Genomic DNA, 288,358 nt, shown 5'->3' on the forward strand with positions numbered 1-288,358 from the left:
CAAGTTTATGGAGGATGGAATGGGGGAGACCAGCCAGGAGTGTGTTGGAATAGTCAAGTCTAGAGGTAACAAAGGCATGAATGAGGGTTTCAGCAACAGATGAGCTGAGACAGGGGAGAAGTCAGGCACTATTACAGAGATGGAAATAGGCAGTCTTAGTGATGGCATGGATATGAGGTCAGAAGCTTATCCCTGGGTTAAATGTGACACCAGGGTTGCAAATAGACTGGCTTACTGTCTGAATGTTGCCAGGAAAAGGGTTGGAATCAGAAGCTATGGAATGGCATTTGGAACAAGCCCAAAAATGATGGCTTCAGTCTTCTGCATATTTAACTGGAGGAAATTTCTGCTCATCCAGTACGGAATGTCAGATAAGCAGTCTGATAGTTTAGCAACAGTGGATGAGTTGAGCCAGGTGGTCAGGAGATAGAGCTTGGCTTCATCAGTTTACATATAAACAAACGCTCTGTTTTCGGATGATGTCAGCCAGGGGCTGTATGTAGATGAGAAGTAGCAGGGGGCCAAGGATAGATCTTTAAGCTATAACACTTACTTGCTCATATGGCTTTTGAGCACCCAGGCTCCTGATTACTTATCACATTAAAAATTACATTATCCACCATTCTGCCAATGAAAAAAATGAATTGTTGGTCATGCCACAATCAGCATTTTCAGCAGAGAAAACAGTTCAGTCCCAGTGTTCACTTGTCCACAGTTGCTGATAAATCTGTGTAGATTGAAGATTCTATATGATCCTTTGATATGATCCTATAAGCCACTGTGGCTCATTTCTTTTATGAATTCACGACTGAGCTACGTGGGCTTTGCACTTGGCAATAGAGATTCCTGGTCATTGGTTCAGTGGGAAAGAGCAGAGTGACAGATTCACTGGAAGTTTTTGTGATTAAACTGATAGCTGCAAAATGTTTAAAAATCAATAATTCACTGGTGTGAATAAAACGGTTAATAATTGTTGTCAGAATAATAGTGATATTGCTAAATCAATACTTCACTGCAGTGTGAATCAGGGAGTGAGATAATAAAGTAGTAATTCAAATGCAAGTTTACCACACTAAATCTTCTGGGCAGTCAGAGACCAGTCATGTCCCATAGCCACTTGAAGGACCAGCCAAATGATGTAGCTGGGCACGTGCAAATAAACCAAGCCATGGTGTTCTAAAGTGGTGTTGAAAGTTTAAATTCACACTGAATTTTACTGGAAAATGGTCTGACACACTCTAGAAGAGAGAAGGCTGAGAGCTGACCTGATAGAGGTAACCAGGATTTTGAAAGGGTTTGATGGGATCGACTTGAAGATGTTTTCACTTGCAGGCAAGACCAGAACTAAGGGCCATAAACATCAGTCATTATTAAATCCAGACTGGCACATTCCAAGGTCCAGGACTACGTGCTGAGGGATGCACTAAAGCTTGGGGCAGCCGCCACGAAGGCTCAGTGAGGAAATGCTACTGTGTAAGGTCCTTCCGCCATAGTATACAGAGGGACTGGAACCTGTCAAACCCCTCGGGCTGTATGCACCAAAATATGTTTTTGCTACGTAATGCAAATGTACATTGCATATAAATTAGAAAGGCAAGAGTTGTGAGGCAACTCATGTTCTGCATCAAAGGAATCTGATCACTATTGCACTTTCCAAAATGTCAAATTTGAAATGTTTTGTAATGTAATTTTTTTTTTTTTTTTACAATTTTTTATGAATAAAGTATATTTTAGGGGGAAAAAAACCTATTAAATCCAAGAAGGAATTCAGGAGAAACTTCTTTACCCAGAGTCTGGTTAGAATGTGGAACTCACTACTACAGGGAGTAGTTGAGGCGATAGCATAGCTGCATTCAAGGGGAAGCTAGATGAGGGAGAAGGGTGGAGAAGGAAATGTTGATGAAGTTAGATGAAGAAGGGTGGGAAGAGCATTGTGTGCAGCATAAACACAAGTAGCTTGGAGCTGTTGGGTTGAATGGCCCGTTTCTGTGCTTTATATGCGTAATACTAAATGTCCACATACAAGATAGATAGCTGCCATAGATGCTTAAATTCTAAATGGAAGGAAGTGGATGCTGGAAAGTTATGTTGAAAGAACTTTACATTGTGCTTCTCACGACCTCAGGACACCCCAAAGTACTTCACAGCCAATGAACTACTTTTAAAGTTTAATCATAGTTATAATGTAGAAAACGTGGCCGCCAATTTGTGTGCAGCAATCTCCCACAAACTGCAATGAGATGAGCTGTTCTTGGTGACATTGATTGAGGATTAATGTTGATTAGGATACTGTGAGAACTCTTGCTAATTTGCTAGGTTGGTATACATGATAATGGTCAGTTGGTGGAGGTAGGACAGGGTATCTGGAAGGACGTCAACCTGGCAAAGGAGTCAACATGTTCATGACAAAACTGCAAGTGAGACAAAAATGAGCAAGAAAAACTACTGCTTTTAATAAAAATGAGAAGCGTTGCATTAATGAAAAACTAGCACATTTAGAAATGAATCAACTCATGGCAAATTTCCTATTGAGGCTTGCAACTATTGAGTTACAATCACACAACCTCCTACAACTTCCTGCTCTGTATGGTTCAGCTTTGCACTGCATAAATTTGTGGTGTCCACCCAAAGTTTTTTAATTTAATAAAGGAACAAATTGTCCCTTATATTAATAAAAACAAGAAATGTTGGAAATACTCAGCATGTCTGGCAGCATCTGTGGAGAGAGAAGCAGAGTTAATATTTCAGGTCAGTGACCCTTCTTCAGAACTGAAATATTAAAAATGTAAAAAGCTTTAAGCAAGTAAAGTGGGGGTGGGGCAAGGGATAACAAAAGGGAAGGTGTTGATAGGACAAGGTCACAGAGAATAACTGAGCAGAAGGTTATGGAACAAAGGCGAAAGGTATGTTAATGGTGTGCAGAAAGACAAAGCGTTAGTCCAGATAGGGTGTGAATGACTGTAAAGCACAGAGCACCCCAAGCACAAACAAAGAAAACACATTAAAAAAAACTGTGGGTAAGCACAGTGGAAACAAACTAAACAAACTGAAAAACCCAAAATAAAATAACCAAATAAAAAAAGACCCGTCATGTGTCCCTTATATTAATATTGTTTCTTTCCCCCTTTCTACTGAAAAATGGTTCACAGTAGCTATCATATGAAATCTAACAGTATAGTCATTTGGATGTGAAGTCACCTGACCCATTTCCACAAGATGTGCAAGGCGGGGGTCCAAGCAGTAGTCTCACCTTTTAAAACTTAATAGCTGTGGGTGTGAAGTTCAAACAGTTCTCTGGTGCTGCATCGTCCATCATGACTGAATCTTTTGATATTAGTAGTAGCCACAGTTAAATTTAACTGGAATTCAGCTGCTAGCGAGTGAAGCTGTGTGTGTGGTTGCAACCTCTTCTTTTCTTTTTTTCTTCTTTTGGGCCTCCTTATCTCGAGAGACAATGGATACGCGCCTGGAGGTGGTCAGTGGTTTGTGAAGCAGCGCCTGGAGTGGCTATAAAGGCCAATTCTGGAGTGACAGGCTCTTCCACAGGTGCTGCAGAGAAATTTGTTTGTTGGGGCTGTTGCACAGTTGGCTCTCCCCTTGCGCCTCTGTCTTTTTTCCTGCCAACTACCCATGCATTAAACTCTGTTGTCTCTGCACTGCAGTAGCTAGCAGTATAACTCTGCCGATTCTGTATTTCAACCTCTAAGTATCAGACTGTGTCTGATTCTTGCAATATAACAGGCCACTTAAATGAAGGCTTTTGCTGCATATGGATCTCATATAATTCCTCTTTAAAGTGATTCATTTCTTTCTTTCACCTCAGTGAAACCAGCAAGCTTGTGGAGAATTCTCACTAGTGTAATAACCGATTGATTTCCCGAAATTAGAATTCTTAGAGATCTTTTCAAAATTTCGTGGTAAGGAATTACGAGGCTGGGCATTATCAACAGAACTGCCTGCCCTTACTATAGCATTTCAATAATGTAGCATTTAGGCTGTTATATAATTGCATACAGATCAGGGTCAAGAATATCACGAAGCGGCTGCAGGACATTCTTCTGGGGGAGGGTGAACAGCCAGAGGTCGTGGTCAACATTGATACCAATGACATAGGTAAGAAGGGGGATGAGGTCCTGAAAGCAAATTTTAGGGAGCTAGGAAGGAGATTAAAAAGCAGGACCTCAAGAGCAGTAATCTCAGGATTACATCCAGTTCCATGTGCTAGTGAGCATAGGAATAGGAGAATCGAGCGATTGAACACGTGGCTGGAGAACTGGTGTAGGAGGGAGGGCATCAGATTTCTGAGACATTGGGACCAGTTCTGGGGCAGGTGGGACCTGTACAAGATGGATGGGTTGCATCGTAGCAGGACTGGGACGAATATCCTCGCAGGGAGATTTGCTAGTGCTGTTGTGGAGGGTTTAAACTAAATTGTCAGGGGGATGGGAACCTGAGAGGTAGCTCAGACTGGAGGGAGACAAAACTGGTAACTTGTCAGGGGTGTGGGAACCAGGAACAAGTATCAGAGAGGACTACCGAGGAGCACAGAATACTGGGGGAGAAAGATAGCACTAGAGTAGGGAATAGTAAGTTATTCGGTGAGGTCAGAGTAAGGGAGAAAGTAATAAAGTCTGAATCAGGGCTAATGTGCATGTATGCGAATGCACAGAGTGTGGTGAAAATATGATGTTGTGGCTATAACAGACACTTGGCTCAAAGAAAGGCAGGACTGGGTGTTAAATATTCCAGGTTACAAGGTGTTCAGGAAAAATAGGAAAGGAAATAAAGCGGGAAGGCTTGCAGCATTGGAGAAAAAGGATGTCCCAGAGGGGTCGAGGGCAGAATAAATTTGGCTGGAATGAAGGAACAAAAAAGGTGTGGTTACATTGCTCAGTGTTGTCTACAGGCCACCAACTAGTGGGAAGGACATGGAGGAACACATTTGCAAGGAAATTACAGAGAGGTGCAAAAATTATAGGGTAGTTATAATGGGGGACTTTAATTATCCAACATAGATTGGGATAATCGCAGTGTAAAGGGCTGTGAGGGGCAAGAGTTCCTAGAGTGTGTTGAGGAAAATTTTCTACAACAGTATGTTGCTAGTCCAATGAGAAAGGAGGCACTGCTACACCTGGTTCTTGGGAATGAGGTGGGCCGAGTGGATCAAGTATCAGTAGGAGAGCATTTAGGGGATAGTGATCATTGGATCATAAGGTTTAGGCTGACTATGGAAAAGGACAAAGAGCAATCCAGGGTAAGAATAATCAACTGGGGGAAGGCCAACTTCAATGGGGTAAGAATGGAGCTGGGGCGAATAAATTGGAGTCAAAAGCTGGTAGGAAAACCGGTAGTTGAACAATGGGCTGCCACAGACAAGGTATGTTCCCTCGAAGGGGAAAAGTAGGGCAAACAAATCCAGAGCTCCCTGGATGACAAAAAAGGTAGAGATTAAGAAAGAGAGAAAAAGTCTGCTTATGACAGATGCCAGGTAGAAAATACTATTGAGAACCAGGCTGAATATAGAAGGTCCAGAAGGGAAGTGAAAAAGCAAAGAAGAGAAGCAAAGAGAGAACATGAAAAGAAACTGGCAGCTAGCATTAAAAGGAAATCCCAAGGTTTTCTATAGGTATATAAATAGTAAAAGGGTGGTAAAAGGAGGAGTGGGGTCAATTAGGGACCATAAAGGGGTTTACACATGGAGGCAGAGGACATAGCTGAGATATTAAATGAATACTTTGCATCTGTCTTTACCAGGGAAGAAGATGCAACCCAGGCAACAGTGAAACAGGAGGTAAGGCAGACACTAAAGGGGTTTAAAATTGATAAAGGGGATGTATTAGATAGGCTGTCTGTACTTAAAGTGGATAAAACACCAGGACCAGATGAGATGCATCCAAGGATACTGAGGGAAGTGAGGGTGGAAATTGCAGAGGCAATGGCCATAATTTTTCAGTCTTCCTTAGACTCGGGGGTGGTGCCAGAGGACTGGAGAATTGCAAACATTACACATTTGTTCAAAAAAAGGGTGTAAAGATAAGTCCAGCAACTACAGGCCAGTCAGTTTAGCTTCAGTGGTGGTGAAACTTCTAGAAAAAATAATTCAGGACAAAATCAATAGTCATATGGACAAATGTGAGTTAATTAAGGAAAGCCAGCATGGATTTCTTAAGGGAAACTTGCTGGAGTTTTTTTGAGGAGGTAACGGAGAGGGTTGATGAGGTCAACGCTGTTGATGTGGTGTAGATGGCTTCCAAAAGGCGTTTGATACTGTGCCACACAACAGACTTGTGAGCAAACCTGTAGCTCATGGAATAAAAGACGGTAGCAACATGGATATGAAATTGGCTGAGTGACAGGAACCAAAGTGTAGTGGTTAATGGATGTTTTTCAGGCTGGAGAAAGGTTTGTAGTGGAGTTCCCCAGGGATCAGTGTTGGGACCCTTGCTTTTCCGGATATATATTAATGACCCAGACCTTGGTCTACAGGGCACAATTTCTAAGTTTGCAGATGATACAAAACTTGGTAGCATTGTGAACTGTGAGGAGGATAGTGTAGAACTTCAAAAGGACATAGACAAGTTGGTGGAATGGGCAGACAGGTGGCAGTGCAGAGAAATGTGAAGTGATTCATTTTGGTAGGAAGAACATGAAGAGACAATATAAAATAAAGGAGGTGTAGGAGGAGAGGGACCTAGGTGTATATGTGCATAAGTTATTGAAGGTGGCAGGACAGGTTGAGTGTATGGTCAATAAAGCATACAGTATCTTGGGCTTTATTAACAGGGGCATAGAGTACAAGAGCAAGGAAGTTACGTTGAACTTGTACAAGACACTAGTTCGGCCTCAGGTGGAGTATTGTGTCCAGTTCTGGGCACTGCACTTTAGGAAAGATGTGAGGGCATTGGAGAGAGTACATAAAAGATTCACGAGAATGGTTCCAGGGATAAGGAATTTCAGTTATGAAGATAGATTGGAGAAGTGAAGACTGTTTTCCTTAGAGAAGAGAAGGCAGAGATGTGATTTTACAGAGGTATTCAAAAACGTGAGGGGTCTGGACAAAGTAGATAGAGAGAAACTGTTCCCACTCGTGAAAGGATCGAGAGGGCACAGATTTAAACTATTTGGGAAGAGAAGCAAAAGTGACATGAAACTTTTTCACACAGCAAGTGTCTGAAATACGTTGCCCGAAAACACGGTGGAGGTAGGTTCAACCAAAGCATTCAAAAGGGAATTAGACAGTTATATGAAAAGGAAGCATGTGCAGAGTTATTGGGAGAAGGCGGGGGAATGGCACTGAGGGAATTTCTATTTCAGAGAACCAATGCGGACACGATGGGCAGAATGGCCTCCTTCTGCACTAACGATTCGGTGCTTCTGAGATATTTAGAATAGGGAAATTCAAATGATTACGAAAAGTCCTCTCTTTGTAATGATTTTACAGATTGAAGTTTCACTGTCACACCAACTTGCATTTATATAGCACCTTTAACATAAAAAAGCAAGCCAATGTCAGAGTAGTATCAAATAGGCCACTGCTGAGATAGGAAACCAGTGAAAGGCACTATCTAAATGCAAATTGTTGTGTGAACAGCCGCTATGTTAAACATGCAAAAACTGATCTACATGAAGTTGTGTACATTCTGACGCTACAGGCTAAATATAAATAATCACATTAACTGTTGATTAGTTCAATATTGTAACATAGTTTGGTCAGGTGTTTCACTAAATAACCTCTGTGCAAAGTGTATAATTTCTGAACCAAGAACCCCCAAAATCATCATGTGACATATGCATATATTACCAATGACCGCAGTCTTAAAACGTGTCCTCTTTTGTACTGTTTTCTATTTATGAAGTTTGTTCCCTCTATTTACTCTCCCATCCACATGGTTCTTTTAGCTGTAAGATCTTGAGTGTACCATTGCCTCCCAACAAAATGTTCAACACTCCCACAACTCCTTTCAGCTTTGACCTCTGCTTTGCCCATGGTCAAAGTAACCAATGATATCCTCTGTGATTGCAACTGTGGTACCTTATCCCTCAATCTCAACACAGTCGATCATCCCTCTCTGCCACTCTTCTGTCGCCCACCTGTGCCCATCCATGGTTCCACCTGGAATCATCAGGCTGGATTTTACAAAACGGGAGGTAATCCCACCACCAGGATCTAAAGCAGATTTCGAGCCAGAGAGCTCAAATTGTCGGGGCCAGGAAGGCAGGCCCCAGCGATCGGAGGGTGAACCCTTTAGTTGTGATGTCGGAGCTGCTAGGGCGGCTGTTGCTGCTGGGAAGGGGAGGGGGGCCCTCCATGGGCCATGGAGTGGCCACATGGGAAGGCCGTTCCCTCCTGGGAAACTGCTGGGAGGCCCGTCCAGACTAAAATGCTGGCTGGGCCAGAAAGTGGCCACTAATTGGTTGCTCGCCTCCTGTCAGCTGAGCAGGTGCTGTTCCCGCTTCTGGGAATGTGTAGTGGCGGCAGGAAGATGTTGGGCTTCTCTCCTGACACCTTCCACAGCCATTTTACCAGCTTCCACCACACTCTCAGGCATTGCATTCCAATCCTAACCACTTGCTGCATAAAATGATTTTCCTCATCACCCTTAGTTCTTCTGCCAAATCACCTTAAATCAGCGTCCTCCGGTCCTTGACCTTCTGGCAATGGGAATAGTTCCTCCCCATCTACTCTGTTCAGGCAACTCATGATTTTGAACACCTCTATCAAATCGACCTCATGTCCTGACTGACCCACATGCTGCCTGACACCCTCCCTCCCCCCCCCCCAACTCCTCCAAAAGAACAAAGAACAAAGAAAATTACAGCACAGGAACAGGCCCTTCGGCCCTCCAAGCCTGCGCCGATCCAGATCCCCTCTCCAAACATGTTGTCTATTTTTCAGGGTCTGTATCTCTTTACTTCCTGCCCATTCATGTATCTGTCCAGATACATCTTAAAAGACGCTATCATGCCCGCGTCTACCACCTCCGCTGGCAACGCGTTCCAGGCACCCACCACCCTCTGCGTAAAGAGCATTCCACGCATATCCCCCCTAAACTTTTCCCCTTTCACTTTGAACTCGTGTCCCCTAGTAATTGAATCCCCCACTCTGGGGAAAAAGTTTCTTGCTATCCACCCTGTCTATAGCTCTCATGATTTTGTACACCTCAATCAGGTCCCCCCTCAACCTCCGCCTTTCTAATGAAAATAATCCTAATCTACTCAACCTCTCTTCATAGCTAGCGCCCTCCATACCAGGCAACATCCTGGTGAACCTCCTCTGCACCCTCTCCAAAGCATCCACATCCTTTTGGTAATGTGGCGACCAGAACTGCACGCAGTATTCCAAATGTGGCCGAACCAAAGTCCTATACAACTGTAACATGAGCTGCCAACTCTTGTACTCAATATCCCGTCCGATGAAGGAAAGCATGCCGTATGCCTTCTTGACCACTCTATTGACCTGCGTTGCCACCTTCAGGGAACAATGGACCTGAACACCCAAATCTCTCTGTACATCAATTTTCCCCAGGACTTTTCCATTTACTGTATAGTTCACTCTTGAATTGGATCTTCCAAAATGCATCACCTCACATTTGCCTTGATTGAACTCCATCTGCCATTTTTTAGAATTAGAATTCGAACATTCCAGCGCAGTACAGGCCCTTCGGCCCTCGATGTTGCGCCGACCTGTGAAACCATCTGACCTACACTATTCCATTTTCATCCATATGTCTATCCAATGACCACTTAAATGCCCTTAAAGTTGGCGAATCTACTACTGCTGCAGGCAGGGCGTTCCACGCCCTTACTACTCTGAGTAAAGAAACTACCTCTCACATCTGTCCTATATCTATCACCCCTCAACTTGAAGCTATGTCCCCTCGTGTTTGCCATCACCATCCGAGGAAAAAGACTCTCACTATCCACCCTATCCAACCCTCTGATTATCTTATATGTCTCTATTAAGTCACCTCTCCTCCTCCTTCTCTCCAACGAAAACAACCTCAAGTCCCTCAGCCTTTCCTCGTAAGACCTTCCCTCCATACCAGGCAACATCCTAGTAAATCTCCTCTGCACCCTTTCCATAGCTTCCACATCCTTCCTATAATGCGGTGACCAGAACTGCACGCAATACTCCAGGTGCGGTCTCACCAGAGTTTTGTACAGCTGCAGCATGACCTCGTGGCTCCGAAACTCGATCCCCCTACTAATAAAAGCTAACACACCATATGCCTTCTTAACAGCCTTATTAACCTGGGTAGCAACCTTCAGAGATTTATGCACCTGGACACCAAGATCTCTCTGTTCATCTACACTACCAAGAATCTTCCCATTAGCCCAGTACTCTGCATTCCTGTTACTCCTTCCAAAGTGAATCACCTCGCACTTTTCCGCATTAAACTCCATTTGCCATCTCTCAGCCCAGCTCTGCAGCCTATCTATGTCCCTCTGTACCCTACAACATCCTTCGGCACTATCCACAACTCCACCGACCTTAGTGTCATCTGCAAATTTACTAACCCACCCTTCTACACCCTCTTCCAGGTCATTTATAAAAATGACAAACAGCAGTGACCCCAAAACAGATCCTTGCGGTACACCACTAGTAACTAAACTCCAGGATGAACATTTGCCATCAACCACCACCCTCTGTCTTCTTTCAGCTAGCCAATTTCTGATCCAAAGCTCTAAATCACCTTCAACCCCATACTTCCGTATTTTCTGCAATAGCCTACCGTGGGGAACCTTATCAAATGCCTTACTGAAATCCATATACACCACATCCACTGCTTTACCCTCATCCACCTGTTTGGTCACCTTCTCGAAAAACTCAATAAGGTTTGTGAGGCACGACCTACCCGTCACAAAACCGTGCTGACTATCGCTAATGAACTTATTCTTTTCAAGATGATTATAAATCCTGTCTCTTATAACCTTTTCCAACATTTTACCCACAACCGAAGTAAGGCTCACAGGTCTATAATTACCATGGCTGTCTCTACTCCCCTTCTTGAACAAGGGGACAACATTTGCTATCCTCCAGTCTTCCGGCACTATTCCTGTCGACAATGATGACATAAAGATCAAGGACAAAGGCTCTGCAATCTCCTCCCTAGCTTCCCAGAGAATCCTAGGGTAAATCCCATCTGGCCCAGGGGACTTATCCATTTTCACACTTTCCAAAATTGATGACACCTCCTCCTTGTGAACCTCAATCCCATCTAGCCTAGTAGCCTGAATCTCAGTATTCTCCTCAACATTTTCTTTCTCTACTGTAAATACTGACGCAAAATATTCATTTAACACTTCCCCTATCTCCTCTGATTCCACACACAACTTCCCACTACTATCCTTGATTGGCCCTAATCTAACTCTAGTCATTCTTTTATTCCTGATATACCTATAGAAAGCCTTAGGGTTTTCCCTGATCCTATCCGCCAATGACTTCTCGTGTCCTCTCCTTGCTCTTCTTAGCTCTCCCTTTAGATCCTTCCTGGCTAGCTTGTAGCTCTCAAGCGCCCTAACTGAGCCTTCACGTCTCATCCTAACATAAGCCTTCTTCTTCCTCTTGACAAGTGCTTCAACTTCTTTAGTAAACCATTTCTCTGCCCAACTCTCCAGTCTATCTATATTCTGCTGTATTCTCTGACAGTCCCCTTCACTATCTGCTACTCCACCAATCTTAGTGTCGTCTGCAAACTTGCTAATCAGACCACCTATACTTTCCTCCAAATCATTTCAAAGTTACAGCCTCAGCCCATTTTCTTCATTTACTTATTACTCCTCATTGACATCATCTGTAGGTATGGGGTCACTGTCCACATGTGCATTCAGGATAGCAAGTTCAATTTTCCTCACTACCTTCCTTAATTCGCAGCTGTGCTATCAGTCTCTCTGATTTTGTGTTATAAATGAAGGAATCAAAAATTTTTCGACTTGAATATTGGAAAGACTGTGGTCCTTGTATTCAATTCCCAGCAAAATCTCCATAATCTTGCCACTGACCTCCTCTTCCTTTCTGATTGCTCAGTTAGGCTACGACATAGATGCCTGTTTTACCCAGAGCAAAGTTTCAAACTCCAAATCCTGACCGCCACCAAACCATTTATTTCCACCTCCACATCACTTGCCACTCCTGTTGAAAGATTAACCCATGCTTCTATCATTTCCAGACCTAATTTCTCCAGGTGCCCTGCATGCTAGCTTTCCAACTTTTAATCTCTGTAAATACCAACTCACCAAAACTCCTCCAACCCACATCTTGTGCTTCACTAAACTCAGTTCACCCATTATTCCAGTCCTCTTCAGTTTACACTGGTGCCCTATACCCAATGCACCAAGTTCAAAATTCTTGTCCTCATCTACAAATCACCCTACCATGGCCCTAACTCTGCCACCGTTATGTCACATATCAAGTCCTTTCCTTCTCTAAGTATGGCATTTTGTGCATTGCTCCTGCCTCCCTTCAATCAGCAATACAGCATGCAACTGTCTCAGCCCTACTGTCACTCTCTCCTTAAATCCCTCCACCTCACATATTCACTGTTGTAATGTAGGGAATGCCCATGATAAGCATGGCAATGAGCTACTTTTGCATCAAGAGACCAGCTAGCGTCTAAGTGTGTCAAAATGTAGCACCCTTACAACACCGATCCTTTTTCAAAGGACCAACATGGCAAAGTAATGGATAACGGAACTGCCTGGTGCTTGGGTGGCTAAATGCACCCCCCCCCCCCAGTGTGACAACTATACAGATAGGAAATTCTAGGTGCAAACCCTGGTCTGCATCAAGTTAGCTGACCTTACTTGGAATGGTACTGGTATTCTACTTTTTCTTCAGGTGTGGTTTCAGCACTCAGGGACAGTGGCAAGGCTGCATTTATTACCCACCTCTGGCTGCTGGTGATGGGTCTTTTCTTTATCTCTACAAGTACTGCAGTGGTTCAATGCTCCCATGATGGTATTAGGTAGAGAACTCTAGATCAACTCAGCAACAATAAAGGAGTGGTGGGATACATCCAAATCAGGATGGAGAGAGATTTGGAAGGGGTGAAGAAGTCCCTATGCTCTTGCTGATCTCGTCTTTCTTGGTGGTAAAGGTCAAAGGGCTGTGAAGTACTATGAAACTAAATTGATGAATTGCAGCAGTACATCCTACAGCCACAGTTGGAGTGTAAATTAGACCACTTTGCACTCTTTTACCGGCATGGGCAGCTACAAGACTCCATGTTGGGAACCTACATCCTGTGCTCCAAGAACAGCTAAAAAATGTCCAACCTGAAAATGGGCAGCAATGAGCAGAACAAGCACCAGGCCTGCTCCATTTGCAATTCTTCAGTGCTTGATGCAGCTGCCAATTCAAGGTACTTTTGTTTTAAACAAAATCTTCGATAACCCTTCAGTTCTCCTCCAAATCCAATGCCCCAATATTTCCTAGGCCTCTTATGATCCAGGACTTGACAGGTTTGGCTGACAGGGCAGCCAACACTGCTCCCAGCTCAGACCTCAGGTAGATATTACAGATCAGGTCCAGGTGACTTCATCGGACCCAGTCTGCATATTTAAAGCAGGACCCCCCACTTCCTTCCTGCAGGTGTCCTGCTCACCTGTTCAAAAATAGGGACATGGCAGGAAGGAAGCAGGATCGGTGCAGTTAACTGACTCCCTTTAATTTAACTAACTGTCCACCCACCCTCATCTCCACTCCCTCCCCCCGAGCCTGGTTTCTGCCATGTGAAGGCAGTTAAAACCGGGCCCAAAGACTGTTGACAGCTGTTTATTTCCTCTTCAGAGAAACAGCTGTAGTCTAAGCAATTTTGGAGTTATAAGCCATAGGCTTAAAATACTGAAAAAGTTCAGGTAGATCAGCATCTGGAAAAGATTAACAATTGAAACATGATTTTTAGGCCCTTCATCATTAACCTGTCGTTCCCTTGCACTTTGATGATTTTCTGATATGTATTTATGTGGATCTATTTTTTTTTAAACTAAAAGGAGACAAGGGAATTACCAAAAAAGGCACTTTGTAGCTGCAAAAGTATGTAATTTAATATAGAAAACAGGCAAATATATAACAGTAAAGATTAAGTACTCTATGTTTACACATCCCAATTAAAGGAAATTCTAATGTAGAACAGTTAATGAAAAAGACACATACTTGCCATTGGGATACACTGCCAAGCATTAGTACACAGCTTGTTATGTTGTATATTTCAGAAAATAAATTAAAATTGCTGCTAACAAAACTGGAGAAATGTGGTTCAGGTGTGTGAAGAATTATTCAGGTCTTTCATTAGTGAAATTAAAGCCCATTTTCATCTCTGCTCCTCAACTTGCATATATGTAACAAATCAACCTTTAGCAGCCTTGTCCCTCTTAGTTTGAGAGACTAGCAAGCACAGGGACATCATTTGTCTGGTAGTTTAATGCCCAACATTTGACTTATTTCTATTGTTTGCCCTATCACAGGGATTCCTATACACTGTTGCTGAAGGAAAAAAGAAACAAACTTGGTGAAATGGGAAGGGAAGTCTATTAAAATGTCCTATTAGTCACCATACTGGTCCATTAACAGATTTAGTGACTATAACATTGCAATATTATAGACTTTGTGAAGAATGATTTGTGAATTTTTTGTGGTTTTGACCTAGTATTTCACTGAAAAATTTACAATAATTATGTGCAAACCTGCAGATAGAATTAGAATGCACTTAGCAAGTGAGAAAATACAATATTCCCATGGGCCAAAACACACACTTCACACAACCATTGCAACACAGATCAGAAGAGCTGTGAAGCAACAACCCAACATCTATTATGAAAGGGTCTGCCAGTGTATTCAGCGGGAATACAGATTGGGATTTGACTTTTTCGATCTGCAGACCAATGTACTTGAATCAGGCAATGTCTGTAATAACTGTAGTTTGCTGGTTCTTGGTTTTTATAGGTGCAAGAACCAAGGATAAACTATAAAGCAATCATAAATAATACATTCTGACCAATCTAACTTGTATATGAACCGGGAGCCTTACTTGAGCCATCCAGTCCTTGGTCATTAAAAAAAAACTGCAAATCGCAAGAAAGCAATCCTAAAGGTTTACAATGATATTCTGTATAATGTATTTAACGTCTTTTTTTCATTCATGGGATGTGAGCGACACTGGCAAGGTCAGCATTCATTGCCTATTCATAACTGCCCTCGAGAAGGTGGTGGCGAGCCGCCTTCTTGAACTGCTGCAGTCCACGTTGTGTAGGTACACCCACAGTGCTGTTAGGGAGGGAGTTCCAGGATTTTGAACCAACAGTGAAGGAACGGCGATATAGTTCCAAATCAGGATGTTGTGTGGTTTGGAGGGGAACTTACAGGTGATGGTGTTCCCATGCATCTGCTGCCCTTGTCTTTCTAGGTGATAGAGATCGCAGGCTTGGAAGGCGCTGTTGAAGGAGATTTGGCGAGTTGTTGCAGTGCATCTTGTAGATATTACACACTGCTACCACTGTGCACTGGTGATGGAAGGAGTGAATGTTGAAGGTGTGGATGGAATGCTGATCAAGCAGGCTGCTTTGTACTGGATGATGGGTCAAGCTGGAGTGTTGTTGGAACTGCACACATTCAGGCAAGTGGAGAGTATTCCATCACACTCCTGACTTGTGCCTTGTAGATGGCGGACAGGTTTTGGGGAGTCAGGAGGTGAGTTACTCGCCACAGGATTCCTAGCCTCGGAACTGCTCTTGTAGCCATAATATTTATGTGACTGTTCCAGTTTAGTTTCTAGTCAATGGTAACCCCCAGGATTTTGATAGTGGGAGATCCAGCAATGATAATGCCATTGAATGTCAAGGGGAGATGGTCATTGCCTGGCACTTGCATGGCACAAATGTTACTTGCCACATATCAGCCCAAGCATGAATGCGGTCCAGGTCTCTGTGCACTCGGGTGCAGACTATTTCAGTATCTGAATCGTCACGAATGGTGCTGAACATTGTGCAATCATAAGCAAACATCCCACTTCTGACCTTATGATGGAGGGAAGGTCATTGATGAAGGAACTGAAGATGGTTGGGCCCAGGACACTACCCTGAGGAACTCCTGCAGAAATGTTCTGGGTTGACATTATTGGCCTCCAATAACCACAAACCATCTTCCTTTGTACCAGGTATGACTCCAACCAGTGGAGCGTTTTCCCCGATTCCCATTGATTACAATTTTGCTGGCGGTCCTTGATGCCACACTTGGTCAAATGCTGCCTTGATGTCAAGGGCAGTTACTCTCACCTCACGAATTCAGCTCTTTTGTCCATGTTTGGACCAGGGCTGTAATGAGGTCAGGAGCCGTGTGGTCCTGGCAGAACCCAAACTGAGCATCAGGGAGCAGGTTATTGCTGAATAAGTGCTGCTTGATAGCACTGTCGACGACACCTTCCATCACGATTAAGAGTAGATTGATGGGACAGTATTGACTAGATCAGATTTGTTCTACTTTTTGTGGACAGGACAAACCTAGGCAGTTTTCCACATTGTCAGGTGGATGCCAGTGTTGTAGCTGTATTGGAACAGCTTGGCTAGGGCGCTGCTAGTTCTGGAGCACAAGTCTTCAGTACTACAGCCAGTATATTGTCGGGGCCCATAGCCTTTGCAGTATCCAGTGCCTTCAGCTTGATATCAAGTGTCTTTGGTAGCAAACAGTTTTTGAATTATTCAGATCAAATAATCCTTTTAAAGTTATAAGCTTGATTCAATTTTTATAACTTATGTACTTTTTTGGTTACAGAAAGCATTTAATTTTCAGATTACATTTTAGTTGAAAGTAATACACCAAGATCCATCTTTGCTTGAAACATTAACTGGAAAAAATGTGAAGTGGCTGCTCAAGATTTAGTATCCAAGATTACTGTGTAGATGGATGATACCCAGGGCAAACCAGGACATAGTCACCATGTTAGATTTAACACCTTTAAGGAAATGACATGACGACTATGAAGAGACAGCACTACCAGAAAATAATTTTAGTGATTTGACCAGAATCAATCCACAATCTCAGTTCATATTTAAGACATGGATTTGCAGCTATCTTTAGTTACTGATGCCTAGCATGCAGTCAACTTGATTAAGCACTGTTGGATATAATCTATAATCACAATGTCTATATTTCACTTCTGACTGCTTTGTTCACAAGTCATCAGATCAAGCCACCGCTGAGATACAGACCATTTTCCATGCCTTGTTATTGTACCTCCTCTATATATCAGTCACTTTCTGACATTGTTGGGTAATAGTTTTAGAACCCTGTTAACATGCTACTTTTCGCAGACAGTTTATAATTTGCATAACAGTAATTGCACTAAGATTCTGGAAATGTAAATATTAAATTAGAAGACAATGATGTGCTTAAATGGCTTAAATTCTTACTTTTACAACAGTAGAAGAAATCTTAATCCAGTAATACGTGCAGAAAAGCAACAAAATGTTTCAGTAATTGCATTTCCAATTATCCTGTTTCTCTGAAGGGGCAATGTGAGCAGTGATTTGCAACTACTTCTGTTAGAAGTACACAGATATCGTTGTTTCAAACAGTTTCTTAAAAGAAAACATACAGTACTATATGTGCTTGAATGCCAGCTTGTTAAGATCATTAATCATTTCAAACCAATAATCACATTTTTCTTTTGCTTCAGAGTTAACCTTTGGTTACATTCCATGATCCTGCACAGGGGTGTTGCTCAGTCAGCATTCCAGTAACAGTACATAAAGCATGCAGTCCAGATTACAGTATTAGATTTGGCTGGCTATGACATTCCTTAGCTTTTATTTTACATCACAATATACTGGAACTGTGACAGCGCACTAATCGATCTAGGTTAACAGATTTCTACAGCAAATGGTTAATTATAAAAAGGCAAAAATAAATTACACTTTAAGCTCACACACAAAAAAAATTACCAAGTACTAATGTCTTGTGAAGAAGTTGAGTTCCCAACACTATCTGGATTATCTATTCTCTCAGCTTCGCACAAGGAATCTATTGTGTTTTGACAGCATATCACCTGTAGTTTTGCTATTACCTAAACAATTCCATGGGAAATACGAGATCAGCGAAAACCTAACTTTTTAAAAAGTTTATGAAAATTACTAATATAGTCTTTTTTGCTGGATTTCTCTTTTCTGGGCACCTCTGAATTTAACCCATGTTGTTCTTAATAATTTTGAAAATTAATGGAAATCATGATCAATGAATTTTTTTTTTAAAAACAGTATTTCTGTCAAATATTAAAGATGTCTGGTTGTCAGTTTGCCTTCAGAATAAGTCAGTCAAATTGCAGTGCACTTAATGTGAATGACAAAGTTACAGCAGTAACTGACGACACACCTAGAACTTTGGCAGGATACTAACTCAAATAAAGAAATAAAAATTGGATTGAGGGAAAGAAAAAAATATCTCCAACAACCACCATTAAAGGCTGAAGGAATGGGACACCATACTTTTAAAGGTTAATTTTCAGTGCCAGAGAGGTTGTTTGGCAGTAATTAAGACTTAACACAAAGTTAGAAAGGGTACTTAGACTGAATTGGACAAGCTCCAACTTTCTGTGGAGAGTTTAGTTTGTATCTACCATGTAGGCACAGGAACGTCACACTGTTCAATGCAGTTATATGATAAGCCAGGACAGTGAGGTGTGACTTCCGCGCTGTTTACAGTGAAGCAGTACATCTCGGACAACAACCTCCAGAATTTTATGCTTAACTCCATATTTGCCCTTGCCTGAAATTGCTGCACCTTCTGGCATTAACAGCAGTGAGCAGTGTTGGCCTCACTGTTATATTTACAGTAAATTATGACCTATTACAATACATCCAGTAGCCACCAGAATAAATGGATATTTACTATTAAAATATTGTGTTAGCTATCGACAATCTCAAGCTGCACTTGCAATTCTGAATAAAGTTATTTCCATTGGTTATTTCAACATCTCGCTTTACTTAAATGTAGGTTTCATTTTTAATGAAAGGTTTGTAGCATTTATCTTATCAAAACTACAGGCTATGTATGCTCAGAACTATTGTTTGATCATACTACTGAAAAAATCCTACAGAATAGTTTTTCTCCACAGCACAACAGCACGTGGCTTAAATACTTATTTTTGCGAGTAAAATTAATAATTTAGAAAATAAGATCGTGCTTTGTTTCACAAAAGCCACAAGAATAGTTTCAGCAAGTGCTCTCCTGGGGGATGAATTCAGAAGTGGAAAGTTTGTTATTTGTGTGATGGAAATAGTCTGACTCTGCCAAATTTGAGCCTAGCTCGCCATTTTCTCATGGCAACTGGTCGAGATACAACCTCAATTTGCCAATACAAAAACAGAAAATGCACGAAACACTCAGCAGTTTGGGTAGTATTTGTGGAAAACAGCCAATATAAGCCACACCATTATGATTCAGATCTCTAACGTGCAGGCTTGACAAGTGGTCGAGTGATACAAGTCCATGTGACATTCTCCTCCCACTTAACCACCCCCACCACTTTATCCTCTCATGCAGTGGCTGCAAACGCTAAAGGTTAAAAATTTACAGTTAATATGCACTTTCAAAATTTAAATCAAAACAAATGAAGTTTGGTGCTTCTTAGCAGAGCTGCCCACCAGTATAAAACAATGGAATTTAACTCATCCTGCCTGTGCAGAATTGATGGCTGAGTCTATATGACAGTCCCCGAGTCAAAGCGTAAACAAGGTATACCATTCCTGAGCTGTTTGTACATATCAAGTTTCATTGAGGTTGCATGGATCTGTGACGCATGCACCACGTTAAAGGGCACCGCCTCTACCTGAAACCCAGATTAATTATCAGTGCTTGCTGAATTGGAACTTATTTAAGGTTACTCCTGAACTATTTAAAATTGAAACCAAAACAACACATTTGATTTGCTTCTGGGTTTTCAGTCATCTGGCTTGCTGCAGTGTAACTGGAATTCCCAGAGTGCTTCACGCAATGACACATAGGATGTTGTAGTGTTATTACACAAGATACAGAATCTGCACATTACACCCTAGATTAACAAGTTTTTTTTTGTCTTACTGGCCTGAAGGAAGCATTCCACTTAGAGTGCAACCAGACTGTTCAAATTCTAATAAAACCAGATTCGGATCTGTTATGGAATTCATTCCAAACTGACTGAAATTGCTAAATTTACAATTCATGGGGAACACAAGTGAGGATTTAAAGGGTATCCCCATAGCATGTCTGTTGTAGATAAAACAACATTTCATGGACAAGTCTGTACTTAGAATGGTTACAGCACAGAAGGAGCCTATTCAGCCTGTCGTATCTGTGTGCCTCTCTGCAAAAGCAACTGACCTAACCCCACTCACCAGTCCTTTTCCTATGACCCTGCAAATTCTCTCTCTTCAGATAATTATCTAATTCCCTTTTGAAAGCCACAATCGAATATGCCTCCACCACACTCTCAGGCAGTGCATTCCCGCTCCTAACCACACGCTGCGCAAAAAAGCTTTTCATCATGTCGCCTTAAATCAGTGCCCTCTGATTCTCGACTCTTCTGCCAATGGGAACAGTCTCTCCCCATCTACTCTGTGCAGACCCCTCATGAATTTGAGCACCTCTATCAAATATCCTCTTGACCTTCTCTTAATCACAATTGCTGCTGTAAGTGGTACATTTTGGCATGTCAAATTAACAGCCACATGGCAAGATGTATTTTAGAAGCACATAATATTAAATGAAGCTCTCCAATCAAAACTAAATATATAAATTATCAAAAAAATCATAATCCATGCTTTGCTTTTAATGTGATTAAGCACTCTATTCAAATTTAATCTAAATCCCAGTGTAAATCTACTGTAGTATTGCTGGGAAAGCTGAAGAGGTTCAGTCTCCCGAGGGGAAAAAAAAGGTACATGTACAACTTTGTATATTCAGCCAGTCACTGATCACTGCAAGACCATAATGGAACTGCAGCATCTTCCATCTGCTAACGTACATTCATTAGGCTATTTATCTATTAATGCCTATTTACATCATTTTAAACACGAGAAAATGTAACATAAGAAAAGCCATGTATGAGGGGAAAAACACATTCAGTGCATCTCTTCAGCACCCAAACTGTCCCATTATAATTATATTATGAATGCCCCTTAGTTTTTTTTCTCTAACATACCAAGCATTTATTACTTGAGTAAAGCTCTTCCCAATATATCCATTTTAAATTGACTTTTCACTGACAAATTTATGGCCTCCAGTTTTACTTTCGTGACTGAAACTTACTGGTTGCAACAAAAATGCTTAAGACAGGTGGACATTCCACCAAAGTGACCAGAATGGCAGGCTTCATTCTACTGTGTGTTAAACAAATAAAACTTATTGATGTGCATACTGATACATTTAGGATTTACAATGATTTCAAGTAAAGATGTAAAAGTGGCACAAAGCCTCCTGTTCATCGGAAACGAGTTTATATTATTTTGGCTCCACTGAGTCTCTTCAGTCTTGTGGAGGTGCTTGCAATTGGAGGGTTCCCTCGTCCACACAAGTCCACCACTACACCTTTTTACGTTACTTCACTAGGACATGTACAGGAAACATCTCTATGGTTCTGCACCACTCCTCATGTCTGTGTCGATCAAGATTTTGAGTGCTGCCCATCACAACGACCCAGCTTGTTCCAATTTATTGCACAATTAGACTTTAACTTGTGTGAACCCTGGCATGTCGCTTGAGGTTAGTCATTGAAGCGCATGAGTAGTTGCACTGATCACACTGGAAAGTTTCTTGCTTTATATGGTTCCTCATATGCCGCTTGAGGTTGCCTAGCTGGGCAGAGACATAGTTACACTGTGAACATTTATATGGCCTTCTGTAGCTGTGTATGTTCATGTGTCTTATGAGGTTGCTCTGGTACTGCGAGACAAAGTTGCACAACTTGCAAGAGAAGACTTTCTGTTCTTTGCTAAGGCTATTCTCATTCTCCCCTTCTTGCTTTACCTCCAGACTTACCACATGATTCTGCTTGTGGCGTTTAAAGGCTGCCTTGCTGTCACATACAAACTCACACTGCGTGCACTGATAGGTTTCCTTTCTTGCATGTGTTCGAAGGTGTCGTTTGACATTGACCAATTGGGTGGAAGCATAATTGCACTGGCTACACTTAAAGGGCTTTTCCCCTTTGTGGCTCCTGATGTGTCGGTTGAGGTTCCCCAACTCTATAGTTTCATAATAGCACTGCGAACATTTATACTGTCTCTTTCGTTTCAGATTCCTTGAAATACGGCTGGGGAAAGGAGCACTTGACTCACAGGAGGGAGATTCATCATGACTTTCAAGGTTATCTTCCTGTGAACATAGACCATTCTCTATCTCTTTTTTTATGCTAATGCTGTCCGGTTGTACCAGGTCAGCCATGTCAGAAGACGAAGAATCCAATTGGCTAGATGTTTGTTTCATGTGTGTTTGCAAATGCCTCTTCAAGTTTGCAAAATTAATAGATGCATAGTTGCACTTGTTGCATTTAAACGGCCTTACACCCAAGTGAACCTGGATATGGCGTTTGAAGTTCCCGGATTGCTTGGTGGTATAGGTGCAGTGGGAACATTGGTACTCACTATTGCTGTTGCTATGTGTTTTCATGTGTGCTTTCATGTGCATTATGAAGTGGTTGGGGTACTGGGTGACAAAACTGCATAATTTACAAGAGAAGATGTTTTCACTACTTTGATGTACAATTGTCTCTTTGGAAAGGGACTGGGGATCACTGGACACAGAGCCTGTGCTGTGTGTTTTCATGTGCCCCATTAAATCGTTCGGGTGTTGCGTGATGAAGTCACACAGATTGCAAGAAAAATGTTTCTGGATATTTTCACTTTCTTCCTTGTTCGGTGGCCCCCCTTCATTGCCCACATGATTTTGCATGTGCTCATTCCAGCTGGTCATACTGCAAGTAGAGTAGGTGCAGTGGCCACATCGGAAAGGCCTTTTACCTGTGCGAACCCGTTGGGCTCCCAGGATTTTCCTGGTCACATCCACATGTGTCTTCATGTGCCTTGCAAGGATACTTGGGTACTGGGCTTTAAAATCACACAACACACAACAAAAGGGTTTCTCAGATTTCACTGAATTGCTGCCTTCCCCCAAGAATGCCTTTTCTGCATGAATTTGCTTGTGTCGCTTCAAATTCTCCATGCGGCTACAGGTGTAATTACACTCATCACATCTGAAGGGTTTTTCCCCAGTGTGGATCAATATGTGCCGTTTAAGGTTACCTTGTTGCACTGTTGCATATTCACAGTAGTGACACTTGTAGGGCTTCTCTGCATTGTGCGTCTTCATGTGCCGCATGAGGTGGCCAGGGTACTCAGAGACAAAGCTACACAGCTTGCAGGAATATAGTTCTTGGGCTTTTTCCTTCCCATCCTCATCGCCCTGAAACAGCAATTCTTTCCTGACATGACTCTCCTTATGTTCTTTTAATTCCACTGCACTGTTGCAGGTACAGTAGCAGATGCCACATTTGAACGATTTGGGCCGAGTATGAGTTAATATGTGACGCTTTAGATTTCCTGACTGGTGAGATGCATATTCGCACTGGTCACATTTGAAAGGCTTTTCTCCCAGATGAATCCGGATGTGCCGTTGCAAGTTCCCTGATAAAGAAGATACATAATTACAGTATGTACATTTGTAAGGCTTCTTTTCTCCACTTCCGCTTTTCTCAGTGTGCTCTTGTTGGTGCTCCTTTAGATCTGCCATGTTATCACAGACATAGTCACACAAGCGACACTTGAGTGATTTTGTGTGTGCGTGGGTCTGTCTGTGCCTCTTAAGGTGCCCCGACTGATAAGTTGCATAGTCGCATTGGTCACATTTGAAGGGTTTCTCTCCCAGGTGAATTCGAGTGTGTCTTTGGAGGTTCCCCAAAAGTAATGATGTATAATCACAATATAAACATTTGTAAGGCTTTTCCTCCCCAATGTTTGTTGCAAGTTGCTCAGGAGTATGAATTGAGGCTTTGTTGGTGACTCTTCGCTTACCCTGTAGATGCTTTTCCTTAACTTGTTGAAGCTTTTCCTTTACATGAGTCTCTTTATGCTGTTTTAAGTCTAATAAGTTACTACAGCTGTAGACGCAGTGGCGACATTTGAACATTTTTTCACGTGTGTGTGTGAGCATATGACGCTTAAGGTTTCCCATTTGACAGGACGAATAATCACATTTGTCACACTTGAAGGGTTTTTCTCCCAGATGAATGCGGGTATGTCGCTGGAGATTTCCAAGCAGTGGTGACGCATAGCTACAATATAAACATTTATAAGGCTTCTCTTCACCATTTGCATTCATTGAAGTTGCATCTGGTTCATTATTTTGTAGTAAACTTTTGTCGTCTTTGTGGTTTTGTTTGTGCCGCATTAAATCTGCCATACTATCCCCCATATAGTCACACTGGCCACATTTGAAGCATTTTTTCCTTGTGTGTATCAGCATATGACGTTTCAGATTTCCCATCTGACCAGATGCATAATCACACTGGTTGCATGTGAAAGACTTTTTCTGGGTATGAGTTAGCTTATGTCGCTTCAAGTTGCCGGATTGGCCAGTTGCATAGTAGCACTGGTCACACTTAAAGGGCTTTTCTCCAAGGTGGATTCGAATGTGACGCTGTAGATTCCCCGTCAATAATGATGTATAGCTGCAATATGAGCAGTTGTAAAACTTCTTCTGTTCACTTCCAAGGGTGGATGTATCACAGGCTGCTGGCAAGGGCAAGAGTTTCTTTGAAGCAGTGCTCTCTTTTAGTTGAAATGGAGGCTTATTCTTCGTGTGCTTCTTTTTGTGTCGAGTTAAGGTTATCATACGATCACAGGCAAAATGACAGTAGCTGCATTTGAAGGTCTTTTTCTGAGTGTGCGTTTGCACAAGGGCTCCTAATTGGCCATTTGCACTGTCACATCTCAAAGGCTTCTGGCCGTCATGAATCAGGAAATGACACTTAATCTTGCTCAACTGATTAGTTGTATAATTGCAGTAAGAACATTTATACAGTTTATCATCTAGCACTTTGGTTTCCTCAAAATTGCGGTCTTCTTCCAATATGATGTTCACATTGGCTTCCATACTGTTCTGATTGACAAAACCATTTGTCTGCTGAGGGGACCCATCATAGCAGTCTGTGAACATGTTAAGCCGCCTTGCAGTAGATTCCACTTGGTTACCCACCATCTCATCATCATTTTGTGGTTCTTTTCCAGTCTTGAGTCGCTTGCAGCTTGGAGAAAACTCCCCATTTTCATTTGCATGAATAAACTCCGAGCTATCAGAACCTGCAAATAAAAATCAACACATGTAATCAGTTTACTGGGCACTGCCAGCTGGCAACTAAAAACAACAAATAAAATCCCATTCTACCAACAGAGCTACAGTACCAAAAGTTGTGATGGGCAACAATCACTATGCAGAGTATATTAGTGCAGTATCTTACTGGTAGTTATTTTTCTGCATTTCCATTCCCAATGCCTTTAAAAAAAATATAGGGTTTTAACAAAAAAAAGCTAATAATCAGACTGTGATGTTTAGAATATAAGCTATTTAGAAAAAAGTCAAAATATAGCTACAAAAAAATCTATTTCTCATACAATTAATGTTGGATTTTATTATGCACCAACTTTTATTGGATTTAAGGGCCTCTGTGACAGTGAGTAAAAGACTTTCATTTCTCAACCAGGTTTGGGCTCAGACACAAAGGATGAAAATCCTTTGGTTACATAATAGTTACCACACTTCAAAAGTGGCCCATTGGTTGTGAAGTGCTTTGAGATACCCGAAAGATCATAAAGCAGAATTACAAGAGTTTCTTCCTTGCTGACTTGAAGAGTCCTATAATAAAAAAAAAACTTAGATAATCTGCCTATAAAAAGCACCCAGAGACTCACAGGTAAAATGAAAACGTGCCCGGGACAAAATGTTACGACTTCTGTAACAGTAGGGATGGAGTGCCTTTTAAGGAGCATTGATGAGGGGGGCAGAGTGAGCAGGGGAGGTGCAAATCATTCTTTTGGGATGGAGTTAAAGGGTAGTTGACCCGAGGGTATTCATCACAGACATGGGATGGTGGGGGGGTGGGGGGGGGGGGGGGCGCGTAGGTCAAAGTTTATCATCTACTTGGGCATAACATTCAAAGTTTTTTTTGGGAAGGGAATGAAATAAACCCCCAAACAAAATCTAAAATTGAGCAATAAAGGGAAAAATGCAATTAGATGAATGGTAAAGGTCTTTTTACTAAGTTATACATAACTATAATGAATTAAACTTCCACCTTATTTCTATCATCAGTGTTCAGACTCAGAAAGGCTGGTCATATGACAAGTGAACTCTCTTAACGGTATGTCTTTTTTAAATGTGAACTTCAATCACAGAATGCCCACCGAGGTCAAATTTAACTGACACCACGAAGGAAGGTTAGTCCAACTGGCAGTTCAGGGCAGAATATGGTGAAAACTGAAAAAGGGAAACAGGTGGGAAACCTTAACTCACTGACTGACTATTTCAGGAATTTCCACATTTTCAGTCGGAACCAGGCAACTTCACTTGGCCTCATTCTAGTGAAAGGGCTCAATTGTTTTTTGCTTGGATGATTTTCCGAAAGGTACGTTACCACTGGATTATATAGAAATAAGGGTTTTTACTCTCTTCCCAGTTTCCTCCTCTTGTCGGTGTGCAATACTGGGGTATAGTTCTCTGCTATCTCACCTCAGTGTTCGCTCTTCGTGCTTATGTTTAGGTAGTGAAAGTCAAAAGGTCGTTTGCTTGGGTGGAGAGGCAAGGCAGGCATCGCAGTAGAGTCCAATCCAGTCCTACCCCCACAAACTTGCCATCAGGAGTGACTGGATAATGATCAGGAGTGAGGATCTTTGGTAATGTTTTCTCCCTGGCCCGGGGGACACTGAAGCTGTTGTAATACCTCTATTCCTGCCCTGATGGAGATCGGTTAGCTCTAAACAGAGTAAAAACTGAAGTGTGGCCTTTACTGGTCTGTTTGGCTCAGTAACCATGCAAGTGGTGCATTTACATAGTGAACCATTGAAGGAGCCAAATATTTTGTGAATGTATAAATCATTCAGTGAGTGGGAGTGATGCTGGAGCATCAGCATTTCAGACTAAAAGCTCACATTCAAACTAAATCTTCACCATTGTAACTTCAACATCTAATGGGAAGAACAGTTTGACAAATTGTTTGTTTAAGATGGCAGCTCCTTGTTGCCTCCAGTGCGTCACTGGCAAATAGTTAAAGCAATGGCATCAGCATCCATAAGCAACCATTCTGTCTTTCTCAGAATCCTAGGGTTAACTAAGCGGGGATGGGGAAATGGAACAGAATAGAGAACAGCACGCTTACAACGCCTTTAGAAGTGACTAGAGCCCGAGGTATTGCATCCATTGGGCAATAGCCTCTATAGAATATGAGGAAAATAAACGATCTAGGTTATGTTATCAGTGAAAATCAAGTCAAAGCATCACAATTTTCACAGAACAGTGACTATTAGAAGCTAAATAGATGAAATCATCAACACAGCACTAAGATGCAGTAAGAAAAAGCACACGCTTGCATTAGCAGGATACAAATGAAGACTGGTTATATATGGTTGTCTGAGACACTAGCCAGACCCAATCTTTATGGTTATGTCTGCCCTAGGGATACAGACATAAGCAACAGTGGCGATTCTGCACATCAGGAATTTAAGTTCTGAAAAAAGGATCAAAAATGTGGCTTTTCTACTTTAGAGGAGGATATGGTGAGAAGTAGCAGTTGAAATATTGAAGATTGTGGACATAATTGGGGGGAGAAAAAAATGGAGCTTAATTGGTGGTTTCACAACCTACAAATTAGGAGGAGAATCAGGAGTAAGAAAGGAAGCTGGATAACTTCAAAAGTTTTTTTCTACCCAAAAGGCTGATTATGTTGTCGAAAGTTATCAAAAAAGGTCATTTAAGTATTAATGCGAAGGAGGAGATAATTAAATGTGTTTCTGGAGGGAGATGGGGAGATTAAGGGAAGTAGCAAAGAGGAATTGGTGAGGAGTTTATCTATAAAACAAGGAGCAGCTTGTTGGACCTAATTTATTTTTCCCATTCTTAAAAATTCTAGTGTTCTTATAGTGATAGAACTGTAAAATAAAAAAAAAAGTGCAAAAAGGTAACAAGTTATACCTCAGGAAAAGTAGCAGCAACTGGGTGGTCAGTTACAAATAAGACAAGAAATATAATTTACATGTAATAAGATTTAAATGTTGGTAAGATCACAGCTGCAATCTACCAGCAGCTTTTAAAAGTCACCACTTCAGGCTACCAATAAACTTTGGTGGTTCACAGGTAAATGAAGCAAATCTTTACTCATACAAAGTTAGTTCACTTGTAGAAAGAATGTTTTGTCATACTGTGATAAAAGCTCTTGATAAAGAAAAAAAATGTTGCCCATTACTGACCAGAAGTAACGCTACTCTGCTGAAATTTACTTTTTAAAAAAAAAGTGTTTTTTCCACAAACAATGCATTCATTAATCTGTAAATGCAACAAAAATTTCAATTTCAGTGCAGTAGCGCTACTTACCATAGCAGAATGATTTAAGCCCCATGTACTGATCCAGGGTCGCTGAAGAACAAAGACCAAGTGGATAAATGGTTTGTTTTCCTTGCGCAACTAAATTTGTAGTTTTGAAAAAGCCATACTCTAGAGTTATAGAACAGCTGCAATAGCCTGCTAATAAACAGAAAAATTCCCCTTTATAAACATCAAGGCCATGCAAGCCGCTTCATTTAGTTGGGTGCACAGGACATATCTCAAATACAGTCGCTACTTTTAAAAAAAATTAATTCACAGGATGTGGATGTCATTGGCAAGGCCCGCCTTTATTGCCCATCCTTAATTGCCTTGGAGATGGAGGCGGTGGTGATGATCCTCTTTCTTGACAACTGATTGGCTTGCTAGGCCCTTTCAGCAGTCAATTAAGAGTCATAGAGTCATTGAGAAATACAGCACCGAAACAGGCCCTTCGGCCCACCGAGTCTGTGACGACCATCAACCATCCATTTATACTAATCCGACATTCATCCCATTTTCCCTCTCACATTCCCACCTTCCCTCAATTCTCCTACCACCTACCTACACTAGGGGCAATTTTTTTTACAATGGCCAATTTACCTATTAACCCGCAAGTCTTTGGCATGTGGGAGGAAACTGGAGCACCCGGAGGAAACCCACGCGGTCACAGGGAGAACTTGCACAGGCAGTACCCAGAACCGAACCTGGGTCACGAGAGCTGTGAGGCTGTGGTGCTAACCACTGTGCCGCCCAGTCAACCACATTGCTGTGAGATTGAACTCACATATACGTCAGACAGGATAAGGATGGCAGACTTCCTTTCCTAAAGAACATTAGTGAACCAATTGGGCTTTTACAACAATCTGGTAGTTAAATGATCACCATTACTGATACCAGCTTTTCATTTCAGATTAATTTAATTAACTGAATTTAAAATCCCCAGCTATCGTGGTTGAACTTGAACTCATGTCTCTGGATCATTAGTCCAGACCTGTGAGTTACTAGTCCAGTAACATAACCACTACATTACTGTTCCTGGTGGACTATTGCTTAATTAGGACAAAACAAAGGAGAGCCTTTTCAGTACATGACCTGGGCTAGCATGGAGACTGGGCAGTTTCAAAAATAATCACAGGACTGAAGCATTACTATGTCACAAACTTGCCTTACTTGATACAATAGCCCAATAAAGCTGGAAATGCACGTAAATCTATTAGAACGGATCAGGATATAATGATGGGAGAATCAAAATTTCAACAATACTCAAATACTGGACAAGGGCTAAGTTCTAACAACTACATTTTTCATCAATTTTCTTCCTTCCTTTCCGAAAAGTGCTGTTTCTGTGGTATGATTCCATGTGCTTCGGCTGCTCATCAGTATCTTGCTCAAGTGTCCATTCCTCGTGTGTTAATATAGTCAGTGAATGGCAGCAGCTGTAGGGGACATCATATTGGATGCTGACTATTCTTATTTGATGTCCTCATGTGCACTCTCCACCTAGGAGTCACAGAACCTGCAAAAAAGTCTTCCCTTCCCACACCCCAGCACAGAGAAATTGCTGCACCCATCACTGCCCATTTTGAGTAACACAAAATTTGGCTGGCTTGAAAGTTGTCATTTCCCCCCCCCCCCCTCCATATATATGTACAATAATGCGAAAGTGTTTGCATCTGGAAGACTAAATGGGTTATTTCAATTCTGGATTCTTGCTAAAATTCACTACCAATGAGATGGAAGGTGGCTATGGAAGTCAAAAGTGCATCTACCTGCCATCACTCATTTGCTTTAGTTGCAGTTCATTTTTGTCTGTTTTGTTTAGACTTTCTATTTACCTGCATCGAATTGAAAAAGTTTCCGACTATAGATTGTGTTTTGCTGCAGCAACAAGAAGTTTGAATTTAAACAGAAGTTAATTGGTGAAATGTCTTATTTTCCCACTGTTGATGTTTTTTTTTAACCGTGCTTAGTAATATTTTACAAGATTCCCAGCTCCAGGACATTACATCTCAGTAGATCATTATTCAGTCAACCCAAACAAACATTCTGTCTTACTGCAATTACAATTGACTTTGCGAGTATGTGTGAGAGAAAAGGGGGGGGGGGGGGGGGGGGGGGGGGGAAAGAGAGAGAGGGGGGGGGGTGGAAAGAGAGAGAGAGAGAAAAAGACAGGGGATGGGAGAGAGGGGCGAGATTGCTGAAATATGGGATACAAAAACAGAAAATACTGGAAACACTCAGACCATTCAGCATCTTTGGAGTGAGCAGACAAATAATAATGACGGACTTGCTGAGTGTTTTCAACATTTACGGTTTTGTTTTCAAATTTCCAGCATCTACTTTTTTTTTTACATTTTATGTTTTTATCTGCAGGATAAATCCAGATGAAATAAGCATTACATAGAAATTGAGATCACAGTAAATTGTTCAACCCTACTGTAAAAGAAAACAAAAATAATTATTCAAATTCTCCTTAAATAGTAATTGGACAAAAAAGCTGCTTCTAAACTTGGTCTTCCAAGCAATTGTGAATATTTTGATATTGTGTTATTGGAACTTCTTTAGCCTGAGCAAATTTGTAGTCCAGTGTAATTATAAATTACATCACACTCAGACTAATAAAATTCTTTTTCTGCTGCAATACTAATATTTGAATGCAAGTAGAAATTTTCAAGGTGTAAAGGAAGTCTAAGTAATTAACATGAGGTCATTTAGCATGAAATGTTTGCCCCAGAAGTTACTGTACTGGTGAGTTTCAGGGCAATATTTAACTCTGATAACTGGGAAATTCTGCTGAACCCAGGCCTTAAAAGAAATTAATAGCACAAGAGATCATGGAATGAGACATGTCACATGGTCCATGACACCACTGTCCCCTTGACATTCAATGGCATTACAATCGCTGAATTCCCCCTTATCAACATCATAGGGGTTACCATTGACCAGAAACTGAACTGGAGTAGCCATATAAATACCGTGGCTACAAGAGCAGGTCAGAGGCTAGGAATCCTGTGGCGAGTCACTCACCTCCTGACTCCCCAAAGCCTGTCCACCATCTACAAGGCACAACTCAGGAGTGCGATGGAATACTCTCCACTTGCTTGGATGAGTGCAGCTCCAACAACACTCAAGAAGCTCGATAACATCCAGGACAAAGCAGCCAGCTTGACTGGCACCCCATGCACAAACATTCACTCCCTCCACCACCGACGCACAGTGGCAGCAACGTATACCATCTGCAAGATGCACCGCAGCAACACACCAAGGCTCCTTAGATAGCACCTTCCAAACCCGCGACCTCTACCACCGAGGAGGACAAGGGCAGCAGATGCACGGCAACACCACCACCTGCAAGTTCCCCTCCAAGCCACACAACATCCTGATTTGGGACTATATTGCCGTTCCTTCACTGTCGCTGGGTCAAAATCCTGGAACTCCCTCCTTAACAGCACTGTGGGTGTACCTACACCCCAAGGACTTCAGCGGTTCAAGAAGGCAGCTCATCACCACCTTCTCAAGGGCAATTAAGGATGGGCACTCAATGCTGGCCTAGCCAGGGACACCTACATCCCATGAATGAATTAAAAAAACTTCTCAAAAACAATGTAATATGTCATCATTTTACCCAAGTACCAGTGGATATGCAGTCAATCCCATTTAAGAACACATTTGATCATAGCATTCTCCTCAACTACTGCTCCTATTTAGGAGATTAAGTGGATTCCCAAACTTTCTTCCAGCATTAGCTAAAAATTAGTGCCCAGTCATTCCCATTATTGGAACAATTTTGCCATTCCAATTGCTGAATACCTGGAGTACCAGAGCAAATTCTCATATAAGCTTAGATTCAGAAACACAATTTTACTCCTCTAAGCATGGCTGCTTCTGATCCAGTCATAGGAAGTTATGTCACTTCCCATTCACTCCTTAATAGAATTGCCAGATATGACACAAAACTTCATTTCTAAAAGACAAAATAAATTTTCAAAATATTCACACAGCAACATTCAGTAGACAGATAAAGAAACCACAAACTACCACTTAATTTTACCTAAAGACAGCAGCACATTACAGTACATTTTTGTATGCAGTATTTTTTTTCGAAGAGTTGGTGATTACAAAGATGGCATGGCCTTACATTCCAATTTGTGATGACACATGGATTGAAATTGATGTATTGAAAAAGCTGTTCATACTCAAGCCAGTAGGTACAATCAAATCATAATCCGAATTCAAGCATAATGTTCCTCCACAAATCAGACATGAACAATAAAATTGCCTCTCAACTTGTGTCAATGCCACTTAAAAAGTTCACAATTTTTATAGTGAAGGAAAGCAAGTAAGAATATCACAGATTTGATGGGGTGCGTTGTTTCTGTACATTAATGTCATCCCTAGCCATAATTAACTCGATACATGGAACAGACTAAAAGGTTTGCAGCATTAAGAAGCTCTTAAGACCTGGAGCAACCAGAATTTCTTGAAGAATAACAGCTATCCAAGAAACTGTGTGGATTGTGACTTTTTAATCTCTTAGATCTAAGTTTCAATCTAATCCAGGCGAATAGGATATAAAGCTCCCAAGTCGGTTTCCTGAATATGAAATCCAGCCTCAACCTAATTTGCATTAGGTATGGGCTAAACTCTCCCTAATTCAACACGAACAGATAATCTCATTCAGAGAAGCCAGAGACCAAACGTGGATTCTGAGGCACATTGTGGGGGCAGAGTAAAAGGAACTTTCCTCCAGTGTTATAAGTATTCCACTCCTGGCACTGACATCCTTCACATTGGAATACAAAGGTTTAATCATTTATATATTCTTTTGATATTGCTTTTAGGGTACAAAATCAACTACTTCAAAAATGATATTGAGACAGAGATATAGGGAAGGGTGAGGACATGGAGGGATTTGAAAACAAGAATGAGAATTCTAAAATCAAGATGTGGCTTGACCCAGGAGCCAATGTAAGTCAGCGAGAACAAGGGTGATAGGAGAATGGACTTGGTGCGAGTTAAGATGTGGGTAACAGAGTTTTGGATGACCTTAAGTTTCTGGAGGGTAGAATGTGGGAGACCAGCCAGGAGTGCATTGGAATAGTCAAGTCTAGAGGTAAATTAGGGTTTCCACAGCAGATTAGCTAAAACAGGGACGAAGTCAGGCAATGTCATGGAGGTGGAAATAGGCAGTCTTCATGATGGTGCAAATATGAGGTCAGAAGCTCATCTCTGGTCAAATGTGACACCTAGGTTGCAAACAGACTGGCTTAATGTCAGACTGCTGCCAGGAAGAGGGCTGTAGTCAGTGGCTAGGGAACAGAGTTTGGAGCGGGGACTAAAAATTATGCCTTCAGTCTTCCCAATATTTAATTGCAGGAAATTTCTGTTCATCCAGTACTGGATGTCAGACAAGCAGTCTGATAATTTAGCAATAGTGGATGCATCGAGAGAAGTGGCGGTGAGGTAGAGCGGAGTGTCATCAGCATTCATGTGAAAGGAATTCTGTGTGCTTTTGGACAGTCCGTGCAACTACAGGCCAGTTAGCTTACATCAATGGGGGGGGGGGAGGGGGGGGGGAAAGAAGGTTTGAGAAACAATAATCAGGGGGAAATGACTTGGATCTTGCAATACAGAGTAGAATTTCAAAATTTGCTGATAATACCAAACTTGGAGGTGTGGCAACAGTGAAGATGATATGAACAGCCTGCAACAGGACATAGATAGGTTAGCAGAATGTGCTAGATGAAATGCAATATTGACAAGTGTGAGGTGATGCATTTTGGCAGAAGGAATACTTAGTGCATTGATCTTTGAAGGTGGCAGGACATACTGAGAGTGTGGTTAGTAAAGCATATGGGATCTTGAGCTGCACAAATAAGAGGCATTGAGTACAAAAGTTGGGACATTATGCTGAAACTTTATAAAGCTCTGTTTAGGCCCCAACTGGAGTATTGCATTCAGTTCTAGTCACCACACTTGAGGAAGGATGTGAGGGTCGTTGACAGGTTATAGAGGAGATTTACGAGAAACATTGCAGGGATATGAGATTTTAATTACAAGGTTAGCTTGGAAAAGCTGGGGCTGTTTTCCTTAGAGCAAAGGAAATTGAGGGGAGATTTAATACAGGCGTACAAGATTATGACAGGCTTAGTTAAGTTAGTCAAGGAAAACGTATTCCCATTAATTAATCGAACAAGGACTAGGGGGACACAAATTGAGGGTTCTGGGCAAGAGATGCAGGGGGAATATAAGGAAAAACTTTTTATGCAGCAGGTGGTAATGACCTGGAATTTGCTGCCCATAAGGGCGGCGGAAGCAGAGACAATCAAAAATCTCAAAAGGAAATTAGATGGGCACTTAAAGGAAATAAACTTGTAGGACTATGGGGATCAAGTGGGAGAGTGGGACTGACTGGATGGCTCCGTGGAGAGCTGGCATGGCCTCCTTCTGTGCTGTCGATGACTCTATGGTTCTATGTCACCATGGGGCAGCATGTAAATGAAAAATAGGAGGTGCCCAAAGGATAGATCCTTGGGATTTACCAAAGTTAACATTGCAGAAGCAGGAAGAGAAGCCTTTGCAAGTGATTCTCTGGCTATGATTAGGTAGATAACAATGGAACCACGTGAGAGCAGTCCCACTCAGCTAGACAACAATGTAGAGGCACTGGAGGAGGAAGTTGTGGTCAACTGTGTCAAAGGCTGCAGACAGGTCGAGAAGGGAAAGCTTACCTTTGTCACAGTCACATAGGATGTCATGTGTGGCATGTAAGAGGATAGTTTTTTTTTCATTTGCCCCTTTTGGGACAATTAAAATAGAAACTAAATGGCTGAGAGAAAATAAGTTTTTCTGCAAAGCACGCAAGTTACCCCATATAATCCTTTTAGAAACATGGATGAACTGAAAATGTAAACCAGCGCATCAATAAGTATCCTGCAAATCACAATACATCAAATTAAAAAGTATCCAATGTTATTAATACCTTAGCTGATGACACATTAGGGATTTGCGGCAGCCATACTGCAATTCTCATCCTGAACAGCTCTGTGACATTTCCAGAAGGTTTTAGTGCAAGACTTATTACAGAACAAAAAGGTACACAGTCACCTTGATGACCAATGGTACACTGTTGGAAAAGGTTTATAAGCACTTGCCTAAGCAAAAATATGACGTGTCAAGATAAAGATGTAATTCAATAGTGAATAATACTCACTCTTAGACTAAGTGGAGATTGTGCTTCCAAATTTCAATCTGCATCTCACTACAATCCTTGAAATTAGTTGTACATTTTCTAATGTACAAGCATCACTTCACCAAATGTTAAAGAAGCCCTTCCCAATTCAAAAACAACTGCACACATCTGTTCATAAATAACTTCAATCTTGTAAAATTTCATCCCAGCTGGGCAAACACGTAATCGCAGGTCAAGCACTTGTATGACTTCTCACCGCAGTGCGCTTTCACGCCTCTCACCAGGTACTGTGAATTGAAGCTGCACGGCTGGCAGCTGAACACTTTGTGGTTCGGTCAGAGATGATGTCCTCTTCCAATAAACTTGGTAGTCATTCTATCTAGCTGCTGTGTATTACCGTCCAATATTAGGCTGCACTTTTGGCACGAGAAAGATATAAACATTTCAGAATTTTCTTCTGCCTCTGTACTCTTGGTATGTATGTACCTGTCTGCAGTCTTTTATGTCGGGAGGAAATTCTGTGTCATTTATATGAAGACCAAACTCCAAAACAACAGAATTTCTAAATAAAATTGGATGTATAGTCTTTCTCCAAATACAATACACTTTACTAAACTGTCTAAAATAATTTTTAAAAATAGGATACTTTTTAATTCTGGGGCCTGCTCTAGTAGAAGCAGGAAATTCTGCCTTAAAACATTTATACCAACAGCTCGTTAGATTGTTCCGTTGAATTTTGGAGCAAAACTTTCTATTTGTTGATTGTTAGTGATCTATTTTCCCTCTTGATCTGGTAGATTAGATTAATTAGATTAGATTAGAGATACAGCACTGAAACAGGCCCTTCGGCCCACCGAGTCTGTGCCGAACATCAACCACCCATTTATACTAATCCTACACTAATCCCATATTCCTACCGCAATCCCCACCTGTCCCTATATTTCCCTACCACCTACCTATACTAGTGACAATTTATAATGGCCAATTTACCTATCAACCTGCAAGTCTTTTGGCTTGTGGGAGGAAACCAGAGCACCCGGAGAAAACCCACGCAGACACAGGGAGAACTTGCAAACTCCACACAGGCAGTACCCGGAATCGAACCCGGGTCCCTGGAGCTGTGAGGCTGCGGTGCTAACCACTGCGCCACTGTGCCGCCCAATTCCAATTGATGTTTTAATGCTTTATTCTGATTTGTTAGTAGACCGGTGATCTAAGTGTGAAGTAATAAAGTGTTTAGATGAAAATTACTCTTCAGCAAAACCCCCAGAATATTCTATTTTCTCAATGAAATATGGGAGTTTGAAATTTTCTGTTCTATAATGTGCTTCCTCACAGATAAAATAAACAAGTTTTTCAGTGGGTTGGCATGAGAGAGAACACAAGAACAGAAGAAATAGGAGGAGACGACCATTTGGCCCCTTGAGCCTATCCGCCATTCAATAAGATCAAGGCTGATCTGACCGTGGCTTTAACTCCACTTTCCTGCCTGTCCCCTATAACCCTTTACTCCCTTGTAGATCAAAAATATGTCTAATTCAGCCTTGAATATATTCAATGACTCAGCCTCCACTGCTCTCTGAGGTAGAGAATTTCAAAGATTAACGACCGCAGAGAAGAAATTCATCATCTCTATCTGAAATGGGAAACCCCTTATTTCTAAACTGTGCCCTGGTTCTAGATTCCCTCACAAGGGGAACATCTTCTCAGCATCGACCCTGTCAAGCCCCCTCAGAATCTTGTGTGTTTCAATAAGATCACCCCTCATTCTTCTGAGCTCCAATGTGTATAGGTCCAACCTGCTCAACCTTCCCTCATAAAACAACCTCTTCATCCCAGGAATCAATCCAGTGAATCTTTTCTGAATTGCATCCAATGAAGTATACCCCTCCTTAAATAAGGAGACCAAAACTGCGTGCAGTACTTTAGGTGTGGTCTCACCAACACCCTGGATGGTTGTAGCAAAACTTCCATACTTGTATACTCCATCCCCCTTGCAATAAAGGCCACCACTCCGTTTGCCTTCTTAATTATTTACTGTACCTGCACACTAACTTTGATTCACTTACAAGTACACTCAAATCCTTCTGTACCACAGCATTTTGCAGTCTCTCCATTTAAATAATATTTTGCTTTTCTATTCTTCTGACCGAAGTGGACATTTCCCATCTGCCAAATTTTTGCCCACTCACTTAATCTATCTACATCCCTTTGCAGTCCTCACAACTTGCTTTTCCCTCTATCTTTGTATCAGCAGTAAATTTGGCTACAATACACTTGGTCTCTTCATCCAAGTCATTAATATAAATTGTAAATAGTTCAGGCCTCAGCACTGATCCCTGTGGCACTCCACTAATTACAGTTTGCCAATGTCAAAATCATCCATTTATTTTGACTGTTTCCTGTTAGTTAGCTAGTCTTTTATCCATGTTAATGTATTAGCCCGAATAGCATGAGCTCTTAAATTGTTTAGTAAGCTTTTATGTGGCGCCTTATCGAATGCCTTTTGGAAATCCAAATATATTAAATTTACTGGTTCCCCTTTATCCACCCTGCTGGTTATATCCTCAAAAAACTGAAATAAATTTGTCAAATACAAGTTCCATTTTATAAAACCATGTTGACTCTGCTCGATTGTATTGTGATCTTCTGAATGTCCTGCTACTACTTCCTTATTAATGGATTCTAACATGTTCCCAATGACAGATGTTACACCAACTGGCCTATAATTTCCTGCTTGCTGTCACACCCCCACCGAATAGAAGTGTTAAATTTGCATTTACCAATCTGTTGGGGCCTTTCCAGAATCTAGCGGATTTTGGAAGATTACAATCAATGCATCCACCATCTCTGCAGCCGCTTCTTTTAAGACCCTAGGATGCAGGCCATCAAGTCTTGGGAACTTGTTAGCCTTTAGTCCCATTAGTTTCCTATTATTTTTTCCTCTAGTAATGGTAATTGTTTTAAGTTCCTCCCTCCCTTTTGACTCTTGATTTTCTGCTATTCTAGGGATGCTTGTTGTGTCTTCTACTATGAAGACAGATACAAAATACTTGTTCAAAGTCTCTTCCATTTCCTTGTTTCCTATTAATTTCCCAGTCTCATCCACTAAAGGTCCAGTGTTTACTTTGGCTACTCTCTTCCTTATTATATATTTGTAGAAGCTCTTACTGCCTGTTTTTATATTTCTTACTAGTTTATTCTCATTCTAATTTCTTTCTCTACTTTTTTTTTAGTTATCTGCTGCTGGTTTCTAAAATTTTCCCAATCTTCTGACCTACCACTAATCTTCACAGCATTATATGCCCTTTCTTTCAATTTGATACCATCCTTAGCTAGCTTCGGATGATGCATCCTTTTCAGAGTCTTTCTTTCTCAATGGAACATATTTTTGTCGATAGTCAGAAAATATCACTTAAATGTCAGCCACTACTCATCTATTGAGTTACCTTTTAATGTATTTTCCCAATCCACTGTAGCCAACTGTCTTCATACCCTTATAATTGCCTTTAAGTTTAGAACAGTAGCTTCAGACACAGGTTTCTCACCCTCAAACGTGCAATTCTATCATGTTATGATCACTCTTGCCTACAGGATCCTTTACTGTAAGATCATTAATTAATCCTGTCTCATTACACATAACCATTTCTAAAATAGCCTGTTCCCTGGCTGGTTCCAGACATATTGTTCCAAGAAACTGTCTCGAATATGCTATGAACTCTTTCTCTTTTCTAATCTGATTAGTCCAATTTATAAGAAGATTGAAATCATCCACGATTATTGCAGAAGCCCCCGTTATTTCTTAATTTCTACACTGTCCTGCAGTTTGGATACTGTTAAGTGGCCTGTAAACTACACCAGTGACTTCTTTCCCCAACTTTTTCTTACCTACACACAAACTGATTTTACATCTTGACCTTCCGAGTCAAGATCATTTCTCACTATTGTACTGATCTCATACTTTATTAACAGAGCTACCCAACCTCCTTTTTCTTTCTTCCTATCCTTCCAAAATGTCAAATATCCTTGAATAATCAGTTCCCAGCCTTGATCACTCTGCAACCACGTAATGGCTTTCATATCATACCCATTTATTTCATTTGCGCTATTAATTCTTCCATCTTGCTACGAATGCTGCGTGCTTTCAGATAAAGAACCTTTAATCCTGTCTTTTTACCATTTTTCCCTAGTCTGACCCTATTTGCTGATGTACTCTTATGTTTGCACGCTTTGTCCCTTCCTGTCACGCTCTAGTTATCATTTACTGTATCTCTACCCTGCACTATTACCTTGTCCTTTCTCCTTAACTTTCTAAATCTCCCCTCACATGAACCCTCTCTTCAGGGAGGCAGACTGAGAGAATGAACAGAAGCACTGGCTAATGACAATTCTCAGCAGTTTCTCCACTAACAAGACAGCTGCGCTGAGGGTCACTAATTTATCTATATAATCACTCCATTTCTTTTAATATCACCTTGGACGACAAACTTCAACAATTGCTCGATAAGCATTTCTCCCTTCTTTGCCTGCAGGTATTGACTTGTGCTCGAGTGGGGAAGACACTCTATGGGTCCTAGCCACACTTCACTATCCCACCTAAATGACTATTCTAAACGTGTAATCCCATGTAGAGGTGTCGGTGAACTATTAACCAATGCAGCCTCTTAGCTGAGATTGAACTTGTCCTCATCTAATGGACACACAAACATTTCAGTTGTTGTCCCTGAATAGAAATAAAATGGAGGAACCCAGCACAATTCCTTTTTTCCCTGGTCCAAGGCACCAAAATCAACTGTAATATCCAAAATACAGCCTACAGGAACTGAGTGAATTTACCACAGACTAAAGGTCAAAGCAAAGAAAGTAAGCGTGAACAGAAAAAGTCCAGATGGGAGCAGAAAAATTGTAAAGGGACATGGATTAAGCGAGTGGGAAAGATTATGGCAATGGAGTTCAATGTGAGCAAGTGTAAGGCTATCTATCCACCTTAGATCCAAGGAAGATACATTGCAGTGTTTTCTAAATGGCGAGTAACTAGGAGCTGCAAACGAACAAAGATCTGGCAATCCAAGCAGAAAAATTAAAAGTTAGTGGACAGGTACAAAAGAAAATCAAAATGGCTCATGCAATTTTGGCCTTTATCTCAAGGTGCCTGGAATACCAAAGGGAGGAAGTTAAGCTGGACTTGCATCAAGTCTTGACCAGACCCCATCTGGATTACTATGTTCAGTTTTGGCACTGCACCTTAGGAAGGATATATTGGCCTTGGAGAGTGTGTTGAGTGAAACCAGGGCTTACAGAGTTAAATTACAAAGACAGGTTGAATAAACTTTGCTTGTATTTTCTTGAGTAGAGGCAACTGAGATATGCGAGATGACCAGTGTTTAAAATGTTAAAAGGATTTGATAGGGTCAATATGGAGAAACCATTTTCTCTGTTAGGGGAAATCAAGAATATGGGGACATAATCTTAAAATCAGACTTAATTCATTGACTAAAATGAAGAAGCACTTTTGCACACAAATTATAGTAGATAGCTGGAACTCTCTCGCCAACCCCCTCAAAAGTTCTAGATGCAAGGAAAACTGGAGCTTTCAAGACTGTTCGTGTACCTATATTCAACCTTAGAATGCTCTAGACAAATGAACATGCACAATTTGCATTATCATGACTTCTTTTTGTACTATTTAAATTTCCTAAGAGAATGTGATAACATTTCCATGATGTGAACATACTTATTAATATTCCAGAACTTATTTAATCTACTATGCCTACCTTCATGTCCATAACATGGTCCACCTCCACCTCAACACGGCTATTGCTAAAACCTTCCACCCATGTATTTGTCACCTTCAGATTCAACTTCTGCCACACTCTCTTGCTCAGCCTCCCATCCTTTGCTCTTCATGAATTTCAGCTCATCGAAATCTCCACTGCTGGTTTTGAATCCCACACCCAGTCACATTCACCAATACCTCTGTCCTCGCTGACTGACATTGATTCCCCCAAAACCTCCCAATTAAAATTCTCATTCTTCTTGTTAAACCACTGCACGGCTTTCCCGTTATAAATTAAATAACATGTCTTTTGGAGCAAAAGGGAGCCCATGCAGGCTGCACACAAGCACCCAATGTGCTCAAGGTAATTTATTTGTTCAAATGATACCCAATCCATAAGATACCCAAGTGTAGCCCATTATTTAGTTAGAAATGTATGAATGGTGAACAGCCAATTCTCAATTAGTTTGAAGTCAAGAGCAGAAGGAATCACTGAGTTTGATTAAACTTCAATGTTTAATTATTTGCTTGCTAACCTTGCCTGCATTCGCTTACATGATATTGCAGACTGTTGTTCACATAAAAATAGAAAATTCTGGAAGTGAAAGAAATTGAGGTAGCAGAATTCTTGAGGTGCATTCAGGAGAACTTTTTTTGCCCAGTATGTAGCAAGTCCAACAAGAGATGGCACAGTTTTAGACTTAATTTTAGCAAATGAAGATGGGCAGGTGGAAGGAGTAGCAGTGGAAGAGCATTTTGTGGCAGTGATCATAATTCAGTCAGTTTTGACATAATTATGGAAAAGGACAGATTTAGAACAGTAGTTAGAGTTCTCAATTTGGGCAAGGCTAATTTTACTAAACGGAGAACTGATTTAGCGAAAGTGGACTGGAAACAACTACTTGAAGTGGGGGGCATTCAAATGGGAGATTCAAGAGGTTCAGAGTAAACATGTTCCCACAAAGGAAAAGGGTGAGATAGCCAAATCTAGAGCCCCATGGATGTCAAGGAGCTTACAGGGCAAGATAAGGCAGAAAAGGAAAGCTTATGTCTGACAGAGAACTCAATACTACAGAAAGCAGTGAGGATTATAGAAAGTGGAGGGGTGAAAACAAAAAGGAAATTAGGAAAGCAAAGAGAGGGCATAAAAGAGTATTGGCAAGCAAAATCAAGGTGAACCCAAAGATATTTTATCAATGCATTAAGAGCAAGAGGATAACCAAGGAGAGAGTAGGGCCCATAAAAGACTAAAAAGGTAACCTACGTGTAGGGGACGGAAGATGTTGGTATGGTTCTTAATGAATACTTTGCATCTATCTTCACAAAAGGGGACGGTGCAGGTATTGTAGTTAAGGAGGAGGAGTGTGAAGTATTGGATGTGATGAACATAGGGAGAGAGGAAGTATTAATGGGATTAGCATCCTTGAAAATTGATAAATCATCATGCCGGATGAAATGTATCCTAGGCTACTCAAAGAATCAAGAGAGGAAATAGCAGAAGGTCTGACCATCATTTTCCAGTCCTCACCGGATACAAGTGTGGTGCTGGAGGATTGGAGAACTGCTAACATTGCACCTCTGTTTAAAAAGGGAGCGAAGGAAAAAATGAATAATTATAGTTTCAGTAAGTCTAACCTCAGTAGTGAGCAAATTATTGGAATCTGTTCTGAGAGACAGGATAAACTATCACTTAGAAAGGCACAGGTTAATCAAGGATAGCCAGCATGGACATGTTAATTTGAAGCACCATGGAGGATAGATGAGGGTAGTGCAGTTGATGTGGTCAACATGGATTTTAGCAAGACTTTTGACAAGGTCCCACGTGGCTGACTGGTTAAAAAAATAAAATCCCATGGGATCCAGGGAAATGTAGCAAGGTGGATACAAAATTGGCTCAGTGGCAGGAAACAAAGGGTATTTGTTGACAGGTGCTTTTGCAACTGGAGGGCTGTTTCCAGTGGTGTTCTGCAGGGCTCAGTACTGGGTCCCTGCTTTTTGTGGTATATATTAATGATTTGGACGTAGACGTAGGGGGCATGATCAAGAAGTTTGCAGACAACACAAAGGTTGGCCGTGTGGTAGACAGCGAGGAGGATAGCTGTAGGCTGCAAGAAGATATTGATGGTCTGGTCAGATGGGCAAAAAAGTGGCAAATGGAATTCAACCTGGAGAAGTGTGAGGTGATGCATTTGGGGAGGTCAAACAAGGCAAAGAAATACACGATTAATGGAAAAATCCTCAGAAGTGTAGAGGATGTTCACAGATCCCTGAAGGTAGCAGGTTGATAAGGTGGTTAAGGCGGCTTCTGGAATCCTTTCCTTTATTAGTCGAGGTATAGAACATAAGAGCAGGGACGTTATGCTGGAACTGTACAGCTCATTGGTTAGGCCACAACAAGAGTACTGTGTGCAGTTCTGGTCATCTCATTACAGAAAGGATGTAATTGCACTAGAGAGGGTACAGAGGAGATTTACAAGGATATTGCCAGAACCGGAAAATTGCAGCTATGAGGAAAGATTGGATAGGCTGGGGTTGTTCTCCTTGGAATAAAGAAGGCTGAGAGGAGATCTGATTGAAATGTTGAAATATTTTGAGGTGCCTGGATAGAGGAGTGGAGGTGAAGGGCCTATTCACCTTTGCAGTGACTAGGGGCATAGATTTGAAGTGATTGGTAGAAAAATTGGAGGGGGGGGGCGGTGGGGATGAGGAAAAACTTTTTCACCGATGGTAAGGGTATGAAACTCATTGCCTGAAAGGGTAGTTGAGGCAGAAACTCTCAACTCATTCAAAAGGAGTCTGGATATGCACCTCAAGTGCCGTAATCTGCAGGGCTGCGGACCAAATGATGGAGGGTGGGATTAGAAACGGTGGATTGTTTTTCGGCCGGCACAGACACGATGGGCCAAGTGGCTTTTTTCTGTGCCTTAAATTTTCTATGATGCTATACTCAGCAGGTTTGACAGTATCTGTGGAGAGAGAGAGAGAGTTAACATTTCAGGTTATTGATCTTTCGCCATAGCTGGAAAAAAATTTAGAGATGTAACAGGTTTTAAGCAAGTACAGAAGTACGGGTGGTGGGGAGGGGGGGGGGGTGGTGGTGGGTAGCAGAAAGAAAGAAAAGGGAAGCTCTGTGATAGGTTCGAAGGCAGGAGAGATTATATGACAAAAGAGATGGTAATGGGACAAATAAAGAATCAGAGTCCTGGCTTTTATCTCAGATTTCCAGCATCTGCAATATTTTGCTTTTGTATTCCTGCTCACATATACTTATGTCCATCAAGAACTTTTCTTCCAAAGATGGTCACCTTCAGGCTTGTCGCTGTTTTCTCTCATTTGAAGGAAGTGATTTCTTCTATCTAGTCCGGCCTTTTATATCCTACTTGTTTACGATCAGTTCCACTTGCTTACTTATCATACCTGGTCCACAACGTTAGACATGTGTTCTTGTATTTCATTAACTTGTTTTTAACGATCCTCCAGGTCCCTTAGCTTGTTAGCAGCCTACTGTTTTCAAGAGTTAATTAGTCATTTAATGAGTACAGATGCCCGTGTGCCTGCACTCTTCTCCACATCTCTCCACTGTCCAATATGTTTTAGTATTTTGCCAAATCAGCAAGCAGCCCCTATATACTTCATCATACAAGAGACAATTTGCTCTCTACACATCTGGTTTTGAAAATGTTCTCTTTAGAGTCAGAGTCATTTACACTATAGCAGGAGGCCATTCAGCCCAGAGTCCATGCCGGCTCTCCATGCAGCCATCAAGTCAGGCCCCCTCCACTGCTCGATCCTCAAAGCCCTGTAAGTTTATTTCCTTCAAGTGCCTATCCAATTTCCTTTTGAAATCATTGATTGGCTCCGCTTTCACCACCCTCATAGGCAGCGAGTTCCAGGTCATTAACACTTGCTGTGTAAAAAAGTTCTTCTTCATATTCCCCCTGAATCTCTTGCCCAAAACCTTCAATCGGTGTCCTTTAGTCCTTGTACCATCAGCTAATGGGAGCAGTTTTTCCATTCTGTCAACAATGTCTTTGTTACAAACCCATTGGAGCTGTAACAACCAAAAACTATAGCCTTGTTTTTCAGGCAAAAATGTCTTAATTTTACAGTAGACTAAGCAGAAATATTTTATATATATGTGTATGGATATATATGCATATAAAAAAAATACACACACACACACAAATACATGCACAAATTGTGTATAACAGCATCTTCTGTAACCTCTTCTCTTCAACCTATCCTTAGTGGCCATGCCTTCAGCTGTTCAGGCCCACTGCCCTGCAATTCTCTTCCAAAACCCCTCTATATAACCACCTCCATCTCCTCCTTTAAGGCCCTCCTGAAATCACATCTCTTCGACCATGCTTTGGGTCACCCCTCCCATTTTCTCCTTTAATTGTGTCTATTTTTGTCTGGTTACTCCTCCATGAAGACATTAGGGATCGTTCTACAGTAAAGATGCTGCATAAATGCAGGCTGTTATCTTTAAATATATCCTAAGTTTCAATCACATTTCTGGACAAACAGCTCTTTTCTTTTTAAAAATAAAAGTTCATCGATTTCACCAAGTAACTGACAGAAATCTACTCCAAAAGATTAGGAAAGCCCCTTTAAACCTCTGGCCAACAATGAAGCTTGACTGCTTAACACCAACACCCTCTGGTCTCATGACAACAGACAAAGTTGAAAACCTACTTTTATGCACCGAGTACGAGTGGGAGTACACTCACTCCCAAAATAAGTCAGGAAAACTTTATGAAGTGCACAGGGAGTTCAAAGTACTCGTCACCACAATCGTCTTTCTCCAATTACAGTTCTGTCAGTCTATCACTACAATTTAGAGTTTTCGATGCTTGCAATTGTTCTCCTCTGAAGCCTAAAGAATCTATGCATTTAATTATACTTCCACTTTTAAAGAAAATAAAAGCAGATAAAATCCTGGAACTCTTCACCCAACAGCATTGTAGGAGTACCTTCACCATACAGACTGCAACAGTTTATGAAGGTGACCCATCACCACCTTCTCAAGACAACTGGAGATGGGCCATAAACGCCAGTCTTTCTCACCACATGCACATCCCAAGAACTAATTTTTAAAAAATGGAATTCCTGTTGGGGAGTGCAATTCTGGTGAAGGGTTGGCTGGTGTGTTTGGGGGGGGGGGGGGGGGCGGTGGGGGGAAGAGATGGGGGTGGTGGGGAGAAGGTGTCCTTGGATCTTCTTCTTTTGGGCCTCCTTATCTCGAGAGACAATGGATACGCGCCTGGAGGTGGTCAGTGGTTTGTGAAGCAGCGCCTGGAGTGGCTATAAAGGCCAATTCTGGAGTGACAGGCTCTTCCACAGGTGCTGCAGAGAAATTTGTTTGTTGGGGCTGTTGCACAGTTGGCTCTCCCCTTGCGCCTCTGTCTTTTTTCCTGCCAACTACTAAGTCTCTTCGACTCGCCACAATTTAGCCCTGTCTTTATGGCTGCCCGCCAGCTCTGGCGAATGCTGGCAACTGACTCCCACGACTTGTGATCAATGTCACACGATTTCATGTCGCGTTTGCAGACGTCTTTATAACGGAGACATGGACGGCCGGTGGGTCTGATACCAGTGGCGAGCTCGCTGTACAATGTGTCTTTGGGGATCCTGCCATCTTCCATGCGGCTCACATGGCCAAGGCTATAAAGTTGCAGTCACTTTCAGTGTGTGAATGTTCCAGCCTTTGCTCTCAATTAAATAAATAACTGAAAATGAAGGTCCACTGAGTTAGCTAAAATCACCTGTTTAGATTTGTAATAAAATGCAGACCCATGGCTCAGTAATACCAATATTTATAATATTGATATCTTAGCCTGATGGTAATTTCCAGCATTATCTGGTGGATGGAAAAAAAATAAGCAGGATTTTATCTCCACTTCCAAAGCAATGTTCCCTCTGATTTTTTGGGGGAGCAGGTGGGCAGTATGTTTAAGTGCACAGCCGCTTTAAATTTCTTTACACAGCCTTGCATGTGTGATAATTTAAAAGGGGCCAACTTTCACGTGACATGCAGAGGAACTTTCAAGTTGCTGTGTGGCCACACAACATAGAAGGAACATTGCTTCCAATAATGTATTTGTAATATTCTGCCCATAAGTGTAATATCTACCCTTGTTCTCATTTCTGCTTTTATTTTCACTGCATCCTCATCTTTACCCTCAATCCTCTTTCTTTCATTCTATTTAATAGCTAATAAGTAACAAGGATGAACAACTTTGAGCTGTTCCCCTGCATTCTTAGGATTCACTTAAATGAACAGCACCAAACGTTTAGCCTTCCATTCAGTTATGTGCAACCTCTCCTTTCAGTAGAAATAATCAGCTATTCTTCTGTCTATCCACTAAAATATTTCAGTTATCTATAAAATTAATCTTCCTACTTCGCCCATGTATACACCATTTTAACAATCATTTCAGTCTGTTACCCTGCTTATTTTTTCCCCATTCATCGGATACAGCTGGAATTTTCCATCAGGTTTGCACCTAGCTTTAAACACGTCTACAAATCTTCATATTCCCTTGATTTCTATTTGTATCTTCAATACAAACATGTAACATTACTGTTGTTTCAGGCCTATCATTAATTAGCTCATCAATCTTTGTTCCCATATTTTATACACCTGCCTAAGGAAAATAACAAACCTCTCATTATTCCTAATGATTCTGGCGATTGAAGAACCTACTGCAATGGCTTACTTATCTGTTTGCCCCTTTCCGGTACCCCTCTCCCATCCTTTGTTGCTTCACCTTCATCATTGTCTGCTTTCACCTCTGCTACTGGATATCCATTTCTATGTTTGGTGTAGGATCCAGTTAAAGTCATCCATTTTGCTAGAAGGCCAAAGGATCACGATGACTCACTAATTAATATCAGTGCTCACCATACTGCTGAACTACAGTACTCAATGCCAACCAATGCTTTAGACAACTCATCAATCAGCTGCTTGGCCTGTCCTGTCCTCCTGGTGCGCTGCTCGGAATATTATCATTTTGGATATTTGACCTCTGTTTCATACATTTTCAGGGAGCAGTTCAGCTGTTTGAAGTATGTTAAACTGTGCTCCACTCAGGGTGGAGCAATAAGAATGAACATTAAAAGTGCTAACATTCCGATTGACCTATTTGCTGCTCAGTACTTAAAACTCTTCATCTGGGGATTCTGGCACAAAACTAAAATCAGTGCAACCAGCCCGTACTGATCAGGGCAACTAATGCAAACAGGTTATGGTGGTATTGAACTTCTGGTACTCGACTAACAACCTAGAGGTTGGAAGCTCAAATCCAACCATGGAAAGATCTGAAAGTTGGGAGTTTATGAGCTGGCATCAGAAATAAAATAATCATGAAAGGCTTTTGGACTACCAAAAAGGAACTGGTTCACACATGCCCTTTCTTTGGGCAAGGGAACCAGTCACCATGACTTGACCGAGCATACAACTGACTCCCCACCCAGTCTACACAGTTGACTTGTAAAACCTAACCAAGGCCCACGACCAGAGTCTCAGGACAACTAGGGATGGCTAATAAGAGAGTGCAATTTGACCACTATCTTTTCACGAGCACAAAAAGTCAATCCCTCTGCTGATGACAGAATCAGTAATATAAAGAACTCCAATGACAAAAATCTGATATTTTTCTTGCCTCATTAAGACTAGACATTACACCTACAAATCTTCCATCATTTAAGGCAAGAAATTATCTGCATTCGAGATATTCCAATCTTTCCACCTCTGCCATAGCTCAACCACATCCTGCTTGAGCCATTCCATCTGTTTGCATTTGACGTGGACAAATTCCTCTATTGCCCCAAATGACAACCTGCATTGTCAAATTGTGTAGGTCACATTTCAGACACATAAATCAATCCTTGCTTTCCAACTGGCTCAAGTTTACTCATCAATTAGCACTTTAAGACTAAGCATCATCAATTCCCTTTTATATATATTAACCAATCCACTTCCAATACTCTAGTTATATTTAAATATACCTTCTACGTCAGCTTGGATCAGTTTGTAGTGCTGTCACCCAAGTCAGAAATGGGATTCCTGCACTATTCCTGGCACTGAGTGCAGTACTGAGTGAGTGCTGCATTGTTGAAGGCTCAGTGTACCAGTTTTGGTGATTAAATTGAATATTAAAAATCCCAGAGCATATTCAAAGAGCAGTGTTCTGATCAACATTCTTTCCTCAGCCAAAAGTACCAAAAGATCAGCTCATTGATCCCACTGCTGTTTGTGGGGCATTGCTGTGCACAAGACGGCTGCCATGTTTGCCAGCATTACAGTGATTATTCAAAGAAGTTTGTTGTATATGAAATACTTTGAGACATTTCTGAAATATGGCACCATACGAATGCAAGTGCTTTCTTTTGTTGATACGTCTGTCTCTCGTTTCATTGCACATGTAAATTTGAAGAATATGGCCTTCTCTTTTCCGTTTCTTAGCTCCATGTTACTATTTCTCAATACATCTTCTCTCTGCTGCTTTTGACTATCTTTTACATCTCTTCCGCTTCCCTCTACCTTATCCTTCTTTCCTTTTGATATTACTGTTCGCCAGCTCAGCGCCCTATTTGACCTCAAGTTAAGCTTCTGACCCCAAATGCTCCCCATCACAAAGACTGCCTACTTCCACCTCAGTAACATTACATATTGCCGACCCTGCCTCAACTTATTTGTTGCTCAAACTCTCCACTTTGGTTTTGTTCCCTCCAAACGTGACTATTCCAAAACTCTCCTGGACTCTCATCTTCCACCCTCCGTAAAGTTGAGCAAAACTCTGCAGCCAGTATCCTAACATGCATCATGTTGCGCTCACCCATCACCTCTGTGCACGGTGACGTAGAGTCACTACTGGCTCAAAGTATTGCTATGAAAGTGCTTCCATTTTTTGTTGTTTTTGAGGACTCATTTAAAATGTGGAAATGGATTCATTGGAAGGCTGAAGATTTCATAGATGCTGGACTTTGTCCTTTCAGTGAATTTTCAACAAAAAACAGAGGTCTTGTTTGAAAACAAACCTTTACTAGATATCACTTGCCTTAAGCTCAATAAACAGAAAGCTTGGTGACTTGGGGAAGATGTTTGCAGAGATGAAGTGACATGCCAAGATTTATGAGGCTTAGGAATTGGTTTCACTTCTGAGATCTTGTTTTGGTTCAGTTGGGGTGTGGTCAGTATTGAAAAGCAGTTGGTCTTGTAGCCTGCTGAAAAAGAAACACCCAGCTCAGCTTTCCTGTACCTCTCTTAGGGGCCCTGAGAAATCCAGAGTGCCAGCTCCTCTTTCTCTACCTCTTTGAAAAAACCCTGCGAATCCAGAGTGTGGTAACTAAAACCCCTGATGCCACATTTCTCCTGGAAAGCCTGTACGACATCTCCAGAACTAACTGCTTCTGAAAAGATCCCAGTGACCCGTCTCCGTGTACCCAGATGCCAGACCAAAAGGGACAACTGACATCCTTACATATCTTCCCTTTTTTCTTTAAGAATTAGCAAGTATGTGGCCAAAGTTTTGTTTCGTCTTTTTTTTGTAAAAGGCCTCTGCAGAGAAAATTTCTTTACTTTTATCAGTGTGTGGGTGAGTTTGTGGGTCAGGTATTTAAAAAGGGAACTTTCATATTTCAATCTGTGCGTTAATGCTTTGCTTCATTACTGGATAAGTCTTGTTTTTACAATTATGATAATTTTGCTGTTTTATTAAAGAAACATGGTTGGTGTATTTTATTCTGAAAAAAAGAGAGTATATGATTGACTGCATTGGTAACTGGGTAAACATTTAAAATACATGTTGTGACCTGTGGAAGTGGAAGAAGAAAAGACGCCTCGGTTGTAACAGTATCAAATGTTACATTTTCATCTGTATTCAAATTCCTGCATGGCCTCACTCCTCCCCATCTCTGTAACCTCCTCCAATGCTACAATACTTAGAACTCTACTCCTCCAACTCTGGCTTCTTACACATTCCTCATTCTCTTCATTCCACCATTGTGGGCCATGCCTTCAACTGCCTAGGCCCTAAGCACTGGAATTCCCTCCTGAAACTTCTCTCTTCCCCTTTAGGCTGCTCCTTAAACTCACCCTAAGCCTTTAGTTAACTCTCCTAATGCTTATTCCTTTGCTTCGGCATCACTTTTGGCCTGATTACGCTTCTGTGAAGTGATTGGGACATTCTCCATTGTTAAAACTGGTATGGTAAAGCAAATAGTAGCAGTTGTTTTTTTTCAGGTGGAGGTGGTAGATGGTGGGAAGGGAAAGGAGCCACCAGGAATTGCAGGCTGCATTTTCTGGTGGGGATTGCGAGGAAAATTTAGCTGATAGCTTTCAGCAGTTCCCTTCCCATCCCCAGGTGTGCATTCCCCACCCCGTCACTTCCATTGCATCCCTTATCCATTCATTTCAATAAACTGTTACAAAAAGAAAAGATGGGGCTGGAGCCAGTTAAAAGACAGTCAACTTCATTAAAAAAAAATCACTTTTGCCATGATACGAAGATAAAATGGACACTTTTGTATTTTACCTGCAGGAACTATTAACATTTCCTTTTTTTTCATTAACTGATAAAATTAGAGTACACTAAACAATGCTTTTTTAAAAAAAAATCTCAAATTTTTCACCCAATTACTAGTGATCATAGAAGTGGGGTACAGGCTTTAGAATTAATAATTACAATCCTTCATCAGAATACAGAGAAGTCAACACAGAACCAGGTCACTCGGCTCAACCTGTCCGTTTTAGCGTTTACCCTCCGCCAAGCTAATATTTCTAATTATATATATCCACACTGTTGCAATATTCCTTTATCCCCTTTTCTCTCATCCATCTATAAAATCTAACCTCAAATCTTGACATTGGTAGTTGAAGTGGAAACAACCCTGGCAGTGAGGGGACAGTGAGAGGAGACATCTGCCTGAGTGAGACGTTGTCTGCGTGAAGTTAGAAATTTGGTGCATGTGATAAGTTCTGGTAAGTTTTTGTCCACTTCAAATTTTACATTACGAGTTTGGCTTTAAATCTCCTGGTTAGGTAAATAGCCTTGTTAAACAAGAAGCAGCCAGCAGTGGCAGTTATCTGTCAATCAGTTGAAAGTAGTTAGGTTCAATAGGTGTTAATTATTGCAGCAGAAAGCTGAGCTAGTGAGTCATCAGAATCTCAATAAAGCAGACCAGTTTCTAAGCCGAATGCAGTGAGATGAGGCATCTGCCTGATTGAGACATTGACAGAGTGAAGTTGAAAATTTGGTGCACGTGGGAATTCTGTGCAGAGGGGGAAAGAGGGGCTCCTTTTGCTATATTTTTAGCCTCCAGCAGCTGATGAGTCTTCTTCCTTTGACTCCAAGGTATGAGAGTGCAACTTTCCATGACTTCAGCTGTGAGAATTATTAAATAGATCATTTAAAAAAAAGATAAGGTTGCACAGAGATGGCAGGGCTGATGGTGTGCTGCAACTGCAGCATATGGGAATCTGTGGAATGCACTGCAATCCCAGACAACCATGTCTGCAGCTTGCACGACTTCAGCTCAGAATTGCGGAGCTGGAGACCGAGTTGCAGACATTGCGGAGCATCAGGGAGAGGAAGAGTTACCTGAACACTTTGCTTTAGGAGACAGTCACACCCCTAAGAGTAGGGAGACCATTAGAGATGGCCAATGGTCACGGACAGGAGGGTGTGGATGTGAGTGAGGCAGGTTAGGGGAAATCAGCATGCAGTGATGGGGAAATCAGCATGCAGTGATGGGGAAATCAGCATGCAGTGATGGGGAAATCAGCATGCAGTGATGGGGAAATCAGCATGCAGTGATGGGGAAATCAGCATGCAGTGATGGGGAAGCCTCAGCTTCTGACCTTGTCCAGTCAAGGGGATAGATGCTGTTCTCTGTAGCCATGATTGGGAGCTCCGACGGCGGTGTTGCCTACTTGGTGCCTGGGTTAAGGACATCTCCTTGTGGCTGGAGAGGAATTGGGAGGGGGAGGGATCTAGTTGTCGCGGTCCATGTGGCAACCAATGACATAGGTAGAACCAGAAATGATGTTCTGTTTAGATAGTTTGAGGAGTTAGGGTCCAAACTAAAATGCAGAACAAAGGTTTTCATCTCTGGATTGTTAACTGAGCCACGTGCAAATTGGCACAAGGTCAATCAGATTAGACAACTAAATGCATGGCTCAAAGAGTGGTGTGGGAAGAAGGGGTTTTGATTCTTGGAGCACTGGCATCAGTACTCAGGGAAGAGGGAGCTATTCCGTTGGGTTGGGCTTCACTTGAACTGGGCTGCGACCAGTGTCCTGGCCAATTGCATAACTAGGGCTGTGGACAGGGCTTTAAACAAACCTGGGGGGGGGGCGGGGGTGGAGAAGAAAGAGGGAAGGTTTGGGTAAAGGGAAATTTAGAATTCCAAAGAGGGGGTTCAGGGCATTGGAGCAGGATAGCAATGTGGGTAAATGCCAACAGAATGGGACAGGAAGGTACAGAGAGTTTAACAAAAATTGTACATTGGCAAATAAGGTCATTGAAGGGAATAGAGATTAAAAAAATGAAATTAAAAGTTCCTTTATCTGAATGCACGAAGCATCTGTAAAAGATAGAAGAACTAGTGGCGCGAATAGAGGTAAATGATTTAGATCTAATTGCCATTACCGTGACATGGTTACAAGGAGATCAAGGTTGTGAAATGAATATTCCAGGGTACACAATATGTCAGAGAGACAGACAGAATGGCAAAGGAGAAGGGGTAGCCCTGATAGTAAAGGATGACATAAGATTAATAAGCAGAGATCTGGCCTCAGTAGAGCATGAAGTAGCATCAGTTTGGGTGGAAATTAGGAATAGCAGGAGTCAAAAAACACTGGGAGTAGTTTAATGGCCCACTAACAGTTATATTATCGGACAGAACATTAAATGGAAAATTATTGGTGTGTGTAAAAAAGGTAATGTATTAATTGTGGGGCATTATAATCTGCATATAGACTGTGACAATCGAATTGGCAACAATGGTCTAGAAAATGAGTCTGTAGAATCTTGTTGTGACAGTTTCTTGGAGCAACACGTATAACTGACTAGGGATAAAGCTATCTTAGATCTCGTATTGTGTAATGTAGCAGGGTAAATAAGCAATGTCATAGGAAAATATCCACTGGGACATAGTGATCATAATACCATGTTAAAATGAGAACAGAAAGTGTCAGAAATACTCAGCAGGTCTGGCAGCATCTGTGGAGAGAGAAACAGAGTTAATGTTTTCAGGTTTGCAACACCTCATCAGAATTGGCAAAAGTTAGAAATGTAACAGTCTTTGAGCAAGTGGGGGGGGGGGGTCATGGAGAGGGGGAAAGGAAGAACTATGATAGGATGGGGGGTGGGGGGAAAAGAGGTTAAATGGCAGATGTCATGGAACAGAATGCAAACAGAGTGCTAAATAGTTGTAGTGAAAGTCAAAGCACGAGTCCATATAGAGAGCTGATGGCAGAATAATGAACAGATCTGTATGAAAACAAAAATATGAAAAATAAGTTTAAGACTAGCACATGGTTAAAAAAATAAATAAAATTTAAAAAATTAAAAAAAAAACAATGGGGCTCATGGTCTGTAATTATTGAACTCAATAGCGTCCAGAAGGCTTTAGAGTGCCTAATCGAAAAATGAGGTGCTGTTCCTCAAGCTTTTGTTGATGTTCACTGGAACACTGCAGCAGCTGAAAACAGAAATGTGGGCATGGGAACAAGGTGGAGAATTAAAATGGCAAGCAACCAGAGGCTCAGGATCATGCTTGCAGACTGAGCGGAGCTGTTAAGCAAAGCGGTCACCCAATCTGCATTTGGATTCCCCAGTGTAGAGGAGACCACACAGTGAGCAGCTAATACAGTATACTAATTTGAAAATAGTACATGTAAATTACTGTTTACCTGGAAAGAGCGTTTGGGGCCTGGAATGGTGAGGAGAGAGGAGGTAAAAGGGCAGGTATTACACCTCCTGCGATTGCACGGGAAGGTACCGTAGGAAAGGGAAGAGGTGTCGGGGGTGATGGAGAAGAGGGCCAGGGTGTTGCAGAGGGAACGATCCCTTCAGAATGCTAACAGGGGAGGGGTCTTAAAATAATTTTTCATATTTTTGCTTTCATACAGATTTGTTCATTATTCTGCCATTAGCATTCTACCTGGACTCATGCTTTATCTTTCACAACTATTTAGCACGCAATTTGCATTCTGTTCCATGACACCTGTCGTTTAACCTCTTCCCCCACCCCGTCCTATCACAGCCTGTTCTACTTCCCCTCTCTCACTTGCTCAAAAACTGTTACATTTCTAACTTTTGCCAGTTCTGATGAAGGGTTGCAAACCTGAAACGTTAATGGTTTCTCTCTCCACAGATGCTGTCAGACCTGCTGAGTATTTCCGGCACTTTCTGTTCTCATTTCAGAGTTCCAGTATCCACAGTATTTTGCTCTTAGTTTAGAATTTCATGTTAAGTTTGAAAGTAATACATTTCAATCACAAACAAGAATCTTAAACTTAAACAAAGCCAATTGTGAAGGTACGAAGGGAGAACTGGCTAAGGTTAATTGGGTAAATAGACCGGAAAGTATGGTGGTAAATGAACAGTGGGAAACATTTAAAGAAACAATTCAAAGGGTTCAACAAAAGTAAATTCCGTTCAAAAACAAAAACTCATCAAGACCCATCCGTGGCTCACTCAGGAAGTTAAGGGGAGTATTAGACTAAAAGAAGACACTTACAATGTTGCAAAAAACAGTAGCAAGTCTGAGGATTGGGGGTGTTTTAGAAATCAGCAAAGGGCCAAGTTTTTATTTATTTCGAGATACAGCCCAGAAACAGGCCCTTCGGCCCACCAAGTCTGTGCCGACCAACAACCACTCATTTATACTAATCCTACATTAACCCCATATTCTCTACCATATCCCCACCATTCTCCTACCACCTACCTATACTAGGGGCAATTTACAATGGCCAATTTACCTATCAACCTGCAAGTCTTTGGCTGTGGGAGGAAACCGGAGCACCCGGCGGAAACCCAGTTGATGAAAAGGGAAAAAAATGGAATGAATGAGAGTAAACTAGCCAGTAATATAAAAAGATTCTAAGAGCTTTTATAAGTACATAAAAAGGAAGAGAGTAGCTAAAGTTGGTCCCTTAGAGGCAGAGACAGGAGAAATCATAGGGAATGAGGAATTGGCAGAGGCATTGAACAAATGTTTTGTATCTGTCTTCACAGTGGAAGACACAAGTTCCATACCAGAAATAGGCAGTATCCTAGGGGCTAAAAAGAGAGGAAATTAAGGAAAATATCAGCGATTAAAAAGTATTAGAGATCTGACACGTCCCCAGGACCAGATGGTCTACACCCTAGGGTTCTAAAAGAGATAGCTGCAGAGATAGTGGATGCGCTGGCTATGATTTCCCAGAATTCCTTAGATTCAGGAATGGTCCCGTCAGATTGGAAGTTGGCAAATGTTACACTGCTTTTCAAGCAAGGAGGTAGCGAGAAAATAGGGAACTACAGGCCAGTTAGCCTAACATCAGTCATTGGGAAGATGCTGGAATCTATCATTAAAGAAGTCTTAACATTGCACTTGGAAAAGCACAGTATGATTAGAACAAGTCAGCATAGCTTTACTAAAGGGAGATCCTGTTTGACAAATTTATTTTTGAGGATGTAATAGTAGGGTAGATAAAGAGGAACCAGTAGATGTAGTATACCTGGATTTTCAAAAGGCATTCGATAAGGTGCCACATAAAAGATTAATAAGCAAGATAAGGGCTCATAGTGTTGGGAGGTAATATATTAGCATGGATAGAGGATTGGTTAACAGACAGGAAGCAGAGAGTGGGCATAAATGGCAGATTTTCAAGTTGGCAGGCAGTGAATAGTGGGGTGCCGCATGGATCAGTGCTGGGGCCTCAGCTATTTATTAATGACTTGGATGAAGAGATAGAGAGTAATGTACCTAGAACAAAGAACAAAGAAAATTACAGCACAGGAACAGGCCCTTCGGCCCTCCAAGCCTGCGCCGATCCAGATCCTCTATCTAACATGTTGCCTATTTTCTAAGGGTCTGTATCTCTTTGCTTCCTGCCCATTCATGTATCTGTCTAGATACATCTTAAAAGATGCTATCGTGTTCGCATCTACCACCTCCGCTGGCAACGCGTTCCAGGCACCCACCACCCTCTGCGTAAAGAAATGTTCACGCATATCCCCCCCTAAACTTTTTCCCTCTCACTTTGAACTCATGACCCCTAGTATTTGAATCCCCCACTCTGGGAAAAAGCTTCTTGCTATCCACCCTGTCTATACCTTTCATGATTTTGTACACCTCAATCAGGTCCCCCCTCAACCTCCGCCTTTCTAATGAAAATAATCCTAATCTACTCAACCTCTCTTCATAGCTAGCGCCCTCCATACCAGGCAACATCCTGGTGAACCTCCTCTGCACCCTCTCCAAAGCATCCACATCCTTTTGGTAATGTGGCGACCAGAACTGCACGCAGTATTCCAAATGTGGCCGAACCAAAGTCCTATACAACTGTAACATGACCTGCCAACTCTTGTACTCAATACCCCGTCCGATGAAGGAAAGCATGCCGTATGCCTTCTTGACCACTCTATTGACCTGCGTTGCCACCTTCAGGGAACAACGGACCTGAACACCCAAATCTCTCTGTACATCAATTTTCCCCAGGACTTTTCCTGGGGTTTGCTGATGATACAAAGCTCAGTGGAAAGGTAAGCTGCAGACAGGAACAGTAGCAACATTTAAGAGGCATCTGGACAGGTACTTAAATGAGCATGGCATAGAGGGATATGGAATTAATGCAGGCAGGTGGGATTAGTACAGATAGGCATTATGGTCGGCATGGACGCAGTGGGCCAAAGGGCCTGTTTCTATGCTGTACAACTCTATGACATAGAGAGGCTGCAAAGTGATATAAATAGGTTATGTGAGTGGGCAACAAAATGGCAAATGGAGTATAATGTAGGGAAGTGTGAAGTTGTTCACTTTGGTAGTAAAAATAGAAAAGCAAACCATTGTTTTAAAAGATGCGAAACTGTTAAGTGTTGAGACTTGGGGGTACTCATACAAGGAATGCACAAAGTTAACATGCAGGTGCAGCAGGCTATTAGGAAGGCAAATAGCATGTTGGCCGAGGTGATTGGAGTACAGGAATAAAGAAGTCTTACTAAAATTGGAGAGTGCTTTGCTGAGACTGCACCTGGAATACTGTGTGCAGTTTTGGTCTCCACATTTAAGAAAGGGTATACTTGCACTGGAGGCGGTGCAGCAAAGATTTACTAGATTGGTCCCTGGGATGAGGGGGTTGTCCTGTGATGAGAGGCAGAGTAAATTGGGCTTATATTCTGTAGACTTTAGAAGAATGAGACACAATCTAATTGAGACATACAAGATTCTGAAAGGGCTTGATAAGGTAGAAGCTGAGACATTGTTTCCACTGGTCGGGGAATCTGGAACGTGGAGGCACAGTCTCAGGATAAGGGGTCAATCATTCAGGACTGAGATAAGGAGAAATTACTGCACTCGGGGTTGTGAATCTTTGGAATTCTCTACCGTAGAAGGTTGCGGATGCTCCATCATTGAATACATTTAAGGCTGGGATAGATAAATGTTTGGTCTCGCAGTGAATCAACGGATCTGGGAGCAGGTAGGAAAGTGGGATTGAAACCCAAGATCAGCCATGATCGTATTAAATAGCGCAGCAGGCTCAATGGGCCATATGGTCTACTTCTGCTTCTATTTCTTTGTTCTTGTGCTCTATGGCCTCACAACATTCTGTATAAAGAGGTTTCTCCTCTTTGTTCTGAATCTATTACATTATTCATGTCTCCTCATTCTAGAGCCCTGAATGATTGAAAATTGCCTGCTTCTGTCAATCTTGCCCCACCCATTCATAATTTTAAATACTTCTATCAAAGTGTTGTGTAATTTGCATTTTAAGAAAAAAATCCCAACTTTTTCCAATGTCTTTTCGTTTTTATATTTCCTCTTACCAGGCAGCATCCTAGTGAATCTGCATTGGATCCTTTCTAAAGCTTCAATATTCTTCCTATAGTGTGCAGCCCAGTACTGCACACAGCACTCCAACAGAGGTCTTAAATGTTTTATATGGGATTACCTTTTAGTTTTGATATTCTACATGTGGTGATAAAACCTAGAATTCTCTTAGCTATCTTAGAGCCCTTTAACGATGTTCTATGAATCAGTAACCCCAAGTCTCTCTGATCTTCCATAGCAGCAAGCCGACTTCCAATTACAGTATAATTACTGCTGTTATATTTTGTTTAAAATTTATCACCTCACACTTATTGAATTCCATTTGCCACTTTCGAGCCCATTCACCAACTTTATCCAGCTTCCTTTAGTCTTCTAAAGGATTAACTGTACCTCCTATTTTGCAAATTTTGACACCACTCTCTCTAGCCCTATGTCCAAATCATTGATATATGCAGTGAACAGAATTAGCTCTAGAACTGAACCCTGTGTAACACTACCACCCACTTACAACCATTCTAAAACCACAGGCTGAATTTGCACTTCATTAGCGGCAAACAGGAGCTGGGTCAGTTTCTGGGTCCTGAACTTCCTCCCTGTTTCTCCATCCCCCGCCGCCCCCCACAGGGGGGAAAAAAAAAAGTCACTGAACTGGGTTTTTGACCAGGATGTCCCCTTAATTGGCAGAAACAGGCTCCCTGCCAAATTAAGGGTGGCAAGCGAGCTTTTGAAGCTGGAGGGCCAATCAGGCCTTAGAGCATAAGAGCAGCAGGCGACAGTGAAGGATAAGTAACTGAGGGCACTTGAACATGAAGTTGCCCTCTCACCAACTTTATTAAAAAGTCTAATAAATAGAAAAAGCAGCCAGGCCACTGCTGTTGGGGGAGGGGCAGTGGTGAGGGGGAATCCCTCTACAGGGTGGCCTTTGGCTGCACGCACTCAGGAAGGGCCTGTTGGCCTGCCAGGAGTGCTGGTCCCCCAGGCCTGCTGCTGGGCGCCCGCCTCCAGGCAGTTAAACATTCCCCCCACCAGCATCACCCCCCCACAGCCCCCGTCACATCGGAAAACTGGAGGCTGACTGGAAAATCTCAGTCGGTCTCCTATGACTGCCCTTGACAAGTCTTTTAATGAGCCTAATTGGCTGCCTGTCTCAAACCTACCTCATCTAAAATGGCCGGTGCCGGGAACAGGATTGGGAAAACTGGCACATTCTTTGGCACTGGTATAGTTGGGCCACATCCGCCTCTGTTCCCTACCTCGGCAGAGTCTGAAATGTCTACGCCACATATACTTTAACAAAACCCAGCTCCACCTCTCCACTATTTCTGTCAACTCCTCCAATGCCTCTGTAGAGTCAGGCATGCAGTGCTGCACTGGGTGAGCAGACATTTCCTCCAATTAAACCTGAAGGCAAAAGCCATTTTCTTCCCCCCCACTCCCCCATCGCCACAAACGTGGTTCCTCAGCCACTGATTCCATCCCCTGCCCTGGTTACACTCTCAGCTTAAACATGATTGTTTGGAACCTCAGCGTCCTATTGGACGCTGAGCTGAGCTTCCAATCTCATATCTTTTCTGTCACCAAGACTGACTACTTCGTCCTTCACAATCCTGTCCATCTCCCCTCCCGCCTCAACTCATCTGCCGCTGAAACCCTCATCCATCATTTTGTTACCTTCAGATTTAACTATTTGAATGTTTGCCTGGCCAGCCTCTCATCGTCCACCCTCCATAAACTTGAGCTGATCCAAAATGCTACTGGCTTAAAGGTACAGCTTATTGCCTGACCACAGTGCACCCTATATTGAAATAATTATCCAAATTCACACCATTCACCCATTGCCCCTGTTCTGGTAGACTGACTTTGGCTCCCTGCCTGGCAACGCCTCAGTTTTAAAATGATCATCCTTGTGTTCAAATTCCTCCGTGGCCTCACCATTCCCCATTTCCTTCAGCTCTTCACACCGAGATCTCTCCACTCATCCAATTCTGGCATCTTGTGCATCCTGACTTTTTTTGCTTCACCATTGGCATCTATGCCTTCTGCTGTCTAGGTCCTAACTTCTCTGCCTCTCACTCCTTGCTTCAAAATCCACCTCTTTAACTAAGCTTGTCACCTGACCTAATGTTTCCCCCTTTTTATGTCTCTTTATACTCCTGTGAAGCACCTGGGGATATTTTACTACAAATACAAGTATCTGTTATTGTTATTCCAAACTCCAACTCTGTTTGCTCCCTTCTAACCAACTTTCAATTCAGTTTGCTAATCTCTCCCCAGATCCACACCCCTTAATGTTGGGTGTGGTATGTTATTGAAGGATTTCTGAAAGCCCATGTATTTACATCCACTGAATTTCCCCATCGACCAAGCCTGTTACCGCCTTTAAACAATTCCAAGGCTTGTCGAGCATGATACTCTCTTTTGAAATGCATTGAAATCCTTCTAATTCTTTTCTCTTAATCTGGATAGATTTTAAAGATGCTACTATTTTCCCTACCACAGATGTTAAGCTAACTGGCCTCTAATTAGCCAGATTTGCTGTCTCCCTTTTTGAGTATAGGCACGACATTGTCCACTCTCCAGTCATCCAGGCACCCATCCACACTCAATTGAGCCTTCAGATCATGATCAGCTGGGAACTCTAGGCAGATTTAAAATCAAACTACTTGAACTCCATATCAAAATGAAAAGCAGACTGACAAGGCATTTCAGTTATTTTACCTAATCTAAGTTTAATCAGAATAGCCCTGGGCAAATCAAGATACACTATTGGGTGGGCAGCACCAGGAGATAAAGCAGCAATCAATTTTTCCATCAATGCTCAGTTTTTAATTTGAAGATCATCTGAAAATGAGTTTCAATTGTCTTCAACTCCCCACCTACACACTAAAACAGAGCCTCCTTCATTCAGAATGATGGGATAGTTGGGTTTCACCACAAACAGTGCAGCTATACAACTGATCAACAGGAGCAATGCTTACAAAGAGGTGAGTGTAACTGCCAGTTCTTCCCTGCCCTAGAGTTATGGGTCCCACCCTACTTGCATTAACTTTCCATGAACATAATACAATATACAAAGATGAAATTAAACTGAAGGAGTTTTTTTTTTGCATAGCATTGTTAATTTGGCTGAGCGCTTTGTAGCTTTTATATAACAGGGAATGGGAGGAAATGTAGCTTTAGTTTTCTGCAATATAAGCTATTTTTAGACCAGCTTCAGTGTTAAACACCATTACCACTCTCTGATCTCCATCATCTTTCATTTTGTTTCTAGCAGTGATTAAGTACAACACATTTTTAACTAATCCGCAGAAAAAAAATCAAAGTGAGTAACAGCAACATGCAAGGTACAAATTGCCCTGGACCTTATTAATCAAAACATCTGGCCCACACAAGGCTGATAAACACTCCCATCCTGTTATTTTGGCTCATGAACATCAAGTCCCAGAGAAGAATGACTCCCACAATAATGTTTTGGGAACACAAAAAGAAACAAGATTTTTCAAACCTTTTGACTCTTTTTCAAAGCCCATGATCTTCTCAGAATCTTCAAAGTCCAGCTCTTGTTCGAGCATCAGGTCACTCTCCAGGACCAGCTCTTCAGGCCCATTGTGTTCACAGCTATCCTCTGACTCAACTGTAGAATTAAAATAGTCCATAGTCAACATCATCCTGGGAAGATTCTAACACGTACTTTATTGCCTCTCTTAGGTATGGTGATCATCTGTTTTGAAATGTAGAATCTTTACAAATATATTAATGGACTGCCAACTAAAATGGCCGAAGTCATCGTGACACCATACCTACAGTACTGGGCACAATTTTGGTCTCCTTACCCAATGACATACTTGCCTTAGAAGGGATGCAACGAAGGCTCACAAGATTGATTCCTGAGATGAGAGGGCTGTTCTATGAGCAAAGATTGAGTTTGATGGGCCTATATTCTCTGGAGTTCAGAAAAATAAGAGGTGATCTCATTGAAACAGAAAAAGTTCTTAGAGGACTCAACAGGGTAGATGCTGAGAGGCTGTTTCCCCTAGTTGGAGTGTCTAGAACTAGGGGTTGTAGTCTCAGGATAAGGTGTCAGCCATCTAGCACTGAGATGAAGAGAAATTTATTTGCTCAAAGGCTTGGGAATCTTTGGAATTTTCTACCCCAGAGGACTCAGTCGATCAGTATATTCAAGACTGAGTCAATGGATTTTTGGGCACCAACAGAATCAAGAGATACTGGCATAGGGCAGAAAAGTGGAGTTGATGTATAAGTTTAGCCATTTTATTGAATGGCAGAGCAGGCTCGATGGCCTACTCCTGCTCCTGTTTATGTTCTCCAACTGTTTGGTGGACATTCCCACTTTGTTTTGCTGTAATATAGCACAGGCAAAATGTGAAGCTACAAGGCCCAAGGTTATCCAATGGGAATTTTATAAGAACATATTTTTAATCTTCAATGTTAGGAGACTAATTTTGTTCAGGCACAAATTCATAACATCACTTGTTCAGTTCCATGCATGGTTGACTAGGTAGTATAATCTATATTATCCAATCAGCCATAAATGATTGCCTGAATTGGGGCTAATTAGTGTGAGCAAGGAGCTGAGTGAGCATTTGTAACTTGGGTGTGACTTGAAAAGGTACATAAAAGTAAACTGTTATCTGTAAACAAACAGAGTGCATCATAAACAGAATGTAAAAGTTGGAAATTTGGTGAGAGTGGGAATTCTGTGCAGATGGAGAAAGAGATGCTGCTTTTACCTCCAATACTTGTAGTGGTTCATATTACAGATCAAGATTTAATTTAATCGACATTACTAGATCAAGTAATTAGTTTAAAAACTAAACTATAAGCCAAGTTGACTGCAGACATAAACTTTAATTAAATAAACAGAACAAAGTTAGATAGGGATGCCAGTGCAAGTGCTGTTCCCCAAATGCAGCACATAGAAGCATGTGGAGAGCACTGCGATCCAATGACAACCATATCTGCAGTAAGTGTCTGCAATGAGATACTTGACAGGCTAAAACTTGATAAACAGGAGGTATTAGATAGGCTAATTAAGTTGGTAAGTCACCAGGACTGGATGGGTTAGATGGATCTAAGGATGCTGAGGGAGGGGTGGAAACTGCAGAAGTACTGGCCATAATCTTCCAATCCTCCTTAGATACAAGCCAGAGAACTGGAGATTGCAAATGTTATACCTTTTTTCAAAAAAAAAGAGTGCAAGGATAAACCCCGTTAACTACAAGCCAGTCAATTTAACCTTGATGGTGGGAAAACTTTTAGAAATGATAATCTGGGACAAAATTAAGTCATTTAGACAAGTGTGGATTAATTGATAGGCAGCATGGATTTGATAAAAGGCAAATCGTGTTTAACAAACTTGTCAGTTTTTTGATGAGGTAACAGAGTGTTGGTGAGGGTATTGCAGTTGATGTGGCGTACATGGACATCCAAAAGGCATTTGATAAACAGCCACTTAATAGGCTTACCAGAAAAGATGAAGCCCATGGACGTAAAGGGACAGTGGCAGCATAGATACAAAGTTGGCTGAGTGACAGGAAACAGTAGTTGTGCACATTTGTTTTTCAGACTGCAGGAATGTATACAGTGGGGTTTCCCAGGGGTCAGTACTAGGACCGCTGCTTTTCTTGATATGAATGAAATGGACTTGGGTGTACAGGGCACAATTTCAAAATTTGCAGATGACAAAGCTTGGAAGTAGTGTGAACTGTGAGAAGAGTTAGTGATAGATGTCAAGGGGACATAGATAGACTGGTGGAATGGGCGGACGCACGTCAGATGAAATTTACTGCAGAGAAGTATGAAGTGATACATTTTGGTAGGAAGAACGAGGAGAGGAAAATAAAGGGCATAATTCAAAAGGGAACAGAGACACCCCTGGGGGGTATATGTGCACAAGTTGCTGAAGGTAGCATGACAGGTTGAGAAAGCAGCTAATAAGGCGTATGGGATCCTGGACTTTATAAATAGAGGCATTGAGTGCAAAAGCAAGGAAGCTATAATGAACCTTTATAAAACACTGGTTTAGCCTCAACTGGAGTATTGCGACCAATTCTTTAGGAAGGAGGTGAATGCTTTTGAGGATGCAGAAAAGGTTTATGAGAATGGTTTCAGGGAGAGGGTCTACAGTTATGTGGATAGACTGGAGAAGCTGGGGCTGTTCTCCTTGGAGAAGAGAAGGTTGACAGGAAATTTGATAGAGGCATTCAAAATCATGAGGGGTCTAGATAGACATACTGTTCCTGTTGCTGGAAGGGTCAAGAACCAGAGGACACCAATTTAAGATATTGGCAAAAGAAGCAACAGCGACATGAGGATGAGCTTTTTTTTTTTAAAAACACACTAAGTGATTAGGATCTGGACTGTACTGCATGAGTGTGTGGTGGAGGCAGATTCAGTCGTGGTTCTCAAAGGGAACTGGATAAGCACCTGAAAAGAAGAAAATTGCTGAGCTATGAGGCAAGGGCAAGGGAGTGGGACTAGCCGAGTTGCTCTTCCAGAGAGCCGGCATGGACACGAAGGGCTGAATGCCCTCCTTTTGTGCTGTATAATGCTCCTGTGAAGTGCCTTGGGACATTTTATTACATTAAAAGTGCTATATAACTTGCTGTTGTTGTAACCATTCTATGATTCTACAGCTCGAGGAATTTCTGCTCAGTTGTTGAGCTGGAATCTGAGGTGCAGACATTGTGGGGCATCAGGAAGGGGAAGTGTTACCTGGAAACTTTTATTCAAGAGGCCTTCACATCCCTTAGATTAGGAAGTGGTACAGGTCTGGTTAGCAGTCATGGACAGGAGGGTGTGATTGCAAGTCAGGCAGATAAGGGGACCCCAGGTGCAGTGCAGGTGGAGCCTCAGTTTTTGCCTTGTCCAACATGTACGAGTTTCTTGCTGTTGGTATGGATGAGGGCAAAGTCTGCAAGGGGGAGGAGCAAACTGACCATGGCACTGTGATACAGGAGGCCATTCAAGTGGGGGAGTGAAAAGCAATGTGGTAGCGGTAGGACAAAGTATAGTCAATGAGATAGATACTGTTCTCTGCAGCCTGAACAGAGATATCTGAAGCTTGCCTGCCTGGTGCTAGGGTTAAGAGCATCTCACAGTTACAGACGAACTTGGAGTGAAAGGGGGAGGATCCAGTTGTTGTGGCCGATGTAGAAACCAATGACATAGGGAGATTGAGGTTCTGCTGAGGCAGTTTGAGGAGCTTGGGTCCAAATTAATCAGCAGAATTTCAAAAGGTAATCTCTTGATTACTACCTGAGCCACGTGAGAATTGACAGAGGGTCAAACAGATCGAAGTGTAGAATGTGTAGCTCAAAGAGTGGGTTGGGAGACAGAGGTATTGATTCTTGGGGTACTGGCACTAGTACTTGGGGGGGAAAAAAGGGAACTATTACGAACATATGAATTAGGAGCAGAAGTCAGCCATTTGGCCCCTCTAGCCTGCTCTGCCATTCAATAAGATCATGGCTGATCTGTTTGTGTCTCGAATTCCACACTCCCATCTACTCTCAATAGCCTTTGATTCTCTTGCCTAACAAGAACCTATCTACCTCCTCCCTTAAAAACATTCAATGACCCCACCTCCACCACCTTCTGAGGCAGAGAGTTCAAATAAAAACAAAGTGCTGGAAATATTCAGCAGGTCTGGCAGCATCTGTGGAAAGAAAAGCAGAGTTAACGTTTCAGGCCTGTGACCTTTCATCAGAACTGTTCTTTTGGAATGGGCTCCACTTAAACTGGGCAAGAACCAATGTCCTGGTTAATCGAACAACTAGGCTTGAAACTAAAACAGCTGAGGTGGGGGGGAGGAGGTGGTGGAGAGTTTCAATGAGGTGAAAAGTAAAAATCTGAAAAGAAAAATCAAGCCCATAGGCAGCGATTTGGGTAAAGATAAGCAGAATGCAACAGGAAGTACATCAGTGGATAAGGTCAAATCATGGGAAAATAGTAAAGTTAAAATTAAAGGTGCTTTATTTGAATGCATGAAACATTTGTAGTAAGATAGATGAATTAATAGCAAAAATAGAGATAAATCGGTTTGATCTCATAGCCATTACAGAGATGTGATTGCACAGTGACAAAGGCTGGGAACAAAATATCCAGGGTACATGACACTTTGGAAAAAATAGACAAAATGGAAAGGGAAAGTAGTGGGATGGGGTGGGGTTGGGTTGGCCCTGATAATAAAGGATGACATAAGGACAGAAGTGAGGGAGGATCTTGGCTCGGAATAGCAGGAAGTAGAATCAGTATAGGCAGAGATAAGAAACAACAAGGAGCAGAAAACACTGTTGAAAGTAGTTTATAGGCCCCCTAATAGTAACTATACTGTTGAACAGAGTATTAATTGGGAAAGAAGAGGAACTTGTAACAAAGAAAATGTAATAATCACGAGGGACGGGAAAAATCAAATTGGCAAAATTAGAATGGAGGATGAATTCAAATCAGCTTCCAGGAACAATAAGTTGTGGAACCAACCAGCTAAGAGGCTATTTTAGATCTTGTCTTCTGTAATGAGACAGGATTAACTTGTTATCCAAATTAGGTTAAGGGATCCTCTGGGGAAAGAGTGATCAGGATGATCGAATTTAACAGAGTTTCAGAGTGACATATTCAAATCCAAGAGCATTAAACTTAAAATAAAGTCAATTACATAGGTATGAGGGGCAAGCTGGCTAAGGCAAAATAGGAAATTAGGTAGATAGTAGATAAGCAATGCTGAAGATGTGAAAAATTCTTAATTCTCAATGAATATATATTCCATTGAGAAATATAAACTCCATGGAAACAGTGGCCTGTCATGATACTAACTAAGAAGGTTAAGGAGAGTGTTAGATTAGAAGAGGCTTATATAATAATGCCCAGAGTAGCAAGCCTGAGGATTGGGAGAGTTTCAGAAATCAGCAAAGGGTGACCAAAAATTGACAGAGGTAAAAAAAATAGAATGAGAGTAAACTAGCAAGAAATATAAGAACAGATTGAGAGCACTTCAAGTATGTAAAAAGAGATTACTAAAAGTAAACATGGATCCCTTAGAGGCTGAGACAGGAAGTTATAATAATTTAGAGACCGTGGAAGGGTCAAAAGAGGTATGAGGATGAGGTAGAGCTGGGTGTTGTCAGTGTACATATGGAAACTGATGCTGCATTTTCGAATGTCAGAGGGGCAGCATGCAGATGAGAAACAGAAGGGGGCCAAGGACAGATCTTTGGGTAACACCAAAGGTGCAGGAGTTGGAAGAGAAACCATTGCAGGTGATTCCCTGGCCATGATTAGAAAGCTAATAATGGGACCTGGTGAGTGCAGTCCCACCCAGCTGGATGATGAACAGGCATTGGAGGAGGATGGAGTAATCAACTGTGTCAAAGGCAGCAGACAGTTCAAGTAGGGTGAGGAGGGATAACTTACCTTTGTCACAGTCACAAAGGATGTCATTATGTGACTTTGAGAAGAGCCAATTTGGTACTGTGGTGGGGCAGAAACTCAATTGGAAGGATTCAAACAATAATTGCTTTTGGGGAAAATGGCACAGATTTGGGAAGCAAAATGTTCAAGGACTTGAGAAGATAGATTGGAGATGGGATGCTAGTTTGCAAGGACAGAGTGTTCCAACGGTTTTTTTTTTTAGGAAAAAGGCTATGATAGCAGATTTGAAGTAGAGGGGATAATACTTTTTAAAAAATTTATTTGTGGGATATGAGCATCACTGGCTAGGCCAGCATATATTGCCCATTCCTAATTGCCCTCGAAGGTGTTGGTGAGCTGCCTTCTTGAACCGCTGTAGTTCATATGGTGGAAGTACACCAACAGTGCTGTGAGGGATGGAGTTCCAGGATTTTGACCCAGTGACAGTGAAGGAGCAGCGATATAGTTTCAAGTCAGGATGGTGTGTAGCTTGGAGGATCCTGCAGGTCATGGTGTTCCCATGTGCCTGCTGCCCTTGAGCTTCTAGGTGGTAGAGGTCGCTAGTTTGGAAGGTGCTGTCGAAGGAGCCTTGGTGAGTTGCTGCAGTGCATCTTGTAGATGGTACACACTGCTGCCACTGTGCACCAGTGGTGGAGGAAGTGAATGTTTAATATGGCAAATGGAGTGCCAATCAAACAGGCTGCTTTATCCTGGATTGTGTTGTGCTTCTTGAGTGTTGCTGGAGTTGCACTCATCCAGGCGAGTGGAGAGTATTCCATCACACTCCTGACCCTGTGCAATGCAGATAGGCTTTGGGGAGTCAGGAAATAAGTTACTTGCTGCAGAACTCTCAGCCTCTGACATGCTCATGTAGCCATGGTATTCATATGGCTGGTTCAGTTAAATTTCTAGTCTATGGTAACCCCCAGGATATTGATGATGGGGGATTCAGCCATAGTAATGCCATTGAATGTCATGTGGAGATAGTTAAATTCTCTCCTGTTGGTTTATAGTCATTGCCTGGCACTTTGTGGTGCAAATGTTACTTGCCACTTATCAGCTCAAGCCTGAATGTTATCCAGGTCTTGCTGCAAGCAGGCACAGATTGCTTCAGTATCTGAGGAGTTGTGAATGGTGCTGAACATTGTTCGCTGACGATTGCACGTCCCATTCCTGACCTTATCTTGGAGGGAAGGACATTGATGAAACAGCTGAAGATGGTTGGGCTTAGTACACTGCCCTGAGGAACTCCTGCAGTCATGTCCTGGGGTTAATATGATTGACCTCCAACAACCACGACCATCTTCCTTTGTGCTAGTTATGACTCCAACCAGTGGAGAGTTTCCCCCAATTCTCACTGACCTCAATTTTGCTAGGGCTCCTTGATGCCATACTCAGTCAAATGCTGCCTGAACATCAAGGGCGGTCACTTACCTCTTGGATTCAGCTTTTTTGTCCACGTTTGGACAAAGGCTGTAATGAGGTCTGGAGCTGAGCATCCCTGGTGGAATCCAAACTGAGCATTAGCGAGCAGGTTATTGCTGAGTAAGTGCCGCTTGATAGCACTGTCAATGACTCCTTCCATCACTTTGCTGATGGTGGAGAGTAGACTGATGAGGCAGTAATTGGCCAGATTGGATTTGTCCTGCTTTTTGTAGACAGGACATACCTGGGCAGTTTTCCACATTGTCAGATAGATGCCAGTGTTGTAGCTGTACAGGAACAGCTTGGCTGGGGGCATGGCTAGTTCTGGAGCACAAGTCTTCAGTACTACAGCCAGCATGTTGTCGGGGCCCATAGCCTTTGCTGTATGCAGTACCTTCAGCTGTTTCTTGATATCACGTGGAGTGAATCGAATTGTCTGAAGGCGGGCATCTGTGATGCTGGGAGCTCAGGAGGAAGCCAAGATGGATCATCCACTTGGCACTTCTGGCTGAAGATGGTTGCAAATGCTTCAGCCTTGTCTTTTTCACTGATGTGTTGGACTCTGCCTGAAGAGAGAGAACCATTTAATATCAATTAACATGGAAGGCAGGAAGGGAAGTTGACTGGTCAGCAGTTTAGTGGGAATAGGATTGAGGGAGCTGGTATTGGTACAGCAAGCAATTAGGAAGGCAAACGGCATGTTGGCCTTTATTGCAAGGAAGCTGGAGTACAACAATAAGGAAGTCTTGCTGCAGTCCTACACTGTTTTGGTCTCTGTACCCAAGGACAGTTATACTTGCCTTGGGGTTGCAATGAAGGTTCACCAGACTGATTCTTGGGATGAGAGGGTTCTCCTACGATGAGAGGTTGAATAGATTCAACCCATACTCTCGAGTTTAGAAGAATAGGTGATCTCACTGAAACATGAAATATTCTGAGGGGGCTTGACTGGGTAGATGCAAAGAGCCTGTTTCCTCCAGCTGGAGTCGAGGACAAGGGGGAATAGTCTCAGGATGAGAAGTTGGCTATTTAGAACAGAGATGAGGGGAAATTTCTTCACTCAGAGTTGTGTATCTTTTAGAATTCTCTATGCCAGCAAGCTGTAGATGCTCAATTGTTGAGTACATTCAAGGCTGAGATAGATTTTTGGTCTCTAAGGGAATCAAGGGATATGGGGATCAAGCAAGAAAGTGTAGTTGAAAGCACGGATTATCAATGATTTTATTGCATGATCGAGCAGGTTTGAGGGGCCATATGGCCTATTCCTGCTCCTATTTATGTTATATTCTCAACCATCAGCATATGTGAAAGCCATCGTTATGCTTCCAGGCATCATCAGGAGCTAGCATGTAAATGTTGAATAGGAGGAAGCCAAGGACAGTACCCCAAGGTACACCAGAATGACCATGCATACATAAAAGGAGAAACTATTCATGGTGATGTTGAAGTGGAACCAGGAGTGAGCAGTGCCACAAAGCTGGACAGTTTGAGAGAAGGTGGAGCTGGATGAAGTTGTCAATAGAATTATACAACAGAATCACAGAAGGTTTATGGCACAGAAAGGGGCCACTTGGCCCATTGCGTCTGTGCCAGCCGAAAAATGATCCACCCAGTCTAATCCCACCTTCCAGCAATTGGTCCGCAGCCCTGCAGATTACGGCACTTGAGGTGCATATCCAGACTGCATTAATTGAGTTGAGGGTTTCTGCCTCTACCATCCTTTCAGGCAGTGAGTTCCAGACCCCCACCACCCTCTAGGTGACTTTTTTTTTCTTCATCTCACCTCTTCCAATCACTTTAAATCTATGCCCCCCAGTCACTGACCTAAGGTAAATAGGCTCTACACCTCCACTCTATCCAGGCCCCTCAGGTTGGAAATGAGGAAGTCGTTGAAGAAAATGAAGGGAATTAAATAGATTTTTTAAGAAAGGTGTGATAACATTTATTTTGTGAAACAGAGGCCAAGCCAGAGATTAGGGTTAGGTTGACGATGTCAGCAATTATGGAACTGATGGGAGATTGCACGGTCAGAAGCTGGGATGTAAAGGTGACAAGAAAGCATAATTGAGTTGACTGATGGCAAGGGGAGGAGTGAAGTTACAGCAGAGACAATGGAAAAAGACAAGATGGGAGTCTGATAGGTGAACGAGCACGAGAGTTGAGAGGCAGAGACAGCAGGGCAGATATCTTTGACATTACTCGAGGAAAGGAAAATCATGACTTCCTTGCATTTGGTGTCTGAGATCAGAATGGAAGGAGGAGACAAGTTGCTGTAAAGAAGGATTATGTTTGTATAATGAATTAAAACCCTGTTCTGAACTGATGGAAAGCAAAGATCGAGGAAGGAGAGCTCACACGTCCACTTCCCGAGAGTAGAGTGCTATAGAAGTGAAACATATCAATACCATTGGGGCAACTTACTTCTGATCTGTAAGGCCATCGAGTTTGGATAACTGATCAGGAACTATATGTCAACATTTTAAAATTTTGATTCCAAATGGAACTTGTAGTAAATGAAGAATAAAAACAGAACAAATGTAGTTTTTCAAGACCAGAGATATAATTATGTCTAAAACGCCAACATCTACACTTTCACTGCGAGCTGGAAAGAAGTTCCTCAATATACAATGACTTTTCTGTGTCTATATTTTCAAGCACATGCCAGTATCCAAGAACAAGTGTGTCATTGATAAACTATCCATTTTTCACCTTCAGCCTTCAACTTCTCCCATAATTTATTTTATCAATATTACTACAATTGCTCTCTGAACCTCCTTCTCATTCTTCAGTTCCTTTATCCTGTTAAAAATCTAATTTCCTACACTAACCCATTCTTTTCCAGTACCTCAAATTGTGGAACTCCTTACCTTCTTCAGTATTGGACCTCCGCCAAGCCTCAAGCTTTTAAAACCAAGCTATGGTGTCACCTAACCACTTCTTGATTTACTTCATCTTCTCTCTATTCGACTTTCATGATGTCCTTCACTATTGTGCCTTCACCAAGGCATCTGTCTTAAAAGGACAAACCTGTGACCTAAATCACCCAAAGTATTTCTGCTCCCGAAATGCAAACACAAGCTAAAACATTGCACAATTGCTTGTTTAAGCAAAAAATATACCACGCCTTTTTTTTTGCCTGTGACTTGCCCTTAGGTACAAAATGATATTTTAGTCAATAATCTATTATACATTAAGTAGGGGTTCCTTTGGGAGCAGGCTGCAGCAGAGTTGGCCCTCTATTCTTATGGAAATACTTCATTAATCAGTGGCCACTTCCATGATACATGGATTACCAGCTTTCAAAAAGCTGAATCACTTGGTACACCCGAGCTTTCCTACCCCCCAAATCTTTTAGTTCAAAACATGTAATGACGTTACATGAGGGGCGGCACAGTGGCGCAGTGGTTAGCACCGCAGCCTCACAGCTCCAGCGACCCGGGTTCAAATCTGGGTACTGCCTATGTGGAGTTTGCAAGTTCTCCCTGTGTCTGCGTGGGTTTCCTCCGGGTGCTCCGGTTTCCTCCCACCGCCAAAAGACTTGCAGGTTGATAGGTGAATTGGCCATTATAAATTGCCACTAGTATAGGTAGGTGGTAGAGGAGTATAGGGACAGGTGAGGATGTGGTAGGAATATGGGATTGGTGCAGGATTAGTATAAATGGGTGGTTAATGGTCGGCGCGGACTTGGTGGGCCGAAGGGCCTGTTTCAGTGCTGTATCTCAAAAAAAAAAACTCCTTGAATATGACAGCATAATTAAACAGGTAATGTGTCAGCGTGGAACACAAGGAACAGGGTCGTGAAACTCCTACTACAGCATTTTCTTTTGAACAGTGAAAACTGGAAAATTCTAAAATCTCAGTCTTTCTTAAACTGCATGACCTCAGTCCTGCTACATCCATGGGAATTTCATCAGTGGATTGTAGCTGGTCAAGGGTGAAGTGTAGAATTGATCTCCTAGTTTCATTCCATTCCCTCTAAGAATTACAGAAGAAATTTTGGAGCTTTGTTTTCTTTTAGTCACTACGCGCTCAGGTGATGCCCATGGGGATGTACAAGATTTTGTTTTTGGAAGTAGATTAAAAAAAAAACACCTGCATTTATATAGCACCTTTCATGACCACCAGACATCTCAAAGTGCTTAATAGCCAATGAAGTACTTTTTTTTGCAGTATAGTCACTGCTGTAATGTAGGAAACATGGCAGCCAATACGCATACAATGAACTCCCACATCTAGCAATGTAACAATGAGCAGATAATCTGTATTTGTGATGTTAATGGTGGGATAAATATTGGCCAGGACACCGGGGATAACTCCCCTTCTCTTCAAAATAGTGCCATAGGATCTTTAACACCCACCCAAGCACGCAGACGGGGCCTCGATTTAACATGCCATCTAAAAGATGGCACCTCTGACAGCGCAGCGCTCCTGCAGTACTGCACTGGTGCATAAGTCTTTATTTTTGTGCTCAAGTCCTGCAGTGGGACTTGAACCTGGAAGCTTGTGACTCAGGTGAGAATGCTACCTGACAAAGGGCTGAATGGTCTTCCATCTTCCCAAACTTTCTTCTGTCGCTTGTCCCCTAATTCTCCAGATTATGAGAAGAGGCAATGTTCAAATCATCAGACTGGAATTTGCCTATGCCAAATGCCTTTCAATCATAAATATTCAAATGCTTTTACTATCATTCAAATCATTTTTTTTAAAATTCTGAAAGCCACACAGTACACAATCTCTAAATACAAGTATAGAAGTTTACAGCATAGAATCAAGCCATTCAGATCATTTTGAGTGCATCAGCTGTTTACTAGAGTAATCCAAAATTAATGTCGCTACCCTTCAGCTTTTTCTGCTTCAACTATTTATCCACTTTTTCCTCAAAAGATGCAGTGCCTTCCTTATTCATTCCCTGTGGCAAACAATTCCATGCTCCAACAACCTCTACGCAAACAAAATTTCTCTGAGCCTCTCTCCTCCCTCTCAGTAACAATTGTGAATTGATAAGCCCCTTGTCAGTTAAAACACTTCCTATTTTTAGAAGTAAAACTGCTCTTTTGACTCCATTGTGGTTGTGGGGAAATCAGCTGAGTTACAAATCTACTGGAAAGAGAGTCAAATTTTACCCAGTTTGAAGACTGAAGTGTGAACTCTACAAGTTAGTCAACATATTAATATATAATCTTCTATTCAGTTATTCTTCCATCTTTGCCAATATCTGAAGTCATTGCATTAATGCTCAGGCTGGAAGGATAATTATCAGCAGGATAAGCCCGATTTCCTTTTTTGGGTTTTTGAATTAAATAACTGCGTAATGTGGACAATGCACATATAAATACAGTCACTGAGCAAACTGGGTTTATATTTATCATGATGCAAAGCAACGATGTGATAATACCCCTTCAATGTCATGGCCATTTTCAAGTGACCTGTTTCATGTAGTGAGCCACAATTGCCTCAATCAGAAAAGACAAATCATAAGGTAAGTATGGATGAGGAAGACCATTCTGCCCATCTTGGCTCACATATTCAGGAAAACCGACTGCCCCATTCCGTAATAATGCAAACAACCACCTCTTAGATGGTCTCATGTTTGTTTCCAATTACCCTAACCAGTCCATGTGTCGATCACTCTTTACATGAAGAATTTCCAGACATTCATCCCATGTTTGCCTTCCATCAGTTTGCACTTGTATCAGCTGGTCAGGTGACGTAACATGAAGCAGTGCTCCAGATTTGCCATTTCTACATCACTTACTATCTTGTACACCTGTTTGATGTCCTCGCATAATCATCCTACTTCCCAACTTAACAGTTCAAGTTTCTGCAATCTTTCCTCATGCCCAATCCTCCTGGTTCTACCTCTGCACTGCTTACAGGCCTTGAATGTCCGAATCACCAAAGTCAATGCAGTGTTTAAGTTATATGACCAGAGTACCATACAGTTTTAGCATCTGCTCCACTAACCATAGCTCAGCATTTTATTCACCTAGTTGAGTGTTACTGTACACATTAAATGCTGAATCTAGATCTTTCACTTCACCATTAGCCAATTCAATTAGATTATATAAAACTAAAAAAAAAAGAGAGCAATCAAGTCAGATAAGGCAGCCAAATACCAGAAAAACTCCAAATACAATGCACTCAGGTTCGTCTGTTACCCACTTTTTTCCTTCTATTGAGCAATACCTTACATTTACAAGCTTCCGAGGGGGGTAAAAAAAAAAACCCATCAGTTTTAGTCCAGTGGAAATTAAACTGAAACACAAATCTACAAAACAGTCACATCTTATCCTGGTTAAGAATAGAAGCATATAGTTATATAACGCCTTCAAACTGATTTTCAGATCTTCCTTCTAAATTTCCTGATGTCTAAACTATCTGCCACTGTTTCACATACAGACAGGTTTTATAGGTCCTTGGCTGCCTCATCAGATTTGCCTGCCCATCTTCCTCAGTTTTATGTCATCTGCTAATTTGACTAATTTGAATTGGTTTCTGAATCCAAATCATCTATGCAAATTAGAAACAGCCAGCACCTCAGCATCAGTGCCCGAACAACAACTTGTATCTGTATAGCACCTTTAACATAATACAACGTTCCAAGGCATTTCACAGGAGCATCACAAAACAAAATATGACACTGGACCACATAATGAGATATTGGGGCAGATGACCAAAAGATTCATCAAACAGATAGGTTTTATGGGATATCTTAAAGGAGGTAAGTGAGGTGGAGAGTTTCAGGAGGGAATCCCAGAGCTTAGGGCTATATGTATGCACCAGAGAATGTTTGACATGAAATGTAAATGTACATTGTAAATATAACGGGTAGTGATGCACCTCGTGTACTGTATTGAAAGAAAATGATCTGTATTGCACTTTATGTAATGTCAAATAGGAACTATGTAATGTACTTTTACAAATTTTATGAATAAAATATATTTTTGGGAAAAAATTCCAGAGCCTAGGGCCTAGGCAACAGAAGGGGTGGCTAGCAATGGTGGGGTGATTAAAATCGGGGATGTTTAAGAGGCCAGAATTAGAGGAGTACAGTTATCAATATATATTAATGATTTAGATGAGGGAACTAAATGTAATATCTCCAGATTTGCAGATGACACAAAACTGGGTGGGAGGGTGAGTCGTGAGGAGGATGCAGAGAGGCTTCAGGGTGATTTGGACAAGTTGAGTGAGTGGGCAAATGCACGGCAGATGCAGTATAATGTGGATAAATGTGAGGTTGGCACAGTGGCGCAGTGGTTAGCACTGCGGCCTCACAGCTCCAGCGAACCAGGTTCGGTTCTGGGTACTGTGTGTGGAGTTTGCAAGTTCTCCCTGTGACCGCGTGAATTTCCTCCAGTTTCCTCCCACATGCCAAAGACTTGCAGGTTGATAGGCAAATCGACCATACTAAAAAAAATTGTCCCTAGTGTAGGCAAGTGGTAGGAGAATTGAGGGAAGGTGGGGATGAGAGAGGGAAAATGGGATTAATGTAGGATTAGTATAAATGGGTGGTTGATGTCGGCATGGACTCGGTGGGCCAAAGGGCCTGTTTCGGAGCTGTATCTCTCTATGAGGTTATCTTGGAGGGTTGTGGGGCTGGAGGAGATCAAGAGATAGGGAGGGGTGAGGTCATGGAGGAATTTGAAAACAAGGATGAGAATTTTCAAATCAAGATGTTACTTTACCAGGAGCCAATGTAGGTCAACGAGCACTGAAGTGATAGGTGAACGGGACTTGATGCGAGATAAGAGATGGGCAGCACAGTTTTGGATGATCTCAAGTTTACTGAGAGTAGAATGTGGGAAACCAGCCAGGAGAGTGTTGAAGTACTGCAGTCAGTAATTCTGTTCACCCTGGCATCACTCTCCTAATGAATATCCATCACTAACTTATCGTCAACCAATTTCATATTCATTTCCTAGTCTTACTATGAATAGTAGGCACTTAAATGTTTATGTAGCAATCTGATTAAGGATGTCATGAAATATTAATATCCTACACTAAATTTATTTAACAAAGCTGTAATTTCCAATCCCATAATAGTTAACATAATTTGTATACAGTAGCACTGCGCAAGAATCAATCGCTCTTCATGTAGTGTCCTCGTTGTCTGAGGGTTGCTAATCATGGCTTATGCCATGATATCTCTATGGGGCAAGGCGGCAAGACCCAAGAACTAGCTCAGCTGGTACATGGATTGAATCTGCGCTGTTGGCATTATTCTGTCCCACACTTTAGCCAGTTAGCTGAGCTAAACGGCCCCTCAAATGAATGCTTCATAGAATTATTTCTACATAAATATTTATACTTTGATACCATTATTGACACCACACAATCCTGGAACTCCCTCCCTAACAGCACTGTGGGTGTACCTACACCACATGAACTGCAGCGGTTCAAGAAGGCAGCTCACCACCACCGTCTCTAGGGCAATTAGGGATGGGCAATAAATGCTGGTCTTGGCAGCGACACTCACATCCCAAGAATAAATAAAAAGAAAAAAAAAGGCTAGAGACAAATCCTATGACATACCAGTGGATGAGTTAGGGAGGAAAAGCTACTTGCAAAATAAAACATTTATTTAAAATTTACATTCAAGTCAAGAATCTGATGACACAAATCATTTATACCTGCACCCACACTGAGCTTTGCTTCAATACCTTAGAAGCGCCCTCTTTTTTTTCTGCTGTTCTCTCCTGAAAGCATTGATTTCATGGACAGTATCTTACTTCGCTAAGTGCCATGATTTGCTTTGACACCAAGTGTTGGCAGGCTACTGAATCACAAAGGACATCACAGCTGAGGCCGATCCTGGCCTCACTCAAAGTCTGTCTGGCTGTACTTCCAGCAGAGGTCACTAGGCAGAGATCAGAACTGGAAACACTGGGCAATTTGCCCTACCCTACATTACCCTAAAGACACTGCAATGAATTGTAATGCCTGACTGCTGTCATGATTGAGATCAGCTAACTGAAAAACTGAGTAGATCAAAACTGGAATCTTCTTGATCTCAGAAATGCTATTTACCTTTGAGTCATGTGGGAAGACAGCATCCTCCCTTTGAAAGGATAAAAGGGCAACAAACTGCTAGGTGATCTAAAAATTGATCCAGTCGAGCGATGAGGTGCATGAGAGTGACCCTCTCAAATAGCGAGAGACTAGGAGCTGTGGTGGAGCAGGGATTTAGTGTCCACATACACAAATCACTAAAAGCTAATGCAATGTTCATCTTTAGCTCAAGGACGATGAATTCAAGTGGGCTTCAGTTGTACAAAACCTTGGTCAGACCCTCATCTGGAGTACTGTGTTCAGTTTTGGGCACCAAGCCTGAAGAAACGCATTGGCTTTGGAAGCGTTAACAGTGAGAATTAACCGGAATGATAACAGGGATTAAAGGGTTAAATTGACAAGGCAGAGACTTGCCTTGTATTCCCTCAATTTGAAGGGTAATTAACTGAGGTCTTAGAAATGATAAAGGGATTCGACAGAAACTATTTCCACTCCTGAGACAATCCAGAACAAGTGGGCACAATCTTACAATTAAGAGCTCAGCCATTTAGGACTGAAATCAGGAAGAACTTTTTCCAAGTCTGGAAATCTGGAACTTTCTACCTCCAAACTATCAAAAATCTACAATATTTAAGGGTATCAAGAGATAGAGAAAAGGTAGGTAAATGGAGTTGATATATAGATTAACCATGATCTAACTGAATGGCAGAAAAGGCTCAAGCGGCTGAATAGCCAACTCCAACTATATTCCTCTGCTCAACACCTCCACCTCCAAGAGCCCAAATAAGATCAGGAACTCATTATGTGGCCAATTACAGGAAAAACCCCATAGCTTAAAAGAGTCAGCTGTGGCCTTGGAGCCAGAAGGTTGTGGTTTGAAGACCCACTGCAGGACTTGAGCACAACAATCAAGGCCGACATTCTAGTGCAGTAACGAGGGAGTGCTGCACTATCAGAGGTGCTGCCTTTTGGATGAGATGTTAAACCAAGGACCAGTCTTCCCGCTCAGATGGACATAAAAGATTCCATAATATTATTCAAAAAAGTGCAGGGGTGTTATCCCGGTGTCCTGGCCAATATTGATCCCTCAATCAACATCACAGATTAGCTGCCACGTTTCCTACATTACAACAGTAACGACACTTCAAAAGTACTTAGCTGACTGTAAAACACTTTGGAATGTCCAGTGGTCATGAAAGGCGCTATATAAATGCAAATCTTTCTTTTTCAGGAAGTGTGTGTGTTACCAACAGAGCCCAGCTGATGCCTGCTGGAGAGACCAAAACCATCATTTTCAGCCCCCATCATATGCGCAATTCCCTTGCCACTAACTCCATTCCCATCCCTGGCCACTCACTGGAAGCAAAACCAGACAGTGACCTTGAAATCCTGCTTGACGCAAAGCCGAGATGCAAACCACAGATTCTATGTATCACCGAGATCACTTACTCTAATCTCTGCAACATCACCAACCTCCACCCCACTGTTGTTGAAACCATTATCCAGGATTTTGTCAGATTGACAATCTTTTTTTTTTCTAATTTCCTGCTTCCTGGCCTCTCCTCCTTTATAAACTCCAAATATATTCAAAATTCAGCTGATCACACCTTGTTATGAACTAATTTCCACTCATCTATTACTTCCATCACTCCAACCTCTTGGACCCCAATACAGTGAACTGAAAATTCTTGCTCTCACTTTCAGTCCCACAATGGCCTTGTCCCACCCTGTCTCTGCAACTTTGTCCAGCATTACAACTTCTCCTACACCCTTCAAATCTTGCGTTTTGCATTTCTCACCCTCTCTTCCCCCTCCTCCCACACCATGGCTGCACAGCTATAATCAAATTGACCAGACTGAAACTGCCTCCCTAAACCCTTGTTATTCAGAATCTTTCAGACCTTACTTTCATAGACTTCTAACTCTCACATCATGACTTGTTCTTCATTTCTTTGACTTCTTTCTTTTCCCTATGTAAAAGGTATTATAGAATTTAAAGATACTGTTGAGAAAGCACACCATTGTCATGTGCCACTAGACTACTTAAACCAATTCAACTTTGATTCCAACATCTGTTTCCAGCTCACATTGAGCTCTCACAAGCTTCCAGCAGTGTATTACTTACACCATAATATACAACAAAAAGTGATACAAGGAATATTGCAGATTCAAAGTCAGACAGGGTTTAAAAGCAACATTCAAAAGTGGAAATCACTTTCTCCTAACTCCCACCGTGAGCAAGTTAATAAAGCTGAGTTAGACTTATTTTCTATTTATCAGAGAAATCTTAAGTTTAGATCAAGTCAGAATTCACTTTCCCGGGAGCTGGAGAAGTAACCCCACTCCTACTTCTCTTTTCCTCATTTACACAGACTGCAATGACTACTTACTTTTCACAGGTTGAGGATTGGACTGTTTCCTTCTAGGCATTTTTCACTTCAGCTTAAATTTGCCCTGAAAAGCGTTGAGCTAAAAAGCAACATCCACACATATTCGATATTTATTAACAAAAAAAAAGTTGAATTTAAATCTTATTTATTTCCTGTTTTAAACTAACAGCCATTAATGAAACACCAGTCCCTAAGAGAGTGAGTCCAGGAAGGAAACCCACCACTTCCTCTCTCTCGCTCTGATGACCTCATCACGCACACACGCTCCCGGTGATGACGTCAGTGCGCTTGGGCGGGTCTCGAGCCACAGGCTAAGACCCGCCCACAAGAGGAGCCTTTTGGGTATTGTGGTCTTCCAGCCCAGGGTGTCGGCCGGAATGGTGGGCCTTGGCCGGAATGGTTGATCACAGCCGGCACCGCCGCTCATACCGCCGGGCCTCGAGGACGAAATGATCCAATCGTTGCTGTGGCACAAAATATAATCCTTTTGCCAACATTTTCGCATCAACGGTAAACTCGAGCTGTCCTCGCCACCCGAATGACTACAATTACCAGAATGCATTGCGGCCAGACGCACCCAATACCGGGAATCTAAATATTATTTTAAGATAACTAATACAATCACATGATTAATAACCAAGCTCCGGGTCCATCAAAGTTGAGATTTTTTACAACCGTCCTTGCGTTCGCAAACACACGGCCGAGCAGGAAAACCTTTAGCGGACGCAATGTTTACACACGGCGTGATGACGCATATGGATGCGCAGGTTTTGATGACGTTTTGTGGGAGGTGGGACTGGATCAGCTGTTGCAGAATCTGAGGTTGCTGGATACTGAAGGAAGACAAGACAAGACAACACAGCTTGGGGTGAGTTCAGAACAGGCCTGCATCGCACTGCGGTTTTACTCTGTACTATTGTAGGCCAGTAATCAACCATTTGTTGGTATTTAAAATGGGTTAGTGTTAAAATCAGTAGGCTTCTCTGCTAAATGGATTTTTACTGGTGTATTCTCCCCCGCCCCGCCGTTCATTTGGGAGAAATGTCTTTCTCTTCTCTGGTTTGTGCTGAAGTGAAGTCCAGTCGAGTGTCATCTACGTGTCTTCGTCAGTTTTGCTGTGGCATTATGGATATAACCTTTGATTTGGTGACCTGACAAGGAGAGGCTCTGGCAAGGATTTTTTTTAAAGCAGTTAGATACTGCATTGGCTTGATCTGGTCTATCCCACTAGTGTCTGTAGTTTGAGGGTTTTTGTAGGTGCGTATAATGCTGCAAAGGAGGCTCCCTTTTCAGCTAAAATACTATTAGGTCTAACTTCTGTTAGCTACTTGGATTGATTTCTGTGATAGAGATTTAGGTTTGGAAAGTAAAGACAGACTTTCAATGTGTTTAGTTTAACTACCTGAATGGATGCTTGTTGGGAAGTTCCTTTTATTGCTGGGTGCTGGAATATATTTTGCCTCAGTAAATATTGGTAATGTTTTACTGTGGATGTAAATCTGATGACACTCTTCAATACTCTTGCTGCATTCCGAATAGATGCTAAAGATCCAAACAGACTTTTGACTTTTTAGTATATCATCTTTCATTTATGCAAAGTAAACTCTTTTTTTCCCCGCCCTAGTTTATTTCAAGTAAGACTTTTTAATAAAGTAACAGTGAAGGACTGATGTAACACGAAGGTTGTGAATTAAAAGTTCATTTTTAGAAAACAGCTGTTAAAATATAACTACATGAATGAATGCTCATGGGCAGCGGCTGCTTTGTATTTTGTAATCTTAATGTGTTTCCAGGTGCTTTATGCAGGCTGATTCCCTTTATTTAAAGTTTTGATCAACAAGGCTGTTGAATACAGAGGGTGAAGAGGAGTTGCAAGGTAACGAATATCTGGGGAAACTGGAAGCTGATAATTAAGTCAGTGAAGACCTCTTTATGCAGATAGTTGGAGGAAGTTCACCGTCTTAACCATTTTGGCCAACATGTGTTGTGTAATATTGTACAGTAAAAATTAGAACAGGGCAAAGTCTTATTAAAGGATTTATTCTTTTTGATAGATGGTTATGTCTAGATCCTCAAAGCCCAATTATTTGGGGCATAGTAGAAACAGAAAATTCTTAGTGAATATAGGATGCACAAACTGATTTGGTGCAAAAAAAGTAATTCTAAATGACTAACTCTCTGGTTTCTTCTAGAATTATATACAAGATGGACAAGTCTATGAACTAAACCCACTTTGGAAAAAATACTTGGGGAAAATCATCTTGTACTCCGTTACTGACTGCCTTTTTCCACTTCTGCAATATTGCCTGTTTCTTCACCATCACCACCTTCTCAGCTACTGGGTTAGGTTTCTCTGAAGCTCTCTAGCCAGTCTCTTTGCCTCAATCTTCCACTGGTTTCCACCCATCCAAAAGACTGCACACTTCCATCACCTCTAACTCCCTGTGCCCCAGCTATTTGACTTCTAGATTTCATCCTTGCTTTGAAATCCTTCCATGGCCTTAGTGCTCCCTTAGCATTCTTGTCCTGCCTTTGCTCCTCAAATACTTTACTCATCACTCATGTTCTAAAGGACTTGACTGAATTTCTGCACCCCACCACCCCCCCTGCCAGTGCATTGAATTTAAAATCCAGATCCTTAAATTCCCTCTCCACTTATTTCTCCATCTCTCAAAACCTTCCTTTTCCTCCTAGTGTTTAGATGTTTTCTTAACGATCCCACAGTGGCTGTCTCTGCCTTTTATACTTTTATGTATTTTTTCCCTCTTCTTTCCCCCTCACCCGACCCCCTGACCCGCAAAAACATTACATTAAGAGCCCTTTAGCAATGTAACTTGTTGAAGGACTGTCTTTTATCTTGAAACACAGTGTTAAATGTTGCTGTAAGCAGTGTATTTTCTTTATAAGATGTGTTTTATATGATCACGTGTAGCAAGTAAAAGAAACTTGCCTGATACTTTGCATTGTGTTATTTTTGAAGTGTGCACGGCAGTATATAATTGATACAAAATACATTTGGATAGTTGACATGATCCTGATGTCAGCAGCCATTTGGTTATTTAATAGATTGTAGTGTTATTGATACAGTTATCCGGTGGAAACAGAGATTTGCAATTAAGCTGATATTTTAATGTGTCATACTTCTAAAGCATTATAATTGCTGCAGCCAGCAGTGACAACAGATCTGTAACTACCAGTACTTCAACGTGATGCTATAGCTCACAGGGTGCTCTTCGAGCACAACCAAGGGTTGAAAGGACAACCTTTTTACTGTATTGCTGCATATTGTTCACAATTCAAGTGGATATGATGCAAAAATGTCACATTCCCACCATTGCGCTTCACTGAATATATATTAACAGCACCAGAATGCAGTGGGATTTTGTTGATTATTAGGAGGCTAACCTTGGGAAGTTTGGTTCAGTGGGTTTTGTGTAAGTTTGTTCTTGAAGACTAAATGACAGTGATAGTAGTGGAGTTGCTAGATGGCACCAACATTTTGATCTTAAACTAGTGACTTGCATGAAAATGGTTTAATACGGTTTCAGTTTCATATCAGCCATATAAATATGATTGCATGCTAATTAGGCTGCCTATTTAATAAAAAGGAAAAAGTCTGCATCCTGATATTTCAATGGAACGGGTGTACTGTGCATTTTGTTGTATTTATTGCATTTCAAAACAAGTGACTGCAAACGAAGAGGACCTGCTCTATTCAGAGGCTAAATGAAAACTTATAAAATAAAATGCTATCTACTCTGGGGTCCTATTTTTATATCTTTATCATAAGGAAGGATAACAGCTTAAAAATGCAAACCTGCCAGCAGCAGGGCTCCAAGATTGGCACGCTGAACAATTTGGCAGGACCCTTACTTTTCCAGTCTAGCTGGACTCCAAATCAAACTCAAATTGCTTCAACTCTTAGCTACACATTGTTCCCAATGCAATAACAACCATGCACAAGCTTAACGTATCAATGTACCCTGTCATAAGCATGATGCAATCAAAATGTACGATAGCACCACAAAATTGTATCAAAATCTTGAAATTTTCTTTCCCAATTGAAGAGCATTATGGTGTGTTGATGGAGAAATTTGCAGTACCATGGCTTCCTGTTGCAAACTAAGGGACAACACTGCAGGTTCCCCAAGTATAGCAAAGAGTTATATGAGAATTCTTATGGGCGGCGCAGTGGTTAGCACCGCAGCCTCACAGCTCCAGGGACCCGGGTTCAATTCTCGGTACTGTCTGTGCGGAGTTTGCAAGTTCTCCCTGTGTCTGCGTGGGTTTCCTCCGGGTGCTCCGGTTTCCTCCCACCGCCAAAGACTTGCAGGTGATAGGTAAATTGGCTGTTATAAATTGCCCCTAGTGTAGGTGGGTGGTAGGGCATATGGGATTACTGTAGGGTTAGTATAAATGGGTGGTTGTTGGTCGGCACAGACTCGGTGGGCCGAAGGGCCTGTTTCAGTGCTGTATCTCTAAATAAAAAAGTTCTTGGCCTATGAGGAAGCGATGGCAAGTGAAACCCATGTACCTCCTGGCAGAAAGGGATGGAGAACTGGACGGCAACCTGCACCATTGTCTTTTTGATAAGTGGTTAAATTAGCAACAGGCCTAGGACAGTTAGTTTGCTGATCTTTTCAACCAAGAAATTATATGGTAACGAAAAGGAGAGAAATACAGGGATTTCAATTTTTGTTTTTAAAGTTGTTTTGAATGCGTGAATTTTTAAATTGGTCCTTTGCAAAGTAAAATGGCATTTGTGCCCCACTTTTATTTTGAAGTGGCATTGAGTTCCTGGAGCACTGCAAAAATTGGGAGTGGATCAGCACTGCTGTTTGTTGTGCAACATTTCCCGATAATAAGGGTGCAGTCCTAGCCTGCACACAGGCCTGTACTGAAATTAATGATGATCAGGTGTTGGTAGATTTTGTTGTTTATAGATACCACATAATTTTCATTTCCATTGAAATCAGATGGCTGGTCACAGTGCCAGTCTTATGAGTGAGCGGCAAATATTTCAGAGCTGTCTAGTGACCTGACTGTTAACCTTGTCACTGTACAGGAGAGGCTAGCCTCTATAATAGCGGAAGGCAGATTGCCTATTGGATTTAGAATATTGACCCATATGGTTTTGTGATGTTTCAAATCTAATTTTTAACATTTTTCTTAACAGTGTCTTCTTAAAATACTGTTTGTGATATTGTGCCACATCATTGTTGAAAATTACAAATGAAAAACACATCATTATGGAACAATGATGTGCTTCACCTTTTTTTGAAAAGTGAAACTCTCTTCAAATTCCGAGTGCAGTTGAATGAAGGATGTATCCAAAGTTGTGGAAAGAAAATTTGAGCTCTTCAGCAGCCTGCAATGATGGACCTACATGCCATTATGTACCCTGTTCCAGTTCTGGCCTCCTTTGCATCTCGACCCAACGCAGTATCCATGATATCATTGCCTCTATATTTGACTAATCCCATGCTCTCCTGGCTGGCCTCCTACTTTCCACCTTCCATAAACTTGAACTCATCCAAAACTCTGCTACCTGTGTCCTAACTGGCACAAAGTTCCACTCACCTATCAATCCTGTACTCACTGACCTACATTGGCTCCCATTGCAGTAATACATCATGTTATTTTTCTCATCCTTGTCTTCAATTCACTCTGGCCTCATCCATTCCTACTTCTGTAACCTCCTCCACGCCTACAACCCTCAGATCGCTACGCTGCTCCAATTCAGGCCTCTTGTGTGTCCTCTATTTTCTTTGCTCCACCAGTAGTCGCCATGCCTTCAGCTGTCTAGGCCCTAAGCTTTGGAATTCCCTCCCTAACCTCTTTGCCTATCTAGCTCTCTCTCCACCTTAAAAACTACCTCACTGACCAAGCTTTTGGCCAGCTGTCATAATACCTTTTTTTTATTCATTCTTGGATGTAGGTTGTTTGAGATAGAAATGCAATACTGTGCGAATATTCCTCCTGGCTTGCCATAGTGATGTGACCTCTCCCATGAGGCACTCGCTGCAGGCAGTCATCACAGGTTCAGTGCCATAAAGACAGTACAAGCAAGACTGTTGCCCTGTGAGCTCATAACATTGTGTCAGAGTGGAGCTGAGATTGAGTATTGAAGAGCTGTATAGAAGCACAGCTTCTGAAAGTGAAACCCAGGAATGTTCAGAGCTGCTAAAAGCCACAGAAAAGCAACAAAGAAACTGGCTACAGCTGCATGCACTGGGTAAGACACAATGGCTGCAAATTTTCCTCTTCCTGTGCCAGTCGAAATGAAAGGTGATATAAAGCCGAACTGGCAGTTTTTCCCTCGCAATGGCAAAATTCCGAAATTGTGACAGATTTAATTAACAAACCAGAGCCGCTATGAGTAGCCACACTGTTATCCCTGTTGGGGAGAGACTATTACTAAATGCATAACACTCTAAATCTCCAAAGAACAAATGAATACAGACAGCAGAAATTCTGAAAGCCTTGAAGGCCGCTGTGAACCCCAAGTGAACGTGACTTATGAATGGTATGTGTTCAACATTAGGGTCCAAGGTGAAAAAGAGTCAATTGATCAATATGTGACTACATTAACACAGCTTGCAGTATCCTTGTGAATTTTCACAGCTAAAAGATGATCTAATTCAAAACAGGATTGTTTTAGGCATAAGAGATCCCGCAGTAAGAGTATGTCTACTGAGAGAGGAGAAACTTACTCTTAGGAAAGCGATCGACATGCGCAGAAGCGCGGAGGTTGTTAATCAGCAGCTGGAGCAGATTCATGGCAGAACAGACCAAACCAGACCTTGCATTATGCTGATTGATATTCCCAGCTGAAAGGGCAGAAAGATCACGGACAAAGGGCAGGATGCAAATACTGTGGAGGGCATCACACAAAGGAAAAGAAGGCACGTCCAGCGTGGGGAAAGCAGTGTTCTCACTGAAAGAAGCCGAATCATTCTGCAGGCAAGTGTTTGGCTGGAAGGAAGCACAACAAGCAGGTACAAATGGTCACTGGAGAGATATCAGCCAAAGATTCTGACTAATCACTATACACCACACAACATGTTGGTTCAGTCAGGTCGATAGGTGATAAATGGTTTGTGACTGTTGGAATGATGACTGCAGAAGGAGAATATCAAGTCAACATAAAGTGTCAGATAGACACTGGTGCATCATGCAACATCATGATCTTCACAGACCTGTGCAAAGTTGCTCAATATGGCGATCCAAAAATGAAGCCCTCTAAAGTTGAGGCTATATGATGGCACCATACTAGTGCCGAGAGAACAAATTACTCTGAGATAAAGGTGTGCAAAGAAAACCCGACCCCAGTCCGAATGCCTGAGCGGAAGCCCGACATGACCCAGCCCGAACCCGACTTGTCGTCTGATCCCGGCAGGTAGCAGGCCTTTACATCAGTGCATGGGTAAAGGCCTGCTACCCGCCCGACCCCGACGGGTCCTGACGACATGTGTCGGATTCTGGCCGGGTCATATCGAATTTCCGGGTCCAGCATTCGGGCTTGGTCTGGTTTCCTTTGCATTAGGTTCTCAGAGTAAAGGTGTGCAATGACAAGAGTGAGGATCTGGAATTCTGCAAGCCACTCATCTCAGCCGGGGTAAGTCTAAAGCTTGGAAGTAATCCTCCATTGCAAAAAGTGATTTGCAACTTGTCACAGCACACTAAACCATTGACCACGGAACAGATCCTAGAGGAGTGCAACAATGTGTTTACAGGTTTAGGATGTCTTCCTGGAGAATATCATTTCGAAGTAGATGAGGGCAAGACCAATTCAGCATCTGCCAAGGGAATTTCCAGTTGCCCTCAAGGCCAGCCTGAAAGACCAGATGGAAGAGCTGGAAAAGAAGGGAGTAATCAAGAAAATGATAACTCCTACAGAATGGATTAGCAGCATGGTAGCAGTGAAACAACCCGGAAAGCTGAGAGTATGCATCGACCCAAAGGATCTAAATAAAGCTTTGACGCGATCTCACTACCCCATGCCTACCATCAAAGGAGTTTTGCCACAACTTGCAACGGTAAATATCTTCTCTACCCTAGATGCGGCGGATGGCTACTGGCAAGTGAAGCTGGATGAAGACAGCAGCTTTCTAACTACATTCTGGATGCCGTTTGGGAGAGACATATGGTTGCACATGCCATTTGGCATTTCTCTGGCTCCAGAGGAGAATCAACGCAGACAGCATGAGATAGTAAGTGATCTTCCCGGAGTGGACGTTATAGTGGATGATCTGTTAGTTGATGGATGCGGAGACAATGGAAGAAGCTATTGCTGACCATGATCAAAATCTAGTGCGGCTGCTGGACAGAGCTCGCCAGATGAATCTGAAGCTGAACAAAAAAAAATTACTATTAAAGATGGCCGAAGTTAAGTACATGGGCCGTGTACTGACAGCAAAAGGCCTTGGCCCGGATCTCGAAAAGATGAGAGCGGGAGCAGCAATTCGGCAACCAACAGATGTAAAAGCAGTGTAACGATTCGTTGGATTTGTCAACTACTTGGCAAAATTCTTGCCCAATTTGTTGCTGGAGTTTGAACCATTACGCCAATTCACTGCCAAGGACGTGCAGTGGTATTGGGGCACAGAACAAGAAGCAATGTTCACTAAAATCAAGCAACTATGATGGCAACGCCAGTGCTGAAATACTATGACATAAATGATGAAGTCACCCTGCAGTGGACACCAGCGAGACAGGACTTGGAGCAATCCTAATGCAGCAAGAACAATTAGTTGCAGTTGCATCCAGGGCATTACCGCCAATGGAACAATGCTACACTCAGATTGAGAAAGAGTGCCTGGCCATTGTCTTTGCTTGTGAACATTTTCATCAATACCTACTTGGAAGAGACAGTGACAGTCGAATCCAACCACAAGCCACTTCAAAGCATTTTCCTCAAGCCGCGACTATCTGCTCCAAAGTGTCTGCAAAGGATGTTACTCCGGTTACAGAGATATAATCTGGATGTGACATTCGAGCAAAGGAAACAGATGTACATCGCTGACATGCTGTCGAGAGCAGCACTCCCTGTGAAGAAAATAGACAGAATGTGAAATCTTCCAGACTCAACGTGAAGCTGCAGCTCAACATGCTCTGGAAGTCATCAATCCAGCAGAGACGTTGAATCTGACAGACAAGCGCCTTGCTCAAATCAAACGAACTACCCAATAAGATGCTGCTACTCCAAGTGTTGCAAGAAGTAGTGATGAAAGGATGGCCTGACAGCATCAAGGACACTCCTGTATTGGGCTTACAGAGATGAATTGATAGTCCAAGAGGGCATCTTGTACAAAGGAAAGAGTCATTATCCCTGAGGAGTTGAGAGGAGAGATACTAAAGTGCATCCATGCAAGTCACGAGGAATTGAGTTGAGTCTGAGGAAGGCAAGAGAAGTGCTCTACTGGCCAAAAATAAGCAATGAAATCAATGACAACATCAGCCAGTGCAGTGCGTGTAATGAGTACCAAACTAAGCAAACTGAAGAGCTGCTGATGACACGTGCTATCCCAGACCGACCATGAATGAAGCTGAAAGTAGACCTCTTCACTGTCACAGGAACTGATTATCTTGTCACTGTAGACTACTATTCTGACTACTGGGAAGTAGACCAGGTGATCTCAACTACTGGTGAGATTGTAGAATGTCTGAAAGCACACTTCAGTCATTTGGACATTCCAGACATAGTGATGACCGACAATGGCCCTCAGTTCATGAGTGAAGAATTCAGCTGCTTCATAAAGGATTGGGAAATTCAACACCATACTTAATTTCCGCACTATTCCCAATCAAATGGAAAGGCTGAGGTGGAAGTGAAAATCGCCGAAGGAATCATAAAGAAAGCGAGCAAATTCAGCACAGATATATACAACGCAATTCTCGAGTGGAGAAACACACTAGCAAAAAGCTACTGAAGCCAGAAGTAGTAACAGGCATGAGTGACAAAATCAAGGTGAAACAGCAGAAAGCCAAATTTCATTTTGACAAAACTGCCAAACCATTGCCAGAATCGAACATTGGAGAGTCAGTCAGGCTAAAAACCTTCAACACTCACAACAAGAGTCAGCCCAAATGGCAACTTAGGACCTGTGTAGAGCAGTCGTCACCTCAATCGTATGTTGTGAAAGTGAACGACCAGATATACCGTCGCAATCGTAGGCACATAACCACAACTGCAGGCGACTATCACAGATTCAGTGCAATAAAGACGCCGTACAAGCAAGACTGTTGTCCTGTGAGCTTGTAACATGGGTGTTGCAAGGCCAGCATTTATTGCCCATTCTTAATTGCCTTTGAGAAGGGGGCTCAATGTAAAATTTGTCTCAATGCTCCTGTCAAGTTCCTTGGGACGTTTCTACTACTTGAAATGTGCTATAGAAATGCAAGTTGTTTTTGTTGATTCTTAGAGCCTTCATTTTTTTTCTCACTTTGGAATACTCTCCCTAAGTCCCTCCACTTTATTACTCCTCTCCTTCAATCATCATCTCAAAATTTTCCTTTGATCATTCCCCTTAACAATTCCCCTTAACAACCTTGCTTAATAATTTTCCCTCCCTACATATTATCCAGCTTCACCTCTTGGAACAAAACCTGTTTTATTCCATTAAACCTGTGACGTAAAGACAAATTGTTTGAGAATGTTTCATGCTATGCAAATTACTGAGGGTGTGACTTGTGTAGTTGACTTGTTCGTAGTACCTGTTTCTGTCATCTAAGGTCCTGGTTGCACAGTAATGGGAATACACAATAGCACAGGCTTAACAGCAGAAAATGTACCCTATTGGTCATGTTATTTAGAGGAACAGGAGAAGGATGATGGCTGTAAGTTAAAGATGGGCTATGACAAAATCTGAAAGGAAGGAAAAAACGTTGGGAGCAACAACTGTGCAAGAGCAAACTTGGATATTTTTATTTGTGGTAGTTTCTGTAAAAGTACTAAATGTTTCAGGTTCAAACTTCAAAATGTGATTTGCTTTGACAAAAACCTCAACCCCCTTCTGGCCCCCATATCCTAGTGCTTAATTAATTAAGGAAAGTTAATATTTAAATACTGATTTTTTTAAAAACTCTGATTGCAGTAAACCTGCAAGCTTCCATGTGGGTAATGGGGGCATAAACATCTGTAATGGTGTCTTCTATCGGATCAATGTTGAAAATAAAAGGTTTCAACATCCTGTAGATCTTTATCAGAATAGTACAAAATGGTAACTAGGATTGCATCAACACGTTATCCTGAAAGCTTCAGTATTCCAAGTGTCATTGCTTCCATGAAATGGTTTCTCCCTATAGAGAGGAAGATAGGATCAGACTGAAGAATAATGTTCGATAAAGTTACGGGCCCTCTCTCTGAATTCACACAGCATTCACAACAGGGTAGATGACTTGAAGGCACAAATAGAGGTAAATGAGTATGATTTAATTACCATTACGGAGACATTACAGGGTGACCAGGACTGGGAATCGAATATTCAGGGATATTTGTCATTTAGGAGGGATAGGAGGTGGGGTAGTGCTGTTAATAAGGGACGAGGATCAGTACATTAGTGAGAGAGGATCTTAGTACGAAGGAGCAAAATGTAAAATCATTTTAGATAGAGCTAAGAAACTGAAAGGGGCAGCAACATTGGTGGGAGTTGTTTATAGGCCACCAAACTGTAGTGGTAATGTCAGGCATGGTATAAATCAGGCAATTAGAGCTGCATGTAGCATGGGCAATACAGTAATAATGGGCGACCTCAATTTACATATAGATTGGGTAAACCTAATTAACACTAATGCTGCAGAGGATGAATTCCTAGAGTGTGTACGAGATGGGTTTCTGGAGCAGTATGTTGAAGAACCAACTAGGGATCGGGCTATTTTAGATTTAGTGATGAGAAAGGGCTGATTAATAACCTTGCTGTAAAGGAGCCATTAGGAAACAGTGACTACATATGATAACATTTTAAATTTTCTTTGAAAGAGAGAAAGTTCATTCTGCAACTAGGGTCTTAAATCTAAACAAAGGAAACTATGAAAGTAATGAAGGGCAAGTTGGCTATGGTGGATTGGGAAAATACATTAAAAGATTTGACGGTACACAGGCAATGGCTAGTATTTAAAGAAGTATTACATGGTTTACAATAAATGTACATCCTCTAAGATACAAAAACCCAACAGGAAAGGTGACTCAACTGTGGCTAATGAAAGAAGTTAAGGATTGCATTAGGTCAAAAGAAGTGGCTATAAGGTCACCAGAAAAAGTGTTAAGCCTGAGGTTTGGGAGCAATTTAGAGTCCAACAAAGGAGGACCAAGAAATTGATAAAGAAAGGGAACAGAGATTATGAATGCAAACTAGGTAGCAACATAAAAGTGGACTGTAAAAGCTTCTTTAGGTATGTGAAAAGAAAAAGATTAGCAAGGACGAATGTGGGTCCATTGCAAGCGAATACAGGAGAGTTTGTGGTGAAGAATGAGGAAATGGCGGAAAGACTGAACAATCACTTTGTGTCTGTCTTCATTGAGGAAGACACAAATCTCTCCGAAATACTGGGAAACCAAGGGACTTGTAAAAATGAGGAACGGAGAGTAATTAGTATCAATAAAGAGGTAGTAGTCGAAAAATTAATTGGATTGAAAGTTGATAAATCTCCTGGACCCAGATGAGCTACGTCCCAGAGTATTGAAGGAGGTGGCTATAGAGATAGTGGATGTATTGGTGGTCGTCTTCCAAAATTCTATAGATTCTGGAAGGGTTCCTGCAGACTGGAAAGTATCAAATATAACCCCACTATTTAAGAAGGGAGCAAGAGAAAAAAGGAGAACTACAGACGTGTTTGACGTCAGTAGTGGGGAAAATGTTAGAACCTATTATAAAAGATGAGATAACTGGACACTTGGAAAATAATGATTGGGCAGAGTCAACATGGATTTATGAGAGGGATATCATGTTTGACAAACCTGTTGGAGTTTTTTGAGGATATTACTTGTAGCATCGATAAAGGAGAGCCAGTGGATGTGGTGTATTTGGATTTTCAGAAGGCTTTTGATCAGGTCCCACACAGGAGGTTAATATACAAAACTAGAGCACATGTCATTTGGGGGTAATATACTGCATTGGATTGAGAATTAGTTAACAGACAGAAAGCAGAGAGTAGGAATAAACAGGCCATTCTCAGGATGACAGGCTGTTACCAGTGGGGTGCCACAAGGATCAGTGCTTGGGTCACAGCAGTTTACAATCGATATAAATGATTTGGATGTGGGGACCATATGTAATATTTCCACTCTTGCAGATGATACAAAACTAGGGGAGAACGTAAGTTGTGAGAAGGATGCTAGGAGGCTTCAAGGGGACTTGGACAGGCATAGTGAATGGGGAAGAACATGGCAGATAGAATATAATGTGAATAAGTGTGAAATGATCTACTTTGGTAGAAAAAACAGGCAGAGTATTTCTTAAATGGTGAGAGGTTGGGAAGTGTTGATGTCCAAAGGGACCTGGGTGTCCTTGTTCATCAGTCACTAAAAGCTAGTATGCAGGTGCAGCAAGCAATTAAGAAGGCAAATGGTATGTTGGCCTTCATTGCAAGAAGATTTGAGTGCAGGAGTGAAGGTGTCTTGATGCAATTGTATAGAGCCTTGGTGAGATTGCACCTGGAGTATTGTGTACAGTTTTGGTCTCCTTATCTAAAGAAGGATATACTTGCCATAGAGGGAGTGCAACAGCGGTTCACCGGACTAATCCCTGGGATGGTAGGACTGTCTTATGAAGAAAGTTTGCAGAAACTGGGCCTGTATTCTCTAGAGTTTTGATTAATGAGAGATGATCTCATTGAAGCTTACAAAATACTTAAAGGGCGTGACAAGGTAGATGTGGATAGGAGGTTTCCTCTGGCTGGTAAATCTAGAACCAGGGGACACAGTCTCAGAATAAGGGGCAAGCCATTTAAGACTGAAATGAGGAGGAATTTCTTTACTCAGAGGTTGGTGAATCTGTGGAATTCTCCACTCCAGTGGGCTGTGGAAGCTCAATCATTGAGCATGTTCAAGAAAGAAATCGCTAGATTTCTGAATACTAATGACATCAAGGAATATGGGGACAGTGGGGAAAAGTGGCGTAGAGGTAGATTATCAGCCATGATCTGTTTGAAAGGCAGAGCAGACTCGATGGGCCGAATGGCCTACTCCTCCTATTTCCTATGATCCTAAGAACAACCTGGAAATTTTTGTAATGGTAACTTGGTGATGTAATGATCTTGGCACATATTATATTGTGTTTGCAAATAAAAAGGGAAACATGTTCCCAATTGGGAATTGTGCCCAAAATGCGCTGGTTAGCTTATGCTTCAAGTTGCTACTAAAATTAATTTGCATAATCACAAACTTAGAACCAGTGCAGTAAAGCAGCATAATAGAACTTAATCATATTTATTTTTCTTACCAGTAAAATGTATTCTTTGATGTCTTGAACAGTGGTAACTTGATGAAGTTTTATTAATACAGCTGAAAATGGGTTTATCATCTAAAAAATAAGCATTTTTACCAAGTGTCTAGTCCTTCGCCTGTGAGTAACATGATTTTAAATCACTGCAAATGACTGAAACTATAATGAGCCATTTAAATTACATTGGTGTATGCTGGTCAGTTTTTAATTAAATATTTTTTGATGTGGAAAAAACTTTTAAAACATGCCTGTGTGTAAGAAAATGAGTGCAATTTGAAGACCCTTCCTGAACCAGCAGAATCTTGTGATGTTGACCTGAATTTGGGGGCTGGTGTGGGGTTTGGAGGGGATGGCTGTGTCCAGTTTTATGGTAAGGCCTGATTCAAAAGAATTTAATCTTAAACCAGCCTAACAGATTGCAGATAACATGATTGTAAGTGGTTTTAACTGTTTAAATTTACTCAAACATTTGTGCTGCTTCAGCTGCTTTTTGCCCAAATTGTGCTAACATAATACATGGAAAGTCTGTCCCAGTATCTTTTAAATCTTTGCTGCATCATTTGTGTATATCCTGTTAGTATGCTCTCCTCCTATCCCAATTAAATCTTTTAGTGCTTTCAGTTCTGAAATCAAATATTCTGATATTTTACAGAGTTCATAGAATTGTTGCTACTTTGACTAGTTTATTGAAGACAAAAGCATGTTCTTCACCTCTTCAAATTATTGTGGCACTGGAGACTGATTTATTCCCCTCTGCTGTAAATCACTGTGATATTGCAGACTAGTCTGCTGGGAAGAGAAGTTAGTCCTGATGCAGCGATCTCCATCCTAATTTGTATTTTCAACATAGGAAATGTGCAGCTTAAGTGTGTCATTCGTTGCTTGGTTATCTTTAGGCGCTATTTCCACGGAAGAGGAATTAAAATAGAGGATTTGTCTGGCAGCCTAAATTGACCATTATTATTGAATAGATGAATTTATATGATGCCCATATTATTCAGTGTGGGCCATTCTTTAGAGAGAGTCAGTCCATTTAGAGATGGGATACTTTGGAGTTTGGGTATACGAAGAAGGTGCATGTATTTCCAAGTTTTAATAGCTCCCTGCAAAGGATAGAATTCAAGTTGGCATCCATGTATCTCTGGAGAAGGGTAAAGATTATATTGATCCTGCATCGTTTTTCGTCATTCTAATTTTATGCTTCAGAAATTTCCTTTTACTATTGATATTAAAGGTTTGATAAAATAAAATCATGGCCTGGTAATTTTTAGTCCACTCTTACAGAAATGCATGTTTCACTTGCTTGTTTGGTCAGTTTCTCTTGTTAAACATACACTGTTTGGAATACAATAAGAAGTTTTTGTTATTGACTGCTTGTAATTGAATGAAAAATGTTAGGAGGTGATCTAAACCCTGGTTCCTGCAGTCCTTCAAACTTTAAGTGCATTAGCAATTTAAGCAGACTAAAATTTATTTAATTAAAATAATCTTTTGAGCTTTTGAGTATTAGATATACTTTTGCATTTCTATCTTCACTATTATGTGAATGTTGTTCAGTGTCACTTAATTGTATCTTAACAAGGGCAGCTCATAGGATTAGCTGATGGTGAAAAGGGGGTTCATCAACAAGTAGTACGTCTAGCAGTTGGTGGCTGGTGGATTAGAGTATCGAGTGACAGCACGTAGATTCATGGCTGAAATCCCTGAGTTTAGCAGTGGGAAGGTGTAGAGTGGAGCCGAGTGCTTTCCCACAGGGAAGGAGGAAAGCAAATTGGAAACTGGCACCAGGCTGCTTTCTTAAGCCTTCTGAAGATGCTTTATTGGGATTAACAAAGTTCTACCTTCCCTCTTGGCTGTGGGATGGTCTATGTGGCGCAATTAGACAGTACATCTCAGTGCAGTACTGGCAGAGTGACGCACTGTCAAAGCTGCAGACTTTTGGGTGAGGCGTGAACATAAAAGATCCCATTGTACTATTCAAACAAGTGATGGGGAATTCTCCCCCAGTGTCTTGGCCAATATTTAATACCTGAACAAACATTCTCCCACCTGCTCTGTAAGTACTGACTGGTCCTTTCTTAGATAAGATAGCACAGGTAGCTCCTTGCCCTTGGGGGGCCTTTTCTTGTGCTTGGTACATTTAATGTATAGTACAACAATAAGTAAGCAGTTCATTACTTAATCAGTGTAACTGTTTAAGAATGTAGCCATTGTGAATCGCACAAATTTGATACTTTGTATGCTCTTCCCAGTCAACTGTTTCAGGATAATTTCAAGCAGTAGATCAGTAGCCCAGTACAACAGTTCCTTTCTTGTTGCATTTACATTACAGCATTGCTGTCACTGGCAGCTCTGTATGTGAATGACAAGGAGCGAGAGCACCTGGCACCAAGTAAAACATCGGTTTTGCCTGGTGTTGCAGGTGGAATTCAGCTGCAGCTGCGAGTGTTGGATGATGTCAGGCACCAGTTTTCCCTGGCCCTGGGGAAATAACGGAAGACACCTTGTAAAATTGATGCAACCTGCATGCAACAATACCTCTGCATGACTTTATGTATCAAGCAAATATTAGTGTATTTTTCTGGCAGCAGTAATGCAGTGCAATTGCAGGGTATCCTTTCTTCTCCTGGGACTCTGATTTGAACCATCTGCAGTCAGAGTAAGTGAATTTCTCACTGAGCACTGTAAGAGCCCTGTATGGAACATTAACATGACCATTTCTGTTGTGTTCCTATTCAACATTAAGTGCCAAAATGTTAAAATGCTTGTTCAGAAGAAAAATGCCTTCTGAAAAAGCTGTATAACCTTGTTTCATTTTTCAATTTTAGCATTATCCATTAATCAAGAATTTTTAATAAATCATCTTTAAATTTACACCTCGTCATCATCTGCTTTCTATTTTTAAAAGCATTATTATTGGGGGCAATACTAAGTGTTCTGGTAATGCTTTGCTATATCAAGGAGGAACAGGACGTTTCATTCTCTGGCCTGGCCAGTTTCCAGTTTGAGTTATGTTGCAAGGAAGGTTAGGGGGTTCCAGAGTGAGGGAAACTTGGAGGTGCATGCTGTGGAGTATTATACCAATGACAGGAGTGTTGGGTTACCTACCTTGTTCTTTCTGGTAGTGTAGTTGCACCTGGAGCAGCTTGTGAAGGAGTGAAAAATAGGTGAGGTGAGGCAAGGATATCCAAGTGTTGGTTGTCTTTTGTTAGCTAAATCTTTTTATTTGAGATTTTTTCTCTTTACCTTTAATGCATGATTTTAGCGACCTGTGAGAAACCCTAACTTAATAGTTGCATGAAGGGAACAGATTCAGATCAGGAGGCAAAATGTATTGAAAGGGGAATGCAGCTTTAAATGCATTACTTATAGCAGCTGATGGATGGCTTTTTTAACTGCATTCCAGGCTGGGGTAGTGCCAAGGCTGAGCCAGGTAGTGTATTGAGGGATGGAGTCAAAAATGTTTGAGTCAAACAGAGTTTTGATTGAGGAGCTCTTTGAAATGCTGCCTCCAGCAGACACTGCCTGTGTCCTTGATGAGCTTTCTTCTGTGCTTGGCTCTCAGCGGATGGGCCCTTGAGTGTTTGGGCCGCAGACAGTCTTGACAGTGCTGAAGAATCCACGCATGTCATAGCTGTCCAGAAGCTAAGGAATCTCCCGCGCTCTTTCCACCCACCATTTGTTCTTGATGTCACGGGTTTTTTGTTGTACTGCTGCCTTCAGACATCTATAAGCCAGCTGCTTTACTCTTGCAGCTTCGTTGTGCTTCCAGTCTAGGAACGCTTTGCACTGGCGTACAATTAGCTCTTGAATCTCTTTGTCGTTCATGTCAAACCAGTGCCTACTGTTTCCTGGTGGAGAAGCCATGAATGTTTTGACAGGTGCTGATTATGGTGGACTTTAGAGTGGACCTGGCATTGTGGACACATTGCAGTTCATGTTGGCTGAAAGCCCAGAGGTTGTTTGCAAGGTGCTGGCTGAGGAGAGCTGCCTTTGTGGAATCCTTGAGATCTTCGGTGTTAATTTTCTTGCGGTAAAATTTCTGTTGCCACCAGCTGCTGTTTAGGGGACAGATTGCTGGAGATAATAGACCAGATAATGTGATGATCGGTCCAGCAGTCACGGCACCTATTATGGCACAAGTGATACAGATGAAAAACAATAAAGCCTCTGGAGCAGACTGAATTCCTGTTGAAATCCTGAAACATGGTGGTGATATGCTCCTGGTGTGGTTGCACAACCTCATATCCCTTATCTGGGAAGAGGAGCACATGCCAGGGGATTTCAGGGACTCCGTGATTGTGACCATTTTCAAGAAAGGAGACAAATCCGATTGCAGTCATTCCAGGGTAGTCTCTCTGTTGTCTGCCACAGGAAAGATCATTGCAAAGATTCTCCTCAGCCGCCTCCTTCCAGTGACTGACCAACTCCTCACAGAGTTGCCATGTGGACTTTGCCCGCTGAGAGGCACTACGCATATGATCTTCACTGCATGGCAAATCCAAGAAAAATGTAGGGAGCAGCACTAACCACTGTACACGGGCTTATTTTGACCTCACGAAGGCCTTTGACTGCCAATCATGAGAGTATATGGGGAGTCCTCCGCAAGTTTTCCTGCCCTCAGAAATTTGTCACCATCCTTCACCTGCATGATGGTATGTAAGCTGTAATTCTTACCAACAGGAGCACCACAGACCCTATCTCGGTGAAGACTGGCGTCAAACAAGGCTGTGTCATCGCACCAACCCTCTTCTCCATGTTCCTTGCTGCAATTTTGCACCTCACCTTCAGCAAGCTCCCCACGGGAATGGAGATAACCTATAGGATGGATGGGAAATTATTCACCCTCCAATCCAAAACAAAGGTCACTGCAACCTCAGTCATTGAGCTTCATATGTAGATGACGCTTGTGTATGGGCTCACTTGGAGACGGAGCTCTAAGTTATCATTAAATCCTTCACCGAAGCAGACGCAACAATGAGCCTTGTTTTAAAGATCCTGCAATCTAAGCTCCTGTTCCAACCCACTGCTGCAGCACAACAGTATCCTCCTTCGATCAGGATGCATGGCAAAACCCTGGAAAATGTGCATCATTTTCCATATCTCAGCAGTGTCCTCTCAATGAAGGCAGACATAGATGACAAAATCCACCATCACCTTCAATGTTCCAGCTCTGCCTTCGGCTGACTGAGAAAGAGACTATTCGAGGACCAGGACCTCAACCCGAGACTAAGGTCATGGTGTACCGGACAGCAGTGATCCCTTCACCGCTATCTGCTTCGGAAACTTGGACATTTGGTAAGGTCTGTGGTTTGTGCATCAGACTCATTCGCCATGGTTGAATGCCCTGAACCAGAGTGGAAGCAAGTCATCCTTGGTCCTGAGGGACTGCCTAAGAGAAGACTTAGCCTCAAGTCCATGCCCTAGTAACTTGATGAAGAACAATGCATTTAATTTTTGTTCTCTGCACTGGGAACATTACTGTGAAATAACAACTGCACATTTCTAACATACCTTGTAAAAAAAAAACTAGAAGGTCCCAATTTGATTCCTCACCTGTGCTGTTTTCTGATGTCTTAAAAAGGTAATATCTGGAGTTATGCAATTGGTCTCCATGCCATTGTAGCTTCAGCCAGAGTTCCCATTCCCAATTCCTGTCCATGCTGGAAATTGCATATTCATTTGGGTGTGAGCTGAGAACAGAATTAAAGTTTGTTGCCATGTGTCTTGTTAGCACTCACTATCTAGGCTTGTAAATGAGAAATAATCACTTGGATGAAGTACTGGAGGGAGATCAGCACCTGTGGGAGCAGACCCGAGTAAGAGTGGATGCCACCAGGAAGAGAGAAGAACCCTTCATGTTATTATTGATCACCTCCAGCATGCCAGTCCCCAAGAAGATGTTTCTACTTTAAAAAAAAAACATTTCTTCAAGACAGCAAAAAGTGACACAACAGAGCGATGATAAAAGTTGCTGATTTTTATTAAAGTGGTGCCGAGAGGGACATTTGCTAAATATAGAACCAGAAAGCAAGGACTTGAGACGGGGAGAAAGAGAGATTTAACGACAGATGTTATCATGACTTCCATCAATTAGCAAAATAACATCTTAATGGAAGCCCGTTATTTGGATTGGAATTGACCCTGTATTTCTTCTTTCCTCCAGTGAATTATTCTAACAACCTGTTCAGGAAATGATGTTGAGTAAGTAAACAAATGTCTCTGTCAAGATGGCCTTCCCCTCAAGCATATTGGGATTTGAATTTGCCACCCTGTAGTTGTTGGAAGGTTACACTAGCTAACTACTTTCAGCATTTAATACTCTTGATAATTTATTTTAATATTTCAATACTGTAGTCCAAACAGATTCTTGGCTAGCAATGAAATCTTGCTGAGCAATTTGTACATTTTTAACCCAACATAAATATCATGTATCTTATTAATAGACTGAAGCCAATCTGCATTTCAGTGCTTATGTTTCGTTGGAATAAAGTAGACCTATTTGCAAGAGGATTTTTTTAGGTTGCAGGTTTATTAGAGATATATGCAGCATTGCACTATGCTCTGATCAGCCAAATTGAGGAAATGTTTACGGGCGGCGCAGTGGTTAGCACCGCAGCCTCACAGCTCCAGCGACACTGGTTCGATTCTGGGTACTGCCTGTGTGGAGTTTGCAAGTTCTCCCTGTGACCGTGTGGGTTTTCGCCGGGTGCTCCGGTTTCCTTCCACAGCCAAAGACTTACAGGTTGATGGGTAAATTGGCCATTATAAATTGCCCCCAGTATAGGTAGGTGGTAGGGGAATTGAGGGAAGGTGGGGATGTGGTAGGAATATGGGATTAATGTGGGATTAGTATAAATGGGTGGTTGATGGTCGGCACAGACTCGGTGCGCTGAAGGGCCTGTTTCAGTACTGTATCTCTAAATAAAAAAAATAAAAAACTTAATTGTTGGCAATTTCAATTTGATAATGACTAGCTCAGACATAATGTAAACAATTACAGAAGTATTTACTGTCAGTTTCTTTGTCTTCATGTATTGTTAGAGTAAGTGAGCAAGACCAGTAAATTGCACAACATGTTCTTGAATAGGAGTCTTGGACTGCAGTAATGTTTTGTAACCCACATCCCATAACAGAGTGATCTGTTGTGCGGTACAAGTATTTCAAGGCTGATTTCACCCCTCAAAAAATGTCTGTCAACTCTCTTATAGCTATGGCTATTGTTCGGTGATTTGTGTAGCAAGTCATGCAGTGCAGGAGGCCAGTAGCCAGAGCTTTGAACAGTTTAAAAATGGCTGTCTGATTGCCAAATCACACCTGATAATTCTCATTGGTTCAGTGATGGCAATGAAAAAGACACATTTAAAGTGCAGGATTGGGAATTGGAGCTGACTGGACCTTGACATTGGCACACCATTTAACATGATCAAATTTCATTTCCCCCTCCCACCCCCAAATTTTAAGAATAAATGCTTTATAAAAATAATTGATCGAAGTGCAAGAAGGAACCTTCTCTGTGTCATTGCAGAGCAATTTTAGTATACAACAGCAAGAAGCAATTGTAAAAATACAGTTGTGGGGGGGAGGTGCAAAAGGGCAAAGAAGGTCAGACAACTTGAAGTAAAGAAACCAGAAAATAAATAAAGTGGAACCAAAAAAAGAAATGATTAAGTAGTAAAAGACAGATGATTAAAGTGTGCAGAAATCTGATTAATGGAAGCTATTGGTTTTTATAGAAACGATACGAATGAACTTGCAGCACTACATTTGATACTTAGAAATTGCATCAAAAAGTGGTGGGTTGTGCTTTTGTCCCCTTTTTATCTTTTTCTCTTATTGCCCCGCCCTGCCTTCAAAAAAAAACTGCTGTATCGTTGTTGGAAGTGCTGCATGGAGTCTGAGCACTTTATGTACTGAAGAAAGGACATTTGAGGAAGAATTTTCCATAGGCTGTTGGCATGCCCCTTCCGGTTGTCCTTTCAAGAGAGCACTGGTATGGGCCTGATTTTTAAAAACCTTGCATCTGCAAACAGATTTATCAGCTTTCCCATTATAAATTCCTATGTCCATATTTATAATGAAAGCTGTCTGTGTGAACTTGTCATGCTTTAATTGCACCTTCCGTTGGAAAGATTTGCAGCGCCACCACTGGTTGGGAGGAGGCTGTAATAAACCTGTCATGGCTGTACATAGTTTAACAGTTGGATCAGTGTTTTGCAGTTGTTAAAATTTTATTTAGAAAAGTATGTTTGTCTTGAAAACAAAAAGCAAAACATTGACCAGGTAAATTAAATACCAATCTCGAAAAAAAAAGTCTTCAGATCTAGTAACTAAAACTGAAATGAGTTAAATCCACAAATGGCAAATATTCTGGAATCTGACAGAAAACTAAATAAAATGTTATTCTCTTTGTGCAACTCAATTTGCAAACTGAGATTCAAATGTTTGCTGATCTAAAGACATCAAAAGTCAAATCTCCTGTGTTGGGAAGAGTCAACCCTAAACACATGAAAATAAGTCATTTTTGGAATTTAATTGTTTAAATCACTCGTGAATAAATATGAACAGAACAAAGGCCTCTCATTAGTAATGTAATTGTAAGTTAGTTAATTTATGTCCTGGGCCCCAGATAGTGACTCTTTCCTAACTGTATATTGAATCCGAACAATGCTTTGTACTTTTAAGTATTTGAGAGTTAAGCTGAAACCAAAGCAGTAGTAGAGTCATCATTTTCATTTTGCACAGTATCTACAGCCTTTTGGAAAGCAAATTTCTGATTTTAAGATTTTGCCCCATTGTTCTGGACTTCCCTGTCAGGGGAAGTAGTTTCTGTGCCTACCCTCATCATTTCAAAGATCTTTTAAACTCAAGGGAATACCAGTCAATTTTATATAGATTGTCTTCACAATTTAACCTTTTTAAGCCCTGGTATCATTCTAGTGAATCTTTACTTATACCCCTTGTAAAGCCCAAAACTGAATGCAATACTCTATATGGGATCTGACCAAAGCTCTGTACAAGATAAAGGCCAACATTCCATTAACCTTTTTACATTGCTATGCTAGTTTTTAGTAGTTTGTGTATGTGGACACCCACGTCCCTTTGCTCCTCCACAGCTCCTAGACTCTCACCATCAAGAAAATATTCCAATCTGTCTCTCTCTCAGATCTAAAGAGGATGGCCTCACTCTTCCCCACATTGAGCACCATCTGCACCAACTTTCCCACTCAACTTAGTCTGTTTATGTTGCTTTATCACTTTTCCCATCGTCACAACTTAATGTAGTGTGACATTCTCAAAACAATGAACTAGATTAGTCAGATGTACACTTTTCATATATTCATGTTAGCTGTGATCAACTAGTACTTGCCCAAGTGCTCAGTCACTGTCTCTAATGATAGATTCCAGGAATTTACACACAATTAACACTAAATTGATCGAAAGGATTCTCCCTCCTTTCTTTAAATAATAATGACATTTGCAATTTTCTTGGCCAAAGGCACAATTCCTGAAACTAGAGAGCTTTGGAAAATCATGATTAATGCATCTGCAGGTCCTTAAGTCCCATTATTTTCTTTTTAAAACATTTATCTTGTTAAATCCATTAAGCACTGCTGTTGAACTATTTTGGGATTCAATTGTGCAGCTGATATTTTGTCATCTTAGTCCACTGTGAAAACAGATGCATAGTACTCATTTAACAGGTCTGCCATTTCCTTATTCATTATAGTCTCACCTGCATCTCCCTTTATTGGACCCACATTCCCCCTTCCTTGTTCCTGTACCCCATTTAATTTCTCAACTTCCAAGGAATAAGTGGCCTCCTTATTCTTCCAAAATGAACCACCTCACACTTCACTATATTAAATTTATTTTTCAGTTTGTCTGCCCACTTGCAAGTTTGTTTCTCTTCCTATATTTTGGCGCAGTCATTTGCAAACTTTGACATATGCCTCCAATTTCTGAGTATAAATCAATTTTGTGAAATGTGAACAACAGCGGTCCCAGATGTATCCCTGTAGAACACCACTTCCCACTTTCTGCCAGTCCAAGAAGCTTCCCTTAACTTCTACCCTCTGTTTTCAATTTTGTAACCACTTTTTTAAATCCATTCTGCTACCTGATTCTATGCACCTTTGTCATGTACCTGTTATGTGGTAAATGAAGGCCTTCTGAAAGTCAATGTATACCACATCTATTCAGTAAGGTTGGTTAAACATGATCTTCCTTTTAGAAACTCATGTTAACTTTATTATATTTAATTATCACTTGTATCAGGGTTTCTGTAGTATGCATTAGGCTATGGAACCGCTAATGACTTATCCAGTATAGTTTCTCCAAGTCTTTTCTTCTTCAGCATTTACTAGGGTTAACTTGAAGAAATACTTGTACTTATACATGCATTTCAGTTGCTTATTGCACATGTTTTCAAAAAAAAAGTGTGGTGATCTTTTTTAGAACTCTACAAAATCCTTCTGTAAAAATTGTTTTGCCTTCCTGCCTATCAGAATGCACTTCGGTGTTGCACTATATTTTGTGGAGATTTCTGTATCGTACTTGCACTTGATTAACTGAAATTTTTTATTCCTAAAACAGTGCTAAAAGTGTAACTGGGTGTGGAAATTACCAATAGCAAGGAACAAAAGAGATGCCAATCATATTTTTAAAATATTATTTTGGTTACCAGCTTGTTTTTTTCACTAAGCTGAGGGTGTTCACAACACACAGTGGCTACAAAATTCACAGAGGTGATTCAATTTACATATGTAATAGAAATTTCCTTGTTCAAAATGTCTTTGGAAAAAAGGTTTTAAGAGATCGCCCATGAAAGGAAGGAGCTGCTTTTTAATCTAGATTCTGTTACACCTATGCTTATCTGAGCAAACCAGTAAATTGGGGAAGGACTTGGGCAAGAAGCACTCTTAAATTGGTCTTGATATTTTATCATATATGTTGAATGATTATAAAGCTCCATTTATTTTCCTCATTTTTAAACTCCTGAAGTAAGCAGTTGCATGCTTTAGAAGTATCATTATTCAAGTTCAGAAGGAGGTCTCTTATTGAATTCCTGAATTTACATGCAGTCCTTTATGCAGGACCTTTTTATATTAAGATAATTGGTGAAGATTCAAATTAGTTTTAAAGTAATGTTTTGAATGTTGTAAAACCACATTTTAATCAGCTGAACAGTAAAGGGAAATAAATTGTTTATTTATACGAGGGGAGCAAACTTATTTATCAGCTTGCAGTGGGTAACAAGACTCCAGGATTAAAAAGCAGCTACCTTCCTTTCATGGGCAATCTCTTAAAACATTTTTTCCAAAGACTTTCAGTGGAGATCCTACTCTTTGCAATTGCATAACCATTGACTCCATACAGATGCAAAGCCTTTTTTCAAAAAACAAATCAAATAAGTAGAAAGGTAGTCATCAACCTGGAACCTGACATTTAGATGAGGTTACTTACAGTTGACCTCGATAGTTTATAAGCAGCTACATGAATTAGTAGCTAAACGTCACTGCCCTGCTAGAGGTTATAACACCTTTGAGTAAGTTCACGGCAGGTTTGTGCTCTTGGGTTAATAACCATTTGTTTCTCCCCCCCCACCCCATTCTTTGTCCATATCTTTTAAAAAATGTCTTTTGTTTTAATAGTGAGCGATGACGACCTCGAGGTCGTCAATCATGCATAGCAGATGATCCAACACGAATAATTGAAACTGCAGAATTGCAGAAATGATGACTGGCTAATGACTTTCTGCTGATACCTGGCACCCATGTACTGCTTGTCTCAGCAGTTCATCCACATTAGTTTCCCACTGAAGCCATTAACACTCGCTGCTCAAACAAACAAACCAAACAGCTGTTAGAAGTTAGAATATAGTAAACAGGGTCACTACTTGCTAACATTTGCCAGTGATTTACAAAGCACGTGAGAATGAGTAATCCATTTTGATTTAATAATTTTTGCTTGATGTGTTTTTTCCCTTTTTATTTGTTAAAAGGTTTAACTTTTTTAAAACATGATCAGACATTTTTATGCATTCACATTTTTTTAAAAAACCAGTTAGACTGGTTTTAACCTTGTATTATAATTCTGCTCTTTGTACAAGAGTGTAGTTGCTGAAGTCTCTTGAAGGCAGTATTAACTTTATAACTATTTCGAGTTTGGAAGCAAAGATGTGGAACAGCTGGTATAGGTCATCGATCATTGAGTGTCACTAATCAAACTCTCTTTTCATTGCAACAACTTTTTTATTGAGCTGTGTAAGATGAGGATGTTAAGGCTATTTTCTTATTTTAACCATGCCTGCAGGACAGCCAGTTCTGCCTCCCTCCAGATCAGCTGGGGTGATTGATGTTAGATAGTAATATTACTTTTGTGGGTAGGCAACATGAAGCTGCAGTCTGCTTGGCCCGTCCATATTTAGGAACAGTAGTACTGTTCATCTCAGGCCTGTTCCACCATACAAGTAGATCAGGTTGAACAGTACCTCAACCCCATTTACCCATGTTTGCTCCATGTCCCTTGATACCCTTACCTAACAAAAAGAATTGATCTCTGTCTTGAAAATTTCAATTGACCCAGCATCCACAACCGTTTGGAGGTGCCAGTTTCACATTTCCACTACCCTTTGTATGAAAAGGTGCTGATTTTACTCCTAAATGACCTACCTGGCTTTAATTTTATTATGTCATCCTGTTCTGAGTTCTCCCATCAGAGAAAATAGTTTCTCCTAATAATTCTTCTCCTAATTTAACCTTATAATCTCTAGTATTCTACTGAAACTACCCTGAACATCTTTCCTGAAGTTTGGTGCCCAAACTGAATACATTACTGCAGATAGGGTTTGACCAAGGCTTTGTAAAACTGAAGCATCACTTTTGAATTCCAAACTCCTTGCAATAAAGGCCAACATTTCATTAGCCTTTTTAAAAATTAAAATTACCTTTTAGTACCTGTACTAGCTTTTAATGATGTGTATACAAAATTCCTTTGCTACTCCACAGCTTCGTCTCAGCTCATTGTTTTCTATAATCTTGCCAAACTACTTTAACACCTGAAACTAAAAATAAGCAATTTTAAATAAAGTTTTGATGTAGTAAAAGCAGATTCTTTCAATATTCATTATTGTTTCATTATTAATTGAAATAATTTTATCTTTACCTTTCATTCAATATTGACGATTGGATTTGCTGGTACAGTAGCTTCAGTTTGTTTGTTGATACTCATCATACTTCATGTGACGCAATATCCAGTTGCTTTTTGGTGCAAATACATTCATTGGTTTTTCTGTTGAAAGAAAATTTGTAGATTTGCATCTAAGTTTGCAAACACCTGAGAATTTACAAATTGAGTAAAAAAAAAAAAAATGGGGGATTTCAACAACTACCCTGATGATAATGGGACAGAAGAGGTAGGTAAAGGGGGTAAGGGAATTGAGCTTCAACAATATGCACAGGACTCTTTCCTAACCCAATATGTAAAAAAGCCCAACAAAGGAAGATTAGCTATTGGATCTGGTAATAGGGAATGAAACAGAACAGGTAAGAGAAGTAAAAGTTGGGGAACATCTGGGCAATAGTGACCATAATATAATATGCTTTAAGACTATTATACAGAAGTGCTTAAGTATGACAACGACCAGGTTAATAAATTGGAGTAAAGCTGATTTTGAGGGGCTGAGAATAGAACTTGGGAAAATAAAATGGGTAACAATATTGGCAAACAATAATGGGAAACATTTAAAGCCGTTTTCAGTAGGGTGCAGGAAAAATATATTCCACTTAAAGGAAAGAACCAAACACGAGTGAGACTTCATGAATGAATAAAGACTTAAGGGAACACTTGAGTGTTAGAAAAGATACATACATTAAGTACATAGACACGAGAGGTATGCATAATAGAGAAGACGAAGAGATCAGTAGAGAAGTAAAAAAAAAAATGAGGAAGGCAAAGGAACTATGAAATTAAATTATCAAAGAAATAAAAATATTTTACACGCATGTCAATTAAGAAGGGAAGGGTGGGATGAGAATAGGACCATTAAGGGATAAACAAGATAATACCACAGGTAACAATAGAGACGTGGTAGAAGTATTAAATAATTATTTTGCTTCTGTACTTACTAGGGAGATAGAGCAGGTAGATGCGACAGAGTGATGAGATAAGCAATGAAGTAAGTGCATTAAAAAAAAATTTTTAAGTATGCATTGAATAAAGTAATCAAACTTAAAGAGGATAATCTCAGAGGATAAAGCCCTTGGTCTGGATGGCATTTTAAAAGAATCTAAGCAAGAGATAGCAGAGACATCACTATACACAGTTAATAATTCATTCGAAAAAGGTGTAGTGCCAGAGGACTGGTGGATAGCTAACCTATGTTTAAGAAGGGGGACAGAACATGCACAGGGAATTATAAACCACTTAGTTCAACATCAGCGGTTGGAAAAATAATGGAATCCCTACTGAAGGAGAAAATAGAAGAACATCTGGAAAAGAAAAATGTAATAATGAGTAGTCAGCATTGATTTCAAAAGGGAAAATTGTGCTTTATCAACCTTATTGAATTTTTTGAGATAAGAAAGCAATGTTAATGCAGTAGATGTCATTCATCTGGATTTCCAAAAAACCTTTGACAAGGAGCCGTAGAAATAGACTAATGAATAAGGTCAGAGAATGTGGAGTCGGGACAAGTGGCAGAATAGATTGCCAGCTGACTTCAAGACAAAAAGCAGAGTGGAAGTATGGATTGTATTCAAAGTGGCAGAAGGTGGGAAGTGTTCCATAAGGATCAGTGCTGGGACCACTGCTGTCCACCATTTACATTAAGGGTTTAGACTTTGGAATCAAAAACACAATTTCTAAATTTGTGGATGACACCAAATTGGGGGGAGACGGTCAATACTGAGAAGGACTGCAACAAATTACCGGAGGATGTTAGTAAACTTGCAGAATGGGCAAATAATCAGCAAATGAAGTTCAACATATAAAAATGTTCTACCTCTCATTTATCTAGGAAGAATAGAGAGGCCTTACTACATGGAAGGTGCGAGTCTAGGTGAGGTGGAGGAACAAAGGGATCTTGGAGTACAAATACACCAATCACTAAAGGTGCGTCACAGGTTCGCAAAGCCATAAAAAAAAGTAAACCAAGCACTCGGCTTTATTTTTAGAGGGATAGAATTGAAAAGTAGGGAGATTATGCTAACCCTGTATCGAACCTAGGTTACACCACACTTCGAGTACTGCGTGCCGTTCTGGTCGCCGTATTATAAAAAGGATATAGAGGTTCTAAAGAGAGTGCAGAGAAGATTTACAAGGGCGGTACCAGAAATGCATAAGTATACATATCAGGCTGGGGGTCTCATGAAAAAAGAAAGCTGAGGCATGACCTAATAGAGGTCTTTAAAATTATGAAAGATTTTGATAGAGGCCGTCAATATAAGATAATCACCAAGAAATTCAGCAGGGAATTCAGAAGAATCTTCTTTAGCCAAAGAGTGGTGAGAATGTGGAACTTGCTATCACAGGGAGTGGTTGAAGCAAATAGTCTAGATGCATTTAAGGGGAAGCTAGACAAACATATAAAAGGGAAGGAAATAGAGGATTACGATGATAGATTTAGATGAAAGATGGAAAGAAGCTTGAGTAGGGCAAAGGTGGCAATTAACGGTAGAATATTGGCCAGGACAAGTAGTCAAGAAGGCATACGGCATGCTTGCCTTCATCGGTCGGGGCATAGAGTATAAAAATTGGCAAGCCATGTTACAGCTGTACAGAACTTTAGTTAGGCCACACTTAGAATATTGCGTGCAGTTCTGGTCACCACACTACCAGAAGGACGTGGAGGCTTTGGAGAGGGTACAGAAGAGGTTTATCAGGATGTTGCCTGTTCTGGAGGGCATTAGCTATGAGGAGAGGTTGGATAAACTCGGATTGTTTTCACTGGAACGACGGAGGTGGACGGGCGACATGATAGAGGTTTACAAAGTTATGAGCGGCATGGACAGAGTGGATAGTCAGAAGCTTTTTCAAAGGGTGAAAGAGTCAGTTACTAGGGGGCATAGGTTTAAGGTACGAGGGGCAAAGTTTAGAGGGGATGTGCAAGGCAAGTTCTTTACACAGAGGGTGGCGAGTGCCTGGAACTTGCTGCCGGGGGAGGTGGTGGAAGCAGGTACGATAGCGACGTTCAAAAGGCATCTTGACAAATACATGAATAGGATGGGAATAGAAGGATACAGTCCCCGGAAGTGCAGAAGGTCTTAGTTTAGGCAGGCATCAAGATCGGCGCAGGCTTGGAGGGCCGAATGGCCTGTTCCTGTGCTGTACTGTTCTTTGTTTGTTCTTTGACATAGAGAGAACTGCTTGCTATCCTTGGATTTTTAGTGCCATGGATATTTTACATCCATTGAAATAGACCATTGAACTTCAGTTTAACATCTCATCTGAGAACTGGCACTTCTGCCAATGCAGCATCCCTTTTAGTACTGAACTGAAGTGTCAGTCTGGAAGATATGCTGAAGTCCTAGAGTAGAGTTTACACCTATGACCTTAAAATACGAGTAATTCTTATCTACTAAGGCACAGGATCATTTACAGCATTCTCACCGCTGACTCAGTAGATCATGTGTTAAAGTCCTTCTTCAGAACTTGACAATATAATCTGGATTGATCTTTGGTGTCAAAACAACGTCTTCTGTATTTTTTTTTGTTGTTGTGTGCGTGGTCTGTTCATTTAATTGCGTGGTCCCTTCAAATTCTTTGGCTGCACATATGTGGTATTTTAAAGGAGACGAGTAGTGAGCAGCCTGCGTGGTACCTCCGGTTGCTGCACTGCCACGCATGTATACAGCTGAGAGGGGACATTGGTTTCAAATTGAGGTTAGCAGCTAAACACAAATATCAAACCCTAGACAGCTAGCTGTTTTAGAAATTACTATCCTATTGTTATTCCTATTGAATTCGTCAATTCTATGCCTAGTCAGAGCAGAATTTAGGCTGACAGTTCAGCGTCCTATTGAGTGCCATCTTCCTTTTCTGGTGAAAGTAGAAGATTCCATGGTGCTGTTCACAGAAGAACACTGGCGTTCTCCCATTGTGCTTGTTGATATTTATCCCGTAAACAACAGCACCAAAACAGATTACCTGATAATTAATCTCATTGCTGTTTGTGAGACCTTGCAATGTTCAAATGGGGGTAAATTTTTGTCTTAATCTACCAGAACAAAATTCCCACCTATTCTAGAATTTGCCGAATTTTCATTCCATTTGTTTTCAGTAGACTGAAAATCAGAAGTGATCTATAACAGATCCAGGCTATAATAAAAGCAAAATACTGCGGATGCTGGAAATCTGAAATAAAAACAGAAAGTGCTGGAAAAACTCAGCAGGTCTGGCAGCATCTATGGAGAGAGAAGCAGAGTTAACGTTAACTCTGTTTCTCTCTCTACAGATGTTGCCAGACCTGCTGAGTTTTTCCAGCACTTCCTGTTTTTATCACAGATCTAGGCTGCCAGATTACTGCCCAGGTGGTGAAGTTAAATTTTTATACAGTTTATCTATACAATGGTGACTACACTTCAAAAGTAATTTCTGATGCATGCTCATTGACCTGAAACACTAACTGTTTCCCTTAACACATATGTTGCCAGACCTGCTGAGTATTGCCAGCATTTTCTGTTTTGATTTCAAGAGTAATTCATTGGTTTATTTATTTATTTTTGTTTAGAGAGACAGCACTGAAACAGGCCCTTCGGCCCACCGAGTCTGTGCCGACCATCAATAACCCATTTATACTAATCCTACACTAATCCCATATTCCTACCATATCCCCACCTGTCCCTATATTCCCCTACCACCTACCTATACTAGGGGCAATTTATAATGGCCAATTTACCTATCAACCTGCAAGTCTTTGGTGGTGGGAGGAAACCGGAGCACCCGGCGAAAACCCACACAGACACAGGGAGAACTTGCAAACTCCACACAGGTAGTACCCAGAATTGAACCCGGGTCGCTGGAGCTGTGAGGCTGCGATGCTAACCACTGCGCCACTGTGCCGCCCATAAGTGCTTTGACATTCTTTCCTTTCCTGTCATTCTTTCTGTCTTTACCCCCTTTCTCTGTCTTCGCCCCTCACTTTTTTTTTACATATATCCATATATACCTGAATTTTTAATTTTTATCCTGCACCTGTAGCTTTATGGGAAGATGGCAGTCTGCCTCCCCTAGTTAATGTCACCTGCTGTGTTGTGCTTTCTTCCCTTCTTTGCTGCTTTAAGTGACGTATATTAACAAAGCATGTGCAGTCTTTTTTTTCTTCATTAACCTTATCAGCTGTGTGTATTTACATGGACTTTTATCATGCTGGGTCTAAATACCACACAAATCAAATGATCGCTTCAGCCACTTCTATTATTGAATGCAGGTAGTTAATCAAGTAAAATGCTTTTTACTGTTCTACAGAAAAGTTGAAAATCTGGTCTCAATATCTTAGTTGTTTCAGTTTTATGTCTGTTGTTTTGCCTTAACATTAATTTTAAGTATCCAAAGCTCCCTTGGGCATCAGATTAGCCTTGCTGGAACTTCTGGAAACTCTCCAAGTATGTTATTACAAATTAACACAATTACTATGTGTAGGGTATCTGCTATAATTTTATGTGGTTGGGGGGGAGGGAGGGATGTATTTCCACTCTTTTCCCCAGTGAAGCAGCTTATTGAATAGAAAATAAGGATTGTGTGTATGCGTATATTTTATATACAGACACACTAACATTAATGCTGCCCTGTAACTTCCCCCGCCCCACCCCTCAGGCTTTTTTAAAAACTAATTTCTGGTCGCTCCTAGGAGACTGCATGAGAGAGGGGAAATGAGATTGATGGTGTTGTGTAACTTTTATACTGTGGCACACGACAGGCTTAATAGACAAGCTGGTCTTTTCCTGTCCTCTGATGTTTTCATATTTTCAGTTTAATCCGCCTTTTGTAGTCCAAACTGATACACTGTTGCTCATCAAATCACATATTTTTATGGGAGTTGGACACTCATTACCATCTGCTAAGATATTCCTGCTGACAGCAAGTTTAAATTTTAAGTAAATGTGATTCTCGAGAAGAGTAACCTAAACTGTTAACTGTCTTTCCTAGGCAGTGTTGTTGATAAATTGCTCAAATTTCACAAGTGATTTACAGCTTGATCTGAGCCTGTGATCGCCTCTTGCTTCTCCTCCCTTTCCCCCCCCCCCCCCCCCCCCCAATAAAACAATTGTGGTCTATTCCATACTCCATGGTGTATGTTCTGTATTCTGTGGAGAATACAATTGAAACAAATCCAGCGTTATTCAAATTCAGTGTGAATTAATTTTAAATATTATGAGAGTCTGCAATCCAGCCATTTTTGTAACTTTAAACAAAAAATGCCCCAATTGGCTAGTGCCTCACTATCAGGAGCTTTTGGTATGTGAGTATTTTTAGATTTGCACAATGGGTTCTGACAGGTAAACCATCTTTCAGCCAGCCTTTCCATATTTCACTGTTCTTGAAGAACAAATTGTGAATGTTTGACTTTTGGAAAGCTACTTGCAGGAAAGGTGAATAATTCTGCAAATGTGCTGTTGTGTATGAAAAATGCTTTTACTTTTTGCTCCTTTTATATAGTCAGTACTGATTTGATGAATCATGTAATTTACAAGACAAGGTGCACAGTACGAAACTGTTATCCATTCTGACTTGTCACTTGTATCAGATTAAAAGTACTTTATGTGACTGTACTTTGGCTCATTGAATAACTGTTACATTGTAGATTAAATTGGATTTTTTGCTTTTTTTATCCATTTAATAAATTTAATGTTTAGCTCCACATGCAGAGCAATAAGACATACTGTAAACTCAGATTATGATCTGTTGTATTCCATACTGTATAATTATGGAACTTGAACTGGCCATAACGTCCTAGTTAAAGGCTGAGTTATACACTCTTGCTATACCACCAAAGCCACTGAATTAAATATAGATTGGCCATGTGGAATATACATGTTCCTGTGGCCTAATATTCTCTTTATTTCCTGCCAACAGAACCCTCCACATCTCACCCTCCACCCCCAACCCCGCTCACATCTGAGATAGTTAGATGGTGACTGTTCATTTTCACATTGGTCATTTCAGCTTACAGCAGCAACAACAACATGCATTTATATAGAGTCATAGAGTTATACAGCACAGAAAAAGGCCCTTCGTCCCTCCGTGTCCATGCGGCCATCAAATCTATCTATTCTAATCCCATTTTCCAGCACTTGGCCCGTAGCTTTGTATGCTATGGTGTTTCAAGTGCTCATCTAAATACTTCCTAAATGTTGTGAGGGTTCCTGCCTCTACCACCCCTTCAGACAGTGTGTTCCAGATTCCAACCACCCTCCGGGTGAAAATATTTTTCCTCAAATCCCCTCTAAACCCCCTGCCCCTTACCTTGAATCAATGCTGGTGCTTTTAATGTAATAAAATGCCCCAAGGTGCCTCACAGGAGTGAAATCAGACAAAATAAAATTGACTGGTATACGAAGAAATTTCAACTGGTGAGGAGGGGTTTGTGAAGAAATGCCTTTATATTCTTGCACATACTTTTATACCTCCCTCAAAGTGGCCCGAGAGTAGTCCAGCCTTGTTAGAGATGCTGCATGGGCTGAAGGATCAAGAGAAAGTAACTAAATTAATGTAATTTTTTTTCTGTTCCTTATTTCCTTGATGCGGACAATAAACATTTAGAAGAATGACATTTAATACTGCATTGTTATTAAATGCTGATCCTTTTTCAGCTAAAATTTGTGTATTAATATAATACTTAATTGTAGAAGAAAATATTTAGCATCATAAGGCATGTTTTCAGATATTTTTGTATGGCAGCTTTATGTAATCAGTTGTTTCCTTTTTGTATCTTAAAGTCAGTGTCTCTTAAACAAAATTTTTATAACAAAATTAAACAGATTTGCACCTTGGCTGTTCAGCATAGCATCATGTTCCTATCACGAGAAGTTAAGCAGAAAATAATGGTATTTTGAATTGCCTTTTCGGAGTCCTTATTTTATAACGCAGGAAGCCAGCAGACTGTCAGATTAGTGTGCAAGGTACCTGTATTTGAACACTTACTGTTTGCTACTTATATAGGGAAGTTGTGGTAAGCTATTAGAGATTTGTTGTGGGTTTTTAATGTTGCTTTAATTAACCCTTTAAGTTCAGAATTATTGGCCAGAATATGTGAATATAAAATCCTACATAGTACTTACTGTACTATTTGGTATCATGCTTGTACTATTTGCTTCTGCTGAAACCAGCTTGTCACGTTTGTATGTGTGGGCTTGAGTATTAGAGAAAATATATGGTACTTGGTAGGGAAACTGAAAGTATTTTTGTGCTTTGGGGAAAACATCTGACCTGGGGGTTGTTGTAAGGTCAAATAACCTTTTGTAGACACAGTGAGAGCAGTAAGGAGAACTCTATAGAAGTCTTCAATAAAACACTTGTTAAATCTTTGTTAAAGTCACAGCTGTGATTTCAAGTGTGATTCATTTCAGCCTGAGATGTAACATTGGCAATGAGGTAAATTCGAAGATATTTAGGATTGTGTCATGACATTTGCTGGAGCTAATATGTCTGCAATACAGAGAATTGAGCCCTTTGATCCCTCCGGTCGGTGTGAAATGGAAAGCGCAGTTGGAGGAGTTTGAAGCGAATGCTGACAATACAGCTGGTTTTTGGATGGGGCAACGGAGATGCAGAAAGTACAGCAATGGGCTTTATTACTGTTCAATGTGGGTGCGTCGGTGAGGGAGACTTTCACGACATTACCTGACATGGGAGAAAAGGCGGATTATGAACGTGCAGTGAAAGCTTTGAAGGATCATTATGTGGTGATGCCAAATGCCACATTCCAAAGGCATGTTTTCTGTCAAATGAGACAAAAAAGAAGGCGAAGCAGTAGCCCAATTTGGACTCATTTGAGGCGGGCGTCGGATGGATGTAATTATGTTGTGATGAATTTGAATAACCAGATAATGGATCAGGTGCAAGTCAGAAAAGCTGAGACGCAGGCTGCGAGAAAGAGGAAGTGACTTCACGTTGGATGATATTTTGAAGATAGCGGCTGCTTTGGAAGCAGTGGATGGACAAGTTCACAGCATGAAATTTGGTCCCATTTTCTCCATTGGCATGACAAAATCTGAGGTTAATGGAGTGACCCAACGGAATTCAGGTACGTGTAAATGTAAACAACAAAAGTCAGAGCGTTTCAGATGTGGCAACTTGGGGCACTATGGAAGAGATGATTGCTGCCTGCCAAGGGCAAGATATGTAGGGACAGAGAAAATTTTGCCAAGAAGTGCTGAAGCAAAGCTGAACAGAATGGCAAGCCTAGCAAACCATGTAAAGGAAACGGAGATGGAAGTAGTACAACTGAGAGACGAGTTGAAGAAGATGCAGTGACTGAGGACACAAATAGCAATCATGGATACATGTTTTCTGTCAATGGAAGCAACCATGAGAAAGTTCCAGTGATTGTTGGGGGTGTTGAATGAGCATTATTGTAGATTCAGGGACAGTAATGTCATCAGCAGAGCACTGTGGGAGGAACTGAAGACAGTGAATCAAGTGCACATCGCGAAAATGTGTCAAAAAGCTTTATCCTTACACATCTAAAACCCCACTTCAAACTGTTGGATGCTTCAGTGTGAGAGTTGGGGATCAGAGTGTAGAGGCAGAATTCATAGTGATTGAGGAGGATGGTGAGCCTCTTCTGAGTAGAGAAACTGGCCAAGCCTTAGGGGTGCTACACATTGGATTGAAAGTGAATTCTATGAAATCCTATGCAGAGCTTCAAGAGGAGTTTGGATCAGTGTTTCAAGGAATTACCAAGTTGCACAGCTGCCAAGTGAGATTAACGATTGATGAGAACGTGAAGCCTGTAGCTCAGCCTGTACGCAGAACACCTTTTTGGTCGGAGAGGGAAAGTTGAGGCAAAGATCAAGGAACTGATTGATCAAGACATCATAGAGCCAGTTGAAGGACCAACACCGTGGGTGAGCCTCTTGTGATAGTGCCTAAACCAAATGGTGATATCAGACTGTGTTGATATGCGACAGGTCGTGAGAGAACGTCACCCAATTCCCACTGTGGATGAAATCTTTCAAGAGTGTTCAACAAGCAAGATACTGTCCATATGACCATACAGGTTAGGAGCAGAAGTAGGCCATTTGGCCCATCGAGCCTGCTCCGCCATTCAATAAGATCATGGCTGATCTGTTTCTGTCTCAAATTAGACTTAAAATGGGGATACCACTAGCTGGAGCTTCATCCTGATTCAAAGAAGGTGATAACTTCTGTCACTCATTGTGGACTTTACCGATACAAGAGATTGCTATTTGTCAACAATGTGGCACCAGAGATTTACCAACAGGAAATTCATAAGGTGATACAAGGGATCCCAGGAACAGCCAATATTTCAGATGACATCATTCATGGAGCCAATAGAGAGGAACGTGACGAGAGGCTGAGATTAGTATTGGCTAGATTGCAGTCAGCAGGGTGTACGGTACATGCAGACAAGTGCCTTCTGGGCATGACCAAGCTAAAGTTCATGGGACTTAAACTCACGAGAAGCAGACTCAATCCTGCCAAAAATGACTTGTGAAGCAACAGGCGAGGCACAAAATGCTAGTGAAGTGAGAAGTTTTCTGGGACTTGTGGACTATTGTGCGAGGTATATCCCAAACATCACTACCCTGGCTATCAATTATGCAAGTTAACCAGAAAGAATGAGCGGTTCAGATTTGATGAACAGAAAGCTACATTCAAAGCTTTGAAAGACAGTTTGACAAGTTCTCAAACCCTGGGATACTATGATCCAAATGCATCAACAAAAGTCATTGAAGGTGCTAGTCCAGTAGGATTAGACGCAGTGCTGGTGCAAATGAAGGCTGATGGTCGGAGAATCATTGCTTATGCGAACAGATCTCTGATAGATGTGGAGAGAAGATATTCTCAGGCAGAGAAAGAGGCCCTAGGATTGGTATGGGCATGTGAAAGATTCCATGCATACTTGTTTGGCATTGAGTTTGAATTAATGATGGATCACAAGCCCTTACAGATGATTTATTTTTCCAGATCCAAACCATGTGCCGGAATTGAAAGATGGGTTTTGAGAATCCAGCAATACAAGTACAAGGTGGTTCACATTGCTGGAAAGATGAACATTGCTGACTCACTGTCACAACTATTGAGGGAGGATCAAACACACAGATCTTCATTAGAGAAGGAAACTGAATCATTCGTGGAGTTTGTGGCAGTTCATGCTACACCCAGAGCAATGACAACTAGAGAGACTGAAAGAGAGTCAGACAAAGATCCAGAATTGAATTACCTCAGACAGAAAATCCAAGCTGGAAATTGGAAAAATTGCCCATTCAGTGCAAACGTTGTTCCAAGTGAATGAACTGTGCACAATTGGGAAGTGTATTCTCAGAGGTTATAGTGCCACAAAAGCTTGGGCCTAGACTGGTGATGCTAACTCAGTGGTTGCTACTAAGCCAAACTTACAAACTAAAGTATGGAGGATGGAGAAGGATGTGGAACAGTTTGTCAAAACATGTCATTCATCTCAACTTGTCAGTAGATCCAATCCACCAGAACCAGTGAGCAGCTCACTGTTACCGGCTGGACCATGGGAGGCTGTAGCAGTTGACTTGTTAGGTCCATTTCCATTAGGAGAGTCCTAACTAGTGGTGGTTGACTATTACAGCTGTTAATATGAGTATGTGGTAATGAAGTCTACAATGGCAGAGAAAAAAATGTTGGCATTGACTGAAATATTTGCGAGGCATGGTCTACTAGTCACATTGTATTCAGACATTGTATTGGGGAGGCGGTGGCATAGTATTATCACTGGACTAATAACCCAGAGACCCAGGGTATTGATCTGGAGACATGGGTTCGAATCCCACCACAGCAGAGGTGGAATTTGAATTTAATTAATAAATCTGGAATTAAAAGCTAGTCTAATGATGGCCATGAAACCATTGTCGATTGTTGTAAAAACCCATCTGGTCCACGAATATCCTTTCTTTAGGGAAGGAAATCTGCTGTCCTTACCTGGTCCGGCCGACATGTGACTCCTGGCCTAGAGCAATGTGGTTAACTCTTACATGCCCTCTGAAATGGCCCAGCAAGCCACTCAGTTGTACCTAACCGCTACGAAGTCAATAAAAAGGAATGAAACCGGACGGACCACCCAACATCGACCTAGGCACCAGAAACGACAACAGCAAACCCAGCCCTGTCGAACCTGCAAAGTCCTCCTTACTAACATCTGGGGGCTTGTGCCAAAGTTGGGAGAGCTGTCCCACAAACTAGTCAAGCAACAGCCTGACATAGTCATACTCATGAATCATACCTTACAGACAATGTCCCAGACATTGCAATCACTATACCTGGGTATGTCCTGTCCCATCGGCAGGACCGACCCAGCAGAGGCGGCGGGACAGTGGTCTATAGTAGGGAGGGAGTTGCCCTGGGAGTCCTCAACATCGACTCCGGACCCCATGAAGTCTCATGGCATCAGGTCAAACATGGGCAAGGTAACCTGCTACTGATTACCTCCTACCACCCTCCCTCAGCTGATGAATCTACTCCTCCATGTTGAACACCACTTTGAGGAAGCACTGAGGGTGGCAAGGGCACAAAATGTACTCTGGGTGGGGGACTTCAATGTCCCTCACCGAGTGGCTCGGAAGCACCACTGCTGGCCGAGTACTAAAGGACATATCTGCTAGACTGGGTCTGCGGCAGGTGGTAGGGGAACCAACACGAGGGAAAAACATACTTGACCTCGTCCTCACCAATCTGCCTGCCGCAGATGCTTCTGTCCATGACTGTATTGGTAGGAGTGACCACCACACAGTCCTTGTGGAGACGAAGTCCCGCCTTCACATTGAGGATACCATCAATCGTGTTGTGTGCCACTGTCACTGTGCTAAATGGGATAGATTTCGAACAGATCTAGCAATGCAAAACTGGGCATCCATGAGGCGCTGTGGGCCATCAGCAGCAGCAGAACTGTACTCAACCACAATCTGTAACCTCATGGCCCGGCATATCCCCCACTCTACCATTACCATCAAGCCGGGAGACCAACCCTGGTTCAATGAAGAGTGCAGGAGGGCATGCCAGGAGCAGCACCAGGCATACCTCAAAATGAGGTGTCAACCTGGTGAAGCTACAACCCAGGACTACTTGCATGCCAAACTGCATAAACAGCATGCAATAGACAGAGCTAAGTGATCCCATAACCAACGGATCAGATCTAAGCTCTGCAGTCCTGCCACATCCGGTCGCGAATGGTGGTGGACAATTAAACAACTAACTGGAGGAGGTGGCTCCACAAATATCCCCATCCTCAATGATGGGGGAGCCCAGCAAATCAGTGCAAAAGATAAGGCAGAAGCATTTGCAACAATCTTCAGCTAGAAGTGCCGAGTTGATGATCCATCTCGGCCCCCTCCTGAATTCCCCAGCATTACAGATGCAAGACCTCAGCCAATTCGATTCATTCCACGTGATATCAAGAAACTGAAAGCACTGGATACTGCAAAGGCTATGGATCCTGACAATATTCCGGCAATAGTACTGAAGACCTGTGCTCCAGAACTTACCACACCCCTAGCCAAGCCGTTCCGGTATAGCTACAACACTGGCATCTATCTGGCATTGTGGGAAATTGCCCAGGTATGTCATGTACACAAAAAGCAGGACAAGTTCAACCCGGCCAATTACTGCCCCACCAGTCTACTCTCAATCATCAGTAAAGTGATGGAAGATGTCATCAACAGTGTCATCAAGCAGCACTTGCTTAGCAATAACCTGCTCAGTGATGCTCAGTTTGGGTTCAGCCAGGGCCACTCAGTTCCTGACCTCATTACAGCCTTGGTTCAAACATGGACAAAAGAGCTGAATTCAAGAGGTGAGGTGAGAATGACTGCCCTTGAAAGCAAGGCAGCATTTGACCAAGTATGGCATCAAGGAGCCCAAGCAAAACTGTGGTCAATGGGAATCTGCTGGTTGGAGTCATACCTCGCGCAAAGGAAGATGGCTGTCGTTGTTGGAGGTCAAACATCTGAGCTCCAGGCCATCACTGCAGGAGTTCCTCAGGGTAGTGTCCTAGGCCCAACCATCTTCAGCTGCTTCATCAATGACCTTCCTTCAATCATAAGGTCAGAAGTGGGGATGTTCGCGGATGATTGCACAATGTTCAGCACCATTCGCGACTCCTGAAATACTGAAGCAGTCCGTGTAGAAATGCAGCAAGACCTGGACAATATCTAGGTTTGGGCTGATAAGTAGCAAGTAATATTTGCGTTACGCAAGTGCCAGGCAATGAATCTCTCCAACAAGAGAGAATCTAACCATCTCCCCTTGATATTCAATGGCATTACCATTGCTCAATCCCCCACTATCAACATCTTGGGGGTTACCATTGATCAGAAACTGAACTGGAGTAGCCATATAAATACTGTGGCTACAAGAGCAAGTCAGAGGCTAGGAATTCTGCGGCGAGTAACTGACATCCTGACTCCCCAAAGCCTGTCCGCCATCTACAAGGCACAAGTCAGGAGTGTGATGGAATACTCTCTACTTGCCTGGATGGGTGCAGCTCCAACAACACTCAAGAAGCTCGACACCATCCAGTACAAAGCAGCCCACTTGATTGGCACACCATGCATGAACATTCAATCCGTCCACCACCGACGCACAGTGGCAGCAGTGTGTACCATCTACAAGATGCATTGCAGCAACGCACCAAAGCTCCTTAGACAGCACCTTCCAAACCCGCGACCTCTGCCACCTCGAAGGACAAGAGCAGTAGATGCATGGGAACATCACCCACCTGCAAGTTCCGGTCTGAGTCACACACCATCCTGACTTGAAACTATATCGCCGTTCCTTTACTGTCGCTGGGTCAAAATCCTGGAACTCCCTAACAGCACTGTGGGTGTACCTACCTCACATGGACTGCAGCGGTTCAAGAAGGCAGCTCACCACCACCTTCTCGAGGGCAATTAGGGATGAGCAATAAATGCTGGCCTAGCCAGTGACGCCCACATTCCATGAATGAATTTTAAAAAAAGACAATGGACCACAATTCATTTCACAGACCTGTGCAGATTACATGCAAGTCACAGGTATTCACCATCACACAGTAACACCTAAATGTCCGCAGTCAAATGGGGAAGTGGAAAGACAAAACCAATCCTTGGAGAAATGAGGGTAAAGACTGGAAGGAGGTGTTGTTGTCATATGTGGCCATGTATAGAGCAACTACATACATGACGGGAAAGAGCTTAGATGAGTAGTTATTGGGTGCAAAATATGCACCAAGATACCAGAGCTGAGGGACATTAGAGTTGATCAGGAGGTTCGAGATAATAATGCTGCGAAAAAGGGTGCTTGAGAGCTAGACAGCCTGATGTGATGCCAGGTGATGTATTGCTCCCTATCTCTGTAACCTCCTCCAGGCCTGCAATCATCTGAAATATCTGAACTCCTTCAATTCGGGCCTCATGAGCATCCCTGCTTTTAATCGCTCCACAATTGGTAGCTGTGCCTTCAGCTGCCAAGGTCCTAAGCGCTGGGATTCTCTCCTTAAATCTCTCCACCTCTTTCGCTCTCTCTTTTTCAGACGCTCATTAAAACCTACTCTTTGACCGAGCTTTTGGTCATTTGGCCTAAATACGCCTTTTGCGGCTCGGTGTCAACTTTTGTTTGATAATGTTCCTGTGAAGTGCTGTGGAACATTTTGTTGTGTGAAAGGTCCTATGATTAGTAAGTTTGTGGACGACACAAAGGTTGGTGGAGTTGCTGACAGTGATGAGGATTGTCAGAGGATACAGCAGGATATAGATCGGTTGGAGACTTGGGCGGAGAAATGGCAGATGGAGTTTAATCCGGACAAATGTGAGGTAATGCATTTTGGAAGGTCTAATGCAGGTGGGAAGTGTACAGTAAATGGCAGAACCCTTAGGAGTATTGATAGGCAGAGAGATCTGGGTGTACAGGTCCACAGGTCACTGAAAGTAGCAACGCAGGTGGATAAGGTAGTCAAGAAGACATACGGCATGCTTGCCTTTATCGGTCGGGGCATAGAGTATAAAAATTGGCAAGTCATGCTGCAGCTGTACAGAACTTTAGGCCACACTTAGAATATTGCGTGCAATTCTGGTCGCCACACTACCAGAAGGACGTGGAGGCTTTGGAGAGGGTACAGAAGAGGTTTACCAGGATGTTGCCTGGTTTGGAGGGCATTAGCTATGAGGAGAGGTTGGATAAACTGGGATTGTTTTCACTGGAACGATGGAGGTGGAGGGGTGACATGATAGACGATTACGAAGTTATGAGCGGCATGGACAGAGTGGATAGTCAGAAGCTTTTTCCCAGGGTGGAAGAGTCAGTTACTAGGGGACATAGGTTTAAGGTGAGAGGGGCAAAGTTTAGAGGGGATGTGCGAGGCAAGTTCTTTACACAGAGGGTGGTGAGTGCCTGGAACTTGCTGCCAGGGGAGGTGGTGGAAGCAGGTACGATAGCGACATTTAAGAGGCATCTTGACAAATACATGAATAGGATGGGAATAGAGGGATACGGTCCCCGGAAGTGCAGAAGGTTTTAGTTTAGGCAGGCATCAAGATGGGCGCAGGCTGGGAGGGCCGAATGGCCTGTTCCTGTGCTGTACTGTTCTTCTTTGTTCTTTGACATCTAACAATTCAGATGTCCAAGCCAGTGATGCTGTTGGCAGGCAGACAGCTTGCTATCTGGAGGAAGAAATATCGGTTCCAGAGGGGCTGATGACATTTCCTAATCCTGACATGGTGACCAGGGTTCCTGAGACAACTATGGCGTGAGAGGGGACCACCAAAGCCATGTCAAGTTTTTGTGTTCAGAAATCATGGACATTTTTTGTCTGACAAGGGACAAATATCATGATTGTATGTGTGGGTTTGAGTATTGGAGAATATCTCGTACTTGAAAGGGAAACTGAATGTAGCTTTGTGCTTTGGGGAAAACATCTGACCTGGGGGTTGTAGCAAGGTCAATATAGCCTTTGTAGCCACAGGTGCGAGCAGTAAGCAGAACTCTACAGAAGTCTTCAATAAAACACTTGTTAAATCTTTGTTGAAGTCACTGGTGTGATTTGAGGTATAATTCATTTCAACCTGAGATGTGGCTCTGCTTCATTGCTGTTATCCATCTTGAAGAGATGAGATTTAGTGGAATCCTATGCACCACCGAGTTGCGAGTTTATAATGAACAGAGGGTTATTCCCAACCCCTGGACTTTATTTCATCTGACACCCATCCTTGTATAGTATAAAATAAAGTTTCTGATCTAGAGTATGGGTTTATCTACAGAAACTATGACTAGGGAAGGACAAGTTTAAGAAGTATTCAGTCGGGCGGCACAGTGGCGCAGTAGTTAGCCTCACAGCTCCAGCGACCTGGCTTCAGTTCTGGGTACTGCCTGTGTGGAGTTTGCAAGTTCTCCCTGTGACTGCGTGGGTTTCCGCCGGGTGCTCCGGTTTCCTCCCACAGCCAAAGACTTGCAGGTTGATAGGTAAATTGGCTATTGTAAATTGCCCCTAGTGTAGTTAGGTGGTAGGAGAATGGTTGGGATGTGGTAGGGAATATGGGATTAATGTAGGATTAGTATAAATGGGTGGTTGTTGGTCGGCACAGACTCTGGCTGAAGGGCCTGTTTCAGTGCTGTATCTCTCTATGACTCTATGACAACCTGAACCATAATAGAGCACCAACAAGCTGAGGGCTTGAATCTTTTTTTACTTGGTATCGAGGCTGAGGACTGTACTATTTGAAAATTGCATTCCACCAGTGTGGGAAAATACCACAGTGAAGTGATGGTATCAGTTACTGTATCTCGGGAGGAAACGCAAATCCTTTTCCTGTGAGATATACTTCTATGCCAATAATGGAGCTTCCATTTCTCTGACATTTTCCCTCCAGAAAGAATAAAATATTTGTGTTGTGGAGTGATTGCCAAGAGGGTCATTCATACTTTACTGCAGTGTTCCAATTGAATATTCCCAATTAACTTTCTTATGCAGTTGCCCTAAACCAAATTTTGATGAAGGGGGATGAGAACTGATCTAAGTACAAAACAGCAAAGTAGTATACCACAAATATAGAATAAGTTGTTAACCTGCAGCCACTTGCATAATTTCATTTAACTGGAGCTTGGGATTACCATTTCCTTGGGCTTTGTAACTGTCCCTAAATTAATTATAATATGTTATCACAATGCTAGCTTCTATTTGTAGATTTATGGTGACTGGATTCATCAATATTTGAAGAAGAAACATAAATGCATCTTGAAACCTTGCAGTAGCAAGCATATGGCTTGCTTCAGCCCTTGTTTAATGAGATACATTAGGAAATTAAAGACAAAGTGAATTTTGGCTCAATTTAGTTAAAATATTTACAATCCAAATTAGATTTTTTTTTAATTCAGTTAACCACTTGACAAACTGGTCTGACGGGAAATATACTTGACCCTCCCTCCCTCCACACCTGCCATGAACTTTCCCAGCAGAAGAAACACCTTGTATAGACTGAGGCTGATAATTGGGGGATATTATTGGTGAGCATTCATAAACATTTCCAAACTCTTCCTGCTTCAAATTATTGTGAAGCAGTTAGCGGAAGGAAATGTTCATAACACCATGACTTCAAATAGCACTGATATTTTAGATTTACATGAATGTTTCCATTTCACCTGGTTTTAAATGAATTGGGGAAAGCAGCAGCCTTTAATAATTTGCAAAAACTGTTGAGTGTTTGGCTACAAATTATAAAAGGAATAGAAGGCCAGGTAAATCTCAGACTGAGTCCAGTTGAGTTGAAGCTGTGCAGTTCCTATTTTCCGAATTGATTTTACCCTTAATGCAATTGTCAGCACACATTGAGTTGCAAAACAAAGAAAATCCATCATTTATGGACTCAGAACTGTCCACAATCTTTCTGGAGTGAATTTGGGTTCGGACAAATAGCATGTAAAAAATGAAAAATGCCATGTGAACGTTTACTTCCCATTCACTTTGGAATATGTTGATATTCCACAAAATAAACAGAAAATAGATGAACATTCCTACAGCTTTCAGGCTGTAATTTTACAGGTAAGCTGTTTTGGGATGGTAGTGTAGTGGTTATGTTACTGGATTAGTAATCCAGGGAATGTTCAAATCCCACCATGGGTCATTTGAAAATACTGTTTTTAAAAAAAAAACTGAGCTGAACTCTGAGTTTAACTCCCTGACAAGAAGGGTTAAAATGTAAGCAGCTATGTACTTACCTTGTCCACTCCGTACTCGTGACCATGACTATTTAATAGGCACATTTTGGGACGCATGTGCGGCTCTTGACACAGGCAGACAGTGGCTTCATTGATGTACAACAGTTGAGGTCTGATGTCCATGGCGTGATTTTTCCGCTCCATTGTGTGTTTGGCACCCAATGCTTGTCTCACCAGTAACACAGTCCATCAAGGAGCAGCAGGCCCAGAAAAGGGCTGAGTAGATAAATTAGTTTGGGTTTTTTTGGCCAGGAGAAGCACGTTTGAATGCCCCCATATCCCCCAGCCAGGTTAAAATTGGGGCTGTGGTATCAGTTTAAAAGAAAAAGTGATCATTAAGCTATCAGGTTATGTAAAAACCCAACTTGTCCATTCATATCTTTTATGAAAGTAGATTTGACATCCTAGCTCAGCCTGCACTACATGTCCAGACCCACAGTGGATGAGCTTTAACTGCCTTCTGAAGTGGCCTTCCAAGCTACTTAGTTGTATTAAAAAAGCATTGTTGCCGCTTTACCAGAGTTACCCACATCCTGAGAATGAGTTTTTTTAAAATTGTAGTGTGAAGCTTCACTGTACAGTTCCATGTTAACTTTTTATTTATTTATTTACATATATATATAAAACTGAACAGATTTTGCATTTCATTTCTCACAATTTGCTGTCTCATCCTTTCCATATCTGTCACTTTTTAAAACTGAAATTCTTAAAATCATTAATTCCTTGTCGGTGTTTGTATTTAAGAAATAGCTAGTGATACTGTAGCCTGTGGGCAGTAGTTATGTCCCTCCTTTTTACTATCATGCTGGTTTTGAATCCTAATGGGCATATCAAAAAATGTGATGCTTGGAAGAGAATTTCTATAAACTACAGCTAAAAATAGTCAGTATGTTGATCTTCACACCATGGTCTACTTAAAATTCATCAGTAGTTAAATCTAAACAAAAATAACAAAACACTGAACAAAAAGCATTATTTTACCAAATGACTTTCTAAAACGTTTCTTGGATATTGGAACATTAAGTTCCGCTAACTTGAGTGATTTTCCAGCTGTGGAATGAGTGGATGGTGGTTTGGTTAATTCTTAAGTTCTTTGGCTGGCATCAGATATTTGTTTGCCTGGAGTTGACGGTATTTTTGTTTTAGGTCACATGACAAAACTGGTTCTGACATGCCTTTCTGCTCACACTGTTATAGATTTGCTGTTTACCTTGAGAGACAGAATCAAAATTATTATAAAAGCAAAATACTGTGGATGCTGGAAATCTGAAATAAAAACAAAGTGCTGTAAATACTCAGTAGGTCTCAGTGTTCTGACGAAAGATCACAGACCTGAAAAGTTAACTGTGTCTCTGTCTCTCTCCACAGATTCTGCCAGACCTGCTGAGTATTTCCAGCACTTCCTGTTTTTATTTGATTTCCAGCATCAGCCGTATTTTGCTTTTATAATTGCCCTCACAACATTTAAGACGTATTTAGATGAGCACTTGAAACACCATAGGCTACGGTGCTGGAAAATGGAATTAGAATAGTTAGGTGCTTGATGGCTGGCACAGACACAATGAGCCGAAGAGCCTGTTTCTGTGCTGTATAACTCTATGACTATAATAAAATGGAAATACTCAGCAGGTCTGGCAGCATCTGTGAAGAGAGAGAGATACACACACACAGTTAACTTTTCAAGTCTGTGATCGTTCATCAGAACACAGACCTGCTGAGTATTTCCAGCACTTTTCTTTTATTTCAGATTTCTGGTTGTACTGGGAATACTATTGTGGCAAAAGTCTGCATATTTTCTGCTTAAAAGTAATGTTTGCTACTTTTGCTTCATGATCTTGTATCTTCTCTGCAATGCTGACCTATACTAGATGACTGAGCATTGAGTTTGCCTGTGCCAGGAGAAAATGTCAATCTGCCACATCCAGCAGTGGGGGCAGAATTCATTAGCCTCTGCCAATGTGAAATGGGACAAAACCGCCTTCTGAGAAATCTCCACAAGACGCGTCATTACGGCAAGAAATTGTTCCATATTATATAACTTGTCACTGTTGGGGCTGCCGACTGTGACAGGGATATTACATAAATATAGTACAAGATTCATTAGAACTATGGATGAGTTTTACCAGCAGGAGAGAAGCTGTGAGCCGTCTCATTACAACATACTCTTGTATAGTTCCAATGGGCTGAGCTTCAGTGGAAGAGGCAGGGTGGAGGAAATTCTCCTGCAGTTGGGTTGAGATTTTATTCTACTTTTTTTTTCAACTTTACAAATTGCTTTGTGACTGTTAGAATCAATTATACAAAAGTTAGCTTAAAATCATTAGTTACTTTGTCCAGTGGCACTAACAGGACAGTATGTTCTGTGCCCATTATGTTGCTTTCTTTCTGTATCAGTTGCTAGATAAATAACTTCACAATTATCATATTTGTTGGTTCAAGGGGTAATGCAGCCACATGAGTGGCGAGAGTCTAAACAACAATTTTGGCAGGTTACTTTATCTCTCAGATTGTAGTAAATTGGATTGTAATATCACCTATTGTAGTTAAGATATCTTGATAATTGGTTCATTAAAGTTATGTACTGTAAGAGAAATTTAAATAAAAACCTTCAGTTGATTGGGAAGACATGTAGATTGTGCATGATGCAACTTTTAGTTCAGTAGTATTGCAATATTGGGGGAGTGGCGATGATCACACTGGTGTGGAGAGCTCTAATTGTCTGCATTGGAGGGAGGTAAATTCAGCAAGCAGATTTTCATAGTTCATACATACTTCCTAACAATTCAGTCATGTTAATTTAATGAATTACATTCTGATTCTGACCTGTCAAGTAAAGTTTGTTTTATGTAATGTTAATGGGGCCAGGCTGTTGTAGCTCGCTGTCCAGTCCAAGCATGTTAGATTTTGTTTTTGTGCTCGTCATTGCAATTTAGTAATGCCTGTTCTTAGAATTTCAACATTTTCCTGTTTAATGAAGATTATGCATTTTTTTAAAAACTGTTGAGTTCTTATAATTTGTAACTAGTCCCAGTTGTATTTTTCATTCTATAGAATTGTAGAAATTGTTTTGTTAGATTTTTCAAGTTATTTTTGAGATTTTGGAAAATGTTAAATGCTGGATCATTTTTGGTCTGAAGTATGTTCTTGGTTATATGGTTACATCAGTAAATGTTTTTACTCAGCATCCTTAGTTTTGGAAGAAATGTTAAATTGAAATGTACATTTACTGCAGAAATTGATTATTGAACTTTGCCAGTAAATTCTGAAAACTTCTGACTTAGTTCATTTCCACACAAGAATGTTTTTGTGCCTTACAGCAATCTGTGTTCAGATGTGTGAGGAGGATCTTGATCTTGTAATGCTTCAGATTTTATAGGGTCTTTTGTAGATGGATGTACTCTGCAGTATAATTAGATTATTCTAGTTCTTTATCAGTACAAATTCCAGTCAGGTGTACTGAACATATCTTTTTGGATTCCTATAATCATTTCATCATTACAAGAAATCATTAACAGAGGTGGACATTGCTTAAAAAAAAAAGTTGCATCCTAACTGAATTGTGAGCCATTGAGTATTTTTTAGGTCAATAAACATTTTATAATCTACAAAAGCCATTATACCAGAAAAATCTGTTACCATTGTAAAGAAAAATAAGTTTTATCCTCACTTCAATGTCAATAATTGCTGACAGCGGTAACCTAGGGTTGAAGTTGTAGTGATAGCAGTCTTCTGGAGTTGAAAACGAGCAGATACTTGGACTCTTTTCTCTGAACATGCTGTTCTTCTCTCCAACCAGAAATCAAGAAGTAAATTGACCGCAAAGTGAAAAAGCACTTACGTTGCCAGAAAATCTCTAGGAAAAACGAGTGCTTTGAATTAAATGGGGTTTAGGATTGTTGGCAGACTAGGAAGGCATCACCAGGCCACATTCGTAGGTATGTACATCGTATTATAAATTGTGCACATTTTAGCGATAATTGGGGAGCTGCCAAGTTTTCAACTTGGGCCTAACTTTCTGACATGGTAAGCTATCTCAGAGGAGCACCTTGCTCTTGGGGCAGTTATATTTGCTTATTTTGTAGACTCTTCTGTTCTTGGTGCGAAATTAATTTCTGCTCAACACTCCAGATCAACTATTTGTGTGTTGCAGCTGGTGACAGGATAAAGATGCTTGGATTTTTTGTTCCTTGATCTGTCTGGGCGATAGATCAGTATTTGTATTTCATTATCGGTTTGCATCTGATTTGAATACATGTGGATTTAGTTTTTTTTACTGTACTGTGCGATATTAACAATTAGGAATTCTGGACCAGGAAGCGCAATAACTTGGTATTTCTGTGATGTATTTAAGAACAGGGAGCGAAAAAATCTCAGCTTAACCAGCATTTGAGACTTTTTGTATGTAAAGAACTTTATAAGGTAGTGAAATTTTATTTTTGTTTGTAACTACTGTTGAGAGGGGGCAGATACAGTAACTGATGTCACTTGCATCATTAGTGTTTCTTGCACTCACCTCTTGAAGCATATAGATGCTATGGAAATGGTGTACCACACAAGCCCTTTAAATAGTATAGAAATTTGGAGTCAAGATCTTGTACTAAAGGAAGCCCTTTTTGTTGCCAAAAGTGATCAGATAATAGGGGGAAAGTGTGTAGTTAGTGTACTACATCTGGATGACTCCACTCAACTGTAGAGCTCCGATCTGATCATGTAAATGGGGAAGACCTGCAGTGGCGTCATGGTAAAAGGAGGTGTGTGAAGGAACTAGACTTTTAGCACTCTAATTTTCTTACCAATCAACAGCTGTAACCTTAACAGTATGAGTACAACAACAATCATTTAACATGAATGAATAGATAAGGAAATTAATCACTTTGTTATTGTCATTTAGTGTTGGTATTCCTGGTTTTAGTGGTGGGACTGATTTTCAAGTGGGGATTTATCACTAATTTCATTTTATTCAGAGTTGTTACTTCAACTGTTGCAAATTAACACTCCTTGGTCTGTAGCCTGTTGTGATCTGCATTTGAAGATGTGCTTAGGTTCAGCTAGAAAACTTGCACCATTAGAAGTAAGTATTCCAGGTGGTGTTTTCCACTTTCACATGTGATGTTGCTTATGGTGAGCTGCTATAATATTGTTTGGATAAACTTTATATATTATTTGGGAACATTTGAGCATTTTGTAATGCAAGTATTTTTGTGTAACTGATTCCCCTCCTTTTGATTTCAACTTTTTCTAGATTTCATGACAAAAATGGACAGAACAATGAATATCGCAAGGTGACATCATTTAACATCCAACACACACTCGATTCTGGGGCTGCTTAGTATCTCGACTTGCTATGCTTATCCATCCTGTGCTAAGCCAGTTAAAAATCAGTGTGATTAATTCTTCTTGTAAACTCCGTTGAAAAAAAGCACTGGTTATATCAGTATTGCTAATTATATTTAGGAGCAACTTGAATTTCCTAAGTGGGAAAAAAAACTTGCAATATTTTCTTTTACAGTTTATCTTTGTAAGGATTTTGTCTTTCAATGATTGGTTACTATTTGTTTCCAAAATTGGTAGACTGTGGTCGACCACTTTGGAAAGCAATTAAGAGGAACAAACTCGATCATTTTTGTAACTTTAGAGTATATTCGAGATCATGAAGAGACCAAATAAACACCGACAGCTCCAATTCTTCAGCCTCTTCAGCAGGAAACCCAAATCAAAGTCAAAGCTGGAGATGTCCACAGTCACGATTGAGGGAGTGCACACAAAAACAGAAAGTGAGGATGAAAAAAAGATGTCCTCCACCAACAGGACAACACAATCGTCCAGTAATGAACAGTTATTAGGCACTCTGGAGTGCCCACTCTGCCTTCTTAGCCAGCCTCGATCCCAGTTCCCAGAGATAATTTCTTGTCATCATCGTTCTTGTCTGGATTGCTTACAACAATATTTGAAAATTGAAATTACAGAAAGCAGGGTCAATGTTGCCTGTCCAGAATGTTCCGAGTTGTTTCATCCGTCAGACATCCGTATGATTCTCAACAATGGCACTTTGATGGATAAGTATGAGGAATTCATGTTGCGAAGATACCTTGCATCTGATCCAGATGCTCGATGGTGCCCTGCTCCTGATTGTAGGTAGGTACTGCATAATCAGTGTGATTTGTTTTAAGTATGTGTGTTTCATTTTCTCGTACTAATTACCACATAAATGGGGGAGGGGTATGATGGTACAAGACTAAGCTACTTTTGCAAATATTTTTTGCCTACAAGCAGCAGATAAATATAGAGTGCACAGGTTAATACAGCCAAGTTATTGACGTTGGATCACAATACATGTGTAAAGCAAGAAAATAACATAAGAAATAGCGACAGGAGTTGGCTCCTCAAGCCTGCTCTGACATTCAATAAGATCATAGCTGATTTTCAGCCTCGCTCCACTTTCCTGCCTGGTCCCCATATCCCTTGATTCACTTAGCATCCAAAATTCTATCAATCTCAGTCTTGAATATACTCATCGACTGAGCATCCGCGACTCTGAAGTAAAGAATTTTAAATATTCACAACCCTTTGAGTGAAGAAATTTCTCCTGATCGCCATCCTAAATGTCTGACCCTTTATCCTGAGACTATGCCCCCTAGTTCCAGACTCTTGCTTTATAATATTTTAGTGTTCGTTTATATTTTTCTTTTTGCCTTGAGTTCATGTTCATGTCTGGACTCACCCTGAAGGTGTAATGGGCCTGCATTTTAGCCATGCTAAACTCTTTGGGAGGAACTGTCCTACAGCAGTGACTCAGGCTGTAGCCCGACCTCCTGCCTCCACCCAGGTTCTACCTGCATCAGATGGGGTGGAAGGAAATGATCATTGAAAGTGTATACTGTCTGAAGTAAGTAAATCTGTAACCAGTGCATCATGTGGCTTCAGGCTGAAGTGAATGGGACACATGGTGAGCAAGAAAACTTTAAACAATTCTGTGAGTAAGAGCACAGGGAGATCTTAATGTTATTTCTTTCTCCATACACCCTCCATTTTGGAGTTATTTTCCTGTTGAGCTGGCCACAGGAGGTTAGATTAGATTAGAGATACAGCACTGAAACAGGCCCTTCGGTCCACCGAGTCTGTGCCGAACATCAACCACCCATTTATACTAATCCTACACTAATCCCATATTCCTACCAAACATCCCCATCTGTCCCTATATTTCCCTACCACCTACCTATACTAGTGACAATTTATAATGGCCAATTTACCTATCAACCTGCAAGTCTTTTGGCTTGTGGGAGGAAACCGGAGCACCCGGAGAAAACCCACGCAGACACAGGGAGAACTTGCAAACTCCACACAGGCAGTACCCGGAATCGAACCCGGGTCCTTGGAGCAGTGAGGCTGCGGTGCTAACCACTGCGCCACTGTGCCGCCCTTCATGGGGATATCCGTGGTTCACTGAGGGATCCTCCTTAAGTACTTGGCTCTCTAAAGGAAATGTTATATTTAGGGAAAACGTACTTTTAAATGCTGTGCACAAAACAAAAATCTAGCTTATAATAAGTACTTTATAAAAGTAATTCTGACACATTTGGCCAATAGATTTTTAATCGGGGTAATGTCAACCATAACTTTGTTCAAATTCTTGGTTGTCTTTTGTTGAAATCCAAATGATTTTAGCTACAGTTTAATGATAACAATTAGTTAATTCTTAATTGTTCCACTAGCTAGCTGGCATTGTCAATCATAGTATCACACTATCAAAACAGTGCCCGTGTTAAAACAATTTCATGCCAGAGTAGTAACTATTCCATAACTCAGGTGCACAATCATCGAGCGGAGCTCCTAGACACTTAATCGTCATGTGTTTACTTTGGATGGGTCATTAATCTAATAATTCAGGAAATTACAGCGAATAAATACCAGTCCTAATGTGGAGTGTATTTGTGTGTAATCCAGTGGAGAGCTGAAGTATTTTATTGGCTCAGCAAAGTAAACTGATCTTTGTTCTGCAGGCGTATTTTGAATGACTTCTCTCACCACCAATTAATCTGTGTCATCTAAGAATTAAAGAAGGGGAAAAGTTCAATTATAGTTCATGGAATCATAGAATGATTACGGCACAGAAGGAGGCTATTCGTCCCATCGTGCCCATGGGGGCTCTCTGCAGGAGCGACTCACCCAGTCCCACTCCCCTGCTCTTTCCTTGTAGCTCTGCAAATTTTTTCTCTTCAGATGCTTATCCAATTCCTTTTTGAAAGACATAATTGAATCTGTCTCTATCACACTCTCAGGCAGTGCATTCCAGATTCTAACCACTCGTTACATAAAAAAAGTTTTCCTCATGTCGCCATTGATTCTGCCAGTGACAGCAGTTTCTCTCTATCTACTCCAACTAGACCTCATGATTTTGGACACCTCTATCAAATCTCTCCTCAGTCTTCTCTTCAAGGAGAACAACCCCAGCTTCTTCAATCTATCCACGGAACTGGTTCCAGGGATGAGGGACTTCATTCTTGTTAACCTTTTCTCCACCTTCTCTAAAGCCTTCACATCTTTCCTAAAGTGCGGTGCCCAAAATTGGACGCAATGCTCCAGTTGAGGCCGGACCAATGTTTTATAAAGGTCCATCATAACTCCCTTGCTTTTGTACTCTACACCTCTATATATAAAAACCAGGATCCCATCTGCCTTTTTAACCACTTTCTTAACCTGTCCTGCCACCTTCAACAATTTTTGCATATATACACCCCCAGGTTTCTCTGTTCCTGCGCCCCCTTTAGAATTATACCCTTTATTTTATATTGCCTCTCCTTCTCCTCATCACTTCACACTTATCTGCTTTAAATTTCATTGTTCCACCAGCCTGTTTATGTCCTCTTGAAGTCTATTACTATCCTCATAGTTCACAATACTTCTAGCTGTAAGATTCAAACGAAGAAAATGTAGATTTATTTCCTTGAAAATACTTTTCATTTTCATGCCAATTATTAACTCAAAGTTGAAGTTACAGGAAATGCTGAAGGGTTGAGTTGTTTAAACCATTTTTATACTGGGATAATTTTTTTAAAAACTAAAAGCGAATGTAGTTGTCCACTTCCAATAATATTCCAAAATGACAGGCTTTAATAATTTAGGTGGTCAATGTAAAGGTGGTTTAGATATTTTTGCTATAATATATAATAGCCCCAGTTTTTCAGTAGGCTATCTGGGAAAACTTGTCAATTTAAATTGGACACCACTGGTTCAAGTTTTTTAAAAATCAGCCTTGTCCATTAGCTTTGTAGTATGGCACAAAGTGGCAACCTTAATGCCATGTATAGATATTCAGGTAGTCCATTCCAAATCTGATCCTTAACTACACAGGCCACTGGGAATTGTGATACAGGCTAATATGCCCAATTTTGCCTTATTTCTAGGGAAAGCCTTTGAATCATGGTTGCGGAGGTGGGAAAGTATTGCTGGAACTGACTTTTTCAATTTTTCCATTCTACTATTCTGGTAAAACGACTTTTCAGAGAAGCATGTTTTAGTCAGGACTTTAACAGTAGAATATATAACATTGCAATTTTGTTGGTAACTACCAGTGAAATTCACTTACTTATTGAAAGCAAAGGTCCAGAGCACCATTTTTTAATGTGGGTAGATTGAGAATGTAGCAACTGAGAGTTCCTGCATTCTATTCAGGACAGTTCAACGTATAGAGACAGATGCAGTAATCTCAATGTATCTGACTGTGACATTTCTGGAAAAGCTAATTTTTTTTAAAAAAGATAAGTCTCAAGTTGACCATTAATATGACAGTATTTTTATAGAAGCTTCCCATTCAGGCATCTTTCAATCTCTGGTAAAAGCAAAATACTGTGGATGCTGGAAATCTGAAATAAAATCAGAATGTACTGGAAATACTCAGCAGGTCTGGCAGCATTTGTGGAGAGTGAAGCAGAGTTAACATTTCAAGTCAGTGACCCTTCATCATGAAAGATCACAGACCTGAAATGTTAACTCTGTTTCTCTCTCTCCACAAATGCTCAGACCTGCTGAGTATTTCCAGCATTTTCTGTTTTTATTTCAACTTCTGGTGTTCTGGCAGTGCTGACTTCTGATAAAGTAATTAATGTAATGAACAAAACGTAACTACATCAGAGCTCGTTTTGCAGGGCAGAATAGATTATATTTGAACTGGCTCTTTGCTGCATAACTACGTCTTGGTCAACAAACTGCTGCAGTTTACTCATTTGTGTAATGCTTTTGATTTTGAGATATTAAAATGGTGAATGAGAATATGTAACACATAATGTTATCACTACACAGAGATTGTGATTGCTTACAATTTGCAACTGACTTTTTATGCACTTGGACTCTCTACAGTTACGGAGTAATTGCCAGTGGCTGTGCAACCTGCCCAAAGCTGACATGTGAACGGTCAGGCTGTGCGACTGAATTTTGTTACCACTGCAAACAACTTTGGCACCCGGACCAAACCTGCAGTGAGGCTCGTAAGCAGAGAGATGTGTTCATGGCTGGAGTAGAAAAACACTCTACCTCTCTTATTCACAGTGAAGAATCAGACAATGGTAAATATTGCTTTTCTTTGAAGGCAAAAATTTCATGCAAGTTATTTTCTTTAAAGCTTAAGACATAAAGTGTGTTCAAATACATTGCTCCTAAAAGGTTCTAAACAAATAGAATGCAAGTGTTTGGACTCTCTACTGTGGGTCATCAGCAAGGTTAAATATTAGCTTGCCTCTGACTGTATATAATTTTGTCTATGTTTTGTGTCCATCAACTCTTAACTGCATTTGGCTAGGTTCCACTTAAATGTAGGAAGGTGACTCAAGTGTAGAAGTTAACAATAAAAGACTTTTATACAATTTTATACATTTGTGTAGGTATTCATTTAGAGGCAAATAGGTTACCAATCTCATACTCATAGGCTTTTGGAAAGAAGTCACACAAACAGTCAAGGAATCTGGGCCTAGAGATGTTAATATTTTCACTGGGCAGGCAGCATATAAATCTGTGATTGGAGAGGTCATCCTACTGTGTTGTGCTTAGGCTAGTCAGTCTTTTATGTTTCTTCTGAGACTGATAATGCTGTATAGAGACATCCCTCCCTATTTAATCTTTCAATTACTGTTTCACAATCTGGAACAGTTTAGTCAGACAAATTTTACCAATGTTGCATGCAACAAGGAATGCAAAGATTTTGTGTTAGTTACATGTTTTTATGCCATATTCAGTGTTTTGTTTCTGCCTTGATTTGCATGAGTATTAGACAAAATTAAGATGCCAAACACAAATGGCTAAATTCCATTTCTGAAATCAATTGTTACTCTAAATGAAGTTTGATTTTGTTTTTGCTCTTCATACACGAATTAGGAATTGGAAAAGGATTTGGCTCAGCCTTTCGATTTGATCTCGATGTCACCTTCTTAGCATATCCTTTCATCCCCTCTTTCTTCTGTTGCCTCTTGAACCTAATAGTAATAACATAGTGCCCAAGTGGATTGTAGTTCACAGATTATCGATTTGATAATTTGGATTCAAAATTTTCTGTAATGGCTGCAGATTCAGTGGTCACAGAGATCCCCATCTCATGGCACCCACTAAGTTTTATGCAGCCCTAATTTATCTTAATCTTACTAATCTGCTAAATAATCCTAACTGCTGCTGATTAGACTCTTGCCCTCACTGAAACACTGTTTCCTTGTTCCCAGCCGCAGAACGAATCCTCATTTGGTTGCGGCTGCCACATTTTAATTGCAACTTGTCGCAGTGCAGATATTCCACTGTGGTTAATGCTGTTACATTTGTCTATACCATCCTGGTAAAGATGGATTTACTCCCCCCCCCCCCCACATCCACCTCTCCCACCCCAAGAGAAAGCTAGAATCACGCTTAAGGACAGAATGAGGTAGTTCAAAAAAGTTGTCGTCCGACTCTCTGTTTGGTGTCCCCAATGTAGTGATTGGATCCAGATCAAGCATTACTTCAATCATGGTTTCATTGGGTCAATAGAAGCACTTACTGCCTGCTCCCTGTGAGCTTGTTAATTTTCCTCTTTCCCTTTCTGTCTTATTTTCTCTCTGGTTTTGCTACCTTAGCAGAAAAGTTGACAAGTATAAAGTGTTTTCCCCAATAAATAAAAGGTAGTTTCAGCCACCTTCCCATGTCTCTGTTCTCTTTGCTACTCTCACTCTTTCTTGGCATCGCTCTGTGACCATTATGCTCCCCGATTGCTCCTAGTGCTTTTTTATTTCAGCATTCTTCTCCATTAGCTGCTTCTTCCAGTGAATTTTTTTTCCTGTACAACTGATAAGTTATAATATGTTCAGCATCACTGTCCTGACTGGATTGTGAGCATCAAGCACAGTGTACTATATTGGTGAAAGTCCATGAATTGATGTCCCACATGGAAGTAATTGCTGTTCTATGTGAAAAGTATGTTTGGGACCCTGGGGGAGACTCTGGTAACATCACTGACCTAGTAATCCATAGGTCCAAGCTAATCCCTGGGGACACAGGTTCAAATCCAAATTTAAATTCAATTAATTAATTAAAAAAATCTGGGATTGAAAGCTAGTCTAAATAATGGTGCCATAAAATTATTGTTGTAAAAACCCATCTGATTCACTAATATCTTTTAGGGAAGGAAATCTGCTGTCCTTATCTGGTCTGGCCTACATGTGACTCCAGACGCACAAATGCCCCGTGAAATGTCCTAGCAAATCAGATGTTTCACACTGCCTTGAGATGTCTGCTCCAGTGATTCATCAGCTCTATATTCTCAATTCTATAACAGCTTGATTTTAGATTCCCGTCTTACAACAGACAAATGTGAGTGGAATATATAGATAGTAGGGTCCCCGCATCCAGAATGCTAAGGTATTAAACAGACAAATCTGTTTTTCAGTTACTAATATTCTTCCTCATTTTCCATTGTTTGATGTTTGTTCATAGCTTCCCCATTACCTGTTGTTATTATCTATAATTAATTGATATGGCAACCATGCATTAAACTTCAATAATGGCAATATTTGGTAAACGGCTACACTCAGGTGATCACTTGCCTGTCTTATGGCAACCCAATCTTTATCTCAACAGTGCTTTAACTTTTTTTTCTATACAGTTAGTTTGATTAATGGTTGAATGCTGCATTGCCTAGTTACGTATAATATTTTAATTTTTCTCTAAGGAAACAATATCTATTCCTGTTAAGCAGGTTGATAGTGTATATTTGCTGAAATCTGTAATCATTTTAAAATGTTTTCAAGATGTTGGATTTCAGGAAAAAAAAGTAAATTGAGGAATTCCTATGCATGCAGGATGGGTTACTTACACCATTCTTTTACTTTTTTTCCAATAAAATCTTCTTGTACCACATGCATGGCACTGCAGATTATTTAAAGGAAATCTCCTAATCTGGTTGAATTTAGTCCAACCCAACAAGCAAAATTCTTATGAATGTTGTCTTTCGGGATGTAATATCAACGGGATTTTTTTTTTGTTGCTCAAATTGTATTCCTTTAAGGAAAGAAAGTCAATGGATCGGAAGGGTAGGAAATTACTGATGAGGAACGGAATATGAACAGAAAATGAAATGCTACGAATTAGGGGCTTTACTTCTGAAACTTAATCACTGGAAAGTACATATAAATATAAAGAAATTAAGAAACGAATTTTGTTTGCAACTGTACATAAACCAATTGTATACGACTTAAAAATGGAAATTAAGATGCAAAGAATGTGAGGGGATATGAGGATAGTGTGGGAAAAAGGCATTGAGTGGATGATCAGCCATGACCATATTGAATGGCTGGGTAGGCTCGATGGGCTGAATGGCCTACTCCTGCTCCTATGTTCCTAGAATTTGGAACGGTTATAAATTATTTCAACATGTTAAAAAGATTTTTCTTTCCTTTTTAACAAAAGGACTTGATTGAAAATTGGTGAATTAATAGATATTGAGCATGATATATTGCTATTGATTGAGAATTATCTAACACAGAAGGTGGCCACTCAACCCATTGTGCCTATGCCAACTCTTTGAAAGAGCTGTACTATTAGTCCCACTCCCCTGCCCTTACCCCATAGCCTTGTAAATGTTTTCTTTTCCAGTATATATCCAATTCTCTTTTGATAGTTGCTATGAATCTGCTTCCACCACCCTTTCAATCGATGCATTAGAAATCATATCAACTCATTTGTGTAAAAAAAAAAACAGTCCTAATTTCCCCTCTGGTTCTTTGGTCCATCACCTTAAATCTGAGCCCTCTTATTACTAACCCTCCCAATGGTGCAAACAGTTTCTCTGTATTTAGTCTATCATAACCTTTCTTAATTTTGAATCTGTCTATTAAATCTCCCCTTAACCACCTCTACTTTAGGGAGAGCAATTTCTGCTTCTCTAGTCTATCCGCATAAATGAAGCCCCACATCCCTGATATCATTCTAGTAAATAGGCTACTGACCAGAAGTGTGCTTGCTTGTTGTGGATGTTAGCTACTTTCCCGGAAAGAAATTATGGCTGTCTGTGCAGGTGAGATCATGTTGAAAAGTTTTTTGAACAACTCAATTGACTAAATAGGGGCTTGATTTTTTCCAGTTTCAAAGCCAAAGGAGTTGCTGTTAGTCTACGTGGCCAGTCTACCATTGTTAGAAATTGAAGAAAAATGTATTCAATAAAGTGATCTTGATGCATATAACTCTATGCATGCATATTCATACCAAACTCCACCAGCAGTAGGTATCAAGTGCTGCTATGATACTGAGCTGCGTTCAACTATAGAGCTTGAGAAACGGAACTGTCCTAATGAGAAATATTGGCTTGCAAAATATTTTAAAACATTCAAATCTGGAAGTGATCTGCTTTAAGTTCTCTCCTTACCTGACTTGAATTGGAGTATAGTTTCACTGGTGGCAGTCACCCTTTAGTACATAGTTCAAGATGTGATGTGTAAGCCTCGACAGGCAGGCTTATCTGACTGTGGCAGACATCACCACAGAATTCAAATCTGTCTTCTGCCAGAGCCTACGTATGGCTACTTCCCTTCCATTATCTAGCTGTGCTGCATCCTGTTTTACAATTGACTTAATTTAAGATTAACTAATTCAGCACAGATTCAAAATCAAACTTTGGAATCTTCAAGCCTAAGCTTGCTGTCTGAGCTTTAGCCTGTGACTTACAGGCGAAACCTTGCAATGAAGTCTTTAAACGTGATGAACTTTTTATTGTTTGGAAGAAAAAAGGGCTGTATTTCTGATTTACGATATCACTTGCAAGTGATGCATGTTTCATTGCAATTGACATTGCTTTGCATGTTTCACTAATTAGCAAAATATATGCAGAATATTTTTATTTTAGTGGTGGATTTTGTGTTTTGTAGGACCAAACAAGAATATTGTAGTTTGGCGAAATGAATAATGACCCTCTGGACTGCTCCTCTTTCGGTTGTTCAACCTACCTTCAATTTAGGGAGACAATAGAATTGTTCTTCAATTTTCTGTCCATTGAAGCAGCTGTACTATACAATATTCTTTGGCTATCTAAATATTTTACATTTCCTTTCAAATTTAACTGAAGACTTTTTAAAGAAAAGGAGCAGGAAAGTGAAATCGCAGAATGTCAATTTTAACAATGGATTCTCATTTTAGCAGCTCATTAACAAGAGAAAAATACACTGATCATATTCTGTCTGTACATTGGCAATTTTTGAAAGGCTTGATATACCCTTAATTCCATACTTAACACAGCAATCATCTTTATTTAGTCAACAGAGGATGCAGCTATAACAATATGCATGCTTAATTTGCTGATGAAGGTGCCATTCATAGACAGTTTGTTACATTTTTTTGTTTCTGCATTAATAACGTGATATTAAGGTGAAGTGTGAAAATCTATAGGTTTTTTAAAATCTGTGCAACACATTTTATATGTTGCGCAGTAATCTTAGTAACTGATATTTAATGCATTTTCTTGTACAATTTAAAATACAAACTTCAGTATTTTATTCAAGCATGCACATATATTTTATAATGTTTTCTCCGTTGTTTCCCTCCACAAACTTTGGAATTTTCCAACGTGTTAACAGGCTTAAAACATCGACAGACCTGGGAGGCAATGTATCTGTGCTGCCAAATGGGGACAGAGTTGAATAGCTCAGGAAAGGGATGAATTGAGCAAATGACATTCATCAAAAGGTTCTCATGATATTCCCACCTCCCAGTGGACTCTCTCACTCCTGTTACAGCTCGGGCTAGACTACAGTTTCCTTGAGTAGAACAAATTCCTTGTGAACGGAAGCCTGCATGTTTAGTTTCTGCCAAGTATACTTTAGCATAGACCATGTCAAATGATTAAACCCTGCATCGTGCTAATTGATTTACTGAAGAATATGTGGGAATCTCACCATGTTCTCCAGTCACCTTGGAAGATGGAAAATAACACCTCTCCAGTCCACTAGGTACAGGCTTAAAATAATTGTGCAGACTTATTTACAGATAAAAGAAGCAGAAAGACTTCAATATACTAACAGTACATAAGCAAACATCATTTGATGCAACAAAAACAGAAAATGCTGGAAATACTCAGCAGGTCAGGCAGCATCTGTGCAGAGAAGAACAGAGTTAACGTTTCAGGTGTCATCAGACCTCATATTCTGATGAAAGGTCACAACCTGGAACGTTAACTCTTTCTCTCTCCACAGATGCTGCCTGACCTGCTGAGTATTTCCAGCATTTTCTGTCTTTGTTTCAAATTTCCAGCATCTGCAGCATTTTGCTTTTGTATTCATTTTATGCAAACAAGGGTGACTTTAAACAAAGATCACATCACACCTGTAATTCTTACAGGTCCTCTCAGTATATTCTTTAAAACAGTCTCTAATGATAAATACCTATAATTATTTCTTAATTCCTGTTTATCCCATGTATAGAGACTTGGTGAGTAGAAGACTGAAGTGATCAAGAGGATCCCTGGATTATAAGAGTAACTTTCCTCTTAAAGCTCAAACACAATTTTTGATTATATCACCCATCTGCTTTGTTTTAATTCAGCAGCAAATAAACAATGATGTCTCACTCTGATGATGCTAATCCTAAATCACACTTTACAATAATTGTCACTTTAAGTACTCTTCAGTAGTAAATTTGCAATCGTTGAGCACCACAAATTTCATTCTCTATTCGCAAGCTGTACACTGTCACCTTTTAAATCTTTTACCTTAGCCGTCAAAAGTATCTTTGTCTTAATTAATTTCTGAACAAAAGAGATTTGTTCTTTTGCAAACTGTCTCCTTCCATTTTGAAACTGTGGGGACCGGGGAAGAGAGCAGCTTCTATTTTGAGATTAGCTATTTTAAAAGCATATTAAAATAATGAAAAAAACAGCTCATGTTTGTCAAAACACCTTGTTTTCCCCTTCCAGCTTTTGGGCTATGGTTCCAGAGGCAGAGGCCCTCCAGAACCTTACCTGTGTGCCCATTCTTAGGAATGAACCCAGAAAGTGAATTTGTGAAAGCTCTTCAACCCAAGACAGTGTTGCAGATGTGCATAATGCTCTTCTCACTTGATGCCCACATATGAACACGTCCAACCAGAATTGGTTGATGCCCATCAGGAGGTGGATCCTTGGCTGAATTCATCATCAGCTTGGGGGTGTTGCCCTGTAAGATCCATTGGACTCCCCTAAGACTAAGGAATTCCCAGTATGCATAGATGTTTCCTGCCTTTCACATCACATGATGCATTTAGTAGCTGAGCTGAATGTTAGTACCAGGTTTGAACCTATAATATTTTGCACGTTAAGCAAATGTGATGACCATTCTGTTACAGAATTGTGTCCTTAGTGGGCTGTCCTGTTGTGTTATGTTTTCCCTCCCTCTTGGTGAGTTAAGTCTACTCTGAAAGAAAAGAATGAAGATGCTCTGACTTGAGGTGGGGAGGGGTGGTGGAGGGTGGGAGTAGAATAAAACAGTGTAGTTTTGACATTGACATTTTCTTTTAATTGTGATTTGAGATTTATTATTTATAGAGTAAGTAAGACTCTGTTTCTCTCTCCCAATCCCTCTCTTTTGTAGCTGAAGAGATTAAGCCTTGTCCACGCTGTGGTGCTTTTATCCTGAAGATGAATGATGGAAGTTGCAACAGAATGACATGCGCTGTGTGTGGTTGCCAGTTCTGCTGGCTGTGCATGAAGGAGATTACAGACCTGCACTACCTCAGGTATAGCACCTTAGATTTACAACAATATTTATGACTGTTAATAAACTTGTTTTCATCTCTGTAACCTGAAAATGAAATCCATCAGCATTCTGTACTAATGCAGATAATGGAAGTGAACAGAAGATGCTCCATAGCTATGTACAGACCTGCCTCTTTGACTGAAAGATAAGAGACAAGCTGTATTGTATTTCTGTTGTGTCTCCCTGGCCCTGCCCAATCATCACTCCTGGATAGTAGGGCAGAGAAAATGCTACCATTACTTCAGATAAATATTTTCCATGAACGTGTCTTCTTGCATTTGATTTTCCCTCTTTCCTCCTCCTCTCCTTGACCGCAATAAGAAACCCATTTCTAGCCGCCTTCACTACTAAAGTGTGTCCCCATGTCGGTTTGTCATAGAAACTGAAGATTATCAGTTGTAATTATTGAACACTTGATCAAGTAAGTATCTAGCGAGTCTGGCATTGAATTTTTTTTATTCTTTCGTGGGATGGGGGCGTTCCTGGCAAGGCCAGCATTTGTTGCCCATCCTTAGTTGCCCAAGAGGGTGGTAGTGAGCTGCTTTCTTGAATTGCTGCAGTCCATGTGCTCTAGGCACATCCACAGTGCTATTAGGGAGGGAGTCCCAGGTTTTTGATCCAGCGACAGTGAAGGAACGGCGATATAGTTCCATGTCAGGATGGTGTGTGGCTTGGAGGGGAGTTGAATTGCATCTCATTCTGACTGCAGGAACATGGATATAAATGTTGGTCAATAATAGTTGCTAAGGAACACTGGATAAAAGTATTGGTCAGTAATAGTTGCTAAACTATAGCTGGAAAGTATGCAGACTGTATATGAACAAGCCATATGTGATAAGGATGTTATTATGGCACTGCCAACATTGCACCAATCTGAACTGTTCTGTTGCTGGTTTAGAATTTTAATTTTTTTCTCATTCTATAAAGAATACTTTCAGTTCAGAAAATCCTTCTCTCATTCTGTGCATTTGCTTGTAATTTCAAGGAGGGGGCAATTATGTAACTCTCGAGAACTGCTGACACAGCTAAGCTATGTTAGCGTAATTTGTTTTATTTTTTATGTATAGCCTCCTGTGAGACAATCTATTTATACAGTACATTTAAATTTCTAGCTAAGGATAGGCATTGTTGTGAGGTCAGCTAATGTGGTGCTGTATATGATTAATGCTTCTCCAGATCCCACACTGGACCTTGGATGGGGTACTTTGCACATAAAATAAAGTTAGTGTGTTTGGAGAGGGTGTGAATAAAGTTTTACTATAGAATTGGTTTGAAATATGAGGACCAATCTTATGAATATATATTATGGCTGGGAGTCTTGCCCATCAATTGAGCATATTGAGTAATCACAGGTGTATTGTTCATGATTTTCCACCCATTTAAAATCATTTGAGTTTAGGTGCGACATCCCAACAGGAGATTGCATTTGTAATGTAGTGTGCATAAGCTAGTTCAATGATATTTTCACTGTAACTAATGTAATTCTGCTTTTTCTATTTTTTCTCACTCTTTTTCTGTATCTTCTTCTTGCTGTCTTTTTCTCACTTCCCCCCCCCCCACCCTTCACTGTCACTGTCACACTCCCCCCCCCTTGCCCCCACCCCACCCCACCCCACCCCACCCCACCCTACCCTACCCTACCCTCACCCACATGCTTTCTCCATTTGTGTCTTAACCAAGCCATGGAGAAATCAACAAATGTAGAATTTGTTTGTCTGATGGAAAGTGTGCAATCAGTCTGTTCCCATGGGATCATGACTTATATAGAGAGATTAGCAGATAGTTCAGGACACCCAAGTGTGCACTGGGATGGTGTTCAATTATAACTAACTAACTAAAACTATGTAGTTTACCAGTGTAGAATACTTGTGAACATCCTAAATTGAATCACCCTACCCTCTTTGGGCACTGGCTTGCAAGGTTATCTGGAATCAAGTGGGAAGAATCCCAGTGACCAGTCCACTTCTCTTGTCAATCAACAATGCTGGAGTACTGTGGACCTGCTGATTCAGATATCTGGTTATTGGGTCTATCACGGTGGGTTGGGTTGGCTTGGTTCCAAGTTTCCGTTGGCAGGTGTGTTGCTTTGGATCATCTTAACACCAAACTGACATCACTTACCCGCCAAGAGAATAGGGGTAAATTGATTGCTGGAGAACTGACAAGTACAGGTTTTAACCTTTGCTAGGTGACTACAGGTACCAAAAGCACCTTGCAGGTAGCATTGTAAGCAGCACAATTAAGCAATGTGTTGATGCCTCAACACAGTTGTTCTGACCGTAGTATGGATGTACATCACACCTCACAATATATCTCATTGTCTAATGATTCTACTAGTTAGCAATGTGAAGCTTTGTTAACTGCAGCTTGTGTCTCTGTGACCCAATTGCAACAGAATTGTTCTAATTATCTTAATGTTCTAGTTAGCCACATCTAATATGTACCAGCCTAATTCAGGTCCTCATGTAAGGTGCTTTGATAAAGAGGTGCGTGTTCCATGAGTGATTCCCCTCCAGAGAACCAAATGATAGATTAGTGTAATATAGAATTATTCCTTGTACGTTGCAGCCATTTTCCTCTTTTTTAAATCACAAATACACCTGTCAATGTGGTTTTGAATCTTGCATATGGTCCAGTGGAACCCTTCTACTATATGCCCAAAAATTCTGAACCATGAAAGGAGAATTGTTTGGACATGTTGTTATGACCAGGTGAGAAGGGGGCGAGGGGGTTCTCTCTCAGCCTTTGCCTGGTTTAACTGTAACAGGGTTTAATTTTGAAAACACCATGTTTTAGTTCCCCCTCAGTGAATCCTTGTTCACTGCTTTCCAATTGTAAGGGAAAGAAAACAGGTTTCCATAGAATTAAACAAGAAAGGTAGAAGTTTATTAATCTTAAACTCGAACCCGCTTAACGATGATGAATATGCGACATGATCACGCTAGCATGCATAGGCAATAAACACACACGCAGATAGAGACAGAAAAAGTAGAAGGAATAAGGGGAAAAGTATGTGACAATATCATCTGGTAGTTATTTACAGTCCTTTAAATTCAATGTGGAGTCTTTGGTCGCCAGTAAGTCTTGCAATTCGTTGGGGCCCAGTTCACGCTTCAACTTGTTCCGATGTAGGAGTCATTTCTCTCTTGAGGTTTACGCGTCTTCCATGGATCTGGTGGCTTGGGAGAAAGCGAGAGAGAGACTTGCTTGTTTCAGCTTCAGTTGCACACTGCCTTCTTATCCTTTCTCTGTGGCAATAATTCAAAAAACCCCAGGTTGCCCAGCAGGTTAGTCATGTGACTAGCTGGTTTAACCAGTCCTGGCTCTGTGGATTGTAACATCTTATCAGGGCCTGGAATGAGCTTCCTTACACCTTCAATGTCTGGTAATCAAAATCTATTTGGGTTAATTGGAGCAGGGAATAGCCCTTTGTCTCCACAAGCAGCATCTCTTAGTATGCAAATGTCCTTCCAGCCCAGTGTCTGGTGATCTTCAAACAAGTCATTTCTTCACTCGAGCAACAGTTTAAAATCAATGTTCATATGACAAAATGAATATGCCTCATTCTTGACAGGTGGGGATCTGCATGATAATGTGTTTTATACTGTTTTGAATGAAGGTGAGAAAGACCAAACTGCCATTGTCCCTTCTCAGTGCAGGTTGTATCCAGGATTAAGTTGCCATCCATCAGGATCTCTAGAGGCATCAACAATTAGAGAAGATGCTCCTTGTATCCTCCAATCAATATTTTTTTTTAAGATGTCTTTTTGAGCAGCGCTAAACCACTGTTCAAGCTGGGAGGTAGAACACATAAGATCTGAGACTGTCCACAAAATACCATCTATGAAAAGAAGTGTTGCAGTACTTTCTGAAATGCTTAGACCAGACAACTGTAATTTTCTCCCTTACGATGCCATCCACCACAGTGTTAATGTAGACAGCAAATAGGATGGGTGATGGTGGATAACCATACCTCTGAATTTTGAGAGAAACACGTTCAGAGAGTTTCTAAGCTACCCTAAAATAAATATTGGATTTTATCAAGGATGGGAATTCTAACTCCAAGATTTGCCCATGTACCCCTCTGGTTTTTAGCTTCATCGTGAGCCATTAGGTCAAAAGCATTTTGAAAGTTGATGAAAGCATTGCAATTGACTCCCCTCATATAAGAACATAAGAAATAGGAGCAGGAGTAGGCTATTCACCCCCTCGAGCCTGCACCGCCATTCAATAAGATCATGGCTGATTTGATTGTGGCCTTAACTCCACTTTCCTGCCTGCTCTCCATAACCCTTGACTCCCTTGTAGATCAAAAAATCTGTCTAACTCAGCCTTGAATATATTCAATGACCAAGCCTCCTCATTAATTGTAAGTGAAATCCACCCTCTTTGATTATCCAGCATATCTAATATAAACAGTAATATACATAGTGACAAGTTTTTATGCAGGCGAAGTCCATTCATCCAAAATCATCTCATCTGTTTCTATTCTGTTATTCTGGAGCTAATGGCCTAACCTCTTTTCTGATAGGAATTTTCATACCCTTGAAATCTTAAACATCTAAATAAAGTTGGTAAGAAAATTCTGCACTGTGGCTAAGCTCAGCATCCATTAGCATCCTTCTCTGCTTTCATTTTCTTTTCAGGGAAAAAACAAATTCAAACTGAGAACTTGCCCATGGTCACTGAGCTATTTGAATTTATTATTGAGCACCTATTAAACTGTCATACATTAATGTTTTCTTTTGGGCAAATAACAGTATTCATTTCCTACACAGGAATTAATTCAGGTAACTTAAAGGTAGCTGAGGTCAATTTTCGTAACAATATATTTTCTGCCATCCAGTGGCCACCATGGTGCCTTGCTGTGCAGATACCAGGATGTCTGTTTAGCAGGTGGCTCTAGAAGGAGAAGTGCATGTGAGAATCCAACCAGCAGAAGGAAATGCCTAAATATGAGGTAAATGAGAAGGCTTGAGGATTCCAAGGCTTGACTTAAGATGGTTCAACAATTAAATCATGACCTTTAGCCTAGACCATAGCAAGCACCTAGATATTTTGCACCTAAACCATAGACTGTGTTTATAATTTGCCTATCTCAGTCCAGTTAGTAGTTTGCACAAGAAAATGTTGTGAATTCCAGAGTAGGCACCATGCTCAATCACTGACATTGTAAAATTAAAATTTTTACTAGTTTATGAGCAGAACTAAGCAACCACATTGGTGGAAACAATTATAATGTTCTTGACAAGAGTGATTTCTGCAGTATTTAGCAGTAACTGCGGAGCCCTGAACTACAGTACAGCCACACACTTCTTGAGAGCACACACATAAAGATACACAAAATGTATACCTAAGCTTCCAATATGGGCAGCATTCATCACCATATTGGAAAAAGTTCCAGTATGGGTGGCCAGACCCCACACCTGAAGCACACATTCAGCCCTTTGCCTATGCAAATAGACAAACACCTGTTTTGAGGTTCCTTTTCTGAAATTGGGCCACCCTGAATGCAACTGACACGAAGCCTGCTATGCTCAGGATAACCATGCCTACTTGCAGCTACCAGCTAAAAGGTAAGTCGCAATCACCCATGTGGACACCTAATGGGTATCTGCAGCTCATCAGCAATGTGCAGATAAGCCCGGAGGCCCAATTTCAGGTTATGTGCTATTGCAGTTTATGGACTATTTTATTTCCTCTTTCAGCAAGTTAATTAATACTGTTACGACTGGATGAAAAAGAGGTCCAGGGTTCCCTTTCGACCTTCACCTGATTTTGCTGTAACAGGGTTTAATTTTTTTTAAACAGTGTTTTTTTAGCTCCCTCTTGGTGAATCCTTGCTCACCGCTTTCCAATTATAAGGCAAAGAAACCAACACAAACTGGCTTTCTTATGTTTAAAGAAGAAAAGTGAAATTTGTTTAAAACTTATACTCCAATTCGGTTAATGCCTGCGGATACACGGCACGCCCACGCTAGCTTGCATACGCGATACACGCATGCAGTTGGGACAGAAAAGAGCAGAAGAAATAAAGTGGAAAAGTTTGAGGCAATATCTGAAGAATTTTTGTTACAGGTCTTCCAGCTCCCTGTAGAGTCCTTGCTTGTAGGTTGATCTGTTGGGGCCCAGTATTCTTCTTAAACCTTGTTTGCTGCAGGAGACTTTTCTCTCCTGGGGTTTATGTGTCTTCAGTGGGTTTTTGGAGTTCCGTGAGAAAGAGTTGGGAACAGACAGACAGGCAGAAGAGGCTGTGGCGAACTAGCCAGGAGAGTTCTTCTCAATCCAGGAGCAAAAAGCTGTCTGCCAGTTCAAACACTGTCTCTACAATTTAAAACTCCCCAAGTTGGCCAGCAGGGTAGTCACGTGACTGACTGGTATAACCACTTCTGGCTTTGTGGATTGTGTGTGTGTCAGGGAATGGTCCTTTGTCTACAAACACTGTCAGTTAATATGCAAAAATGTCTTTCAAGCCAGGGGCTTGGCAACCCCTTGTCACAGGCCTCCTCTTCTTCCCAGCAACAATTTGAAATTTAATGTCCATGTGACGAAAAGAATGTGCCTCATTTTTGGCAGGTGGGGGCCTGCATGACAATACAAATACTTCCTGCATTCATGGTTTGTGGAAGTCACAAGACTTTGTTTCTAAAGGGATCCCACATTGACTTTATTTGATTTCCTTATGTTTACAGTCCCTCTGGCTGCACTTTCTGGGGCAAGAAACCCTGGAGCCGGAAGAAGAAGATTTTCTGGCAAGTGGGCATGTTGGTTGGCGCTCCAGTTGGAATTACGTTGATTGCTGGCATTGCTGTTCCAGTTTTGATGGTTGGGCTCCCCATCTATGTAGGCCGAAAGGTAAGCGGAACATCAAATGAAATAAACATTGACTCTTTATTAGACTTGGCAAAATTTCTGTATGATAATGTTGGAATACCTTCCTTTTCTTTGGTGGTGCTGTGGGATGGCAGTATTGCATTTTACTATGGACATGAAACTGCTGCTGCTGTTAGGAGACAGTATTAATGTCTTTCAAGCATTTATTTTACTGCTACTGGCAAAATAGGAGGGGCATGGAGAAACCTGCAGATTTTGATAGCAGGATACTTTTATCTCACTCTCTTACCTGACATGCCTCCGCAACTCCACTCCAAGTAGAAAGTAGAATTCCAGCTCTCTGGGAGCCTACTACTTCTCCTCCCTCACTGAGACTCATTTGGGCCATTTGTCTTTCTCTCACTTTTTCTCCTGCCCATTCAGCATCAGCCACTTACTCCAAGTAAGTAGCGTTTCAGCATGAAATAAAAACAGAAAATGCTGGAAACACTCAGGAATGAGGCAGCACCTGTGGGAAGTGAAAGTGTTAATAATTGTGCTCCTTTTTTGTCAGATCTTAATTTGAGCTTCATCTACCTTTATTCTTTAAGAAGCTTTCTGATGTAGCTTCCACAATATCAGGAGTGGCTCAGTTGAGAGCACTCTCATCTCTGAGTCAGAAGGTTGTGGGTTCAAGTCCTACTCCAGGACTTGACAGCAAAAATCTAGGCTGACCCTCCACTGCAGTGCTGAGGGAGCGCTACACTGTTGGAGATGACGTCTTTCAGATGAGACATTAAAGGGAGGCCTTGTCTACCCACTCAGGTGGACATAAAAGATCCCATGGCACTGTTTTGGAGAAGCGCAGGGGAGTTATCCCTGGTGTCCTGCCAATATTTATCTTTAATCAATGTCACAAAAACAGGTTATCTGGTCATTATAACATTGCTGCTTGTGGGAGCTTGCTGTGTGAAAATGGCCGCCATGTTTCCAAAATTACAACAGTGACCACGCTTCAAAATTGTTTTATTGGCTGTGAAGCACTTTGGGATGTCTCGGTGGTCATGAAATGCGCTATGTAAATGCAAGACTTACTTTCTTTGATTTTCTACATGTGGTTTGTTTCTTGTACTTCCAATGCAACACTGGTAGCTAGTTTCTGATGTGCTTAATGCACTTGATTTTAGTGATCAAGATTTCACTAAAAGGATTCCAGTCTGTTTGTTCTGCCCTCTTAAATGGGCATTACCAATCTGATCTTATAAGGGACTACATAATTATTGTGTGGTACTTTGCGCAGATTTGAAACAGTGTGGATTTTTAAGATCATTTAAAACTAATATAACAAAGTTCATTCTTTTACTTTTTTAGATTTACAGCCGTTGTGAAAGTAATAAGATATCAAAACATAGACGGAGACTTGCTGTAGCTGGAGGAGTGGTTCTATCCATTATTGTGTCTCCTGTGTTGGCTGCAGTGACTGTCGGTAAGGTTAAACGTCAGGGCAATAACATTGAATTGGTTCTTTACTAGGTACAATGGAAGGTGATGGGTGATGAATTTTTGCCGCCTTTTAAATGGGGAAAATTGTATGTGGATTCTTCTCTTGTATACTCGGTGATACACATGCATAAAATCTCCTCAGGTTACCATGCTTCCAATTCAATCACAAGTAACAGCAGTGTAAGGTTTTTCCTGACTTGATTTATATAAGGTGTCTGTCCACGTGTATCTTAGGCACTTCTTAGGGCAGTCCCTTGGGATCAAGGATGACTTCCTTCCACTCTGTTTTGATGGGCTTTGAGATGGCTGATAATTCCCATGTGTGATCTGCACATCCCTGCCACATGAGGGGCAGGAGGTGCTTGAAGGGTCAGGTAGATGAGTAGTTTGGAGGTTTGTGCACTCCCTCTGACGCCTCTACTTAACCTCCAGGTGTTTGCGACGAAGTACGATGCCTTCCCGAATGAGCTTTCTCCATCCATGACGGTCACGAGCCAGGGACTCCCACGATTCAGTGGGGATGTTTGATCTCTTCAGGGATGTGTTGAGGACATCTCTAAAGCGTTTCCGCTGTCCTCCTGGGAGACTCCTGCCGCGACCAAGTTCTGAGTAGAACAGCTGCTTTGGGGGTCTGACGTCAGGCATGTGGATGACATGTCCCGCCCAGCAGAGCTGGTTTTGGGTGATGCGTGCCCTGATGCTGGACAGGTTGGCACAGGAGAAGACGCTGTTGTTGGCCCACTTTTCTTGCCACCGTATTTGGGGGATCTTGCGGAGGCAACTCTGGTGTTACTTCTCCTGTGCTTTGAGGTGCCTGTTGTAAGTTGTCCAAGCATGTAGGGATCACAGGATCATTTCTGCCCAGTAAACTGTGATGTTCGTTTTGGGTTTGAGATCCTGATCCTCAAATACTCTCTTCCTCAGTTGACCGAAGGCTGAGCTGGCACATTGGAGGCGATGATGAACCTCGTCATCTTTGTCTGCCTTCACCGAGAGGAGGCTCCCAAGATATGGAAAATGATCCACATTTTCAGCTTCTCGTCATTGAGTGACTGGGGGAGGTGTTGTACTGTCGAAGTTGATTGGAAGAGGACCTTCATTTTCCGTGTGTTTAGTGAAAGACCGATTTCTCATGTTTCGGAGAAGGAGTCGACAATGATTTGGAGTTTAGTTTCAGAGTGAGTGTACGCGCAAGCATCATCTGCATACTGAAGCTCGACGACTGAGGTTGGAGTGATTTTGGTTTTGGATTGAAGGCGAGTAGGTTGAATAGTTTCCCATCTGTTGTGTAGATTATCTCCACACCTGTGGGTCGTTTGCTGGAGGTGAGGTGTAGCATTGCAGCGAGAAAAATGAAGAGGAGGGTTGGTGCGATGCTACAGCCTCGCTTGACCCCCGTCTTGACTGAGACAGAGTCTGTGGTGGTTTCTGTTGGTGAGGATCGTGGCTTGCATGTCATCATGGAGTACACAGAGGATGGTGACAAACCTCAGAAGGCAGCCAAATTTGAGAAGGATGCTCCATAAGCCTTCGCAGCAGACAGAGTCAGAGGTTTTTCTGAAGTTGAAAAAGACCATGACCATGTGTTGGTGTTGTTCCCTGCATTTTTCTTGGATTTGCTGCGGAGTGAAGATCATGTCTGTAGTTCTTCTTGATGGACAAAAACTGCACTGACTCTGGCAGGAGCTCTTCAACCATTGGGAGGAGGTGATTGAGGAGGATCCTTGCAATGATCTTCCCTATGGAAGACAGCAGGGAGATCCCTTTGTAGTGAACACAATTAGTCTTGTCTCCCTTCTTGACTACAGTCACGATCACAGTGTTCCTGAAGTCCCCTGGCAAGCGCGCCTCATCCCAGATGAGAGATATGAGGTTGTGCAATCATGCCAGGAGTGTATCTCCACCATGTTTCAGGATTTCGGCAGGGATTCTGACTGCTCCAGAGGTCTTGTTGTTCTTTGGCTGTTGAATGGCTTTTTCAACCTCGGTGGGGTAGCACCAAGACTGAGTTGGACGGGGTATTGAGGGATAAAATTGAGGACAGAGTCTTGGTCAAAAAGTTTTGATGTTCCCTCCAGTGAGCACTGACTGCCTCCCTGTCCTTGATGAGTCCTCCTCTATGTTTGGCTCTCAGCAGGCTGGGCCCTTGAGTGCTTGGGCCATAGGTCACCTTGACAGCGCCGAAGAAATCGCAAATGGCATTGGTGTCAGCTAGTTGCTGGACCTCTCGTGATCTTTCTACCCATCATTTGTTTTTAATGTCCTGGGTTTTATGCTGGCTTCAAGAGCCTGCAGGATTGCTGCTTTACCCTGGATGTGTGGTGAAGTTTCCAGTTTGCGAACGCTTTGCGTTTTCGCTCCATTAGGCCCTGTATTTCTTAGTCATCTTCGTCAAACCAGTCACAATGCTTCCTGGTGGAGAAACTAAGGACCTCTTTGTGCAGGTGCTTGTTATGGCGTCTTTTAGTGTCAACCAGGCACTAATGGCACACAGTAGCTCCTGGTGGTTGAGAGGTTGGCAGTAAGGCGTTGATTGTAAAGGGCCGCTTTAGCGGGATCGTTGAGGCCTTCAGTGTTAATTTCTTTTCAGCATTGCCTTTGTTGCTTCTGCTGCTTGGAGACTAGCTGATGGAGAAGGTTTTTTTTAAATTCTTTCATGGGATGTGGCATCGCTGGCTAGGACAGCATTTATTGCCCATTCCTAATTGCCCTTGAGAAGGTGGTGGTGCCACCTTCCTGAACCGCTGCAGTCTATGTGGGGTAGGAAGTGCTGTTAGGAAGGGAGTTCCAGGATTTTGACCCAGCAACAGTGAAGGAACAGCGATATAGTTCCAAGTCAGGATGGTGTATGGCTTGGAGGGGAACTTGCAGGTGGTGATGTTGCCATGCATCTGCTGCCCTTGTCCTTCTAGGTGGTAGAGGTTGCGGGTTTGGAAGGTGCTGTGTAAGGAGCCTTGATGCGTAGATGGTAGATCGGATGAGTCGATGGTCGGTCCAACAGTTGTCAGTACCTGTCAGCGCGTGAGTGATGCGAAGATCTCTGCAGTTCCTTGCTCGAAAAATGACTTAGTTGAGTAGATGCCAGTGTTTGGACTGTGGGTGTTGCCTTGTGGTCTTGTGTTTGTCTGGCTGATGGAACAGGGTGTTAGTTATGACGAGGTCGTGCTCGAGGCATTTACGCAGGAGGAGGCCTCTGTTGGAGTTTGCTTTTCCTAATCCTTCCTTGCCAATCAACCCCTTCCAGACATTTGCATCCTTCCCGACTCTGGCGTTGAAATATCTGAGGCGGATCAGTTTGTCATCGCTGGGAATTGGGCTAGAGATTGCTCAAGGTCGGTGTGGAATCCCTCCTTGGCCTCGTCTGTTGCCTCAAGATTAGGAGTGTATGCACTGATGACGGTGGCTTGTTGGTTTCTTGTTAGGGTGAGCCGGGTAGTCATGAGGCACTCTCTTATCCCACAGGGGGAGTCGCTAAGGAGCCAGGCAAGCTTGTTTTTGATGGCGAATCCCACCCCATGGAGGCGTCGTTCCTCTTCTGGGAGGCCCTTCCAAAAAAATAAGGTGTATCTGCCTTTTTCTCCTTTTAGTTGGTCCAGTTTGTCTTATTTAGGGCGACAATGTCGATGTCAGGCGCCTGAGTTCTCGAGCTATAAAGGTGGTGCAGCACTCAGGCCTGTCACTGGTGCGGTTGTCCATGAGGGTCCTGACGTTCCAGGTCCCAAACTTCATTTTGGCGGGTGGAAGATGCTTGTGGGTGTTGTTTTTAATGTGGGGTGATAGTTGCACGCCGGCCACCACGCTGCCTCGGCAGAGCGGGGCCTTGGTCCAATGGCAAGTACTTAAAATCTATTTTCGCATATTCTCAGCACTATTTTGCTGCACCCTATTAAATGCTGGAGGGGAGGATGGTTCAGCTGGGTGCATGTAGAAAGGGGGGGGGGCTACTGTGGGGTGGGGGGGGAAGAGAGAAATGCAGGGGGGACGTAAATAATCTCTACCACCACAACCACATCCATGCCTGCTTGTGACCATGCACAGATTGTGCTAATGTCTCACAGCAGAACCTGGCTTCCAGTCGTCTCAGGACCCCCATGTATATCACTGTTCACATGGTTACTTGGTGAAGTTACTTTCTGCAGCAAAATATTTCCTTTTTTTGTGTTTTAAGGTATTGGAGTACCTATAATGCTTGCATATGTTTACGGTGTTGTCCCAGTGTCGCTATGTCGCAGCGACTGGTGTGGAGTTACGACCGGAAATGGAAAAGGAGTAAAGATTGAAATAGATGAAGATACTGCTTCTGGTAAGCATGACTAACATTTATTTAAGAAAAGTTGTGCACTTAGCCTCTTTGTATATACATTTATAAGCATTGTAAATTGCCCCTAGTGTAGGTAGGTGGTAGGAGAATGGTGGGGATGTGGTAGGGAATATGGGATTAATGTAGGATTAGTATAAATGGGTGGTTGTTGTTCGGCACAGACTCGGTGGGCCGAAGGGTCTGTTTCAGTGCTGTTATCTCTCTATAACTCTATGACACTTAGCTCCCGTTCTTGGTAATAAATACACTCAGTTCTCCAACCACCTTCTTGAATGTAAATCCTCGCACCTTTCCCACACTCATTGTCATAAGTAACTTCATTGTTCTGCAAAGTCTGTGTTGCTAGTGACAGATTATTGCAGGCTGCAAAGGAAAATAGTGCAGTCTAAAAGCCATGCAAAAAATGTACTTCATGAGGATGGGTTACCCTGTTCCACATTTCATGCTCTACATAAAAGAAAGGATTTGAGTTTGTCTGGCTCAGCAAGACAAGTCTGTTTTTCACAGATCAACCTACATGCCATCTCACCATATTGTTCAATCCCCTCTGTCTAGAAGCAACTAATTTTTTTTTATTTGTTCATGGGATGTGGGCGTCACTGGCTAGGCCAGCATTTATTGCCCATCCCTAATTGCCGTTGGGAAGGTGGTGGTGAGCTGCCTTCTTGAACCGCTGCAGTCCATGTGGTGTAGGTACCCCCACAGTGCTGTTAGGAAGGGAGATCCAGGATTTTGACCCAGCGACAGTGAAGGAACGTCTATGTAGTTCCAAGTCAGGATGGTGTGTGACTTGGAGGGGAACTTGCAAGTGGTGGTGTTTTGTCTTTTGAATCCATTTGTATTTTTATTTCATTTGCCTTTGCTGATAACTTATTACACAACTCGCACAACCTTTCAGATGGAAAAGTTCTGCCTGACTTTTCTTCCCGACTTAAGTAGTAACTAGTATGAAAAAACAGTTACCTGAACTAGATGTAGCTGTGGGAGATCGTGAAATAGCTATGCACTTGTCAAGTAAACCATCAAAATCAGCCAAATATTTCAAATCTGCCATCTCCTTTAGTTCTTTCCCTACTCAGGAATGCAATTTTTAAACATTTCATAGGCCAAGTGGAGAACAATTCTTTTGAACCCCATCTCCTTTCCAAAAGAACTTTCAAGGTATAATTCTCTTCCATCAAAGTCCTACTTAGGAGGGTAAAAACAAAAAATCAGCTGACTTCAACATGTAATGTGGACAAACTTCCATGGTCCCTGGCTGCCAAAATCATGCTGTGCCTGAATATATATTGCATATTGGGATCTGACCCATTTGTCATTTCACACTGAACCAAGAATATCATGTTTAAAGGTAATGTCCCATTTGTCCCAACTTTTTGCTTCCTGTCTCCAACCTACCAATCAGTTTCATGTGCATACCATGTGGCTATCTTCAATTCCATGTGCTTCAATATTAGCTACTAATCTCCTTCTGCAGGACCTTGCCACTTCTGTCAGTTGCTTCTGAAGAAATGTATTTTGTCTTTGCCCTGGAATTGAGTCTTAAGCAACAAAAAAATTCTATCTGAACAATTGCTGCTAACTTAAAAAGAGGCAACTTCGTCAGTTTGTAATTGCCCATAAACAAACACAATCTGCATAGTATTCTAGTTTGTGAAATAATGTGGGTGAGATTGCCTTTGGGAGAAGAAGCAGATCTTGTTATTTGTGATTGCCATACAATTAAAAGGTGATCATCACCCGAAAACATGGTGTCAGTTTCCACACGTAAACTGATGACGTCCAGCTCTACTTCACCACCGCCTCTCTTGACCCCATCACTGTCTCTCAATTGTCAGCCTGCTTGTACAACATCCAGCATCTAAATATTGGGAAGCCAAAGTCATTGTCTTCGGTGCAAAAGCAAATTGCTGTGGATGCTGGAAATCTGAAAAAGAAATAAAAATGCTGGAAATACTCAGCAGATCAGGCAGCATCTGTGGAGAGAGAAACAGAGTTATTGTCAATGACCTATTGTCTTCAGTCCCTGCCAGAAACTCCATTTCCTAGCCACTGACTTCAAACCTCTCCTGGGCAACTGTCTAAGACTGAACCAGAAGGTTCACAAAACCAAAGTTTTGTTTATGTTGGATATCTGAAATAAAGCAGAAAGTGCTGGAACTACTCAACAGGTCTGGCAGCATCTGTGGGGTGAGAAACAGTTAATGTTTCAATTCGACCTTTCATCAGAACTGGAAAAAGTTAGAGATATAACTGGTTTTAAGCAAGTGCAGAGGCAGGGAATCGGGTGCAAGGCAGGAGAGATTAAGTGACAAAAGAGATGATCATGCAAGGCAAAAGGGAATGGTAATGGGACAAGTAAAGAAGCAAACAGTGAATCTAGACAAGTTGAAAATTAAAATAGCAGAATCATTACCAACAGCTGCCAGCTGAAAACGAAACCAACAAAAAGGGGACAGAGCCTATGATCTGAAATCTGATCCTCTCCTCAATCACCCCATACACCCCATCCCCTCCCATGCAAGAGCAGGAGATGCCCTTTTACCTTCTCCCTTCTCATTATCCAAGGCTCCAAATGTTTCTTCCAGGTGAAACAGCAATTTATTTGTACTACTTTCAGTTCAGTATACGTATTCGCTGCTGACAATGCCGTCTCCTCTACACTGGGGAGATCAAATGTAGATTGGGTGACCACTTTGCGGAACATTTCCATTCAGTCCACAAATGTGACCCCGAGCTTCCGGTCACCTGTCATTTTAATTCTTCATCCCACTACCACTCTGACCTTTCTGTCCTCGGCCTCCTATACTGTTCGAATGAAGCCCAACAGAATCCCGAGAAACAGCACCTCATTTTTGGCTGAGGCATTTTGCAGCCATCCAAGCTCAACGTTGAGTTCAACAATTTCAGATTATAACCTCTGCCCCTTTTTTTGTTTTTTTTGTGTAGGGTTGGGGGGGTGGGGTGCGGGGGGGAGTTTTTTTTTTGCTTTGTTTTTAGGTGGCAGCTGTTGGGAATGATTAATGCTCTTCCCATTTACCACTCATCTGGGCCCATCTTTAGTTTCATTACTGATCCCATTGCCATTCACTTTTGTCATTTAACCTTTCCTGCCTTCCACCCCATCACAGACTTTCCCTTTTGTTCTTCCACTGCCCTCCCCCCTTCTTGCTGCTGTACTTGCTTAAAATCTGTTACATCTCTAACTTTTTCCAGTTCTAACAAACCTGAAACGTTAACTCTGCTTCTCTCTTCATAGATGCTGCCAAACCTGATGAGTATTTCTAGCATTTTCTATTTTTATTTCAGGCAGTTCACAACCTTTGCTGCCATATTTGATCTTGAGATAAGCTTCTGAACACACATCCACACCATCACTAAGACCGCCTATTTCCACCTCCGTAACATTGCTCAACTTCGCCCTCCCTCCGCTCATCTGCTGTTGAAACCCTCATCTGTGCCTTTATTACATCTAGACTGTCACCTCTGTACTCACTGACCTGCATTGGCTCCCAGTCAAGCAACATGTTGATTTTCAAATTCTCACCCTTGTTTTCAAATCCCTCCATCGTCTCATCCCTCCCTATCTCTGTAACCTCCTCCAGGCCTGCAATCCTCTGAAATATCTGAACTCCTTCAATTCTGGCCTCATGAGCATCCCTGCTTTTAATCGCTCCACAATTGGTAACTGTGCCTTCAGCTGCCAAGGTCCTAAGCGCTGGGATTCTCTCCCTAAATCTCTCCACCTCTTTCCCTTTCTCTTCTCCTTTTTCAGACGCTCATTAAAACCTACTCTTTGACCGAGCTTTTGGTCATTTGGCCTAAATACGACTTTTGTGGCTCGGTGTCAACTTTTGTTTGATAATGTTCCTGTGAAGTGCTGTGGAACATTTTGTTGTGTGAAAGGTTCTATGATTAGTAAGTTTGTGGACGACACAAAGGTTGGTGGAGTTGCGGACAGTGATGAGGATTGTCAGAGGATACAGCAGGATATAGATCGGTTGGAGACTTGGGCGGAGAAATGGCAGATGGAGTTTAATCCGGACAAATGTGAGGTAATGCATTTTGGAAGGTCTAATACACGTGGGAAGTATACAGTAAATGGCAGAACCCTTAGGAGTATTGACAGGCAGAGAGATCTGGGCGTACAGGTCCACAGGTCACTGAAAGTGACATCGCAGGTGGATAAGGTAGTCAAGAAGGCATATGGCATGCTTGCCTTCATCGGTTGGGGCATAGAGTATAAAAATTGGCAAGTCATGCTGCAGCTGTACAGAACTTTAGTTAGGCCACACTTAGAATATTGCGTGCAATTCTGGTCGCCACACCGTGGCGGCACAGTGGCGCAGTGGTTAGCACCGCCGCCTCACAGCTCCAGTGACCTGGGTTCAATTCTGGGTACTGCCTGTGTGGAGTTTGCAAGTTCTCCCTGTGTCTACGTGGGTTTCCTCCGGGTGCTCCGGTTTCCTCCCACAAGCCAAAAGACTTGCAGGTTGGTAGGTAAATTGGCCATTATAAATTGCCCCTAGTATAGGTAGGTGGTAGGGAAATATAGGGACAGGTGGGGATGTGGTAGGAATATGGGATTCGTGTAGGATTAGTATAAATGGGTGGTTGACGGTCGGCACAGACTCGGTGGGCCGAAGGGCCTGATTCAGTGCTGTATCTCTATAAAAAAAAAACTACCAGAAGGACGTGGAGGCTTTGGAGAGGGTACAGAAGAGGTTTACCAGGATGTTGCCTGGTTTGGAGGGCATTAGCTATGAGGAGAGGTTGGATAAACTCTGATTGTTTTCACTGGAACGACGGAGGTGGAGGGGCGACAGGATAGAGGTTTACAAAGTTATGAGCGGCATGGACAGAGTGGATAGTCAGAAGCTTTTTCCCAGGGTGGTAGAGTCAGTTACTAGGGAGCATAGGTTTAAGGTGCGAGGGGCAAAGTTTAGAAGGGATGTGCGAGGCAAGTTCTTTACACAGAGGGTGGCGAGTGCCTGGAACTTGCTGCCGGGGGAGGTGGTGGAAGCAGGTACGATAGCGACGTTTAAGAGGCATCTTGACAAATACATGAATAGGAAGGGAATAGAGGGATATGGGCCCCGGAAGTGCAGAAGGTTTTAGTTTAAGTAGGCATCAAGATGGGCGCAGGCTTGGAGGGCCAAATGGCCTGTTCCTGTGCTGTACTGTACTGTTCTTCTTTGTTCTTTGAGTATGAGTTGTTGTCATCATCATGCCAAAAAGAAATTCCAAATGATAATGGTTTGGGTATGACCTAGTAAGCAACTCTGCAGATGCTATCCATATTCCCATCTACTTTGGTGATGAAGTAAATAGCTTGACCTCCACAGTCTGACAGTGTGCTGTTTTGTATAAAACATGTGAGAGGAACACACAGTGCATATTTACTTCTTATTCTGGTTTGAGCTATCTCAGAAAAATGGTAATTGTTAATCTACAGGCATGCTAACTTACTTATTCGAATTAAGGGTTTAAATTTCAGTTCATGGGAAAAGGCTCTGTGAACTGCTTAGTTGCTGTGAGCACAAAATGTTTGGAGAAAAGGTGCTACAATTTTAGGTTATTTCTAACTGGAAAAGTTACCATTTATGTGGACATTAACAGCACAGTGAAATATTTTGGGACACCCTGGAGAACCTAGTAGTACTTCAGTTGATTTTGACTGGAAGAAATGCCTATTTTTCATCTCCACTGTTCCTTGTAGATGTTTAAGTGTAGTCACGAAATATCTGGGGTTGAGTATTGCAATTGAGAAAATATTGAATTTGATAAACATTTTTCAGCTCTCCTACAGGTATTAAATTAAAAACACCTGTCTGATCTGCTTCTGGAAACACTGCAATGCCAGGAAGTTGCTGCATGTGTTCTTCAGGGCAGCATCTCAGCCTGTCTTCAGTTGTCAGGAAGAAGGGCTGTTCACTGATAATTTCATGTGTTCAGTTCCATTCACAGCTCCTCTAATGAAACAGTCTATGCCAGCTTACCAAAGCTTGGGCTGTCAAGTGATGGATAACTTTAGCACCACATAAGTGCGAGGCAGTGGCCATCTCCAGCAAAGTAAAGTCCAACCACCTCCTCCTGACCTTCAGTGAGTGCACTGTCACAAAGTTTTTAAAATTCTTTTCATGGGATGTGGGCGTCGCTGGCAAGACCAGAATTTGTTGCCCATCCCTAATTTGCACAATCAACATTGTCGGGGGTTGTCACCATTGATCAGAAGCTTACTTAGACCAGCTGTGTCAACACTGTGGTTACATGAACAGGGTGAAGACTGGATGATGTGTGAAATACGGCTCACCTGCTGACTTTTTTTTTATTCATTCCTGGGATGTGGGCGTCATTGGCTGAGCCAGCATTTATTGCCCATCCCTAATTGCCTTGAGAAGGTGGAGGTGAGCCACCTTTGTGAACCGCTGCAGTCCATGTGAGGTAGATACACCCACAGTGCTGTTAGGAAGGGAGTTCCAGGATTTTGACCCAGCGACAGTGAAGGAATAGCATTATAGTTCCAAGTCAGGATGGTGTGTGGCTTGGAGCGGAACTTGCAGGTGGTGATGTTCCCATGCATCTGCTGCCCTTGTCCTTCTAGTTGGTAGAGGTTGCGGGTTTGGAAGGTGCTGTGTAAGGAGCCTTGGTGAGTTGCTGCAGTGCATCTTGTAGATGGTACACGCTGCTGCCACTGTGCGTTGGTGGTGGAGGGAGTGAATGTTGAAGGTCGTGGATGGGGTGCCAGTCAAGTGGGCTGCTTTGTTCTGGATGGTGTCAAGCTTCTTGAGTGTTGTTGGAGCTGCACCCATCCCACCAAGCTGCACCCATCCCACCCATCACGCTCCTGACTTGTGCCTTGAAGATGGTGGACAGGCATTGGAGAGCCGGGAGGTGAGTTACTTGCCACAGAATTCCCACCCTCTGACCTGCTCTTGTAGCCACAGCGTTTATGTGCTGGTCCAGTTCAGTTTCTGGTCAATGGTGACTGCCCCCCCCCACCCCCAGGATGTTGGTAGTTGAGGATTTAGCAATGGTAAAGCCATGGAATGTCTGAGGAGATGGTCATTGCCTGGCACTTGTGTGGCACAAATGTTACTTGGTACTTATCCGCCCAAGCCTGGATGTCATCCAGGTCTTGCTGCAGTGTTGGCTTTTATTTCGCAGTGTTGTTTTATTTTGTCGACTATTTCCTTCCTGCGCATTTCCCTAATTCGCAGCCTTTTTTGAAGTTGTGGTATATAGCATTAAGATGTGTGAGGCATGGCCAGACACCTTGTCCTTTGAATTTTATTATCTCCCCCCACCCCACCGTTTCTGAAGTATTTTAACAAGGCCTCATTGAGGTTGCAAAGTTCTGATGGCATTCTAGAGTCAGAGTGAAGAGACATAAGATATCCTGTCTGTCTTTCCCCAAGCTACTTGCTTTAGGGCAAACTCTACTGTTTGGTCTATATATGGCACAGAAAATCTCTGTAAAGTTTCAAAGTCAATAGCAACATCATAGCTTACAGATTTGGCCATCCACATATTTTCCCCCACCTACAGACTTGAGACTGGAAAACGAAAATGGTGTAAATGTCTTGCATCACATTCCATCCAGTTGAAATTTGACTTTAACCCCGAGTTTAAAAAATTTGCCTTGTGGTCATTACTCTTTCTGTCCTTGTGCCTTTGGCATCATTGTCATATATGTGTTGACAATAACAATCTGATATGCCCTTTTTTGGTTGCAGGGCAACTTCTTTCTATGATTTCTTTTGTCTGGCCTGAGGTTTTTTAATGTTGACATTATATAGAATGGTAAAGCAAGCTCACATTGCACAATTAGTTGAGGACATCATTACAAAGTCCTATTTTCAAGCATGTTGTTTCTTGGAAAATATAGTCTAACCTTTATCAGTGTTCCAACTGTATTAAGTGTCAGTGCCTTAAATTTTCTGCAGTTAACGAGCCACGGCCAAGACTACATAACCACAGCATCAGCGGGAGCAGTGTGCAAGAGGTGACCAGTGGCCTGAGTGCAAGCGGAAGCAATCTAGACAGAGCAGGTGTCAAATTAGAAAACGATCAGTCAGCAAGCACTGTAGCATTAGCAGGAAGCATGCTGAGTGCAGAGCAGGATTCTTCAAACAGGTGAATATATACTAAGTCACTTAAAATGCTTTTCTAAATTGACTTGGTTAAATTACCCTAATCTGAAGTTTTTGGTGAGCCTAGAATCTGAGAGCATTTAATGGCTTTGTTCTGAACATGGATGATATGAATTATTTTTAATCATTGCTTTTATTAACAATTTGATTTGTGTATTGCAAGACTGATTGTCAAAGCCCATTGGGACATTTGCTGTTTTATTTTGAATAAACTGGACCAGCGCTCTGCCGAAGCTATCCAACAAGTCAGTTAAAATCCCAGAACATCCCCGCCCCCAACTGCCCCAATGACAGCAAAGGAAAGAGGTTACTTCATCTCTTTCCTTACTATTTTCTACTCAGACAACATAAAGCAATTTAAAAAATATATATCTGGCACTACATCTAATGTAACAGTGTTTTGTGCATGTTACTAGGGTGCAAAATGCCTATGTAATGCCAGCCTACATTTTTTAATGTGTAGAAGTCGAAAATGCTGGAAATATACAGCAGGTTCAGCAGTGTACAAAATGAAAAAGGGAACTTTTTGTCTGCAAGACTTCATCAGTTCTGATTCTCTGCCTTTTGTTTCCTTTTCTGGATGCTGATTGATCTGATGTATACTGTCAGCATTTTTCTGTTTTTAATTTCAGATTTCCAGCAGCTGCACTTTTTCCAGCTCTTACTCTTAGCTTTTCTGTTGTGTGTATTTAATGAAGCTGCAATGCATTGTGGTTTTGCCAACCTACTAAGTGCTGCTTTTGTTATAGGGAAGGAAAGAACATTGAAGTCCATGTCGATATTGAAACAGAGCCTGGAGGTGCGAAAGACCGCAGCAGCAGTAGCTACCTGTCTGTTCACAGTTTGTCTATGGAGTCACCAAACTGCTCAAGAGAACTGTTGTGTGGAACTAGTCCAAATACCGAACGGATTTCCATTCAGACCTGTGTGTGAAAGAGTTTAAACCTTGTTCCTTTTTAGGTGCAGTAATTTTTACCCCCGTAAATCAAACATTAAAATTAAACTAATATGTAGAATTGCTGAGTTTTTACAGCTGTAAACACTGATTAATATCTCAAAACACCTAGTTACCACATACGTACAGCATGCATCTTAAGCTTCCTCATTTTCCTTTTTTTTAGTTTTCATTTAAAGAACACATTCTTGAATTTTAATGACATTGTTTATCTGATTTTTGTCTGTATATTGGCACACTTCCCAACCCACATAGTTCCCAGAAATCTTGTGATGCTTTTGACTTGTCTGTTGCACTTCGATGTTGTGCACCTTTTTTTTTTACCTGCAGTAGAGGGGGCATTGAATGTGAATTCTACAGTTTACCACCATCTCTACTCTAGTAAAATGTTGACTAATTTGTCCGACCGAAGTACGAATAAGTGTTTAAACTATGAAAAAGTTAAGAAATTATCTATATAAATTTTAAAATAAATTTGATTTTTCCACTCCTTTAAAATATAATGTTATGAACCTGTTAAGCACTTGTTGCCTGATACTGGATGCATTAATTTCTAGGATGGATAAATGATAACTGGCAAAATCTTGGAGCAATTCTTTTCTCTTCCACCACCACTGTTGTTCTGATAACATTCATCCCTGATTTTATTTTTCTCAATTTAATATTTTTTTAAAAACCTGAAATATCTAGTAACTAAAAAAAGTGAAAATTAAAATCCTCTTGCATTAAATGCAGACTTTAGTTTCCACCCCTCCCCCAACAATTACTTTAAATTATTTTTTTGCACTGGCTGCTTTGATTTGGGTATAATGGATATAAACTGAGGTGGCCAGTAGGAATGGAGAATTTTTCATTGTTCTGCTCAATTGACAGTTTTATTCCATAGTATGATGAGAACTTCAACATTTTTAACAAAATTAGTTGGTTCAAAACAATTAAAGAAAAACATGTTTTTAAATTCAATCTGTATGTTTGTTAAATGGGAAAACTACACGCTGAAACAGATTTTGTACATGATTTGCATAAAGTCATGGAATGAAAAGCCTGACTATGCTTCAAACAGCAATTTAATCAGTCTTTTGAGATGATTCATGGCAGTTATCTGCTATAGACATCAGCCTGTACAATCTCTGACCAGAACCTCAAAGAAACAACTGTTTAGTCCTTTACATTACCTTCTGGGGTATTCAGCCTGCTGTCCACCAGGGTTCTAGTGGGTGATTGACATTACTCTCACTGAATTTGGGAGAATAAAATTTACCCATATTTTTCATGTGCACACACACACTTCTGTCACATGGTATCTGCCATTTGCAGTTGCTGATTGTTCTCAGTTAGGACACTAAGATTCTTACATTAGAAGATCTGATGTTTTGTACCTTTTTAATTATGAATTTCAGGAGATCAGTGATGTAAACTTATGCCCATTGGGGTTTGGATCCTAGGTGGATCACCATTGAGAATTCAATAATAAAACAAGATATTCTATTCCCTTTGAGCCTAGTTTAAAACTCAGCTCTTTGTATTCAAACAATAATTTATCCTCACTTTATGTCCTGGGCTAAATTTTGCCCATCGTGCCAACAGCGAATGTGCTTCCCTTCACAAAGGATAGAACAATAGTTTTAAGGAACACTGCTGATCTTCATAATGTTAGAGTTTATTGATGTAAAAACTCAGGCTTAAAATTCAGTGTATTCTTTCCAAAGTCTATGATTTTCTTTTTTGGATAGTGACCACTGGAGGGGGTGATTGTTCATTAAAGTACTGCATTGCTTCAGCTGGAGAAGTAACAGTGATTTTCTGATTTTCTTCAGGATTGAATGTGCCTCCTTCTGGGTGTGGCTCAGTGAAAATCCACCAGAATCCACTTTAACCTCTGTGCTCAATTTCAAACCTTGACAACCGCATGCCGACTTTTAAATTCTGATACTGTGCGTGACATTTGTCTTCTGTGTGCAATAAGAAGGAGACTAAACACACACATGCAGTTTCACTACTGGCTGACTCTGGAATTGTAGGAGCAGTGTAATATTTTTTGCCAATTTTAAAGGCCAATTTGCTGGAAAGTATTGCTATTGTGTAACCAGATGCACCTGAGATGTATGTGTTATGACCAGGTGAGAAAGGGGTCTAGGGGTCTCTCTCGGCCTTCACCTGGTCTTACCGTAACAGGGTTTAGTTTTAAACGCACTGTGTTTTTAGCTCCCCCTTGGTGAATCCTTGTTCACCCCTTTGCAATTATAAGGCAAAGAAACTAGCACAAACAGGTTTTCTTAGGTTTAAAGAAGAAAGGTTGAAATTTATTGAACTTAAACTCGAATTTGGTTACCGCCAATGGATACACGACGCGCCCATGCTAACATGCATACGTGATACACTCTTACAGATAGAGACAGAAAAGAGCAGAAGAAAAGATAAATTGGAAAAGTTTGAGACAATATCTGAAGGTTCTTTGAGCTCACTGTAGAGTCGTTGATTGTAGGTAGATCTTGCTTTTCTTTGGGGCCCAGTATTCTTAAACTTTGTTCGCTGTAGGAGACTTTTCTCTCTTGGGGTTCATGTGTCTTCAGTGGATTCAGAGGCTTGTGAGAAAGAATGGGAACAGACAGGAGAGATCTTCTCCGTCAAGGAGCTCACAGTCTTTGAGTTCAAACTGTTTGTACCATTCAGAAAACCCCAAGCAAGTTAGTCATGTGACTAACTGGTCTGATCGGGTCTTGGCTCTGTGGATTGTAACATCTTAGCAGGGCCTGGAATGTGCTTCCCTGCCTTCAATGTCTGGTGCTCAAAGTCCATTGTGGTTTAAATGAATAAGGGATGTAACCTTTCCATAAAGTGTCAGATTGCATTTCTCTGATTGTAAATCCCGAGACCACAAAGTGCCAGAAATGTTTGTTTTGGTATGTGGAATTCTTGTAGGGAAACGGAATCAAATTAACTTTAAAAAGACCTAAATCATTACAGGAATGTATGCCGATTAAATTGAAAGCTTCAAAATGCTCAGCAGACATTAACCTGCAAGAGTTTGGACCAGCATGTTTAATATCTCAAATGTGCATAATAACAGCAAATAAGTTACTTGGTGTTATTTTTGAATTAAATGTGTCAGCTTTAGCCTTGTATCAGCTAGGAGAAAGTGTTATTTAAGTGGTTAATTCTGGGAGCCAGATGATCAGATGGTCCCTTGATAATTTTTGTATAATAATTTGCACATTACTATCTCTATATTCTAAATTGTAAAACATTGGCTGCAGAACATTTTGAGCATGTCTCGTCAGAGTGGAGGACCCTTATTCTGCTGCCATATTGAATTGTGCACCAAAGATTGACTAGTTCCATTTGCAAGAAACTATTCCATAATCTTAAAAGAGCATTCCTTCATAAACAGGATACCAAGTGCCCATGTTGCTGGTATCATACAATGAAAGCAATTCTTCAAAATTTCAGTGTTTTATTTGTTTTGTTTTAGAAACTGTTATATTTCTAAGAAAGTAAATGATGAATTAGAGTTCTACAGCTGATATTGCTACCTCTCCATTGCATCATGTACTAACACCTGACATGTTGCTACCTTAGTGTGTGAGGATTTTGTTCGGGCCACTGTATGTCACCTTCAGGTTGCTAAGGTAGACTGGTAACCCTGACAAGATTGTGGATTCTTGAATTAAGAATGCCTTGCATTAAATATAATGTAATACAAATATTTTCTTCATAAGCCTCCAGGCAAATATTTTGCAGTATTTTAAGTGTCTTTTGTAAAGTCTGTTGTCAAGGAATGCTCATCATAAAATGCATGATTTGCTTAATTTCCATTCTCATGACTATTCAAGCATAATTCCATTTTTAAAAGCATATGTAGTCACTATTCATTGTAACTTCTGCTTTGCTGTGGTATGAGCATAACCAATGTGTACATGTCAATATGGCAGCTGAGATGATAGTTATTTGCCATTAAACATGGTATAATAATTGTAAGCTGCTCCTTACACATGTTGCGATAATATAAGAACTGTATGTACCTATAATTCTCTAGTTAAAACACTTTTGAGAGTGATAAAAGGATCATAAAGGGATAGTGTAGTATGAATTTCTACCATAAGACACATTTTGTAATATATAAAGTCTGAAATGGAAATGCCTTTAATATAAACAAACTTGAGTGAGAAACGTTTTGAATGCATGTCCTTCTATGTATAGCATCTCAAATGTAGCATTGACTTTGTTCTGCTGAGGACTTTAAAACTACTGTGTTATAATGCCCTGTACTTTTTAATTGATGCAGTTGCAATGAATTCTGTACTTTTCCTAAATTTTATTTGTGCATATGAGAATTCATGTTAAATATTCAAAAGTATGAGTTGAGAGGTAAACTTGTTCAATATTCTAAGTGATGCCTTCATTTAGAAATTGTATAGCTATGTGTTAGCAATCAATGGATTTTCATTTCTTTAGGCTTGGTTTAAAATCCAGCTCCAAAGGATCATCTGTTGTCACTGAACTGTACAAGATTGCAAGTGTGCTCAGTTCAAGTCAGTCGTCGTGCAGTTTCTGCCCAGGTTCAACACAAATTCAGCTTGTTCCAACTTGTATTTTGGAAGTTGTCATTGAACTGCCTGGGGCAGTTTGAATGGAGAAATTTGGATCAGAATCTAAACATTGCTGTAGCTGATCTGGAGGTGATTGATGTCACTGGATATAATTTAAAGAAAAAAATGTATCTCCTGCTGTTCCTCATCCTGATGAAATTATGTGCGCAACAAAATGGGCATCACTTATTATATTCACAGTAAATTGATTTTTTTCATACTCAAGTTTGTTAAATTTCTCTTTCTTCACCTGGGAGCTAAATTAAATCTATCCAATGATAATGTCTGTCTATGAACATTAATTTGTCATCTCTAACATTTAAATGCTTCATCTGATTTTTAAACAATTTTTGTTGTCCTCTCATCAACAACTGGGTTTCTTTCAGACCTGGAAATGTGATTTCCATCCATCCAACTGAGTTTGATCACAAACTTGTTACATGCATTTTTGCTTCTAAAATTCCACTTCAGATTTTAATTTAGGATTATTTTTCACTCACTCTAATCCCTTTGAGAACAGACATGCTAGAAATTGTTGAACACTGATAAAGCACTTTTTGTTTTTTATCAATAAATTCCTTGATTTAAACATTACTTGTTTTTTTTCTCTTGAGACTTCAAAAATAAACAGACTTATCAACAAATGCAACTTCTCAAAATGTTTCCATATTTGAGAATTCCAGAAGATTAAATTCTGTGGTCCATGTTTGTCTAGCACCATCATGGGAATAGCAGTAGGCCATTCAGCCCTTCTAGTCAGTTCCAATGGTTCAGTCAGATCATGGCTGATATGTACCTCAACTACGTTAACCATATTCATACTCTTGGATATCCTTGCCTGACAAATCTATCACTCAGTCTTAAATTTCATTAACTCAGCATCTACAAAGTTTTAGATTTCCACTACCCTTTGTATGAAGAAATACTTTCTCTTTTCACTTCTGAATGGCCCAGCTCTATTTATGCTCCCCTATTCTGAATTCCCTCCTACCCAATCAAATCCCTTTATCATTTTAAACGCCTCAATTAAATCATCCTTCACCCTTCTAAAATCAATGGAATCAGCCTTGGTCTGTAGAATTTTCTCATCTTCCACTATATGCTAAAGTTATTTGTGTAACAACTAAAGTATAAACACAACTATTTAACAAAACTGAATAGGGGAAGAAGCAGGGTTGGCCTGGGGGTTGCGCAGAGGAGGGGGAAGCATTAGGATCTTTCTGAATGAATGAATTAACACAGGCTGAATGAATGAATGAATGGTTTTGTCTTTAATTATTTTCTGCGATGATTTACAGCAAAAGCATAAATACATTCATTCTATTTAAAACCTTAGTTTTGTTACGGATAGCAGCTTTCTCCACACTTGATCAACAAGACGAATAAAAGCTATATGTTTTGTTGAGTGAACATTGAATTTCTTTTCCCAATTTTCATCTGAGAATGTAATTATTTTCCCTGGATTTTTTTTTTAATGAAATTTGAAAGCCATGTGTATATCTATTGACATTCTGATTGCACAAATAGCTTAAAATGCTTTATTAAACTTCCTCCAGATTCAACAAGGGTTCTTCATCTCTTTTGGTTCCTTCTCTGAGGTTAGGCAAACTAGAAAGCAAGGATACTTTTACAAGTCAATAAGTGGCTTATGCCTTTCATAACTAAATGTTCTTTTCATTTTTACAGAATACTTGCAAAATATTTTTAATTTTTAATTACCATGGTATGAACTTTCCATTTATGTGAATGTATTGACAATCCAGCCCTTGAAGTACTGTGCTAAGTGAGAGCAGTGCCAGAAGTGCTTCCGAATACACTAATATTCGTACGATAGTGCAAACTCATATTGCATCATAATACTGAACCATCCTTCTGTCTGTTACTTGGGTAAACTGTCTTTTAGTTTGCAGTGGTATTTGCATATCTCTGCATTTTCTTCACATTCAATTTAATTCCTTTTTGAATGATTTGCCAGCTCATTTTACCAGGATTTTTTTTAACCATCTTTTTATTTAAAGCTTTTTTATATTTTTGTTTTTTTTTATTCATACATCGGTTGTCAGTGTTGCTGGCCAGGCCAGATTTATTACCCATCCCTAATTGCCCTTGAGAAGATGGTGGTGAGCTGCAGTTTACTGTGTGGTGTGGGTACCACAGTGCTGTTATTTATTTTTTTTATTATTTAGAGATACAGCACTGAAACAGGCCCTTCGGCCCACCGAGTCTGTGCCGAACATTAACCACCCATTTATACTAATCCTACACCAATCCCATATTCCTACCACATCCTGACCTGTCCCTATATTCCCCTACCACCTACCTATACTAGGGGCAATTTATAATGGCCAATGTACCTATCAACTTGCAAGTCTTTTGGCTGTGGGAGGAAACCGGAGCACCCGGAGGAAACCCACACAGACACAGGGAGAACTTGCAAACTCCACACAGGCAGTACCCAGAATTGAACCCGGGTCTGGAGCTGTGAGGCTGCGGTGCTAACCACTGTGTCACTGTGCCACTCTATGGAGTGAGTTTTCCAGGATTTTGTCCCAGCAATGATGAAGGAACAGAGATATATTTCCAAGTCAGGATGATGTGTGACTTGGAGGGGAACTTGTAGGAGTGCTGTTCCCATGCTCCTGCTGCCCTTGTCCTTCTGGTGGTTGTGGGTTTGGAAGGTGCTATTGCAGGAGCCTTGTCAAGTGGCTGCAGTGCATCTTGCATATGGTGCACACTGCAGCCACGGTGTGCTGGTGATGGAGGGAGTGAATATTTAAGGTGGTGGATGGGTGCCAATCAAGTGGGCTGCTTTGTGTTGCCTGGTGTTGAATTTCTTGAGTGTTGTTGGAGCTGCACCCATGCAGGCAAATGGGGAGTATTCCACTACATTCCTGACTTGTGTCTTGTAGACACTGGAAAGGCTTTGAGGAGTCAGGAGGTGAATTACTCACTGCAGAATAGCCACAGTATGTGGCTGGCCCAGGTACATTTCTGGTCAAAGATTTTTAATGAAGGTGCTTTCTCTGTCTTTGGGGCTGGGGAAAGAGAGGATATTTTACAAGTATAAATCTGTGTAAAAATGTCCCATTGAAGATGAACATTTAATTGTAGTGTATGTTTTTCAAATTTATTCATTAAAAGAATAAAAGTAGTAAATGCTTGAATTTGTGTGGATGGACTATTGGCAAAGATGAATTGAGAATGCAGTGTATAAACACTAGATTGTATAGCTAGATTTCCCTTTGTTGTTTTGCTTAAGTTGCAGCATGGCATTTCACAGTTTAGAAGTACATTTTGCACTGCCACAATTTAGCATTGGTCTGTGTAAAACCTGAATGTGAAGCTCATGATTGGAAAATAATAGGGGGCTGGCAAACATTACGATCTCAATATTGGCCATCAGTTTGAAATTTTCAGGAGATCGTATATATCTGAAAGATTTGACTTTGGGTTGAATTCTGACACCACATTCGCATCTAAATTGTAGCTCTCGTTGATCTCTCTCAATTGAAATTGTGAAGGGAATGCAATAAGACTTCAAGTTTAAAATTCTCCAGCATTGATGGTGCACTAGAATTTTGTTTTCTGTGAACGGTATACATCTCAGTTTAAGTATGTGCCTGTGATGGTGTGCTCTGCTTCTTTACTGGTAGGAGTAATATTCACGAAAAGTGGCCTGTCAGACTGGAGTTTGTTCATGGGGGATGGTGGAAGGATCAGTGACTGTCCGTGATGATGGATACCAAGACATTTGAATGCCTGAATGGTGGTTTGTAGGCCTCCCTACCTTCCAGAAAGACATCCCGCGAAATGTAGCTAGGGCTGCATGACGTTGGAACAAGCTGCTGGCCAGAGTTCCAACGTACTTCCTCTTAGTGCTAAATGTGGGTTATTAGTGACGAATCACATCTTGGGGCCACCATTAATCAAAAGAATGTGCATCTGAGAGAGATCAAACAAACCCCTCCCCTCTTATGGTTAGCCATGTCCTTTTTCAATGATTGGCAAGGCCTATGACTGTAGGCTGCCTTGAGCAGTTAATGCCATCTCAAATAGTATTTTTAATATTATGGACCAACGACTTAATATTGTTTAGGCCAGTGTTGCATGATATGTTGGCCACTAGACAGAAATCCAGATGTGGGTAATTGTATTTTGATTAGTAAATAAAAAGTGGGTAATAGAGCATGCATGTGTAGTTTGACCTTTTTATTTATTAGTAAAATGAAAAGTGGAGTGTACAAGTGGTTTTTGATCATTATGCATGCTTTACTTCCTCCATTACTGGTTAGCTGATAATATGGTGTTTAGCATTGGTGAAAACCTCAAAACCAGGAATGTTGTATGGAGAGGGGAATTGTTATCATGCTCAGGTCAACCATTGCCAGTAGCAGAAGGCCAGCCCAATCAATAACCAGCAACTCCAACAGGGCACACCATGGCAATGGCAAGCAGCATCCAACTGTGTTCTGGCCAGAGAGCTGGGGTGGGTTTGTCGTGTCTTGTGTAAGTCAACATTTTCAGCAATCACTTGATGAAAACATTGGGGGTTACCAATCTTCACTGACTACGTTTTTTTTATTATTCATTCATGGAATGTGAGCATCGCTGACAAGGCCAGCATTTGTTGCCCATCCCTAATTGCCCTTGAGAAGATGGTGGTGAGTTGCCTTCTTGAACTGCTGCATTCCATGTGGCGTAGGGACACCCACAGTGGTGTTAGGCCGGGGAATACAGGTTTCTGACTCCGCAACAGTGAAGGAACGTCGATATAGTTCCAAGTCAGAGAGGATCTTGCAAGTGGTGGTATTCCATGTGTCTGCTGTCTTTGTCCTTCCAGGTGGTAGAAGTCGCAGGTTTGGAAAGTGCTGTCAAAGGAGCTTTGGCAAGATGCTGCAGTGCAGCTTGTATTTGGTGCACACTGCTGCCACTGTGCAAGTGGTGGAGGGAGTGAACATTTAAAGTGGCAGGGTGCAAAATAAGTGAGCTGCTTTGTCCTGGATATTGTCGAGCCTCTTGGGTGTTATTGGAGCTGTACTCATCCAGGCAAATAGAGAGTACTCCATCACATTGCTCACTCATGCCTTGCAGATCGTGGACAGGCTCTGGTGAGTCAGGAGGTGAGTTACTTGCCGCAGAATTCCCAGCCTCGGACTTGCTGTTATAGCCACAGCCTCTATGTGGCTGGTCCAGTTAAATTTCTGGTCAATGGTAACCCGCAGGATGTTGATGATGGGGGATTCAGTGATGGTAATGCCATTGAATGTCAAGGTTAAGTTCTCTCTTGTTGAATATGGTCATTGCCTGGCATTCATGTGGTGCAAATGTTACTTGCCACTTATGAGCCCAAGCCTGAATGTTGTCCAGGTCTTCCTTCGTATGGACATGGACTGTTTCGGTATCTGAGTTGTCACAAATGGTTCTGAACACTATGAAATCATCAGTGAACATCCCCACTTCTGACCTTATGATATGGGGAAAGCCATTGATGAAGCAGCTGAAGATGGTTGGGCCTACGACACGACCCTGAGGAACTCCTGCAGCAATGTTCTGGGGCTTAGATGTTTGGCCTCCAACAACCACCATCTTCCTTTGTGCTAGGTATGACTCCAACCAGTGGAGAGTTTTCCCTTGATTCCCATTGACTTAAATTTGGCTAGGGCCCTTTGATGCCGCACTCGGTCAAATGCTGCTTTGATGTCAAGGGCAGTCATTCTCACTTCACCTCTTGAATTCAGCTCTTTTGTCCATGTTTGGACCAAGGCTGTAATGAGGTCAGGAGCTGAGTGGTCCTGGCAGAATCTAAACTGAGCATTGGTAAGCAGATTATTGCTGTGTAAGTGCCACTTGATTGTGGTTGAATACAAGGACTGTGTAGTGGTTGTTGCTACCAATACTATCATGGACAGATGCATCTGCAAGTGGATTGATGTGGGTGAGCTCTAAAAGATTTTTTCCCTCTTGGTTCCCTCACCACCTGCCAGAGGCCCAGTTTGGCAGATATGTCCTTCAGGACTCAGCTAGCTCGGTCAGTAGTGGTGCTACTAAGCCACTCTTGGTGATGGGCATTTTAGTCCCCCATCCAGAATACATTCTGTGCCCTTGCTACTCTGTGTTTCTTCCAAAGTAGTGTTCAACATGGAGGAGTACTGATTGATCAGTTAAGGGAGGGCAGTAGGTGGTAATCAGCAGGAGGATTCCTTGCCCATGTTTGGCCTGATGCCATGAGACTTCATGGGGTCTGGAGTCAATGCTGAGGACTCCAGGGCAACTCATTCCCAAGTGTATACCACTGTGCCGCCACCTCTAGTGGGTCTGTCCTGCTGGTGGGACATGATATACCCAGGGATGGTGATGGAGGAGTCTGAAACGTTGACTGTAAGATATGATTTGGTGATTTTGACTAGTCTGTGGGACAGCTCTCCCAAATAAGGCACAAAATTATGTTAAACTTCTATAGAACACTGGATTGGCCTCAACTGGCGAACTGTGTCCAGTTCTGGGCGCCACACTTTAGGAAAGATGTGAAGGCATTACAGAGTGTGCAGAAAAGATTCACAAGAATGGTTCCAAGGATGAGGAACTTCAGTTATGTGGATAGATTGGAGAAATTGGAGCTGTTTTCCTTGGTGAAGAGAAGATTGAGAGGAGATTTGACAGAGGTATCCAAAATCATGAGGGATCTGGACAGAGTAGATAGGGAGAAACTGTTCACATTGGTGGAAGGATCGAGAACAAGAGGGCAAAGATTTAAGGTAATTGGCAATAGAAGCAATGGCGACATGAAAAACTTTTTCACACAGTGAGTGGTTAGGATCGGGAATGCACTGCCTGAGAGTGTGGTGGAAGCAGGTTCAAGTGAGGCATTCAAGAGGGAATTGGATTGATATCTGAAAAGGGAGAATGTGCAGGGGTATGGGGAGAAGGTGGGGGAATGCCTTCCCTGCCCTGTTTCCCCTAGCAGAGAGCTCAATTACCAGGGGGCACAGATTTAAAGTGATTGGTAGACGGATTAGAGTGGACATGAGAAAAAACTTTTTCACCCAGAGGGTGATGGGTGTCTGGAATTCAAAGCCTGGATCGGTGGTGGAGGCAGAAACCCTCGACTTATTTAAAAGATACCTGGACATGCACCTAAACTACTGTAACCAGCAAGGTTATGGACCAGGTGCTGGAAGGTGGGATTAGATTGGGCGGCTAGTTTTTTCAGCTGGCGCAGACATGATGGGCTGTAGCATTTCTATGATTTTAAATCCCCACATAATGAGGACTTTGCAGCATTGACTGGGCAGGGACTGGTGTTGTTTCCAATGCCTAGGTCGTTGCCGGGTGATCCATCCAGAATTATACTTTTTCAGCTTTTCTGTTGCAGTTTGGTACAACTGAGTGGCTTGTTAGGCCAATTCAAAGGGTAGTTAAGAGTCAGCCTTAAGAGCACCTCGATTCCACTTCCCGAGGCTTAGTTCTCCATGTAGCACTGCTTTTGGCATTCTGGTAGCTTAATTTGTTTACTGTACAGGAGGCAAGATTCTGAGCCATATGAAGGCAGTGATAACAGCTGTGTACACCTGGATTTTAATGGAAATGTGCAAGGAGAATATTTTCCAGCCTCGTTTAGTGAGGCGACCAAAAGAGCTGTTGGCTTTGGACAAGCAATCATCACTGTCTTTGCTGATGGAGGCATTATTTGAAATAACCCTGCCCAGATATGTGAATTGATCAACAGTGTAGAGACTTTCATCATTAATTATTGATCTGTGGTGGGTTGTAATTTTCACAGGTTGGGGGTTGGAACAACACTTCTGTTTTCTTCAAGCTGATGGTAAGGCCAAATGCTGCATTCATAGAGCACCTTTTAAAATAGTAAAATATCCCAAAGTGCTTCACAGGATCATTATCGAACAAAATTTGACACTGAGCCACATGAGCTAGTCGGTCAGGTGACTAAAGGTTTAGTCGAAGAGGTAAATTTTAAGGAGCATTTTAAAATAAGAGAAGGTTGGAGAGGTGGCAGTTTAATGAGGGAATTTTTTTTAAGACTGCCATTTCTGTAGCACCTTTCATAACCACAAGATGTCCCAAAGCTCCTTACAGCTAATGAAGTACCTTTTGAAGTGTAGTCATTTTTGTTATATATGAAATGCAGCAGCCAATTCATGCACAGCAAGCTCCCACAAACAGAAATGTGATGATGTGTTTTTGTGATGTTGATTAAGGGATAAATATTGTTCAGGACATTGGGGATAACTCCTTTGCTGTTCAAAATAGTGCCATAGGATCTTTGAAGCCCACCTAAGAGGGTAGATGATGCCTAGGTTTAACATCTCATTCAAAAGATGGCACCTCCCACAGTGTAGCAATTCCTCAGTATTGCACCAGACTGTCAGCCTAGATTTTTGTGCTTAAGTACTGGAGTGGGACCTGAACCTACAACCTTCTGACACCAAGGCAAGAATGCTGACACTAGCACTTACAGCCTAGGCAGCTGAAGGCGTAGAACAATGAAAATCAGAGACCAGAATGCAGAGGGCAGAGCCAGGGAGGGCTTTGAAAACCAAGACAAGAAATTAAAATTGAGTTGTTGCTGGACCAGAAACCAATGTAGGACAGTGAGCACAGGGCTCATGAGTCAATGAATCTTGGTGCAAGTTAGGTTACAGGCAGCAGAGTTTTGGAGGAGCTAACATTAACAACGTGTTGGGGAGATGGATGTTGGTGGTCTTGGTGATGGAGAGGATATGGGATCAGAATGCCGAGCCAAATAGGACACCAAGGTTGTGAATGGGCTTTAGACACTAGCCAGAGAAAGGGATGAAGTCAGAGGTTAGGGAATGAAGTTTGTGGAGGGGACCAAAAACAATGGCTTCTGTCTCCCAAATGTTTAATTGGAGGGAATTCTGATTGTTGGGCAAGCAGCATGATAACTCACAGGCAGTTCAGCTTCAGTTCATTCACTAATGTATTGGTACCTTTTTTATAATTTGGAAAGGGGCTCAGTTGTAACTCCCTGTAAGTGAATGGGTTTAGAGTGAGTTAAAATCAGGGTCCTATGTCCCTGAAGTAGCAATATAGGTTACTGTTTTGATATCTCCAATAAACACCAGACTCCGACTCTGGTAGCAGCAGTTGACTTTATTTTCAGATATTAATTTCAATAAGGAAGCAAACAATACATATGTCTGTGTCTACATGCAAACAGCTCATTAGGGTTACCTAGAGCTTGAGTTCTTATTTTAGTCCAGACACTTCAATCTACTCAACTTCTCTACCCAACCTCATCCTTTATATATCCTCAGATATTCTACTGCCGCCTTGTTCAATCATTCTTGCCTAATTTGGACAAGTATGCAGATCAGCCCTCTCATAACCTATTTAGCATTGCCAAATAGATCAAAAGCAGACAGATCGGGGAGACGAGCAGATGTCATCAAGACAGTTCACACAGGAAGAAAGCGTTAGAAGTTGATCTTTAGTAGTTAGCCACATTGCAAGCCGGTACCAAACAAAAACAATGAGACACCCTTGCAGGAGCAAGGACTAGCATGAGAAATTATGTCAGTCCTATTACTCAAATGAAGGATGTTTTGCTCATTGCAGCAATCCAAATATATGGCCCTCTGCAGTTTTTGCAGTATTCTTAACCATCACCTACTAACATTTTACACCTTAGCCATTTTCAATAAACAATATCCTAAAACCTGGTCTACCTGACAGATGTCGCCCTATTTCTTTTGCTTAAATTTACTCAATGAAAATATACACAATTAATACCATAAAGCACTCAGTCACATGATGATGTGATGTTGCATCAGTCACAATTTCATTTTGGACTGTGTTTAGGTAATTAGGGGAAGGCCCCAAATTGAAGCAATGCATTTCCCACATAGGGGGAAAAAAAATCCAAGCCAGCCTGCACTGGTCTGGTGTGGTAGAGGTGCAATTATGTTGTACCTTGAAGTTGAGTAGGTTGAAGTGTCTGAACCATCAGTAGTATCACACAAGTGTGAGAATGAGGGTTGATTTTTCCCAATCCAATCAGTTTCTGGTCTAAGTTGTACCAAATGGAAATGTGTAAAGAGGCATTTCATTGCTGGGGAATGGAAAATCATTTCTAAGTGGCCCTTTTGCCCCCAAGCAAATACCCAGAGGGCGTGGGAGGTGGTGGTTGGCCGGAAGTTTGGGAAAATGCTACCTAACCTCCTAACAGGGCAGAGGGCTGTCTCCACGGAGACTGAAGAAATACCAAGAATAGCTAGCTCAGCAAATTATATAAAAGCACCACCATCTGAATCAACAGGTTAGCATTTGGATGACTCAAACTTTCAAACATTTTCAAACTCTAAAATGAATAAATTCCTTAATGTCTGGATTTGGAAGCCACAAAGTGTTGGTATGGTTGTGGGGTGTGGGATGTTTTCAGAAACACTCATTTTAATAGAATGCTTGTGATTATATTTTTGTTGTTTGATTTTAACTCTGTTCCTAACCAACTATACTTCCTTTCACCCAGCTGCACTTCTGGTCAGAAGCAGAGATTTGTTCTGTTTTTGGACACATGTTTATTAAAGCAAGAGATCCTGGAAAAGCTATGCAGCTCTGTTTCTTGCTGAAGTATCAAGTACTCTCCAATCAGGTATAATTTAGAAGAAAAGCTCCCTGTGTCCTGCCCAAAACAATGTCCTAATTTCAGGAAAGCATCTCTTATTTCACCTTGTGATGGTAGCTTTGTCACACTTCTTTTTGGTCTCCCTTGGTTAAAAGGGAACTTTTACCTAGATTTACTGCAAACTTCACTACATCCTGCAACTATTAACACACTCTCAGGAATCTCCTGTACTAATCTCTGAAAGATCTGCCCCTACCCAAAGGAAGACTGTGCTATCAACAACAGCAATAACTTGTATTTGTATAGTAGCTTTAAGCTTGACTAACATAACAAGGCACCTAAAAGCATTTTTAAAACCTATGTATAGCCATGTACGAGCAAATCAATCCATATGGAAAAATAATAAAGTTAGATGAAGGATAGAAATCTGATGACATTGTAGACACTGCTTTGAAAGTACTATCAATATCCTGGTGGTTATCATTAATCAGAAACTGAATTGGACCAGCCATATAAATACATTCGCAACAGGAGCAGGTCAGCGGCTGGAAATTCTGCGATGAGTAACTCGCCTCCTGACTCCCCATAGGCTATACACCAGGAGTGTGATGGAATACTCTCCACTTGCCTGGATGGGTGCAGCTCCAACAACACTCAAGGATCTTGACACCATCCAGGACAAAGCGACCTGCTTCGTTGGCACTTCTTCCGCTACCTTCAACATTCACTCCCTACACCAATGCAAAGTGGCAGCAGTGTGTACTATCTGCAAGATGCATTGCAGCAACTCACCAAGGCTCCTTCGACAGCACCTTCCAAACCCGTGACCTCTACCACCTAGAAGGGCAAGGGCAGCAGATGCATGGGAACACCACCACCTGCAAGTTCCCCTCCAAGCCACACAACATCTTGACTTGGAACTATATTGACGTTCCTTCACTGTTGCTAGGTCTAAATCCTGGAAATCCCTTCCTAACAGCACTGTAGGTGTACCTACATCCCAAGGACTGCAGCGGTTCACGAAGGCAACTCACCAGCATCTTCTCGAGGGCAATTAGGGATGGGTAATCAATGCTGGCCTAGCCAGTGATGCCCACACCCCGTGAAAGAATAAAAAAAGCTTACTAATGAGTTGAAAAAATATAGCAGATTCATGAAAGGTCACAGACCTAAAACGTTGGACTGGATTTTACCTTAGGCAGACGGGAATGCGCCACCGATGTAAAAGTGGTTAGCAAACCCGCTTCCACCTAGCCCGGAGATCCATCCTGCATTTTACGGGTCCCCGGCTTTAATTGTCCCAAGGCAGGACTTCCACCCGCTTGAGGGAGGAGGTCCCACCTTAGTGAGCTACCGGCCAATCAGTGGGCCGGCAGCTCTTAGTCCTAGCAGCGCCACCGGGAGCGGTGGCCACTGCTGGGACTGCAGCCAGGCTGACTAGTTGGATCCAGGAGTGAAGGTAAGTTGGGCATGCCTCAGCAGGCAAGTCGGTTGTCTGGGGGGAGGGGGTGCAGGAAGGCCACTTAAGGGCCTTGATTGGCCTTGGGCGGGCGGGCCGTTTCCCCTCCCCCCACCCTACCACTGTAAAGTCAACCGGAGGTGGGAGTGAGGCAGGTAGGCCTCCCGGAGCCTCCCGCTCAATATTACACCGCCCCCAAACCACCAATCGACCCGCTGGGGTGGCGTAAAATTCAGCCCGTTAACTCTGTTTCTCTCTCCACAGATGCTGCCAGACCTGCTGAGTATCTCTAGCACTTTCTGTTTTCATTTCAGATATTCAGCATCTGCAGTATTTTATTTTTATTTTAGGGCTCTCAAATCTTTTTTTAAATTTGAACTCTAAGGACAATCAGATTTATTTTGCCATCACCAGCACTTATAAAACCTACAGCTTTAGTGGATCGCTGGTGCACAGCCTCTTAGTAAATGCTGGTACATCACAAAACAAAGACACATACCCACACATTTTACACCTAGCTAGGGTGTGTTTCACACTGAGTGCAGTTGACTGTCAACCAGCCACTTAATCTTCCTATCTTCTCTCCTTATTACTTCACCTTGCCTGGGTGTGTTTCACAGGGACTGCATGCACATCACTTTGACCCTCTGAATCTGCAAGTCAATGATGCTGTTGCAGCTGTGGCAGCGGATTGCAATAGAGTGTTTTGGGTACAGAGGGAGAGAGCATTTATAAAGATTTAGGATCATCAACATCTCTCCAAACTAATTAGATATTTCAGTGTAAGTTTTATATGCCGTCACCTCCTACTAACAAATCTGATAACTCAACCCGTCCCTGACCCTCTGTTGCGTGTCCTTATGGCCCCACAGCCTGTGTCCTGACAACTGCAGCCTTACTTAATTCCCTTTGAGCCTTTGGTTACCTATGCATATGGAATACCAACAGAAACCACCACCACCACCACTCCCCCCGTACTCCCCCCACTCCCCCCCCCCTCACCCGCTCTGTGTCTGTTTCAGCTCTAAATTCCGCTCCCTGCTTCTAACCCAGTTCATGTATAAAGCCCCGCTAACAACCCTGAACTGGCCTCCCTCACCCTCACGCATTTTCTGTGGCCTGCCTGAACCTGATTTCAACTTGATCTTCAGCTGTCTACCCCTCCCTCCTCCTTATTTCCACCCACTGAGAGGCTTGGGACCCTGCTGATTTCGTGCCTGATCCTCAGCCAGCCAACACCCCACCGCCACATCAACAACTTGCATTTATATAGCGCCTTTAACTTTGTAAAATGTTCCAAGGCGTTTCACAGGAGTGTTATCAAACAAAATTTGATACCGAGCAACTTAAGGAAATTAGGGCTGGGCAAAGAGGCAAGTTTTAAGGAGCATCTTAAAGGTAATTGAGGGGCAGAGAGGGTTTAGGGAGGGAATCCCAGAGCTTAGGGCCATGGCAGCTGAAGAAATGGCTGCCAATGGTGGAGCGAATAAAATTGGGGATGCGCAAGAGACCAGAATTGGAGGAGCAGAGATATCTCTGAGGTCTGGAGGAGGTTACAGGGTTAAGGAGAGGCAAGGCCACAGAGGGATTTGAAAACAAGCATGAGAATTTAAAAATCGAGACTCTGCTTAACTGGGAGGCAATGTAGGTTAATGAGCATATGGGTGGTGGGTGAATTGGACTTTGTGCGGGTTAGGACACAGGTGGCTGAGTTTTGGATGAGCTTAAGTTTATGGAGGGTGGAAGATGGGAGATTGGCCAGGATGCATTGGAATCGTCCAAGTCTAGAGGCAGCAAAGGCATTGACGAGAGTTTAAGCAGCATGTAAACTGAGGTGGGACGCAGTTGGGCAATGTTACAGAGGTGTAAATAAGCAGTCTTCATGATGGTGCAATATGTAGTCAGAAGCTCATCTCCAGGTCAAATACAACATCAATTCTGGTTCTGCCTCAAATAGTTGGCACGGAGGGGGATGGAGTCGGTGGCTAGGGAACAGAGTTCTTCCTCTTTTTAAAAAAAAAACTGAATTAAATAAATAATAAAAGAAATGAAGATGAATATTGAATCAACTGCAGAAATAAGAGGCTTTTGGAAATTTGCTAAAAGTGAAAATTCAGGACTATCAATGAAAGGGAAAAGTCCAAGAGAAACAATAAAATATATATCCAACTTTGCTTCACCTTCCCTGACCCAAACTAATTCTGTGCATGCTGGGATCTTCTTGTGATGAGTTTAACATAAAATTGATGCAACAGTGCACCATGCTAATAGATAATAGTTACCTTGAACAATTCCAGCAGAGTGGGTGCTTGATCTCAAAGGGAAATTTAGAGGATGAGGCAACTAGCACATTTCATATGCATCTTAGAGACCTGGGAGCACGATATCTATCCTGGTGCCCACCAAAGTACAAGAGGAGAAACTAAATGACATGGGTGTAACAAATTAAGTTAAACTGGAGTAATTTAAAATAGAAAGAAGAACTTTGTTAAACTCTTTATACAGTATGTAACATTGACAATGTGCTACAACTATAAAAGGACAGAGCCCTCATATTTGACCATTGTAGTTTCTTGGAGAATAGATAGTGGCTTTTCAAGAAACTCTCAGCGTTGTCCCTGGAAACACAAAAAAACTTGGCGGGATTGTGGTGGGATATAGATTTCCTGCAGTTTAATGAAATCTGCATCAACACTGGTTCAGCAGATCTTTTTTTTTTTAATTCATTCATGGGATGTGGGCAACGCTGGCCAGGGCAGCATTTAATGCCCTTTCCTAATTGCCCTTGAGAAAGTGGTGGTGAGCTGCCTTCTTGAAGCGCTGCAGTCCATGTGAGGTAGGTATAGCCACAGTGTTGTTAGGAAGGGAGTTCCAGGATTTTGACCCAGCGACAGTGAAGGAATGGCGATATAGTTCCAAGTCAGGATGGTGTGTGACTTGGAGGGGAACTTGCAGGTGGTGATGTTCCCATGTATTTGCTGCCCTTGTCCTTCTAGTTGGTAGAGGTCATGTGTTTGGAAGGTGCTGTCTATGGAGCCTTGGTGCATTGCTGCAGTGCATCTTGTAGATGGTACACACTGCTGCCACTGTGCATCGGTGGTGGAGGGAGTGAATGTTTTGGATGAGGTGCCAATCAAACGGGCTGCTTTGTCCTGGATGATGTTGAGCTTCTTGAGTGTTGTTGGAACTGCACCCATCCAGGCAAGTGGAGAGTATTCCATCATACTTCTGACTTGTGCCTTGTAGATGGTGGACAGAATTTGGGGAGACAGGAGGTGAGTTACTCGCCTCAGGATTCTTAACCTCTGACCTGCTCTTGTAGCCACGGTATTTATATGCTACTCCAGTTCAGTTTCTGGTCAATGGTATCCCCTAGGATGTTGATAGTGGGGGATTCAGCAATGGTAATGCCGTTGAATGTCAAGGGGAGATGGTTAGATTCTCTCGTGTTGGAGATGGTCATTGCCTGGCACTTGTGTGGCGCAAATGTTACTTGCCACTTATCAGCCCAAGCCTGGATATTGTCTACACGGACTGCTTCAGTATCTGAGGAGTCACGAATGGTGCTGAACATTGTGCAATCATCAGCGAACATCCCCACTTCTGATCTTATGATTGAAGGTAGGTCATTGATGAAGCAGCTGAAGATGGTTGGGCCTAGGACACTACCCTGAGGAACTCCTGCAGTGATGTCCTGGAGCTCAGATGATTGACCTCCAACAACCACAACCATTGCCCTTTGCGCTAGGTATGACTCCAGCCAATGGAGGTTTTTCCCCCTGATTCCCATTGACCTCAGTTTTGCTAGGGCTCCTTGATGCCATACTCGATCAAATGCTGCCTTGATGTCAAGGGCAGTCACTCTCACCTCACCTCTTGAATTCAGCTCTTTTGTCCATGTTTGAACCAAGGCTGTAATGAGGTCAGGAGTTGAGTGGCTCTGGCCGAACCCAAACTGAGCATCACTGAGCAGGTTATTGCTAAGCAAGTGCCGCTTGATGGCACTGTTGATGACACCTTCCATCACTTTACTGATGATTGAGAGTAGGCTGATGGGGTGGTAATTGGCCGGGTTGGACTTGTCCTGCTTTTTGTGTACAGGACATACCTGGGCAATTTTCCACATTTCAGGGTAGATGCCAGTGTTGTAGCTGTACTGGAACAGCTTGGCTTGGAGCACAGGTCTTCAGCACTATTGCCGGAATATTATCAGGGCCCACAGCTTTTGCAGTATCCAGTACCTTCAGTCGTTTCTTGATATCACGCGGAGTGAATCGAATTGGCTGAAGTCTGGCATCTGTGATGCTGGGGACTTCAGGAGGAGGCCGAGATGGATCATCAACTCGGCAGTTCTGGCTGAAGATTGTTGCAAATGCTTCAGCCTTATCTTTCGCACTGATTTGCTGGGCTCCCCCATCATTGAGGATGGGGATATTTGTGGAGCCACCTCCTCCAGTTAGTTGTTTAATTGTCCACCACCATTCACGGCTGGATGTGGCAGGACTGCAGAGCTTAGATCTGATCCATTGGTTATGGGATCGCATAGCTCTGTTTATCGCATGCTGCTTACAAAGTTTGGCACGCAGATAGTCCTGTGTTGTAGCTTCACCAGGTTGACACCTCATTTTGAAATATGCCTGGTGCTGCTCCTGGCATGCCCTCCTGCACTCTTCATTGAACCAGGGTTAGTCTCCTGGCTTGATGGTAATGGTAGAGTGGGGGATATGCCGGGCCATGAGGTTACAGATTGTGGTTGAGTACAATTCTGCTGCTGCTGATGGCCCACAGCGCCTCATGGATGCCCAGTTTTGCATTGCTAGATCTGTTTGAAATCTATCCCATTTAGCACGGTGATAGTGCCACACAACACGATGGACGGTATCCTCAATGTGAAGGTGGGACTTCGTCTCCACAAAGACTGTGCGGTGGTCACTCCTACCAATACAGTCATGGACAGAAGCATCTGCGGCAGGCAGATTGGTGAGGACGAGGTCAAGTATGTTTTTCCCTCGTGTTGGTTCCCCCACCACCTGCCGCAGACCCAGTCTAGCAGCTATGTCCTTTAGTAATCAGCCAGCTCAGTCAGTAGTGGTGCTACCGAGCCACTCTTGGTGATGGACATTGAAGTCCCCCACCCAGAGTACATTTTGTGCCCTTGCCACCCTCAGTGCTTCCTCCAAGTGGTGTTCAACATGGAGGAGTACTGACTCATCAGCTGAGGGAGGGCGGTAGAGATCACTGTAAACTTTGCATTTGAACATTTGTATAGAAGACTCAGAGTTTTAGCTAGCAGTTACAAGGTGGAGTTTGAACTCATTTAAAACTGATTCATTTCCACAGAGTTAAAAGCGGGCTGTTTCTGGGAAAGAGTTCCACTTCCGGAAGATGTTGCATGTGAAGCTTCAGTGCTGGTATTCTGTGCAACATTTTGGGATTTATGCAAAATATTGAGTTGAAGCTGCAGTTGTTTTCATGCTCACACTAGAAACGTGGAAAATGGGCATCGACATCCTGGGGGTTGCGATTGACCAGAAACCTAACTGGACCAGCCATATAAATCCTGAGGCCAAAAGAGTAGGTCAGAGGGTGGAAATTCTGTGGCGAATAACTCACCTTCTGACTCCCCAAAGCCTGTCCACCATCTACAAGGCACAAGTCAGGAGTGTGATGGAATACCCTCCACTCACCTGGATGAGTGCAGCTCCAACAACACTCAAGATGCTCAACACCATTCAGGACAAAGCAGCCCGCTTTGTAATAGATTTTGTAGTAAGACTCCAGGCTGTCATACCTGAGGTACCACTCATTCCTTCTATGAGACAACTCTCTCGAACTTGCTGAAGCTACTAGGTCCCACTACCTCTCTTGGTGGGCCATTCTTTATATCCAGCAGACTGTGTGTTAAAAAGGTTACATCCAAACATTTTGTTCATTTTATACCCAAGGCCAGGAAGATTGTCGGCCTCTAATAATGGCAGGAGGACTCTGACTATTAGACAGCTGCCTTATGTCACCTTTACATTGTTATTGTTTTTATTTCAAATTGTTGTTTTTTATCCTTTGTGTATTTTAGTTTGAGATTATTGCATTTACACTTTTTCTTTACATAGGTCACTTCCATTTATATTTCAAAATATTACAGATTTGGCATTTCAAAGAAATTCTAAAAGCACAATGACTGCGGCTCCTTTGATTGATAGATCTTTCTCACTTTGCGGCAGCCACATCCAATCACGTCATCTGCCATTGCGTCACACACGTTATGCGCTGACATCATCATCTTGTATGGCACGGAAAGACGCCACATATGCGCCACGCCTGGGTATCGGGCCGAGGATGATTGTGGTGGTGTTGAGCCGGCGAGCCCAGTGGGCGTGGCTGTGGTCAAGACGAGGTGGGGGGGGGCATGGGCTACAGAGGGAGGGCTAACAGGCTGGCATCTGGAAGCGGCCTGAGCCTTGGGCCTCTAACTGGCTCCTTCGACTCCACTATGCCGTTTTTCATTCAGAAAATCATTTGAAACTGTGAAGTTTGCCATAATTCTTAACCTTCGATTCCCACAGGAAAATTGTGTTACCCTTCAGTTCTTTAAGTTGATATTCTCTCGACTTAATATTTCTAGATTTTTTCATGTAAATGAGAACTGGCCGATAAAAGTTGGGAACTGCAAATGAGACATTAAAGAGCTGCATCCAGCTTCAGAGCTGCAGGTTACTAACCCCTGGGATAGCAGATCCACTAAATGGTTTAAGATCTCAAATTTCGAATGTTCAGCCAACAAATTAAGTCCTGGAAAAGTGATTAGCGTTAGATATTGACCCTAATGCTGTAAAAGACATTCATTAATATCATCAGAGACAGAGTGCTTCAACAATTATATTATTTTAACCATAATACATTAATTCACCACTTACATAGGTGGGTACCACTCATCCTCCAAGGAAGCTTCTTTGATGATTTTATCAGCATTTTCTGTTCTTCTAAATGTTGACTTCAACATGATAGAACAAGAACTTGTATTTATATAACACATTTCATATAAACATTATCTCAGAGCTCTTCACGAGGAGAGGGGTTGATGTGAACAAGAAGTGTGAAATTTGGAGCCGGGAAGACTAAAAGCTTGGTCAAGCAGATAGGTTTTAAGGAGCTGTTGAAGGTGGGGAGGGAGATATAAGGAGAAGTAGTTTTGTAAGAGTGTTCATGTGGGTGGGAGCATAATGGCTGAAAGATCAGCTTTTAATAATGGAGTGGAGCGAGTGACGGTAAACAGGAGAACGGAAGGTGCAGGCTGGGACTTAGAGCTACAGCAGATTTTTCAAACAGATTGGGTAAGGTTCTGGAGCGCTTAGAAATAAAGAATAAAGATCTCAACGTTAATCTAGTTGGGCACAGACAGTGAAGCTGAGTTGGGTGTTTGGGTTTTTGTGTGGGAGAGGACATGGGACAAGGAGTTTTGGATTAGTTGAAATTTTTGAAGGGTGGAGATGGGGAGGTTAGCAAGCAGAGCATTAGAAACATTGACCTTTGAGCTTTGTACTTTCACCAGCAGAGGAGGTGAAAAAGAAACATACAATGATAATGGTCTGGAGATGGAAGAAAGCAATCCTGATGATGGACCTAGTGATGTAAAAAGTTCAGCTCATGGTAAAGAGAACATTAAGATTAAGAAACTCCTTGGCTTAGCTTGATCAGTTAAAGAGGTTGTTGGAATTGCTTCCACAGGCATATGGGTGCTATAGTGAGCTTGAGTTTTGTCAACAATAAGCTGTTGGAGGGCAATCATAAAGAACAGCAACAGCCCTGGAGCTAATGGTGGTGAAAGAGGAATAGAGTAGGGTAGTGGGTGTCATTGTGTATATGTGGAAGCAGCATTGTACTTGTGATGAATAGAAGGGGATCCAGATGGAGCCTTGGGAAATATCAGAGTGATTGTGTAGGCACAGGTGAAGAAACCATTTGAGTAAATGCAGTAACTTTGTTGGGGTGGGTAAGAATGGAACCAATGGAGAGATGGTCAATGGAAGAGAATGGAGTGGAATGGAGAGCAGGGTTGGAGAACTTAAGAAGGCCATGGTGCCATATTTACACAGGGCTTTGACAAGGTGATCTATGCTGTGGGTTAGTCAGAAACTGGATCAAAAAAGATTTAACACAGAGGAGTGGTGAGCATGTGGCAAGGATGCTTTCAAGAACTTGGAAAGAAAGGGAAGGTAAAAGATAAGACAGTAGTTATCAGGATAAAGAGGCTGAGGATGGTTCTTTAAGGAAAGGAACTGATGCTCCCAGTTTTAAAATGTCTCAGACCATTGCAGAAAAGAAGAAGTTAATAACACCAATATTCATGGAAGCAAGAAAGGAATGTTTGGTGGTCAGAAACTTGGTTAGAAGGGAAAGATGATAGGATTCATGGAGGATAAGAGTTGGATGAGACCTGGATGGAAATTAAGACAATTTTTTAGGAAAAGGGAACTCAGCTGATAGAGGATGGACTGTTAGGAGAAGTGGAGGATGGAAAACTTATGTTTGTAGAAGGCAGAGCTGGTCAAATATTTTCTCAATTTTTGAAAGAACAGAAGTCCGTAAGTCCTCACATCAAAATCATAGGTGAAAATGAAGGGTGAGGGGAAGGGAGGTTGGAGGAAGAAGACTGTGGTGGGAAAAAAAATGAATGTTAATGTCAGTGCTCTATCCTCCTTCAAAACTTTTTTAAAACCAATCTTTTTAACTAAACTTTCAGTTACCTTGTCTAACTGCTCCCTACTACTCACTGTCCTTTTTCTTCCATGTAAACTGCTGTGGAAAGTTTAAAACATTAAAAGTGCTATATAAATGCAAGTTGTTATTGGTATTCAGCAGAGTAAGCATTAACTGCAAACAGAGCTTTACACTAGATGTCAGCATAACACTACTCTGACAGTCATCTGCCTCAGCAAAGCTTTCAGAACCCTTGCAGTAAGCTTGCTTGTTTACCGTCACTCACTCCACTCCATTACTAAAAGCTGATCTTTCAGCCATTATGCTCCCACCCACATGAACACTCTTACAAAACTACTTCTCCTTAGATCTCCCTCCCCACCTTCAACAGCTCCTTAAAACCTATCTTCTTGACCAAGCTTTTAGTCTTCCCATCTCCAAATGTCATACTTCTTGTTAACATCAATCCCTCTCCTTGTTTAAAGCAGAGATTGACAGATTTCTAAATACAAATTACATAAGGGGAATTGGGGATAGTGTGGGAAAAAAGCATTGAAGTGGATGATCAGCCATGATCATACTGAATGGTGGGGCAGGCCCGATGGGCTGAATGGCCTACTCCTGCTCCTATGTTTCTATGCTTCAGAACACTAGGTCTGAGTAAAGTACTAGACAAAATTAAACATGGCAGTAACCCTTAAAGGGTACAAGAGAATTTCTCCGCTAGGTGATTTGACTTGGTTACCATCTTTTTCAATTCATATTCAGAGACTATAAAGAGTAAACAAGAAGCCCAAGCTGGAAGATAATAATATACTGAGAACATTTTCTCATTGATTATGTGACAGAAAGCATGTCCATTTTAAAAGCTGCAAAAGTAAATAGAGATCTTATAATGTTAGTAAGTACATTTAAGAAGGGAGTTTGAACATGTCTAAGGAAGAATAGACCAGTCAGATTAACATCAGTAGTAGGAAAAATTATGGAATCCCTACTAAAAGAGCAAAGAAAAACCATCCAGAAACCAAAATTATAATACTGAATAGTCAACATAGATTTCAAAAGGGCATGTCCTGCTTGACCAACCTCATTGAATTCTTGAAAGAGGTAACAGAGGGAGTAGACACAGTATGTAGTAGATGTAATATTATTACAACCTCAGTAGAAACTGCTAACTTTAAAACAAGAGATATGTACTTCTCAAAGACTAATTAAAGAATCACACAGGATTTCATGTTTTAAGAATGTGTATAAGGGTTAGAAAGGGTTAATGTTTGAGAGAGTGTAAGTGGTACGGTCAGGTGAGGAGGAGTCGAAGGGCTTCCCACTTTTCCCTCTCCTCCTTGTTTGACCACAACAGGTTTAATTCTTTCTTAAAGTGGATGTACTGGCCAATTCAGTAGGTGTTTGATTACTTACTTGCTATGATCATAACAAGAACCAATGGGACAGTTTTTCTTGAGTTTAAGTTTTCTGAGTTTGAGTTTTTTTTGAGTTAACTTTATTGTACCTAAACCAAAGTAATGACAATAATAAACTACATGCCGACTTTCACTCACACACACACTAGAGGTTTACACACACACACAAATAGGTTACAGAGTGGGGAAAGGTAGATTGGTTGCACTGGAGTCCATCGGACAAAAGTTTGTGGAGTTTGGTGATTCGGCTGGCTTCCAGCTGAATTTAGTGGTCCTGAGGCTTTTAATTTGAAGAGGTAGATGACTGGTTCAGTGGGTCTCTTGGGGACAGTTATTTCCTTCAACATGGTTTCTGATTGTAGCCATATTATGCGCAGATGGTCAGTCAAGAGGCAGGGTTCGAAGCTTGTAAGCTGAAATGGAGAGAGAGGGAGGGACCCCCACTTGGGTCTGCATGCGTCAGAGTCCAGAAGCTTCTCCTTGCGGCGTTGGAGAATCACTAGCTTAAATCCACAGATGGGGAGGGGCTTATCACATGACAGTCACCCAGTAATTCAAGCTAAAAAGAACAGGCAGTTTCCTTAAACTTCCCGGGTCTTGATTCTTGCTGAGATGAGCAGCCATTTCATCTCCACCTCACAAGCCTTGCAATGTAGGATACAGTGTTGCAAATTAGGTGGTCATTCTAAGCTGCCAGCAAAGTCATCTTTTTTAATCTGTTCTTTTAAAATGTCTTCAAAAAAAATAAATTCAGATCTCTAGTCAGTGGATTAAAGAAAATTATAATTTAACAAAGCACGTTGGCATGACAGTAACACCTCCCACCATGATAATGTAAGAGATTACGTGACAGAAAATTGAGAAGAAGAAGCAGCATGGTTTGAGAGAAATCATACAGACTTATGTAAAGCTGTATATAGTTAATGTGTAATAAATGAGTTAATGTTAAAATTACAGAAGACTCTGTAATCCCACTGAGCTAGACTAACCAATTATACAAATGGTGTCAGACTACCAAACGTACAACAAAAACTATAACTAAACTAAAAATTAACATAAACTAAACTTAGTAGGCAACTAATACACTAAATTACAGAGAAAGGTATTTCCCAATAACTTATTAACACACTCAAAAACCCCCACACCACGTTTATACATTACATAGTGTTCTCATTGAAAAGGTATCTTTGTAGTTAAAAGTCCCAGCTGCAATGTGTTGGGTATCCCAGTGTCTTTCCCAAAGCCAATGTCAGCTTTGCTCACTTCTTCCAAGCACATTTGACTGGACTTCCGTAAATAATGCAATCTCTGGTAACCCTGTTGGTCCTTTCTCCTCCACAAACCTTGAGCCTTTGAATTGGGTTCAAATCTTAGCAGCCTTTTGCTGTATTGGTGATCTGAGAGCAGCTGTCCCCCCAGAAACAGCCCATTGGCCTCTTGCTATCTCTTTCTTTATGTTGCGCAACTCTGCTGGTCTTCATTTCCTCCTTTCATCCCCTCTAGTCCTAGAAAAGCTTCTCGAATTTATCCAGATCAAAAATCAATAGTCGTTTGACTTTCATAATTCTAAGAGACCATAAATCTGACCAGGTTTTAAAAATTGCAACTGAATCTGCATTTTAGAGCCCCTGACATCCTGTTTACAATCTGTGAGACTGGGAGAGTGAAACCCATTGTCCTTGAGGTGTTACAAACTTGCACCCTCCTTTCAAAAGGATCTTTGATCTGGGTTCCTTCTTCTCATGGTAACCAAAACCCTGACTTGTCTTTGTGCAGAATTTGCGTGAGGTCACATGATTCCTCTAAATGTCCATTTTAAAGATCACAGTTTTTGAAGCATTACCATACTAAAAAATCCAACATTCATAACACCTCGCTCCTATTAATAGAAAAACCATTACAGTAACGATGATCTTTCTTCAATATTACCAACATATAACATTGTAAACATTTCAATCACTAACATTTTAAAAATTACACAGGTAACAACAATATTTTCATCTCTCCGAGTCGTTTTCCTCTATTATACCCTTTCTTTAAATTATGGATGGAGCATCGGCAATTACATTGCTCTTTCCTGTAACATGTAGAACTTTTAGGGTATATGTTTGTATATGTTTGTTTGTATCATTAAACTCCACCAGAATAATCTGACATCATGAATTTCTCTAAAACCTTAATGGGTTATGATTGGTATAAACGAACATTTCCTCTTGACCATTATTGACATATCCTTCAAAATGTTGAAGAGGCAATATGAGACCTAAAGCCTCCTTCTCACTAGTGGAGTACTTCTTTTGGCACTTATTTAGTTTTCTAGAGAAGTAACTGACTGGTCGTTTGATACAGCATCATCATCTTGGAGTAACACTAACCCCACATTCATGGCATCATCAGCCACTTTAAAGGGCTTGCTAAAATTGGTGCTGCTAGGACGGGTTCATTTATTAAAATGGCCTTTAATTTCTCAAATGCCATTTGACATAATTCCGTCCACTTGACCTTCACGTTTTTCTTTAACAAATTCGTCAGTGGGGTAACTACTGTACTGAAGTTAGGAATGAACTTTCAGTAGAACCCTCACATCCCTAGGAATCATGGTACCTCGTTTTTTCTCTCAGAGACTTTCATAATTTGGGATCATGCCTGCGGACTGAACCTTCCAGTTGCTCACCATTTTAATTCACCACCTTGCTCTCATGCCCACATTTCTGTCCTTGGCCTATCGCAGTGTTCCAGTGAACCTCAACACAAGCTCAAGGAACAGAACCTCATCATCTGATTAGGTACTTTACAGCCTTCTGGACTTAACATTGAGTTCAACAATTTCAGAGCATGACTGGCTTTTTTTATTGTTATATTTTATCTTATTTTGTAACCATTTGCCTGTCTTAAACTTGTTTTTCACATTTGTGCTTTTGGACAGAGCTGCTCATTATTCTGCCATTAACACTCTCTCTGGATAAATGCATTGTCTTTCACTACAACTATTAGCACTCCCTTTGCCTTTGTTCCATGACATCTTTGTCATTTAATCTCTCCTGCCCTCTGCCCTATCACACACCTTCCCTTTTGTTCTTCTTCCCCCCTCCCCCCTTTCACTGGCTCAAAGCCGATTACATTTCTAACCTTTGTCAGTTCTGATGAAAGGTCACAGACCTGAAACGTTAACTCCGTTTCTCTCTCCACAAATGCTGAGTATTTCCAACACTTCCTGTTTTTATTTCAGATTTCCAGCATCCGCAGTATTTTGCTTTTATTTTAGAGGAGGATCTCGTGACCTGACATTGTTGTGGGTAAGGGTTCAACACAATCCACAAGAACCCTACTAAATGGTTTGGCAAATGCAGGTATCGGTATTAATGGGGCTGGCTTAATCAAAGGCTGTGGCTTCCCAATCATCTGACATGTGTGACATGTCTTACAGAAGTCGACCACTGCAGCCAGTAAAAATGCAACATTACCCTCGCCTGTATCTTCCAAATGCCCAACTGACCTGCAACTGGAATTTCATGGGCAATTCACAAAATGTCACTGCGGTAGCAAGGAGGGGCAACAATATAATACAATAACAGCCCAATCCTCATCAGTGGACCTCTGGGGAGGTCTCCACTTTTTCATTAGAATGTCATTCTTGACATAATAACACTCAGAGATTTTCTCAGCCTCTGTCTCAGAACACTCTGTCTGAGGTATTTGCTTTAAATCAGGGTCTGCCTGTTGTGCCTCAATTAAAGACAAGTTGCTACATAATTCAGCCTCACTACTCAAATTCCTGAAAAGGTTTCAGCTGGACAGACATCAGGTTTGTCCTTTGAGCCTGGGACCTAGTCTCTACATGATCTGGAAATATACTGGGAAGTTCTTCCTGCAAAACTTCAGTTTCAGCAACCTCAACTGGCTTTTCTGAAACTACTGACGATGCCAATACCTTATCTCCAGCTAAGTCACTTCCTGGCAATAAATCCACCCCTTCAATATGCAAATCAGGGATGACTCCCATTGTTACCGGACCAGTGACTAAATCACATCGTAAATTAATCGTATACAATGGAACGTGTAAATGACCTCCCTCAATGTCCCGCACTAGGACTTTCGCATTCATTGAACTACTTGGAGGAAAATTCACATCCTTTGCTACCATTAATGACTCGGTTTCCCCTGAATCTCTAAGCAGAACAATTGACTTGTCCGCCTCACCAGACGGATATAGGGACACCTTACCCTTGAACACAAAACTTCTATAACCTTCAGGGACATGATTTAATTCATCAGCACACAGGGGCGAATACCTCTTATCATTATTCAAAATCACCAAAGCCACTGGCTTGTTGGTGGTGCCTCCTATTGGGGTATCCTTTTCAGGACAGGCTTCAGTAAACCTATTACAGCTAACGGTTTGCCTTTTAACTTCCAGCATTCTGATTTTATTTGCCCTCTTTTGTTACAAAAATAGCACGTTTGTCTTTTTGACTCAACACTAGTCTCCTGATTATCTTTCTTACTACTCTTAGGGTTGCCTGTATCCTCTCCTGATCCTTTCACTAAAACCACAACGTTTAAGAAGTATTTAGATGAGCACTTGAAATGCCATAGCATATAAGGCTACGGGCCAAGTGCTGGAAAATGGGACTAGAATAGTTAGGTGCTTGATGGCCGGCTAAGACATGATGGGCCGAAGGGCCTGTTTCGGTGCTGTATAACTCTATGACTCTATGACCAGAGCTCTTTTCATTATCGCCTTCCTAGTTCTCCAGCCTCTCTGAAAGTTTCCAAACTCGGGCATGTAACTACTGCTTTTGTGGGTCAATTTGTAATCATCTGCTACAATTGCCGCACCCTTTATTTTACCAACTTTATGTTCTTCCAGATGAGATGTTATTCCTGAAGGGACACTATTTAAAATTCTTCCATTAGGACTACTTCCCTAAGGCTCTCAAAGTCTTGCTCAATCGTCATTGACCTATACTACCTATCATTACAGAGATAAGAGCAAAATAATGTGGATGCTGGAACTCTGAAATGAGAACAGAAAGTGCTGGAAATACTCAGCAGGTCTGGCAGCATCTGTGTAAAGAGAAACAGAGTTAATGTTTCAGATCTGTGACCCTTCATCAGAACTGACAAATTTTAGAAATGCAACAGTCTTTGAGTAAGTGAAAGGGAGGAGGGGGGAAGAAGAACAAGAAGGAAGGACTGTGATAGGATGGAGGGGAGAGAGATTAAATGACAGATGTTATGGAACAGAATGCAAATGGCGTACTAAGTAGTTGTAGTGAAAGACAAAGCATGAGCCCAGAGAGAGTGCTAATGGCAAAATAATGAGCAGCTCTGTACGAAAGGAAAAACATGAAAAATAAGTTAAAGACTAGCACATGGTAAAAAAAAAAGAAGAAAATATATTTAAAAAATACAAAAAGTAATGGAGCTCATGGTCTGAAATTATTGAACTATTGCATGCTGCTCCTGCTGTTTGGCATGCACGTAGTCCTGTGTTGTAGCTTCACCGGGCTGACACCTCATTTTTAGGTATGCCTGGTGCTGCTCCTGGCATGCCCTCCTGCACTCTTTATTAAGCCAGGGTTGGTTACCTGGCTTGATGTTAATGGTAGAATTGGAGATATGCTGGGCCATGAGGTTACAGATTGTGGTTGAATACAGTTCTGCTGCTGCTGATGGCCCACAGTGCTGCTCATGGATGCCCAGTTTTGAGTTGCTAGATCTTTTTTTTATTCGTTCCTGGGATGTGGGCGTCACTGGCTAGGCGAGTATTTATTGCCCATCCTTAATTGCCCTTGAGAAGGCGATTGTGAGCTGCCTTCTCGAACCGCTGCAGTCCATGTGGGGTAGGTACACCCACAGTGCTGTTAGGAAGGGAGATCCAGGATTTTGACCCAGCGACAGTGAAGGAATGGCGATATAGTTCCAAGTCAGGATGGTGTGTGGCTTGGAAGGGAACTTGCAGGTGGTGGTATTCACATGCATCTGCTGCCCTTGTCCTTCTAGGTGGTAAAGGTTGTGGGGTTTGGGCGGTGCTGTCCAAGGAGCCTTGGTGCATTGCTGCTGTGCATCTTGTAGATGGTACAAACTGCTGCCACTGTGCGTCGGTGGCGGAGGGAGTGAATATTTGTGGATGGGATGCCAATCAAGCAGGCAGCTTTGTCCTGGATGGTGTCGAACTTCTTGAGTGTTGTTGGAGCTGTACCCATCATACTCCTGACTTGTGCCTTGTAGTTGGTGGACAGGCTTTGGGGAGTCAGGAGGTAAATTACTCACCACAGGATTCCTAGCCTCTGACCTTCCCTTGTAGCCACAGTGTTTACATGGCTACTCTAGTTCAGTTTCTGGTCAATGGTAACCCCCGGATATTGATAATGGGGGATTCAGTGATTGTAGCACCATTGAATGTCAAGGGGAGATGTTTAGATTCTCTCTTGTTGGAGATGGTCATTGCCTGGCACTTGTGTGGTGCAAATGTTACTTGCCACTTTTCAGCCCAAGCCCGGATGTTGTCCTTGCTGCATTTCTACATGGACTGCGTCAGTATCTGAGGAGTCGCGAATGGCGAACATTGTGCAATCATCAGCGAATCTGTTTGAAATCTATCCCATTTAGCACGGTGGTGGTGCCACACAACCCGATGGTGGGCATCCTCAATGTGAAGACAGGACTTCGTCTCCACAAGGACTGCGTGCTGGTCACTCCTACCAATACTTCATGGACAGATGTATCTGTGACAGGTAGATTGGTGAGGACGAGGTCAAGTAGGTTTTTCCCTCTTGTTGGTTCTCTCACTACCTGCACCAGAACCAGTCTAGCAGCTATGTCCTTGAGCATTTGGCCAGTAGTAGTGCTACTGAGCCAATCTTGGTGATGAACATTGAAGAGCCCACCCAGAGGTCACTCTCCTCCTCTTCAAGGTTAAAATGCTGAGCCAACACTTCAACAATTTCTGCTTTTTAATTTTTTATTTTATACTAAGCGTCACTTGCTCTACAACAGCCTTTAATGCAGCCACTGTTAATTTTCTTAAGTCTTTGAGAGACAAATCCTCTCCCTGCAAAAGCTTGAAGTGTTAAAAGTAGACATGCTGACTTTTCCTTGTGAGTACAGCAAAAGTCATTGTAAAATCTTGTTTGTTTAAATTGTAACAAATTCCAGTGTACCCATTTTATAGCTTAATTCTTAACAATTTGAATCCTGGATGAGCCCCTAGTTTGTTATGACCTCAGTAGAGACTTTAAAGCGAGGGATATGAACTTCCCAATGAATAACTGAAGAATCACACAACAAGATTTTACATTTTAAGACTTTTACTATAACAACTAAATTAAAAATCAACATTGAATAAACAGTGCTTAGTAGGAAGCTAATACACCAAATTACAGAGAAATGTATTTCCCAATAACTGATTAACACACTTGAAAATTCCCACACCACATTTACACGTTACATATTGTTCTCATCAAAAAGGTATCCTTGCAGTTAAAAGTCCCAAACTTCTCCCAGGTGCAAGGGGTTGGATCTCCCACTATCCTTCTCAAAACTAATATCCTACTCACTCACTTCTTCCAAGTACAATTGACTGGACTTCCGTTAATAAGGCAATCTCTGGTAACCCCGTCAGTCTTTACTCCTCCGCAAACCTCAAGCCTTCGAACAGGGTTTGAACCTGAGCAGCCTTTTGCTGTATTGGTGATCTGAAAGCAGCTGACCTCCCAGAAACAGCCCACTGGCCTCTCTTTCTCTCTCTTTAGGCTGGGTAACCCTGCTGGTCTTCGTTTCCTCCTTTCAGCCCGTCAGACTTAGAAAAGCCTCTCGAATTTATCCAGATCAAAAGTGAATAGTTGTTTATTAGAATTAGAATATTACAGCGCAGTACAGGCCCTTCGGCCCTCGATGTTGCGCCGACCTGTGAAACCATCTGACCTACACTATTCCATTTTCATCCATTTGTCTATCCAATGTCCACTTAAATGCCCTTAAAGTTGGCGAATCTACTACTGCTGCAGGCAGGGCGTTCCACGCCCTTACTACTCTCTGAGTAAAGAAACTACCTCTCACATCTGTCCTATATCTATCACCCCTCAACTTGAAGCTATGTCCCCTCGTGTTTGCCATCACCATCCGAGGAAAAAGACGCTCACTATCCACCCTATCTAACCCTCTGATTATCTTATATGTCTCTATTAAGTCACCTCTCCTCCTCCTTCTCTCCAACGAAAACAACCTCAAGTCCCTCAGCCTTTCCTCGTAAGACCTTCCCTCCATACCAGGCAACATCCTAGTAAATCTCCTCTGCACCCTTTCCATAGCTTCCACATCCTTCCTAAAATGCGGTGACCAGAACTGCACGCAATACTCCAGGTGCGGTCTCACCAGCGTTTTGTACAGCTGCAGCATGACCTCGTGGCTCCGAAACTCGACCCCCCTACTAATAAAAGCTAACACACCATATGCCTTCTTAACAGCCCTATTATCCTGGTTAGCAACCTTCAGGGATTTATGCACCTGGACACCAAGATCTCTCTGTTCATCTACACTACCAAGAATCTTCCCATTAGCCCAGTACTCTGCATTCCTGTTACTCCTTCCAAAGTGAATCACCTCACACTTTTCCGCATTAAACTCCATTTGCCATCTCTCAGCCCAGCTCTGCAGCCTATCTATGTCTCTCTGTACCCTACAACATCCTTCGGCACTATCCACAACTCCACCGACCTTAGTGTCATCTGCAAATTTACTAACCCACCCTTCTACACCCTCTTCCAGGTCATTTATAAAAATGACAAACAGCAGTGGCCCCAAAACAGATCCTTGCGGTACACCACTAGTAACTAAACTCCAGGATGAACATTTGCCATCAACCACCACCCTCTGTCTTCTTTCAGCTAGCCAATTTCTGATCCAAAGCTCTAAATCACCTTCAACCCCATACTTCCGTATTTTCTGCAATAGCCTACCGTGGGGAACCTTATCAAACGCCTTACTGAAATCCATATACACCACATCCACTGCTTTACCCTCATCCACCTGTTTGGTCACCTTCTCGAAAAACTCAATAAGGTTTGTGAGGCACGACCTACCAGTCACAAAACCGTGCTGACTATCTCTAATGTACTTATTCTTTTCAAGATGATTATAAATCCTGTCTCTTATAACCTTTTCCAACATTTTACCCACAACCGAAGTAAGGCTCACAGGTCTATAATTACCAGGGCTGTCTCTACTCCCCTTCTTGAACAAGGGGACAACATTTGCAATCCTCCAGTCTTCCGGCACTATTCCTGTCGACAATGACGACATAAAGATCAAGGACAAAGGCTCTGCAATCTCCTCCCTAGCTTCCCAGAGAATCCTAGGATAAATCCCATCTGGCCCAGGGGACTTATCTATTTTCACACTTTCCAAAATTGCTAACACCTCCTCCTTGTGAACCTCAATCCCATCTAGCCTCGTAGCCTGAATCTCAGTATTCTCAACAACATTTTCTTTCTCTACTGTAAATACTGACGCAAAATATTCATTTAACACTTCCCCTATCTCCTCTGATTCCACACACAACTTCCCACTACTATCCTTGATTGGCCCTAATCTAACTCTAGTCATTCTTTTATTCCTGATATACCTATAGAAAGCCTTAGGGTTTTCCCTGATCCGATCCACCAATGACTTCTCGTGTCCTCTCCTTGCTCTTCTTAGCTCTCCCTTTAGATCCTTCCTGGCTAGCTTGTAGCTCTCAAGCGCCCTAACTGAGCCTTCACGTCTCATCCTAACATAAGCCTTCTTCTTCCTCTTGACAAGCGCTTCAACTTCTTTAGTAAACCACGGCTCCCTCGCACGACAACTTCCTCCCTGCCTCACAGGTACATACTTATCAAGGACACGCAGTAGCTGCTCCTTGAATAAGCTCCACATTTCGATTGTTCCCATCCCCTGCAGTTTCCTTCCCCATCCTACGCATCCTAAATCTTGCCTAATCGCATCATAATTTCCTTTCCCCCAGTTATAATTCTTGCCCTGCGGTATATACCTGTCCCTGCCCATCGCTAAGGTAAACCTAACCGAATTGTGATCACTATCACCAAAGTGCTCACCTACATCTAAATCTAACACCTGGCCGGGTTCATTTCCCAGTACCAAATCCAATGTGGCATCGCCCCGGTTGGCCTGTCTACATACTGTGTCAGAAAACCCTCCTGCACACACTGGACAAAAACTGACCCATCTAAAGTACTCGAACTATAGTATTTCCAGTCGATATTTGGAAAGTTAAAGTCCCCCATAACAACTACCCTGTTACTCTCGCCCCTGTCGAGAATCATCTTCGCTATCCTTTCCTCTACATCTCTGGAACTATTCGGAGGTCGATAAAAGACTCCCAACAGGGTAACCTCACCTCTCCTGTTTCTAACCTCAGCCCATACTACCTCAGTAGACGAGTCCTCAAACGTCCTTTCTGTCGCTGTAATACTCTCCTTGATTAACAATGCCACACCCCCCCCTCTTTTACCATCTTCTCTGTTCTTACTGAAACATCGAAATCCCGGAATCTGCAACATCCATTCCTGCCCCTGCTCTACCCATGTCTCCGAAATGGCCACGACATCGAGATCCCAGGTACCAACCCATGCTGCAAGCTCACCCACCTTATTCCGGATGCTCCTGGCGTTGAAATAGACACACTTTAAACCAGGTTCTTGCTTGCCAGTGCCCTCTTGCGTCCTTGTAACCATATCCCTGACCTCACTACTCTCAACATCCTGTACACTGGCACTACAATTTAGGTTCCCATTCCCCTGCTGAATTAGTTTAAACCCCCCCGAAGAGCACTAGCAAACCTCCCCCCCAGGATATTGGTACCCCTCTGGTTCAGGTGAAGACCATCCTGTTTGTAGAGGTCCCACCTACCCCAGAAAGAGCCCCAATTATCCAGGAAACCAAAACCCTCCCTCCTGCACCATCCCTGCAGCCACGTGTTCAACTCCTCTCTCTCCCTATTCCTCGCTTCGCTATCACGTGGCACGGGCAACAACCCAGAGATAACAACTCTGTTTGTTCTCGCTCTAAGCTTCCACCCTTGCTCCCTAAATTTCTGTCTTAAATCCCCATCTCTCTTCCTACCTATGTCGTTGGTGCCTATGTGGACCACGACTTGGGGCTGCTCCCCCTCCCCATTAAGGATCCCAAAAACACGATCCGAGACATCACGAACCCTGGCACCTGGGAGGCAACATACCAACCGTGAGTCTCTCTCGTTCCCACAGAACCTCCTATCTGTTCCCCTAACTATGGAGTCCCCAATGACTAATGTTCTGCTCCTCTTCCCCCTTCCCTTCTGAGCAACAGGGACAGACTCTGTGCCAGATATCTGTACCCCATTGCTTACCCCTGGTAAGTCATCCCCCGCAACAGTATCCAAAACGGTATACCTGTTGTTGAGGGAAACGGCCACAGGGGATCCCTGCACTGCCTGCTGGTTCCCTCTCCTTCCCCTGACGGTAACCCATCTACCTATTTCTTTTACCTGAGGTGTGACTACCTCCCCATAACTCCTCTCAATAACCTCCTCCGCCTCCCGAATGATCCGAAGTTCATCCAGCTCCAGCTCCAGTTCCCTAACGCGGTTCTCGAGGAGCTGGAGTTGGGTGCACTTCCCACAGATGCAGTCAGCAGGGACACTCTTGGCGACCCTTACCTCCCACATTCTGCAGGAGGAACATACAACTGCCTTAACCTCCATTCCCACTATTCCAAATTCCCAACAAATCTACTGAAAAACCAAAAAAAAAACAAAAAGTCAAAACTTGTTAGGTTAGCAATCCAACGGACAGAACTTCCTAAATAAAAAGCTTACCTTATCAACACACCAGAGTCCTTTTTTTTTTGGTTAGAGGAGGAGGGAGGTGGGAGACACTACACGTGTAGTGTCTCGGGTACAGCCACCACACAAATATATACCTTTTTCCTTACCCAGCAGTCCCCTGGTCCTCCGAAAACAAAAGGGAATTCACTTTTAAACTTACGCTGAAATTGACTTCACAGCTGTAAGCCCGTTCACGCACCTCCGTTGCTATCCAAGCTGCAGTCACCGAAACTAAAATTATCTTTGACAATTCTTAGAGACCATGAGCTCGATTTTGTTTCAAGCTCAGTGTCGCGTTCCGTGGTGATGGGGTGGGGGGGCTGGGGTGGAGAAATCGGAGCGGCAGGAGCCGCCATGCAACCCGAAGCCAGGATTGCCGGGCCTGATCTTCCTAGCGGTGGGGAAGGTCCATGGCGGCCCCTCCGCATCTGTACAACAGGACTTGACTTAGCATATTGAAATAACAAGTTTGCATGAGTTAAAATATAAACCGCAGTGATCTTACCTTCAGTTCCCACGACGAGGAGTACTTAAGTGCCTTCACTTCCCCATCCAGGGAAAGCTGGCGCCACTGAGATGGGGAGGGGGTGAACTCTGCAGTCTGATGGATAGGGGGGTGGAGAAGGGGTGAACTCTGGACTTTGTATATAGGGAAGGGAAGGAAGGGGTGAACTCTGCATTTTGTGTATAGAGAAGGGGGGGAAGGTCTGAACTCTGCACTTTGTTGAACTATTTGCAGGGCTGGCAGCCTTTTACAAATGGCATCAGCACCTGCTTCCGCATTGGTGACGCCATGAACGGCATTGCCAATGCCGCCCTGCCACTTGAGTGGGAGTGGGGGGGGGGGGCCACCGTGATTATGTAAAATGGTTGCCCACCGCAGAATTGCGGTGGCACAGCGTGCAGGGCCCGTGGGGGACGGCCGCCATTTTCCCCGCCCACCGCCACTCCTGGCAGTGGGATTACAAAATCCAACCCCATAAGTCTGACCATAGCAAAACCACCTGGGCTTCCTTTGTTTCCATGTGTTAGAAATTGCAACTCGAATCTGCATTTTAGAGCTCCTGTCTCCTTATTTACAATCTGTTGAGTCTGGGAGAGTGAAACACATTGCCCTTTATTTTTTACAAACTTGCAACCTGCTTTCAAAAGGGTCTTTGATCTGGGTTCCCTCTTCTCATGGTAACCAAGACCCCTGGCTTATCTCTGGGCAGAATTTGTGTGAGGTCACATGTTTCCTCTGTATTTTCATTTTACACTGCTTTAAAGATCACATTTTTAAAAACATAACCATACTACAAAATCCAACATTCATTACAATGTATCTAGATTTCCAAAAGACATTTGACAAGGTACCACATAAATATACTGATGAATAAGGTCAGAACATGCAATGTCAGTGGACAAGTAGCATAATGATAGCTGGCTGACTGAAAGACAGAAAGCAAAGAGTAGGAATAAAGGAGAGCTATTCAGTGTGTCAGAAGGTGTGAAGTAGGGTCCACAGGATCATTGTTGGGACCAGTGTTGCTCACAATTTACATTAATGATTTAGGCTTTTGAATCAAAAACACAATTTCTAAATTTGCGTAGGACACCAAAATAGGAGGGATTGTCAACTCTGAGGAGGACTGCGATAAATTAGAAGAAGACATTAATAAATGTGAAGAATGGGCATATAATTGGCAAATGAATTTCAACATAGGTAAGTGTGAGGTATCACATTTCGGTAAGAAAAATAAGGGGGTCACAAAATATTCAGAAGATAAGAATCTCAATGGGGTAGAGGAGTAAATACACAAATAAACAAATCACTAAAAGTTGCGATGTAGATCAGTAAGGCCATAACAAAAGCAAACCAAGCACGAGGGATTATTTCTACAGGGATAGAATTGGAAAACAGCAGCTATGCTAAATTTGCATCAGACCTTGGTTAGACCACACTTAAGGTACTGTGTACAGTTCTGGCTGCCATATTATAAAAAGAATATAGAGGCACTGGAGATGGTGCAAATAAGATTTACAAGGGTGATACCAGAAGTGCAAGGTTATGACGATCAGAAAAGGAAGAACAGTCTGCATCTATTTTGTCTTGAAAAGAGGAGAGGTGACGTAATTTATAATTATGACTACAATTATAATTATGAAAAGGTTTGATAGAGTAGAAACCTACAAAATATGCTTCCACTGTGGGAAAGAACAAAACTAGAGGTTATCAATATAAAATAGCCATCAATAAATCAAATAGGGAATTCAGAAGAAACTTCTGTACCCGGAGAGTGCTGAGAATGTGAAACTAGCAACCACAGGGAGTAGTCAGGCAAATAGGTATAGACGTATTTAAGGGGAAGCAACAATAAACAGTTTTCAGGGGCTAGAGTCAGTCAGTATAAAAGTGAGCCATCTTACAGTGCTGACTTTGTTTGCACTGGAGTGCTGACTTGGGTTGCATTAGAGTGCTATAGTGGAAGTTTGGTAACTGAAGATAATTAAGGGTTAATTTTATCTTAAATCGAATTTGTCTTTTATTGAGCAGATTAACTTAACAGTTGCTGTTAGGGTTGGAGAAGGTGAGTTTTAGATCAACTTTAAACAGGGTTCACTCAGGCTCTGCTTGCAGCTGCACCTTGTTAATTAGAGAATTGGCTTAAACCAGTTTTCAGGGGCTAGAGTCAGTCAGCATTAAAGTGAGCCATCTTACACTGCTGACTTTGTTTGTACTGGAGTGCTGACTTGGGTTGCATTAGAGTGCTATAGTGGAAGTTTGGTAACTGAGGAGGTTCGGTGAGGAGGGATTGAGGAGCTCCTTTCATTTCCTACCTGTCCTCAGAGCGAGGGGAGCCGAGAGCTTCCAAAGAGCACAGCTGACTGGGAAAAGATTCGGAGGGCGGAGTTCCGGACTGGTAAGTATAAAAAACATACCTCGGGGTTTTGTAGCCTGCATCCAGGGAGAAGACTTGGAGGGCGGAGTTCCAGACCGGTAAGTATAAAAAGCTTACCTCTGCTAAAAAAAACTGAAAGTGGCATCACAGGAAAGCTGTGACCTGATTGGCTGGTAGGGAATTTTTTACTGAATTTGAAAATAAAACATGGATAAAAATTGATTAAAACCCTAATTAACTGATTAATAAGTAGAGTAACTAAACCAGAGGGAGGAGATTACTGTATTTAGTTAGCATTTAATATTTATAGTAGGAATCTAGCACTAGGGACCATCTAGTTAATTATAACAATTTAGTAAGGATTTAATAAGTATTTATTTATTTTAAATTAATTTATTAATTAGTGCTAGAAATGTCAGTTAGAGGGGTGAAGTGCTTCACCTGTGAGATGTGGGAGGTCCGTGACGCTTCCAGCGTTCCGGACGACTACATCAGCAGGAAGTGTACCCAGTTGCAGCTCCTCACAGACTGCATGGATCGGTTGGAGCGGCAACTGGATGCACTTAGGAGCATGCAGGTGGCAAAAAGCGTCATAGACAGGAGTTTTAGAGAAGTGGTTACACCCAAGGTGCAGGCAGATAGATGGGTGACCGCTAGAAGGGGCAGGCAGTCAGTGCAGGAATCCCCTGTGGCTATCCCCATCTCTAACAAGTATACCGTTTTGGATACTGTTGGGGGGGATTGCCTATCAGGGGAAAACAGCAGCAACCAGAGCAGTGGCACCATGGCTGGCACTGTTGTTCAGCAGGGAGGGACAAAGCGCAGAAGAGCAATAGTTATAGGGGACTCTATAGTCAGGGGCACAGATAGGCGCTTCTGTGGACGTGAAAGAGACTCCAGGATGGTATGTTGCCTCCCTGGTGCCAGGGTCAAGGATGTCTCTGAATGGACAGGGGGCATTCTGAAGGGGGAGGGTGAACAGCCAGAGGTTGTGGTACACATCGGTACCAACGACATAGGCAGGAAGAGTGATGAGGTCCTGCTGGGGGAGTTTAGGGATTAGATTAGATTTTTTTTAGATTAGATTAGAGATACAGCACTGAAACAGGCCCTTCGGCCCTTAGAGTCTGTGCCGAACATCAACCACCCATTTATACTAATCCTACACTAATCCCATATTCCTACCAAACATCCACACCTGTCCCTATATTTCCCTACCACCTACCTATACTAGTGACAATTTATAATGGCCAATTTACCTATCAACCTGCAAGTCTTTTGGCTTGTGGGAGGAAACCGGAGCACCCGGAGAAAACCCACGCAGACACAGGGAGAACTTGCAAACTCCACACAGGCAGTACCCGGAATCGAATCCGGGTCCCTGGAGCTGTGAGGCTGCGGTGCTAACCACTGCGCCACTGTTAGGTAGAAAGCTAAAAGACAGGACCTCTAGGGTTGTAATCTCGGGATTACTCCCTGTGCCATGTGCCAGTGAGGCTAGAAATAGGAAGATAGTGCAGCTAAACACGTGGCTGAACAGCTGGTGTAGAAGGGAGGGTTTCAGATATCTGGACCATTGGGATCTCTTCAGGGACAGATGGGACCTGGATAAGAAGGACAGGTTGCATCTAAACTGGAGGGGCACAAATATCCTGGCTGCAAATTTTGCTAGCGTCACTCGGGAGGGTTTAAACTAGTGTGGCAGGGGGGTGGGAACCAGAGAAGCAGGACAGCAAGTGAAATAAATGAGGGGGAACTAGTAAATAAGGCCAGTAAGACTAAGAGGAAGAGCAGGCAGGGAGATGTTGCGGAGCACAGCGGGACTGGTGGTCTGAAGTGCATTTGTTTCAATGCGAGAAGTATAACAGGTAAGGCAGATGAACTTAGAGCTTGGATTAGTACTTGGAACTATGATGTTGTTGCTATTACAGAGACTTGGTTGAGGGAAGGACAGGATTAGCAGCTAAATGTTCCAGGATTTAGAAGCTTCAGGCGGGATAGAGGGGGATGTAAAAGGGGTGGGGGAGTTGCATTACTGGTTAAGGAGAATATCACAGCTGTACTGCGGGAGGACACCTCGGAGGGGCCATGCAGCGAGGCAATATGGGTGGAGCTCAGGAATAGGAAGGGTGCAGTCACGATGTTGGGGGCTTTCTACAGGCCTCCCAACAGCCAGCGGGAGGTCGAGGAGCAGATATGTAGGCAGATTTTGGAAAGATGTAAAGGTAACAGGGTTGTAGTTGTGGGTGATTTTAACTTCCCCTATATTGACTGGGACTCACTTAGTGCTAGGGGCTTGGATGGGGCAGAATTTGTAAGGAGCATCCAAGAGGGCTTCTTGAAACAATATGTAGATAGTCCAATGAGGGATAGGGCCGTACTGGACCTGGTTTTGGGGAATGAGCCCGGCCAGGTGGTCGAAGAATCAGTAGGGGAGCATTTCGGGAACAGTGACCATAATTCCATAAGTTTTAAGGTACTTGTGGATAAGGATAAGAGTAGTCCTCGGGTGAAGATGCTAAATTGGGGGAAGGCTAATTATAACAATAATAGGCAGGAACTGAAGAATTCAGATTGGGGGCGGCTGTTTGAGGGTAAATCAACATCTGACATGTGGGAGTCTTTCAAACGTCAGTTGATTAGAATCCAGGACCAGCATGTTCCTGTGAGGAAGAAGGATAAGTTTGGCAAGTTTCGGGAACCTTGGATAACGCGAGATATTGTGAACCTAGTCAAAAAGAAAAAGGAAGCATTCATAAGGACTGGAAGGCTAGGAACAGACGAATCCCTTGAGGAATGTAAAGACAGTAGGAAGGAACTTAAGCAAGGAGTCAGGAGGGCTAAAAGGGGTCATGAAAAGTCATTAGCATCAGGATTAAGGAAAATCCCAAGGCTTTTTATACGTATATAAAGAGCAAGAGGGTAATTAGGGAAAGGGTTGGCACACTCAAGGACAGAGAAGGGAATCTATGTGTGGAGCCAGAGGAAATGGGCGAGGTACTAAATGAGTACTTTGCATCAGTATTCACCAAAGAGAAGGACTTGGTGGATGATGAGTCTAGGGAAGGGAGCGTAGATAGTCTCAGTCATCTCATTATCAAAAAGAAGGAGGTGTTGGGTGTCTTTCAAAGCATTAAGGTAGATAAGTCCCCAGGGCCTGATGGGATCTACCCCAGAATACTGAGGGAGGCAAGGGAAGAAATTGCTGGGGCCTTGACAGAAATCTTTGCATCCTCATTGGCTACAGGTGAGGTCCCAGAGGACTGTAGAATGGCCAATGTTGTTCCTTTGTTTAAGAAGGGAAGCAAGGATAATCCAGGAAATTATAGGCCGGTGAGCCTTACGTCAGTGGTAGGGAAATTATTAGAGAGGATTCTTTGGGACAGGATTTACTCCCATTTGGAAACAAATGAATTTAGCAGCGAGAGGCAGCATGGTTTTGTGAAGGGGAGGTCGTGTCTCACTAATTTGATTGAGTTTTTTGAGGAAGTGACGAAGATGATTGATGAAGGAAGGGCAGTGGATGTTATCTATATGGACTTCAGTAAAGCTTTTGACAAGGTCCCTCATGGCAGACTGGTACAAAAGGTGAAGTCACATGGGATCAGAGGTGAGCTGCCAAGATGAATACAGAACTGGCTCGGTCATAGAAGACAGCGGGTAGCAGTGGAAGGGTGTTTTTCTGAATGGAGGGATGTGACTAGTGGTGTTCCGCAGGGATCAGTGCTGGGACCTTTGCTGTTTGTAGTATATATAAATGATTTGGAGGAAAATGTAGCTGGTCTGATTAGTAAGTTTACGGATGACACAAAGGTTGGAGGAGTTGCGGATAGTGATGAGGATTGTCAGAGGATACAGCAGGATATAGATCGGTTGGAGACTTGGGCAGAGAAATGGCAGATGGAGTTTAATCCGCACAAATGTGAGGTAATGCATTTTGGAAGGTCTAATATACAGTAATATTATGCAGTATACAGTAAATGGCAGAACCCTTAGGAGTATTGACAGGCAGAGAGATCTGGGCGTACAGGTCCACAGGTCACTGAAAGTGGCAACGCAGGTAGATAGGGTAGTCAAGAAGGCATACGGCATGCTTGCCTTCATCGGTCGGGGCATAGAGTATAAAAATTGGCAAGTCGTGCTGCAGCTGTACAGAACTTAAGTTAGGCCACACTACCAGAAGGACGTGGAGGCTTTGGAGAGGGTACAGAAGAGGTTTACCAGGATATTGCCTGGTCTGGAGGGCATTAGCTATGAGGAGAGGTTGGATAAACTCGGATTGTTTTCACTGGAACGACGGAGGTGGAGGGGTGACATGATAGAGGTTTACAAAGTTATGAGCGGCATGGACAGAGTGGATAGTCAGAAGCTTTTTCCCAGGGTGGAAGAGTCAGTTAATAGGGGACATAGGTTTAAGGTGAGAGGGGCAAAGTTTAGAGGGGATGTGCGAGGCAAGTTCTTTACACAGAAGGTGGTGAGTGCCTGGAACTTGCTGCCAGGGGAGGTGGTGGAAGCAGGTACGATAGCGACGTTTAAGAGGCATCTTGACAAATACATGAATAGGATGGGAATAGAGGGATACGGTCCCCGGAAGTGCAGAAAGTTTTAGTTTAGGCAGGCATCAAGATCGGCGCAGGCTTGGAGGCCCGAATGGCCTGTTCCTGTACTGCACTGTTCTTTGTTCTTTGTTCTAATATGCAGTTCTATGCAGCAATGCTATGCCTTTCATTTCCTGCACATTGTCTCAGTGATTAGTGAGCACAAGATCACAATGAGCACTGTCTGTCACGTTGTGGACGCACTGAGTCATGAAGCAGTGAAGCATTGCATTTACCAACTCTGACTCTAAAGTCTTCGGGTTTTCCAAGTTTATGTTTTATTGTTTGAAGTCTCCCATTAAAATAACTTTCCTGTTCTCACATACGCTTTTCATTTACATAGAATTATATTCTATCCTCTTAGTGTCAGCCTTGATTCATTTGGTAGAACTCTTGTCTGAATCAGAAAGTTGTCGTTTCAAGCCCCACTTCAGAGTAATGGGCACATAATCCAGGCTGACACTTCAGTGCAGTACTGAGGGAGTACTGCATTGTTGGATGTGCCATCTTTCGGATGAGTTCTTAAACAGAAGCCCCTGTCTATTCTCTCAGGTAGATATAAAAGATCCCACAGCACTATTTTGAAGAAGAGCCGCTGACATCTCTGATGTCCTGCCAATATTTATTCCTCTACCAACATTACTAAGAAACAAATTATCTGTTCATTCACCCACTGATGTTTGTGGGAGCTTGCTGTGCACAAATCACCTGTCACATTTGCTACAACAGTGACTGCGCTTCAAAAAGTACTGCATTGGCTGTAAAGTGCTGTGGGAGGTCCTGAGGTTGTGAAAGATGCTATATAAATTCAATTCTTTCTGACTTTTTTCTGGTCTGTATGTCGTCTGCCTGCTGATTTTGGACAGCAGTGGAAGGCCCCAGAGCCTGTGGCCATCGTTGCTTCTCAGCCCCACGGCTGCAATTGGATATTTTTCACATTGACAGGGGTAATCTCCTCAGTTGCAAGAAGCCGGTTAAAAATATCATTACCTAAGATTTGGCTCCTATTTTTGACCCAAAGAACTGTTATATCCAAGGAAATATGTTGCGCCCAGTCTGCACTCTCTATGTATTCAGTCAGAAAGTTTTCACTGACCATCGGAAGGATGAGATCTTCACCCCATGTGGTAAGAATTGGCTCGCCGGTACCGGCTGTAAATATACCTTAGACCGATTTTTTCCTATTCTTTCTCCCTTTCTTTATATTTGTCCATACCCACAACCATACCGCGAGTTATTCAACAGCAACTTGTATTTCCATAGCGCCTTTAATATAATAAAACAGCCCAAGGCAATTCACAAGAGGCATTATAAAACAAAATATGATACTGAGCCACGTAAGGAGATATGGGGCAAATGACCAAAAACTTGGTCCAAGAGGTAGGTTTTAAGAGTGTCTTAATGGAGCAAAGCGAGGTCCAAGAGGTAGAGAGGTTTAGGGAGGGAATTGCAGAACCCAGGGCCTAGGCAGCTGAAGACATGGTCACCAATGGTGGAGCAATTAAAATTGAGGATGCTCTCGAGGCCAGAATTAGAGGAGCACAGGCACCTTGGATGACTACATAAGAACTTAAGAAATAGGAGCAGGAGAAGACAATATGGCTCCTCGAGCCTGCTTCATCATTCAGTACGACCATGGCTGATGTTCTTCCTCCACTCCACTTTCCTGTTCACAACCCATACCCTTTGACTTCATGGGAGATCAAAAATCTATCTATCTCAGTATTGAATACAGTCAATGGTATAGAGAATTCCAAAGATTCACAACCCTTTGAGTGAAGAAATTTCTCCTCATCTCTGTCTTAAATAATCGACCCCTTATCCTGAGGCTGGGCCCCTGTGTTTTAGATTCCCCAGCCAGGGGCAATGACCTTTCAGTGTCTACCCTGTCAAGCCCTTTCAGAATCTTATATATTTCAATGAGATCACCACTCATTCTTCTAAACTCCAGAGAATATAGGCCCAATTTACTCAGCTTCTCAATATAGGACAACCCCCTCATCACAGGAACCAACCTAGTGAACCTTTACTGTACCGCTTCCAAGGCAAGTATATCCTTCCTTAGATACGGAGACCAAAACTGCACACAGTATTCCAGATGTGGTCTGTACAATTGTAGCAAAAATTTCTTATTCTTGTACTCCAATCCTCTTGCTATAAAGGCCAACATGCCATTTGCCTTCCTAATTGCTTGCTGTAACTGTATGCTAACCTTTTGTGTTCCTTGCACAAATACACCCAAGTCTCTTCAGAACATCAACATTTACAAGTTTCACAACTTTTAAAAAATATTCTGCTTTTCTATTCTTACTACCAAAGTGAATAACCTCACACTTCCCCACATTATACTCCATCTGCTACCTTGTTGCCCAGTTGCTTAAACTGTTTATATCTCTTTGCAACCTCTTTGTGTCCTCACAGCTTACATTCCCACCTAGCTTTGTATCATCAGCAAACTTAGATACATTACTCTCTGTCGCTTCGTCTAAGTCATTAATATTGAGTGTAAATAGCTGAGGTGCCAGCACTGATCCTTGCAGCACTCCAATAGTCACAGCATGCCAACTTGAAAATGCCCCATTTATCTCTCTCTGCTTTCTGTCCATTAACCAATTCACCATTCATGCTAATATATTACCCCTGCCTTTTTGTGTGGCATCTTATTAAATGCCTTTTGGAAATCCAAGTACAGACTTCCCTTTATCTACCCTAGTAGTTACATCCTCAAAAACTCTAGTAAATTTGTCGAACATGATTCCCTTTTGTAAAACTGTCTTGATTCTGTCTAATCATCCTATGGTTTTCTAAGTGTATTGTTAAAACTTCCTTAATAATAGATTCCAGCATTTTCCAGATGACTGATGACAGGCTAACTGGGCCTGTAGTTCCTTGTTTTCTCTCTCCTTCCTTTCTTGAATAACAATGTTAGATTTGTTAACTTCCAATTTGCTGGGACCGTTCTAGAATCTAGGAAATTTTGGAAAATCACATCCACTTTCGCTGCAGCTACCTCTTTTAGAACCCTAGAATGTAGGCCATCAGGTTCTGCAAATTTGTCAGCATTTAGTCCCTTAGGTTTCTCTAATACTTTTTCTCTGCTGCTATCAATTACTTTAACAAAAGCAAAATACTGCAGATGCTGGAAATCCGAAACAAAAACAGAAAATTCTGGAAATCCTTAGCAGGTCAGGCAGCACTTGTGGAGAAATACTGAGTTAATGTTTCAGGTTGTGACCTTGTTTTGATGAAAGGTGCAGGATTCTCCTCAGGCATCGTAGCTACTGGAGCTGGGCTCACTGGCAGAGGGGCTGAGGAGCTGCTATTAACACTCAGAGCATCCTGAAGTTAGCCCCCAGCTGTGGAGGCCAGCCTCTCCTTGCTGACCAGAGAAGGACGAGGAGTTGGAGAAGACTCCAGGGACCAGCTTTGAGCTCATGGTCAAGGCAAAGGTGTGTGGGTTTGGTCACATTGGTGGGATCTGGCTCTCCATCAGGGTCACCAACCTCTCAATGGAGGAAGCCATGAGCTCATATGCCTGAGACATGGCATGGCAAGGATAATCTCCTTCATTGTCCAATTATGGCTGCGCATTGCTTTGGGCATCTCCGCCAAATGTTGCCATACCCCTCTCTGCAACTCCAGCATGCCCAGTGCTGTTGACACCAGAGACTCGTCCTGAGCCTGGGGCTCAGCATGGACCTGGCCTCCCACAGTCCTCCGACTGTCAGAGGCCTCGGCTGTCTCAGCCTCAGCTAGCTGCTGGGGCCTGATGTCTGGGATGCCTCCGCCAGTCCATGATGTCTCCCTGCTGTTATGGGCCCTCTTGTCCTGCAAGTGGAAAGAGGGAGACAGTCATACTTCACAGAGAGATCAATGTGACTGTTCTGCTAGTGTCAGCCCCTTTTCCCCCCAATGGGGTTTCCTATATAGTTTACCCTCCCGTCTGCACTCAGAGGAATGAATGGGGATGAGCTGTGAAAGAAGGAGGCCTGTGGCCAAGATGCAGCCATGCATCTGTCAGGACGAGGTGATGCCAAACCCTCTCAGCCAGTGTAGTTGTGGTGCCTCCCTCCCCATGTTCCGCTTCCTCCTGCGTAGCCACTTGCAATCCCTAAAATGGAAGGCGGTATGAAGCAGTCACATTGGCAGAACAAAAGAGGTTGTTGACCCTCATGCAGCACTGCACCCATGTTTGGGGGTGACCTCCTCCGCGAGCTCCATCCAGGTTTGCTTGGTCAGATGGGAGGATCTCTTCTTGCCATCACTGGGAAAGAGAACCTCCCGCCTTTCCCTTGCAGCATGGAGAGAATCTCGAGGGAGGCATCACTAAACTGTGGGGCCACCTTGTGTCTTCCTTCAGTCATGGTCGCTGCCGGCTTGCATTCAGCTCCTTGCCTATTGGGCAGCAGAGGCAGCAGAAGGGGTCATAGGGCAGCAGTGGGCACTCAGGAAGGCATTATTTTAAACCAGGCAGGAGTGAATGCACAGCTGGCAGAGCTTTAAATATGGCACAAGTACCTGCTCCAGAGTCATCTGACGCCAGATTTGGCACCTTGAATCCCGTCCCCATTGTGAAATTGTCGTGCCCTGTATCTCTATTATTATAATTGGCTGCCAGCCGCAGTCACACATGTGACAAGCGGGGACAGCGCCCACTTCTGGGTCCACCGCTGGGAGATGGACTCACTAAATCCAGCCCGTGGTCATCCAGGTGATGGAAAGCATCTAGGATTTCCCACTTGGCACAGGATGTGCATTCCACATGGCTAAGGTTCCCTGCCATGCCTTTACTTTCTAGACTATGATCTGGAAGCACTTACCAGCTACTCACCAATCAGCTCCTTCCCTGGTTGGGATGTCACTACGGCTGTTTTGCAGATGTTGCTTTTGTTGTTGCAGATTTCACTGGAGGCTCTCTCCCGTGCTTTAAACCCTCGGTCGCTGTGCTCAGTCTCCACCCAGGTCCACCGCCATTGCTGCTGCCAGTGAGTCTCTCTGTAATGTAGATAACCACCTCCCTGCTCACCAAAGTAATGCCTCTAGACTCAGGCCTTGCTGTCTCCTGCTCCCTCACTCAGACTACTCCTTGTTTGTAAAAGACCAGAACAATATCTCTTCCCTCACTGCACTGAATTCTCTGAGTTTTGTACTCTGTCAAAGCAGTACTCCATTGAGTTGGACTCCATGCTATTAGGCAATCTGGCAAACTGAGAAGTTATGATTATATTGTACCGAGTTTTTTACTCTTAAAGCAGTTTCACCCTTGTAAATTGAAAATAATGCTACGTAATATATTACTAGTTTTTAAAATTTATTTTCTTTGTACAGTAAATTTCGATGGTCTTACTTAATCTTGGGGTGTCCTGTAATATATTCCTTTTAATATAGAAAAACAATCAACAAAGACAATAGAATATTAAACAAGATACCTAAACAGAAGAATACAGGTCAGAGACAGTTGTGATTAAACTGTACAGTGCTCTGGTCAGACCACACCTTGAATGTTACACTCAGTTCTGATCGGCGAGAAACAAGGGAGAAATTCAAGCATGAGCAGCAGTGAGCCATTTGGCTAATCCTCAGTGTCTGGCTTCTAAGTTATAAGGAAAGTTTAGAAACACTCAAGGAGGCACCTGAAGAATGTTCATATCGGGATAATTAAGCTAATGGAAAAGGTAAGTCTGGAATTTCATTTTAAATCACATTACAAGAGTAGGACAAGGAGACACAAGTTAAAAACTAGTTAACTGTAAACTGAAGACTGGTTTTTAATATTACTTTCATATTTCTAAGAATTTCCCATAGAAATTTTCCTTTGTGTTTTTCCTATGTTACACCTAATGTTGCTGGTTTTACAGACTGAATAGTTGCGGTAAAATAGGTCACATAAGTTTATCTGTGTACAATCCCTTTTGGAGCCAAGCTGTCTTCATGTCTGGAACGCATTAAAATAATATTTGTCTCTTACAGATAGGCAGCATACCAAGGTATGCACATTAAAAAGAACATAGGCAAAAATCCAAATAATGTAACAGAGACACTAATGAGTCCAAGGATTAAAATTATCTGTTCAATTTTGGTCACCTGCCCTTGAGACTCTATAAATTTGGTTTAGCCTGGCATAGCTTAAGGTGGTATAAGATAACTGTATCATTACCTACAGCTTGCCATTTTGGTCGGGGGTGGGGGGGTGGGGGGTGCAGGGGGTTGTGGGGGGGGGGTGCGTGGTGCGGGGGTTTGTGGTGATGCACTAGAAAGTTACATTCTAAAAAGGATTTTCAGTTAGAATCAATTATATGCATTGTAGTCCATAACTTCAGTTGATGCAAGCTTCTCGACCTTGAAGTTAAATTTTAGGTCATTAATCAGAAGGTCAGTTTAACTGAATTTGAATTTCTTATGGTAGAAAAGAATTGACTCTTCCGTTAGATCTTTGCTAAAATTGAATATTTTGTCATCTGCAATGACCAGTGAATAGGATGCTCTGCATTTAAACCTGCATGCTCATAGTACTGTTTCCCACAGTTTATGAGCAATGCAAGGAAATTGGTAATCAGGGCTGCCCCCTGGTAACACCACTCAACATAAATGAGGCAAGTTATTTCATTCTTAGACAACTGACACCAACTTTCACTGAGATGTATTCTCATCGATACTAACATCGAAAACCACAGAGGAATAGATGATGGAATCTCAACTCAAATAAAACCTGAAACATGGATTTTACAAGCAGCTGATTTACTGTAGAAGCATGGAAGATTCATTCAATGTCACTGAATGACAGAAAAGGATGCCTGATGACTGTTTAAGTGACACATCATACACAGCGAAAATGTTTCTTGATTCATTTGAGGAGAGCGTTTGGCTGTGTCACATCTTGTTTTTTAAGCATTATTGGCATTATTAAAACCCTGATGCTTTCCAGTATTTAGTGCTAATTATTGGAACTTAATAGTAAAACAGGTTTCCCTCTGTTCATCCTTCAGCTTATCGACTTGCTAAAAAATCATAGGTTACAAACACTTTCCAAAACAAGAGCCGCTATCAAAGTTAAGATGCCTCAGCATGGTTGAATATACACAGCATTAGAGGCAGGTGAATAGTAAATTCCAGAATCAATCCATTCCATAGTTATTTATTCACTACCAAGAGTCTTGCAGACCTCAAATCATATTTGGAAGAACATGTGTGCACTCATAAGCCGAGGAGCAAAATATCATTTGCACCATTTTGGAAATCCTTCAGTTCTTTTCCAGCTGTTAAAGCTTTTTAAAAAATTTATTCTTGTGATGTGGGTATTGCAGGCAAGGCGAGCATTTATTTTCCAACCTTAGTTGGATCCTGGGAAGGTTGTGGTGGGCCACCTTCTTCAATCAATAGTTGGTTTGCTGGCCAGTTCAGGGGGCAGTTAAAAGCCAACCACGTTGTTCTTTTTTATTCCTTCATAGAATGTGGGCATTGGTGGCAAGGAGTCATACATTTGCCACACCAGGTAAGGAGGACAGGCTTCCTTCCCAAAAAGACATTAGTGAACCACTTGGGTTTTTATGACAAACCAACAGTTTCATGGGGCTGAATTTTATGTGCCCACCACAGATTTTGGCAGCAGACAGAAAAATGGGCCACACGCCAAAGAGCTGCCGCAATCTCTGGCACGGCGGCTCATTTAAATAGCTGGGGCGGGCCTCCCAACCCCACCCCCCCTTTCCTTCCAATCATGTGGAGGGGGCGGGCCGTCTGTCCCTGGCAGTGATGTCAGCTGCCTGAGTGCAGCGCTGACGCCATTTTAAAAGGGCTGTCAGCCTACTGGCTAATTTAAAGAGAAATCGAATGAAAATCAATAAATATATTTCTTTTGCCCCTTTCCCGCCCCTCCAACAAAAACTAAGTTAATTATTTGCCCTCCCCCCAAAACACTTACCTTTACCATCTGACCTGCCCCCCCCAAAACTGCACAAACTTTAAACTACAACCCTTTCCACCATCCCCTAATTTGACCCATTTCCCCCCCTTCCCTGCACTGAGAAACTTACCTCCACCCCCCCTCCCCACCAGTGTTACACCTTGTTTCCCCAGACGGGGATCTGAAGGCGTGGGAGTGCCGGCCGCCGGGCCGGAGATCACAGCAGGACATCAAGATGAATGGTAAGTAGATGCAAATCTATTAATTTACTTTATTTGCGTATGGTGAATGCGGTCCCGTCGCCGAGCGGCAGTTGGGCAGTGGGGGGGGGGAGTCGCTATGGTGCCCCGCCACCAGCGGAAGGATCGAGCTGGGCCCTGTGTCCTGGCATCCAGGTCTGAAGTGGACCTCATCCGGGGCCATCCTCAGGCCCTTCCCGCCATGGATCCCAACGTCGAGCGCTCCATAAAATCCAGGCAATGGTCACTTTTGCTGACACCAGCTTTCTTCTATTTCTAGATTTTTTGAAAACTGAATTCAAATTCTCAAGCTGCCATGGTGAGATTTAAATTTGCGTTCTGTGGATTATTAGTCCAGGCCTCTGGATTACTATTCCAGTGAAGGGTTGGTGTTTGTGTTGGTTATCACATTAATGTATCAGGCTGAGGCGCTGGGCTGCTGGAATCAAATTTTCTAAACAACTTTACAAGTGTTGAAATATGAGACCACAAAGTAACCCTAATTCTCAGATGTGTCATCACTCAATTATAGACAGAGTACTTTAAATCAAATCTTTCTAGATCTCTAGATAGTAGTTTAAGGGCTTCCATTTCTGAAGTTTTAGCAGGACTTAAAAACAGACTGATTGTGACCCATGATGGAGTGTCACTGGCTGCTGTCTCAGCTTCCACTTCAGCACAGGTGGAAGCCTCCCGATGTCCCACTGCTACAGTGGAAGCTCAGTCAGAGGCCATGAGATCCATGGTTGCCGGCGTGCAGGCTCAAACTGCTGCCATTGTCAGTGTAGATCTCAATGCTCAACAGGGAATGTAGGCTCTCACAGCAGTCCTGCAATCTGTGCTCTGGCTGATTACTCGAAATACTTAGATTGCACTCTGTGGGGGTTGCACTGGCACCATGGAGCACGAATCTGCTGTCCTCTCTCACGGTGGCAGCATTCATGCTCCCACCACTGCCACTCCTCCAGTGCCCTTGCTGTTACCTCTCAGCCAGCCAGCTCAGACTGCTGCTACCCATTTCAAGTTGGTGCAGTACAAAGCCCCCTGGCCCAGAGCTACTCAAAGGTGTCCTCCAACGCCATCTGCAATCTCCCCCAGTGAACATCAGCAGCCTTCCATCAGCCATGCTGCAATAATTGGGTTAGCACTGTGTAGGAACACTAGGTTAGGCAAGGGGATCTGCAAGACAGGCACTACAGGAAAGTACAAGGTGATTAATTCTGGGTTTTTTTTGCATTATTGATGTGTTGCTGGATAAAGTTGTTGAGTGAAGTTATTTGCTATTGGCCTTTATTGAGTGATGTTGTCCAAGGGTGCATAGTTTACAGCAACTATACATTCCTTCAAGGCACAAAAACCCCACAAGAAAAGGCAGTCAACCGTGAATAACAAAGGAAGTTAAGGATTGTATAAGATTAAAAGAAAAGGCTTAAAAAGTTGCCTGAAATAGTAGTAAACCTGAGGATTGGGAGGATTTTAGAATACAGCAAAGGAGGACGATGAAGTTGATAAAGAAAGGGAGAATAGAATATGAAGGTAAACTAGCAAAAAATAGCAAAACGGACTGTAAAAGCTTCTATAGGTACATAAAAATAAAACTTTTGGCGAAGACAAATGTGGGTCCATTACAGGTGAGTCAAAAGAATATATAATGGATAATAGAGAAATGGCAGAAAAGCTAAATGATTAATTTGTGTCTGTCTTCACTGAGGGAGATACAAGAAATCTCCCAGAATTAGAGATCCAAAGGATTAGGGGGAATGAGGAATTGAAGGAAATTAGTATTAGTAAGAAGGTTGTATTAGAGAAATTAATGGGGCTGAATGCAATGAATTTGGCCTAACCATCAGCCTCAAGAAAACGAACATCATGGGGCAGGACGTCAGAAATGCACCATCCATCAATTTTGGCGACCACGCTCTGGAAGTGGTTCAAGAGTTCACCTACCTAGGCTCAACTATCACCAGTAACCTGTCTCTAGATGCAGGAATCAACAAGCGCATGGGTAAGGCTTCCACTGCTATGTCCAGACTGGCCAAGAGAGTGTGGGAAAATGGCGCACTGACACGGAACACAAAAGTCCGAGTGTATCAGGCCTGTGTCTTCAGTACCTTGCTCTATGGCAGCGAGGCCTGGACAACATATGTCAGCCAAGAGCGACGTCTCAATTCATTCCATCTTCGCTGCCTCCGGAGAATACTTGGCATCAGGTGGCAGGACCGTATCTCCAACACAGAAGTCCTCGAGGCGGCCAACATCCCCAGCTTGTACACACTACTGAGTCAGCGGCGCTTGAGATGGCTTGGCCATGTGAGCCGCATGGAAGATGGCAGGATCCCCAAAGACACATTGTACAGTGAGCTCGCCACTGGTATCAGACCCACCGGCCGTCCATGTCTCCGCTTTAAAGACGTCTGCAAACGCAACATGAAATCCTGTGACATTGATCACAAGTCGTGGGAGTCAGTTGCCAGCGTTCGCCAGAGCTGGTGGGCAGCCATAAAGACAGGGCTAAAATGTGGCGAGTCGAAGAGACTTAGTAGTTGGCAGGAAAAAAGACAGAGGCGCAAGGGGAGAGCCAACTGTGCAACAGCCCCAACAAACAAATTTCTCTGCAGCACCTGTGGAAGAGTCTGTCACTCTAGAATTGGCCTTGATAGCCACTCCAGGCGCTGCTTCACAAACCACTGACCACCTCCAGGCGCGTATCCATTGTCTCTCGAGACAAGGAGGCCCAAAAGAAAAAAAGAAAAAAGAAAAAAGAATGGGGCTGAAGGTTGATTAGTCCCCAGGACCTGATATTCTACATCCCACAGTGTTGAAAGAGGTAGCTATGGAGATAGTGGATGCATTGATCATCTTCCAAAATTCTATAGATTTTGGAATGGTTCCTGCAGATTGGAAGGTAGCAAAAGTCACCCCACTATTTAAGAAGGGAGGGAGAGAGAAAACAGGGAACTACAGACCTGTTAGCCTCACATCAGTAGTAGGGAAATTGCTAGAATCCATTCTAAAGGATGTGATAAATGGACACTTAGATAATAATGATCTGATTGAGCATAGTCAACATGGATTTATGAATGGGAAATCATGTTTGATCAACCTGTTGGAGTTTTTTGAGGATATTACTAACAGAATTGATAAAGGGGAGTCTGTATACATGGATTTTCAGAAGGCTTTTGATAAAGACCCACAGGAGGTTGGTTAGCAAAATTAAAGCACACAGGACAGGAGGTAATATACTGGCATGGATTAAGGATTGGTTAACAGGCAAAAAACAGAGAGTAGGAATAAATGGGTCATTCTCACGTTGGCAGGCTGTGACTACTGGGGTTCCGCAGGGATCAGTGCTTGGACCCCAGCTGTTCACAATATATATCAATGATTTTGATGTGGGGACCAAATGCAATATTTCCAAGTTTGCAGATGACACAAACTAGGTTGGAATGTGAGTTGTGAGGAAGTTGCAAAGCGGCTTCAAGGGGATTTGGACAGACTTAGTGAGTGGGCAAGAATATGACAGATGTAATATAATGTGGAAAAATGTGAGGTCGTCCAGTTTGGTAGGAGGAATAGATGTGCAGAGTATTTCTTAAATGGCAAGAGATTAGAAAATGTAGATGTACAAAGGGACCTGGGTGTCCTCGTCAATAAATCCCTGAAAGCTAACATGCAGGTGCAGCAAGCAATTAGGAAGGCTAATGGTATGTTAACCTTTATCTTAAGAGGATTTGAGTACAGGAGTAGTGAAGTCTTGCTTCAATTGCATAGAACCTTGGCTAGATCGCACCTGGAGTACTGTGTGCAATTTTAGTCCCCACAGGACTGTCCAATGAAGAGAGATTGGGGAAACTGGGCATGTATTCTCTTGAGTTTTGAAGAATGAGAGGTGATTTCATTGAAACCTACAAAATACTTAAAGGGATAGACAGGGTAGATGCAGCTATGATGTTTCTCCTGGTTGGGCAGTCTAGAACCGAGGGATACAGTTTCAAAATAAGAGGGAAGCCACTTAGGACAGAGATGAGGAGAAATTTCTTTACTCAGAGGGTTGTGAATCTTTGGAATTCTCTACCCCAGAGGGCTGTGGAAGCTCAGTCATTGAGTATGTTTAAAGTAGAGATTGACAGATTTCTAAATACCAAAGACATAAGGGTAGTGTGGGAAAAAGACATTAAAGTGGATGATCAGCCATGATCATATTGAATGGTGGAACAGGCTTGATGGGCTGAATGGCTTACCCCTGCTCCTATGTTTGAAGGGGACTTTGTGATAGGGAATCTGATATGAATGTATGGTTGGGGAATGATGAGTCCTTGTTAGGGTGGGAAAGTTCCTTCTATCTAAAGTGAGGCCTCACAATAATTTAAGTGGTCATTGGATAGACATATGGATGAAAATGGAATAGTGTAGGTCAGATGGTTTCACAGGTCAGCGCAACATCGAGGGCCGAAGGGCCTGTACTGCGCTGTAATGTTCTATGTTCTATGTTCTAATACCATGCCTTTTGCTGCACTGGTCTTTCCTCCCTTACTGTGTGCAGCAAATATCTCCAAATTTCTCCAGCAACTCGCCACAGTGCTTACACAAACTTTGCCTCAGCAAAAGTTAAAAACACTACACCTGCAACTCATTAAATGGCCCTTTAAATAGCCTTAGAACATGGCCCATCCTGCTTCATAATGCTTGTTGTTTCAGGAGTGATAAATGAAGATGCTGCCCAACCATGTGTTTTTGGTATCCTGGCATTGCCTCAGTCTGTTTGGCTGACATATGTTATAACAGTGTCCGTTCAAAGTCTTCAGATGCAGGGGTTGCACCCACATGTGCCATTCTAATTCAGTAATGCCACATGGGCTGTGCAAGAAGTGGCCAGTGGCACATTGCTGCATGGAAACCTGCAGTAGCCCTTCAGTTGTGTTACGCTACTCAATTTCATGCCCAATATTTATAACAAGCTCTACCCTGTGCCATTGGAATGCATTAGCACCAAAACTATTGTGTTAAAAAGTGAGGCTCCTGGGCTCTGCAGAAAAGCTCTTCAAATGAGGAAGGTTTAATTTTAAAACCTACCCTCATTTGCACATACGCAAGGATAAATACCACATGTATATACTAAACTCAATCCTAATGCCCTCTTCAAAATGTTGCTTAATCAAGTGTTAAAAATATTCTTCTAAGTAATCTTCAAAAGGATAAAGCGAGACCAAACTAGGAGTTGACAGGATGTTGTCTCACAAAGCAATAAGTTATTTAATTAAGTTGTGCCCTGTAAAATAAAGCAAGACTAAAAAAAAGTTAAAAGTGAAATGGAAAATTGGATAGTGAAAAGAAACAGTGATCAATTTTACTTCAGGGACATGTGATCTGAGGAGAAACCCAAACCAATTGAATAAGATGTGTCAGTCTTTGTTAGTAGAACTGACTCAATAGTGTGCCATACTTCACTGCAGCTCTTTTAGATATGATGTGTACTTTTCAAGTGCGTGAGACTCATGTGGCTGTGAACTCACATCCTGTTGAAGACTGATTAAGCAGTGGGCTTCCCTTATCTCTTCACAAGTTAAACAATAAGGATGGGAATAAATTTGTCATAAGTTCACATCCCACACTATCCCCTGAGCGTGACCGCCCTCAGTAAATTCTGATCTAATCACACAAGCCCACTGCTATTAATAACCACTGAGATATGGCAAGGCACCTAAATTCAAGATCAGTTCAAAGCAATGAGATAAAAATTTGCTTTCTCAATCCAGTTCCTATGGGAAAAATATATGGGAAATGGTAAAGCATCTTGGGTTGGAGGAGGTTACAGAGAGACGATAGGGTGTGGCCATGACATATTTAAACATGAGGTTGAGAATTTTAAATCAGAGACATTGGGAAATTGGGAGTCTCAATCAGATAAATGCCACAATGCTCTCCAGGCATCCTACTCACCATTTACAACATTAAATATAACCATAATAAGTAGGTAACTATAAGTAAAGGGGAGAGCCAACTGTGCAACAGCCCCAACAAACAAATTTCTCTGCAGCACCTGTGGAAGAGCCTGTCACTCCAGAATTGGCCTTTATAGCCACTCCAGGCGCTGCTTCACAAACCACTGACCACCTCCAGGCGCGTATCCATTGTCTCTCGAGATAAGGAGGCCCAAAAGAATAAGTAAATAAACATCATATTCTTCCACAGTGTACTTTTTCTGGTTCAGAAGCTCTGGTAAAGGACCAGGACCCATATTGCAGGCAATCATGCTGCTTGAAAAGAGCAAAAGAGAAAATACAAATCGCAAAGTGATAATTGGTGATCTGAAGCTTGGGTTTTAAACCTGAAGATTGCTTTGCGAGGGAAAGATTGAGGGAGGTAAAGAGTGAAATGATTGGTGAGATTTCAGTATTGTATTATATTTTAAATGTTAAATAGGGTCAATTTGATGTTAAGATTCTAGCTGATTCTTTATCTCTGAGATCAGGGGTAGCCACTGCACAGAACTGACCAAATCCACCCACATATTTAATAAGAATTGCCTAGACTTCTTCGTTGCTATTGGTGCCTGCATTAAGTAATCAATAAGGTCAAAATTGCTTTGTGGCAAGAACTGTCTCATCTTGAAATGTTGATGTATATGAGCCCACAGAGCAGGAAAACAGGGTAGTTCATGATCTCTGCAAGTTGAACCATCACAGAGAACATTTCAGAGGAAGATAATAGAAGGTTTTCCTGTACCCACCTGAGGCGGGAGCTGTGCTACTGTCAATAATGTGACCCAACCTGTTTTCCTAGCTCAGAGCTAATTAGGCATGTATGTTGGGTTCTCAATTGGATCTCCACAAGCAAGTGAAAACCCACCCCTGCCTTGGAGGAAAATTCTGCTATTGCACCCGAAGGAGCAGGATGAGCTAAAGAGGGCAGTTGAGCCCTAAAGATCCAGGAGGGGACCTGCAGTTTTTTAGTACTCAACCTAGGTAAAGGCCTGAGAAGGAACAGGTGTAAGGGCACTGGACCCTCCAAAAGTGACTTCCAGGGGCCTTTCAGCGCTGTCCGAGAGTTTATTGCCACCCCTCTCCTGCAGCCCTAGAGGCAACAGAATCAGTGGCAGAAAGCTGGGAAATGGGGTAGTTTACTGTGTTCTGCCTCCCCCACCATAATTGGCATGTGGTGAGTGGGGAAGCACTAGCTAGTGACTGGCATCCTGACAGGAGTGAGGGGAGGGAAATTGAATTTTGTGTGGGAACAAAGTGGTAGACCACAACATTCAGATTTCCTACCTTTCTGTCACCAGTTGGACTTGATGCAAGTTAAGATTTGGGCAGCAGAGTTTTCGATGAGCAGAGGTTTATGGAAGGTGGAAGATGGGAGGCCAGCCAGGAGAGTTTTTCAATAGTCTGAGTCTGGGGGTAACAAAAGCGTGATTGAGGGTTTCACAAACAGATAGGATATTTATTTTTAACCATCTGGAGTCTGACAAATGCTGTACCCCATCACCATGTTTCAGAGTCTCCCAAATAGGCTTGTGAGAAATCGACACCCACCTGTAGGGTTTTGTTTGGCCAATATAATCACCCTCTCTTTATCACAGTCACCCAAGGCCAGAGTTTTCAGGTGCATACTAGCTGAGCCAAGACTTAGGAACCATCGAGCATGTGCAGGTATACTGCTGGCATTTAACCAACTAAAACCCCATTGCTTATACAACTAGGGCCACCCTTAACCATTGAGTTATTGGCTTGCAGGATCACCTGTAACTGAGTGGGAAGAGTCCTGACTCCCTCCACATTCCATCAGTAAACCAGGTTGGTTGGTCAATCATCAACACAGTTATGGAGTACTGCAGGTCTGCACAGCTCAGTTAACAGGTTACTGATTCTACATAGAAACATAGAAAATAGGAGCAGGAGTAGGCCATTCGGCCCTTCGAGCCTGCTCCGCCATTCATTATGATCATGGCTGATCGTCCAACTCAGTAGCCTGTTCCAGTTTTTGCCCAATACCCTTTGATCCCTTTAGACCCCAAGAGCTATATCTAACTCCTTCTTGAAAACATACAATGTTTTGGCCTCAACTGCTTTCTGTGGTAGCGAATTCCACAGGCTCACCACTCTCTGGGTGAAGAAATTTCTCCTCATCTCAGTCCTGAAAGGTTTACCCCGTATCCTTAGACTATGACCCCTGGTTCTGGACTCCCCCACCATCGGGAACATCCTTCCTGCATCTAACCTGTCAAGTCCTGTTAGAATTTTATAAGTTTCTATGAGATCCCACCTCACTCTTCTGAACTCCAGCGAATAAAGTCCTAACAGACTCAATCTCTCCTCATACGTCAGTCCCACCATCCCAGAAATCAGTCTGGTAAACCTTCGCTGAACTCCCTCTGTAGCAAGAACATCCTTCCTCAGATAAAGAAACCAAAACTGCACACAATATTCCAGGTGTGGCCTCACCAAGGCCCTGTATAATTGCAGCAAGACATCCCTGCTCCTGTACTCGAATCCTCTCGCTATGAAGGCCTTTACCGCCTGTTGCAGCTGCATGCTTACCTTCAGCGACTGGTGTACGAAAACACCCAGGTCTCGCTGCATATTCCCCTCTCTCAGTTTATAGCCATTCAGATAATAATCTGCCTTCCTGTTTTTGCTACCAAAGTGGATAACCTCACATTTATCCACATTATACTGCATCTACCATGCATTAGCCCACTCACTCAACTTGTACATATCACCCTGAAGCCTCTCTGCATCCTTTTCATAATTCACCCTCCCACCCAGTTTTGTGTCATCTGCAAATTTGGAGATATTACATTTAGTTCCCTCATCTAAATCATTAATATATATTGTGAATAGCTGGGGTCCTAGCACAAATCCCTGCGGTACCCCACTAGTCACTGCCTGCCATTCGGAAAAAGACCCATTTATCCCTACTCTTTGTTTCATGTCTGCCAACCAATTTTCGATCCATTGCAATACACTACCCCCAATCCCATGTGCTTTAATCTTACACGCTAATCTCTTATGTGCGACTTTGTCGAAAGGCTTCTGAAAGTCCAAATAAACCACATCCACTGGCTCCCCCTCATCAACTCTACTAGTTACATCCTCGAAGAATTCGAGTAGATTTGTCAAGCATGATTTCCCTTTCGTAAATCCATGCTGACTGTGCCCGATTCTACCACTATTCTCTAAGTGCTGTGCTATAAAACCTTTGATAATGGACTCTCGAATTTTCCCCATTACTGACGTCAGGCTGACTGGTCTACAATTCCTGCTTTCTCTCTACCTCCTTTTTTAAATAGTGGGGTTACATTAGCTACCCTCCAATCTGTAGGAACTGTTCCAGAGTCTATAGAATCTTGGAAGATGACCACCAATGCATCCACTATTTCTAGGGCCACTTCCTTAAGTACTCTGGGATGCATACCATCAGGTCCTGGGGATTTATCAGCCTTCAATCCCATCAATTTCCCCAACACCATTTCTTTACTAATACTGATTTCTCATTTGCCAGTTCTGAAGAAGGGTCACTGACCCGAAACGTTAACTCTGCTTCTCTTTCCACAGATGCTGCCAGACCTGCTGAGTGATTCCAGCATTTCCTGTTTTTGTTTCAGATTTCCAGCATCCGCAGTATTTTGCTTTTATTTTAGTGTTTAATTCACTGCCACTTCTCTTCCAGGAATGCCTACCTTGAAGAAGTTCTGATTTCTTTCAGTTCCTCTCTGTCATTAAGCCCTGTGTTCCCCAACATTTCTGGTATGATATTTGTGTCCTCCTTTGTGAAGACAGAACCAAAGTATGCATTTAGTTGGTTAGCCATTTCTTTGTTCCCCATAATAAATTCCCCTGTTTCTGACTGTAAGGGACCTACATTTTTCTTCACCAATCTTTTTCTCTTCACATACCTATAGAAACTTTTAGAGTCAGTTTTTATGTTGCCCGCAAGCTTACTCTCGTACTCTAGTTTCCCCTTCTTATTCAATCCCTTGGTCCTCCTTTGCTGAATCAATCCCTTGGCCCTCCTTTGCCATCGGATGTAAGAACACCAGTGTCAGAGGCGATTGCATATGTAGACAGGGTGGTGACACGTCTCGGTGCCCTGCTGAAAGATGACCTGCAGCCCATGGGCTTCGATGGACATCCTATGCTTGCGGTCCTCATAGTGGCAACAGTTCTCTAGCTTGATGCTTATGCAGCTTTTCAGGGGCCCATCGGAGCCCTTTGTGGGGTCACACAGTCAGCAGTGCACCACTGCATCAGGGAGGTCACCCTGCACCGGAGGGCCAGTGAGTATGTCTGCCTCAGGACAGACTCTCACAGCCAGGCCCAGAGGGCCATCAGTTTCAGCACCATTACCAGAGAACCATAGGTTGTAATGTTCATAAACTGCACCCATGTGGCCATCAGACCTCCCACCAGACTACAACTTGCAGATGTCACCATTAAAGGAATCCTCTCAATCTAGGTGAAATTGGTCTGTGATCACTGGAGATGCTTCATGCAAATCTGGGCCCGCTTCTCAGGCAGCTGCCATGACATCTGGGCCCTGTGCCAGTCCTAGCTGCCACTGCTGTTCACTGAACTGGCTCAGATGGAGGAGTGGCTTCTTAGAGAGAAGGGCTATTCCTTGCAGACATGGCTCCCGACACCAGTGAGAGACCCCACCGCTGCTGCAGAGGAGAGAAAAAAAGCCAGCCATGAGCTACAAGAGCCACCATTGAGCAGACGATTGGCATGCTGAAAATGCGCTTCCAATGCCTGGATAGATAGGGTGCTGCCCTGTACTATGGGCCGAAAATGCCAGCTCCTTTCTTTGTTGCTCGCGGTGCTCTGCACAACTATGCACCCAATAGGGGGCAGGCCTGGCATGATGAGGAGAGCCGTCAACAGGATTCCTCCTCGGACTATGAGGATGCTGAGATCCTACAACAGGAAAAGCGCATGGGAGGGTTGATGGCACCCAGGCTCTGCATACAGGGCTAGCAGTGAGTTAGGGATGTACGGCAGTGGCTTATCAGACAAATGCTCTCTGCTCCATAGGGACCGACATGAGCTCTGCAAGCCACACATCACCCTTGCTCACCTGCTGTGCACCAGTTCACATCTGCAGCATCCCTGTGTAAACCATTAGAGGCAGCAGCTGACTGAGCCAATGTCTATGTCACTGCATCTGTGGAGACGCTCATGGGTAATGGTGGCATGGCAATGATGTTATTGCATATGTTGACTCTCCTGAAGGGCCAATGGTGCAAAGGAATGTGACATTGGCGCTACATGCTGGCACACACCATTTGCACAGAGAAAAGGACACACATGTTGGTGAAGAACATTTAGTGAAAGACGTATTTACATTGCTGTGACACCTGTGCATTCCCATTTGTGTTAGTGTGTTCTCTGTAAACGCATGTGAGTCCCCCTTCTCGGTGCAACCTCTGCGTTAGCAGCCTGACTGGAGGAAGGCTGCTGATCTGATTGCCCTTTTGCTGTGGATGGCTTTGGCGCTTGTGCCCTGTGTGCACGAGGCCTAGAGGGCTCGTTCATCCCCTTCTGACATTGGACCCTTTGATGCCGGATGGCCCCACGGCTACTCACCTCCTCTGCCATCTCCAGCAAAACTGCCTTGGTCATGCGGGAGGGCCTCTTCTTACTGTTGCTGGTGAAAAGGACCTCCCGCCTTGCCCACACAGCCTGGAGGAGAGTGAGCAGGGAGGCTTGACTACACTATGGGGCCACCCTGGAGCAACCCTCTGCCATCCTCGGCTTTTGATGTGGTCCTTTAAATGCAAAGGTGAATCTACAGTGTAACTGCTCTAACTTCTGGCTGCAAGGTCTGTCTTGCACATGTTTGAAAACCAATGCAGGACTGGTGGGGAAATCTGTGCTGCTGTCATGGTTTTTCAACTATTACACATCGACACATGTTCATGAACACTTTGCTTCTGCAGCAGCTGATCATAGTTATTGGTGTAATATTTCTCATTGGCAATGCAGATAGAATATTAACATATTTTCCTGTTTTTCTAACAAAGATCGTTTGATTGCAGTTACATGTATTTTCACATAACAGTTAGCAGAGACATGAGTACAGGTTCCAAATGCATATTAGTCTGTGGCTTTTCACAGTCATAGAAACATAGAAACATATAAAATCAGAGCAGGAGTAGGCCATTCATCCCTTCGAGCCTGCTCCGCCATTCATTATGATCATGGCTGATCACCCAACTCAGTAACCTGTTCCCGCTTTCCCCCCGTATCCTTTGGTCCCTTTAGACCCCAAGAGCTATATCTAACTCCTTCTTGAAAACATATAATGTTTTTGCCTCAACAGCTTTCTGTGGTAGCAAATTCCACAGGCTCACCACTCTCTGAGTGAATAAGTTTCTCCTCATCTCAATCCTGAAAGGTTTACCCCGTATCCTTAGACTATGACCCCTGGTTCTGGATTCCCCCACCATCGGGAACATCCTTCCTGCATCTACCCTGTCAAGTCCTGTTAGAATTTTATAGGTTTCTATGAGATCCCCCCTTCACTCTTCTGAACTCCAGCGAATATAATCCTAACAGACTCAATCTCTCCTCATACGTCAGTCCCACCATCCCAGGAATCAGTCTGGTAAACCTTCCCTGCACTCCCTCTATAGCAAGAGCATCCTTCCTCAGATAAAGAGACCAAAACTGCACACAATATTCCAGGTGTGGCCTCACCATCTGACTCGAGTCAGATGATTAGAAGCCCATAGTATGTAAATATTCTTCAAATATGGTTTTATTTCTGTTGTGTATTTGCCTTTTATGGTACATTTAAGTCTCACCTCCTGGAATGTGCAAAATTAACATTATTCATCCAGGTGCGGCATGCCTACAAGAAGGAATGTAGGCGCTGCCAGATTGACAGCAGCCGCACAGTGAGCTAATTATTCCTTGACAGCTGGCAGGAGGCAGGCGCTTGAGAGCTTTAAATAGCGCCCCAGCACCTGCTGCACAGCTGTGTAAAGATTCCTCACTGTGCCTGATGTCCTGCCTCCCCCCAAGCAATATGGGGGGGGAGGGGCGTGGTGCAGTGCATCGCAGTGACTCAAATGAGCCCCCGCGTGTAATATCGTGGGTGCTCGGCGGTAACTGCTGAATGCCTGATTCAAAGGGCGCTGCCACAGAGCACGGCACCCGAATAAAATTCAAGCCAATGAGTCACAGTAGGAAACTGTACAATGTGTCTTGATTTCAGGGTGTGGAAGCAGGGAGGTCAAAAAATGCTTAAGATTGAAGATTTAGAATTTAGAAGGAAGAGAGAGAAAAATGCATTCATCATAAAGAATGCTATAGAGTGAGTGATCTTGCTGGTTAGAATTGAGACAGGTATCACATATCAAGTGACACTCTTTATATATCCTGCCCAGAAATGCAAGAATGGTGCAGAAGAGACTTGCGTTTTAAGAGTTGTTGAGGAGGAAATACACATTTTGGCACAATAGATTAAACCAAACTTTACGTACTAAAGTAGCTTTAACAATGGAAGGCAAAAATGCTGAGACTCTCCTGCTACTGAGAGCATACCGTCTATTCTCAAGTCTCTACCAATGCTGATGGCTAACCAACTGCCTAAAAGATGTGAAGAGCTGTTCACAAATTTTCTATCCCCACTTTCAGGGAAAAATTTTACACTGCATGTGTTGATACCTTAACCAACATTGGGAGAAAAACAGAAAATGCTGGAAATGCTCAACAGATTTGGCAGCTTCTATGGAGAGAGAAACAGTTAAGGTTTCAGATCTGCGACCTTTCACCAGCACTGGGAACTGTCTGGGTGGGACATTTCAGGTTCCTACCTATATTCTCCACTTGACTGCTGGGGACAGGATATTGTTACACCAGCATGCTGCCCTACTTTGCAGCAAACTATACATTATTTTTGTAAAACTGTGCAAATTCAAGATAAAATCTCAATTAAGGTGACAGACTCCATGCAATGAACATAACTCATACTTTTGCGTGAATCTTTCCTGGCTTTGAATACAAATCTTCTTTTCACTACATCTAGGCTATTTTCCCCTTATTTGGTACAACTCTATACCAAAAATACTTTTTTTTCATTGCGTCATTTATTTCCCCAGAGCAAGTAAAGCAAGTTTTAGGAATTCCCCTACCATTCTCAAGCAGTTAATTAACTACATGTTGCTTCCTTTACCAGACTCTTTAAAGTTACTTTTGTCTTTTGTGGTTTATCTTCCTTTAGTACCTAAGGTTGCTATTTCATAATCATTACATGGTGTATGCCTGCTGGCTTCTCAAAAGCATTTGTGAAGATTAATTCCTTCATGTTTCCACAGACTCCTGCTCTATCCCTAGAAACACTTTCCTTGATGCCAGCTGGAATCTGTTTCCAATATGTTTCAACGGAAAATGCCTCAACCTGTGCAAACTTGCAATGAGTATATTGTGTTTTGATTGTGGTATAGGGAAAAACATTTATAATCCATGACAGTATCAGGCTCTAAATGGACAGTTTTGCATTGTGTATTTGCACATCCCTGAATAACGTAGCAACAGTGCTGTTGCCAAGCTTTGCCAAGAGACAGCTTGAGGCCTTTGATAGGTGTTATTGTGCTTTGAATTGTGAGGTCTCTTTTACTGCTGACTGAAAACCTTAAAATCCTTAATCAAGAATGGCTCCATAACATAAAACACAGAAGTGGGTAGAAGGATAAACATCTACATAAAAAAATACATTTTCAGTCTTTTCAAAAGCAGAATCTCAGGTTCATAGCGAGACAGGTAGTGATCCTATAATTATAGTGTTGGTAACAGAATTTAGCATCTGAAGCAAGTTCATTTCTACAATGCAGCACTTCCTTAGTGTCAATCTAAATGATCAACACACGTCCTAGACTGAAGTTTAAAGGCACAAATATGGGATATAGGAATATCTGGAACAGGAGTAGGCCTTTTAGGCCCTCATACCTTCTCTACTATTCAATCAGATTATGGATGATCTGCACATCAACTCATTTTACCCATCATTGCTCCATATCCCTTGATGCCTTTACGCAAAAAAAACTTTTGAACTCAGTCTTGAAAGCTTCAATTGTCCCATAATCCACAGCCATTTGAGGGAGAGGTTTCCAGATTTCTACTACTCTTTGTGTGATTTCACTCCTAAATGGCCTAACTCTAGTTTTAAGATTATGCCCTCTCATTCTGAAGTGTCTCTGTCTCTATGTTTAATATTATGCCCTGATTTTGCTGTCAGTGGTGAAAGAATGGCATTTGGCCATTCACCATGCTGACAGCCACTCACAGGCTTTTTTGGGCCTGTCAGCAGAATTTCCTCTAATCTGGCATCTTTTCCAATACAGTGCCCTGTACGAGGGATCTGAGGCATTTGTGAACAGGGCGATCATTCAGATTGAAGAATCTTCACTCAGGCATGTGTTATAATCAGGTGAGGAAAGGTCGAGAGGCTCCCCTCTTGTCCCTCCCATTGTTTGACCACAACAGGGTTTATTTCTTTTAAACAGTGGATGTGCTTACCAATTCAGTGAGTGTTTAACCCTTTTAGATGCTATGTTAATAAAAGAAACAATTGAACAGGTTTTCTTGAGTTTAAACAAGGAAGAGGTTAGTTTATTGTACTTAAAAATCAAAACCCGAACCAACTAAAAATAATAAACTACATTCTAACTTTCACACACACACACCCAAACACACACACACACACACACACAAATCTGTTACATATTGAAGAGGGATAGATTGGTTGGATTAGAGTCTAGATCAAATAAATGAATATACAGTCTGTGGTGTCTGGGAATACAGTTGTCTTTTGGCTGAACTTGTGGTCCTGAGGTTTCTGCCTGGTAGAGGTGGCCACCTGGTTCATGGTTTTCTTGGAGACAGTGATGTAGATGGTTTTTTCCTCTGGGGTCTCTCTGTTTGCGGCAATGATAGACTTGGATGATTGCAGCCCACAAACAGGGTTCAAAAATTACAGTGTTGCCTATTGCTTGGACAGAGAGAGAGAGAGAGAGAGAGAGAGAGCCCGACTGGGGTCCTGCACTGGTCTGATGTGTTCAAAAGGATCTCCAAGGTTTCACCCAAATGCAGAAACTTGTCCCAGTGTATTCTCTTTTGCACTTTAATGAGATCCAAGTCTAAGAATTCCAATCGCCCTCAGGTCTTATTGTTTTAATGTTTATTCCTTTAGGTTTGTCTCCACTAGTGTTAATATTCCAAGATGGCTTTGGATGTCTTGCTAATGAAAGTGATACCAGGTAGCTCATTCGAACTGCTCAAGCCATTGCTCTGGATGAGGGCTATTCAGATGTCTGTCTCCACCTCGATACCTTGGAATGTGAGGTATTGCAATGCAAATTGTGGTGGTCATCTTAGCTGCTTTCTTTTTAAAAGTTGAATTCAGGTTTGCAACTTCCTTTTTAAAAGCTTAATTTAGGTTTCCAACCAATGAATTATAAATCATCATTTAGCATAGCATGTTTTCATGACATATCCAAAATCCAAACCAGGAAGAATAAAGCAGGAAATATAAATTAGTTTTAAATTATATATAGAAAGCAAAATAAAGGTTGAGAAATGAAAATTGGATTAAGGGAAATAGATTTAAAAAATGGACAGAAAATGTAACAAAAAATTATTTTTGTAAATCTCCAAAACTCTTTTTTTCTAAAGGAATGAGATTCCATATTTATAAAATTACATTTTCAGGGCCGGGGAGGTGGTGCAACAGTAATTATCACTTATCATGTCCTTAAAAACTCATTTACTCCTGAATGCTCCAGCTGTAACTTTTTCAGCTGTTTTTATTGTGTAACTGTTGGACAAGTAATGTAAGTTCATACTGTTGCAGACATTTCAATGCTGAGTCTATCAGTGAGGATTGTAATAGTGCACCCTGCACAATTCTTTCTTCTCCTTCCCGATCTGTTTGCAGCCTTTGATATGGGTGACAACAACATCCTTCCTCCAACACCACTCACCATCGTCTGGTGGAGGGGGGGGGGGGGGTGGGGGGTGGGGGGGAACTGTACTTGCCTGGTTCCATTCTTATTTATTTAATCCAGTGGTTCCCAAAGCATGGTCGTGGTCCACGGGCTGGTGGTCCAAAATGCAAATCACTGATGTGCAATGCCACGACCAAGGCCATTCAAGAGAATGGGCCATACTTATGATATTTAAATTTAAAAATTAATACACATAAATTTATTATATTTAGTAGTGAAAAATCAGCAAAATATTTATAGTTTCCATAACCGTATATGCTATAGCTGGCTGAGTTGTGTGGCACCACCTAGTGAGGAGTCCGGTCTGCACAAGCGCTTCCAGTTGGCAGCGTTAAACTGTTTAGTCTATGTTTTGGTTTTTGACAGTTGCAGATTGGGTTAATATAGGTTTCCAACCGATGAATTAAAAATCATCATTCAGCATAGCACGTTTTCATGACACTACCTGTTTGATGAAACATTTGGTCTTCTGCCCTATTATTTTCTTATGTGACTCCGTGTCAAATTTTATTTGATAATGCACCTGCAAAATACCTTGGGATGTTTTACTACATTAAAGGTGCATATGTAAATACAAATTATTTTTGCTTTTGTTGAAGAGTGGGTTATCTCTGGAGGAAATCTGACAGCAACTTCTAAATTTCTACGCTTAACTGTACATGTGTATACTACAAAGGTTGCTGTCAGATTTCCTCCAGTATAACAGTGAATGTTAATAACCTCACCATTATTCTCATCACAAATTCAGGGCCATATATATTCTTGTTCTTGATTCCTGCACCAGAGGAAATAGTTTCTCTGTATCTAGTCTCATAAACTTTATAATATTTTAAGTACTTCGATCAAGTCATCCCTAAGTCTTCTATACTAAAGTGAGTACAAGCCATATTTATACAGCCTGTCCTGTTAAGTTAACCCTCTAAAGCTTCTACTTTTCCATAGTACTACACTGAAATGTCAGTCTGGAGTATGGGAAGCGAATAGGAGCATGTGATTAAACTGGACGGTTCATGAGGTGAACAACATCAGCAGAGATTTGATGGGGTAAGTAATCTGCTTCTATGCTGTAACATTCTATGATATTTTACAATTTGATGCATCTTAATGCATCAGTTAACACATCCTTTGAAACTCTTTTCAATGCTATCTTCACGGAACCAAGGTGAGATAACAAACAAAAGATGAGGAGATAACTTTTTAAAAGTCAGTGAAACCCAAACCAAAACTATGAGATTCTTAACAACATTACTATCTAGTCACAGATGCACAGTACAGCAATATAACAATATAACCAACCGGAAATAATGCGATACTAAAACTGCAACAAATAAATGAAAAAATTCTGTCCAAAACAAATAACAAAATAAATAAAAAGACTAGACCACCAATTCCAAAATATTCATACATCCTTAAACATTAAACATATAAAAAATGTTCCAACAATAGGTGAAACGTTTGCTAAATAGAGAAAACCACTTATAGGTTTATTTAAGTGTATTACTTTAACTTGGTTCAGGTAGAAGCACTCTCACCTCTGAGTCAGAATGTTGTGGGTTCAAGTCCCAATGGAATCGAGGTCGACACTTCAATGAGGAGAGATGCAAATGGAGCACATTAGGGAAGACGGTGAGGAAAGTGATGGAGATAGTGGATGTGTTAAAACAGGAAAAAAATGGAAACAGCTGTAAGAAGGGCAGGATTAAAACACAGGTATGCAAAGGGCAACAATCTGTGTTTTCTATATTAAAGGCAAGTTGTTGCTTCACAAAAAGCAGGACAAGTCCAACCTGGCCAGTTACCACCCCATCAGTCTACTCTCGATCATCAGTAAAGTGATGGAAGGTGTAATTGACAGTGCTATCAAGCGGCAATTGTTAACTGACGCTCAGATTAGGTTCCGCCAGGGCCACTCAGCTCCTGACCTCATTACAGCCTTGGTTCAAACATGGACAAAAGAGCTTAACTCAAGAGGTGAGGTGAGAGTGACTGTCCTTGACATCAAGGCAGCATTTGAGTATGGCATCAAGAAGCCCTAGCAAAACTGGAGTCAATGGGAATTGGGGGAAAACTATCCGTTGGTTGGAGTCGTACCTATCGTAAAGGAAGATGGTTGTAGTTGTTGGAGGTTAATCATCTGAGCTCCAGGACATCACTGCAGGAGTTCCTCAGGGTAGTGTCCTAGGCCCAACCATCTTCAGCTGCTTTATCAGTGACCATCCTTCAATCATAAGGTCAGAAGTGGGGATGTTCACTGATGATTGCACAATGTTAAGCACCATTCGCGACTCCTCAGATACTGAAGCAGTCCATGCAGAAATGCAACAAGACCTAGACAATATCCAGGCTTGGGCTGATAAGTGGCAAGTAACATTCATGCCACACAGAAGCCAGGCAGTGACCATCTCCAGCAAGAGAGAATCTAACCATCTCCCCTTGATATTCAGTGGCATTACGATCGCTGAATCCCCCACTATCAACATCCTGGGGATTACCATTGACCAGAAACTGAACTGGAGTAGCCATATAAATATCATGGCTACAAGAGCAGGTCAGAAGCTAGGAATCCTGAGGTGAGTAACTCACCTCCTGATTCCCCAAAGCATGTCCACCATCTGCATGGCACAAGTCAGGAGTGTGATGGAATATTCTCCACTTGCCTGGATGGGTGCAGCTCCAACAACACTCAAGAAGCTCAACACCATCCAGGACAAGGCAGCCCACTTGATTGGCACCCCATTCACCACCGCCGCACAGTAGCAGCAGTGTGTACCATCTACAAGATGCACCGCAGCAAAGCAGCAAGGCTCCTTAGACAGCACCTTCCAAATCTGCAACCTCTTCCACCTAGAAGAACAAGGGCAGCAGATGCATGGGAACACCACGACCTGCAAGTTCCCCTCCAAGTCACACACCATCTTGACTTGGAACTATATCGCCGTTCCTTCACTGTCGCTTTGTCAAAATCCTGGACCTCCCTTCCTAACAGCACTGTGGGTGTACCTATCCCACATGGACTGCAGCGGTTCAAGAAGGCAGCTCACCACCACCTTCTCAAGGGCAATTTGGGATGGGTAATAAATGCTGGCCTAGTCAGCAACGTACAAATCCCACATCCCACAAATAAACAAATACAAAAAAATCCAGACAGTCAAGATTTTGAGGGTACTATCCGCTTATCCAAATTTGTGGCTGAAAATTAGTAATGTTGTTGGCTCCTTTCTGATACTGTTGCTGCAGGGATAGAATGCTGCTGTGTAAAGGAATTCCCACCTATAGCTTCTCCTGGATCAGTAGTAGTCGAGGTTGGCAGTTGGTCTCTCAATACACAGGAGACTTACTGTAAGCAATGGACTAAATGGATACTGAATTGGAGGAAGTACATGCAAATTCTGAAAAGAGTGTTTTAACAGCCTGGAAAGGGTGAATGGGGAGGAGCTTAATCTGACTCGGTTGTCCAAAGATCTGCCAGGGAAAGGTGGCCATTAATGGAATGGTTGGAGAATTAAGGTTGAGATGAGAGGAACAAGAGTGGGGGGAAGGATAGAGGGGTTGAATGGGTAGTTCAAAGGAAGAGGGGTATGGATAGTGATAGGAGTGAGGTGATGGTAGGAAGAGAAGGAGATAGTGAGAAGGTGATGGGATAGAGGGTGTCATGAAGCAAGCTGATGAGGAGAAGCATAAGTGATTAGCAGCAAATGGAAGGGAATTGCTGCAGGACAGATTTTCCATGCAACCTCAATCTCAAATGTGGCCTGTAGTCCATGTTGTTTCACTCCCCTCTCCCCTAACGTCGTACCACCCAGTAAACATGGCAGAGTGAAGCCAAAGGAGTTCAGGAGAAAGAAACTAAAAAGAAAAGAGACAAAGGCAGAAGATACCAGAGAGACAGAGAGGGAACCAGCAACATAAAGACAGCAGAGATAGTTAAGAGAGAGGCAATCACCATGATTTTAACATAACATGCCAGGGGAGAATGGAATGGGTTCAAGTTGGGTGCTCATTTTACACCCCACCTGATGGATATTATAATCAGACAGACTGTTAAATGGGCATTAAGTCCTAAGCTGCCCCATTCCTGCTGGGTGGGTTGGGTTAAAATCAGGGCTATTATTCCCCAACATATCACAAGCAACACCACAGGATATCAACTGATTGACAATTGCTGGGCGTAATTTTAAAGTCCATACAGGGAGAGTCCTGCAGTAGCAGGAGCTGACTGGCCAGAAGAAACGCAGGTAAATTTTAAAACTTTGCCTACTTTTGAACATATTGTGGTCCAGGAGGAGAAGAAGTGCTTCCCCCGTGCCACTCAAGGGGTCCTTGGGCCTGCCAAGTGCCAGAATCTCCACGATCTTCAGGGAATCCCCACCCATGACATTCGCCCTGAACTTTGATGTAAGGAATTCCCCGACCCCCGCCTGCCCCTCCCACCATCATGCCAGAGAAGCCCCTCCACCAGGGTTCCAGGTTGCGGCCTACTGGTGCCAGATCTCCACTGCCAACTGCAGGCCAGATAGTCAGTCTGGTTAGGTGACAGGCAGGACTCTGCAAATATTTATTAAAATGAGTCCTTACCACCACGATTGACAGAATTTTGAAGTCCCCAACCATGCCAGGTTCATTGTTTGCTAGTGGGCTCCCATGCATGTTTCCTGCTCCCCTATAAAGATCAAGGCCCTTGATGTCAAAACTGTTTGTTGGAAATGGGAAAGTGTTTAATTCCCCAGCACTAGCAGCCCCTTCATTGCTAAGTACAAATTCATCAGTTAAAATTCCTATTATGTATCAATATAAATAAAGTTTCTGAAGACCATGAGGTATAATTTTTGTTTTGCAGTTGTTCAGAATGTATCCTCCACCTATAATTCTGATCTAACAATGAACCAGTAAAATATAAATGGAAAACAATAAAATTTTTCTTATTTTGGCTAATTGTAGGACATGGAGGTTAAGGAGGCCAGCAGAAAATCAGAATTGCTCAGTCCAGTCTCACCACAAATATATGCTGTGTATAGCCCTGAGAGAGTTTCACCACATAACTTGTTTTGCCATCACCTGTGCTGTGGTATCATACACCAGCATGAGTCACCGACTTCAAGAGAAAAAGGAAAAAGAACTTGCACTTATTTAGCCTTTTTCATGACATTGGGACTTCACAAATGCTTTACAGCCAAGTCAGTACTTTTGTTAAGTGTAGTCAATACTGTAGTGCAGGGAAACACACAGCAAGGTCCCACAAACAGCATTTAAATAAGTTATCAAATCATCTGTTCTTTTAGGTGTTAGTTGAGGGGCAAATATTGGCTGGGCCACCTGGGAAAGTTCCTCTGCCCTTCTTCAAATACAGCTACAAGATCTTTTACATCTACCCGAGAAGGTCCTTGCTTTAATGTCTCATTTGAAGGACGGCACGTCTGACAGTCCAGCATTCCCTCAATACAGCACTGGAGTGTCAGCCTGAATTTCATGCTCAAGTCTCTAGTGTGACTTGAAAATATGATGGAGGGAGTGGAGAAAGGGACTGTGCACAGTATCTTTAACTGCAATAAAAGTACTTGTTTCTGCTACAATTATGTAGGCGAGCTGAGTATCTCTGTGCAAATATCTGAGCACAGCTTTCGGTAAGTACGGCTCTGCAAGATTTCATTCAACAAGGCTTTTGTTAAGATGCCCATGGGGAAAGTATCCCCCACCTCCACCCGTTGTTCTTGAAATGAAAAACAGAAATCATCTTCAGACACGACCAAATTCATTTGTGTTTCCTCTTTAGAAGCAGCGTGACAAAGGCCACACTTCCTTCCACACGTACCCAATACTCCACCCCCACCAAGCCATGTTAATCGTCCCATCTGCCTGTGACACTGATATTCCTTTCAAATGATTCAGCTCGAAGCAAGTGCAGGTAGGGGGCTGAATGTCATTACACAACTTTGGCATTTTACTTATTACCAACTGCACTTTATTCTCTGAAAGCAGTCATAAGGTGTGTATTGCTCTATTTTAGCTAAATTTCAGTGACTCACTCATCGACTGGAAAGTATCACAGCACAGTGGTTATGTTAATGCAGTGGTACTTTAGAGCGATGAGTTCAAATTCAGTTAAATTCACTTAAATTCAGTTTCAAAAATAAATCAGGAATTTCATAAAAACCAGGAGCAGTAATGGTGTCCATGAAAGTGCTGAAGTGTCAGGAAAATCCCAGCTGGTTCACTAATGTCCTTTAGGAAATGAAATCTGGCATCCTTCCTGGTCTGATCTATATGTCACTCCAGACCATAACAATGTGGTTGACTCTTAACTGCCTTTGGAAATGGCCCAGTAAGCCACTGAATTGTATCAAACGACAGCGAATAAGTGTAATAAGAATAAAGCCATACACATCACTCGGCTTTGATCTAGGCATTGGATTTGAATACGACAAAGGCACCTCCAGCCCTGCAAAGCCCTGCTCACTAACATCTAGGGAAATGTGCCAAAATTGGAAGAGCTGTGCCAGAGACTAGACAAGCAACAACCTGACATAGGCATATTCACCAAATCATATATTTCTGTCAATGACCCAGATTCCACCATCACCATCCCTGGGTATGTCCTGTCCCACCGGCAGAACTGGCGGCACAGTGGTATACAGTTGGGAGGGAGTTACCTATGGAATCCTCAACATTGACTCCGGCCCCCATGAAGTTTTATGGCATCAGGTCAAATATGGGCAAGGAAACCTCCTGCTGATCACCACCCCCCCCACCACCCCCCCCACCACCCACTAAACTACCCCCTCAGCTGATGAATCAGTACTCCTCCATGTTGAACACACTTGGAAGATGCACTAAGGGTAGCAAGGGCACAGAATGTATGGTTGGTGGGGGACGTCAATGTCCATCACCAGAAGTGGCTCGGCAGCATCACTACTGACCGAGTTGGCCGAGTTCTAAAGGATATATCTGCCGGACTGAGCCTGTAGTAGGTGGTTGAGAGAACCAGCGTGAGGGGAAAAAAAACTACTTGACCTCGTCCTCACTAATCTAGCTATCACAGATAGATCTGTCCATTGACAGTATTGGTAAGAGTGACCACCTCATAGTCCTTGTGGAGACAAGTCCCATCACATTGAGGATGCCCTCCATCATGCTGTGTGGCACTACCACTGTGCTAAATGGGATAGACTCAGAACAGATGCAGCAGCTCAAAACTGGACATCCATGAAGTGCTACAGGCCATCAGCAGCAGCCGAATTGTATTCCACAACAATTTATAACCTCATGACTCAGCATGTCCCTCACTCTATCATCACCATCAAGCCAGGAGACCAAAATAAAAACAGAAAGTGCTGGAAATACATAGCAGGCCTGGCAGCATCTGTGGACAGAGAAACGGAGACCTGGAACGTTAACTCTGTTTCTCTCTCCACAGATACTGCCAGATCTGCTGTGCATTTCCAGCATTTTCTGTTTTTATTTCAGTTTACCAGCATCTGCAGTATTTTACTTTTAAGCCAGGGAATCAGCTTTGTTTCGTTGAGGAGTATAGAAGACCTTGTAAGGGGTAACACCAGGTCTGCCTAAAAATGAGATGCCAAAGTGGTGAAACCACAGTGCAGGACTATATGCATGCTAAACCACAGCATGCGATCGACAGAGATAAGCAATCCCACAACCAACAGATCATATCAGAGCTCTGTAGTCCTGTCACACCCAGTTGTGAATGGTGGTGGACAATTAAACAATTAACGGGAGGAGGAGGCTCCACAAATATTCCCATCCTTAATGATGATGGAGCCCAGCTCATGAGTGGAAAAGACAAGGCTGACACATTTACAACCAGGTCTTGCTGTATGTAGCAACAGGCTGTTCCATTATCTGAGGAGTTGTGAATGGGACTGAACACTGTGCAATCATCAGCAAACCTTACTTCTGCCCTTATAAAGTTCTGAGTGGTTGATCCATCTTGGCTTCTTCCTGAGGTCCTCACCATCACGGAAGCCAACATTTAGCCAACTCGCTCCACGTGATATCAAGAAACGGATGAGCGATTTGGGTACAGAAAAGGCTAAAGGCTCTGACAAGAATCCGCCTGTAGTGCTGAAGGTTTTTGCTTCAAAACTTTAGCCAAGCTGCTCCAGTATAGCCACAACACTGGCATCTACCCGACAAAGCAGAAAATTACACAGGTATGTCCTGTCCACAAAAAGCAAGACAAATGCAATCCGACCAATTGCCATCCCATCAATATATTCTTAATCATTAGCAAAGTGATGGATGGTGTTGTCGACAATGCTATCAAGTGGCATTTACTCATCAATAACCTGCCAGGACCACTTGGCTCCAGGTCTCCTTACAGCCCTGATCCAACCTGGACAAAACAACTGAATTCTAGATGTTAGGTGAGAGTGACTGCCCTTGACATTTGGCCAAGTATACCACCAAGGAGCTCCCAAGTAAAATTGAACTCAATGGGAATCAGGGGATTCATACTTGCACAAAGAATGATGGCTGTGATTGCTGGAGGCCAATCATCTCAGCTCCAGGACATCACTGCAGGAGTTCCTCAGGGTAGTGTCCTAAGCCCAACCATCTTCAACTGCTTCATCAATGACCTTCCCTCCAGCATAAGGTCAGAAGTAAGGATGTTTGCTGATGATTGAACAGTGTTCAGTTCCATTCACAACTTCTCAGATGATGAAGCAGTCATCAAGCAGCAAGATCCGGACAACATTCAGGCTTGGACTGTTAAGTGGAAAGTTAACATTCACATCACAGAAGTACGAGACAATGCCCATCTCCAACAAGAGAGAATTTAATCCACCTCCACCTGACATTCAATGGCATTAGCATTGCTGAATCCCCCATTATCAATATCCTGGGAGTCACCATTGCCCTGAAGCTTAACTGGACCAGCACATAAATATTGCGGCTAGCAGGTCAGAAGCTGGGACTTCTGCAGCGAGTAACTCACTTCATGCCTCCTCAAAAGCCAGTCCACAAGGCACAAGTCAGAAGTGTGATGGAACATCTCCACTTGCCTGGATGAGTGCAGCTCCAACCACTCTGAACAAAGGACAAAGAACAAGACAGCACAGGAGCAGGCCATTTGGCCCTTCAAGATCGGTGCAGGCTTGGAGGGCCAAATGGCCTGTTCCTGTGCTGTCCTGTTCTTTGTTCTTTGTTCACTCAAGAAGCTTGACACCATCCAGGACAAAGCAACCGGCTTAATCAGCATCCCATCCACCATCTTAAACCTTCACTCCCTCCATCACTGGTGCAATGTGGCTGCAATGTGCCCATCTACAAGATGTACTACAACAAATTGCCAAGACTCCTTCGACAGCATCTCCCAAACATGCGACCTCTACCACTTAGGACATGGGCAGTAGACTCATGGGAACACCTCATCGTCAAGTTCCCCACCATCCTGACTCAGAAATATATTGCTATTCCTTGGTAGTTGCTGGGTCAAAATCCTGTAAATCCTTCCCTAACAACACTATTTGTACCTTCACCATGCAGATTGCAATGGTTTAAGAAGGCAGCCCACCACCATCTTCTCAAGGGAAATTAGGAATGGGCAATAAATGTTAGTGTAAGAAATGTGGATTCTGTCATTTTTACTGGCCTTTTCATATATTTTTGTATTATGAATTTTATGTACTTTTATAAGCTTTTGGTAAATGAAGAGTTAACTTTAGCTGTGTATCTTACTGGGAAAAAAAATGCTGCCTATGCGGTTTGAGTCAACCAGAATCACTTTGCAATTATTTTGGTAATTACAAGGAAAAGAACAGATATCGAAAACTATGTAACAAGCTGTGAGCAACATGTAACAGAAAACAGGATGAGTCCAGCTGGAAATGCATGACCTAATAACATGAACAGTTAAAGGGAAAGAAAAGAACAGATATTTAAAACTATGTAACAAGTTACGATCAAAATGTAACAGAAAAGCAGGATAAGTATCACTGGAAATGTGTGATCTAATGAACCTCAAGGTTATAATGCATTGTTTGTACATATTGTTTTGTGCATGTGATCATGATTCATGTACAAACGGAAGTACTGACAAATGAAATGGCTGGACCTGTTGAAACAGTGATCTGTATGAACTGATCTGTGCAATCAGTGCACAGGAGGAGCCACCAGCCACAAAGAATAAAAGGACAGAGCCTGAGGAGTTATGAGCCGTCTGTGCCACTAGAGTGGATGGAGGGTAAATGCCATCTGGAACAGGATATCGACTGCCTTGGATTTGTTAAGTATTGCTTTTAGCCTTAATAATTCATCCTGATACCACTACATCAGATGTCTCCTTGTCTGAATTATTATTGTCTGGTCCAAGAACAAATTATAAGTAAGCTTCTAAATCTTACACCAGTGATGCCCACATTCCATGAATAAATTAAAAAATCTATAACTTTAGGGTACATGATCATATTTACAGAGGGCACAGAGTAGATTTACCAGAATGATACCAGGGATGAGGCATTTCATGTCTTTGGAAGTGAAAGTGGTGGAGGGGGCAGGGGAGAGTGATTTTAGAAGAGTGTTTGCAGTAGAGAAAAAAAAGAGGTTACCTTTGCAATCTAGGATGATCCTAGAATAGTGAACAATTTTCATAGATAAGAGCAGGACCCGATAGTATTTTATGTGGTCAAACTAGATCTGGCAGTGTAATGGCTAAACCAGTAGTCCACCATATCCATTTATGTTTGTACCCTTAGACTTAAGGGAGCGGAGATGAGGGCTATGCCTGTGGAAAGGACAGGGTGAAAGTGAGTAATGGTTTTAATGGGAACAAGGGCATTGAAGGTGGAGATGAAGCTGTGGTTGAGCAGATTGGGAGCTGCAGAAATGTTATGGTGAATGGAGGGCCAAAGTCTAAATGGTTGGATTTTTGGAAATGCAGTTGTAAGTGAATTGGGGGAGAGTTTTTTATAGGGGTGGATCCAGAAGGAAGTAGGGTTTGGAGGTAGAAGCAGGAGTGGATGGATGGAGAGCAATATAAGAAATGATAAGTGGCCTTTAAAAGTGTGTCCCAGTGTGTCCTAATTTTCATCACAGGTTGGAAAAGCTGGGGTTCTCCCTGGAGCAAAGGAGATTGAAGGGAGATTTGATAGAGGTGTACAAGATTATGACAGGCTTAGATAAGTTAGACAAGAAAAAAACTTCCCATTAACTGATGTAGAAGGACTAGGGGACACAGATTTAAGGTTTTGGGCAAGAGATGCAGGGGGAATGTGAGGAGGAACCTTTTTATGCAGAGAGTGGCAACAACCTGGAATTCGCTACCCACAAAGGTGGTAGAAGCAGAGACAATGATTTTGAAAGGAAATTGGATGGGCACTTGAAGGAAATAAACTTGCAGGGCTATGGGGGTCAATCGGAGGAGTGGGACTGATTGGATTGCTCTGTGGAGAGCCAGCATGGACTTGATGGGCTGAATGGCCTCCTTCTATACTGTAAATAACTATGACTATGACTATGGCCTAGAGAAGCAGTCCTTAGAGCAGAGAATGTTAAAGAAAATTTATTAGAGGAGTTCAAAATGATGAGGTATTTTGATAGACTAAATGAGAAAGTATTTCTACTGGCAGAAGAGTCGACAACCAGATGTTATGAAAGTGCTTCTTTTTAAAATATTTTTTGAGGCTTCATATTTTAGAATCATGGACATTAGTTTATTTGGGAAAACTGAAAAGACTCCATGGATGTGTTTTTACAAGAGTCACTGACAAGTCTTGTTTGAAAACAAACCTTTACTGCCTTAAGCTCAATAAAGGACAGAAACCTTAGTGACTTGGGGGAGATGTTTACAGAGAAATGACATGTCAAGATTTATGAGGGAGGAGTTGGGTTTCGCTTCTGACTTTCTGGTTGGGTTGTGGACTGTTTTGAGTTGGAGATCAACCTGCCAAGAGAGAAACACCCAGCTCATCTTTATTGTACCTCTCTAAGAGACCTGGAGAAATACAGTGTGTCAGCTCCTCTTTCATTACCTCTTTGAAAAACCTGTGAATCCAAAGTGGGATAACTGAAACCCCTGATGTCACATTTCTCCTGGAAAGCCTACCAGACTACTTCTTGACATCTCCAGAACGAACTGTTACTGAAAAGAACCCAGTGATCTGTTTCCCCATACCCAGACACCAGACCAAAAGGAACAACTGACATCCTTCCATATCATTTTTCTTCAAGAATTAACACGTTTTTGGCCAAAGTATTCCATTTTCTTGTTTTTTGTTTTGGGAAAGAGCACTGCAGAGAAAATCTTTTTATTTTTCAGTTGTCCAGTATACAGTATATGTGGTGTATGTGTGTGTGTGGGGGGGGGGGGGGGGGGGGTGGCGGGGCAGGGTGGGTTATTTAAAAAGAGAATTTTAATATTTCAATCTGTGTGTTGATGCTTTGCTTCGTTCCTGAATAAGTCTTGTTTTATAATAAACAGAGTTTTGTTGTTTATTGAAAAAACCTGGTTGGTGTATTTTATTTGGGGATAGAGTATATGATTAACTGTATCGGTAACTGGGTAAACATTTAAATATATGTTGTGACCTGTGGAGAAGTGGAACTAGAAAAAAACAAAGCACTCCTCCTGCCTTGGTCATAACACAGAGGACTCGGATTTACAATAAATTGGCAAAAGAATCATATGGGCGGCACAGTGGCGCAGTGGTTAGCACCGCAGCCTCACAGCTCCAGGGACCCGGGTTCGATTCTGGGTACTGCCTGTGTGGAGTTTGCAAGTTCTCCCTGTGTCTGCGTGGGTTTTCTCCGGGTGCTCCGGTTTCCTCCCACAAGCCAAAAGACTTGCAGGTTGATAGGTAAATTGGCCATTATAAATTGTCACTAGTATAGGTAGGTGGTAGGGAAATATAGAGACAGGTGGGGATGTTTGGTAGGAATATGGGATTAGTGCAGGATTAGTATAAATGGGTGGTTGATGTTCGGCACAGACTCGGTGGGCCGAAGGGCCTGTTTCAGTGCTGTATCTCTAATCTAATGTGAAATGAGGAGAATTTATTTATGCAGCGAGTTATGATATGAATGCATTACTTGGAAGGATGATGTAAACAGATTCAAAATAGTAACTTTCAGAAGTGAATTTGATATAATTCAAAACAAAAAATTAGCAGTACTATGGAGGAAAGAGCGGGACTCATTGGAAAGCTCTTTTAAAGTGTGGGCACAGGCATTACCAGCTGAATGGCCTCCTTCTGTGCTGCAAGATTCTATGATTTCTACTGGTGCTCCTTGCTTGTGTGTCAAGGGCATCACAAATGTCAGATTTAACAGAATAGAGGATCAAAAAAATTGAACCTACAAACAACTAAGCATAAATAGCAGGAATGTCACTTTATTTGTAGTTTTAATCGGAGGATTGTTGAGCCATTTTGTTCCTCCAGTCACTCAGTTTCAAATACAAAACATTTCAAATTTAGAATATCTGGCTGCAATAAACTGGGTGCTGAGGTATTTGAATACAACAGCTAGATATGTGGCAACAACTCTTCAACTATTACACATCTAAGCATGACAGTCTAATTTTAAAATTAACTGTTAACCTCACAGCTAATTGTGCCAAAATCAATAATGTTCTTCTGAATGGTTTCAATGGAAAAAAGATTTTTCTTTTTTTTTTGCCATTTTAGAAATATTGCACAGGTATTTATAGAGGGTACAGCACGAAAACAGTCCAGTCAAGCCAACTGGTCTATGCCAGCATATGTGCTCCACGCAAGCCTCCTCTTACACCATTGAATCTAACCCTATCAGTATAACCTTCTATTCCTCTCTCCCTCATGTGCTTATCTAGATTTCTGTGAAATGCATCTATGACAGTCACCTCAACAACTCCTTTAAGTAGTTGTTTGGTTTTATTAAGTGCTATATCATTCACATTTAAGAAGGCTTTGGCCAACTTTTTTTTAATTTGTTCATGGGATGTGGGCATTGCTGGCTCGGCCAGCATTTGTTGCCCGAGAAGGTAGAGGTGAGCTGCCTTCTTGAACCACTGCAGTCCATGTCGGGTAGGTATACCCACAATGCTGTTAGGAAGGGAGTTCCAGGACTTTGACCCAGCGACAGTGAAGGAACGGCGATATAGTTCCAAGTCAGGATGGTGTGTTGCTGCAGTGCATCTTGTATATGGTACACACTGCTGCCACTGTGCATTGGTGCTGGAGGTGGTGAATGTTTGTGGATGGGATGCCAATCAAGCAGGTTGCTTTGTCCTGGATGGTGTTGAGCTTCTTGTGTCTTGTTGGAACTTCTTTGATTTGAATATATCAAATGATATTACAGTAAAATGAAAACATGTCCTTTCCTATTACTGTGTGAGAACAGAGTAATCAAGCAGATTAACATTCCCAGCAACATCAATGTGGTTATTATACAACCAGTTTCATTAACTATTGCACGAGGGAGATTAATTTTACAATCTCTATTTGAATACTTCACGACATGGATGATTGAACGTTGGTTTTTCTTCTTGGGATATGTGCCTGTTTTAAAGATAGATTAATTTGGCCCTTTTATTAAACTTTAAAAATATACATTTCTAAAATTCTGCCATCCAACTGTATACCCTATTGTTATTAATTTACACCTCAAGCATTTCACTGGACATGTGCATACAAATTATCTTCATAACTTTGATAAACTTGTATTGAAAATAATATGCATTCTGCTATAAGGCTGGGATAGGTTCAGGAGGACAGTGTGCATATCTTGTTTCCTGTTCAGCATTCTTATCTCGCATTGGGTAAATAAGAGTCTCCTGAATTCCCTACTGGATTTATTAGTGACTATCTTATATTTATGACCTCTGCTTTTGAACTTCCCATAAGTGGAAACATTTTTTCCATGTCTACCCCATCAAGAGCATGACCATCCATTTTGAAATCTATGCTGATTAGTCTTATATTTTCAGTTTCTAGAAGTTTTTATATTAGATCTTTAAGTATAAATTCTATTATATTTTCTACTCCCAATGTTAAGCTAACTTCCCGATAGTTCCTTGGACTTGCTCTACCTTCCTTTTTAAAAATAGGAATAAACATCAGCTGTCTACCAGTCCAAAGTTGAAATCCAAGTTTGATTGACACTAAAATGACTGTCGGGATGTTGTTGTTCTCTGTATCACTCATGCCAAACAATACTGATCATGGTGAATGTTGATGTTTAAGGTGGAGAGTGCTGGGAATGGAACAGAACACCTTTCCACTTTGTGCATCTAGTGTCATAAAATTATATAAATATTACAACGCAGAAACAGGCCATGTGATCCAACCAGTCAGCGTATGAGTATCAGAATGAGGCACTGCCAGGATATGTAGAACAAGTTAGGGATGAGCAATAAATGCTGGCCTAGCCAGCGACGCCCACATCCCATGAACAAATAAATAAAAGTTAAATAAAACTTTTAATACTCCACCCTATAATGTTTCATGGTCTCACTTTGCAAGAGTAGCCCAACTGAACCAAGGTTTATTTGGCCCACCTACCATGGCACCCTCCTTTTGCCCTTTCTTGGCAAGATTGTCAATTTAGTGCTAATTATGGGGAGCTTTGTGCGGTGAACTAGCATCCACTAGGAACTGAGCAGAAATCGTCCAAATACATTTCATGTAGGATCTTTATAGGTGGAAGAAGCAGGAAGTTTTTGTCTGTCAGTCTCGCCTGCATTCAAGCCTGGGTCCCAGAGGTGACAGTGTTTTAAGCCACTGTAAACACAATCTTCTTGCTTTAAAAAGCAACATAGCACAGATGAAACTGGAGTATCAATAAATACATTAATGGGACAGGGGTTCAATTTCCCAATCTTTCAGTTCCTGTTCTCTGCAGTGGTAAAGAACAACAAATAGGAATTGGAGAGTCATCTCCATGGAAGGTCTTGCACACTTAGCGGCCAGTTTAGAGTAACATAGGTCTATGAGCAAGTTGGTGCTTGGTTTGGTGAAATCAGGAATCAGGGAAGTGGATTTTAAAATAGGTCACCTATACTGGATTTTTTTTTCTGTTTACTGTGATTTCTAAACTAAAATGGCTAAAATAAATTTCAGTGTTGAAAATAATAAAGTGCAACTGCAAACTGACCTTTGCGAAAAAAAGTATTTTCTGTCACACATTAGATTTAAATATTAGAAGATATGGTCTGAAAGTAACATTGGAATTTGGCACAAAGGCTGTGACGCAAAGGAACATTAATACTAAAACCCACTTTCAACTCCCCTCACCATAAAAAAATTCTACTCATTAACCCCTCGAGTGCCAAATTACTTTGCACTTTTCAAAATACATTTATGCCAATTTTTCAAACAGAAAATTATAAAGTAAAATTACAGGAACACAGAATGGATAATTCAAAGCTTTGAATAAGTTAAGTCTCTAATATTTCCTTTTCTTCCAGAAAAAGGGTTTAAAAATTATCCTTTAGTACTCCAAGAACAAGCAAACTACACATAAGTATTTCCTATTTTGTACACAGACCCGTATGTTTTTGATTTTGTGCCCTAACATAAGCCAAGATATTCAGATAATACAAACAAGTAGTTCTTCTCGCATAAATCCACAATGATGCTTTCAAAATTAAGCCACGAGATTCAATCATTCCACTGGCTCTCCACAGAAATGGATTGTGAAAAGTGAATGGTGCAGCTGGAGTGTTATGACCTTTTGGAATAATCTATAGTAACACCTCTCCATAGCCTTATTTGAGAAAATATTCATTACTGAAACATCAAATGAAACTATACAATAAGTTTGCTTATGCTTTGTGTGTTTCGTAAATAATTTATTCGACAGTTATTTTTCTCCGCACAATTATTAGAGTTATAATCAAGACATTAATTAAGTTTACTATAAAATACAGAGACATGAAGGCTAGTTTTATGGTTTTCCAAACAGTACAACAGAAAATCAAATTATGAATATAATAAATACGTCAATTTACAAATCAAACATTTATAGGAAATCTTTACAAAGCCTTATGTTCTGTACTGGAATATCCATATGAGGATTGAGGGCCTACTCTTTTAGAATGGCACCGAAAACAGTTTATTTTCTTGCACAAAAAAAATCCTTTGCCTCCGTTATTTGCATTGAAATCTATTTTCTCCCATAAGTGGAAATGAAAAGATAGCATTCATTGCAGTACCCATTACATTTATTATTACCAAAATGGTCACAGCCTGTGGTGTGACAACGCTGTTTAGGTGGGGGATTTAAGGCTGGATCCCGGGTGCTGCCACAACTGTTTTGTTGGCACTCTAAGCAAAGTTCATTGTCGCTGGATGTTGCGTAGTTGTTACAATAATTCCTTGCGCATTTACTCCTCTGGCCTCTCAACTCATTACGGTCAGAAGGTCGATGTTGCGCTGCATTCTACAAAGAAACAAGGTAAGGAAACCATAATTTTAGTCTGAACCCTGCAATGAGTGCACAAAAACAAACAGATCCTACATTTTTTGTATATTTTCTCCCTGTCCCTCACCAGGTCTCCCCCTCACATAAAATCTCTGAGCCAAAAGGGCAGACAAGTAGAATCAGCCTGTCCCAATGTTTGTGATATGGAGTGTATATCTTCCATTGGTTCTGTAGAGAGATTCATTTTCTCTTCCTAAACGGTGATGACCTTTGGAAAGTCACAGGTAACATAGTTTAAATGTTGTACATCATGGCAATATCTCAATAACTGAATAGGCTGCCTTCCCACATCCCTCTCTTCCTAGGAGTTACTAAAAAAAAAAAACTGCTTCTGAGCAGCAGTTTAGAACTGAAAGGGGAGATTATGAAAGGCCACCAAGTGTAAATTGTTATAACATTTAGGATTGTGTGCCAATTCACTTCATTATTCTGCCCCTCATATGCTAATATTTTTAAATTCTTCATAATGCTTATACTACAAAGTAAAACTACATTAGTTACAATTTACTCAGAAAATACTGAATTTCTCAAGCTTTTTGTACACGATTCTCAAACTTTATTGTGCAACCAGTGTAAAAGTGTGCCTAGTATTATTCTCTTTGATAGTCACCAAATTCTTAGACGAAAACGAATTTTGTGTAGGGGAAGCAGATCAGAGGTTAACTGAGGTAGGACACAAATGTCCACAATTCCCCACGCAAACAGTGAGCTGTAAATTCAGCTGTTCCATTGGTGGACCATCAAACCAGAGCAACATTGAGATTGGCCTAAAGAACTAGATTGCCTACTTGCCTGCTCTTTTGTAGGGAGACCTGATGAGGGACAGGGAGAAAATGTACAAAAAAGTACAACTTTGTGATATGGGAGTGTACATTTTTGATTAAAAGTATAAATTAAAATTCTACATCCAATTGTACACATCACAAGCTACTTACAGTGTTGGAATGGCCTCTCAATCCTGTTGCTTCGTTGTACCTTTGATACTGTGTATCTATGAAACATTTTTGGCAATATCCTTCAAAGTGACTGTTTCCAAATGTGCTGCAGTCTTGACCCCGACAACTAGCCATGTTCTGGAATCTGGGATCAGTCTGAGGTTGTCGATGAGAAGGTTGTACATTTCTTTCTAGTCGGTTCTGACTAACGGCAGAGGTTTCACCTTTCAGAGACAAGAAAAAAAAATTAGACATAGTTCCAACTTTGTTAAAAAAAGCTACAAAAATTGCAGCGTTGCGCAACATGTAGCTATGGAAAAAATTAAACTATATACATTCTGAACTAATAGACCCCTAATTTGTCAGCTGGCACTGATATTATTGAATTGTTTATAGTTCCTGAGAGATGTTAAGGCAGAAAATTTTGTAGGATATACTTGCAGAACAGACGTCCACAGACCTACATCTTTCACTGTTAATACAGAGGGCCATTCGTAAACAAATATAATACACAATGAATGAAGCCCAAGACAATAATCATGGAACTTTCCTTTTACACTGAAGTACATTTTTGAGTAAAATCTGACTAGAGGTGCGCAAAGGAAACCCGACGCAAGCCCGAATTCTGGACCCGGAAGTCCGACCCCACTCGACCCGAACCCGACACATGTCGTCAGGACCCGTCGGGGTCGGGTCGGGTGGCAGGCCTTTACATCAGTACATGGGTCGGGTCGGGCTTCCAGGTCCAGCATTTGGACTTGGGTCGGGTTTCCTTTGCACACCTCTAATTTAGACTGAATACATTCAGCACCAATACCATCAAAAATCAGAATCCCACCCTGTCCTCACACACCCCAACCCCCACAACCGCTCCCAATAGGGACCAAATTATCAAAATTGCAGATTTCTTTAACATAGAAAAATTCTTGCAATTTTTTCTTAAAGGAAGAATTTTAGGATCTATGACATTTATTACTAATTAAACCCATGTACTAGAGGCACCAGATAAACTCATTGAATGTAAAAATTACATTCTCAGTGTGGGATCAAGGGATTTTAGTGTGTTTTTTGAATTTCTGAAGACAGTTGAATGAACTAAACAGTTCAGATAGAAATCAAAGTTGCTGCTATGAAATACGCAAATAGCACTGGAATAGTAGAATGACACATTAGAAATTAGACATTCTATCTGGGCCTAATTCTTTCAGGCAACCAAAATGAGAATTGATTTTACTTAAAACAATCCCTTCATATTAAAAGGCCTGACTATAACAGGGGTAACCAATAACAAGCGAACAGATTTTTCACAGGACTATTCCAAAACTGAACTGGTCAAGATAACTAAATTATTTTCCAGTCAGCAGGTGAATTTTGTTATCAAATGCTCCCTTACAAAAAGAGGTCATGAATCATCAGCTTAAGCAAAGTACACAACTTACCTAGGTTTTCTCTATACTCTATAAAGCAGATGGTGCAGTAACCCTGATGCTCTTTTGTTCCAAAGTAGTGGCATCCAGAGTTCCTGCAAGGTTGGAAACCTTCTTTTGGCTCCTCAGTGATGAAGGTGGCTCGGTTCTTCTGTGTGGTCTCAGAAACCTGTGGCCCAGTGGTGGAAGCCCATACATTAGAGGTCTGGTGTTGATCAGTGGCTGACGGGTGACCCATATTCCTTGTAACTTGGCTTGGGTCCGAATGTGATCTTTCGTGGCCTGAACGTAAGGAGCTAGAGTCCTCATGGGAGGATGAAGTGATTCCTTGAAATGTCCTTAACAAGCACATATTACATAATCCGTTAATTGTTGGTAGGGTGTCCTGATGACATCTACTACACAGGGTGCGCTCTTGATGTAATGGGCTACCAGCCCCTTGTTTAGTCCTTGTATTCTCCTGGGGTGAACCCAATCTCTCTGAACTGGACTCTCTGTGACAGGGCATTCTCAACTCAGAAGTCCTAGTATCAGTAATGTTGCCTGGCACAACTGTCCTCGTCTTAAAGCAGCGCTCACATAATCCATTGTGCTGCACATTTAATGTAAAGGGGCAATTGGGAACCTTGCATTTCATGGCATTTGTTTCACTGAAGAGAGAAAGACTAGGAGCTGTTGGCGGAGCCGAGCGAGGTCGAGATGATCGTTCCGGTTCTGCGGGTGTTGCAGCGATAACCGACTCAGTCCGAGGAGGACAGCATCCTTTCTTTTTCTGCTGCTCGTGAGTTTTTGGGTTGCATTCAGTCTTTGTACCCTTTGCCTGCTCAAAACACTCATGACAAAATGGCTTTGTCTCAACAGAACAGTAGAAAAGGCATCCGTACGTGGCGCATTTTTCTTCTATGAGTGACCCTTGATATGTAGCAGCATTCATTTGGAGCCAGTTGTGAGTGGGCCTATTTGTCTCAGCCAGACTCTGCTGCCACCTCTTATATTCGTGATTCACCAGCTGATAGTAATCCTCTACTAAATTCAAGTCTTCTGGCAGGTTGCCTTCATCCAACCTGAAACCACCAAAATAGTACATGTTTAAAATCTGTACCTTGTTTACTTCATTAAAAAAATACACACTATCTGTAGTAATGAACTTCTGTGTGTTTCTATTGTGGACCAAGCTGGATTGTGGACACACTGAGAGCCAACAGCAGTATTCCCAGAATAACATTCCATTAACTCCAGAAAAGTTGCTGAAGTTCCTCAAAGAATTAGAAAGGCAAAAATGTATTTCATAAAGCAGTGATGGAAAAGGCTTCAACATTCACCTGAAGTCTGCTCTACAACTCTGAACAAGGTGCACTGCATCACTCAATTTGCCATGCAGATCACCAAGAGCCTGAGGCACAACATTTAAAGTCAGAAATGAGTTTTAAAAATTTCCAAGAGGAATTTTGCATCAGAAATTACTATGCATGTCTTCCACTCCTGTGGTCAGTTTTAATTCATAAGGTGGAAGCAACTGCACATAAAAGAAAATAAAAATATCACTTGAGAGTACAGCAGCCATTTAAGAGTCCCTAGATCTTTCACTTTTGTTTTTGTCTGACTGGAAATGGGGGCACTGATTACACAATCGAGTGCTATTCTAACAAATGTGCAATTTTGCTTTACACAATGCAGTCACAAGCAAAAATAAAGTATGCTTCTAACCAACAAATGGCACTGATAGGAAACAAGGTGCGATGAATCAATAAGAAAACTACTTTACCTAGCAGCTTTAATTAAGTGAGTGGTACCAAACTCCAGACCCTGGACTGGTATTTCAACCAGACTGAAGTACTCTTCCAACAGCTTGGCTTTATTTTCCTCCTCTTTTGGTATTAGAAAGTGCACCATGAAATCTTCAAATCGTCTTCTTCCATTGTGGACCAATGGAACAGCACGAATTTCTGTTTAGCATAACAGTTTACATTAAACAATATGTTCTGAGCACCTTCCTGTGGAACAAAGATTCATTTTGTGCAGATTTGTGGAAACTACAGGTCAGAGTTATACTCTCTGTGGAAGCAACAAATGAGTAATGAACTAGCCACAATAATGGATTTTACTAACACAGGATGGATCAATAAAATATCATACTCTGCGTTGCTGTTAGGAGGTGGAAGATTTAAAAAAAAAAAACAGGAAATGGCAAAACCTTTAGCAATAGTCTCAAATGAACATTTAATCTCTAGGTTAACTTTATCTGTCTTAGATTGTGAAATTATGTACATACTTTGGTTTTAAAATGAAGGCATCAGATGATAGAAATCTTAGCCCTGAAATCTCTCAGCTTCCAGGATGGGGGGGGGGGATGAGTTTTGCATTGGATCTGGTTACACCAAGATCCCTCTCCCTTTTTCCACCTAAAAAGTTCTAGCCACCATAATGTATTTTCCTCTATCACTGCAACATTGGGCTCACAGGGATACTTGTGAAACCCTGGCATCAGTATTGCTGCATACCATCAGAGACAATTCCGGCAATAAAACTGATCGTGTATTTCTAGACTGGGCAAAACTAGGAAGTAAGCATTTTAAACATTTTATTTTCAATCTTCTGTATAGTTGCTGAACTAGTAATGCAGAGGCCTGGAATAATACTCCAGAGACCATGCGTGGAATTTTTAAAACTTAGTGTCTGCTGAAGTGATGAGACCTGTAGCAGGTTGGGAACCCATTTGTTCTGTCAGCAGACTTTGCCCTGGCTCTTTAACTGAGCAACAGCATGAGCATCCCGCTTCCAGGTTCCTCGACCATGGAAGGAGGGCAGGATCACATACTGGATCTGTCCAAGGAAAGACTTCTAATTAAAGGGACCACAGCATGGGTTACAGCACTTGGATTTTTGAGGCTGCAGCAACCACAGGAATGAAGAGGAGTCCTGGGAAGGCTGCTCTTTAACTTTACAGCAATTCTGGGTTTTCCTTTTATATTTCTACATCTGAATACAAATAACACAGCAAGAACCGAACAGCGTTGGTAAATGAGGAGCTAACTTATATTGATTAAAGAAAAATAAAACATTAGATACCTGGACTCCTGTCATCGATGGTAACAAGTGGGGAAAAATGCTGCATGTCATAGCCCAGTACTATGGGATATTTGTAGCATTTTTGTGCTGGCCAATGCAGCGGCAGGTAAATTCCTCCGAAATGCAAGGGAGCCAAACTTGCGTTATTGCCAAAGCTTCTCAGCACTCTATCTGTTGAAAGGAATGTTTGCTTGTTAAAGACAACCTTGTAAGAGAAGGATTTCACTCTGTAGAAACGATTTAAGAACTATTGTGTTTTGGAAGTTTAAGATTTTAAGTAAAATCTCAAAGGGGTGATCCATATAACCCTCCCCTACTGCCAAATCTGTGCTGGTGTGGAAACAATACAGTTTGTATTTTTGTGAAAACCATGGCGATCAAAAATTCTGACTTTCCAGTTGCATTACAGTCTACGTATGAATGGATTATGTTGAAGTGAACTTGGCGACACCGCAGTGTGAATCCATCTTGAGCAAAAGCTAGGGTTCACCAATCACATTTTTGTTACTCCCACTTGCCTTTCCTGGAAGCAAGCTGTCATGCTGATGTGTAAATCCATGGGCACCAGCAACCCTCCAGTTACTTGCCCAAGTGACAATTCTTTCACAAGTTCCGTTAGCACTGAGCTATTCAATCACAGAGAGTTTCATATCAATCCCAATCTGTCTTCATCTGATCCAAACAAATGCACACTTTCCAACAGGATTCACTTAATAACAGTCAGAAGCTGCCATCCTGGATGGTTCTTACCCCTACCTCATTCAGGGGTACTTGACTAACATCGTTACCAGAGGAGCTGTCAACCAATTTTTTTTGAAAGGGGACTGATGTCACAGATTTGATCCTAACACTTGTTTCTGATGTGTAGGAAATGCACACAATATGACTACCTAAGTCCAACAACACAGTTTGCTTTAAACTACAATGTAAATATCAAAAACAATTCTAAATCATCGTCAGGGCAATGACTTTGGATCTAGTCCCAATGTAAACAAGCAGAAAATATCTCAATATTGTTAATTTGGAGGTGTTTGCACTTGACATCTGAGTGGCTTCATTTATTCTGATGGAAATGGAAAACAGTCACAAAGTCTCTACCCAGCACTGTTCTCCAGGCGTGAAAAGAACATTCGTATCTGGTGAAGGATCTATTTACTTTCAAACTTCCCATGTATGTCCAACGTCCAGTGATATACTCTTATCAATATTTTGTGCACTTGTTTGTATTTTTGTCAAACACTCACCAGCAATAACAATTATTGGTCTTCTAAGAATATTGGCAAGAATAAAGATATGGATTTCTTCTAGTGAATCGTATGGCAGTCCAGGCTGGCCTAAACGTGAAGCTACCGATAACATTTCTATTACCTTGTCCCATTCTTCATCCCAGTTCTGCAGAAGAAATGAGTTATTAATATCAGAAATAACAGATATATTACGGAGAAAAATCACAGCAATGATTGATACCCAAGACTTTAATTGCATTCTTAGGTAGTGTATTTCATCATGGATCAATAAATGAGCCTATTGTTCCGAAGAAGGGTCACTGACCCGAAACGTTAACTCTGCTTCTCTTTCCACAGATGCTGCCAGACGTGCTGAGTGGTTCCAGCATTTCTTGTTTTTATTAACCCAGTGTTCAGTGTAAATAACAACTATATTTTTTTCCAAAAGCATTACCAAACATTGTGCTAGGATTGTGCTAGATGGTTTTGAAGCAAATACTGAAAATTCTTTATTCACCTTGGTGTCATAATGGAGGCCCGTGGCTTCGAACTCTTGTGATCGGACACATTCAACCTGCCACCGTAATTTGAAGTTTCTTGTGTCTGTTTCTTTCAGAGCTTCCCATAGCGTTTTGCGAAGGATAAGGTCGATGTCCTGAACTCCCCACATAAACTGGGATGTGGCATGCAGCAGGCAGTTTCCATCACCTGAGTCAGAAATAGACAGGAGAAAACTCAAATTAACCCAAGTTTTACTTTGTTAGTAATATACTGCTTTCTGTTTTCAAACATTTCTAACCATTAAGTGAAAAAACAAATCATATTTTGTCTCGAAATTAATAAGTTACTTGGTTTTAATTTGAAAAATGGTAATATGGCTTCTCGGTAAAATAGGCAAAATTTGTTTAATGTCAGAGAGCCCATCCAAGAGTAGTTTGCTATTCATTATTGGGTAGGCTAGCTCAAAGAACTGTTGTTTCACCTACATGTAAACCAATGTTATTATTTCATTGCTGTAACAATAGGAAACATCAGCAGTGTACAAAGCTCCAGAATTCATCTGAAAGCACAAAATTTGACCACAGAAAAAAATAACACTCAACATGGAGTTGTTTCTAGGAACTTTCCCACTATCGTATCTACCAGAGTGTAATAACTCACTTGTGCCTGCAGTGCTTGTTAGTTGAGGGTCATTCATTCTGACGGACGAAGGGCAGATCATAAATCTATTTTGTGAAAATAAAGCAATAGGGACCCTAGATTTTGCCATCCTGCTCAAAACTTTGGAGCTTTTGCTCAAGGGTGGAATGAATAGAGCACCTGACATGTGGCTCAAATTTTCTGGAGCACAAATGACAGTGATAGGTGCATTCACACACCATCCTGACCTGGAACTATATCGCCGTTCCTTCACTATCACTGGGTCAGAAACCTGGAACTCCCTTCCTAACAGAACTGTGGGTGCACCTGCAGCACATGGACTGCAGCGGTTCAAGAAGACAGTTCACCACCACCTACCTTCTCAAGGGCAGTTAGGGATGGGCAACAAATGCTGGCCTTACCAGCGGCACAGGATGTAATGTAGTAACTCACCATAGTTACTTCCGCAGCATCTGCCTCCCATGCTCCCACTCCCACCTGGTACAAGAGCTGAGGGAACACCATCACCAAGTCACACACCATCCTAACTTGCATACATGTTGCCACACTTTCACTATCATTGGGTCAGAATCCCAAAATTCTTTCCTAACTATTGAAGGGGCATCATCCCTACAAGGACTGTGCAGTTCAGTAAGCCCCATCACCACCTTCTTAAGGCAACTAAGGAGGAGCAATAAATGCTGGCCTTGCCCATGTCACCACATCCGAGAAAAACAAGCTTACAAAACTGAGATTAAGATCCATCTAATCTCTATTGTACCTTTGTGACTCTGACTGTGAGTGCAAAATAAAGAACAATTCCATTCTCCAGTACAGGCACTGCACACTTTATTGAGAACATAATTAGGTAACACCCAGCTTAGCCAAATAAGCCCTTTTCTAAAGAGGAAATCATTTGTCAAGTATGATATACACCTAATAGAGAATTTGAAATTCACTAAGTATCTTCCATTGAAATAATAATTTTGATATTTTTCAGATTCACACACTAATGGTGTCATAACTCTGATCAACAGGATCCTGTAGGTTGTGTGTGGAAGAAGTTAAAGTATAGCTTCATATAACACTACCGTTCACAGACAGACAGACTGTTGGACAGTACCTCCGATATACCCGGTTTACAAAGCAAGGTAGAAGCTGGTCGGTTGATAAGACAACCTCTCTCATCTCAGAGTATCCAACCTTTCTCTCTCCAAATCATATAATCTCCCAAGATATTGTCCATAGCAAATCAGATGATGCACTATTTGGCAGGGACTGGAGTTTAATAGCATGTAATGCACAATGTATTATTACAGCCCCTCTACCTTTAATGCAACAATGCCAAATAGTTAAACAAACACACGTTTATGTCGCCCAGCATTTAATTGTAGTTCAGCCACAGAACTTTGCAAACTGTAAAGAGCTTGTAAGTTTCTGCTCCAGATTTGAGAAACTCAGCAGTACAGAACTAAAGTTATTCTGCATCTGTAACAAGATTTGATATTTGCAGTGTGACATTGGTGCACAGTGACATGGCATTAACATATTATAAGTATGCAATTATATTCTAACAAACTTTTCCCTCGTATTCCTTCTACACTGCAAAGATAATGTCCAACATGCTCTTCCTCCCTCTTACACTCATGAATTCATCACATATCTGATGTCACTCACTCTTTCCTAGCACAAGAAAATTTCTACTTTGTTCAGTCCCCTTTTAAAGCCCAAGCCTGGAATTATCTAATTACTGCTTCCTGAGTTATGTCATTGTACTCATTTTTAAAAATCCTTTCAACCTTGGTTGTATGCTGCACTATGTACCTTGGTCTGTCACTTGGCTTCTCCATTTAAAAAGACTGAAAGCAACACAGACTGTTTTCTGATGCCCAACTACCATTGTTAAACTAGTCAGTAGTCTGCTGCTGTCAAGTAAACATACCCTTCTAAAAAGATTGCATGACACAGTTACACTTTAGCTCAATGGTAACATTCCTACCACTAGGTTAGAAGGTAAAAGTTCAAACCCCATTCCGGGGAGTCCCAGTAAGTGGAGATTACAACCCTGTTTCTGAACTTTGTTAATGCTCAGTGTGAGTGGATGATTCCCCAATCATCATAAAGGCTGTGAGAACCTATAAACCCCTACCTGTAACTAACCAGCCTATTGGCTGGTATAAAGATATTTACTGCCATGGAAGGAGTGTTTACATTACATGGCCTATTAAGAATCATCACACTATTCTCCAAAGTGTGAAGAAGTGAAAAAACATGATCCAGAACTGGCCAAATTACAACTCGCCTTTATTCAGGGACAAATGTTTGCTTCAGACATGCGCCAGCACACAATAGACCAAACTGTACCTCCTGTTCAGACAATATCCATCGATAGCAACTGGTGCTCAACAGGGGAAATGCAATATCAAATCAGAAACCAGAATTTAATGTCAGGCAGACTCACTTTAAGGAAACAACATGACTGCATCGAAATGGCATACAATTTGCTAAATCAGAAAGCAAAATTTGCGGCACTTGGAAGGTTTCAGTAACCATTAATTCTAAAAGACCAGAGGTCTTTTTGGTCTAGTTGATAGCACATTTGCCTGAGTCAGAAGGTTGTGGGCCAAAGCCCTAGATATTTGAGGGGGAAAGAATCTAGGCTTGACATTCCAGTGCAGTACTGACGGTGTGTTGCATTTTCAAAGGTGCTTTCAAATGAGGCATTTAAACGATTCCATGGTATTATTTGAAGAACAGGGAGTTTTCCCAGTGGGCTGGCCAACATTTTTGCTTCAACCAATAACGCTGAATGTCTGATCATTCATTCATTTAATGTTCATGCTATCTTGTGTGAAAATTAATAGCTATGTTTGCCTACAGAACAACAGTGACTGCACTTCAAAAGTAATCCAAAAGTAAATTTAAGATCTTTCTTGAGTTGAACAAAAATTTAGACAGTCTATTATTCTGCATAGATTAGCATTATTTCTTCTACTGGGATAATCAACAATTATCCTTCCTATTACAGGGAGAATGGATAAAAACGGAAAATTCTGGAAATACTCAGCAGTTCTGGCAGCAGCTGTGGAGAGAGAAACAGAGTTAACGTTTCAGGTCAATGAGCTTTAACCAAAACGGTTCTGTTGATAGGTCAGAGACCTGAAACATTAACTCTGTTTCTCTGCCTGACCTACTGAGTGCTTCCAGCATTTTCTGTTTTTATTTCAGACTTCCAGCATCCACAGTCTTTTGCTTTTTTATCATACGGAAGTTTGTCCAAAATGGCTCCTTAAAAAGATGAACAGTATTATTAAAAATTATAAAAAGTGGAGATTAGCTACAACTAAACAGTATTTTATGCAGTACACATCTAGTGAACTCACCCATATTGCATACAGTACCCCAAGATCATCCACAGACATACAAAAGGCCCGAATGTGGAAAAGCACTCAGAATCACAGTGGTTTTCTGAATGCATTTTTGCTGGCCCAGATATAGAGAGCTACAGGCTCGTACCCCTTTTTTAAATTTCAATATGTGAGTGTAATGTCTTGAGCCTTGTGTTCATGAAATTATTGAGCCGCTTACACAGTAAAGCTTGCTATTGTTTTGCTACAAGAACCAAAACACAAAAGTACAGTAACATTTGGATTCTTGGTAAAATGCTTTATGAAATGTTTACATCGCCACATAAAGTTTCTTATGAGAGCAACCTTATAAAAATCATTATGGCAGCCAAATAGCATTTGGCGTTCAATCAAGTAACATGTGAACCAATCCGCAATAGAAATCTGTAGGTCAGGTGTGCTAAATGATTCATCAAATGAGACCATATGGGTGGAGCTCAGAAATAAAAAAATGGCAGCCACTCTACTAGGAGTGTACTAAAGACCCCCAAATAGTGAGTGGGAGGTAGAAGAACAAATATGTAGGCAAATTTCTGGGTGCAAAAACTATAGGGCAATAAAACTTGGGGATTTCAACTACCCCAATATCAACTGGGATACAAACAGTGTGAAGGGCACAGAGGGGACAAAATTCTTGAACTACATTCAAGAGCACTTTTTTTAGTCGGCATGTAACAAGCCCAATGAGAGGGGGTGCAATTCTAGATTTAGTCTTCAGTAGTGAAGCTGGGCAAATGGAGGAAGTTAACAGTGGGTGACCATTTTGGAGATAGTGACCATAATACAGTAAGTTTTAGCGTAATCATGGAAAAGGACAAAGATAAAACAGGATTAAGAGTTCTAAATTGGGGGAAGGCAAATTTTAAGAAACTGAGAGGTGACCTGGCAAGAGTGGACTGGATACAGCTACCTCAAGGAAAATCACTGGCAAACCAGTGGGAGGCATTCAAAAGGGAGTTACTAAGGCACAGTGTAGGCATGTCCCCACAAAGATAAAGGATGGTACTGCCAAATCTAGAAGCCCCTGGTTATCTAGAAGCATACAGGGTAAGTTAAAGCAGAAAAAGAAAGCTTATGACGACCAGAAAAATCTTAATACTTTAGAAAGCCTCGAGGAGTATAGAAAGTGCAGGGGTGAGGTAAAAAAGGAATTCAGGAAAGCAAAGAGAGGACATGAAAAATTATTGGCAGGTAAAATCAAGGAAAACCCAAAGATGTTTCATTAAGAACAAGAGGATAACTAAGGAAAGGGTAGGGCCTATCACAGATGTACAATGGAACTTAAGTGTGGATGCAGAAGATGTGGGCAGGGTTCTTAATGAGTTTATTGTCTCTGTCTTCACAAAGGAGAGGGTTGATGCAGATATTGTAGTTAAAGGGGAGGAGTGTGAAATATTAGATATGATAAGCATAATGAGAGAGGGAGTACTAAAGGGTCTGACATCCTTGAAAGTGGATAAATCGTCAGGGCTGGATACATTGCATCCCAGGTTGTTAAAGGAAGCCAGGGAGGAAATAGCAGATGCGCTGAGGATTATCTTCAAATCCTCACTAGATACAGGTGAGGTACCAGACTATTGGATGTCTGTAAACGTTGTACCATTGTTTGAAAAGGGTGCGAGGGACAGGCCAAATAATTACAGGCTGGTCAGTCTGTCCTCAGTGGTGGGTATATTGTTGGAATTTATTCTGAGGGACAGGATAAACTGCCACTTAGAAAGGCATGGATTAATCAGGGATAGTCAGCATGGATTTGTTAAGAGAAGGTCCTGTCTTATTAACTTACTTGAGTTTTTTGAGTAAGTAACAAGAAAGATTGATGAGGGTAGTGCAGTGGATGTGGTCTATATGGATTTTAGTAAGGCATCTAACAAGGTCCCACATGGCAGGCTGGTCAGTAAAATGAAAGCACAGGGAATGTGACAGGTTGGATCCAGAATTGGCTCTGGGCCAGGAAACAAAGAGTAGTAGTCGAAGGATGTTTTTGTGAATGGAAAGCTGTTTCCAGTGGTGTTCCACAGGGCTCAGTGTTGGGTCCCTTGTTGTTTGTGGTATATATTAATGACTTGGACTTAAATGTGGGATGCATGATTGGGAAATTTGCTGATGACACAAAAATTGGCCATGTAGTTGATAGTGAAGAGGATAGCTGTAGACTCCAGAATGAGATCAATGGTTTAGTTGAGTGGGCGGAAAAGTGGCAAATGGAATTCAACCCAAATAAGTGTGAGGTAACACATTTGGAGAGGGCAAATAAAATGAGGGAATACACAATAAACGGGAGGATATTGAGAGCGGTAGAAGTAGTGAGAGACCTTGGCATGCATGTCCACAGGTCCCTGAAGGTGACAGGACAGGTAGATAGAGTGGTGAAGAAGGCATATGGAATGTTTTCCTTTATTGGTCGAGGTATAGAATTCAAAAGCAGGGATGTAATACTGGAACTGTATAAAACGCTGGTTAGGCCACAGTTGGAGTATTGTGTACAGTTCTGGTCACCACATGACATAAAGGACATAATTGCTCTGGAGAGAGTACAGAGATTTACAAGAATGTTGCCACGGATCGAAAGTTGCAGCTATGAGGAAAGATTGGATAGGCTAAGGTTGGAACAGAGGATGCTGAGGGGTGACTTAATAGAGGTGTACAAAATTAAGAGGGGCCTAGATCGAGTAGACAGGAAGGACCTGTTTCCCCTAGCAGAGAGGTCAGTTACCAGGGGCAGAGATTTAAGGCGATTGGTAGACAGATTAGAAGGGACATGAGGAAAAACTTTTTCACCCAGAGGGTGGTGAGTGTCTGGAATTCATTGCCAGAATGGTGGTGGAGGCAGAAACCTCAATTCTTTTAAAAGGTACCTGGATATGCACCTGAAGTGCTGTAACCTGCAAGGCTATGGACCAGGTGCTGGAAGGTGGAATTAGATTGGGCGGCTAGGTTTTTCAGCTGGCACAGACACAATGGGCTGAATGGCCTCCTTCTGTGCCATAATTTTTCATTGGTTCTCTGGTTCTATGTAGCTTATATGCAAAATCTGCCCTCATTACAACAATAATTACGCATCAGAGAACTAGTTTCCTGGTTTTGATTTGAGGCGGAGTTGAAAAGGGGGGAGAAAGAGAAAGGAAAAATAAAATTGAAGCAGATGTTATAACCAGATCTAACCTAATTAGATATGAAACCTCATTAAAAGAGCACTAAAATGAATCACTAGGGAATGCACAGAGTTCAATGTTCAGACTTCCTTTTTAAGAATGGGCCATGTAAAATTCCCTGTGTAATCTATGGAATTTCCAAATGAGTAGCAGTTTGACTAATACTGCATACAATCGGTCGCCATTACTCTTTTGTAATGTGTTGCTGTCTGAGCCCTATTTTATGAAGTGGAATTTCCAAGTGGGTGTGGTTGGGGAGTTTGGGTACTTGGAATGTTTATGCATTGCACAAGTAAAATTTGATTCAACCAATAGCTGTTGGGACTTTTAGGGGAAGTTTTAATTTTAACAGACACCTACACTCTTCCCCATTTACTATATTTTCACATCCCCAGACACGTCAGCACTGAATCACTGAAAATACCTAAATTTCTGAATGTAGTCTGTACATACTCTATTGGCAAATAGATTGTGGAAAAAAGTAAACACCAATTCAAAAATAATTTTGGTCTACACATTGTAGACATGTGGCTATAAATGTTAACGGAAAATATTTTGGTTGCAATGCTTAAACTGTCTTAATGAGTCCTTTGCAGCTTTTACTACTTGGCTTGTTAAACTGAAAATGAAACTCTGCACAAGCGATAGCTGTAGAAAGTTTCAGAATTAATTTGAAAATTCTTTCAGAAACTGCATTGTTCATTAGCATCATGTAGAACTGACTGTCCTATTATCGATCCACAATTAAGAAACAACACACTTGTTAAGATTCAGTTGCTGCACCGATTTTAATATCAAATTGTGAAATGGGTTGTTAAAGTTCTGTAAATTTTAACGTCTGAGGGAGTGTTCAAATTGCAAACCTTCTTTGGTGAATGTACAACCAGTTAATGGCCAACACTCACTGAACCAACTTTTCAAAAAATCCCAAACACGTTATTTGCATACATCCAATGCAACAGTTAACTTTGAGCAGAGTTCCTATTTTGCTTGAGTTTCTTTTTTAAAAAACACATATAATCTTGAAATAATATTTTTAAAGAAAAAGCAACAAAATGGAAAACTATACACTATTGTAGATCTCATTTAAAATCATGTAATTTAAAATTACTGTAGAAGATTATAATGTAAACTTGGCTGTACTGATATAATTTAATACTTGGCTCCTGCAGCAACTGGCCTGCTCATTTGTTTGAAAATCAAAATATCACTTACACCAGAATATATGCCCACATTGGAACTATAATATATTAGATTTTGAATGAAAAATTAAAACACCGTACCAACTATTTGCCTTTTGTACAGCTTACTTGACTATCACATTATAGTGAAAATTGCCACAGTAATTGTAACCGCTTAAATGTTATGTGTAGACATAGTATGATATCCCTAAAATATATGTTAATTTTTACCTACCAAAAATTAAATGCAGGACAATATTCACTCTCTTTCATTTGATAACATAGAGGTGTTAATGACTAGACAACTTTATTCCCATGGACAGATAATGGCCACTTTATTTACCTCATTCTGCATCAGGTATTTTGTTTATGTAATAAAACCTAATGGATTTTGGTACTCGAAAGCATACTTACTCCCTCCAACCATTCATCCAATGTGCAATCAAAATACGAACTGTAAAGGTGCTATTTTTAAAAAAGAGTAATAAAGACTTTTAAAGTTGACATATTCGAAAAAGTGTTGTAACTCTTACCGTTTGTCTTCAAAGGCACAAGTTTCTTGACCTCTCTGCACCAGTTGAGGTTCTTGTTTTGCTGAAGGGCAGTCTGTTGGGCCCTGTCGAACAGAGCCTCTTGGATCTTAGTCCTGAACTGAGGGCTGAAATGACTCAGGCGGAACAGCTCCACCGTGTACTTGTGGAGAGTCCTGAAATGGTGAATCAAACCATTTGTGCAGTCCGGCTTGACCAGGTCATTGGAGATCCGCTCCCTGAGCCTCACCGTCTTCGTCAAGTTACTGGCGAAGAGAAACTGAGGCAAGAAACCGCCTTCAGCTCCCATCTCCAGCTCAGCCTGCAGCGGATGGACAAAGTCAATGAGTTAGTACAGCTGTCAGGTGCACTGAGACACATCCAGCTCCTGTCAAAGGCTCCTTAAGCAAACAGGCAACTCACACATTTAAACATGCTGCAAAAATAACACAAACCAGAGCAGAACAGATAGTTAGAAAACACTTGCCGTTTGCAAATCAGAGATAACATTTACCGGTTAAGTTGAGTTTCAGCCCTTTCGCTCTGGCTTGCTTAAAGTGTCCGGACCCCCTCTTTTGCTCGGGTTAACTGGCAAGACTGCTCCGGGCTCCGGACCTCACTCGCATTACAATGAGCTCGATTTGCAGACACTCTTTTTCCCCACCTTGGCGAAAGTCAGAAGACAGAAACAAAGACGAGGGAAAACACGCCGGGACTTTCCAGCGGGGATTTCCAGCCAAAGCCCTGCCCGGCTGCCGATAGAGGGAGCAGCGGAGCCCCGGCTCAGCTGCCGCAGTCTGTCTGAGTCACTGAGCAACATTGGCCTGAAAATAGCTGGTAACCCCTTCCTCTCCTAGCTCCTCCTCAACACAATCTGTTCAATCTTTCCTTTCTGCACAAAATCTCATGCCAGTTTTGATCTCTTTTATACCCCACAAGGCTGTCTAAACACTCCAAAGCATTAATTTCAGTCAGCAGTCTGGCCTCTTAAAGGGACATATGGGAAGGTATTTAAAACACATGCAGTTCACAGTTCAATGACATTTTTCATCATATAATACAATCAAGTACAAAAGCAAAATACTGCGGATGCTGGAAATCTGAAACGAAAACAGAACATGCTGGAAGTACTCTTCAGGTCAGGCAGCATCTCTTGAGAGAAAAACAGAGTTAACATTTCAGGTCTGTTCTGAACTGTTCTGATGAAAGGTCATTGACCTGAAATGTTAACTCTTGTTTTTCTCTCCACAGATGCTGCCTGACCTGCTGAGTATTTCCAGCATTTTCTGCTTTTGATATGACTAAATACATTCAGCCCACTTTTACTCATCCATCCAGAAGAATCATTAGCTGCCTCATCAAAACATTGAACTGGCTCTTGAATTGCTTTAAGATTTTTGCTACCATTACTATACCTGGAAGTCTCTTCCAAACATTGTGTGAAGACATTTTTCCTGACATCGGAACATAGGGACAGGAGTAGTCCAGTTAGCTGCTTGGGCCTGTTCCAGCATTCAATGAGATCATGGCAAATCTGTTACCTCACTGTCTTTGCCCCATATCCCTTCTTACTTTTCAATAACAGAAATCTATCAAACTCAGATTTAAAACTAACAATTGAGCCAGCATCAACTATCATTTGCAAAAGAGGCTTCCAAACTTCTGCCACCCTTTGCGTGAAGAAGGTTTCCTAACTTCACTCTGAAAAGACCTGGCTCTAATCTTTAGGCTATGTCCCCAGTCATAGAGTCATAGAATCATAACAGAGGAGGCCACTTGCCACATCAAGTCCATGCCAGCTCTCTGTGGAGCAATCCAGTCAGTTCCATTCCCCTGCTCTATCCCTGTAACCCTGCAAACTTATTACCCTCAAGTGCCCATCCAATTCCCTTTTGAAATCATCGATCGTCTCCTCTTCCCCCACTCTCCTAGAAGCGAGTTGCAGATCATTAGCACTTGCTGTGTAAAAAGCTCTTTCTCAGATCCCTCCTGTGTCCCTTGCCCAAAACCTTAAATCTGTTCCCCTAGTACTTGTGCCATCAACTAATGGGTTTGGCTTTTCTTTGTCTACTTTATCTAAGCCTGTCATAATTCTGTACACCTCTATCAAATCTCCCCTCAATCTCCTTTGCTCCAAGGAGAACAACCCCAGTTTCTCCAACTTGCCTTTGCAGCAAAAATCACTCATCCCTAGAACCATTCTGGTAAATCTCTACTGTGCCCTCTCAAGGACCTGCACATCCTTCCTAAAGTGTGATGACCGGAATTGAACGTAATACTCTAGTTGTAGCCTAACATGAGCTTTACGAAGGTTTTGCATATCTTCCCTGCTTTTGTACTCAATACCTCTATTTATGAATCCCAAAATCCCATATGCTTTACTAACCACTCTCTCAATATATCCTGCCACCTTCAAAGATCTATTCACATGAACCCCAAGGACCCTCTGTCCCTGTACACTCTTTAGAACTGTGCCATTAAGTCTATATTGCTGCGCCCTATCCTTTCTGCAACAATCACTGCGGCACAGTGGTGCAGTGGTTAGCACCGCAGCCTCACAGCTCCAGCGACCTGGGTTCAATTCTGGGTACTGCCTGTGTGGAGTTTGCAAGTTCTCCCTGTGTCTGCGTGGGTTTCCTCCGGGTGCTCCGGTTTCCTCCCACATGCCAAAGACTTGCAGATTGATAGGTTAATTGGCCATTAGAAATTGCCCCCAGTATAGGTATGTGGTAGGGACAGGTGGGGATGTGGTAGGAATATGGGATTAGTGTAGGATTAGTATAAATGGGTGGTTGATGTTTGGCACAGACTCGGTGGGCTGAAGGGCCTGTTTCAGTGCTGTATCTCTAAACTTCTTTGTATTAAATTCCATCTGCCAATTCTCTGCCCATTCTGCTAGCCTATGTATGTCCTGTTGCAGTTGATTGGTATCATCCTCACTGTTTGCCACACCTCCAAGTTGGGTATAATTGGCAAAGTTTGAAATTTTATTCTGTATTCGAAGATACAAGTCATTTATTTACAGCAAAAAAAGCAGTGCTCCGAGCACTGACCCTTGGGGAACACCACTGTCTACCATCCTCCAGTCTGAAAAACAACCATTTACCACAACTTGCTGTTTTCAGCCCTTAAACCAATTTTCTATCCAAACTGACACAAACCATCCTATTCCATGAGCCTCAATTTGGTTAACCAGCCTTTTATGTGGTACTTTGTCAAATGCTTTCTTAAAATCCATATAGACAACATCCACCACATTCCCTTCATCAACCTTCTCTGTTATTTCATCAAAAAATTCTATTAAATTAATCAAACACAATTTTTTTTATTCTTTCATGGGACGTGAGTGTCACTGGCAAGGCCAGCATTGTTGCCCATCCCTAATTGCCCTTTAGTGGGTGGTAGTGAGCGGCCTTCTTGAACCACTGCAGTCCGTCTGGTGCAGGTACACCCACAGTGCTATTGGGTAGGGGAGTTCCAGGTTTTTGACCCAGCGACAGCGAAATAATGCAATATAGGTCCAAGTCAGGATGGTGTGTGACTTGGATGGGAACTTGCACTGGTGGTATTCCCTTGCATCGGCTGCCCTTGTCCTTCTAGGTGGTAGAGGTCTCAGGTTTGGAAGGTGCTGTCGAAGGAGGCTTGGTGAGTTGCTGCAGTGCATCTTGTAGATGGTATACACTTCTGCCACTGTGTGCCGATGGTGGAGGGAGTGAATGTTGAAGGTAGTGGATGAGATGCCAATCAAGTGGGCTGCTTTGTCCTGGATGGTGTTGAGCTTCTTGAATGCATCCATCCAGGCAAGTGGAGAGTATTCCATCAAACTCCTGACTTGTGCCTTGTAGATGGAGGACAGACATTGGGAAGTCAGGAGGTGAGTTACTCACTGCAGAATTACCAGGCTGTGAACTGCTCTTATAGCCACAGTATTTATATATCAGGTCCAGTTAAATTTCTGGTCAATGGTAACCCCCAGGATGTTGATGGTAGGGGATTCAGTGATGGTAATGCCATTGAACGTCAAGGGAGATGGTTAGATTCTTTCTTATTGGAGATGGTCATTGCCTGACTGTGGCACGAATGCTACTTGCCACTTATCAGACCAGGATGTTGTCCAGGTCTTGCTGCATGTGAACACGGACTGCTTCAGTATCTGAGTCATTGCGCACAAAGTACTGAACACTGTGCAATCATCAGTGAACATCTCCACTTCTGTCCTTATGATGGAGGGAAGGTCATTGATGAAGCAGCTGAAGATGGTTGGACCTAGGGCACTACCCTGAAGAACTCCTGCAGCGATATCCTGCGACCGAGATGATTGACCTCCAACAACCACAACCATCTTCCTTTGCGTTAAGTATGACATCAACCAGCAGAGAGTAATCTTCCTGATTCGCATTGACTCCAGTTTTTCTAGGGTTCCTTGATGCCATACTCAGTCAAATGTTGCTTTGATGTCAAGGGCAGTCATTCTCACCTCATTACTGGAGTTCAGCTCTTTTGTCCATATTTGGAGCAAGGCTATAAAGAGGTCTGGAGCCAAGTGGCCCTTGCAGAACCCAAACTGAGCATCAGTGAGCAGGTTGTTGCAGTGTAAGTGCTGCTTGATAGTACTGTAAACAATGCCTTCTATCACTTTTCTGATGATCAAGGGTAGACAGATGGGTGGTAATTGGCTTGATTGGATTTGTCCTGCTTTTTGTGTACAAGTTATACCTGGGCAATTTTCAACATTTTCAGTTAGATGCCGGTGTTGTAGCTTTTTACCTTTTACAAATCCATGCTGGCTCTCCTTAATTACCTCAAAGTTCTCCAAATACCTGTTAATTCTTTCATTAATTATTGTTTCTAAAACCTTACCCACCACTGATGTTTAAACTGACTGGCCTGTAACTACTAGGAATGTGTTACACCCTTTCTTGAACAAGGTGTCACATATGTGACTTTCAAATCCTCTGGCATCTCCCCCATATCTAGGGAAGATTGGAAGATTACCACAAGCCCTTCTGTTATCTCCACTCCCACTTCCTTGAGCAACCTGGGATGCAAGCCATCGAGACCAGGCGATTTATCCACTCTAATCACAGCTATCCTTTCCAGTACATCCTGCCTATCAATTTTCATCCCATCCATTACATCTACCATCTCCGCTTGCATCGATATTCTGTCGGGATCCTCTTCTTTTGTAAACATCAATACAAAGTATTCATTAAGAATTCTATCCTTGCCCTCCATCTCTAAGCATATATTACCCTCTTTGTCCCTAATAGGCTCCACCCTGCCTCTTACTACCCACTTACTATTTACATGCCAGTGGAAGATTTTTGGGTTCCCTTTTATGTTGACAGCCATTCTATTCCCATATTCTCTCTTTGCCTGTCTTATTTTCCTCTTCACTTCTCCTCTCAACTTATTGTATGTAGCCTGATTCTTGCTTGAAGAATTCACTTGACATGCATCATACACCCTCTTTTTTTTGTTTCATCATATTCTCTATCTCCCTCGTCATCCAAGGAACTTTGGTTCCCCTACCTTTGACTCTTGTTGGAATGTACCTAGCCTGTCCCTGAAATACCTCCTCATTAAAAATCACTCATTGTTCCATTACAGTTTTTTCTGTCAGTCTTTGATTCTATTTACCTTAGCTAGATTCCTTCTCATCCCATTGAAGTTAGCCCTCTTCCAATTTAGATTTTTCCTTGCTCTTGTCCATTACTAATCTAAACCTTATGATACGATGGTCACTCTTGCCCAAATGTTCCCCCACAGATGCTTGGTCCACTTGGCTCACCTCATTTCCCAGCACCAGATCCAGCAATGCCCCCTTCCTAATTGAACTGAGAGCATACGGGTCAAGGAAGTTCCCCTGAACTAGTCCCAGATTCCCTGACCAGAAGAAATAGTTTCTCTATATCTATTCTATCAGTTCCACTTAATACTTTGAAAATTTTGATCAAATCTCCCCTTCCCCTTCTAAGATTCAGGGAATACAGCACTAGTTTGTGTAATCTCTCTTCATAACTTAACACGTGGAGTCCATGTGTCATTCTAATAAATCTACGCTGCACCTCCTCCAAGGCCAATATATACTTCTGAAGGTGGGCGCCCAGGACTGAACACAATACTCCAGGTGTGGGCTAAACAGGACTTTGTATAACTGTAGCATAACATTTACCCCCTTGTTTTCTGATCCCCTAGATATAAAGGCATTAGCTTTAAATTCAACTTTCATCAGTTTAAACTTATGCTTCTTTTTCCTATTGTCAAGGTGTATATTGAAGTATGCTCCAGATTTACTGTACATCATTTAAGATCTTGACCACTTCAATATGATGCATTCTGTGTCAACTTTTTTCAGGAGTAAAGACCTTCCTTCATAGTCCTTACACATTGGGGGTTAATCTTTGGTTTTTCTATGTACATTCCTAGGACGGTCTGATGAGGGTACTATAAAATTTCAGTACAACATTTCTGATTCTTTTTCATTCATTCATTCCTAGGATGTCGATGCCACTGGTGAGACCAATCTTTATTACCCATTCCTAATTGACCTTGAGAAGGTAGTAGTGAGCCATTTTCTTGAATATAACTGAATGGCTTGCTAGGCCATTTCAGAGTCAACCATATTGCTGCAGCATCACATATAGGCCAGACAAGGATGGCAGATTTCTTTCCCCTAAAGGAAATTAGTAGACCAGATGGGTTTTTTTTAGAAGGGAGAGGCAGTGGCGCAGTGGTCATGTCACTGGACAAGTAATCCAAAGCCCAGGATAATGCCCTGGGGACATGGTTTGAATCCCACCACGGCAGATGTTGAAATTTGAATTCAATCAATAAATCTGGAATTAAAAGCTAGTCTAATGGTGACCATGAAACCATTGTTGATTGTTGTAAAAACCCATCTGGTTCACTAACGTCCTTTACGTATAAAGTTCTAACAGTACTTGACAGGGTAGATGCAGGAAGGATGTTCCCAATGGTGGGGGAGTCCAGAACCAGGGATCATAGTCTAAGGATACAGGGTAAACCTTTCAGGACTGAGATGAGGAGTAATTTATTCACCCAGAGAGTGGTGAGCCTGTGGAATTTGCTACCACAGAAAGCAGTTGAGGCCAGAACATTGTATGTTTTCAAGAAGGAGTTAGATATAGCTCTTGGGTCTAACGGGATCAAAGGGTATCGGGTGAAAACTGGAACAGGCTACTGAGTTGGATGATCAGCCATGATCATAATGAATGGCGGAGCAGGCTCGAAGGGCCGAATGGCCTACACCTGCTCCTATTTTCTATGTTTTTAAACAACAATCCAATACTTTCATGGTTACCATTACCAATACCAGCTTTTTTTCCCAATTTACTTTTATTTCATTGTGAGATTTGGACTCCTATCTCTAGATTATTAGTCTAGGAGCATAACCACTATGCTACTGTACTTGTATACCCAAATTGGGATCTATTGATTTGACAATATAGTTTTGTTTGCCTTGTTGAGTGCTGCTCCTCTGTTACTTGATATGTTAATTCCCTTCCTGATGTCTTTCCATCTACTCCTTTAAGGCCATCTTTAAAACTTACTTCTTTCGCCAAGCATGTGGTCATCATAGCTGCCTCTAAGTTCAAGTTCCAATTTTTTGATGATGCCTTATGAACCACCATAGGACATTTATCTATATTAAAGACATTAAAATAAGGCAGCGTTCATTGGGTTATGTCCTCCCATGTAACTTGATTCAGTGAGTGGCGCTCAAGCTGGAGGCAGGCAGTGCAGCCTTCAAAAACAAAATACTGCAGATGCTGAAATAAAAACAGAAACTGCTGGAAATACTCAGCAGGTCTGGCAGCATCTGTGGAGGGTGAGAAACAGTGTTAATGTTTCGGGTCAGTAACCTTTCATTATCTTATTGTTGAGTTTAGAGGATAATATTACACTTGGCACTGCTGGAGCATATTTCAGGGACTTGCATATGTTATTATAGTGATCTTCTTAAGGGCAGGTCCTCTGCTTATTTCTCCTCGCCTTGCGGTCTTGTGCTTTCCGATTCAATTGCTGTTAGCAGCCTCCCTTTTCCAATTTTAAGTTGTCTAACATCATCATTCTCTTTCACCCTCTTGGTCTACATCACTCTAATCTTCCTTCCATCATCTCCTTCATCAAGTTCTCATGCCTTAGAATATACCTTAGGTTGGTAGGTAAATTGGCCATTATAAATTGTCACTAGTATAGGTAGGTGGTAGGGAAATATAGGGACAGGTGGGGATGTTTGGTAGGAATATGGGATTAGTGTAGAATTAGTATAAATGGGTGGTTGATGTTCAGCATAGACTCGGTGGGCCGAAGGGCCTGTTTCAGTGCTGTATCTCTAATCTAATCTAATCATACCCAATCCAACCTTGTTGCCTTTTCTTGATGATATTCAGCCAGGAATTTGTGTTGGCACCTCGGGCTATCAGTTTAGACAATAACTTAGTCAGTCATAATGATGCTGCAAGTCATGTTTTGACTTTCTGTTAAGTTCTTCCACTCCTCCACCATCCTGAGAACTTTTTCATTGCTCTTGTGTTCTCTGCAAGTGACCTGCTCCATGTGCAATCCCTAATTCTCACTCCAGAATTTATCCTTAGGGGTTTCCAGTTGTCACCTGCTTGCTCAGAATATTTATCTCTAGTGTATTAGAAGGGTGTCCTGTTTCTGTTAACAGTTTAGTTCACTTCTGATTTGTATCATGGCTCATTGCTTGCTTTCCAGTCAGAATCCTTTATGCTGGCCCCACAGTTCTGCTCTTGTTAGTTTCAAAACTCCTTTCCAGATTTGATTTACTCTGGACCTTTCAGCAGAGGAGAAAGCAAAAGTATGGCATCCAATCACCACCTTAATGGTTTTAATGTAGTGTCAAGTTTCCCAATCTCAGATGTACTATGGGTTAATTCCACCCGCAGAGAATGAGGTCAACAAGAAACATGGGGGTTCAGAGGAGCTGAGATATTGGAGAGGAAGCAAGAAGAATTTTCTGAATCATTGCTTGAGAAGGCAAGGGGAAGTTAATAGCTTTCTAGTCACTTCCTCTGGAGCCAGGGTGCGAGGAGGCTGTATCATCCATTTATTGTTAGCTTTCTGGTCTCGTCAGGGACAATTTCAGCCAGGAATTTCTGTTGGCACCTAGGACTATCACCTTAAACAGTAACATGGTCAGTCATAGAGATGATACAAGTCATGTTTTGACTTTTTGAATGTTAAGTACTTCCACTTAAGTCTTCCCTGCTTGGTTTGTGGAAGAGGGTTTTCTGATCTTATTGTGAAACTACAAGAACAGGCATGCTTCTCTGTTTTTTGCAATCCCAGCTGACAAAACATTTCAATAGACAATGTAACCCATTCTCTATATCACAAAGAACCAGGGATTTTTTCAATTACTTGTTTACAATCTTTGCCTTTCTATTACAAAAAGCATAATAGTCTGACAGTGCAGTAATCCCATGCGACAATTCAGAATTTCTGATACCTTGAATGGCTGTTGTGACAGTGGAAGTCGGGATGTTGAAGTCTTCTGTGGCTCATCTGGTTGCTTGCAGCAGTATCTAATCAACATAGGTTAGGAGTTAGTTTGGCAGATGAACTCTTAATATGTTCTTATGATACAACAACAACTTGTATTTATATTGCATCGTCAATGTAGTAAAAAGTCCCAAAGTGCTTCACAGGAGCATTACCAAACAAAATTTGATCCCGAGCCACATAAGGAGATGTTAGATGACCAAAAGCTTGTTCAAAGGGGTTGGTTTTAAGGAACATCTTAAAGGAGGAAAGAGAAGTAGAGAGGTGGAAATTTTCTGTTACCTCTTTGACCAAGCTTTTGGTCATCTGTTCCAATATCTCTTAATGTGGCTCGGTGTCAAAGTCTGTCTGATAACGCTCCTGTGAAGCACCTTGGAACATTTTACTACATTAAGGTGCTATATAAATGCAAGTTATTGTTGTTGTTGTAGGGGCAAGGTACTTTCATGGACAGAGAGTTCCAGGCCTGATGAAAAGTGCTGAAGTATGCTCAGCAGAATGATATAAGGGAAATTGAGAGAGACCTAGAGATAAGGAAATTGGACAGAGCCAGTGTTAGGTCAGCCTTAAAATGATGTCATTGTATAAGGGCTGATTATTACTATCAGTGAGCTTGAGAACAAGTGAAGATTCAAGACTGCAAACTGCCTGATGAGGTGTAAACTTGTATCACGGACAAAGGCAAAGGGCAGCAGTAATGAGAAATTAGGAAAGTAATGTGAAGAGAAAATAGGGAATGTGAAAGAAATGTGGGAGAAACACAGGGATTGTGAGTGTAAAAGGATTTGGAACAGTGGAAAGCTCTGCTTGTTAGATAAAAAAAGTTCAGCAATAATCCAAGAACAGATCAGGAAATGGTTTTACCAAGTTTGCTTTGATTTATAAAATATGCTGTAATTCATCTCACCGAAACCTTGTATTCTACAAAACAAATTGACTGAAACATTTTATTCGGCCTGTAGTGATACAGAGACACTCAGCGAGGGTAAATACATAATGTGAGCAAATGTCACATGATCAAACATCACATGATCAAATGTCATGTGATCAAATCTCCAGGAGCATGTTGACCAGCATTAGCAAACCGAGGTCCTAGAGCTGGAAGCAAGAATGCAGAGTCAATATTTAGTTAGAAGTTGCCTAGAAAGAAAGGTGATGCCAAATCAATCAAAGTAATCCAGCATAAAAAGGGGCAGAGTGGGTGATTTATTTTTTTCCTGTGTTTAGGGGAGAGAAGTGGAATTGAGTTGAATAAATGGAATTGTTTTGACACTGTATGTTCACTTGTTGTCTGTGAAATAAAGCAGCTTGTCATTTTTATCCAGCCTCGCCAATAGTTTCTGTCTACTTTTGAAAAGATTAGAGAAGTGCAAGAGGGCATATGTGAAACATATTGGTGAAGATTTTCCCTCTGTGCAGCTTTCAGGTGACAATATAGTGGAGCATATCAACTGGCCTCCCAATTATATTGATGGAAGTTCAGGACCATTCTCGGCTGTAAGTTGGGGCAGCCTGCTCTCTCCTGGGCACCCCAACATCAGGCAGCCTGGGTAGCCTCCAGGCTCGCAAGAAGGTGGGTCGGGTGGAGGGACCCAATCCATCAGCGGACCAGCTTAGTTTTATGGAGTCTTCCTGTCGCCACAAAAATAAATAAATACTTACCTTTGGCTCCTCTTCAGCTGGACTGCCAACTGATACTGGGTGGAACATGTAGACTCCGCTTTATTGAGTCCTAAAATTGTACTGGGGTCTCGTTAACATCATAATAACCCGATTTAAATGCCTAAAATAGCTATGCACTTCCTTCAGGCAGTCAACCATTCTGTCAAAATAGTCTGACAAAATAGTTACAGCCACAGCGAAAGAAGGAATGGAGCACTAAGTACCATCTACAGGATGCACTGCAGCAACTCGCCAAGGCTCCTTCAACAGCACCTTCCAAATCTGCGATCTCTAACACCTAGAAGGACAAGGGCAGCAGCCGCAAAAGAGCACCCCACCACCTGCAAGTTCCCCTCCATGTCACACACCATCCTGACTTGGAACTATATCGCTGTTCCTTCACTGTCGCTGAGTCAAAATCCTGGAACTCCCTCCCGAACAGCACCGTTGATGTATCTACACCAGATGGATTGCAGTGGTTCAAGAAGGTGGTTCATCAAGGGCAATTAAGGATGGGCAACAAATGCTGGCTTTGCCAGTGATGCTCACGTCCCATGTAAGAATTTAAAAGAAGTTCTGCCCTACAATTCTTGGAGTACTGTCACCCCATTTCTGCCCAGCAGGAGGCTTTAAAATCTCCCCCATTATTTCAAGTTCAGATCACAAAGGTGTCTCATTGTTACACCTTTGGATTAAGCTATTGTATAATTAGATATTAGGTGATTCCAGCACTCTCCTGAATGCAAGATGTTTGAACTATTTAATGGGAGTGAGTACCAGAGAAAATATCTAAGACAGACTTGTAAAAATGTAATCAGATGATCTGGTGCGGGATTGCAAATTTATTTTTACGAGCAGGTCAATGAAAATGGGCCAAATGATCTCACCCAACTCTATTTATCTTGTAATATTGTAATCTTTCTTTGTTACAGTTAGCTGTGGCTGCTCTCTGTTAAGCAAAATAAAGAGAAGCAAGAAGTCGCCAGTGGGAAGCATATTTGGAAATATATTGCAGACTGCAGCTCAATTACTGGATCATGATAGCTAAATGAAATGCAGTTACGTCACTGTCAATGCTTGTTACATCTGCAGAACAGTTAGAAGCATGTTGTTAATTTGAAGCATAGTCATAACAGTTTCCTCTGGATCCTACTGTTGTTCTGATGCACGAATCTGGTAAACAACAGTCAGCATTCCTTCAAAAAGGGAACATCCTCCCAGACATTTTTTGAGGAAGTGATGACCCAAGTGGACTGTGGAAACCCTACAATGTGCTGCACCTAGAACTCTAAATGAAATTTGACAAAGTTCCAAATTGATAGGCTATTAGTCAAGCTCAAAGTACTAGGGCGGAAGTGGAAAAGTAAGCTGTGAGGAGGATGTAAAGTGGCTGCAAAGAGATATAGACCAGATAAGTGATTGGGCGAGAAGGTGACAGATGGAGTTTAATGTGGGAAAGTGCAAATTATACACATTGGTCAGAAAAGTGGAAAAGTATAATTTTTTTAGAAGGTGAGGGTCCAGTTAATGTTGGTACTCAAAGGTATTTGGGGTCTGTGTACTTGAAAGTTAACATGCAGATACAGCAAGTTATTAGGAAGGCAAATGGTATGTTAGCCTTTATTGCAAAGGGGTTGGAGTAGATGACGTAGGAAGTCTTGCTGCAATTATATACGGCTTTGGTGAGACCACACCTATAGTACTGTGAACAGTCTTGGTCTCCTTACCGAAGGAAGGATATATTTGCCTTAGAAGGGTTGCATTGAAAGCTCAGTAGATTGATTTCTAGGATGAAAGTGTTGTTCAATGAAGAGATTAAGTAGAATAGGATTATATTCTCTAGAGTGTAGAAGAATGAGAGGTGCTCTCATTGAAATGTATAGAATTCTTAGAGGGCTTGTTAGGATACATGTTAAGAGGCTGTTTCCCAGTTTGGGGAATCTAGAATTAGGGATCATAGTCTCAGGATAATGGATTGACCATTCACTCACAGCGTCTAATCCAGAGAGGGCTTTGGAAGCTCAGTCAATTAGTATATTTAAGACTGAGAGCGATAGATTTTTGTGAATTAAGGGAATCACAGGATTTGGGAATAGGCCAGGAAAGTGGAGTTGATGTCATGATGCCATGATCTTATTGAAAGATGGAGCAGGCTGAACAGGCCATCTGGCCTACTCCTGCTCCTATATTCTATGCTCTTATTTATTGTGTTCTTAAATCCTAAGTATAGATAAGAATTCTGTCAAGGGCAGAAAAGAATTGGCACTTATTGGAGGAATTATGTCAGGTGGTAGGTTAGTCAGGGAGGGAGGAGGGATACTGAGTCGGGTAGCTCAGGGCTCAATGTGTTTGAATGACTTGGATTCAAAACCTCAGTCCAAACTTTGCTGATGATAGGCAATGCAATCTTAGGAGGCAGCTCAGAAATTATAGATAGATATATATGTGGGAAGGAAAATGGTCAATAACATTTAGTGCAGATAAATGTCAAGTGCTGAACTTAGGAAGGAAAAATGGGTGACACATGTTCTCCATTAATGGTGTTGAAATAACTAAAGATGAGGCTGACAGAGAACTAGAAGACGGAATACTTAACATGCCTAACCAATGCAGAGCAGCAATCGACAAAACCGAAAGAATGTTGATCTACATGGCTAAAACAATAGAAAATAAGTCAGATGAGATTGAGCTTAAGCTGTACAGTGCATCCAGTTCTGGTCACTGAGAAACAAGGAAGATACTAAATGGTAGAGAAGAGCTTTCAGGCTGATCCTAATGTAAAATATCTGAGTTATAAGGAAAGACTGGAGAGATTTGAGCTTTTTAATTCTGGAAAAGGATGCACAAGAGGTGATTTTTCAGAGAGATATGAGATTGTAAATTTTATGGAAAATGTATATCCAGAAAAAAAGAAAGACTTACATTTATATAGTGTCTTTCACAACCACAGGATGTCTCAAAGTGCTTTACTTTGTAGTACTTTTTGAAGCATGGTCACTGCTGTAATGCAGGAAATACAGCAGCCAGTATGTTCACAGTAAACTCTCAAAAACAGCAATATGATAATGACCAGATAATATGTTTTTGTGATGTTGATTGAGGGATAAATATTGGCCAGGACACTGGGGATAACTCCCCTGCTCTTCTTCAAAATAATGCCATGAGATCTTTTATATCCACCCGAGCAAGCAGAGGGGGCCTCGGTATAATGTCTCATCCAAAAGGCAGTACCTCTGACCTCCCTTGATATTGACATATCGGTCTTTACTTTAATGTACAAGCCATGAAGTAGAACTTGAATCCAGAACCTTGTGACTCAGAGGCAAGAGTACTACTAACTGAGCCACAGATCTCACCAAAAGGCCCCTTTAATTTAAGCAGCAGAATAGGACAAGGGTATACAGTTTCCAATGAGTAAAAGACAATTTTAATACTGAAATCAAGGAGTTCTTCACACAGAGCAGAGAATTTTAATCAAATAAACTGAGCAAAAAATTGTTAGAATTGGATTGGCTGTTGCTTTATATTGCTTGTTTTTACTTTGCATTGCGTTCTGTGCTAACAAATCGAAAATGTGATTTCAGAATTTGCAGATGACACCAAATTGGGAGGATTGTATCGTACAGAGGAGGACTGTGATAAAAATAAAGACATTAATAAACTTGCAGAATGGGCCTGTAATTGACAAATGAAGTTCAATATCAGGAAGTGT

The 288,358-nt window shown here is 41.9% G+C and overlaps 3 protein-coding genes across 8 annotated transcripts; 1 reads left to right on the plus strand and 2 right to left on the minus strand.

Moving 5' to 3' along the window:
• Window positions 1-14,030: 14,030 nt before the first annotated feature.
• LOC137360866 (zinc finger protein 107-like) lies at window positions 14,031-82,585 on the minus strand. Its single transcript, XM_068026025.1, has 3 exons — window positions 81,867-82,585; window positions 63,116-63,244; window positions 14,031-25,323 (listed from the first exon to the last, which is right to left on the minus strand). The coding sequence occupies exons 1-3, from the start codon at window positions 81,904-81,906 to the stop codon at window positions 21,698-21,700; spliced, it is 3,795 nt and encodes a 1,264-aa protein (XP_067882126.1). The 5' UTR covers window positions 81,907-82,585; the 3' UTR covers window positions 14,031-21,697.
• Window positions 82,231-173,491, plus strand: si:ch211-278j3.3 (E3 ubiquitin-protein ligase RNF19A). Of its 5 annotated transcripts, none has more exons than XM_068026043.1 (12): window positions 82,231-82,734; window positions 111,330-111,424; window positions 132,504-132,642; window positions 133,950-134,842; window positions 139,064-139,269; window positions 146,773-146,917; window positions 153,630-153,792; window positions 155,122-155,236; window positions 159,422-159,556; window positions 167,521-167,710; window positions 168,477-168,652; window positions 170,500-173,491. In XM_068026043.1, coding segments are annotated over exons 4-12 (1,617 nt in total). In that variant the 5' UTR covers window positions 82,231-82,734; window positions 111,330-111,424; window positions 132,504-132,642; window positions 133,950-134,357; the 3' UTR covers window positions 170,502-173,491. The 5 variants fall into 5 exon arrangements, with proteins under 5 accessions (XP_067882144.1, XP_067882134.1, XP_067882142.1 ...); XM_068026033.1 differs by having other exon boundaries at window positions 82,233-82,734; window positions 168,477-168,687; XM_068026041.1 differs by lacking the exon at window positions 132,504-132,642 and having other exon boundaries at window positions 82,233-82,734; window positions 168,477-168,687.
• An 83,103-nt stretch (window positions 173,492-256,594) lies between these two features.
• On the minus strand, window positions 256,595-274,223 carry tnfaip3 (tumor necrosis factor, alpha-induced protein 3). 2 transcript variants are annotated; one of them, XM_068026029.1, is made up of 9 exons: window positions 273,920-274,223; window positions 273,436-273,754; window positions 264,537-264,727; window positions 264,038-264,185; window positions 262,794-262,964; window positions 261,490-261,670; window positions 259,737-260,788; window positions 258,298-258,521; window positions 256,595-257,320 (listed from the first exon to the last, which is right to left on the minus strand). In XM_068026029.1, the coding sequence occupies exons 2-9, from the start codon at window positions 273,740-273,742 to the stop codon at window positions 257,045-257,047; spliced, it is 2,550 nt and encodes an 849-aa protein (XP_067882130.1). In that variant the 5' UTR covers window positions 273,743-273,754; window positions 273,920-274,223; the 3' UTR covers window positions 256,595-257,044. The 2 variants fall into 2 exon arrangements, with proteins under 2 accessions (XP_067882130.1, XP_067882128.1); XM_068026027.1 differs by having other exon boundaries at window positions 273,947-274,222.
• Window positions 274,224-288,358: the final 14,135 nt, after the last annotated feature.

Source organism: Heterodontus francisci, chromosome 3 (genome assembly GCF_036365525.1).
Source record: "Heterodontus francisci isolate sHetFra1 chromosome 3, sHetFra1.hap1, whole genome shotgun sequence".
Lineage (NCBI taxonomy): Eukaryota > Metazoa > Chordata > Chondrichthyes > Heterodontiformes > Heterodontidae > Heterodontus > Heterodontus francisci.

Coding starts and splice junctions, on each gene's coding strand:
- LOC137360866 (XM_068026025.1), bottom strand. CDS start 81,906: ATGCCTAGAAGGAAACAGTCCAATCCTCAACCTGTGAAAA. Junction 63,245..81,866: donor CAATCCTCAACCTGTGAAAA/GTAAGTAGTCAT, acceptor TTAATTCTACAG/TTGAGTCAGAGGATAGCTGT. Junction 25,324..63,115: donor CTTTGAAAAAGAGTCAAAAG/GTTTGAAAAATC, acceptor TTTTATTTGCAG/GTTCTGATAGCTCGGAGTTT.
- si:ch211-278j3.3 (XM_068026033.1), top strand. CDS start 134,358: ATGAAGAGACCAAATAAACACCGACAGCTCCAATTCTTCAGCCTCTTC. Junction 155,237..159,421: donor GTTGGCTGCAGTGACTGTCG/GTAAGGTTAAAC, acceptor TTGTGTTTTAAG/GTATTGGAGTACCTATAATG. Junction 167,711..168,476: donor GAGCAGGATTCTTCAAACAG/GTGAATATATAC, acceptor CTTTTGTTATAG/GGAAGGAAAGAACATTGAAG.
- tnfaip3 (XM_068026029.1), bottom strand. CDS start 273,742: ATGGGAGCTGAAGGCGGTTTCTTGCCTCAGTTTCTCTTCGCCAGTAAC. Junction 261,671..262,793: donor CATCGATGACAGGAGTCCAG/GTATCTAATGTT, acceptor TATGCTAAACAG/AAATTCGTGCTGTTCCATTG. Junction 260,789..261,489: donor CACTTAATTAAAGCTGCTAG/GTAAAGTAGTTT, acceptor TGGTGGTTTCAG/GTTGGATGAAGGCAACCTGC.